This window comes from Sturnira hondurensis, unplaced genomic scaffold (genome assembly GCF_014824575.4).
Source record: "Sturnira hondurensis isolate 20B ecotype Veracruz unplaced genomic scaffold, ASM1482457v3 Scaffold0004068, whole genome shotgun sequence".
NCBI classification, from domain to species: domain Eukaryota; kingdom Metazoa; phylum Chordata; class Mammalia; order Chiroptera; family Phyllostomidae; genus Sturnira; species Sturnira hondurensis.
In genome coordinates, this window is record NW_028076699.1 from 4,424,203 (window position 1) to 4,704,871 (window position 280,669).

General features: G+C 52.4%; 4 protein-coding genes, 1 non-coding gene and 1 pseudogene across 10 annotated transcripts; 3 read left to right on the top strand and 3 right to left on the bottom strand.

Annotated features, from left to right (window-relative positions):
* Nucleotides 1–28,348: 28,348 nt before the first annotated feature.
* On the bottom strand, nt 28,349–34,011 carry LOC118985045 (small nuclear ribonucleoprotein G-like; annotated as a pseudogene).
* An 18,186-nt stretch (nt 34,012–52,197) lies between these two features.
* Nucleotides 52,198–205,927, top strand: SSBP3 (single stranded DNA binding protein 3). Of its 4 annotated transcripts, XM_037043187.1 has the most exons (18): nt 52,198–52,373; nt 53,386–53,458; nt 53,682–53,743; nt 56,391–56,475; nt 163,974–164,063; nt 184,522–184,602; nt 185,494–185,553; nt 189,759–189,825; nt 189,932–190,008; nt 196,982–197,046; nt 197,716–197,764; nt 198,373–198,408; nt 198,884–198,938; nt 200,455–200,525; nt 204,374–204,452; nt 204,708–204,736; nt 204,849–204,950; nt 205,682–205,927. In XM_037043187.1, exons 1-18 carry the CDS (start codon nt 52,318–52,320, stop codon nt 205,709–205,711), a joined length of 1,167 nt encoding a protein of 388 aa, XP_036899082.1. In that variant the 5' UTR covers nt 52,198–52,317; the 3' UTR covers nt 205,712–205,927. The 4 variants fall into 4 exon arrangements, with proteins under 4 accessions (XP_036899082.1, XP_036899085.1, XP_036899083.1 ...); XM_037043188.1 differs by lacking the exon at nt 184,522–184,602 and having other exon boundaries at nt 52,200–52,373; XM_037043190.1 differs by lacking the exons at nt 184,522–184,602; nt 185,494–185,553 and having other exon boundaries at nt 52,199–52,373.
* An 8,832-nt stretch (nt 205,928–214,759) lies between these two features.
* Nucleotides 214,760–228,072, bottom strand: MRPL37 (mitochondrial ribosomal protein L37). 2 transcript variants are annotated; one of them, XM_037043193.1, is made up of 7 exons: nt 227,658–228,072; nt 225,464–225,647; nt 225,254–225,369; nt 222,404–222,589; nt 220,264–220,421; nt 217,213–217,416; nt 214,760–215,446 (listed from the first exon to the last, which is right to left on the bottom strand). In XM_037043193.1, exons 1-7 carry the CDS (start codon nt 228,001–228,003, stop codon nt 215,345–215,347), a joined length of 1,296 nt encoding a protein of 431 aa, XP_036899088.1. In that variant the 5' UTR covers nt 228,004–228,072; the 3' UTR covers nt 214,760–215,344. The 2 variants fall into 2 exon arrangements, with proteins under 2 accessions (XP_036899088.1, XP_036899086.1); XM_037043191.1 differs by lacking the exon at nt 214,760–215,446 and adding an exon at nt 216,068–216,663.
* Nucleotides 228,073–228,198: 126 nt separating this feature from the next.
* Nucleotides 228,199–247,605, top strand: CYB5RL (cytochrome b5 reductase like). 2 transcript variants are annotated; one of them, XM_037043194.1, is made up of 7 exons: nt 228,199–228,252; nt 232,052–232,344; nt 233,200–233,348; nt 235,937–236,024; nt 239,090–239,194; nt 242,387–242,590; nt 245,974–247,605. In XM_037043194.1, the coding sequence occupies exons 2-7, from the start codon at nt 232,150–232,152 to the stop codon at nt 246,175–246,177; spliced, it is 945 nt and encodes a 314-aa protein (XP_036899089.1). In that variant the 5' UTR covers nt 228,199–228,252; nt 232,052–232,149; the 3' UTR covers nt 246,178–247,605. The 2 variants fall into 2 exon arrangements, with proteins under 2 accessions (XP_036899089.1, XP_036899090.1); XM_037043195.1 differs by lacking the exons at nt 233,200–233,348; nt 235,937–236,024.
* Nucleotides 247,606–261,579: 13,974 nt separating this feature from the next.
* CDCP2 (CUB domain containing protein 2) lies at nt 261,580–279,722 on the top strand. Its single transcript, XM_037043352.1, has 6 exons — nt 261,580–261,828; nt 267,679–268,026; nt 271,277–271,612; nt 272,572–272,925; nt 275,801–275,979; nt 279,068–279,722. The coding sequence occupies exons 1-6, from the start codon at nt 261,651–261,653 to the stop codon at nt 279,392–279,394; spliced, it is 1,722 nt and encodes a 573-aa protein (XP_036899247.1). The 5' UTR covers nt 261,580–261,650; the 3' UTR covers nt 279,395–279,722.
* LOC118985064 (U6 spliceosomal RNA) lies at nt 269,304–269,405 on the bottom strand. Its single transcript, XR_005066048.1, has one exon. It is a non-coding gene; the product is annotated as a U6 spliceosomal RNA (small nuclear RNA).
* Nucleotides 279,723–280,669: the final 947 nt, after the last annotated feature.

Below are 280,669 nucleotides of genomic sequence, written 5' to 3' on the forward strand. Positions count from 1 at the left end.
GTTGAAGACCTAATCTGGATGAGGGACACCAGAGAGAGAGGTGCAACAACACAGGAGACATGAGGCAGAGTTAGTTTGGCTAGAGAGAAAAGGGTGTGGCAGTGTGGGAAGGTCAGTACCTTTTTAGTACCTGGAGATAAGGAAGTGGGAGGGGTCAGAGGTGAGCTTTAATTCAATATGTTCTGGGTCCAGTTCTGAATAGCAAGTCGGTAAGGAAATAGGGATTTAAGGGTGCAGAGGTGAGGTGCTGGGTCTTCCATGGAACAGTCACCTCAGGCTGAAATGACAAAACCCAAGAGGAAGCGCATACAGTTAACTGTCCTTAGAGCCGTTTGTCCAGGGAGTGGTCCTTAGGGACCCAGAGGCCCTAAGAAGATCCTGGACCAGTCTTGGGTTCCATATCAGGACAGCGGCAGAGCTGGCACACCAGCTCCGTGTCTTTTGCCTCTTTCTCAATAATTTGCACGACGATACCCATCTCACAGGAGAGAAACAGTTTTCTCACCCAGCCCAGGGCAGACCAAGCAAACTGACAAAAGGGTTAATTAAGCTAGGCGTGTGTTGCGCAAGTTCAAAAATATATTTTTTTCCAAGGGAGAAGTTCTGGATGCCATTTCTCCGGCCTGTGAGAGGTCTATATATTACTGAGGGGCCGAAACATAAAAATAAAGTTGTGCTGGCTGAGGTTACCACAGAGCTATCAAGCTGGGTCTTGTTGCTGGAGCCCTGGTATCTGCTGTGTAATTTGGGGAGCATTTAGTCTCCCAGCTGTGGGTGGGGGCAGCTGCCTGACTCCTCTCTCTCTAGAATCCTAATTAGAAAGGACCAGGGTTCTTTTCCACAAGTGTCCAAGCACATCCCTTGTGCCTAGGAAAGGTAAGGAGAGGCAGGTGCCATAGGCACTTGGGATTTGGGGAGGCAGTATCCAGATCAAGCATGAGCCTCTCCGAGAAGTCATGACCTGCTGTGGGGCCTTGGGCATGGTCCTCAGGTTTCCCACAAACCAAACAGGAAGGAGGGGAGAGGCTGGTTGAAGGTCAAGGATCCTTCTTACTGGGGTCCAGCAGGATCTCAGAGCTGTTTTCTGTCATTGTCTGTTGGGATGGAGCCTCTGCCCCCCAGCAGCCATCATGCCTGTATCCTGCCCCCAGTTCAGATTCTGGGCCAAAGGCTCGAAAAACACAAACCACCTGTGGACTGCAAAGGTCCTTAAGTTACAGACATGACCGAGTTCCAATATTCAGTATATTCAGTATCTCCTCCACACACACATGCACACACAGCCAAACCCTATGGTCAGGCACCACCTAGGCTGGGATGCCTAGGGATGCCATTTGGGATGCACACAAGCCCTCTCGACATCCCAGGCTAGTACGTGTCCTGCCCCTGCTTGAATGCCACTGCCCCTTATGCACTCCAGCACAGTACGTCCCCGACACTTACTACCCCTGTCCCTGAGATGTCCTGCTAATATTTCAAAGCCCACATGTAACAGCATCGAACTTTTGATAGCCTCAACAGACTCTCTCCTCTTCGCCTTCTTCCTATATGTCCTGGCTCAAAAAAACTATCATAAAAATTAATTAAAATAAAATAAAGTATAAAATTTAGACAAAAGAAAACAGTACCATAAGCTAAAAACTTGGGACTTATTTTTGACTTTCAATTTCCCCTCAAATCACTCAGTCTCCAAGTCCCGCTGTTCAACCTTCTTACTGTCTCCACAGTCCAGCCTCAGATCCACCGCCTCATCATCACTCACCTATGCGGTGGCATCACCTTCCTAGCTGGTCTCCCTGCCTCCTCGCTGGTCCCACCCAAATTATCCTGCACAATGCTGACCGGAGGGCTATTTCTAAAGCTTAACCTGAATACAATACTTACTCTGTTTATAAATAAATGATCTGAGTTGCCCACATAATCAAAATCCAAATTCCTTAGCACCCTGTTCGGGGCTTCTTTCAGTCTGGCCGCAGACACACATGCAACCCCGCGGCCCACCCCCACTAAGGGGCTTTTACGTTGTAGCCACTCCACGTGGTTGGCTCTTCCCTGAACGTACTTCTGTTCTCCCATACCTGTCACTTTGTCCATGCCGAGCCTTCTACCTGGGGCACCCCTCCTGGTGCTGAAGAAAGGGATGAAAAGGACAGGGTCCCTGCCCTAGGAGAACCCACATTTGAGAGCTGCACTATCCACTCTGTTAACTGCTCCCCACACAGACTGACATGCCCATGAAATGTGCTAATCCACATTGAGATTCTGTGAGCACCTAACATGCGCCAGGCTTCAGAGTTAGTGAAAAAAAAAAAACCCAAAACCGTAAATTACCTCACTAATAACTTGTTCATATCAATGAGATGTTTATAATATTTTGGATATATTGGGTTTAACAAAATATATTACTAAAAGTAATTCCAGCCCTGTCTGGGTAGCTAAGCTCAGTTGGTTAGAGCGTTGATCTGATATGCCAAGGTTGTGAGTTCAATCCCCGGTCAGGGGACATCAAGACTCAACCAATGAATGCATAAATAAGTGGAATAACAAATTGATGTTTTTGTCCCTCTCTCTTCTTTCCTCTCTCAATCTAAACTCAATAATATTTTTTTTAAGTAATTCCATCTGTTCTTTTCACTTTTTAAGACATGTCTACTGAAGAATTTTACCTGGCAGATGTACCTCACCGTCGTGACTTGCAGGAGCACAGCATGGAAACAGTGGCTACAATGACAGCGTGGTGGGAGTGAGCAGTGGTGGCAGGAAACACAACATGGGGGGCTTGAGAGCCGAGTTAGACAGCCTGATCTGACAGTGGCCAATTTAGGCTTCCCAGCATAACCACATGCCTCAGTTCCACCTGGGTCTCGCTGGCAGACAGTGACCAGTGTTGGTGGGAGTAAGTGCAAAAAGGAGGCGAGGCAAACATTCAGACCCCAGCTTGGCTCTCACCCAGTTCCTTTCTCTGGGGAGCCATCTGACCACCTGTCCCTGCCCCCACCTGGGTTAGGTCCTCCTGAGGGCTCGGCACCCTCCTCCCTCTCTCTGTCACAGCAGTACTAGGGCTCTGCCTTGTCATCGCCTTTAATGGCTGTGACCATCTGCCCACCCCCCCACTCTGAGCCTGAGGGCAGTGCCTGCCCCTGCCCCCTGCACAGTGCTGTGTCCCAGGGCACACACCGCTGTGTCCCCAGGGGGTGTTCTGTGAAATGTTGAAAGCTGAATGAATACCTTCGTTCAACAAACATTCATTGACCCTGAGCAACCTTTCCAACTACATCCTTAACGTCTTCGACCAACCATGTGAACCCACACAACTGCTGTGACAATAATGGGGGTCAGCTTTCAGTGAGCACCAGCCATAAGGTAAGTACTTGCAGGTTATCTCGTTCCATTTTCTCAATGATTTTGTGAGGTCTCCATTTTTTGCACAGATGAGGCACTTGAAGCCTGAAGAAATGAAGTGACTTGCCCAAGGCCCAAGGTCACAAGGTAGGTTTGAATGGGGCTGACTTTCACAGATCCAGCCTCCCACCCACAGTCCTTTGGCTCATCCAGGGTGTTCCTGGGACTCTCCCAGCTGACCCCTCTCCATTCTCTCCCTTTCACTTGCTTTCCTGTCTTCTTCTATCATCTCCAGCCTGTGAGACAGCTGAGTTTAAAGCAGGCCCCAGCAACAGGAAGGGCCCCTGCCCCACACCCTGCGCAGGGGAGGTGCCTCCCCCCAAGCTGCCAAAGGCTGAGCACCCTGCCCCCAGCTGGGGAAGGGAGGAGGGAGGGAAAGAGAAACCCACCGGGGGCCTCTGGGGCACAGCCCTGGAGGAGCCCCGGTGTTTGGTTTCAATTAGGAGGACAAATTCCAGGAAGCCAGGCCAGTGCTAGGGGGATGGGGGTGTGCAGAGCAGGGCTCAGAATGAGGAGGCTCCTGGAATCTGGCCGCAGGAAGAGGCTCCCAAAGGGCGTAGGGCTGAGGGGCCTGCTGGGAAACAAGCCTGGCCTGGCAGTTTAAGTCCCAGTTCACAGTTACTAACTTCCAATGTGCTGTCAGGAAGGTGGGCAACACACGTCAGGTGCCTGGCACACAGTAGGCTCTCACGGGCTCAGTAAACGGTGGCCAGCACTGCTTCTGTTCAAGCCCACGTTGTTCTATAAATTCCAGCTCCGGGGGTGGCGAGGGTGCCTGGTGTTCGACAACGCACCCTACGTACAGTGTACGAAGCTGAGGGCCGGGCCCTGAGGCCCAAGGTGACGGAAGCTGAGAGCTCCTGCACAGCCTGGGGGCAGCAGGCACGAACAGAGACTGCCTTGCCTGCGGTCAGTGAGAGAGCGCTAAGAAGAGCCGGGCTCTGGGAGGCTCAGAGGAGAAGGGAAGATCCAAGAGGAAAGGAACCTTGTCTGTCCTGTTCATTCTTGTCTCCTTAGCCAGTAGCGTCATGCCTGGCACAGAGGAAGCACTCAACAGATCTTTGTTGAATGACAGAGTGATGAACTTCTCCGGGAAAATTTAGGGAAAGCTTCTTAGGGGAGAGGTACATCTACACAGGGCTTTAAGAAAGGAATCAAAGCCTGGAGACCAAGAAAGGAAGAAAGGGCATTCCAAGCAAATGGCTGACGCAGGGATGAGGCAGCATGGAACACATGGCAAAGTAGTCGTTGATTCACTCATTCAGCAAACGCTGATGGTGTGCTGCCTGGGACGAGGCAGGCACTGTGCTCAGCAGATGGCTGTGGCTGGATTGTAAGGGGATGAGCTGGAGGAGACAGGGGCCAGGCCATGGGAGTGAGGATGGGGTGGGCTTGTACGTTTTGCAAGGGAGTCAGGACTCTGGTCTGCAAGCCATGTAGTAGCACTGAGGGGTTTCTATCGTCTGGGACATAATCCTGGTAACAAAACTAGAGGGTGGGTGTGGAGGGGTCCTGCCACACATCGAGGAACCCGGGGCTCTGGGCGGTGCTGCCACATGCTCAGGGACCCCTGGGTAGGCTATGGCAGAGCTGGGCCCCTTGGGTTCCACCCTCAGCCCAAATCTTGGGTCCCTGGCTCCAGTTGGCTAAGTGGCCTTAGAGACATTTCCTCCTCTCTCTGGACTAAAGGGCTTGAACTGCGACGTTTCCCAAAGTGTGGGTCAGGTAGCCCCAGTGGGTGGGGATGAGGTCAGGGGGTGCATGGACCTGGCCACACAGAACAGGCGACCTCAAGCTCACCTCCGGGGAGTTACTCCTTTTCAGCGCTTGCTTCCTGTCCAGTCTAGGAGACAGAGAAAGGCCTGGTCTTCTGGAGGCAGGCGTGTCTTTAACACCCCGGGCTGCTTTCTCATCAACCTTTATAGCAAAGGGAGAGAGGCTTCCTAGCAAGCAAGACTATCTAAGCTAAAATTGTCTTGTTTGCATTGAATTTATTTTTATATTTACCTTCTGTTTTTATAAAGCCAAAATATTTAGAGTACAGTACAATTTCCTCGTTACATTTTTGTAAAAGTGAGTTCATTTAAAGAAAAACACTAAGCAAATGAGGTAAGACAATCTGGCAAAAATCATGGAGGAGATACCAATGACAGGACCTTAGGGAACTCCTAGGGGGTGCATTTTAGACACTGCGGTTCCAACATCAGCCATTTTTCTTAGGGAACTGATTTAGGGTCTAGATGCTGTTGTTCCTTTTGACCAAGGGGGAAAAGGTTCATGGAATTTCTTTTTTTTAATTTTTATTTATTTATCTTTAGAGGGTAAAAGAAGGAGAGAGGGAAAGAAATATCAATGTATGGTTGTTTCTCGTGAGTCCCCTGCTGGGAACTGGCCTGCAACCCAGGCATGTGCCCTGACTGGGAATCGAACCACGATCCTCTGGTTCGCAGGCCCGCACTCAATCCACTGAGCTACACCAGCAAGGGTGGGTTCATGGAATTTCAATGGGCATTTCATGAAGCAACTCTAATAACCAAGGAATTTCCCTCGGCAAACTTCAGTGGCAGCTGCATCACCTTGGCCGCGCCCTCCGTGAAGGTGGGGATGAGGAAGGAACCCCAGGCTGGGGTGGCTGGTCCTGAGCCAATGTCAAGCTCCCTCTCCTGATACTGGAGGTGCCCTAGAGAGTTAACTCTGGGACTTTGACACCCCCAGAGTCAAGAGCAGCTGTCAGGAGGGTCATTAGCAGAATGTCTGACCTTGCAGCCACTTGGAGAGTAGGGCCAGGGAAGGCGAAGACTTGCGATTGGACTGCCCTCACCTTTCTTTCTTTAAAGATTCTTGTGTCATCTCCAAAGTATCTTTGCATACGACTTGTCTCCTAGCTGATTCTTACTTCCCCTTCAAACTCCCTTGTCACCACTTCTGGGGGAGCCCTCTCTCAACCTCCCCAGTCTCCCAGCCCCAGTCTGAGTTAGGGCTACCTGTGGGATCCCCGCCTCCCTGACATCCCAGCCCCAGGAACCCTGTTCAGCACTGTCTATTTATGCGCCTGCTCTCCCCATCCATGGGGAGACAGTGTCTGTTTCAGCCCCATGTCTCAGCGCCCAGCACAGGGTCTGCAGCAGGGAATACGGTACTTCTAGAGTGCACAGTGGTGACATCAGTTCCAAGCCCCTCTGGGACCTTTCACAGACTTCCTCCTCCTCTTCCAAGTCTCCTGTAGGTAAAGGTGCCTGTGAAGAGTAGTGAGAGCCAGGGGAAAGGCCAAGATGTGACACCAGGTAGGTGCGGGTTCAAATCCTGTTTAGCTGTTCAACTAATGTAGCTTAGCCAGAGTGTTCTCGTGAGTTAAAGGGGGACCCTAACCCCCACCACAGAGGCAGAGAGGGTGTGATGACTAAATGAGATGATGCAAGAAAAGCAACAGCCACAGGTCAGGAACACAGTTGCATATGGCATTATGGAAACGTTAAAACTGTAGAAAGTGCAGAAAGCCCAGATGCCCGGGGAAGACAGGAGCTCACTCTGCCTGAGGGAAGGCAGGGAGGAGGCAGGGAAACCTCTCTGCTTTTGAGGGGACTTTTGAGTTGAGCTTTGAAGAATAAATAAAGGTTCCCCATAAATCATCAGAAAATTTTTTCAATGTTTATGTATTGATTTTTAGAGAGAAAGACAGATTTGTTGTTCCACTTATTCATGCATTCATTAGTTGATTCTTGTATGTGCCTTGACTGGGGGTCAAACCCCCAACCTTGGTGTGTCTGGATGATTCTCTAACCAACTGACACCCTGGCCGGGGCTTCGTCAGGCAACTGAGATCAGAAGGCTGAAGGCCACACAGGGAGTGTACTCTCGTCCTCTACATGGACCTATAGCAAGGAGAATTTGGGTTAAGAAGGAAGAACGGCTCATTCCAGAGCTTTGGGCAGAATTCTCATCCAGAATTCAATCAACGGTGTAAAATGGCCTAAGAAAGGTCAAGGGGCCCTTCACCATAAATCAAAGGTCAACTGGTCCATACTTCTCTGCACAGCCACAATTACTTTTGTCCCTAAACCTTGAGTGAGTAGGAGAAGGGGGATGCATCCCTCCCAATGCCTGGGTTTGTAGCCAACAGGCTGGGCCCTTGGTCAATCAACCCCCTTCTCTCCCTCTCCAAAAGCCTGAACCCCATACTGCCTGGGTCCTTCTTTTGCCCCTGAAGCCTGGACCCAGAGCAGTGACACACAATTGTTAAATAAGCCCCCTTTCCTAGGCGAGGAATGGGCAGAAGGGGGCAGGGTCCACTTCCTAGGTCAGAACTCTGTTGTTCCTTTCCTAGCCCGTTTTTCCAAACTAGACCTTAGGGAGAGAAGGAGAGAGTATGAATGTGTGCGTGTGAGAGAGAGTGTGTATGTCTGTGTGGAGAGAGGGAGAGGGTGGGAGGGAGAACGGAGCCTGAGAGTGTGTGTGGCTGTGAGACTGCATGGCTATGTGCAAGAGAGACTGTGGTGTGTGTGTGTGTGTGTGTGGCACTCCGGCAGCAAACTGTACCTTAAAGGTACAGACCCTGCCTCTGCCCTGCTCCGACCCCCCCACCCCCACTTCCAACCCCAACCAGAACCAACCCCCACCACCATCAGCTGGGAACCAGAGCAGGCCAGTCCCCAGTGACTCCTGCCTGAGGGGAGAGAAGCAAGCCCAGCCTCTCAGACACACCCCTCCCCTCCACGGCTGAGGCTTTGGGAGCTCAGAAATGGGTCTCACCAGAGGAAGGTGAAAGGGGCTTTATTCCTGAGGAAAGCAGCAAGGCCTCCCAGACGGCTGGGGGCCGGGAAGGAGGCCCAACTCTGGGGCACACTGGCTGGATGGGGTCCCAGCCCTTCACTTACTAGGGGTGGGGGTGAGTGGATGGAGGGCACAGCCTCCGCACCTCTTTTGCAGGGCGGGGACACCTGCACCACGAGGGTGTGGGTGGCGGCAGGACAACCACGAGGGTCTCTGTGGCAGGCAGGAAGCCTCTATCTCAGGTCTGCTCTCAGGCAGCCTTCCTGCCATCTTGACAGCGGGAGCTCACACAACAGAGTGCGGGGGTGTTTGTTTTCTTCCCACAGCAACCCGCCCCGCCCCCCACGCTCACACCCGGGTTGGGCTCCTAGACTGCAGGTGATGACGGGTGGAGCACTGCGAGGCCGAGATCTCGTTTCTCATCCTGCCTCTACCTCCTCTCCTGCTCGCTGTGTGACTCTGGACAGGTCCCTCTCCTCCTCTGGGCTTGCCGTTGCTTGCTCTATATAATAGAGTCGTTGGGGTCAGATTCTAGCAGCTTTTCTAACTTCAACCTTCCTAGGTTCTGATTCCTACGATGGGTGTAATTTGATGAGAAAAATGCCTCCATCTGGGAAGAGAATGAGAAACTACCCAGCTCTGCATTCTCCGGCCCTGTCCCACCGACACAAAAAGTAGTGGCACTGAAGTGTCCGTGAAAATCTCGCGGCCCAACTGCTCCATTTCACACTTGAGGAAACTGAGGCAGTGATTTGGCCGAGTGATGTGGCTTTCATAGGGAGTGAGAACCGACGCTGGAACAAGAGCCCTGGTCCCCTAGCCCCAGCCTCCTGCTATGAGGTAGAGCCCAGGTCGCCCAGAGAGCAGCGGGAGCCGGGAGGTGGAGAAGAGACGAAGGAACCGGGGGTGCGGCCCACCGGCCCCGGGCTCCCCAGCGGGCCCCTTCCGGCCCCTCTCCCAGCCTGCGCACGGTCCCGCCACCTGCTCCCCCGCCCAGTGGGGCGGGGCCGCCGCCCTGTCTCCACGGCAACGCGCGGCCCAGCAGGCTGCCCTGGCCTCCCTGCAGCGGCGCAGCCCATCTGGCCCCAAGCCCGTTCCTACTGGGCTGCCCGAGGCCCTGTCACAGGGAGGGGAGAGGAGGGGCACTTCACAGCCCCGAAGCAGCCCGAGACCCAGGCAGGAGCTCCAGGCGTCGGGCCCTTACCCGAGCCAGCACCCAGCACCGGGCTGGCTGCTGGGCTCATCCTAACGGATTAAAAGCCTCCTGCCCTCTGGGACCTCACATTCTAGAGAGACACCCCACCCCCAATACCTGCCCAGTGGGCCAGGAGGCAGAATATCAGGATTAGAGGCCAGCTTTCTGGAGGCAGCCTCCTGGGCTCAGATCCCCAAGTAGTGTGACCCTAGGCAATTTACTTAACCTTTTACCCATCTGAAAAATGGAGGTGATCATAGAACCTGCCTCATGAGGTGGCTAGGAGGGTTAAATGAGTCATTAAAGAAAAATACACGGAGTTAGTACTCAGTAAATATCAGCCATTATTATTACTGCAGGTGGCAAGTGCTGTGAGAGAGGCCTTTGGGAACACTGCCTGGGGGCAGCAGGGAAGGCTTCTCGGAGGAGGGAATAGCGGTGAAGATGGAGAGTGAAAAAAGCAAGGGGAAGGGAAAGGGAAAAGGGAGACTCACAAAGCCCTTCAGTGTTGCTGGAGAATGTAGAAGAGCTTGGCTTCATAGGGATGGCATGGGGACAGGAGCCACTGAAGGGTTTTGAACAGTGGTGACAGGCCCCTTGTTTTCCTAGAGACTACTCCAGCTGCTGTATACATGCAATGGCTTGGGGGTCCAGTGGTCTGCCTGAGAGATGATAAGGCCTGAACTAGGGGAGATACAAGGTCATTAGGAGGTAGAGACAGATTCATAGCTGTTAAGGAAGTAGACCTTGCAGAATGGTAACCTACATAGTGGTTGGGACTGAAGAGGGCAGAGTTAAGAATGGACAGGGAGCCCTGGCTGGTGTGGCACGGTGGATTGAGCGCCAGCCTGCCAACCCCAAGGTGGCCGGTTCAATTCCCACTGAGGGCACATGCCTGGTTTATGCACCAAGGGGAATGTGAGAGGCAACTGATCGATGTATCTCTCACCCACTGCTGTTTCTCTCCCTCCCTTCCCCTCTCTGAAAGTAAATAAACAAAATCTTGAATGAAAAAGAATGGACATGAACAGTTGGGTTATTGGCTTGGGTACCGGGAGGGTGGCAAGGCCAGAAAGACTGGCCGGTCTGGGGCAGAGGAAAGATGTTGAGCTGTGAGGGTGTAGCCAGGGGGCGGGAGGTGCTGTCTAGGTGGAGAACATTTGCGTTTGGAGCTGATCGTGTGGGAGACATCAGTGCCTGGATGCTCACCAGTCCTGCCGTGGTCTGAGAGCTGCCCAGAGTCAGCAGGCGTAGGGGCCCTCACCAGGCCACTTCCTCCTCCACTGAGAAGGGGACTCAGGCTTCAGGATTCTAAGAAGGTTTCTCAGTTTCATTTCCCTGGGTCCAAGCAAAATTTGTCCAAAAGGAATTCAGGAATTCCAGCCCAAATTCTGTGTTTGTCATTCTTTCTTTCTTTCTTTTTTTTTTACTTTTGTTTCTTTTTTAAAATTTTATTTATTTTATTTTTAAAGATCTGGGAAAGGAGGGAGAAAGAGAAGGAAAGAAACGTCAATGTGTGGGTGTCTCCTGCACAACCCACCCCCCCAGGCCTGGCCTACAACTCAGGCATGTGCCCTGACTGGGAATCGAACCAAAAACCCCTTCATTCACAGGCCAGAGTTCAATCCACTGAGCCACACCAGCCAGGGCTGTGTGCCATTATTTCTTTCTGAGGTTTGAGGAGGGGATTTTGGAAGGTCGTTTGGGGTGAGGGAGAGGCAGAAGAGTGCAAGGTGATAGCGTGTTGGGCCACTCTGTCCCAGTTTGCTGTTTACCAGTTGTGAGGCCTTAGACAGTTCTTTCCTTCCAGCCTTGATTGCCTCCTAGCTACGTACCACACAGGGTTATTGTAAGTATTAACTGGGATACTGGACACAAAGCCAGCATGGCCTCTGGTCATCTTTGTTAAACATGAAAATGCCAGCCCTGGCTGGTGTGGCTCAGTGGATTGAGTACCAGCCTGCACACTAAACGGTCGCGGGTTCGATTCTCAGTCAGGGCACACGCCTGGGTTGTGGGCCAGGCCTCCAACTGGGGTGTGTGAGAGGCAGCCAGTCGATGTTTCCTTCACACATCAATGTTTCTATCCCTCTCTTTCTCCCTCCTTTCCAAAAACAAATAAGTAAAATCTTTAAAGAAAAAAAGAAAACTCCAGAATCTTCTCCAAGACACACAAATATGAATTTCTATGAGAGGGTCTGGGAATCTATAGGTAAAACTGGTCCATCATTGGATTAAAGCCTCCAGCTCTCACCCTGGTACCCCTCTGACATCAGTCCACCCCTGACATTTGCAGCCTGGGGCAAGAGTACACATGACAGCCCCTCCTGCCAGGTTCCTTCTTCTTTTCCCGCCTGCCTCATTGCTACTGCAGGAGTCCTTATGTGCAGACATGTGAACTCAGGCTTCAAGTCTAAACTCCCAGGCACACCTGTCCTCTCAGGCACACCTGTCCTCTCCAGTCGGTCCCCGAGCGCCCCACCCCCACCCCCAGCAAAACAGCTTGCTTCCTTGTTCAGCCCTCACCCCTGGCAGATACCTGCAGCACAGTCCACGGGGAGGATAGACTCAGGTCCTGGAAGTGGGCTCAGGGCCTTTTGGGCAGGAATTCCAGATCCCAGATGCCTGGAGAATGGTCTAGAATGATAAGCTTGGGCTCCAGATGGCTTAGCGTATGTCCCCTTGGCCCCATCCATGTACACCTCACCTTATGGGGAGAATTGGGGCTGGAAGAAGGAGCGGGGAACCCTATATAACAGCCTTGAGAGCATTGCCCACCCTGTGACTTCCCCGCCTCTGTTCCTGTCGACCGTTCCCACCAAGGCCCTCTGCCAGCCGCTGGTTTCCAGCAGCCATATCGTGGAGGCTGCAGACCTTTGTCTATTTGCCTGGTCACTGCCCTGCTGAGGTTACCTCAGATTTTGCCTCCAGCCTCTGCTGGCCCTGAGAAATTTGGGATTCTGGGGCCTCCCACCCAGCCACCTTGTGGGCCATCGTAGCCCATATGTGCCCAGGCCCTGGCTAGTCACGGGAGGTTCCATTAGTATTCTCCTTTAAAAATGAGAAAACAGAGGCTCAGAGAAGGCGAAGGAGGAATCAGTATTACGGAGCACCCAGTGAATGCCAAGAGCTGAAGCTGGTGCTTTTTGAAGACATGACCACGCAACACCCCTGTAAGAATTATGCCCAATTTATAGGGGAGACACTGCAGCTCAGGAAGGGGAGGTCCCTGGCCCAAGGATCACCCAGTTGGTAGAAAGCAGGGTCAAAAGTCAAACTCAGACGGGTCAGACTGCCCAGCCTGGACCCCAGGGATGTGTAGTGGGCCTGCAGTGAGGTCTTGCTAAGAGGAGCTGAGGCTGGTTGGAGACCAGGCCTGCTGTTTCCTGTGAGGGCCGAGGAATGTGAGGAATGTTAGCCCCCAGGGCGGTGCTGTGGGCAAGGTGACCTTCGTGGAGATAAAGTCAAATTCCAGTACTCAGGAGGCGACCAACAGAGGTGGATCTGGGCTGGTACTGCCAGGGACCAGGACCCGCTGCCGCCGGGCTCCCACCCCCACACCCCTCCCTGGGGCAGGATTTACAGCTGCTACACCTCCGCCCCTGCTCTTTCCCCAGCTGGAATTTCCCTTCCCCAGTCTGCTGAGAACACCTCAGTGGCTGTGCCTCTAACCTGGCTCCAACTGTCCCCTGAACATTTCCACTTGGAGAGCCTTGGTGAATCTCAGTCATAACTGTCCATAACTGACGACGCCTTCTGACGACCTCCCACCCTCCTGGGAATGCCACCCCGACTTGATTGCTCCAGTATTGGGGTGCCAGCCTTCCTCTTCCTTCTCCCTTCCACCGTTCGAACTCCACCTCTGCACGCTGCCTCTGATGCCCAGCCTCAGGCCCTCTGACCCGTCCCTGCAAGGCAGCCAAGGCAGAGCTGCCAGATAGAGCAAATTAAAAATGTAGGACTCTCAGTTGCATTTGAATTTCAGATAATGAATAATTGTTTAGGATAAGCGTGTCCCAGGTATTGCATAGGGTATACTTATACACAAAAAAGTATTCTCTGTTTATTTGAAACTTCACTGGGCATCTTGTATTTTACCTGACAATCCTAAAATGAGGTGTACTTCACCACTGAAAACTCTCTGGTGGCTGGCTGGTGTGGCTCAGTGGCTTGAGCACCAGCCTGTGAACTAAAGGGTCGCTAGTTCAATTCCCAGTCAGGGCACAGGCCTGGGTTGCAGGGCTCCCCCAGTAGGGGGCCACATGAGAGGCAACCACACATTGATGTTTCTCTCCCTCTTTCTCCCTCTCTTCCCCTCTCCCTAAAAATAAATAAATAAAATCTAAAAAATTGTAAAGAAAAGCAACTCTCCTGTGGTTCCCTGAGGGACAGAGGCTGCTTGGCACACTCTTCCTGAACCGATCCTTCTCTGCCTGTCTCCGGCTACCTTTCCGTTCTCAGAAATCACCTCCTCCAGGAAGCCTTGTAAACAGCCGTAAAATTGGGTTAGGGGCTTCTCTCTGCAATTAGAAGGCCCCATACTTCCTTTATGAGGACCTTAAGTGCACTGCTGGACCCCATCAACAAGAACTCCTGAGACCAGTGTCTTGTCTTTTGTCCCCTGTGTTTTCTCCCTAGCCCCTAGCACCTCAAATGACATTTAGAACTCGCCTAGAACCTGGCTAAGCCCATTGCCTTCTCTGGGCCTCAGTCTATCCATCTATATGAGAAGGGGTTACTTAAAATGGTCTGTGAGACCCCTTACAGCTCTGATGTCTGCCCAACTCAGCCTGGCCTTGTACTTTGACCCTGGAGATCCTGGTCGGGGGTGGCCTAGGAGAGAACTCTTGAGTTCAGCCTGGAGGACGTGGGAACAGGCCCCAGCACTGCCTACATGTGGCCTTGGGCAGGTCTCCACCCTCTCTCAGCCTGACTTTTCCACTCTGCCGGGTTCTATACTTGTGGGGATCACACCACCGGTGGGAATAACCTGATACGGTTGTTAGGAGGTAGAAATAGAGAGATAAGGCGTGTAGCACAGCATAGGGCACTTCGGAGACCCTCAAAGACCAGAGGTTCCTGTCTGCTCTTTCTCTCAACTGGGAGGCCTGGATGCCCAGGAGGGTCCCTGGAGAAGCTGCAAGAGCTCCAGGGGGAGGGGGAGAGAGGCAGGGAGGGTGAAAGAAGCTGGGCTGGGAGCATTCAGGCAAGACTTTAAATCTGGTCTTAGATTTATTTACTTATTTATTCATTTATTTTTAAAGGGCCTGAGCATCTTCCATGAGAGACCCAGGAACCAATCCAGCTGACATATGCACCACTGAAGTCCACTCCCCACTCCTCTGTGGAGTAGGGTGGCAGGGAATGTGTGTGGGGAGCATGTGGGTCGAGTGGGGGCAGCCTGGGAGACCTGGGTCCAAGGGGACACCCAGGTAGGGGGTTTTGTCCAGACTTACTGTTCCTGTAACTGCTGGACTCCCCAGGCCACCCCAAGTAAGCTTGCCTAAGTGAGAACAGGATGCTCACTGGCTTCAGGGCAAGCTTTTCCACCACCCCCATCCCAGCCCCCTTCCCACTAGTGGGCCCATGAGGTGGGGAAATCCTAGCAGGCTGCTGGGAGCGGGGCGGCCCCACCTGTGACCCTGCTCTTCCAGTGCTTGGATGGGGCCTTCCCATAGCCCAGTTTCGTCTCCTTATCTGGATGACTTGGGGAAAGGATGGGAGACACTGGCTTCCAGAACCGGCAGTCCAGCTTCCTGGAGGGTGAGTCTTAGTGAGTAACTCAAGTGTTATGAGCCCCCAGGAAATGAATTCTTGCTTCGAAACAAGAATCTTAACACAAAGCTCTCTCTCACACCACCTCCTTCTGCACTTAATGCTCTTCCCTAGTTCCTCTCCTGCCTTCTGCCTTCTGCCTTCTCCTGCTCCCCAGCCTCTGCTCAGCTAGCTTCCTGTCAAGCCCATTAATTGGGCCTGATCTGACCTCAAGGCCAAGAAGGTGAAAGGAGAAGGGAGGGAGGAAGAGAGAGGGAAGGAGAAAATTAGCCTTCATCAAGACCTGGTCAGTTCTGCTCACCTTGCCTCCCTTGTCTCCTGTGCCCCCAGCCCCCCGCCAAGGCGGTGCCTATTTACAGAGGAGCAAGCTCAGCCTTCCAGAGCCTCAGTGTTAGTTCTGACGGACATCACTCTGATAAGGAGCCAGCTTTTGTGCTTCCCTTCCTCACTCCCGGGCTCTTAGGTGAAATCCAGGAACTTAAACTGACCCAAGAGGAAGAAGGCAGCCTCCCAGATGCTGAGGCTCCGAGTCCTGGAAAAGGTCATTTCCTGAAACCGGTCAGAGCAGGTGGGAGGACCAGGCTGGCCCATCCCTGTCCCAAAGAGGTTCAGTGACTTGAGGCAAGTCACTTCACCTTTCTGAGTTAAAATCTGTATCGGAGTAACCTTTGCCCTCAAGGGAAAGGTGATAATGGCTTGGGGCGTGGGAGCTAGATGATTTCAAATTCTGGTTCTCCTCTTCCCTAGTTAAATGGCTAGACAAGTCACTGCCCTCTCTGTCACTTCCCACACCTGTGAAATGGCGGTGACAAAGCCACCCACATTGGGTTTTCTGAAGACGTGAAAAGATAAGGCATATAGAAAGGACCGTACAGTGCTCAGTACCCTAAAGGGCCCCATGGTTTATGGGCAAGGGGTGGAGAGAAAGCTGATGGGAAAGCCTAGTGGCTGTGATCTGTGGGATCCAGGCCTGCAAGGCTCCCACAACCTTGCTATGGGCCTAGGGAAGTGGTTTCTCTGACCAACAGGCCAAAACACTCTTGGGCTTGGGAGGGCAACTAGAGATTCATGGGTGACCCTCTTGGACCCTCAGAGAGTGACCCCTCACCCATTCTACCTTGTCCTGGCCCCTACACATTCACCCTGCTCCATTCTTCCCCACGGCCAGCCCAGGCTCTGTCTCCACCCCGCCCCCAGAACAAAAGGGACATTTGACATTCTTTGTCTGGTGCAGACTCATTCTGTGAGTGTAGGCCCCACTGGGCCTTGCAGCTGGGACCTGCCACCTTCCCCCTGTCCTGGTCCAGCTCTCCAGAGAGCTTCGCTCTAAGAGAACAGAGTGAGAGAGAGAAGGAGGGAGGGAAGGAAGGGCCTTAAAGGAGTAGAGACTTCTCTCGAAAAGTGTTCCCCACCTCCATCATTAGAATCGGCAGGAAGGAAACCAGGTGGGGGAAGGTAATAGGAGAAGAGTCCAAGGAGATTACAGTGTGTGACATGTTTGAGATTGGGGTGGGGGCTAAATTGGGGTTCATACCTAGTCTTCTGGCTCCCAGGGGAGAGCTCTTTTCATTAAGTGGTTTCTTAGTATCTTTGAAAGAAACTGGTTCCACCCTTGCCCTGATTTCTGTATGACCTTGGGTGAATTCCTTTCCTTCCCTGGGCCTTGGACTCCGTTGTATAACGTGACCATAAAGAACTAGAAGATCTGATTTCGCACATGCACGTGAGAGATTTCCTCAGCCAGACCATGGCCAGGGGCTGGGATGCCAGAGACAAGCCATACTCCGAGAATCTAGCTCTAGAAATCCATCAGGAAAGAGCACAAATGACTCCTTTTTAAACAAGATTTATTTATTTTTAGAGAGAGGGGAAGGGAAGGAGAAAGAGAGGGAGAGAAACATGGACTGGCTGCCTCTTGTACGCCCCCAACTGGGTACCTGGCCAGCGACACAGGCATGTGCCCTGACTGGCGATCAAACCTGTGACCTTTCGGGTCACAGGAAGGTGCTCAATCCACTGAGCCCCACCCGCCAGGACACAAATGAGTCTTGAGGTAAGAGCAATGTTTCCATGAAGGCAGGACCACCCCCTGCCAAACGCTAAAGAGATGACCTCCATCCCCTCAGACTGACTCGGGGTTGCACACCCTGCACGGCTCTCCACCCCTCGTCTATTCATAGACGTGTGAGACAAGACCAAAGCGTGTTTTCCTTTTACAGAACAGGAGGCTGCAGGCACACAGATGACAGGCCCTGACCCAGCCTGAGAATGGGGGTCCTGGGAGGTGCTGCCTGAGCCCAATGTGAAAGATGGGCAGGATATTCTTGTGGAGGGACCCAGGCAAGCGAGGGAGAGGGCAGTGTGCTGTAGTTTGTTTGGCTGAAGCCCAGGGTGCGCCTGAAGGGAGTGGGGAGAGGAGGTTGAAGCTCTTGGCTGCCCTGGCTAAGGAGTCTGTCCTATGGGTGCGGAGGAGCCAGGGTGGGCTGGGGTGGGATTCTATGCCAGGTGGCGGTCATTCACTGCAGTAAAAGGAATGAATGGCGGGGGCCCTGCTGGAGACCAAGGGAGCTGGGACAGCTGTACACACAGGTACATCCTGACAAAGGGGCCATGGAGCCTCCGTGGGGGAGGGGAGCAGAGCAATTCCTCCCGGGAAAGAGGGGAAGTGAGAGGGGAGATGAAGCAGGGGAGAGGAAATGAAAGATTAAGTGCATAAAGGCCATAAAGCTCAGGAGCGTCCAGGCCGGATGGATTCCGGTTTATAGATACATTTATGTCCGCGGATGGCCAGCCAGGCCTGATGTCCCAGCAAGAGGAGCCACCCAGGGAGGCAGAGAGGACGCTAGGCTGGAAGGGATCCCTTATGCCCCCGTGCTCCTCTCTTCTGCTGCCCCCCTTACCTACCCCCAACTCCTGGGGCTGGCGGACAGCCCAGCTGGAAGCAATTGTGGGAGCCTCCAGCCTGGAGAGCTGCATCCCACAAAGGGCCCTGGTAAATAGCAGCCCACACCCCAGACGGCCTGCAGCTCCCCCTCCTTGCAGCCCCCTGCCCGGAAATTTAAAACAACTGCTCAACACAGTCTTAAATCCTCCAGGAAGGAGCTGGGGTTGGCAGGCAGGAAGCAAGAGGCTGGCCAGGGCCCTGCCTGGAACTCCCACTCGCCCCAGCTCCCACCCTGAACTCCCCCGAAATACCACTTGCCCCCTACCGAAGCCTTGCCATAGGCTTTCCATGTTGGTGTTCCTGGCAGGGCACTGCAGCCGCAACTTGGAATTACCAGGTAGACTGTGAACAGCCAGCACAGGGGAGGTCTTGTACCCTGTTGATACCCAGCACGGGGTCTGCTATGGAGCAAATACATAGTGTGTATATGAAAAATGAATGAAGCCACCATGTGATCCTGAGCCATTGCTCTGCTCTTTGGGCCTCAGTTACCTCATCTATCAGATGGGCATGATGTGAGAGCTAAGTAAGAACCTTTGTGCACGTATTTTATTTATTTATTTTTAAATACTTTTTGTTTTAGATTTTATTTATTCATTTTCAGAGAGAGGGGAAGAGAAGGAGAAAGAGAGGGAGAGAAACATCAATGTGTGGTTGTTTTTCATGCACCCCCTGCTGGAGACCTGGCCTGCAACCCAGGCATGTGCCCTGACTGGGAATTGAACCAGCAACCCTTTGGTTCACAACTTGTGCTCAATCCCTGAGCTACAGTAGCCAGGGCTGCAAGTCTGATGAGTCACAGTGACTCCACTCTTGCCTTCCTGGCCTCAGTTTGCTTGTTTGTAAAGTGAGGTCTAAAGTTGTGCTTGCTAGGGTCCCTCACAATTTTGATAAAGGCCTTAGGATGCCCAGACTTTCCTAGGCTCCGTATATACCAGCTGGGTGGTAGTGGGGAGGGCAGAGAGAGTGGTGTCAGGGAAAGAGCCCTGCGGAGGGTGCAGAAGGCCACTGTTTTAGCTCCAGCATGACCCCTGACCCACTATATGAGCTTCTCTGGGCCTCAGTTTCCTCCCCCCCCCTCAGTTTCCTTTTCTATAAAATGAGAGTGGGTGGATGCAAGATGCCTGAACTGGCTTCTAGTATTCAGGTTCTATGGTGACGGGACATTATCCAGAGGGCAGTGAGGAGCCCTGAAGGGCTCTGGCAGGGGAGTGGCATGGTCAGGGGCATGTTTCAGAGTTCACTCCTGCAGCCGTGTGGGTTATAGACCGGAGGCTGGGCAGTCTGGAGACCTGGAAGGGGGCCATTGCTTTTGCCCAGGCGGCAGAAGATGGCAGCCTCCAGATCCTTCCTCATTCTGTGCCCCATGCCTGGGCTGCCCTGCCTCTTCACAGCATCTCCAGCTCCCCCACCCCCACCCTGTGTATCCAGCTTTTTAAAACCCACTCATCTTTAAGATGCAGTTCAGGGATTGCCTCCCTTCTAAGGTCTTCCCAGATTGTCTCTGATGCAGTTAGTCTCTTCTACCATCCAGTTTCCCGGCTCTAGGTACCTTCATCACCAGACCCACTTGAAGTAGTGTTGTATGTGTGCATACACATGTGTGCATGCATGCCCTCTCCTGGGCTGTGAGCTCCTGAGGTGTGTGCCGCCCATTCCCATGTCATCCCCAGCCCTGTCACCTGGCCCAGCCTGGCCCAGAGGAGGTACTCAGCACAAGCAGACAGGGTCCTGAGGATGCCAAAGCATCCTACACTTTGAGTCCGGCTGTAGGGTAGGAGGCCAGGCTCCAGACCCAGTCTAACAGCTAAGAGCCGTGTTACCTTCGGCAAGTCACTTCTCTCTGGATTGAGGTCCTTCTTGGCCACATAGCAATGATCTCTATTATTCATTCTTAGGTCAGGACTCTGAAGGGAGGACCTGTCCTTGGACCTCTTCCCCTGCACCTCGCTCGCCTTGGCATTTCCTTTCCTGTGCCCTGGATCACAATGCCATAATGCTCTGCTCCCGTGAGATTCCCACCAGAGCCTGAGTTTACTCAGAGCCTCGTGCCTGGGTCCTGCACAGGCTCTGCGTGGTGGTGGTGGTGGTGGTGGTGGGGGCAGTGCTCCACAGGCCTGTTTAAGAGGCGCTTGTCCACTCCTCAGCCCCCAGAGAGGGAGCGGCGGGGTCTCCATAAACAGTGACTTGCCGTCAAGTGTGTGGCTCTTTGAGAGACCAAGAGTGTTCACTGTCCATGTCCAGCTGCAGCCTTGCCTCTGTGTCCCTATCCTGCCCAGCCATCCACCTCTCCTGAGAGGTGTGGGGAAGGGGTGCTGTCAGCCCCTAAAGCATATGGATCTCGAGCCAGCACTACTCTGCCCCAGGCAAGCCCTGCACGAAATCTCAGCCAGAATCCCCCTCCCGCTCCCCCACCCCCATGGGCTGGGACAGACCTCAGCCAGCAGGCCTCCCAGCTTTGATCAATACAGGGCAAGCAGCCAAGGCGGCTGCAGGCTCCATCCTCCCAGGAGGCCCCAGCTCAGCCGGGGTCACATGGGGGAGGGGCTGCAGCCTGGCTCAGGGGCTCTGGGGGGTGGGGCTGGGCAGCGGAGAGCAGGAAAGGCAGGCATCCCTTGCAGAGTCGTTTATCCCTTCACCCACTCACTCTTATGCACACAGCTATTCAGTCCACAGATATTTATTGAGCACCAACTATGCACCAAGCCTGCCATCGGCTCTGGGGACACAGTAAAGATAAGATAGTGGCTCTTGTGGACCTGATGTTCTAGTGGGAGAGAGAGGTAACGGACAAATGAACAAATAAAAATAAGAGGTAATTTCAAAAAGTGATAAAAATGAAACAGGGCAGGGCGACATGGTATGCGGTGGCCAGGGGAGGTGGCGCCCACCATGCTGGCCCAGGTGAACTCCCAGAAGCAGGTAAACATGGAGACTTGCATGCAGGCAGCTTATTGGGACACACGCATGGGCTCCATGCCCTATGGTGAGTAAGGGAAGCAGGGTGGAGTAAAGGGAGAAGTCAGTCAGTCAGCTGACCCCCAGGGACCTCTGGAGCAAAAGCCTTTTTTTTAAAAGATTTTATTTTTTTCATCTTTAGAGGAGAAGAGAAGGAGAGAGGGAGAGAAATATCAACGTATGGTTGTCTCTTGTGTATCCCTTGCTGGGAACTGGCCTGCAACCCAGGCATGGGCCCTGACTGGGAATCGAACCTCGATCCTTTGGTTTGCAGGCCTGTGCTCAATCCAGTGAGCTACACCAGCCAGGATGCAAAAGCCTTCCACAGTTATCTCTGCTGGAGGCAACAGGGCCAGGACTTGGCACCCCACGCTGAGCAGCCATTGGGTAGTGGCCTCCAGGAAGGAGCAAGGCTTTGGGCGAGCCAGCTACCTTCAGTGGAGTCACTCTCACGGGTCTCTGCAGAGAGCTGCTGCCACCAACACTTTGCAGCTGGGAGATGAGGACCTTGGCCTTGAAGCGGGATCTGGGTGGCACATGTCTGCACCCACTAGGTGTGCGAAGATCAGGAGGAAGAACCTTTCAGACAGTGGGAACAGCAAGCACAAAATTTCTGAGACAGAAATGAGCTTAGCCTGAGGCACAGGAGTGAGCAGAGTTAAGGGACAGTCGCCTAAAGCTGCCTGTGGGGTGGAGAAGGCCAACCCCAAAGGGCTGGGGAACCAGGGAGCTTTAGGTGGGAAGGGCCACCCTGGGGGGGGCTTGAGGAAGAGAGTGATCTGGTAATTACCTATTAACATCACTCTGATTTCAGGGTGGAGAAGACCAGGCAAGGAAAGGGGAGAGCAGGGAGGGGGAGAACAGTTGGGAAGTGGTGGGAGGGGCCCGGTGACAGTGTCACTGATGGGGAGGACAGGACCTCAGGGGAGGGCCCCAGATAAGTCCCGCTGCTGTGGGCAGATAAGTCCCGCTGTTGTGGGATGTGGTGGAGATGCTTCTAGCACCCCATGGGGGATGTTAAACCAGATTATTTGATTTTTCCCAACCTGAAGATCCCGACATTTGTGGACCGGGGAGGACCCTCAGGGACTGCTGGGCAGGAATCCCCTTTCCCAAACCCTGGGCTCATGGTTATGCAGCCCTTGCTGTGCCCGAGGGCCATGAGGAGCCCCTGACCCCATGGATCACTCTGCTGGAAAGTTCTGAGAGCTGCCTCCTCGTGGCGACTCCCAGGGGCCCCTGCTGTGCTCCAGACCACCAAACTAACCGCCTCTTTGTCTCCACCCCAAGGGGCCCCCAAAGGTGAGGACATGGCCCTTATCTCCACCTTATCTCCACATGGTCCAGGTCTTCTTACCTTCTGAGTCACCGTGGGGAGCATCCAGATGGTGCCCCCTCCCTGCCCCAAGCCTGGTTCCTCACCTGCCTGGGAATTCATTGCTGCAATAAACACCCAATTTCAGAAAGAACGTGGAGAGAAGTCATTTTGTAGAATTTGTAGAAGTACATTTTCTTCTGAGGCCTGATGCCTGTGGAAGCATAACCAGGCTCAGAGTCAGGAAAGCTGGCTTCTAACCTGCCTATGCGAGCTTGGACCAATCACGTCCGCTTTCTGGGCTTCATTTGCTCCTCTGTAAATGAGGCTGGCCAGCTGGGTGGTACTCAAGGGCTGAACCAAAATATGGTGAGTCCATGTGTAGATTTGCCCTTTTCATTCTTCAAAGCCTGAGCCAAGGAATTTTCTGTTTCCTGTCTCTTAGAGCAAGAGAATTGCAGAATGAGGGGCTAGAAAGGCCCTGAAAAGTCTAACCAACTTCCCCTGCTCCATGTCACCTGCTCTGCTGAACTTTGTTCCAACGTCACTCTCAGCTGATTGTCTACCTTCAGAGCTTGTACATTTCTAGACATGGGGAGCTCACTACCTTACTTAGGACAGTTCTACCAGAAAGTTATTCAGCTAAACACAAAGATTTTATGATTCTATCATTCAACAATATTTATTGAGCTTCCATCAAAAGGAGCAAGGCACTCACAGCCAAGTGATGGAACACAATCATAATTATGAAGGTAGTTTATCCCCGACCAGTGTGGCTTAGTTGGTTGGGCATCTTTTCACAAAGCAAAAGGTCCCTGGTTCGAGTTCCTGGTCAGGGTACATGCCCGGGTTGTAAGTTTGGTGCTGGGCCAGGGTGTGTGCAGGGGACAGCCTGCTGATATTTCTCTCCTCTTTCTCGCTCCCCTCTCTCTAAAAAATAAATAAGTAAAAGCTTAAAAAAATAAAGGTAGTTTATGTGCTTTGAGCACCTATTGCGGCCAGCGCTGTACCCAGCACTGCACCCACACGTCTCATTTAATCACCACAGTTGCCTCCCAGTTTACAAATGAGCAAAGGAGGGGTTGAGAGTATGTAGGACTGCATCCCAGCAGGAGAACGATGGCTACTGAAGGGTTTTTTGAACAGTTTAGCATGGGCACTATTTACAGAGGTGAGGGAAGGGTTAAAGAAACCTGTAAGGGACAGTGGGGTGCCCAAGGTTAGCAACAGTGAGGAGCTGTTACCAACCATAGGTCTGAAAGGGGAAGCATTGTCACTAGCACCTGGTGAAGCTGGGGCTGCAGAGAACCGGGTGGGGGGTGAGGAATTAATGTCCTCTTCTCTGGCTACTGCTTGTAGTTCCCATTGGTTGAGTCCACAGGAAAGCAGGAGGCAAGGTTTCCTAGGTGATGTAGTCCACAGAGGTCAGCCTTCTGGGGCACACAAAGGGAAGAGAACGATAAAGAATAAGTCTTTGGGAGGGGGAGTGAGCAAACTGAGAATAACCAGCCCAGAGAGTTAGGCAATTGTGTGAGGTCTCCAAGTTAGGAAGATGTGGAGCCATAGACACAAAGATGTAATGATAAAGATGCTGTGTTCATGTTTTAAGAACATGAAGAAGTGAGTTGTGGGAGGGATTAGAAGGGCCCGGAGAACAGGCAGGAGTTTGTGGGACAGAGAAAGGAGAAAGGGCATTCCAGAACAACTTCTGCAAAGGCCAGACATGTGTAAGGACACTGCCGGTTGGGCAGGAGTGAGCCACTCAGTAGGGCTAGAGAGTGCTAGGGAAGTTCCAGAAACCTGGAAACCTGACGGGAGCTGAAGAGGGCGCTCAGAAATGTTGCTATTGGAACAAGATAAAGCCAGTGCTCATGCATGAATGTATTAAAAATATGTGTTGGTTGCACATCTTCTCTTTGCCAGGAACTGTGCTAGGAGTTGGGGTTACAGTGGTGAAAAGTGTAGGCAAGGTCCTGACCTCATGGAGCTTACCGTCAAGCAGGGGGACGGGCAGGAGCTGAACAGTGAGCTAATTATAGTCGGGATCAGTGCTCTGCAGCAAAAGCTGGATTTTCTCTTGTAAGCAACGGGGAGATCTTGATGGACACCAATGGTTTAAACTCTTCACTTTTTTTAAAATTGAGGTATAGTTTACAAACAGAAGACTGTCCAAATCTCAATGCCTCTATTAATGAATTGTAACCGCTGCCCACACCAAGATTCAGAAGGCCCTTCCATAGCCTTCCCAGTCACACCCTCTATAGAGTAGTCACTGTTTTGGTCTCTGTCACCATTTATTTGTTTGGTTTGGTTTGGTTTTGAACTCCATACAAACAGCATTGTATAGTAAGTGATTTTTTGTGCCTGGCTCCTTTTGTCCAACATTATGTCCAAGAGATTCATCTGTGTGGCCTCATGCAGCAATTGGCTGTTCCTGCCACTGGCTGTGTAATATTCCATTGCAAACATATGTACTGTGTTTTATTTATTCGTTCTACTGGTAACAAACACTTGGGTTATTTTCAATTTTTGACTATTATAATGCTGTGATGAACATTCTTGTACATTGCTTCTGGTGAACATATACACACTCATTTTTGTTGGGTATATACCCACGAGTGGAATTCCTGAGGCATAGAATATACATATGCATTTTGCTTTGGTAAATGCTGCTAGTTTTCCAAAGAACTGTATCAATTTATATTCTCACTAACAATGTATAAGAGTTCCAGTTGCTCCACATCCTGGTAGACACTTGAAAGTGTCAATCCTTTTCACTTCAGCCATTCTGATGGGTGGATAATTGTACCTCATTGCAGTTTAGATGTGCGTTTCACTGATGACTAATGATGTGGAATATCTTTTTGTATGCTTATCGGTGATTTGTGAAGTGTCAGTTCAAATCCGTTGCCTATTTTTCAAAATATAGGTTGTCTGGCTTTGTTTTCTTGATGCATAAGAGATCTTTAAATATTCTAAGTATGATGGATATATATATAGTGCTAATATCTTTTCATGGTCTGTGGCTTACCTTTTCACTCTCTTAGTGGTATCTTTTGATAAACAGAAGTTCTTGATTTTAATGACATTTATTTCCTTTATCTTTTCAATCTTTTCTTTTATGATTGATTTTTTTGTTTTTGGTGTGTATGTGATAGGTTCAAACAATCTTTTTCTACCTCAAAGTCAAAAGAAATTCTCCTATGTTTTCTTCTAAAAACTCCACTGTTCTGTCTTCCACACTCAGGACTCCGACCTGTGTGGAATTAACATTAGTGTGCAGTCTGAGGTAGAGTCAAGGTCCATCCCCCCATGTTGTCCCATTTGAGTTTCCAGAACCTGTTTTTAAAAATATCCCTTTCCTTCTAATGAACTGTAGTGGCCTCTTTCTCATAAATCAAACGATCGTGTATGTACGGGTCTGTTTCCGGGATCTCTGTTTTGTATCATTGGTCTACTTGTCTAATCTGCGTCAATACTATATTGACTTAATTATTAAAATTTTATCATGAAGCCCTGACTGGTGTAGCTCAGTGGATTGAGCACAGGCCTGTGAACCAAACAACCACAATTCCAGTACCAGTCAGGGCACATGCTTGGGTTGCAGGCCAGTTCCCAGCAGGGGATGCACAAGAGGCAACCATACATTGATATCTCTCTCCCTCTCTTCCCCTCTAAAGATAAATAAATAAAATTTAAAAAAGTTTTATCATGAGTTTGTATATATAATAGTGTAAGTTCTTAAGCTTTCTTCAATACTCCACTGTCTGCTCAGGTTCCTTGCATTTTCATATAAATTTTAGAGTCAGAGTGTTAATTTTTAAAAAGCTGTTGTGTGGAAAAAAAATAAATAAAAAGCCGTTGTGTAAGTAGCTTAGCAACACTCAAGCCCCCCAGAGACATTTACACCCTGTACCTGTGAAGCTACTGGCAGGAACACAGGTGCTCCCCTTTTACGTGGGTCTCTGAAAAGAAGAGTGTAATTCATTCAGTAAATGGACTATTCTATTAATATTAGAAGCACTAGGGCAGGATGATGGCCAATTACCTTACTCTGCCTGTTCAAGATTCATCCCCATTCTTTGGTGACAAAGCCCACCTTTCATTTCAGAAGCTCATTCTGTCTTATTCTTGGTTCCAGTGAGGTTGATTGACTTCAGGCTGCCTAGCTTATCAGAGCATTCTATGGCACAGCAATTGGTCCTGCTGTGGTCATGTGACCCACATCAGGCCAATGAGAGAACAACCTGGGATTCTTGGCAGAGTTACCAAGAGAGAAATACTGCTTTTTCTCATGGGGGTGACTGAGCTGGTAGAACAGAAGCCTGGAACCATCAGTGGCTATCTTTGAGGCTTTCCAGCGAGAGTCTGTTTGACGAAGCAAACACCAAAGAAAGCAGAGCCAAGGCTTAGAAACACATGTTTAATTGTGGTGTTTGAGGGTCTGGACTCAGCTAAGCCTAGAGCTAGTACTACCCCTGGGCTTTTCAGGACATGAGCCCCAAAATTCCCTGTTTTGTTAAGCCACTTTGAGTTAGGTTTCTGTCAGTTCCAGGTTAAGTCAATAGGTATGGGAATCTTTTTCTATTTCAAAAGTCACACTAGGAAAAAGCAACTAGCAAATTGGTGATGGGAGAGGTCACCGCGGAGAGTGCCCGTGCTTGCAGGACAGAGCTGGCCAGGAGCTCTATCCATATGCATGAGGCTTTGTGCCTTTCATTTTTCTGACCCTTAGACTGTATTTTCTGATAAAAATTCAGCTATTGACAGTCATACCATGTCCTTTACTTAAAGAACAATGAAAACAGTTTGCTTACTACCTAAACACATCTACTTCTTTTCTTTTTTAAATTTTTACTTATTTATTTTAGAGAGAAGGAAAGGGAGGAAAAAAGAGAGCGAAAGAAACATTGAAGTGTGAGAGAAACACTGACTGGCTGCCTCTCCCACACCCCCAACTGGGGACCTGGCCCACAACCCAGGCCTGTGCCCCCTTCAGAATTGAACCAGTGACCGTTCAGTTTGCAGGAGAATGCCCACCCCACAGAGCCACACCAGTCAGTGCGAACTTACAAAATATTATTAACCGATGTTATCCTAATAAACTTAATTTTTAAAAAATGAACCAAGACCAAAAAGGAAACAATGAAATATGTTTAGAGTATGAGAAGATATAAAACAAAGGAATTACTATAGTTTTCCTTTTATTTAAAAAAACACTTTAAATTTCCATGTGGCCAAAACACTATAAACAAAGTCAAAAGATAATTAATATATATAAGGACTGTCCAGGAAAAGTCCAGTCGTTGTTAATATAATGAGAACAGTTTGCTCAACATCAGTGTAAGCTGGCAGCCGAGGAGAGTGGACTGGAATGAGCATGTGTGAATAATGACAACTTTACTGTACTAGTCAGTGGAGGCAGTAGATGCCATTGAGTGAGCATGTGTACTGTGTGGCTGTCACATTAAAAATGACTGAACAGGCCCTGGCTGGTGTAGCTCAGTGGATTGAGCACAGGCCTGTGAACCAGAGGATCACGGTTCGATTCCCAGTCAGGGTACATGCCTGGGTTGCAGGCTGGTTCCCTGCAGGCAAGCCTCCAGCAGGGGATGCATGAAAGGCAACCATACATTGATGTTTCTCTCCCTCTCTCCTTACCCTCTAAAGATAAATAAATAAAATATTTTAAATAAATAAATAAATAAATAAAAATGACTGAACAAGTAGAGTCACAAATCTGCATTGAGTTTTGCCTTAAGGCCGGAGCTATGGGCAACTGGTGATTGGCAGTGACATCATGACGACATGCCCACTCATGTATCACAACTCACGCGGAGGAGGCTTTTTTTGACCAATACAAAAATTTAACAAAAGTTCAATGTGAAAATGTACATGACTCAATTTTTATGTTGAAGTAAAACAGGAGACGGGGAGAGGGGACGCAGAAACAGTTGGTTTCTCTGGTGAACACAGCCATTCTTTGTACTCATTCTAAGGCTTCTGACGTGATGATACTCTTGCCTCGTATTACCATCATTCCAATATTGTTCTGTTGCCCAATGTTGCCATCTCCACACATTCATCTATTACAAGACTCATAAAGGGGTCAAATCCCCGCAGGATTCCTTGGATACGTCTGCCACCATTGATTTCAATGATAACTTCTTGTCTGTACATTTTTTTAGCTCGTTGGAGGGTGGGGTGGGCGATGAGTTTTGCTCATGGTGTCTATTCAGTGGGCTCAAAGATACCTCTCCTGCACAGGTTTTTGGTGAAACATCAAATCACCCAGGTGACTCAGGCCCCCTTCAGCCCAGATTTGGAGGCCTACAAGTTCTGGCTTTTCCCAAAACTAAACTCTCAATGACATTCAAGAAAATACGATGGGGCAGCTGATGGCAGTTGATTGAACTGTGTAACGTACCACGATGCCTACTTTGAAGGGGACGGAGCTATCATTGTCTCATGAATAATGTTTCCTGTATCTTGTATTTTGTTCAATAAATGTCTCTATTTTCATATTACATGGCTGGATACCTTCTGGACAGACCATATGTGTGTGTGTGTGTGTGTGTGTGTGTGTGTTAGAGGTATATAAAGAATATTTGGAGGGATACACAAGAAACTGCTACTTTATAGGCTGTTAAGTACCCGAAGGGCCCTGGCTGGTGATCCTCAGTGGATTGAGTGCCAGCTTGTGAACCAAAGGGTCACTGATTTGGTTCCCAGTCAGGGCACATGCCTGGGTTGCAGGCCAAGTCCTCAGTAGGGGGTGTGCAAGAGGCAACCACAAATTGTTGTTTCTCTCTCTCTTTCTCCCTCCCCTCCCCTGTCTAAAAATAAATAAATAAAACCTTTTTCAAAAAAAGATTACCTGAGGGGATTTAGGTGGGTGGAAAGGACAATGGGACCTATTACTTTTTACTTTTTCTGTACTATTTGAACTTTTCAAAAAACATCACCAATGTTTTCTTTAAAATATATGGAACATGCATATACGAGTGTTATTTCCCAAATGAAATCTCCTTTTCCTACAGGATCGAGTACGGGAGCTACCTCCCACCATTACCGTTCACAGAGTCCCTAATACCATTCACGGAGTCCCCGAACACACCGTGTTGTTTCACGCCTCTGTGATTTCACTCTGCTGGTTCCTTGTTTGTTGTTCTTTATCTCCCCATCATCTGCCTGGAAGCTCCTCCTGGTCCCTGAAGGCCCACCTGAGCACTTCCTCCTCTGGGCAGTCTCCCCAGATTTCACAGGGTAACTTACTCCCTTGTGACTCACTGCCTATCCCTGTACCTTAGCTCTTACAACTTCCTACTAAACTTTACACCTGTGTCTGTCAGCTTCATTAGACTTGGAGGGCACAGGTACCAGTATATAGGCTTAGTTGATGCTGAGAGAATGAAAACAATGCACACCACTTGGTGTGTCTCTAGTCACCAATTTATCTTTACGTGCCATTCTCTCCCTAAAAGTGATGTTTGGTCAGTGACCATCAGTATTGTCTCCACTGAGGAAAGCTGGCCCAGTCGGCATGCAAGCAAGCAAGCATGTGCCTGTGAATATGCTCCCTGCCCCCCCCCCCCAACACGCTCATGTTTCACTTGCGGTGTGATTCCATCCTGGGCCCATAAACTCATGAGGCCCCAAACCCAAGGTCAAGACCTTGGTCGAAGCCAGCCACTTTCCAACCATTTTCACTTCGTAGCACATATAAACTAATGACTGAAATTAACAAATACATGTTTGCTGATCTGACCAGAAATAGATATAATTGCAATTCATTTGTAGCAGATGCCTAATTGTCCAGTTGGCTGTGGTCATTTTTTCATTTGAAAAACAAAGGGAAAAGAGGTCAGTGTGGCACACCTTGACCGGTGTGGCTCAGGGGGTTGGACATCATCCCACAAAGTGAGCAGTCACCAGTTCGATTCCTGGTCAGGGCACATGCTGGGGCTGTGGGTTAGGTCCCCAGTTCGGGGTGTGCAAGAGGCAAGCCATTAATGTTTCTCTCCTTCTCTTTCTCCCTCCCTTCCCCTCTCTCTACAAAAATAAATAAAATCTTTTAAAATTCTTGCAGTATTCCAGTTGAAAATTGCTGCTCTAAGTTGGCCTACCCTTAGAGGCTATACCTTAGCGACTTTCTTTTAGCCCAGGAGCACAACCACCCGGGGGTGTTGAGGAGACACAGGTGCGTCCTGCTGTTCTTAGTCAGGAGCCCGGGGGGTAAGGCAGGTGGACCCTACCCCCGAAGTGCCCAAGTGTTCTCTGAGATTCAGGGAGGGCAATGTGTAGGGAGGCCACGCCCTCAGAAAACAGGCCTCAGCCTTTCGTTTTTACCAAAGGACTTCTCAGGAAATATCACAGAAACATGTCTTGTTTGCTCCACAACAGTTTTTGAGTTGGCTCTCTAGGATGTGACGTGCTGCGTCCATTAGTGCTGTTTGGTCTCGAGCAAGAGAAAAACTACAGCTGCTGTGAGCCCACCGGGAGGCTGTGGTGTGGCCTGAAGAACTGACGGAGGAGCTGGACCTCGGGGCCTTGCGGGAATAGTTCCAGAGATCTGAGCCACGGGAGTGGCAGATGTTTTTTGAGGCCTGTATCACACATCTCTTGTGCTTTGCATACGCGCAGCCTCCCCTCGGTCTTCTCTGCACAGGTGTCTTCTCTGCATGGCGGTCTTCTCTGCACAGGTGTTGACCCAGTTTGCCCTGACAGAGCTTCATCTCAAACCAGGATGCACTGCAGCCTCTCACTTCCTGTCCCAAGCTTCTCTGATGCTGCCACCTGAGTTGCCTATGGGAGTCTTCTGAGCACACATGCCCGGGCCACCCAGGGGTGCATGGGTCACTCCCCTTACCAGTGGGGTCAGGAGCCAATGGACGCTCCCTTCGCCCCTCTTGCAGACTGTTCTGAGACTTACAGTCTGCTCCTCAGAAGGTTCCAGTGGGCTGGAGCATCCAAATGGGACAAACTTTAGGTTAGATTTCTCCTCCCAGCTCCTCTCTCCTGCTCCCTGGAATCGCTTCCCAAATACACTTCCTATACACAAGCCCTTGCTCAGGCTGTAAGTTTAGGGGAACCCAAACTAAGACAAAATATAATCTTGAGGGGATGATTGAATACTTTGGTTGAGGAAGGTGGAGGTTCAGATTCCAAGAAAAGCATTTAATTGTCCAGGCTCAGATTGTGGACTACACTTTGGCCAGATGGATGGCAGGTCCCCCAACTCTCTGTCCAGTGGTGGAGGGAGGGCTCCCCAGAGCGAATCAAGGTGGTTAGCAGGAAAAAAAGGTGATCAATGCCCTTCAGTAGGTTTTCCTACACTTGTAGCATCTTGGGGCACCATGTACACGGCATGTCTAGACCAACCAAGCTCCTCGTTTCCCACACAAGCCTGCCTCTAGCATTGCCTTTCTCGGGACGTGGCGCCAGTGGCCTCTCAGAAGCCCAGGTGTGAACCCTGGGAGGGAGCTCCATCCCTTCTCCTCTCCAGCACAGTCAGCTGAACACCCAGCCTGGCGACTCTGCCTCCTTAATATTTGACTCTCTCTTGCTCTCCACCTCAATGTCATTGCCCATTGTCTCTCCTCATAAGCAACAGTCCTTCAGCGGATGTCCCCGAGTGCTGCGCTTTCCCTCTCTCTCTTGCGTATTGTTATCTACCAGAGCGGTTTTCATAAGACACAGATTTGAGCAAATCACTTTGCTGCTTATTACAGTTAACCAGCTCCCTACTGCTGTTTCATTAAATCACGAAATCTTTGATGGCATACTTTTGTCATGACCTAGCCTTACTGGCCTGTCCATTGTCAGCCTGTGGCATTCCCTGCCCCCCATCCAGCTTCCCTGGCAGCGATACAAACTACATGGCATTCTCTCTCACCTGTTCGTGGTGCTTGGAATGCTCTTCTGCAATAGTTAGCATGCTTTCAGCTGCAAGTAACATGACACCCCTGACCCAAACCTGCTTGCACAATCAGGATATACAGTATCTCCCTTCATATAGAGGCAAGAGGGATCTCAGGCACTATATAATCAACGCTCAAAAATGTTGAGGAACCAGTCTTTTATGTCTCTTTTCTCTGCCACCCTTGGTATCAGGTTCATTGTAAAGTTGAATCTTTTCTGGGTTGGAAGAAGGTGGCAGTAGCTCAAACTTCACACCTAGACATGAAAACATCCGCAGGAACAGAGACCATGTCTAATGCCTTTATTAGACACTCAAAAACTTTTCCCAGAAGTCCCCCAGGAGACTGCCCCTCGCCTCACATTGGCCAGAATTGGCCACGTGCCCATTTCTGAACCAATTGCCAGCAGCAAAAATGGGATTATGGTTGGTGGAAGGGATGAATGGTGTTCAACTTCATGACTACAACACTGCGGTCTTCACTTTCCTGGCTGATTTACTGCAAAATTCAACTCAAGTGTTATCTCCTCTGGGGAGTTACCAAAGTGAAACCCCTCCTCTTGTGTGTCTCTCTGCCGCCACCACGAGCACCACCACCACCCTGCCCGGGATGTGAGTTCTTTCCCATCCGGAGCTGGTTCTTATTTGCTCTGTATCCCTGTCCCCAGTGCCTAGCGCGGAGCTAGCACAGGAGAAACTCAATGAGCTTGTTGAATATGTCTATAATTAAAAAGAAAGAAAAACATTGCAGTCCTGACACATGTGGCTTAGGGGTTGGGTGTTGTCTCATGAACTGAAAGGTCACTGTTTTGATTCCTGGTCAGGGCACATGCGTGGGTTCTAGGCCAGATCCTTGTTGGGGGCAAGTGAGAGGCAACCGATCAATGTTTCTCTCACACGTCCATATTTTCCTCCCTCTTTCTCACTGCCTTCTCTTTCTAAAAATAAAATCTTTTTTAAAAACTGCATTCTTTTGCCCTGGCTAAAGTAGCTCAGTGGATTGAGCGCAGGCCTGTGAAGCAAAGGATCGCAGTTCGATTCCCAGTCGGGGCACATGCCTGGGTTGCAGGCCAGGTCCCCAGTAGGAAACACATGAAAAGCAACCACACATTGATGTTTCTCTCCCACTCTTTCTCCTTCCCATTTCCTCTCTCTAAAAATAAATATTTTTTTAAAAACTGCATTCTTTAAATCAAAATGTATCTTACTATATGATCTTTCTGCAACCACTTTTTCCATTTAACAATACATTGTAAAAATCTTTCCATCCTATTATATCATCTTTTTAAATAGCTACATAGTATTTCACAGTATCGACACAGTATTGACACACTGCACCACAAAGCATGAAACCAACCCCTGTGGGTTGTTGGCCGTTTAGCTGTTTCCAGTTTTTCGGCATTTGGAACAGTGTTGAGAAGTAAACTTCCTTTTGCATGCATCTCGGACACTTGTATTAGTTCCCTAGGATAAATCCCTACAAGTGGTGTGTGGTTTAAAAAACAACAACAACAACAAAAGTTGCCCTGGCTAATGTGGCTCACTTGGTTAGAGTGTCATCCTATAAACGGAAGTGTCGTGGGTTTGATTCCCGCTCAGCGTACATGCCTGGGCTGTGGGCCAGGTTCCCGGTTGAGGGCATGCAAGAGGCAGCCGATCGATGTTGCTCTTTTGCATTCATTTTTTTCTCTCCTTCTCTTTCTCCCTCTCTCCCCACCCCTTTCTAAAAATAAATAAATAAAGTCTTTTAAAAAATCAATAAATAGGGTGAGGAAATAAACAAATAAATACATTAATATTAGAAAAGCAAATGCTTGCGAAGTCTTTGTCTCTCCTCCCACTGGGAGGGGAGTTCTACATTTCCTCTCCTGAAAGCTGGGTGAGATCGTGCAGCTGAGACCCCAGGACCACAGCAGAGGTGATGACACCCGACCTCTGAGGCAAGGTCAGAAAGATTCACGCAGCTTCCACCTTGGATTTTTGGAATGCTTCCTGTCAGGATTTTTCCTTCAGAAATTCAAGTGACATGCAGGAAAATGCCCAAGGCATGTGAAAAGACCTTAATAATTCTCGCTGAACTCAACTTTTGAGTCATCTTAAGCTAGGCACTAGATGTGTAAGAGAAAAAGCCTGTAGAATATTCCAGCCCCTCCACTGTTGGAGTCTTACTAGCTGAGTCCCCAGACACCATGGAGCAGAGAGTAGCCGTCCCTGCTGAGCCCCGTCCAAGGTCCGCTGAAATCCCTAAGCATGACAAAACAGACTAAGTTTGGGGACGTTATATAATAGTATCTCAAAAACTTTATAAAGAATATACACATTGCTCTGACCGATGGGCATCATGCCACTAAGCGGAAGGTCACAGGTTTGATTCTGGGTCAGGGTGCATGCTGGAGTTGCAGGTTCAGACCCTAGTCAGGGCAGGTACGAGACACAGTTGGGATTGGTGTTTTTCTCCCTCTCGTCTCTCTCTAAACATAAATAAATACTTTTTAAAAGACTATACATATTTTAAGCCCTGGCTGGTGTAGCTCAGTGGATTGAGCGCGGGCCTGCGAACCACACGATCATGGTTCGATTCCCAGTCAGGGCACATGCCTGGGTTGCAGGCCAGTTCCCAGCTGGGGATGCATGAGAGGCAACCATACATTGATGTTTCCCTTCCTTTCTCCTTCCCTTCCTCTCTAAAGATAAATAAATAAAATATTGGGAAAAAAATTAAAAAAAGAATATACATATTTTAAACCTCTTGATTCTCTATTTTTATGAAATATTTTATTTATTTATTTTCAGAGAGGGGGAAGAGAAGGAGAAAGAGAGGGAGAGAAACATCAATGTGTGGTTGCCTCTCATGCGCCCCGCACTGGAGACCTGGCTGGCCTGCAACCGAGGCATGTGCCCTGACTGGGAATCAAACCAGCAACCCTTTGGTTCGCAGGCTAGCACTCAATCCATTGAGCCACACCAGCCAGGACTGATTCTCTATTAAATACTTAATTTAAAATTTAAAAACTTAATGCAAAAACACTGTTGTCACCTTGAGAAACTGTCTTCATGACACGGTGAGACAGGCATATTCCTGGGCTACTACCTTGAGCAAGTTTACCAACATGTCTGCTTCAATGAGGTTCTCTAGAAACCAACCCTGACTTTGAGAGTTTTGGCCTAAGGCTTACTGAGGAGTGTTCTTGGAAAAATGTGCCTGTAAGGAAGGTAGGAAGGCAAGATCGGTCAGAGGCCGGAGCTGACCTGTAATACAGCTGTGACTGAGGCCTCAGCTGATCCTAGTAAGAGCCCTGGAGCATGGCCCTACGCAAGTGTCCCAAATTCCAGGTAGATGGGCCTGCAGCTGCACATTAGCCACTCGTGGGAGGGGGCAGAACAGTTCTAAGCAGCTCAGGATGGGTGAGATCTAGGTGGAAGACCGGAGTGTCCACCACAGTCTACCCCTCGCACTGCCCCAATCCACTTGCTTCTCTGAACTTTGACCCATTTGGGAATCACTTCACATTTCTGGCTGGGTTTGCTTCCTGGGAAACTTGAAAGAGGGTAGTGGGTGAACTACAGCACCAGCTGTGGAAGTTGATCTCAAGGCCATAAGTGATAGTGGGATCACCCTCCCACCACCTGATCTAGGTTCCCCTCACCTCTGCTCGCATCGCCTCCACTCACATCTCTTCTGGTCCAGGCAGTGTTCCTGGTGGAGAACTGGACCCTCAGCCATGAAGGGTCTGAGCCTGGGTCACCGGACTCTGCTTGATGGGCCCATGCACCATTCAAGCTGGGCATGGAACCCAGAGGATGTCCCCATGGGTCAGGTGAGTGTGACATGCGTCCCTCCCTGCTCCTGTGCCTTAGCCACAGAGTCGTACCTCTGCCTGATGACCAGGGTCCAAGACCTCTGCCAGCATGGGCTTTCCTCCGCTTGTTCATGGTCTGTTAGCTCAAGGAGTTCAAACTAATCAGGCAGAAGCCCTAGTTTGAGGTTCATTGGAACTCTTACTGCATCCTCTGATGGAAACATTACTTCTTTGGGACCATCAGACCTTCCGAGCAGGACTAGGAAGCCCCCTTGGAAGGGGGTGTGACTCTGGGTGACGTGGTTCCCTGTGGCCAAAGGCAATTCCTGGGGAGGAACGCCTCCGCGAGCAGTCAGCAGCCCAAACCCCGGAGGCTGAGGAATGAGTGTGTGGGCTTCTCGGTGACGCACCACCACAGTGTCCACGGCCGAATCTGATGTTCACGATCCTTCCCAGAACATGAGGATAACAATGGCTTGTTGGCATGGGTATTGGGAAGGAAGTGAGATCATGTATGTTAAAAATCCCAGATTGTTCTCGACAACCATTCGTTTCTATCTCTTTTATGTCAAGAGCTCCATAAGTGATCAAGTTTCCCTTGTTGCCTCGGAGGTTAAGGAGCGTATAACTTCATCTCGCGTTCAGTCACAGCAGATGTACTGCTCATTTTCATGCTTTCTCTTATTTCCTCGATCCTGCGTGTTTTTGTTTTTGTTTTCTCTTTAACTAACCTTGAACATAATCCCTTTGTTGCAAGCTCCTTGAACTGGAATCACATTTGCCAAGTGGCAGAGGATAAGTAAATAACTCGTAGAGAGACCTGCTGCTCCGAAGACAGTTCATTTTCCGAGAAGTGACAGTCCCTCACCTACAACACCATCCCGGCACCTGGCTCAGACCCAGCCAAGCAGTTCGCTACTGGGTCTTTGCTTTGTTTCGGCATCTGCCAGCCAACCAGCACCTAGACCTGGGAATCCCTTCACTTACAGGGTGACTCACAGCTCTAGCAAGTTGGAAAAATACAAAAATGGAGGGATTGTGCTTATCAGGCACTGCCATCAGCCAAAGACTCTGCTGGTAATCTCTCTTCCCAACTTCTGTTTCCAGGAGGGCCCCTCAACTCACCCCCAGATGGCTCAGTTACTAGTCCCACTCTGTTATTGGAATGGAGCCATGAGGGGGCAGAATGGGGCATATGTGGCCCAGATGTTGTGACTGAGCTGGGTCCTCCCACTCCAGGCTACCGGTCAAATTGGCACCCAAACTCAAGGCACTGGGGGGACGCAGTCATGGAGTCAGCAGGTTCAAGGTGTGCCCTGCTGTGTTTTCTTCCTGGTCCCACCACTGGTGGTTCTATGGTAAGTTCAAGAGCCCGGGGTATCCTGAATGAGCCTGGGTATTTAGCCTCCCAGGGCAGGTGTCTTACTCCCCCAGGTTTGTTCCTCTTGCAATCACATCATTTCCAAGGAAGAGTGAGCACACAAGAGTGCTTAGGGAAGACATGTGGGCTGGGGCTCCTGGGTTTGGGAGCTCCGGGAGGGAGAGAGAGGGCTGAAACACCTACACTGCTGAGAAAGAGGCTGGGGTCAGGATGCCTCGATTCTGGTCTCGCCCTGCCCCCACCCCCTCTCTGGGTGACCTAAGGAATCACCTCTCCTCTCCAAGCCTCAACTTGCACCACTGGAAAAGAGGCCAAATAACGGCTACTTTTAGGATCCTGTGACAGTCAACAAGTGAACGTTTGGAAAACCAGTACCACCTAAGAATTCCTGATCACGCACCAGGCCAGGCTCGTGGCTAAGCCCTTTGTAGCTGTTTTCTCATTTAAACCTCTGACAAACCTGAAGGTGGTATAATGACTCCCGTTTTACAGACGAGGAAACCGAGGCCCAGAAGGTCAGGGTCGCAGCAGTAGCGGCAGACCCAGGCCTCACACTGAGGCTGCTCTGACCCTAAAGTGACCGCCGCACCAGCACAGGGGCTGGCACCGCAGGCACCTAATACAGCTTTACTGCATTTTCTTCTTAGCAAACTCTGCGCACGGAGAGCAATCAGAGCGATCATTCACCAAGCGTGTCCTGTGTGTGAGGGACTTCAGACGCCTTGCTCTCAGTCTTGCCTCAGAAGAATGGCAGCACGACTCCCATTTTCCAAATGAGGAAACAGAGGTTCAGAGAGGTCAAATAACTCGCCTTAGGCCACACAGCAAATAAGGGGTAGAAGAGGCCGAACCAGGTCCTCGTTGGCCTTCATACCCATGTTCTCACCACCACACCACACTGTCTCTTGATTATGGGGTTGTCTACAAGGAGGGTATCTGGGGACATGCAACCCCTTTCTCTAACCCCCTTCTGTACCGCCCCGCATACTTCCAGGGACCTAAGACTCCACTTATGGGAGTGCTCTTCATCTTCCACCCCACACTCCACAGAAGAAACTTTGTGGCAGACCCCTGAAGAAGTCTGCCGGTGACTAGGGACACAGCAGGGCAGTGAGTGGCTGGTCTCAGGACCTGTCCCTAGAGCGGATTATTGGAAGGAGCAGTCTTTTGGCCCTGGAGGTCCTGCAGTTCCGAAGAGGCGCTGGACAGAGAAAAACAGTGACTTGGGAGCCAGCTGAAGGCATTAGCAACAAATTGCTGACTTCCCAGCTTTGCTGCGGGCTGCCCAGGGCCTGGCCCTGTTTATGATGGTGATTTGGGAGAGGAGGGAATGTGTGTAGGCGGCTCGCTGAGGATTGGAACTGCAGGCTTGAAGTTAGGTTTCTGAAACCCACATCAACCTAGGAAACAGTTACAGGAAAGAACACCACAGATGGTTTTCTGCATGTGTGAGTGTGCACGTAGGAGAGAGGCCAGCAGCGACTGGGAGGGAGGCAGAGCAGGGAGAGACTGAGGGTGAGAGACAAAGAAAGAAAAGAAAAGAGAAGAGAAGAGAAGAGAAGCAAAAGTCAAAAGATACACAATAGCAGACGTGGCCAAGGGCGGACAGAGAGAGGGGGCAAAGATATGCAAGAGGGGAGGGGTAGGAAGAGAGGGAAATAAAGAGCTATTTAAAAAGAAAATCACTCAACAAATGCTTGTTGAGTACCTACTATGTGCCAGGTGTTATCCCAGGTAGTGGGAATGCAACAATGGACAAAACAGACAAAACCTCTGTCCTTATGGATATCAGCAGTGGGAGACTAGAAATGCCCAGAAGGCAGGTGAAAGTCTAGAGAAGCTCAAAGAAGGATGGAGAGAGAGCGATGTGAAGAGAAGCTGAGATGGGTCAGGACAGGGAGACAGAAGAGGCAGAGACAGATGAGGGTACGCAGATAGAGAGAGCGATGGGCCCTAAGACTGAGACAGGGCAGAGTGACAAGAAGGTGGAGGTGTGAGCACAGGCAGACGAATAGCATTTCGGAAGCGGAGAGAGACAGAGCCCAGTGAAAAGGAAACCCTTTTCCTGCAAGCCTGCTGGGTTCCCTCTCATTCACTCTCCACAGTGTCCTCTGAGGCAGGGCTCCAGCACTCACTGACCAGGGAGGTGGTCTTGGGTGCCAGTGCCAGCAGCCTTGGAGTCTGTGGGCAGCCAAGTTCCCAGACCCACCACCTCTGTACCCGTTGTTCTGGGTGCGCCTGCACTGAGCTGGTGAGATCTGAGGTGCTCAACGAGCCTGTGTTGGCTTCAAGTGCTTCCTCGTTATTTGAATGGATGCGCAGACGAGGCCGAGGCTAATGGGCAGATGGCTGTGAGGCCTCCTGGGTTGGGGGCTGCGTGAGATGAGCACTGAATTGAGAGCCGAGATGACACGATCTAGCCTCGGTTCCCCTCCTCACAGCCAATGGAGGGTGGGACCCTCACTAAGGCTCTTGCAGCCTCACAATCGTGGAGTCTATGAATCATGCGAGAGCAAGTTTTGGAAGAGACTGGTGTTGGAAAGCTCGAAAAGCTGAGACTTTGACGGTTGCCGATGTCTGTTTCCGTGGAAACGGGGCTCAGAATCAGAGGCTGAGCCTGTGAGCTCTGCTCTGGGTGCCCCAGATAGCTGAGGGAGACGGCCACACTGCATCTCCTTCATCTCCGGTCCCTGGAGTCCCCTCAGCTTCACCATGCTGATCCCAGAGGGGGAGGTGCCTGGGAAGGAGGCTGTGAACTCAGGGCTCCTAGGGACATAACTCACATTTACATTCATGGGGCACTCACTGGGGGCCCTACCCCAGCACAGTGTTGGCACTCGGAAGGAACAGAATGAGTGATTCAGATGAAGAAACCTTCTGATCTCCATGATACTCAGCCTCTGGATAGACTTATTCTATCCCAACACAGATCCTTCTTTCACTCAGCACACACGCAATCCTCAGAGATGAACCAGAAACAGTCCCTGGCTTCCCTCAGAACCAACGATTGCCCACGCCGGGCCCTGAGGGCACAGACGCTTCTGAAGTCAGTGCAGAAGGATCCGAGAAGCCCCGGTCCTCCTCGCCTTTCACTAGGCCCCTGCCATGTCCGTGCGCCACTTCCTGAACCACTGTGGTCCTCTAACATGTTGGCTGTCCCTTGCCTCCTGCTGCAACCTTGCTCAGGATCACTTTGTCACTGCTGGTGTGCCTACAAACTCCTGCTCAGTCTTCAAAGCCCAACTCCAAGTGTACATCCTCTGCGAAGTCCCCTCCCCTAGACTGTGAGGGTCTGCAGGGCACGGGCTGAGTCTACTCATCTCTGTGTTCTGAGGTGAAGGCATCTCTCCATCTGCACTGAGTCCTTTTCCTTCCCACCCTTTCACGGGCTTCACTGTGACTGGCTAGGTGTTGGTGCAGTGTCCACACGTGGAGCAAATAGAAGTTAGATGTGGAGACATAATGAGTCCAGGTCTGGACACACGGATTTCGATGCGCCTAAGGGACATCCTCCTAACTAAACAGAGGGCGGAGTGCTCAGAAGTCATCATGGAAGTTCAAGTGTGGTCAATGCCATGTGCATGGCTGAACTTGCCCAAAAGAGAAGGTCAAAGACAGCGCCCAAGAAAAGCTCATTCTTGGTAAACTGTATTGCTGTTCAGCAAACACCCGCCCCCTTTCTGTGGGAGGTACACACACGTACTTCCCTGCCCCATTGAGGTTGGGGCTGGCCATGTGACTTGGGAGCGGATGTGGTGCTTGCATGGGTGGGCTTGGCCCCTGGTGCCCCTCTCATCTACTCTGAAAAGAACAGGCCAGGCAGCCTCTGCCCTTCAGCCCGGGGCCCTGGCAAGGGAGGCTGACCGAGCCTACTACAGCTGCTCCCTGAGGGAGAGGTATCCAGTCAACGACAGAGCTGTGAGTGGGAAGTAAACGACTTTTATTACGAGCCACTGAGATGTAAGAGCTTTTTGTGACGTAACCTGGTATCAGTAATAGCTTAACTAATAAAACTATAAGAGGAGGCTGGAGAAAAAAGAATCCTCTAAAGCAGCAATTTTCAATCATCTGCTGTGAGAATGTTTAAAACAGGCAACACTGCCCCAGCTGGGTAGATCAGTTGGTTAGGCTGCTGTCCTGATGCACCATGGTTGGGGGTTCGATCCCCGGTCAGGGCACATTCAAGAATCAACCAATGAACTCGTAAATACGTGGAACAACAGACTGATGTTTCCTCTCTCTCTCTCCCTCTTTCTCTCAAAAAATCAATTAAAACCAAACCAAACCAAAAAGCCAACAGCACGCACTGCCTGACAAAACGTCAGGGGCGCTGACTTCTGTTCCCTTCAATTTTCAAAGAAAAAAATGACAACAACCAATTCCACAATAGCCGTCTGGTGTGGATAAATCAAAATTACACCTATTTTTGTCAGATCGGCAAGAGATGTATATTTTGGCGAGCCACAGAATTTTAGTAACTAGTTTATGTGCGCCATGAGATGGAAAAGGTTGGAAATTGCTGCTTTATTTTTTAAAATATTTTATTTATTTATTTTCAGAGAGAGGGGAAGGGAAAGAGAGAGGGAGAGAAATATCAATGTGTGGTTGCCTCTCATGTGTCCCCGGCTGGGAACTGGCCTGCAACCCAGGCATGTGCCCTGACTGGGAAATTGCTGCTTTAAAGGAGAGCAGGAAGGACAGTCAGAGGGGAAGGAAGGACAGTCAGAGGGGAAGGAAGGACATCGGGGACAGCAGAGTTCAGGATGGTGGAGGGAGGGTTTTAGAAGCACCCCGACCTCCGTGCACACCCCAGGTCCTCCTCACACCTAGTGCTGGGTCACCCGACTCCCACCCCGGCTTGCATCTAAATCCCAGATGTCAATGACCCCCAGTCTGCTGCACCTTCAGGCCACACTTATTTCTGGAGCTCCAGCCTCCTCACCTACCTGTCTCAGGGATCTCTGTACCTGGACGTGGCGTGGGCCTCTCACACTCAACACGTCCAAGTCTGACCCTGGCATACTCCCTATCAACAGACTTGCTTCCTCTTCGGGGCTCCCTGCCTGGCAGCCCTGTCGCCCACGCCAGAAGCCTGGGAGTCATCTTCCACACCCTCACGTCCATCAGTTACCAAGCCCAGGAAATTCTCATCCAGCGGCTCCTCTCCATCTCACCCTCCTCAGCACCTGCTGCCTGGCAGGCTTGCTTCTTCCACTGTGGCTCCCAGAATGCTTTTCTGTCCCTGATTAAAGCCCCTGCCTGCAGGGCAAAGACCAAACTTCTTAGCATGACACTCAAAGCTCTGAATGGTCGAGTCTCCGTCAAATAAATTAATAAATGCAGTCCCTTCCGCCTGAAGCATATTCCACACTGCATCCTCCCACCCCCTGACTCCCACTCAAACCTCAGCTGAGATGCACCCTCCTCCAGGCAGCTCTCCCTGCCGCCTCCCGCTTCGACCTTCCACCCCCACCCCCACTGGGCTACACTGAGTGTCCCTCTCTCTCCAGCACCCCCTTTGAGGCCTCGTTACACCCTGTATCAGGCCCCTTTTGTGCCTGGTCTTGGAGCTCTCAGCCCAGTCTGTTTTCTTTTCTTTTTTAAATTGTGGGAAAACATACATAACATCAATTCTACCATTTTAAGTGTATAGTTTAGTGGCATGAAGCACATTCGCCATTCACATCCAGAACTTCATCTTCCCCAACCGGAACTTTGTACCCATTAGCCAATAGCTCCCCACTTCCCCTGCCCCTAGCTCAAGGCAACCAGCACTGTAGTTTCTATCTCTGTGAATTTGATTACCTTAGGTGCCCTGTGTGAGTGAACTTATATGATATCTGCGCTTTTTTTGTCTGCTTATTTCACTCAGCATAATGCCCTCAGGATTCACCACGGCGGAGGATGCCACAGAGACGCGTGCCGTTTTGAAGGCCGAACAATGTTTTATTGTTCGGACACACGGCCCTTCGTTCACCCTTCATCTGTCGATGGGCATTTGGGTTGTTTCTGTCTTTTAGCTATTGCGAATAATGCTGCTCTAATTATCGGCGTAAAAATATCTGTATTGTGTGCCTGCTTTCAGTTATTTGGTGCATATGTTCCACCCAGACATGGAAGTGGTGAATCACGTAGTAATTCTATGTGTCTTTTTTTGAGATACCACCGTACTATTTCCCACTGTGGCTGCCCATTTGACAGTCCCACCGACGGGGCACAGGGGCTCCAGTTTCTCCATCTGGCCAGCTCTTATTTTCGTGCCCTCTCCCCCCCCCCCCCCGCCATGTGTACTCCCTCTCCTTTCTGTGATAGCCACCATAATGGGTGGGAGAGCGGTTGGCCCATTTCGACTCCAGCAATCCGGTCCCCACAGGGTGGCCCGGCAGCACCTCCCCTCAGCTATGCCGAGGAGCTCTTGTTTTCTGTCCTGGGGTTTCTCTTGTACCGTGGGGCAAGGGACGCCAGGAGAACCATGGGGCAATCCGCTCCTGCCAGAAGGACTGCTATCAATAACTCCAGTTGGCAGGGCTCCTCCCAGCTGCAGAGACTTCCCTTTCCTGCCTGGAACATGGTTAACTCTCTCACATCCTTTAGAACTCTGTCGCCTCCACAGAGAAGCCCTCCCTGATCACCACCGCCTCCCCACCAGAGTCAGACTTACGGTTGGTTACTTGCTCTTGCAGCATCTTCTACTTGGCAGTTTGCGATGGCATGTGTATCTGTGTGCCGACTGAAGTCACCACTGTCTTTCCCACTGGGGTGTAAGCTCCATGTGGAAGGAGCCTGAGATCATCTTAATCGTCACTGCATTCTCAGCACCTACCACGATGCCCAGGCTGTACCAGAAAGCCTTTGTTGAATGAATTCCTTACTCAACATTTAACGCATTTGTATTGAATACCCGTTCTAAAAATGGGGCTAAAATTCTCACAGTGCTTAAATTCTAATGAGGGAAATAGGTAATAAAAAATAAGCAAACATAATATGTCAGGTGGTGGTTGTTGCCATGGAGAAAAACAGAACAGGATGACGGGGGCAGATGCCATCCCATAGAGGTTCACTGGGGGAGGGGCTCTGGTGATGTTTGATCAGGGACCTGGAGGGAGTGAGGAAATGAGTGAAGCTGGGAGAAAGTGTTCCAGGCAGAGAAAACAGCATAAGTACATGTGTGGCAGGTGAGCGGAAACAGAGATGTCCTGGTCCAAGGCCAGGTAGAGGACACAAGGGGGAACTGTAGGCTGGCCCGCATGGAGGCTGGGATGGGAGTAAATTCAAGGCCAGAACACTCTGGAGAGGGGGTGGGGGAGGGGCAGCAGGAACCTGGGAAGGACCACAGCACCAGCTTCCTCTCTCCAGCTACTCCTGGCAGGACCTTGCCTTATATTTTCTTACACTTCCCAGCATCCCTGGCTCAGGGCCCAGCACTTAGTAGGTGCTTTCTAGATAGAACCAAACCCACTGAAGAAATTGCCGAAAACCATTTTGCTTTAAGTTGGCTCAGGACAGGTATGCGTCCATCAGAAGACATTTCAAAACACATTTGATTTTAAACTTAAACCCACTACCTTGTTCCTTAGCGCCTCTTTATTTGCTGGCTCTGCTATGCTAATAACATCAGGAGTAATTTTTTTCTCAATTTACAAAACGTTTCTCCAATCACTATCTCTGCTGAGCCTCTGAACCAACTTCAAAGCATAGATGCCCCAACGCCCGAGGTGCTCAGAACCTGGGCTGGGCCAGCCTTAATGGACAGCTGGGTAGGTGGGTGGTTCCTTATCAGGGCCTGCTCTTCATCTTCCTGTCTGCCTGCCTCTGACAGAGGTATTAACATCCTCCTTTCACAGGCAGGCTCAGAGAGGGGGCATCGCCTGCCCAAAGTCCACCAGCGAGCCCCTAACCCAGGTCAAAGCCAGGTCTCTGGGTGCTGGATTTTGCATTCTTTTCCATGGAGGTCCTGTTCCCTTGGGGGAACTTTCCTCCCTTTGTATCAAATTTGTTGGGGGGGGTGACAGATTTATACAGGTTAACAAAAAAATCTTTTAAAAGATTTTATTTATTAATTTATTTATCTTTAGAGGGGAAGGAGAGATGCCTTTCGTGCGTCCCCTGCTGGGAGTTGGCCTGCAGGGAACTGGCCTGCAACCCAGGCATGTGCCCTGACTGGGAATTGAACCTCGATCCTCTGGTTGGCAGGCCTGTGCTCAATCCACTGAGCTACGCCAGCCAGGGCCCAAAACTTTTTAAAAAATATATTTTATTGATTATGCCACTACAGTTGTTCTAATTTCCCCCTCATTCCCCTCCACCCTGCACACCCCTCTCCCACCATTCCCCCCCCTTTAGTTTATGTCCATGTGTCTCAAGTTCTTTAGATTCTATATTTCCCCTACTATTCTTGCCCTCCCCCCATCTATTTTCTACCTACTGTCTATGCCACTTATTTTCTGTACCTTCTTCCCCCTTCTCCTCCTCCCACTTCCCTGTTGCTAACCCTCCATGTGATCTTCATTTCTATGGTTCCACTCCTGATCTAGCTGTCCTCTTAGTTTGCTTTTCATTTAGGTGTGGTTGTTAATAACTGTGAGTTTGCTGTCCTTTCACTGTTCATATTGTTTATCTTCTTTTTCTTAGATGAGTGCCTTTAACATTTCATATAATAAGGTCTTGGTGATGATGAACTCCTTGAATTTGATCTTATCTGAGAAGATAAGATAAAGACACTTTATCTGTCCTTCCATTCTAAATGAAAGCTTTGCTGGATAGAGTAATCTTGGCTGTAGGTCTTTGGATTTCATGACTTGGAATACTTCTTTCCAGCCCCTTCTTGCCTGTAAGGTCTCTTTTGAGAGATCTGCTGACAGTCTGATGGGTACTCCTTTGTAGGTGACTGTCCCCTTATCTCTTGCTGCTTCGAGGATTCTCTCCTTCATTTTAATCTTGGCTAATGTAATTATGATGTGCCTTGGTGTGTTTCTTCTTGGGTCCAACTTCTTTGGGACTCTTTGAGCTTCCTGGACTTCCTGGAAGTCTATTTCCTTTGCCAGATTGGGGAAGTTCTCCTTTATTATTTGTTCAAATGAGTTTTCCACTTGCTCTTTTGCTTCCCCTTCTTGTACTCCTATAATTCAGATGTTGGAATATTTAAAGATGTCCTGGAGGTTCATAAGCCTCTCCTCGTTTTTTTGAATTCTTGTTTCTTCATATTTTTCTGTTTGGTCATTTTTTTCTTCCTTCTGGTCCAATCCCTTGATTTGAGTCCCAGTTTCCTTTCTATCACTATTGGTTTCCTGTGCATTTCCCTTCATTTCAATTAGTTTAGCCTTCATTTGTTCCTCTAATTTGTGACTCTAATCGACCAGTTCTGTGAGCATCCTGATCACCAGTATTTTTGAACTGTGCATCTGAAAGGCTGGCTATTTCTTGGTTGCTTAAAAGTATTGGCTTTGGGGCTTTGAGCGGTTCTTCTTCTTGGGCCATAATGTTTTGGTCTGTTTGTGCCTGTTATGTGTGAGGTGGGGAGCCTTAGGTGTTCACCAGGGCAGGGCCACCCAGGTCGCTGGGTTGTGACGCTGTATGTGGGGGCGGGGTCAGAGAGGGACAATGGCGGTCCCCTCTGCTGCTTCCCGCTGCTGGGGCCTGTGTGGTCTGTCTCACTGCTTACTCCTTCGATGGTTTATCTGCGTGTGAATGTGTAACCGCGGTCAGCCTGCCGCCTTAACACCCTCATTGGGTCCACCAGTTGCTACTGCACACACCTGGGATCCGCCCACGGCTGCCCACTGGCCTGGGTCCAGAGATCTTTCCTGCCCGACCCCGCTCCGCTGCTGGCTCTGCCCCTCTTACCCATCTGGTTGAATGGTTCGTTGTTGGTCTTCCGTATAGTTCAATTTTCTGTGTTTTGGCTGTGTTTTTGTTACTGAAATTTTGTTGACTTTAAACTTGGTTGTGAGAGGAGGCACAGTGTTTCCACCTATACCTCCATCTTAGCAGAAGAGGTTAACAAAATTATACAGGTTTCAGGTGTACAATTCTCCAACACATCATCTGTACACTGTATCCTTGGGGAAACTTCCGCTGAAACCAGGGCTGACCAGTGTGGGCCCAGCCTTCTTTGGCAGAGTAGCCCCCGCTTTTAACTAGAGCTGTCTCTACGCAGTTCCAGGACCCAGCGTGCTGTGGGCAGGAGGGAGATGCGCTGCATGCTCAGCTTCCCAGGGAGGCCTCCATTCTCCCAGCAGCTGTGAGAAGTACAGCTAAGAACCACAGAGAGGAAACGAGGTCCTTTGTATCCTTGGCAGGCACGGCCTTCTAGGTTGAGCCTATGGGCTTGAAGTCCCTTTCCACTGACTGCTATCTTCTGGAGGCTTATGCATCCCCCTCCCAACTGATCCCAGAACCCAGGATTTCTGCCCTCTTCCCTCGGTTTCTGGCAGCTGCGAGAAGGGGTGGCCATTCTAGCCTAAGCTTGGAATTTACCTCTCCTTTTTCTTTTCCACCTCACCTGCCTGTCTCTTCACACTCTGGTCACTGTTGCTCACATCTTCTGTTCCTTTCACTCCAGTTGTGGCAAACCGGAAGCCCACAGGTGAACGGTTACTGTTCCCTGGCCAGGAGGAGCCCACATTTTGTGGGGGAAGTGCACACATGACCACGCCCGTGCAGTGTTGCCAACGGCAATCAGCTGTGGTCCAGGGAGGTGCAGGGGTCACCAGGGGACACTCGGCCCACGCTGGGAGCTGAGAGAGCTTCCTGAAAAGGCTTTCTAGAGAAGGTGCTGCCCGTCAGCCCAGATTTTAGAAGAATTAATAGGAGACTGTTACAGGAAGAGGCTTTTGGGCAGAGGATTTCACAACAGTGTAAGCTCCACAGGGTAAGAATTGTTTTTTTAAAGATTTATTTATTTATTTTCAGAGGGCAGGAGAAAGAGAAGTAGAGAAACATCAATTTCGCGCCCCCAACTGGGAACCCAGCTCACAACCTAGGCATGTGCTCTGATTGGGAATGGAACCAGCAACCTTTTGGTTTGCAGGCCAATGCTCAATCCAGTGGGCCACACCTGCCAGGGCAGAAATTTTGTTTGGTTTATTACCCAGTTCCTAGAACAGTGCTTGGTACATAGTAGATGCCCAATAAACATAGCTTAAAAGAAAGGGGGAAAAAGGAAGAGAAGGAGGGACAAAAGGAGGGAGGGAGGGAACCAGGGGGAGAGACAGAGAGACAGAAAGGTCTGGAGGAAGAATGAAGGAGTGGCTGTGGGAAACCCCTTAGCTCATTCTAGGAGGAAAGTACATTAGTTCCAGGTGACTAGTAGCTGAGGTGGGTGGGGCTGGGGGAAGTAGCCTTATCCAATCCTATTGTTTGCAGTGTCCATTTCTTATCTCCCCACTGGACCCAGAGCTACTGTGGGGATGGGACCATTTTTCATCATGTGGTTCCCACATCCCCTGGTGTCTGCATTGAATGTTAACATGCGCGCAGGTATTAAACCTGTGCTGGGTGCTGGAGACACATGGATGACTCAGAAGTAGTTTCTGCCCCTCCCCCACCTCCCCAGTCTGGCTGGGGAGACAGACAGTAAACAACTGATTACAACAATGGGCAGAATGAACAGGGGGAGCTACTATTTAGATTCAAACAAAATGAGACCAAGGGCAGGGATGGAGTGATAGGTTTTGTGCCAGGAGTGAAAAGCAGAAGGGGAGTTTGTTGGGCACATTGTGGAGGAGATGGCATTGGAGGGGGTGTCAGCCTTAAGTAATGGAAAGGTTAAAGAAGGGGGTTGAGGTGGGAGGCCCTCTAAAGAGAGAAACCAGGCCCAAAGATGTGGTTCGGGGAAGGTGGCGACGGGGGGACAGAATGGGGAAAGATGGGTTGGGGTTTTGAATGCTGTTTCTGGATGCTTGGATTTCCTGCTTATGTGACTGCATTTTGGATTCTAGTACCGGTGGCTGCACACTGCACACTTAGTTGGGCTGCTGAGTGGTTCTGCTTCTCCGGAACCCATCAGCTTCCTTCTCTCCTGCAGCCAGGGTTCTCCTGCTGTGTCTTTTAGCTCCACCGGGAACCTGCTGACGCAGGGCGTCATTCTGTGTGACATCCCAGCAAAGGGACAGAGTGCCTGGCACAGGTTTCCCAAAAGCCAGCCCTCTCTAATTGCCCCAAAGCCTCTGGAAGGAGGTGCTAGTCCTTTTTTAGGGGTGGGAAAAGCAGCATCACAGAACAGTAGGCTCTCGGAAGATAGTAAAGATCTCTTAAAGCCCCTTCTCATTTGATAGACGAAGAAAATGGCGCACAAACAGCTGCGCCTGTGCTGCAGCCCAGGCGCGGACAGGGCATGGCCAATTTGGTGGTGTCCGGATTAGACGGGCCAGGGAAGGGCAGTGTTTTCCTTTGCTAGGACCTAAGAAGTACTCACGATTTGTGGGCCTTGCAAACCCAAGATGAGTCAGGCTTCTCGTGAGTCAGTCTGTTGTCAAGCCATCCCTGGCCATTCCTACCCCATCAAAAATAGAAGTCCAGGGGAAGGGTATGAGCAGGCCAATTTAATTAGTGTGGGCTCTGTGGTACCTTAAGTTAACCCTGTTAAATTAAACTGCCTAGGGGAAAAATAACTGTAACTATTTCCTTCTCTCCCTTATCGTTGTATTTCAACTCTCTCCCAACCTCCATGTCTCTCTCATTCACAAAACAACCTTCAAACTAGGGGCTAAGAACAGTCAACCACAGACTGGGGTTCTGTGTTTCCCTTTTTCTGTCCTCTTCTCCTGAGAGCTCCAGGTCCCGCTGAGAACAGAGGCGTCCCTAGGGCCTGGCTGTATTCTAATTTAGGGAGTCTGTTACATTGAGTAGAACATTATTCCAAAAATGCATCCAGTGCCTCCTTCCTGAACCAACGCAGATCTGTTTGCTGCGGGGTATTTCTTTTAAAGGCTCCTTTTCTCTCTTCTATAGATCAAAATAAGCAAACTTTAATGGTAGGGAATTATTCTTTATTTTCTTGAAATCTAGTTCTGAGTTTTCTTACTCGAAACGTGTTTTCCCCAGGACACTGACCTACCCTTTAATTGTTTGGAGCTAGGCATGTTAGGGGGAGGGGCGTTACTTGTTTATTGGAACAGCGCAGTAAAAAAAAAAAATCAACCTAGGCTAACAGTTTCAAGGCTCCCCTAAAGATGTATCCAAACAGGCAGCCAATCAGCGCTTACACAGCTTTTTCTGCCTGACTCTTTTAAAGAGACAGTGCCGACAGTGTTTTATCACATTTAAAGAGAACTGTGCTCTAAAAACATTCTGAAAATGGGGCGTCCTCCCTATTTCGCTGGTTTATGGTCTTAAGAGTCTCTAATGAAGGACTCACAGTGTTCTCGGTGTGGGCAGAAAGGAGTCAGCAGCAAATAGCTGGGTCACTCTGCCAGCCTCCCTTCAATTTCCCATTGTACACCTGGGTCACTGACAATGGAAGCTCCCCTCCCCCCATTCCTGACTCTCGTCACCCACCCCCCAATTTAGCTCCATTTATTTGAAGTTTGCCAATTTCTGTGGCGCGCATTTCACGTTGCGGGGTACCCAGGTGACGCCCCCCACCCCAGAATAGCACTGTCACCCCAAGTCAAGGGCTAACTTGCCAGTGCTGTCCGATCTTGGAAATTAAGGGGCAATCACTCTCCCTTATCTTAGCCCAAGTGCCCTGTTCCCTCCTCCAGACTCCGCAAAGCAAGCCAAAGGCCATTTTCGCGCGACTCCACTTTGGGGCTTTCCAAAGTATTTTAATGATCTAGTAAAGGAGCTGCCGCGCACCTCGGCGCCCGCTCTAGCTGCCCAGCTCGCAGCGTGGAACCCCAGGCCGGGCGCTTGGAAACCAGATTGGGAGGGAGGGCCGGGGGTGGGGTGCTGGTGTCTGCTCGGCCAGAGGGGCCGGGTTGTAGTCTGAAGGGGTGGTCAGTGTCCGAACCCATGGGGAGAACCAGCGAAGGGGAGGCGGAGATAAGATTTGGGCCGACGCCGGCTGTAGCTGACGGAGGCGAGGGGCAGATAAGAGACGAACGTGGCGTGGAGGGAGGGAGACCGAGGTGCTCGGTTTAGGGGTCTACACCTCCTCCCCTCCGAGACTGCCGCAGCAACCCCCCCCCCCCCCCGCCACCCCCCAGTGGTCCACGCCGTGGAGAGCTCTGATCAAAACCCATCCTCGCTGGGGTCGGGAGACCAGAGTTCCCCCATCCTGATTTGTGTCCCCTCCCCACATCTACAGAAAAGAGGCTCGCACCCCCGGTCCCCCGCAAGAGCATGGGCAACAGCCCCACGGAGGTGGCCGCAGCGGGGACTACCGCGGCTGGGCGCTGACAGGGCGTCCCTCCTGGGCTGCCCCGGGCCCGCCCCCCAAGCGCCTATTGGCCGGAGCGGCTATCAATCGCGGGACGTTGACGCCCGCCTCGCTCTCTCGCCGGGGTAGCCACGTTCGGTTGAGCTCCAAGTAGACCAGCGGCGGCGGCGGCAGCGGTGCTGGAGGCGCAGAGGGCGGCGCAGGCGGAGCGGGGCGGGCGGACGCGCAAGCGAGCCAGCCAGCGGGCAGCCGGGCCAGCGGGCGAGCAGCGGCGGCGGCCCCGGCACCCCAGGCCGAGCCGGCGCGGGAGGAGTTCCAGGGCGATGGGGCCGCGGCCGGGGCTGACGCTTTGACAGCTGGAAAGAGCGCGGAGCCAGCGCCTGGGGGGGAGGGAGGGGAGCGCGGCTAGGAGAGCGCGAGCGAGCGAGCGGGCGAGCGCTGGGGAGGGGGCCGGGAGCGAGGGGCAGCTCGGGAGCAGCCGGAGCGGTAGCGGCGGCGGCGGCGGCAGCGAGGTTCGGCGCCCTCTTCTCTGCAAAACATGTTTGCCAAAGGCAAAGGCTCGGCGGTGCCCTCGGACGGGCAGGCTCGAGAAAAGTAAGCCTTATTTTCGAAGTGGCTGCCGGGCTGTGGGCGGGTGGGCGAGCTGGCGGGCGGGCGGAGGCAGGTGGGCGGGTGGGGGCTGCAGCGCCCCGAGCCCGGCGCCGCCTGCCTGGTCCGGTCCCCGAGGCCACGGTGGCGGCGCGTGGGAGAGCCCATTGTTGGGATCCGGCAGAGGTTGGGATATCGGGGAAGGGTCGGCGGGAGGCGCTGCTGGAGGAGGGGGTACTTGGTGGCCTCGGGGCGTGCCGGGCTTGGGGGCCGGCGGTGAGGGGTGGGCGAGGTCCCGTGAGCGAGCGGGGAAGGCCGCCCCACTCGGAGCGCTCGTCGAGGTGGCCGCACTTTGCCCATCGGGCGCGGGCAGGGGGCGCGTGGCTTCTGCAGCCCCGAAGGCTCCTTTTGTCCGCCCGCGGTGTGAGGAGTGCGTGCTGGGGGCTTTGTTCGGCTGGGAGCATTCTCCCTTCCCTGCCCTCGGTCTCGCTGCTGGTCCCGTGCCCTCTGGGGCACCGGTCTAGGCAGGGACGGCGGCGCCGGCTTGGCCCTAGGCTTGGGGGACTGTTGTTTGTGGGAGGAGGTGGTGAGGGCGGGCATTACTGCTTTTTTCAGAGCTCGCCAAGCACCCCGGAGTCCAGGACTGAGTGTCCTGGACCTTTAGAGCTGGGGAGAGGGTGGCAAGGAGTCGGTCTTGAAAAGGAAGGAGGCTTTGGGATCGGGAGGCTTTTGAGTTTGAGAGAGTTAGGTGGGTTTGGTTCTGACGCCACTTGTAAGTTAAAGTTTGGGGGCTGTTTTTCAGGCCCCCATGGCTTGCGATAACGCGTCCCTTGATATCCAGCCGATAACTACTTCTACTCGCGGCTTCAGGCAGGGCCGAGGTAGCTGCTCACCTCTGGTCAGGGCCACAATGGGACAGCGCAGACAGGGCTGGAAGCCGGCTGGCAAGGTCCAGGAGCAGTTGCTCCTTGTGATTTGACACCTTTCTCTCTCTCTATGCCCCCTGCCTACTTTCCAGGTTAGCTTTATACGTCTACGAATATTTACTGCACGTAGGAGCACAGAAATCTGCACAGACCTTCTTGTCAGAGGTGAGTGGAACTACCCCCATCATCCAATTTCTTGACACCCCCTCCTCCCCACCATTCTTAGAGCCTTTGTTTTCAGGAGCAGTCACTGTGGCCACCATTTTGAATTTTTATCACCTTTTGGCATTTATTGTTAGTTGGGCTTCACAACCTTTTGGCTCTGAGAAGCCCCCAGTTCACCCCTTCCCTCTGCTCCTCTAAGCTATCTCTGATCTCTCCTTTCTAGATTCGATGGGAAAAAAACATCACGTTGGGAGAACCGCCTGGGTTTTTGCACTCGTGGTGGTGGTAAGTTTGTGTGATAATCTTCTGTACGTGTATTTTGTCTGAGTCCCGGGTCCAAGCAAGCAAAGATGGGCAACCTGGAGCAGACCCCCCCCCCCACCTTACCCTCAGCACTGCATAGAGTGGGCACCTCTGGGCCCTCAGCCCAGCATCCGTGAAGGAGAAAAAAGCAGAAGAGGCTGGTGCCTAAAGTTTTTGCCTCCTCTTTTCTCTTCTATTGAGAACCTACTAATTCATGTCTACTGTGTAGATAGAAACTCCTTCCTTTTCCATCTCATTCCTGTCCACTAGGCAGGCTTGAAAAAAAAAAACCTTGAAGGATTTTTGTCAATTCTGCATGCTGCTTTAATTAGGGGGAGTTGGGGGGTGGGTGGGGTGGAGGGGATACCAGGTCTGTTTTACAACTGGTCTATCCTTTTTTTTTTACGCTATAGACTCAGATTCTTGAGAGAGAATGAAAGGGAATGGGAATGAGAATCTACGGGGGGGGGGTCTTTTCCACAGCACTCTGAGAAAGAGCAAGAAGGGGCTGCCACTTCCTTTAAAGATATAATTCAGACTGACTGGACCTTCCTCTGTTCTGTGGGCTCTCTCCCCACCCCACCCCACCCCACCCCCAGCATCCTTAAAACCACAAAGTTTCGTTTTACTGAGAACCTTAACTTGTCGCTGTTGACCTCACAGAGTGCCTGTAGTCGGTAGTTAGGGGTTTTCTTACGTGTGACCCTCTCTCAGGCTCCTGGGCCCTGCTCCTTGAGGGACCACTTCAGTCTGTCTTCCGTGTGCCTGCTGGCAGGAGGGAGGCTTAAGGTCAATGGGAGCCAGTTGCAGTACAAGGAAGACCTGGGTGTTTTGTGTGACTGATCGGTGGAGTCTTTGACATCCTTTTGAAAAGGAAAAGAAAGCGCAGTGGCTTTTGATGTTTTGGTGGAGTTCAGGAAAACGGGAGTGCCGTGTCTTGGGATCTTAGTGCATTTACCTGACCACCAGCTCAGGTTACTGTTTCAGGTCTCTTTGAAATGCAGGGGGATGAAGTGTTTGTTCTACCTTAGGCAGGGAGAATGAGTTTTTAATTACTTCTGCCAACCTCACCACTGTGCCAGTGTTGTAGGCATCTGGTGTGGTAGAAGGATTCTGCCTGTTGCAGTGGGTAATGGGTTTTCTGTGGTGGGTTTTGGAGAGGGTTGTGGATGGGGTTGGCGGGTCTGACCATCAGAAGTTTTGTAGAAACCTAGCGTGTGAGTAAAAGTTACTTAGAAGGAGTTGGGGAGTTTGTAGTGTTAGCAGCCTTGAGTGTGTGTAAGAGTTAATCAAATATGTGCAGCTTCACAGGACAGCAAGGAATGTTCTCGAGCCTCCCTCTGCAGCTAGTGGAAGTAGCTGATTTTCCTGTTTTATCCATAATCTCCCTGAAACTTCTCCAGCCCTTGTCTGTGGTTCTGGGCTCAGGCAGTGGTGGCTCTGGCTGTGGTCTTGTTAGTTAGAAAGCACCTCATGATTTGACGCTGAGCAAATGACCACGGCTTGTGGGGTGGGAGGAAGCGGTGGAGCTGGTCCGGAGAGGGTCAGGCTGCGTTATCCACGCAGCCTGGTGGCTGGCAGAGCTGGCAGTTGAGGTGGTTCCTTCTGTGTTGGCTGTGCGCAGCAGGGGCAGGAGCGCTGGACCGGGATTCAGACTTTCACTCTGGTGCCCATTTTGCCCTTCATTCGGTTCCTATCCCTGGGCCTTGGGCTCCTGACCCGAAGAGGGTTTACAAGGCCTCTTGTTAATATGTTGAATACCCCCTGGTTGCATAGGGTTTTCCTGGTCTCATGTAATACAAAGTGTTGGAGCGACCGGACAAACTCCTGGAGGGGCTGAGGCAGGGGTAGCAACCCCTTCTCCCTGACACCAGATCCTCCCATTGATGGACTGGTGGACGGTGCCTCTCTGAGGGGCGCTCTGTCTTTCAACATGAAAGAACAAGATATTTGGTGGACCTTTGGCTAACTGATACTTGTTCTTTGGTGGGATGGGGTAGAGTGCTTCTTGCATAAGAATACCTTGGGGGAGGCCTGGCTAGACGTGGGGGTGAGGTGGGAGGGGTGGGGGTGTGAGTTCCTGCATTAAGACCCTGTGGGTCTCCCTTATTGGCAGAGTCACCCAGTTTGCTCTGCATGTGGATCATCGCCTGGACTTTGACAGTTTAATCTTTTAACCAAATGCAGCCCTTTTGGGTTGGGGGACGGTAAAAGGAGCCCGGACAAGGTGCACGGATTCTCATCCAGATTCCTACCTGTGCTGTCCGGGCCTCTGGTGCCTGTGGGTGGGCTGCACTAACCCGTGTGAGCTTCAGTGCCCCTGGCTGATGTGGGGGTAAATCTGTCTTCGGCACTGTGGTAATCACAGGCAGAATCATAGATGTAAGGCTTTTCAGCACACAGTAGGTGCTTGATAGATGAGAGCCATGGCTCTTATTACAGATAGCTGGCTTGCTAGAAGAGGTTAGGTCCCTGGTGATCTCCGGCTGAGTTTGCCCAGTGAAGGCTGGAAAGCTGGGGTTGAACCTTTGGGAGCCACGGTGCCGCTAGCACCTTGCATTGTGCACTTGCCGCTGTGTACACAAGTCATGATTAGTAACCCGATCTCATTTTATTTTTCAACTTGCAGTGTATTTTGGGACCTTTACTGTGCAGCTCCTGAAAGGCGAGATACTTGTGAACATTCAAGTGAAGCGAAAGCCTTTCATGATTACGTGAGTAACAAAATTTTAATCCTGGCAATAATTACAGGGTTGGATAGCTCTAACTTCTTCAGGACCAAAAGCAAATACACGGCCAGTTGGCAGTGGGTTTTGTTTTCTCCTCGCCTTTCTTTTCTGCCCACCTCCCTGTTGCCCTCGCCCTGTACCCTCCTCTGCACCGTTCTGACCTGGTGAACGGTGTTTCATAAGGTTGTCATCATGCAAAAGAGTGTGTAGATACCTCTCTGAGAATTAAATGGCGTTGAGCAGGGCTCGACCATGTGAGGTTTATGTTCGGAGTAGACAGCTGGGAGGGGACTGAGCCTCTTTGGTGTTGGTTTAGGAAAAAATGGGCCACAACCAAAAAATAAAAAAAGCAAGTGTGAAACTTGTGTTTTTGGAGTAGAAGGGATGTTGAGTGAGAAATTGGCGAAGTGCACTCGTGCGTTACTTTCCAGGGAATGATCTTTCTTTTTCTTTTTTTTTTTTCCTAAGATTTTACTTATTTTTAGAGACAGGCGAAGGGAGAGGGAGAGAAACATCGATTGGTTGCCCCTTCCCCTCTGCCAAAAAAACCTGGACTCCAAACCTGAGCTGTTGTCAGACTTTATGGTCAGATGAAATAGGTGAGTTAGGATGTTTGGGGAAGGTGGAAGGGGAAGTGTCTGAAAGTCTTCCCAGCCTCCTTCCAGTCTGCTTCCCATTGGCCTTAACCTTCTACAGGAAGGTTAAGTGTGTGCCTGCCTGTGCGTACATACGTGCGTGAAAGAGGCACGATCACTGTTGTCTTACACTCCGTGTGAGGTGGAGAGGAATTGGTCCCCAGACTCCGGGGCATGGAAGTTGTTTTTTTTAGTGGCATCTGGGCACGCCTATTTGGTCAGGCCATTTGTGTCCCCTGCACGCAGAATTTGAAACTGGCCTAGGAGACCAGAACCCATCTTGGTTGAGTTTCACAAGTGGTCAAATCCCATTACCACGAATATCTTCATGGTGAAATTTTCTCCTGTAATACGAGGAGCTACAGACTCAGCCGGAGGCTGCCTGGTTTTGAGACGATTCAGTGTGATGAAATTCTGCTTATGACTGAACAGTTAATGCCCTTGGAGTGGAATGCTGAGGGAATTGACTAGTTCTCATGCCCTCTCTAGGGCTGAAAACAAGAAGCTGGCAGATGGTCCTTACGGCCTGGTAAACTGCCTGTAGAGAAGGGTGAGGAGGCTCGTGATGTGGTTCCTTACTTGTGATGTGGTTCTTCTGGAGAAATCCATGGTGACGGTCGTAGGGTTTCCTGAACTGGACGTCTGAGGAGGAGGCTAAGGGGTACATCACCTATAGAAAAATAGTTGGTGAATTTGACCTTTCTGCCTTAGTAAAGTCTTGTGTTTGTTGTCGTGTCTTTTTCAACCTATAGACAGCCAGTTCCTGTGTGGCCAGTCTTCCACTACCACACAAGTGGTTTTGTTTGGGGGGTGATGGGCAGGTGTGTCTGTTCCGAGTCAATCACTTGATGCAGGTACCTGTGCTATCTTTGGAAGTTATTTTTTCAGTGACGTTAGTGATTTCTGACTGAGTCGAGTACTCAGGTGAATAATGAGAGCTGCTCCAGGGCGGTCTGCGGTGTGGTCGGGGTCCTCGAAATGGTACGGTGGCGAGCGCTTGCGTGGGTTTGCTCTCAGTGATTTCCTAAGGAATGGCAGTAGGGATTTGTGAGGTTGGCACTGATATTTAGAAGATGCAACTAAGAGATGAGGTCACATTGAGGCCCAGGTTTTAGGGCCGAAACCCTTTTGGGGGGGTTGGAATCCACTTACTGTTATGTGCCCAGGGAGTCAGGTCATGTGGGAGGAGGGAAGACGTGGTGAGTGGAGACGGGAAAGGATTGTCTCCGCTGTGAAGGAGTTAGGAGGTAGCTTTGAGTTGCAGAGAAGACAGAGGCAACTTGAACAATTAAGAACTATTGAAGAAAATTAAGAAAAGAAACACCTTTTATCTTTGTCCTTCTCAAATCTTCTTGTGTTCTCTCCATTCCCGTGGCTACTACCTAGTTAGCCCATATTCTTTCTTACTGGAATTATTGCTACAACCTCTTTCTGGACTCCTGTCTGGAGTGCATGCTTCTTATACCCACTCACGTCCTGTCCGTCTTTTCAGTTCTCCGTCCTGGAGGCCTTCACCGTAGTTCTGCACACCTGGATTGCTCCCTAATCTCAGTGTCTATAAAAACCACCCATACAAAGCCTTTGTTGGTGGCTTTCCGTGTGCTGGGTTCCTGTGCTGAGTGGTAGAGGTTCGGTGACCCTGTGAGAGAAGGCATGTTGTTATTCCAGGCACAGAGGTTAATTCATCGCTGGGGGGGGGTAGCATTAGGATCTAAACACAGGTCGGAACTGACTCCAGAATCGGTTCTTTTTAACTGCGCCAAGGCTTGGCCTCACAGGTCTGTGGCATCGTTTGTCCGCACCTATTCTGACGTTTAACTTCTCATTCAGGTTTGTCTTTCCAACCACAGCTTATTAATTTTTTCCGTGGCAGAGACCATTTGTCCACAGAGCTGTTCATCTCTGTAGCTCCCACAGTATCTTTCACATAGTAGGCATACATGCTAATTGAATGAAGGAGTAAGGATCTATGTGGGTAAGAAAAAGGTAATTTGGGGTCAGTAAACAGCCTGGTCTGGAACAGTGGATGGAATACTGGACAATGTTCATTTTTGCTGGGTGATCTTGAGCCAGGAGATTTTATGTGGGTTAACTAGTTACTTTAAATCTTTTTTAGAAGATAATCAAGGAGATTTATTTAGAGGTTCTCATGGTTTGTGGGGGAGTCCTGCTAGCCCAGGTACCAGGTTCAGGGCGTGGTGGGTACTCACTGGGCAGGGATGGGGTGGGCACCTGATTGCTGAGGGGCTGGAAAGGACCTCTGTCCATTCAGAAGATCCTGGTCTCAGCTCTCTCGGGGAAATGATTTTCTGTTGCAGGCAGGCCGTCTCCTCTTCCTGATGGGTCAGGGCCTTCTCAAAGGCTCTTCTCAGGTCAAGGCCAGGCTATCGGGCCTGGAATGAGCTATATGACTCAGCAGGGAGGAGGTTTAAATTTTCTTTGAATTGGTGAGTTTTTATTTGAGTCACAGTCTATTTTCCCCCACACATCTGGCAACTTCAGGTTTCTTGGCTCATTGTTCGTAAGCCCGAGTGCCCTGCTGTTGACCACATGTGTCTGCGGAACATTGGGGGATTTGGTACCTGGAGTGGACTCTTCTGGAAATTAGTTTCTTTTAAGCCAGAAGAGCTCTGAGGCCATGGACAGAGGCTCACAAGGGCCCTGCCTGTGGTTTCCTTGCTGTTCCCCTTCGGCTGGAACAGTGACTGTGGAGTGGTGATGAGGGCCCTTGGGGTCCCAGTGGGTTTTCTTAGATGTCGCTGTCGGGGTTCTGGCCCTCTGTGGAGCGGATGCTCCCAGCTGCCTGCTGTGTCTCTCACTGGCGGTCATCTAAGAAAACCCACTTAGATGGGTTTTCTAAGTGGGGCGTTCTTCCCCACCTTGACCTCCTCCAGCGTCTGCGAGGTTGGTGGAAGTGTCCTAGGTGCCTTCTCAACCACCAGCAGTCCTTCCCCTCCTTGTGGGAGCTAATTTTGTGTTTTCATTTTGGTGGTGAGAACTGAAGGGAGTAGATAAGGTCCTTGAAGTGGCATCTGAGTGGAAGGCGCTGGAGGGCAGTGATGGGTTCATACACAGCTCATGTTGTGCACTTCTAACAACNAGTTTCTTTTAAGCCAGAAGAGCACTGAGGCCATGGACGGAGGCTCACAAGGGCCCTGCCTGTGGTTTCCTTGCTGTTCCCCTTCAGCTGGAACAGTGACTGTGGAGTGGTGATGAGGGCCCTTGGGGTCCCAGTGGGTTTTCTTAGATGTCGCTGTCTGGGTTCTGGCCCTCTGTGGAGCGGATGCTCCCAGCTGCCTGCTGTGTCTCTCACCGCGGGCCCAGCAGTGTGCTGGCGTTCTTCCCCACCTTGACCTCCTCCAGCATCTGCGAGGTTGGTGGAAGTGTCCTAGGTGCCTTCTCAACCACCAGCAGTCCTTCCCCTCCTTGTGGGAGCTAATTTTGTGTTTTCATTTTGGTGGTGAGAACTGAAGGGAGTAGATAAGGTCCTTGAAGTGGCATCTGAGTGGAAGGCGCTGGAGGGCAGTGATGGGTTCATACACAGCTCATGTTGTGCACTTCTAACAACACTTTTGCAGTGTGTGTTTGGGCTGGTCTCACTGCTGCCTTTTTGATAGGTTTTATTAAGTCTCATCACCATTTTACAGATGAGGAAACCGAGGCTTAGAGTTCAGATGCTTTGTCCAAGGGCACGTGGCCAAAGGGTGGAGGGAAGGTGTGTGCCCTTGACTCAGAGTGTGCCCACACATTTTCACTGAAGAAATGACTTCAGGACAGAGTGACACCCAAGTCCCTGAGAGGTGAGTTGCAGAGTCCCAGCAGAGGCGAGCCCCGAGCCCTGGGAAGGGGGCTTGTTATGGGGCTCTGCCTCTTTTGGCAGGGAAATGTGATAAAAGCTGTGGTGTTTCCTTCCATAAAATACGCGTGTCCACAAAGGAGACTTTATGTGTGATTTCAGGAGGTGCAAGGACTGCTGCCCCAAATTCCAAAGCCTTCTTGTGATCCCCAGTGAAAAACTTGGGTTCGTAGTGGAGATAGAGTCCCATGACCTTGTGAGCCTTGAGCCTCAGTTTCCCTACTTTGAAAACCTCTGCCATATGAGCCCCTGAGTCAGCCTCTCTCTGTGGGGCTGGCTCCGTTGCCTCGGGGCTGTGCTCTGCAGACCCCTCCGCCCCCTGCTGTGAGTGAGCTTGGTTCTCCAGGCAGGTTGGTTAAGAGTCCTGGTTGTGCATGGGAACAGAGGTGTTTGTGGCTCCATGGCAGGGGTCCAGCGTCCTTGGTGGGTTTGAAATAGCAAAGTGATATTTGAGAGGGCTCTCCTTGGATGTGCTGAGCCGAGGTTCCTGCCAGGCAGGGAGTGTCCACGCCTGCCAGAGCCAGTGGGAGCAGGGGCATGAGAAGGTGGCAGTGCGGACAGGGATGGGCCGAGAAGGCTGCAGCTGGGCTCTGAGTAGCTTGGGGGAGCGCTCTCCCCTGCGATAAGCGAGCGTGGCTATCTGCTCAGAGGTTCTGACAAGTTCACGGAGTTGCCTTTGGTTCTGACCCTTGTGTGGCAGATTATGGAAACAAAACATACACACAGTTGTTTCTGTCCCCACTCCCCTTGAAGCTTAGACTTTGTGTCGTGTTCTTTCTTCAGCCTCCCACCCCACTTGCTGCAATTCCTCTTAACCCCCGGAGGCTGGCAGACTCCTCCATCGGTAGTTAATTAAACACTAAATGAGTAACTGGAATTGCATTTTGCCAGAACCCAGGCAATGTGGCCACTTTAATGGGTTTCAAGTGGCAGCAAGACCCCAAATTGCAAATCCTTGCCCTTTATTTCAAGGCGGGAGGTGAGGCGGGGGGAGCAGTGGGGACCTAAACAAAGTTTTTGGCAGTGGTCACTTCATTTGAACTCCAAGACTGGCCGTGCACACCAGTCTGCATAATGCCATCCTTGTTAGCTAAGCATTTGCAAACTTGGATGGAGAGCCAGCTCTGTGCCAACCGCTGTTCTGAGGGAGCTGGGAGACACCCGGCTCTCCCTGCAGTGTCCCTTAGGTCGTCTTAATTTTCCAAGGAAAGCAGGCTCTCCACTGGGGACCTCAGGCCAGAGCCGCCTCCCCCCCTTTCCTTGACCTTCCCAGCTCTGCATGTGAGTGTGTGTGTGTTTAAGTCTGAAGAGGGAGAAGTGGAAAGGAGGTGTGTGCACTTGAGGGTCTGTCAGCCAAGATAACAGAAATGTTACACTCGCTGTAGCCTTTATTATAGTGTCTGGGGTTTAGAGTATTTAGAAAAATGAATCTTCCTTAGCTTGGTAATAACTCTGACCGCGGCACAAGTGCATTAGGCGATCCACATACACCGTGTAATACGTGCTGCAGGGAGCTTAAGCAAATGGACAATACTGACTGTTTCTCACTCTCCAGGGTGATGGGGTTTTCTGTAGGTTTGGCTAGATGAATTTTAGGAATGTTTCTCTTACTGTTAGGCTTTTTAAAAAATACTCTATTTTTTAATTTTCTTGAGCCTTGAAGCCTCTGGATTTTGAAGGGTTTGGGCTCTATCTAGCGACTGGGGTGCATACCTGAGCCCCATCTTTGTTCTGTCATTTCCTGGCAGGGTGGACTTTCAGGGACTCAGTTTCCCCATTCGTAAAGTAGGGAAATTGTGGTTCCTTTGCGTGGTTGTCATGATGGTTAAGTGGTTATGCACTCACACTCACTCACACACACACACACACACACACACACACACACAATGGTTGTCTCTCTATGGCTAGTACTTGGTGAGTTTGTGCCTTTCTCTTTTACAGCTTTAAAAGTTTTTCCCCCAAACTTTTACTATCATGGAAACAATAGCATGTTTCTCTGGGAATAAGTGGACTCGAGGGACTGGACAATGGAGTTTCCCGGTGATGCCCTCTGGTCCCTGGAGTCCTCCCTCCATCCCAGCTGTCTGTGCTCACCCTCACACCCCTGCACAGGGCAGGGCAGGGCAGGGGTCCTGCCACAGGCTGGCGCTGATAAATGCTTCCCTGAGATGTCTGTGCTCCTTATCTGTGTTGGCCAGAGTGGGCCTGTTCCAACCCCACATGTGGCTGCCACACAGCTAAATAGTGAGACCCAGAGGGCTGGCCACTTCGCATTAGCAGAAATCTGAATTTAAATTATGGTTTCCCACCCGTTAGCTGGGGAGGGGCTTTGTTTCACTTCTGGAGGTCTGTTCTCTCGACTGTGAAACAGGTGCAAAGGGTGGACCTTGCTCAGCCCGCCGTGGGGGTGGCCGGGAGATGGAAGGCTGTTGTGCTGCGAAGTGCTGTGTGAATGTTTATAGGGACGAACAGGGTTGAAAGCCCCCTGGCGGGATCTTGTCATCGTCCTCTCAGGGTGTATGCTGCTCGGGCCTCACCTGTCTTTGTGACTGAGTGAGGCATTCCAGAGAGGGGCCTGGAGGAGAAGGTGGGCTTGGGGAAGGTCCATGGGAAACCAGTTCTGGGTGCATTGGCTACTTTCTCCTTCACTTTCCTAGGCCTTGGCCAGCTGGCCCCCAGGCCAGGAGCAGAAGATACTGCCAAGTTTGGGGGTGTTCATTCAGTCCTACCACGGAGTGGCTGCTCTGCTTAGTGTAGTCCAAGAAAGAAATGCAGCTCAGAATGTGCTAAGTGCTTGAAACCACTTGTGCGGAATGATTTCGTTCTTTGGAGAGATGGGTGCGGAGTCAGAACAGGTGGCAGGAGTAGGTGAACAGTCCCACCCCTGGTGGGGGCTGGGAAATGTACTCAGTGCAGGGTTGCAGCTAATGGAAATGGAGGTCACCTGGTCATCGTACAGGTAGGTAAACTGAGGCCTGGAGAGGAAGGATGCCTCACGTGATGTTACCAGTAGGACTCCAGCCTGCAAACCCAGGAGGATACAGGACTTGTTCCTTTGCCCTGTGCTGCCCTGCGCACTTACGGGCTGTGCAGACTTGGGCATCTTAACCTTTCTGTGCTTCAGTTTCCTTAGGCCAAAGTGGGGTTAACAGAGTACACCTGCCTCATCAGGTTGTCCTGAGGATCAAATGAGTCAGTACCTGTGTGTACATGCACACACACACAGCGCACATGGTGCCTGGTACAGCCTGAGTGCTGTGTAAACATGTGCTACAATTATTATCTCACCTGGCCTGGAATGAATCCTGGCGCTGTGATGGCCAAAGAGGGGATGGCAGCAGGGGCTTTGGGTGTGAGAAGTGTGAAACATGAGCCATCATTGGTTTGCTCACAGGTTGGTTAGTTCTCTGGATCCCTAGGTTCGACTCTACCTTCTTCAGGCTCATTCCGTTGACTGGGGTGGGGGTGGGGGTCCAGCACACAGCCTCTCCCTACTAGCCCCTCCTGCTTGGGAGGATGAGATGAGATGAGTGCAGACGGTTCTGGCCAGCACCTGGCCTGTGTCATTCAGTCAGTGTCTGCTTTCTCCTTTTCCAGCCACTTCTTGCTCTAGGGTCTGGAGCCTCCCCAGCCCTCTCTGTCCCCTCACTGTAGCCCCTACTTGGTACTGCTCTACCTGAGATGGGTGTTCTTGTTTCTGTGCCAACCATTCCTCCTGTAAAGCAGATGCCAGCCTAGAATGTGGCTGCCTCCACCAGGCCTGCCAGGACCACGCTCCTGGGAACGCCTGCTTTTCTTCTTCTTCCCCCGAGAACTTGGTGTCTTTCTTACTCATTGGCTACTTGCTTCCTGAAAGTAGAGTGATCGACTGGGTCACGGTTGTATCTCTTCCTTTCCTCCTTCTAGATTGGAAGCTCCTGAGGGTATCTTTGTGCCTTTCTGCTCTCCCACTTCTCGGGCCATTGCAGAATCGTGAATAGACCCCGGGGTTGGTGAGCTGTAGTCTGGGCCTTGAGAAATGAGAATAATTTGGTTGCTGTCCAGGGATCGGGCGCGTTAATACACATTTTGATGGCAATGGACAAATGACGCACGGTGACCCACTGCTCCACAAACCGAGGACCCGTTGGTGTCTGTGCCTTGTGAAGTCAGCTTAGTGGGTCAGGTTGGTAATTACAGAAAATGAAATAACTGCATCACAGACAGTACACCTAAGTATTAGTTCGGGAAACTTGTTTTCTGTGATTTATGTGTGCCTATAAATGAGCGTGTGCCCTGGATTGCGGTGTGAAATTTGCCTTATTGTGGGTCTCACTCTAAACCCTGAAAGCCACTAGGCTGGAGAGGCTGAGATTGAATCTTGGGACCTGCAGGTTGGATGACTGAGGCAAAGTGACAAGCAATTGCTGACCTCAGTTCCCTGATCTGTAATAAGGAGGGAATCATCCCCACCTCTGAGGGTTCTTCAGAGAGTCATCTCCCCATTTTGCTTCCTGAGTGGTGCCTGGGGGGTGCTCAGCACCTCTGCCTTTGGTGTTGGCTGCCCTAGTGCTGGGGTACTACTGAACACACGGGGAAGGTGCCAGCAGATGCTCGCTGAATGCTGAGTAAGCAGTAGCTCTCACTCGAAGTCTGTAGCTCGTCCCTGCTGGCTGCTGGCCTTGAGCAGCTAGCTACTCCTGCCCGTCTGCAGCTGAGGGGCGCTGGGGCGCTGGCCCCCTCTGGGGGGTGTTGTCTGAACGTCTGCAGGGCTCGGGCTCTGGCCACAGAGAGAATCTTGAGACTGGATCTCAGGGCATCCTGTCTGACCCAGGTTGGCCCAGCCTCCCAGATTCCCTTTCCCCTCCGGATGACAGCTGTTTGCATAGCTCCCAGGCAGCCTTTGTGTCCCCTGCTCTTTGTGTGTTTGGGTGAAGAGCCTGACATTTCACTTCTGTTTCACAGTCCTCTGACCTTAAGAAGCACGGCTGCTCCCCGTGGCCTCTGTCTGAGGTTTTTTTCTGATCCTTCTTTCCCGTCACAAAAGGCTGTTTGAGAGAGCAGACTCCAGGGTGGCAGACCTCCCCCACGCCTGGGGCGTTAGCCTCAGCTTTGCCAGCTCTTTTGGGTTGGAGAGTGTGGCTTTGCAGACTGGGCTAGAGTGGCAGTCGGTTGTCGGGATGGGAGTCCTGCATTCTTACCTTGTGCCTGGTTCTGTGGTGGTTGGTAATGGGGACTAAGCTTGTGCCATGGACAGTGCACAGGATTTAGACTTGGACGACCAGGGTTCAAGTTTCAAGTTGGGATTCTTTCAGATGGCCTTGGGTAAGTCATTTGGTCTCTCTGAGCCTTAGTGTGTCTACCATATGAAAATATATGAAATAAGCTTTAAAATTTTTTTAAGTCAGGTAAAAGCATTTGAAAATTGTTTGTAAATGGTCCCCTTTTGAGAAGGTAATTTGAAATTTGAATAGACCATCGAATCACAGAAATGTGTATAAAAAAGGAGCTGCTCTATTTACAGGTGGGGAGACTGAGGCCTGGAATAGGGCAGTAACACAGCAAGTCCATGGCCAGATCGGCTCCTGATTCCTGGGACAGCCACTGACGTTAGCAGACCTCCACTTAAGAGCTTGGCGCCTGCGTCCGTGTCTGTGCCACCCGTTAGGAATTTTGCAGCTTTCTTTGGGAGATGCCCTGGGCTTCCTGTGGCTTTGGCCACCCGGCCTGTGCTGGGGGGTGGGGGGGGGGGGTGGGCGGCGGCCCAGCGGGCAGGCTTGGTGTCGGGGCGTGTGCACGCTGCCCTTCTTTTCTTGCTGTCTTTTAGAAGCCTTCCAGTAGAAAATGTTATCCTCTCTCTGGAGGCCCTTGCTCTTGGCAGCGCTGCCGCCAGATCCCGCTCTGCAAGCCCACTTGTGTTACACGAGGCAGTGCTGGCCCACAGCTGCGGACCTCCGGGCTGGCGGGCTTCTTCAAAAGGGGATTTTACAGCGTGACAGGGAATTTCAGCCACCGCGTTATCTCCGAATTGGCCAATTGATGGTTTCAGCAGAGCATTTCAGCATCGGGGAAGTCAATACAATTTGAGTTAGTTGTGATGGCTGCCACTTTAAATACCGCAGTGAATTTCTGTCAGCAAGCAATGCGTGGAATAGGGAATTGCAGAAAACTTGATCACCAGAGCGCTCCAGTCAATTCTGACCCCAAGCTACAGAAAATGAACTTAAATCTAGTTGACTGTCGCCACGTACTTTCCTTGGCATTATTTTGCTGGCAGCACCTTCATCAAGGGCAACTTGAAGAGGTGAGACTTGGTAAAAATCACGATGCTTGACTCTGGCCCTCGGTTTCAGGGAGCAATGATCTTTCCATGGGACTTGGAGCTATTGGGAGTCGGAGAGGTGGTTTCTTGCTAAGGGATAAATTACTAAACTGCAGTGTTGTGGTTCAATAGTAATGAATCCCTTATTGAATGAAAGCAATGAGCGTTTATTGGGCATTTACTATGTGCCAAGACATTTAAAAGTGTTATTTCATTCTTACTGTGTTGGGCAGTGTAGGGAACAGGATTCTCTTCCCATTTCATGGAGGGAGAACTGATAGCAGCAACAAACAGTGAGTGCTAACTGAATGCCGGGTACTGTTCTGAGTGCTATAGGTTTTATTTCATGTCACACTCAGAACAGCTCTGTGGGTTAAGTCCCGTTTTTCTATAGGGTAGTTACAGAAACAGAGGCACTGAGGGACTCTGCAGCAGTGTTGAAGGTGGGCTTAAAGTAAGGTGCTCTTCCCTACTCCCTAAGAATTATGCCAGATTTGACATCTTTACTGCCTGATTTATTGATGACCCACAGCCCAGCCCGGTGTAATTGGGTGCAGGCGGTGGCAGGACTAGGGTGGGAAGTGGGCCCTGAGGGGCACAGGCAAGCTCAAGCCCTGTCTGTGGGTTGCTTTGCTTCTCCCTGGGTTAAGGGGCTGGGCTGCTTTTCTGTGACCTCACCCTGGAAGAAGATGCCCTGCTTTGGATCCGTATACCTTAAAGAAGAGTTTCTGCGTCTCTTCGCTTATAAGGCCTTCTTTATTAATCCTGTCACCCACTGAGGATTCCATGCATGAAAATATTTTGTTCACAAATAGATTGAAGGCATTGAATCACCATTCCTTTTTTTTTGAGATTTTATTTGTTTACTTTTAGAGAGAGGGGAGGGGAGGGAGAAAGAGGGAGAGAAACATCAATGTGTGAGAGAAGCGCATTGCACACTTTCATCCGGGGACCTGGCCTGCAGTCCAGGCATGTGCCCTCCCTGGGAATCGAACTGGCGACCTTTCAGTTTGAGGGACGACACTCAACCCACTAAGCCACACCAGTCAGGGCAGTCACCATTCATTTTGATGATGAAATAGGAACAAGAAGAACTATATAGTTTCTGATAATCAGAGCTTCTTACTGGCTCAGGGCAACTGATGTGAGCATACCAGTTTGGTGAAATTCTAGTCAACAGCAAACATTGGATTCCAGTTCCGTTGAGACAGACATGATTCTTACTGAGCTTAAAAAAATAACAGCAGTTCTCCAGAATCCCTAAAATTTTCAGGAAACCTGAGTCTTCAGGTTGGGAACCTTTGGCTTAACCTCTGTGCTCATCACACCCAACTGGCAATGTAGGGGTTTCCTTCCTTCTGGAAGGGCTGTGAAACACGGTGACCAGCGTTTATTGCAGATGCCCTGGGGCAGGCACTGCGCGTGCTCACAGCGTTTAATCCCTGTAACTCTACCAGGCAGAGTCTGTTTTTATCCTCTTCCTTTGATAAAAGCAACCGAGGCTCAGAGAGGTGAAGTCGTAGCCCATGGTTATGAAGTCAGTCAATAATGGAGTCTGGGCTTGAATCTGGATCCCCATTCCTTGAGCCACACTATATACTTTGACAAACTTTTGGATGACTTTGGTAGATGGCGACCTTGAGGAAAAAATGCACTTTGAAAGAATTAGATCACTTCAGTAGAAATGGATAAGTAAATGTGTGTCTTAAAAAAAAAGATACCACTGACAGTTTGCCTCTCAGTGAGATGAACGCAGATAAACCTGTTTTGACTGTTAACTTATTTTGTTGCTTAAAAGCCAGTGACATGTAGTAGCATTGAATTTATTTTTCTTCACAACATTTAAGTGTTTGCCATTTCTTGAGTGACGTGTGTGAATTTGGGAATTGCCTGTACTTTGGGAACGGAGGTCGCTGCGCGTACTTAAGGATTTTGCCTTAGGAGGGTCCTGTAAGAAAGTTGGTGCGGCGCAGGCTGTGGCCGAGGTGCTGGGGAGCCACGTGTGCACCTGTGTCTGAGGGTGTCGATGGAGCCCTGAAGTTGGGGTCACAGCGGAGAGCTGATCGCAGGAGTCTTTGTGACTAGAAGCCTAAATATTTATTCTGTTCTGTCCCTAATGAAAACAAATTGTCAACAGTTGTTCAGTAACTGACTAAATTAAAATCTGTAATTAGTCAATTAGATTAAAGAGTTGGCACAACCTGATTGTATCATGCTGGTTAGGTTATTAAGAGAAAGGGTGTGATTTTTAATTACTGAATGCTAATTTTGACAGTTTCAAATGGAAACAGACGTGTTTTTCCCCCTTTCCCTAATTCTGAATGGTTTGGAAAGGAAAGACACTCAATGTATAAATTATGTTTTTGGTTGTGAAGGAAAATAATGTGAAAAGGCTCTTCTGTAGGCGTGGTTGTGGGGACGGAGGGGGGGGTTTAGTTAGAGGGCGTACTGGATGTTGGTGGGAGGTTTAGTTGGAAGTCCTTCCTTTTGGGGAGGAAGGATGGCCTGGTATTTGGCAGCTTGGTTTTTGCTTCAAAGGAGAAGTTGGATTTCATCTCCAAGCAGTCACGTCAGTGAGTTAGAGTTCTTTTCAGGGTCTCCCCCAGTCTGGCACCTGAGGAGTTTTTCTGATCAGCACCCAGTAAGCTACAGGCAATAGGAGACAGACTCCAGTGAACAAACAGGCTCACCGTGGACAGGGGTGGGCAAGAGTTAGGTTTAAAGTTGTAACTACATGAGATAACAGGGTTTATTCTTATGTTGTTATTTTGTGATTTTGTATTATTTCTTTGTATTACAACTGTAAACCACTCTTGCCCACCCCTGTGTATGAAGTGTGGTGGGCCCTCAGACACTAGTGGAGCTGAATAATAATACCCAACTTTTACTAAAATATTTTCTTATTCATGGGGCAGTCCAGTTAGGACAGATGGAAAGAAAGTTCTTACTGCCTCTGCTTTAGGACTGAGCCAAGTGAAGGGCTAAGGATGGGGAAGCAAGGTCCTAGGTGTGAGGTGTTGGGGAAGGAGGGGTGCAGACAGGCTGGGGAAACGGAATTTTATAGGTAGTAGTTGGGGGTGGACAGAGACCAGAGAGGAGAGGGGCGTCTGGCTTGGGAGGAAGACGGGGTCAAAAGGTAGGGCCAGTTCATGGATCTGGAGGTGTAGAAAGCCAGCCAGAGAAGTTAGGATGACTAGGGTAGGCCAGTTGGAAGTGGATCAAGTGTTTTTCCTTTTCATGTTTCTGTGGGATGCCATGGTGTCATCCCTGGTGACATGGGAACATGGGTTGTAAGTTGTGCCCTTGGAGCTGGGGGTGAGACAATCGGGCTGCAGCCGGATACTGGCCTCAGCACATGGCGTGGGGCTCCTCATTTGCCAGAAGGGGCCTCCCGTCACCACATCCTCCTCCCCAGCTCCTGGATGTTCATGACGGGTTCAGTTCTAAGCTCGAAGGCCCTGCGCACTTGGGTCATTTTATCTGGAGAGCCTTAGAAGAGGTCTGGGGCCACTACAGGAAGGCCACCCAGCTCTCACTTCTCCTGCCCAAAGTCCTGTGGGCAGCAAGAGGGTGAGAGACTAACTCTGGGCCCCTGACCTGCTCTCTACAGAGCCACTGGGCGCAGCCTCCTTGTCTTGGGGAAAACTGCCCCAACCCCTGTGCCTCCCGGAGCCGCCCCAACAGTGTCGTTGGTGCTCAGGCACTGGCTCTACACTCTGCTGCTTGTGTTTTCCGTGCTCCTTTTGGGAAGAAGGAGTTAAAATAACCTTTAGCTTTCAGGATTTAGTATTAGAGTGGCTGGTGATCCATAAGTTTCTATTCTTTGTTTTTTTTAAAAGGAAGCAACTTTGCTTTTTGTGCCTGATATACGTGGGGTGCTGGGGAGTTAGGGTACAGAGAACAAGGTGAGGCTGCTTGTGTTCTGGTCCCCTCTAGGCCCTTTGCTCACAGTGTACCCAGTGCTAGTTGCTTCTGCACTTCATGTCCTCATCTGTAGGGTGGAGATTGCATTCAGCTGGCAGTACGGTTTTGAGGTTTTGAGGTAATGTTGCAGAGCGCCCTCGAAAGATGCCCAGTAAATACTTCTGGAATGACCGCATGAGAGGCTGATAGTGTCTGCTTAGGGCGCTCTATTGGGGTATGTTCAGATGCATGAGTACCTGAGAGGAGCAGAGTGAAAACCAGGAAGTATTTATAAGCGGTGGATTGATGTATGTTCTCAATTTGGAATTCTTCTTTTAGACTCAGGATCCACAGCTAAGGTTAAAGAAACTCAGGAGAGGGAGAGAGAGACTTGGTGGTAGCAGCCCATAGAAGAAAGGAAGTGACAGCGCTTGGGAGAGAGTTTATTTTAAAAGCTTCCCCACTGATAGATTTGCAGCCCTGGGTAAATAGGGAAGCTTGTAAAACTTGATTCATTTTCTTCCTGAAGTCTGTTTTTGGTGGGGATTGGGGGTGAGGACAGAGTCCACCAAGGGAACCAAGTGCTCTGAGGTTAGACGCGTTTGTTGTCCCCAGTGCACGCCATGAAGAGGGCCAGAGCAATCAGCATTCAGCCCCCTGCTCCCTGCCCCCAAAGGATCTTTCCCTTCCCGGGATGGAGGAGGGCCTTCTGTTGCTGGGGTCTCATCTAGGGATGAGCAAGGACTTCCTGCACTCAGGATGACTTCCTGCATCTTCCCTGGCCTGTGCTGCCCAGAGCAGGTCCGGTTTGCTTGTTTCTTTTGCTCAGGAAACATGTCCTCCCCCTGTCCCTGTCCCAGGCCTGCTCTGGAGACATGGACAGGCAGCTGGGACAGCCATTGGCCAGCAGAGAGCTAGGGTGTGTCCTAAACTGGAGGCCCATGTGAGCTGAGCTGTTCAGGATTTAGAAGCTGCTGCTTCTGGGCAACCACTACAGAAATCAGTGGTCAGCAGGGAAAGGTGAGAAGGTAGTGAGTGGACTTGGTGCATTAGAAAGAAAATATTGGGGGGAATTTTGGTATGTTTTGAAATAAAAATTACCACTGTGTATTTTCATGGTTAGGGTAGAGTGAACTGTGAGATTCTGATAGCAGCCTACTACTGCCAGGCTACAGCAACAGGAAAGAGAGGGCTAGCCTCCCTGCCTTAGGGCTTTTGCACAGGTTGTCCTCCTTGTTGGGAGCACTTCCCTCTGTAAAGTCAGGGCCTGACACCTGATGGATATACCCGGTTCATATTTGTGGGCTGAGAGATTGGTCAGGAAGTGCAGGAGACTGCCCATCTGCCAGGGCCACATCTGTGCATTTGAACGGCTCCCTGAAGCCTTTATGCCCTCAGAACAAGGCCAAGTTTGGCTGCTTGGTTTGAGTCTGGCATTGGCATTCGCCTTTCTTTTCCGAAATAGGTCTTTGACATATTAATGTAACTTTAGATGTGACGTGTCCTCCGAGATGCGTGCAAAAATGCTCAGTGTTCAGTTAGCCCAACCTTTTGCCAACTAAGGAGGCTGCTCAGGCTGGAAGACCCGTGACTCCTCTCTTGCCAGTTTTTGCCTCTTGCACAGGGGTTAGGGGGATGGGTGGGCAGGGATGTGGTCTGAATCCTGAGCAGCCACCCAGCCCATGTCCTCGTGGAGTGTTAACCTACGATTATGGGAAATAGCCGCTTCTGATTCTTCTAACTCTCCTGCTTATCTGGGCAGGAATATTTTATGATTTGACCCCTGTAATTCAGGGTTGGTGGCGATACTATCAGGCCACACAAGTCTACAGTTGACCCTTGCATTATCTGAGGAGACTCCTGTTTGCTTAGCTGAGGAGCCTAGCCAAGGTTCTGGGGGCTGGTGTGGGCAGGAGGTGGCTTCTCATGGTGAGGAGCTCTTATCTATCCCTCAGGCAGGGGCCAGCCACACCCGGGCCGAGGGGCTTCTTTAGTTCTAAGCCAGCCATTCAGGCTTTTCCAGGGTCTTGAAATAAATGTTCACTTCCTTTAAATCCCCAGTTCCTGTCAGCACAGTTGTAAAGGGAGGACGTTTCATCAAAAATCCACTGAAGGGGTCAGAGCAGATACCTGGCTTTCTCAGATATTCATCCCATCACTTATCAAGTAGTTGATGCCTCTGAGGTGTGGCTGTAGACAGGAGGACACTGGCAAAGTCTTTGCCCTTACAGACCTGAAAGACGGTTCTTCCCCTTTAAATGGGATTTGTGTGTTTCAGATGCTAATTGTGCATCTTTAAGTGGAAGATACATCCTGCAGGGTCAGCTGGGTGGATCCCCCAGGAAGGCACTTCAGTGCATCCCTGCCTCCCCTCCCTGGTCACTGCTGCTGGGACTTGAGGACCAGTGAGGTTACTCTTGCCTGGGCCGGCTCTGGCCCTGGTGCTGTACCAGGTGGCTCGGTGGTTTCTGGACAAATTGCTTGAAGTTAATTGTGTACTCACTTCCCTCTGTGTGAAGTGGTGGTTAAGGGCACCTTCGAGGTTCCCATGTTGGCGTGTGGCTGTCTGGGGCCTGGTAAAGATGTGGTGAAAGTTTGGAGAAGGCAGTGACTGCATCTTCAGGAGTTGGAACAAAGATGTTCTTGCCCAGCTTATTCTAGTAAAATTTTTTTTTAAAAAATGGGTTATTGGGAACATATATCCAGGGGAACATAAACTAAAAGAATGAAGGCTATCTAGTTTAGGGAAGCTTGAAGGGGCCTGTGTTCTCTCAGGCTGGAGCTCATTTTCCTAGGCTTTACCCAAAACACAAATCCCCTCCTCATGGTTGGGGGTTGGGCATTGCAGCCAGGCCTTGGCTACTTCCTGGCCACGTCCTGGCCACCTCCAAGGCACAGGTGCCTGCCACTGCACCATCCTTTCCGCTGAGTCAGTCAGTTTGCCCTGGAATATCCCTTCCCTACTGAGGGCTGGGGTCATGGGCTGGGGTCATGGGCTGGGGCTGCTCTGGGCCACAGTATCTCAGGAAGCTGGCGTCGGCCCCATTCAGAGCTGCCTTGCAGACTTGAGATACAGATGGCTTCTCTCCCCCTCCCTTTTTTCTTTTTGAAGATGTTTTGAATTCTGAGCGTGTGTCACACCAGCATTCTTTTTTCAGGACAGAGGACAGAAGCTGTCACTGCATACAGCTGAGAGACTGGTTCCAATCCAGAGCCAACTGTGGCCTGATCCTTGGTCTAGTTATTTGGCAGGCCAGTTGTTAGGGTCCTCTCCAGGGTCTAATCTGGACTCAAGTTTTGGGTCGGGGCGAGGAGGAACCCCGGGGAGGGGGCCACTGCTGTCCTAGGGAAAGGAAGAGAAGTGGGAGGGGAGGTGTGACTTAGCCTGACCAGGCCACAGAAAGGGTCACTCCCCTCTGGAACAGCAGCATTTGCTGCTCTGGGGAAGGGTCTGCCCCTGATCCAATGCAGGCAGGGGCCACAGCCATGATGACCACGACCAGCATGGCCGCCAAGCCAGACCCCGAGGAGGGAGGAGCCTGGAGCAGCTCTCATTTTTCTGGTTTGGTTGGCCCGGTTTCATTTTTTTCCTCTTCTGGAGATAGGCTTTTTACCATTCCTCAAGCCTCCACTGAGAGACCAGAATGCCTCTCTTGGGGCCCTAACAAATGAGTGAGCCCCAGCACCTGGCATACAATTGGTGCTCAATAAAAATGTTACATTTTAAAAGCAGCAGGCCTGAAGGACCTCACGCAGTCTGAATGATGCCCTGCTGGAAGGGCAGGGACCATACTGCCCTAGGCTGCATCCAGCACACTGGAGCCACGCAGCCATGTGGGTGAATGGAGTTGTGTCCAGGACAGGACTCCTGTGTGGGCAGGTGCATAGGTAGCAGCAGGGAGGGAGGAAGCCAAGCTTTGTGGCTTCTGCCTGTGGGTGGTGACAGCCAGCCTCCCGGCCTCACTCTTTAACTTGCCCCTTGGTTGGTTTGGGCCTACGTATGGGTGCCAGATTGGCTTTGTTAATGTAGAACGTGATTGATTGCATCATGTCTCTCTCCCTCACTAAGATCAAACCAAAACCAAAGTAAGACAATTCAGAATTTGCCCTGAAGACAGCACTGAGGTTCCCCTGACAGTGGGGCACAGGCCCCAGACTGTGAGCCAGACGTTCAAGGTCTTTCTGGTCTGACCTTGCTCATGTTGCAGATTTTGCCATCTCTATTGCAGACCTCGTCCTGCTGCTGGACACTCTCACCTTCAATATAGATTAATCATCACAACCACCTGGTGGGGTGGACAGTGGTCTTAAAGGGGAGAAGTCCAAAGAGCCGAGTGAGTAGGATTTTAGGGAGCATCTGAGGCCTGTCGTGTGTGGTGACAGCGACCACCCCCCGCCCCAGCCCAGCACCTCACTTCTCTCTCCTTACTCCTTTGTAGAAAGTGTCTTGTCTGTCACTGGCTGACACTTTGAGGGGTTTTCTTCTCTCCTAATAAATAATTCTTTGTCTGTCTTCAGGGTGGCAGATCAGGTTGGAGAGAGGCAGCCCATCAAACAAGTGGGCTGAGGAGGGGCCTGCACAGGCAGGAGGAGGGATGAGGCGAACCAACGTGCAGCCCAGGCAGCAGGGGTATTGGGGACACCTGAAGCCATCTCCCGAAACGTGTAATGTGCTTTTCTTGCCCAGGGGTATAAGTGAAATATTAGGCTAAATGGAGACTTTCTTCCTCAGAGGAGAAAGCGGCTCCCTTTTCCTGTCCCTTTGTCTCTTGTCCCCTTTGTCCCAGCCCTCCGCCTCTGTGGCCTCCCCTCCCCCAGCGGTTCCTTCCTTTGTGCCCCCGCCACTCACCAGAGAAACTTAACTCGAGCCTCCAGTGTCTGTCCGCAGAGGCCCCTGCCTTCTCTGCTCCCCGTGAAACAAAAGTAGCTGGTAGGTCCTGGCCTGGCTGTCAGCACATGGACTGAAAGGAACCAGACTGGGGCCCCAACCCCCAAAGGTGGTGGTTAGTTTTGGAGTTTGGCGCTGGCTGTTGGCAGTCCCGACAGAGGGAGCAGCGTTGTTGGGGGCCTGCTGCTCTGGTCTGAGGGGCCCAGCAGGGGGAGGGACGGACCCTTTCCTGGTGGAGGGCTCTGGGCCTTCCTTCTGAGCCGAGTGGTTCTGGGGCCTTACTAGGTCGTGGGTTCTGTGTGGGACACCTGGAAATAGGGACGTGCTGAACTGCAAGAGAGGCAGACCCACGCTTCTGAGTGCAGGGCAACCCCTCTTGTTCCTGCTCGGTCTCAGTCGCTTTTGAGCAAGCGTCAGCAGTCACCTGGGGGTTAAGCAAAAATCGGGGGAGAAAAACTGAACATTTGGGAAGAATCTATGCATTAACTCAGTTCACTGAGAAATGTGGGGAAGGTGGGCTTGATTCCATTTTCCACGATGAAAATGGGCCCTCCATGCCTGGTGTCTAGAGGTCAGAGGTCTTGTGCTTCCTGGAGTCGCAGGGCAGGCGCATCTGTCAGAGGGGAGAGGACCCGTGCCCCACAGGGGCTCGGTGGAAGTGGGGGTGGAGTTGCTGAGGCAGAGCCGAACTGTAGTCCCTCCGTGTAGGTTCCCTGTTGCCAGAGTGTCTTTACTTAAAATACTGGTTACTGATTTCAATATACATGCTTGAAATCATATGTTCCTGAAAACATGTAAATTTAAAAGTAGCATATTCTGCTCTCAACTTGCATAACGTTTTTATTTTATGTCTTCATAAGAGTTTCTGACATCAGTGTCTTAAATGCTGTTGCCCAAAGCCACTTCGTAATCTAACCCCCCTCTCAGCACATGTCGCCAACACTCTCCAAGTTGTTGGAGATACACTTTCCGAGTTTATGTATGATTCTCTCTCTAGGATTTTTTCTGAGCCCACAGGGACCCATTATAACATTAAGACAGTGGATTTGTATAATTTGTCTCATAGATGTTTACCGCTGGAAGTGTTCCTGCAGATTGGAGACTCTGTTCTGATGTGGGGGGTGGCACTGCCCTTTTTGAGTGTCCCTGTGTGACCCTGATATTTTTCTGAGCCTTCGTTTCTTTATCTGTAAAAAACACAACAGTGTCAAGGGCTCACTTGTCAGAATTAAGAGTGAAGAACGCAGGACAGTGCCCTGTATACAGTAGGTACTCAGCAAGTGCACTGTTGGAGGCTGCCTGGTGGGAGCACCCTGGCCCTTGCTGGTTTTGCAGGGTGACTTTGAGGGCTTATCAGGCCAGGCCTGGAGCAGCCCTTGTGGGGCACAGCCAAGGACCACAGTGGTTTTGGTTTTTGGTTTTGGAGTGAGGAATCCATTCCAGGGGAGAGAGGGTGCACTTTCAGCTGATGAGGACACAGTAATGGGGCCAGGTGAGGCCTGAGGCCCCATAATCATTTATGGAGTCTTTAAAAGTAACCCCTGTGGCGGGCTCTCTGGCATTCCCAGAGTGATGTGTTTGAAATGTCCTGGCTTAGGGGCCTGTGTGCCCCGGAGGTGAGAGAAGTCTACTGGTCTGCAGATAGGGCTTGTAGAAAACGTTTAGGCTTTGTCTTTTTGCAGTCTTTCATTTCAAAGCTGGCAAAAGCTTAAGTGGAGATACACCGGGTGCCAGGTTCTGTGTGTGCCCGCAGATGCTTGTCATTGTCATGGTCATTGTTTGCCATCTCTGGGTTTCGGGTGACAGATGACATACTCCTGGTCCTTGGTAGGGATGGAAGCTCCTGGGGTGGACGGTGGCCACAGTGTGTGCTGCCCGCGTCCAGGTTTGCAGGGCAGCTTTGCATCTCCCTTTGTAAGTGAGGGCTGCTTTGAATATCTACCTCCCATGCACCAGTGCTGGGGGCCCTGGGATCCCCAATTTAGATGGCTGACGGTAATTTGAAACTGAAACAATCAGAAGTATTTATTTCTTGAAAAAAGAGCGTGTCTTTGGGGGGCGGATAAGAACTACCCTACCTCACTCCCAGCTGCTGGAAGTTGTCACCTGGCTGAGACTTCCCATGTGGATGGCCGGGGTCTAGACTGACCGCAGGTCAAAGGCGCTGCCTCGAAGCCAGTTTTTCCTTCAGATTCTTATATTTCGTTGAGGGATTTAGCGAGATGAAATGGAAGCGGGTGGTGAGTTCAGCTATTGTGAAGCTTTAAGGGCAGCATCCTTCCAGTGTGAACCCTCTCCCCGCCCCAGCCCCAAAGTGAGAAACGTGTAATGGTTTAAGAAGCTGGCATTGGTAAAATTAGGGTAAAATTAATTTCAAAAGACCGCAGACAGACCTTGAGGGAGGGTGTGGGTGGGGGGTAGGGGCAGGCTTCTGAATGGGCAAGGCCCGGGGCCCCTGTGCCTGTGAGCAAGAGTGGGGGTGGGGGTGGGGGGGGAAGAGGGAGACACCGGAGACTGAGCTGTGGAGACCCCGGGGTGGGTGGGGAGGGCCAGGAGTGGTGGACTGCTGGGCTGGGGGAGGGGTCACTATTTGCATAACTGATTGTGTTGCTCCTGGGGATTGTGGTGGGGGAAGGGAGGGCGACACAAAGGCTCTTTCCTCCTCCTCCCCTCCCCCCTCCCCAGCTATCCTTTCCTGGTCCCTCCTCCTTCCCCCATTCTTCTCCTCCCCTCCTCTTCCCATCAGGCCCTGAGTCTTGTCAGCACCACCTGTGCTCCCTCTCATGGCCCAGGGTTGGCCTTGCCCTTGTTGCCCAGTGGACAGGGGTTTTACAGCCTGGATTCCAATTGCAGGCAGGGCCACCGCAGCCGCCTGTCAAGTCAAGATAAAGTCCAAAGGAAGGCCTCTGGCTGTGCGTCCCTCTTTACGAGCTGGTGCTGTATGAAAAAACGGTTCCTTGTGTGAGCTCTGAAGTGCTTGCCCATCATCTTTTCCTCCTAGAGACTGGAGGCTTCTGGAGGGAGGCTGCGGCTGGAGTCTCCATGCAGTGGTGTTCTGGGCCTGTTTCCTGTGGCCCACAACTTGACACTTGGAGATTCATTAGAGTTGGAGGGCACCTCAGGAAATGAAAGGGGGCTGGTGGCGGGGTGTCCTTTAGCAGCACCAACCAGGTGTCAAAATGGGAGTCCCAGGGAGGTGAGGTGGAGATGCCGGTGCCCGAGCTCAGAGGGTCTCTTGTCTACTGCAGACCCCAAACATCACTATCTGGTGGGCCCACCACACGTCTCTGCTAAACCAGTGAGTGACACACACATGTGGTGTGACCTCCAGATAGGAATAAACACTACCTAGTGGTCTGTCATCCGCTGTGGGCTTTTCTGTTTAGCGAGTCCGTGTCATCGAGGGTGCCCGCCCCAGCCTCAGTTTCCCCCGTCTGTGTGATGGGGGTGGCTTTCCTTGGTCAGGTTGTCTGTCAGACTCCAGTCAGACACTCGGTAGTGATTGTTGGACTAATGCTGAGCACAGTGAACCCTCCGGGCTCTGACCAGAGGGTTCTGCCTAACGTCTGGGGCACAGGGACAGAGCAGGACCTGGATTCACCTGCTGACAGGGGAGCACCGCCTGGCTGAAATCTAGGGGCAGTACCGGTTGCTGATCTGAAAGGGCCTTTTCTGTAGCCACCACTCTGTTTATTTTACTCCAGGACAAGATTCTGCCTTGTTGGGTAAAACTGCGGTTTCCTCCAGGTGGGGAGGGGCTGCTCCATTTGCATCTTCCCAGGGGGTGCTCTCCTGCCCCTCACCCTCATATCAGATCTTTGTGCTTAGGTCATGGTTCTGTCCACAACACGAGGACTGAAAACATTTGACAGCAAGCAAGTTTAGGCCCTAGCGGGCCCGCTAGTCCCCTGGTACCCTCAGTTGGATTAGGGGAGTTACTGTTTTACACACACATCAGCTGCAACTCACTCTCGGGGTTCCTGGGGGCCAGGGCTGGGTGCTGCTGGAGGGCAGTGCGTGTTTGCTCACACCCCGCACTGCTGGGTGGGGTAGGGGCCAAGGGAGAAGAAGGGGGATATTCCGTGGGGCACAGGCTTCACTGACCGCTTCGTGTCTCTGAGTCGCAACTTCTGGGAAACAAGGAGAAGGAAAGCATCCATCATAGGCTGGTTGAAGGTGGTGTGTGAGCAAATTTCATCTGGAAAGTGTTAGATCTTTGGTATTGACAATCCCAGAAAGACCTGAATGGGTCAAGAACTTGCAGGTGGGAGGAGGTAGGCCGGTGGTGCCCGAGGAGACCATGTCCCTGCCCTCTGTGGCTGGTTGAGGGGACTAATAACCAAGGTCATACGGGGAAACAGCTTTCCCAGGGTGTTTTCTCAGAGGGGCCATCTTCCCAGAACTCATGCCCCCTCCGCCGTAGGAGCCGGGTCTCAGGCCTGCCAGCCACCCGGCGGCTCTGGTCGCTGACCCACGGCACCCTGTGTGCTGCCCGCCACCTGGCCCCTGCCTGTGTTCCTGCCCTCCTGCCTCTGAACACTGCTCCCAGGAAGCTGCTCGGACTGCTTGGCACTTCTCAGAGACAGGTTTCCAGCCCCGTGTTCGTGGCTCTTTGAGTGTTTTGGTCAGCTTGTGAACGTCCTGGGCGCTGGTTCTAAGGGGAAGCATCCGTAGTAGCCTGTCTTCTCTGCGTGGGTTGCAGTGATGGGATGGAAGGAATTCATGCAGCTCTGGCTCCGGTGGCCCCGAATCACACATGGCCTCAAACAGGCTCAGTCCAGGGCCCCAACTCAGACACCAATATGTGTAGCTCTGGGTGTAAGTAGGTGGGGGTTAGGGGGGTGTCAGCTGAACTAGGGTGATGAAGGACATCCCTAGTTTTTAAAAACAATGCTTGCTGACACCTGAGCCAATCCAGGGCACCCTCAAGAGGCCTGCGCATGGGGTTCCCTTAACCCTTCTTAGCTCTGTAACTAGAGCTATGGAAAGGTAGCATCCTATACTTACTAAAGAAGAGGAAACTGAGGCCCAGGCAGGGTAGAGGCTGCCTTGATTGACAGGAAAGGGGCCCCAGAGGCTGTTGAAAATTTCCCTCCAGCCCTCAGCAGTGGGCTGATAGGTCTCACCTTGCTCCCAAGGCCGTTGCCATTAGCAACCAACTTCCCCTGTTGGTTCTGGGGGCCCTCAAGGGGAAGAGGGAAGAAGGTGGAAGCCAGGCTGTCAGTCAGTCAGGTGGCATTTCATTGTCTGTGTCAGTGGGTTAGTGCTGGTGACACTGGGAGGAGGGCCTGGGCACATCAGAGTCATCTGGTGCATAGGCCCGTGGGTTTGCTATTAGTTGTCCCAGCAATGGGGAAATGATATGCAGGGACACCTTGCTTTGTGCTGAGAGATGCCTCCCTGACTCCATTACCCCATACACACCAAAAAATGGAGGGGGACAGAAAGCACAAAGTAGAGGATCACTAGGCAGTAAGGTCTACTAGGGTCTGGGAGACCTTGCTCTTGACCTGGCTCAGTTGTTCTCCAGTTCTGTGGCCTTGGATAAATCACTTGGCCCCTCTGAGCCTCAGTTTACCCATCCATAAAACAAGGGTCAGGGCACAGGTATAAATCAGCAGTGCAAGTGTACAGTGCTTAGCACCTTGCCTGACACCCCTGAACTCTCAGTGAAACATTGCTGGTGTGGGAAGCATTGGAAACCTGCAGATGAGGGCTTGCTGGTGACTCGGTTACCATTTACGGAACATCACCTGGGACCTGCCAGAGGCGTGGCGCTGAGGGGATACAAAGCTAGGTGAGGGTCATGTTGATTGTTGTTCAGACGCTCAGACCGACCATTGACAACCGAGTGGCAGCTCGTGGTTCATGCTGAGAGGGGAACACAGGAAGACTCTGGAGGGAGCCCAGAGAGGGCAGTTGCTGGCTGCTTTAGAAGATGGGAGGGCTTCCTGGAGGGGGTGTTGTTGCTGGACCTCAAAAGAAGGCAGAGGAAGAGGAAGGCCATTCAGATCTTTGTCTGCAAGGATTGTGGACAATGTACAGTGATAGCAGCTGGTATTTTGGGGGCCTTTAGTCTGTGCCAGGCCCTGATCCAAGTGGTTGGAATATATGAAGTAATTTAATTCCTATAACCAACCCTGTGTGGCAGGTGTTATCCTGTTTTACAGTTGAAAATGGGGCCATGGAGAAATTCAGGAACTTTTCCAGGCTCAAGCACATGCAGAACGCAGTGTTCAGACACTACCGGTACCCAGAGAGCACACATGCACACAGCCACTCGAGTCACTTCTCTGCCTGCCATGACCCAGGTCTGGCTTTTGGAAGACGGATGCTCATTAACTAGTGGTGTGACCCACTAGGCACTAGTTGGGTGAGTTGTGGAGTCCCTCCCTACCTCCACCTCAGTTTCTTTATCTGTAAAATGAGAATAACCCATATCCATGAACTGAGATGTAGTTTGCCTTTTGGGGGTTGTTCAGACATGCTTTGTGGGTGGGAAGCTGTCACCCCCAGCAACTTTACCAGGCTGTGGTTGCAAGGTAGAAGGTATTCAGTCTTAAGGCAGGCTTCCCTGCCCCGCCCCAACTGTCCTTGTTTGAGAGGCCAGGAGCCTGTGGGACTTAGACAGGATTAGATAAAACGTGGGCAGAGTGCCCAGCATAGCACTGGCACGCGCATAGCCCCTGTAAACAGTAGTCGTGTTCATTATTGTGTCTTATCTCTTGATATTAGTAATTATTATTGATGGTTCTCTCATCAGTTCCGTGGGGTGATTTTAGTCTTCCCTTAATAGAAGAGGAAACACTTGGAGAGTGGAAAATGCATCTAAAGTCACAGTAATTGGCAGACAGACTGACAATGAGTCGGGTGTGTCACATTCCTGTCCCTGCGCTCCTGTGTTACATCACAGGAAGGCTCCAGCAGGCCTTCCCGTGTGTCCTAAAGCACGGCTGGAAGTTGCTGAGGCTTCCTTGGAGACGGCCTTTCAGAGCGTGCTCAGGACATGTGTCCACCAGGCTCTTTCTCCCTCGTGAACGAATACTGGACTCAGAACGGCGTCTGCTCCGCTGGCTGTGCAGTTATGCTTGGTGCCGGTATGCGCACACACCCCAAACCTAATCCGGGCTCCAAACAGCTCAGTCTTACAGAACCTGTATCTTCTGTCCAAGGACTGTAGTGTTTACCTGCTGGGTGACCCAGTGGGCTATAAAAATAACGTGGTGGAAGAAGTGGCCATAGCTTTGGGGTTGTCTGCAGGCCTTTCACCTGGGCCCCAATTTGGTACAGCCTCTTTGAGTGGTCTTTTGGCTGCAATAGCACTGCTCTTTCCTCACCCCTCCGAAGCTGGGAGGGGTGGGCCCTGTCAGTTTGCAGATGGGCCCTTTGGCTTCAAATAGCCAGGTTTCTGGGTTGGTGTGCTCATGGCCTTGCATTGGACAGCGCTGGGGAGACCCGGTGAAGACGCAGCGATCCCACCGCTCCTTCGTCCTGTGCGACAGGAGCAGAGGCTCGGGCCCTGGGCTCTTCCTCAGTTTAGAACGGACTCGTGGTGCTGCCACCACTTGCAGCCAAGTTGATGCTGATTCTTTGTTGATCTAGAAGCCGCTTCACAATCATGTAGTGCCTCGGGGTCACTCTTGTGGAGAGGAACTGTGATCCCTTAAATATAATAATCCCCTGCACTGGACACTTTATAGAAGAGTGTCCTGTGCGTGGTTTGTTGTCACCCTCCAGCAGTCCCAGGGGAGCATTAGACAAGGCCTTTCATTCCATTTTGTTGATGAAAAGACAGGTAGGTGGCTTTTGTGACTTCCCAAAGCCACACATCCCATATATGCTGAAGCTAGTCATGGGGTACAGGCCAGAGGGCAGATGCTTGGCACACACTCGGACATACGTGCCTTGCTCACGGCAGACCCTGAAAGTTAATTGCACAACTGTCTGCCTTCTGACCCCTGGCTCAGCGTTATTTTCAGTATTGTATTCTAGTCGGCCATTGACAGTCGAATAACATGACATGCAAGCTGAGTTCCTTGTTGTTGGGTCACACACTGGGCTGGAAGTTGGACAGTGATGTGTGAGTTTCCTGGTTGTTTGGATTTCCAGGTTAGTGAAAAGTGGATCCAGAGCGTAACTGAATTCCAGTTGGAAGCCCCATCCCTGTCTGACAGAGCCAGCTGCCAGCTTTCTGGGAGGCCCTGGAGAATCTCAGTGAGGTGTTCGGTGAGGGAGGGTCGCTCCAGTTGGAGGGCCAGATAGTGACCCAGATGGGCACAGACGGCGGGACAAGTGACGTGCCAAAAAGTGATCGAACCCTTCCAGTTGAAAGAAGCATAGAGAAAGAAGGACAAATGCCTTTCTCTCATAGATACCTTGACGTTCCACTCCAAGTTTTGATTTCTCCCGGGATATGACCTTTGACTCCACACAGGATCCTCAGAGGACCTGGGTATTCTGAGCGAAAGGGGGGGTGTGTGCCCGGGATAGTGGGTGTGCAATCCTTGGGAATCCCATCTCAGCCAGAGGGACAAGATAGAGTTCTCAGACTGAGTGGCAAGCCTGAATATCCAGTGATGTTCGGGCATCTTTGTACACCAGGGCTGAGATGGAGGTTGAGTTTGAAGCTCTTGTTCAAGTTGAACCTTGAATTCTACTTCTGCCCTTGTAGTCAGACACAAGCACAGGTGACTGTGGCACTTCTTCACCTCAGTCTTTCTGCCACGCTGAGCCACAGAAACGGTCTGCCATGGTCACCTAACTAGTGGCTCTCTTGTTTTGATCTCATGATTCTTCAAACACCAGCCGCCTTCTTACTGTCAGCCTCCATGTGGATAATCTTGACCTTGGTTTTCAAGATGCCTTTCATCTGTCCACGTACTTGTACAGTTCCTCTCATCTCCACCAGCAGTGCTCACCCCCACTCCCTGCCTTCCTGCCCAGAGCCAGGCTCCCTGGTTCGTCCCCAGCCTTAAACCCGTGGAGCCTCTTTTGGAGTGAGTTCAGCTCAAACCCTTGCTTTTCCGGGAAGGCTGGCTTGGCCTCTCCATTTGAGAGGACTTTTTCCTGCATGAAATACAGATTTAAAGAAAATCAACAGTAATGGTTAGAAGTGACTTTACAGGACATAGCCTTTGGTGGCTTTTAACTTTTTTTCTCTTTTTAGCAAAAAAACCCTTTCTTTAAATGAAGTCTTATGTGGAAGTCCAAATAATAAAACAGAAAAATCGGAGCTGCCTACCAGCTTAAGGGGAGTGGGATACCAAGAGTCCTACCTGTTGAGCATCCCATCTTTAAGTACCCCCGCTCCCGTTCTCCCTCTCCTCTGTGGCTCCCAAGAGTTTCACCCTCTGGTTCATCAGTTCAGCTCCCAGATGGACAGGTCGTACCCAGGAATAGAAGAGGACTTGACTGCAGATTCCCCAGTGAATGAGGGGTACAGGGGTCCCCAGGCCTCCCAGCCCCATCCAGAGTGCTTTCTGGACCAGCCGCATTCCCAGCCCAGTGAGATGCTCAGACGTGTTTTAGTAAAATGTCTGCAGCCAGATGCTTGTGGGAAATGCAGGTTTAGGCAGTTTCTTTAATGTAGGGCTTCTCAGGGTTCATTAGTGCATCAGGATGCATTGTAGGTCTCAGAAGTGGGGTGTAGAGTAAGATATGGTGTGGGTAAACAGTATAACAGAGAGTGATTCTCAGACTTATTGTGACCATAGGACCTCATCTGGTTAAGGAATCCTAAAACTGTTTCAGAAACATTACAGGCCAGGAGGTGATTGGGTTGTGAGCTGGTGCCTGATTTCACTCAAGATGTAGGCAACTGTGGGTCCAGTTGGCAGTCTAAGAACAAGTCCCTTGTCCTGGGTGATAGCCTAGCATCTCCATCCTCTAGAACTGTCCGTCTTTCTCCTTTAAGCACCTGTTTTGGTGTTGGGTGAGGGCTCCCATAAACCTCTGCCCTCTCTGCCTTGAGGTGTATTCCATCCTTTTCAGTGATCACCAAGTATTCTGCTTCTTGGATGTCACATAGTCTCCTGGTCCCCCACTATGGAACATCGTGATTGATTGCAGTTTTCTCATGTTGTAAACAATACAGTCAGGGACATCTTGGTGGCTAAATGTTTGTGCACTGAGGCATGATAGTATCCTTACGTGTGGAACGGTTGGCTCATGATATAGACACAGCTTTAAAAACACGAGTCCATCAGAACTGTCAGCACATTGCTTTACGGATGATCCAAGTTTCACTTCCTGGTGAAAGCACTATGATGAGTAATAGGAAGGTAGCTGCAGAGGCAGCCTTGGCCTAGGTACCAGTGCCTGGGAAGTCAAAGTGGGGCCCCCTGACATCGACTCTGCTGCCTCCTCTGGCCCATCTGGCACTGGAGGGCTGGGATTCGGCCCCTCGTTCTGTCTCCTCTCACCCTTCAATGGTTGGTTCCCATGGTGGGCCCTGTGGGACTGAGCACATATTAATTGATTTAGATTCAGATGGTTTTCCCTATGTAAGATCCCAGTAGTGAAGACCCATTTATCTGAATGCTTTTTTATGTTCCTTAAACCTTGTGTGAGAGGCACAGATTGGACTGCAGAGACAATGGGGCATTAGGGACCATGTTGTGAGGTTTCTGTCGCCGCTTTTATTGTCTGGATCTTGTCTGATTCCTAAATGGCTGGTGTCTCAGAAGGGGAGTCTCAGGGGTGGGGGTTTATGGGCTGGCATGGTAGATGACATTCTTTTTTTTTTTTTGGAAACTGCATGCCCCCCCCTCCTTTGCTCCGGCTTTTTTTTTTACCCAAGTAGATCATTTTGGAGAAGGACTGACTCGTGGATCTGGAGCAGGATTAATCCTTCACAACCAGGGGGAGGCGGCATACTCTGGTCCGTGTGGCGTGCCTGTATCAGAATTTTGCATGCCGCTTCAAGTCAGCCTCGTGAGAACCCACGGGTAAATAAATAAGATCATATTCCCTTCCTGCAGAAGGAATTCAAGTCTCTTGAGAGGTTTAGTGACTTCAGCAGTGTCACTCGGCTGTAAGGAGAGAGATGGTGTTGGGACTCGTTTGGTCTGACTCCAAAGCTGGTTCTTAGCGTGCTTTTTGTCCAGGAAGACAGAACACCTCTAAAGTTGTATTAGAATTAAATCTGAATAGTTCCAAGGTCTTCTGTAGGAGGTGAGTTTAACATAATTATTTTTTTCAAAAAAGATTTTATTTATTTTTTAGAGAGGAGGGGAGGGAGAAAGAGAGGGAGAGAAACATTGATGTATGAAAGATACATCAATCGGTTGCTTCTTGCACGCCCCCAGCTGTGGACCTGGCTGGCAACCCAGGCATGTGCCTTGACTGGAAATCGAACTGGCGACCTTTTGATTCGCAGGCTGGCACTCCATCCACTGAGCTATAGCAGCCAGGACTGTTTCTTGTTATTTTTAATTATATAAGTAATATCAAAGTACATTTTGTGTTAAATATTGCTAAAATATAAATAAAATATAAAGATATATAAAGTAAAAAAGTATATAAATAAAAAATATACAAATAAAAAGATATATAAGGTAAAGCGAACCCTTTCCCTCACTCTTCACTGACCTCTTCCTTGCTGTAAATAACCAGATTCAACCAGGTGGAGGGTGCCCTTCCAGACCTGTTTTTGTGCACTTATATGCATTAATATCTGTCTTGATTGAGCCCTGAAAGCTGTTTCAGTTCTGACTGGAAGCCCCATCGTTTACCTACTTATTTCTTTAATTTCAATAAACCTGAATTGAGTAGCAGTTTAATAGCTCACTCTGTAATTTTGGGAAGGTCACCCATCCTCGAGAGATTAAGGGTCAGATTCCTCCTCTGCCTACCTGGGGTAGCAGTCTGGAGTATCACGGGTTTTGCCGAGAGGGTTGCGGGAGAACCGCGTGATGGTCCCGTGTAGGGCATGAATGGAAGTGCCGGGAAGTTTGCTGAGATTGGGCTCCCATGTTGTAGGATGTGGGAATGGATATGGTCAGGACTGCCTAACTGAGTTGTGTGGACAAAAGATTGTGTAAATAGCCATGCATATGAAGTGATCTATAAATAAACTGTACACTCCATCAGAGAGGTGGGAGCTGCAGTGAGCCCACGGACGGAGTTAGGGGCAGCTTTCTGGAGGAAGTGCCTCCAAGAAGGAGCAGTGTGGGCCTTAGTGATACTAACTTACTTAGGCCTGACTTTGTGCCAGGCAGTGTTCTAAGTGCTCCATGTAAACTAACTCATTTAACCCACACCATTAATTACAAGGTCAGAACTAGTACAGTTTCCTAGATGAGGAAACTGAGGTGGAGAAGAGGTTAAGTAGCCTGCCCAAGGTCACACAGCTAGTAAGTGTTGGAGCCAGGATTTGAACATAGGCATTCAGTGCTTCTAATGGCTAGGTTGCACAGCTCACCGGATTTCAAGGCGAGTCTGGGCTGGGCGGAGGAGTGGAGGAACCAGTGTGAGCAAGGCAGGGTGGCGGTGGGGATGAGGCAGCTGTTGGCAGATCTGGGAGATTGCAGTGTGTCGCTGAGAGGGAGTGGTAGTTCATGACATGGCTGGGTAGGGTGATTGCAGGCAGATAAGGGAGCACCTAGCGTCCCTGGGGGAGAGCATCTGTCCTCCCTGGCATCCTCTGCGGTGAGCACCAGCTCCCAGCCCACCTGCCTTCCTCTCGAAGGCCACTCAGTAGTTTATAGGCAAGCTTTGTGCTATTCAGTTCCTCAGTTGTTATCTTTCGTTGTAGGTCCTCTAACACAGCAGTTCCCAACCTTTTTGACACCAGGGATCAGCTTGGTGGAAGACAATTTTTCCACTGGGGTGGGGGAGGTGGATTTTGAATGATGCAAGCGCATCACTTTCAAGCTCACCCCTTGGTATGAGGCCTGGTTCCTAACAGCGTGGACCGATACCGGTCCACGGTGGGAGGTTGGGGACCCCTGCTCTAATAGTAGTTCAATGTTGGTTACTGCTTTTTTTCTTTTAAAAAAAATCTTCATGGTAGTTTTTTTCTACTAACCATTTAGTCCCCTTATACCCTCCGCCCCCCAGTGGTCACCACACTGTTGCTTTTTTGAGATTAATTTAAATCTAACTCCAGACTCATCTTACTACCAGCGTTACACATACACACACGAGCATGCATCTTCAGGGAACCATGTTGGTGACATGACAGAGCATGTCCTCACCTCTCGTACCTGTGGCTGCCAAGGGCCTTTTGACATGCGTGATGCCCTTGCACTACGATTGCTTCACTGCATGGCACAATGGAGCCTCTGTCAACATGCCAGCTAATTAATTTTAACTTTGTGATATTGCTTCATCTCCGTGCACCGTTCACATTGTCCAGGGTTTTCCCCAGTGAGGGTTCAGGGAAGCTCTGGAAATGGAGGCTGTGAATTCTGAAGCTCCCTCCTGCTCCCTCCTTCTGAGAAGGCCTGGTCCTTCCCGTCTGCCTTGCCCTCTCAGCCTGATATTCCGCTGCTGCTTTGGGGGAAGTACTGAGCGTTTTGCGGGGAGAGGTCTTAGTTACTGGATTGTTCAAGTTGAGCACAAACCTCACTAATTTGGCCTCCTTGAGGGGGGCAGAGCAGTGTGAGAACCAGGAAAAGCTGAAATTGCAGGCAACTGGTGAAGAAAGGCTGTTCAGGTTCAGTCCTGCCAAGTTCACTATCGCTGCGGAGAGGAGGAGTGGCCATCTGCCTGGGCAGAGGGTGGAGGCAGGATTTGTAATTGGCCCGTGTGCTTTGGGTATGTGGAAGGGGTATTTCTAAAGGGCTTAAAATAGTCTGTGCTTTTGGGTATGAATTTGTTTAGACCATCCTATGTCCTCCTCCTCCCTCCCCGTTTTTCACATTTTTGGTGTTTAAACTTGGACCCAGCACTAATATTTGTTTGTAGGATTTAACTTTCTGTTTATGTTTTTCTCTGCTGCTGGTATGTTGGAGAAGCCTCTCCCTTTACTTTGTGGGAAGTGGTCTTTCTAGGAGTCTGACCCTGACCCTGACCGGTCGCTTTCTCCTTTCTAGGCCTCAGTTTCTCCGTCTCTGAAGTGGAGATGCTGGACAGGCTGTCTTCATTCTTTGTGACCTGTCACTACACCCTTTATAATGGGATGCATTTGCCTCTGGAGTAGGGTTCAGCATGCCTTTTTTTGTAAAGGGCCAGATAGTAGACTTTGTGAGTCGTGTGGTCTCTGTCACAGCTGCTCAGCTCTGCCGTCATAGCACAAAAGCAGGCAGCAATTCAGAGACGAATGGGTGTGCCTGTGTTCCAATAAAACTTTATTTACAAATACAGGCATTGGGGTGGGTTTGGCTCCGGGACCTTAGTTATCAGCTCCAACTCTGTAGTGTTCTCTTTGGATACTCTAGTGTCTTCTCATGCACCAGGCTGGTCTTCAGGAAAGAAGTTCTTATTTGAGATAGAGACCTAAATTGAACCCTTCTGAGGGCCAGCCTTGCCAGGAGCCTGGTCTTTCCCTTGTGTGTCCCCATCTCATAACACCTCTAGGGAGTTGTCCCTTCCAGAGGTCTCTGGAGAGCAGGTATGGCTAACTCTATACAAATCACTCTACTCCTGAAGAATTGGGAGATTTGGTAAATCCCAGGTTAAGTCTGATTAAGGATACTCTGCCACAGATAATACACCTTTCCCTGTATATTTCCCCTGTGATACACCGTCTAGTGGCAGGAAAAAAAATCAAACCCTGTGTGCTTTTGTCAGTGTAGGGGTTTTATTTTAACATTAAAAAGAATTGGTGGTGAGCCAGGGTGGTCTTGGATAATAATGTTGTGCTCCCCCATCACACGTAACTTCTTGGTTTTTAAAGAAGCTGTTACTTTAAGGGCCAGGGAAGACTGTTGAGTGTGGAGAAAGGAATATCAATAAAGGGAACTTTGTAACTGTCCAGGGTGGCATCAGATGGCTGATTTGGTTAGCAAGATTGTCTCTTATTTCTTTGAATTTGCTAAATACTTTTCCTCCTAGTGAAAAACGCTCTTCATTCACATTATTGCTGATGGCAGTGTGTGTCCTCCCCTGGCTTACTCCTCTGTGAGCTGGGGAGAAGGGAGCACTTGTCCCACTTCCCAGATTAGCAGAACAAGGCAGGATGCCTTTCCAAGGTAGGAGGTTTGCAGTTCTGGATTGGGAACCTCATCTGGCTGCAGTAAGCAAAGTGTCTTCATCATTTTCCCTTGGAAACCAAGATGTGACTCAGCAGACAGTTCTGGGTGTTCAGGGGCACTCTCCTAGAGTGGGCTTCTGAGGCTTGGCGCCTCCCTTCCCAGGAATGCGCTGCAGAGAGTGGTGCATCCAGACCCCGGTGGCCGAGGGGATTATGGTGCACCCCGCTGTGCGAGACTTGCCATGTAAATATATAATCTAAATAAAACAACAGTGTGCCATACAGACCTGCTCCAAGGCCATCTGCTCTATCCCGTACCCCCCAGCCACTCAGAGGACTCCCCCCATCCATGAAGTGTACAGCTCTTTTGAATGTGAGGCCTTGGTATTGTCTGGGGGAGAGAATGAGGGGGAAAAATCCTCCACTAAAAGCAGAACTAACCCCCAGGGCAGCTGAGCCTGTGGCGGAGGTGCTCCGACAAATATTTGGACAGCTTAAAAGATAAACTGGAACTTAAATAAATAAAACCAACTACCTGGTCTGAAGAAAGTTAGCTTTGGGGGCCTGCAGCTCTCAAGGCCAGGATCTTCCCACCGAGTGGGAAATACATTGTAGGCTGTACCTTCTTGGTGGAAAAACTTCTCCCCTGTGTCTGTGTAGGGGCCCCCCAGAGGAGTTGGGGTGGGGACAGGCTCCCACCCATTGAGGTCCTCACAGAGTGGACAGCCACTGTTGGTAGCCCTAATGGGGACCCGAGCACAGGTGGCCTTCTGTCTTTGTTAGGGAAGTCAGTCCCTCACAAAGCGGCACCTGGAGGCCCCCACCTACTCCCAGGCCGTTGGGGGCTGTTGGGGAGAGTCTGGAGTCTGCTCTGCAGACTAGCACCGTTTGGCCAACACGAGGAAGTTCTTAACCGGCTGCCTGCCTGGTACCAGGGCCTGTCCAGGGGTGCAGTTCTGGCAGCAGTCACCCAGCAGCACGTTCTGGGGAGCTCCTGCTTCAGGGAGGAGCTAATGAAAGGGAGGAAAGGAACGGAGTTTTTTCTTGTTCCAGTATTTGCATGGATGTATGTATGTATTTGTGGTCACCTCTGCTTGTCTCTGCCACAGAGATGAAAAGCTGGATGCAGATAATTAAATGAGATGCCAGGCTAGGAATGAGAGGTAAATTCTAAATTTTGCTTGAAGCCACCCAAGGCTTCTGTAAGGCCTTGACCCCCTCTTTTCCCTGAAATTTTAATTATGTCCCTTCTCTTCTCAGGAGACCTTCTGGTTGTACCCCATTTTAATGAGGAAGGGAGAACTCCTGGAGTTGGAAGGCCAGTCAGAGAGAATTAAAAATGAGGCCTTTCACCCTTTTAATGATAACGCACATCGCCCAGCAGTACTGTCGTGGTGTGTGGGGGCCTGGATGCATCTGGTGTGTCCAGAAAGGCCACTTGTCTTGATTTTGGCTGTCACTGCTGCTGCTCATAGATGGTGTGTCTGCACAGCCCACTGATTGTGGCCTGGCTTGTTTTCCTGGCTGTGGGAGGAGGGAGGCCTCCCAGGCCCTCTCCCAGGCCCTGCTCAGGCCTACAGCTATCCCAGGGATGCTTAAAAGCTGCCCCCACCCTGGGGTGGGGGGTCCTGTTCCACTGGGGCCAGCATTTTTCTGCTTATCCCATGCAGGCCATCAGGGTGGGGTTGAGTTGTAGCCTTGGAAGGGCCCCTCTCTTCCTTTTAGGGGTGTTTGGTTTTTCCCAATATTTCTTTCTTTTTTTAATTGATTTTAGAAAGAGAGAGGAAGGAGGGGAAGGGAGAGGGAGACATCAATTTGTAATTCCACTTAGTTATGCATTCATTGGTTGATTCTTGTATGTGCCCTGACCAGGGATCGAACCCACAACCTTGGCATGTTGGGATGACACTCTAATCAACTGAGCTACCTGGCCAGGGCCCAATTTTCCTAATACATTCCCCCCTCTGCTCTAAACCTCTGTCCATTCTCCTGAGAAAGGTGCAAAATGTTTGACATGAACCAAGTTGCAGATCGCAAATCTTTGTGTAATGTGGTTTTGTGATCTGGTCTTGATTATACTTTGTCTGGAATTGGCATTGCCCATTGTGGATAGAAGTAATTGTAAGGTTCTTCGCTGGAAGTGACTCACAATCACTGTAACCCAAACCTACTACTAACCTGGTTAGTACCACCACTAACCTTAACCCCTACAGTGTGCTTTTACAGGCATTTTCATATAATCCAGGCTGCAAACTGGGGAGTGAGCCAGGCATGGTTCCCACTTTGCAGATGAGGAAATTGAGGCTCAGGAAATTCAGTGGTGTCCTCAAGGTCCTGCCTGTGTCCTGAGATGATCTGAGACAAACTTTTGGGCTTTAAAGCCTGTGCTTTTCTGTGGTACCACACTGCCTCCTAGCTTCCTCCTTGGTGGAAACACCTGGGGACACCCAGGCTGACTTTCTCTGGTGGAAGCCGATCCTAGGCTGGCTTACCTGGGTCACAGACTTTCAAACACATTAGAACTAGCTGGAGACTCTATGAGCCTCTCTAGGCCTGTCATTTTACAGTTGAGAAGAGGTGGCCCGGAGAGAAAAGTGACTTGCCACTGTCACACAGTGAATGAATTTGCTGGTTCTTTAGGTACCTGTTGAGTGCACGCCCTGTCCCCATGTTACACCACGTTGTTGGGGATGAAGTGGCCAACAAAACAGAAAAATTCCTGCCCTTGTGGAGTTCAGACTGAGAGTTTTATATGCTAAGTTTGTAGATAACCTCCTTTATCCCATCATGGACTCAGAAAATGCAAAGTAATTTTGGTGTAATATTTTAATATTTTGAGCTGAATGAAAGGAGATGGGTGAGTTAGTGGGGGAGAGGGGGGTGGGGGAGAAGTTATGTAATTGATTCCAAAACTAAGAGAAAAGATAGTTGGTTTGCTGACTGATTTTAATATCCATTATTTCTACAAGTAAGAGGTATTTCTTGAGCACATGTTATGTGCCAGGGATTGTTCTAGGTCCTGAGAACTCAGCAAGCTCTGAAGGATGTGGCAGTTACAGTGCACCCTATCCCTACTGAAACCCACTGGAGGCGGAGTTCCTGGTGTATTTCCGTGGTGATCGCTGGTCTGTGTGATCTGAACGTTTTTCCAGGATAGGTGGTGTGTGTTTACTAGTCTCTGTGTTAGGCCATCATCCTCCGCATGCCAGGCCGGGTGACACAGGGGCAGGATGCCATCAGGGCTGGATGCCACCAGGGAAGTGTGTCCTCCCGAAATGATGAATGCTGACCTGCTCGTCTTACTCGGGGTCTGCTTCCCAACCTTGTTTTCCTGCTCCACAGAAACGCCTTAAACATTTGCGTTTTTACATAATGGAGCTTTTCTTACTTACCCAGCAGCTCAGTCACCACCTGCAGCTTTTGCCACAAAAACACAGTGACCTCTGCAGCCTTCAAGAAGGGTGGGTGGAGTCTGACCAAGATGATGGGAAACCTGTTTATAAAAAAAAATGCTCTGCAGGTTAGTTAGGGGCAGGCAAAATACTTTCATGTTCCCTTAGAAGTCTCTCTCTCTCTCTCTTTAAAGAAAAGTTGTTTTAAAATATGAAAGGCCTGAATACTTCCCTTTGTATATTTCTGACATCAGCATTTTATCAGTTGGTAATCTCTAAAGTCCCATGAGAGTCTCCTTGGCCCAAGTTCCCTCTACAGCCTCTGCTTCACCTCCAATGACGGGGAACTCACTGCCTGACAGGGCAGCACATTCCAGTTTTAGGGCAGTTAGAATGGTTGTAAATCTTTGTTCTTGGTATTACCACCACCAAGTGGAAGGACTTCCTCTTCAGTATGACAGACAGCTTTTTGGGGGCTGTTAATTATAGCATCTCATTCATGTTCTCTGTTCTTCCTGTAAAACTCCTCCGCCTCCATCAGGGGGTTTCCATTTAAAATAGCTCCTGTTTTGTTTTGGAAGGCATCTTGCCTGGCTTCTGATTTGCCAATGTTCTTCTGAAAATGTGGCTTTCAAAACTGACCTCCAGCCCCCACTCTTTGGCCTGGCACCGTGGAAGTGTTGGAGTTCGCAAGTGGGAGAATGTCGCAGCAGCTGAAGATGCGCTTGAGTCAGGAGCTGGCCGTGATCCGCTTTGCTCTGCGGTAGGTATTAAGTACGTTCCCAGGCCTGTTTCCTGCTCCCAAATGCCAGCATCCCTGCCTCTTAAATGAGGTTTAGCTTAATCCCTAACCTTACCTAAATGTTACTTCTGTTATTATTCAGAGCCGTGGGTAGAATTCCTGTGTCGTTGAGAGTGTGGGTGGAGAGGTAGCAGCAGGTTGCCCACTCTGCCCGGAGTCCTCTGTGCTGCATCCTTTGTTCCCACAGCCCTGTCCAGCTGGGTGCCGCTGCTCTCTTCGTGTGTTGCGTTGCATGTCTTTAGAGATCCGACTGGACAACCCCCTTAGTGTACCCACGGGGGAAACTGAGGGCTGGAGGGTGGAAGTCAACTTGTCTCCCTTCTCCTGTCACACAGCAGGTTAAGTTGGTCTTTGTGGCTGGAAGCCACGCTTCTTGTCTCTTGTTCTGGTGTTCTCTCTGCTCTGCAGCGAGGTACCAGCTGCAGCCCCTGAAAAATGGCCTTTAGTTCAGCAGTTACGGAATTGCTTGTGAGTGTTCTGGTTGGTCAGCACTGTCAGCAGTTACTGGGATTTGCACAGAAGCGCTGAGACCCTGCCCTTGCTTTCCTCTCCACCTGAGCTGAGCGCAGTGGCCGAGCCGTAGGAGCACGCCTTCTGAGAATCCAGGAGTCCAGTGCATCCGTCAGATACTGAGGGCCAGCTGTGCACCGGGGGTGGGTGGAGTGCTGTGAGAGTGCAGCGTTCGGTTGCCCAGTGCGAGGTGCTCCTGGAGGGCAGACAGGTGTGGTGCTTGGTACAAAGTAAGTGCCCAGTAAAGCTTTGTTGAATGAAGGTTTGGGATAAATGAGACCAAACAGTAGATGAGCTTGGTGACCACCCATCCATCTCCGGGGTTAAGTTCTTTTTTTTATCTTGCAAGTGTTGTTGGATCCGCTGCCCTGTCTGGACACTGCAGAGGGATATAAAATTGTGTTCACAGCCCTGCCTGCCCTTGAGTGGGTTAGAGAAGCAGACCCTAATATAAGGATACCCCTGTGCCTGGGTGGTATAGGAGGTGCTCTGTAAGTGCTGATTGCTCACCCACCTTGCCTCCTTCGTCAGAGTCCCACATGTAGTAACACAGTGCCCAGGTACCTGTTTTTTTTTTCTTTTTTTAAAAAAAGAATTTGTTTGTTTATTTTTAGAGAGGGGAAAGGGAGGGAGAAAGAGAGGGAGAGAACATCAATGTGTGGTTGCCTCTCATGTGGTGCCCACTGGGGACCTGGCCTGCAACCCAGGCATGTGCCCTGACTGGGAATTGAACAGGTGACCCTTTAATTCACAGTCCATGCTCGATCCACTGAGCTACACTAGCCAGGGCCCAGTTGCCTGTTAAGTGTGCAGCCCAGTGATGCGTCTCCAGCTGAAGCTGTACCCTCCCTTTCCCCAGGGACAGGGCCTGAACTCACCCTCTCCCTCACCCCACAGGCCTCTCCTTAGCTCCTTTTAACCCGACTGACCACTCCACGTGCAGAAGGGCTGGGTGACGGGTGAGCATGCTAATAAAAATTGTCACTCCTCGCCAGGCCGTGGTGGTACGTCTTGTTAATGACTTGGCAAAGAGAACATAAGGACTTTAATTCACTGGACTGGATTTCTTCCAAGGTGCCCCCCTGCATGGGTGAGAGGTGGGGGTGGCCAGCCTATCTGGGCAGTAGAAAGATAAGGCGGTTGGGGATGAGTGAGGTTGAATTTCTCTCCCTTTTCCCTACCAGTAATGCTAATACACTGACAGGGAACCTGCTCTCCCTCTCACCCCAAGCCCTATTGAAGCACCGCCTGCCCCATTTTGCACATCCCGCCCCTATTTCCCTTCACACCCATGAGGGAATTTGGATCCTCTGTCAAGAGTGGGGCTGTGAGCTGTGTGCGTTCTAGCAGCCTCGTTGATCAAGTGCCCTGGGCGGCACTGTGCTGGGCCCTGCGGGGAGGCTTGGGCGGCTTCCCCGGCAGCCCGCTGCTGCCCGTTGCCAGGCCTTTCTTGCTCCCTCACTGTGTTTTTCTTTTCTTCCCCTTTATCCTGCCCGTTTTGACTTTCTCTTGCCTCTTGGTTGGGTGGGAGAGGGGGCCAGTTTTCTCTCCTGTTTTCTCTTCTTTCCTTCCCAGGCACCTTCTCTTGGTCTTTTGGGGAAATCACACAGGCCTCCTATTGGCTGGTCAGTCTGTCAGTCAGGAGCCTCTGGTGCCATCCATGAGCCCCATTCCCTCCCCTCTGTGACTCCCCTGCAGAAGAAGTAGTGTGAGGTGAGGGGGCTTCACCCCCAGTGGTAAGGCCATGGAGAGGATTTTTCTGTCTCTGTGGTTCTATTAAGTCTCTCCTGTCAAATCCGAGAGGCCAAGGAAAGTCATTTTGAAGATTCATTCTTGAAGGACCCCATGAACTCTGGTTGCTGAGCACAGAGAGAGTTGATTGGTGAGGGCTGGTGGGGGAAGACTTCTGCTCTGACATGGAGAGAGGGAGTGGCCTGGGCAGTTTAGGGAGTGGTCTCCTTCTCCCATGACCTGCAGGTGTGGGGGGAGCATGAGCTGGGAGAGGTTGGCTCCCCCAGCACCAGCTTTTGGCTTGGCGTCCTGTCCCTTTAGAGCCGCACCAGGACGGCTTTAGTGGTTTCCAGGAGCAGTATGTGGGATTGGGGAGGATGCTGCGAGGAGGTGGAGGCTTGGTTGGCAGCAGGCGCCCCCATCAGACAACTGGAAAGTGCCAGTGCCTGCCTGGCCATCTGTCCCCCTCCGCCTGGCTCCCATCCGCCTTCTGCCTACCACAGAAGGGCCCGCAGTAGTCTGCAGCGCGAGGGCACGGAGCCTGGCTGAGAGGGCAGGCAGAGTCTCGTCTTGCCTTTGTTTATTCCCATCCTTTTTTCAGCTCCTCACATTGGACCATTTGCCAGGTGTGTGAAAAGTTTTACGGCATAGCCAACAAGTACAGCGGTGGCAAAGCGGTGGGAAGGAACGGCGGACGTGTGCAGGGCTCCCTTTCCACTGTCTGTCTGTCTGTCTGCTTAACTGGGGGCCTTCCCCACTCCACCCCCCTTTCTGCCCCCAGCCACTGTTTTTCTTTTTCCTTGTTTGAATCTGTAAAAGTACATTCAGAGGAGGACAACTCACTGGGAATTTGGGCTCATTTGCACATCACCCTCCCCCAGCCAGTTAAAGGGTTAAAAATTATGGGGAAGTTCAGCCAGCACTTGCAAGATATGGTTGCCGTAGCAACAGGCCTTCTAATCTGGTAGGTGACCTGAGAGACTGGAGAAGATGTAGGGGTTGGTTTGGCATTTCATTATTTCATGAGGCTGCCTCTCCAGCTGGTTTCTCTGCTGAGCTTAAAGCTTGCTGTTCCTGCCACTAGAATCACTGGCACATTCCAAAACAACAGTGTTGGTGGTGCGAGCAGTGCGTTAATGGGGCCGGCCAGGCTGGGTGGGCGGGGGAGAGGGAGCTGGGTTCCAGGAGTCCCAACCTGGGACTGCGTCCCTGGAGCAGAGGGAGGGTGTGCACCCAGGTCCACGCTCCTGCATACAATAGCTGCCTTCTTGAAACGCCCATCTTGTAAGTGGAATCCTGTTTTTTAGTGTCTGGAGAGGGGCTGCCTTTCTAGGAGATTTTAGACTAGGTTTTAGGAGAACCTCTTTAGTTTGCCAAGCATTCTCCTCAAATCCACAGGGCTTGTTTCAAGTGGGAGGAGACCCCCCCACTGCAGTATTTGCACTTGGCGCCCTCCTCTTTCGTTCACGTCCAGGTAGACGCTGCCCAGAGCTGTGGTGCAGCCCTGCACACCAGCTGTGAGTCTGCTGTGTGCCCGGCCCTGTGCCGGCGCAGAGAGGAGCCCGGTGCAACACCTGGTTTTGTTCACTCACTCGGCAGACGTTCATTGGATGCCGTGTGTGCCAGGCACAGTGGGGGAGGGCAGGTTACAGCAGTGTCCTGGCCTGAGAGCCCCCCAGTATGTGAGGGACCTGCCACCTGATTCACTCCTCCTTTTTAGGGGACCTTGTATTGAGGACCTCGAGTGGTCTTTCAGCTTGGGAAGGCACGAGACATTCACATTTTTCACCCCAGCTTTCCCTGAGGGGTCTGCTTTGTTTCCCCCTTTCCCTCTTGGCTGTAGTTCCCCATGCCTATGGCATGTGTATATGGTGTGTTCGGAGTCTGTGCCTCCCTAAGCACTGTGTCCTCTGCAGAGTTGTTTTCTCCCAGACCCAGGTTCAAAGGGCCTTCCAATTGGGTGGCTTCTGGGGTTTCTGGCTCTTGAGTTCCTGCCCTTCGGAGAGGTTGGGTGTTCCTGGGAGGGAATTTTACACTACACCGTTCACTTCCTCTCCCCATCACAGTTACGAGCTCTCTGAAGAGCAGTCTGTGTGTTACAGGCCCAGCAGGTAGTTGTGGAGGGTCATCGCCCTGATTTCTTAGGTGCGCACGTTGAGGACCAGAGAGGCAAGGTGGTATCCACTCCTGGGGCTGAGGGATCCCAGGCAAGGACTTGTCCCATGTCTTTGCAGCACTGGGCTGGAATGTGGGTCTTGATGGGTGAGGGTGCGTGGCCTCGGGCGGTGCACCTACACTGCAGAGGGCTGAGGGGCTGGCGCTCCTGTTGAGACCAGAAGGGCCGCAGACAGTAGGAGATACACTGGCTGGGGACTTCAGCTTTCTGGGGTCAGAGGGTTGGGTTGGTGGCAGTGAAGTGGGATAGTCTCTCCTTGCTGGCCAGCCAGGGTCCAGTGTTGGAATGTGGGTGTTCCAGGGAGGGGACAGGGTCTGCAGCTGAGGGTCTGTCTGGGTCCAGCCCAGCTTCTCTGGTTACGTGTGGTTTGGGTAGTAAGTCCCCTTTCTACTGTTGTCCTCTGTCTGTAAAACCCAGGTATTGACCTCACCATCCTCAGTCCCACTCAGGTTCCTCGATCGCGCCTGTGGATGGGAGCAGCATGTTGGCAGAGTGTCTGCACTGCTGGGCCTCAGGCTGGCTTCTCATTGCAGAGGGTGGCTTTAGGGTTTTCCGGTTATTTTTCTGGTTTGGGTGTAATTTGCTCAGTTTAGTGCATTTCAGTGAGGACTGTTGAGTGCCCCCTCCCTTGCTTTTGGGCTGCTGCCTGGGGAAGACTAGGGTCAGGCCGTACCTTAGGGACCCGACCGCTTTTGCTGACTTCTGTGGAGCCTGGGAAAAGGTGTTCAGAATTGGGTTCTGACTCAGTGTATGGCTCACCAAACTCTGATTTCCCTCTTGGAAGGTCTTCCCAGCATGGAGGTGGGGTGAGCATAGTGGGTACCTAGGGATTTTACAAGTGGAAGCATCTTACAACAGCTAAAGGGAACAGTCTTCCAGTTGAAGCTGCTGGTGTCGGACTCTGTGTGTGTGTGTGTGTGTGTGTGTAAGTTACGGGGTGTAGGGGGCGGGTTGAGCTGAAGATTTCTGGGACCTCTAGGACATGAAAGAGGTGACTTTGGTCTTTCCCACTTTGGCTTAGATTTTGGTCCAGAGTCCTTCCTCTCACAATGGGCCTGATTTCTTTGGAAAGAGTAGATCTGCCCTGTTCTTATTAGAGAGCCCAGGCCTCATCTGATGCAGACTAAACAAAACAAACTGTTCAGCTCCAAAGTTGGCTGAATCCCTCAGAGAACTGCCCTCCCCTGACAGGGGTATGTGAGGAACTTGAGTGCTCACCTCACAGATGAGGAAACCTATGGTTGCAGCGGGATGGAGTGACTACCCGAGGATGCATTACTGGCGGGGCCAGCACTGGAACCTGGGGCTCCTGAGGGCCAGCTCCAAGTTTCTCAGATTTGCCATTTAGAGTCTGCCGAGGGACCTAGTGTGGGCTTATGTTTTGTGGGGTTGAGTGGGTTTTGTGCTCTCTTGAGGGGGATCTAGCCTCATGCATCTTGCTGATGTTTTTCTGTCATTAATCGTTCTCTGTTATGGAGTGGGTAATCATGACAGAGAATTTACCCCCACACTGAAGTTTCAGAGCAGTGGGTTGAGATGGTGCGTCTCAAATCTGGCATTGTCTGCACGTTCCCACAAACAGTAATAGTGATAGTGCGATGCTGATTGCGGTGGGTGCGGGCGGTCGGAAAGGTGAGTGCGGAGCAGCTGCCTCCTGCTGCTGTGGGTCCCTGTGAGGTGAGACTCGTGACGAGAGCCACCCAGCTCACATTTGCCTTCTGTGTCAGAGTTGCCCCAGGAGGACACAGAGCCGATGGCTTTCTCTCTGGAGAGGCGAGGGGAAGGGGAAGGGTTTGGACAGTTTTGGCAAAGGTTCCCTACGATATTTTGTGAGGAGGTTTGACTTCACGATGTTGCTGGAGATACCACCTTATGTACCAGAAATTTAGTTCCATTTGGCTTTTCTGGAGAGGGCCCCGTGCTGGGGCAACAAGTGGATTCCTTGCTAGGTGAAGGAGGACTTCATTTATTTATTTTTTTTCAAGCTTCCTGAGGTGTCCTGTGCTAGTTCTGAAAATTTGGTCTTTGATGAGCAAACTAATATGTCTAGGCCTTCGGTTCTTTTATGTACTTTGAGTCCAGGGCTGTACAGACTGCGGGTGCTTAACGTTTTGTCCTTCGTATTAAGGAAGCCCGTTAGTCTGCGGAGCGTTCGCACCACGTTATGGCTCACCAGGAGTTCCTTACGGGGAATATATTAGAGAGGCTTGGCTGGCTGGCTGGGTGGTGAATGGGTAGACGGGTGGGTGCGTGGATGTGTGGGTAGAGGAGAGTGCTGATCCAGGCTGGGTTGAGTTAGGAGTCCTTCCAAAATGCCGTGTAATTGAGGACTTTTCTGCGGCTGAGTGTGCAGGCGGCAGACCAGGTCCTGAATCGCACAAAGGCCCAGCAAAGTTTCTGATGGCCCTTTAGTGGATCTGCTGGAGGTTCCTGTCCTGTGGGCGTGGTCCATTCGGGAACCTTGTGTGATACGAATATTCCACACACCAAACACATATGGAATGATGAAGATTGTTTTTAAAGTTTAATTTATATTGAGATGATTGCAGCATTGCTCTTGAGATCTGCGAGTTTTAGCATTTGTGGCTTCAGCAGTTCAGTTCACTGCAAGTGACAGCAGTGATTATTTACAGCCTCCCCAAGCATAACTTTGATTCTAGGTTCAAATGGCAGGGTGGGTGCTTGAGTCGCTCAGCTGGGGGGTAGGCCTGGCACTCTGTCTGGTGCCCTGGGCTGTAGGGGTCTGCTGACTGTCCTGTACACACTTTCACTTCATGCTCACAGGACTTGGGTGTAATTGCTGTGGCTTTACACTTGAGAAAACTGAAATGTTTGTGTCCTGCATTTGCTTATTTTGAAAACTAGAAGGAAGAAAAATTTGCCCATCATTCCACCACCAAAACTAACTTTGGGCTAACTGTTTTTGTGGGAAGCATTTTCTTTTAGACTGTTTCCCTCCTTTTTTACTTAACATTTTTGCATAATTGTGTTCCAGTCTGAAAATTCTTGTCACCAAAAAATAATATTTAAGAAGCTATGTTGGCTCTGTTTCTCTTTCAAACGGAGCATTCTCCCCGTGTTGGTGTGGCTTTCGGAGGGACTCCACCGGCACGCTGTGGGCCGGCCGGGCTGCACCAGCCCAGGCGCAGGACCGGCGCATTCAGCGCAGCTCCCTGGGCTCAGGCATTCAGCCCCAAGCAGGGCCCATTGTGTCTAAAGCACTAGTTGATTGGAGTGCTAATGAATCAATTAGAAAATTACTTGCTGCTGAGATCCTCAGCCAAACGAGGGTTGTGCACAGTCTTAGAAAACCATCTGAAGGCCACACGCGTGTAAATCTCTCTTGGCTGTGGCCCTCGTAAATTGCGCCGCAGCCTTTCTTGGACCTGTTAATCACTTGAGAAAAACGGGACTACTTCTGCTTTGCAGGGCTGCCTTGGGCTTGGCATGGTGTTCTAACTTGTACTTGGGTCCATTCTTCCACTGGTGAGAAAGAAGACTGGAGTTCCAAGTGACAGCATTTGTCCCCACTTTAATAAAAGAGCCATTTAGGGGCATGTCTCCTGTTCTTTCCTGAATATTCTACAATGGCCCTGTTGGGAGAGACTATTGTTATGATGCTCATTTTTATGGACAGTGGGAACTGGGCTTAGTTTCCTTACCTAAGCGAGACAGTGCTTCAGCCTTCAGGTTCTCAAGTCCTGAGACTCCCATCTGCTATGATGCCGGTCCACACGGATACCTCCTAATCATGTATCTTGGTGGGTTTTAATGGGCCCGTGGTGGGACTGGCTGTTGGGACACAGCCAGTAGGGATGGAAGTGGTTAAATACCCAGCTTTGGGGTTTGGTGAGGTTTAGTCTGCAGCAGAAGGGTTGGAGTGACAGCTAACCCCTGTGGCTAAAGGGACCCTGGCTGGCTGAGTACCAGGGGCCTCCAGGTGGCCAGTGATTTGTGTTACGCACTTCAGGACACTCACCAGGTGTGTTTGAACCTGAAATGGACATGGGTAGAGGAGAAGGAAGTTAAAGAAGGTGATGCTATTGCGAAACCTGACCAAAGCTGAAGCCATCATCTCTTGAAGAAGACATCTGCCAAATAAAAGGTTTTGATACGTTTTTCTGGCTCTTCCACACCTGTTTTCTCATCGGATGCCCACCTGTGTGAACACGACTAAAGAGGCACTAATCTTTCACCTGTTTTCTTGAAGAGGCGCCATCATGTTCTCCCAGGCTGAGCCTATGCTGGTCTCCTGCTTTAATTTGGTTTCATTTGGGGGAACCTGTGGGGGCCTGACCATTTTGCTCCTTGGCCTGGGGGCAGGACTACTTACTTAAAATCTCAGATTCCGTCTTTTCCTCCCCAGGAATTTTAGTGTGTTGTGGTTTTCAGATTTCTGCATCCAAAATTGGTGCCTTGGCTGCCTGACAGTTGGGTTCATATAACAAACATCTGAGTGCCTACCATGTGCCAGGCCCGTTGTAGGCGCCGGGAGTACACCAGGGAGCAGCATAGATGGTAACCCTGCCCGTCCTCACAGAGCCCGACATTCTAAGTAGACGGCACAGAAATCTGCTGTGGACCTTCGATCTCAGGCTTGGACATGGAAGATAAGACCAGAACAATCATTTTTTTAAAAAAATATTTCTTTTTAGAGAGAGGGAAAGAGAGAGAGGTGGGGAAAGAAAGAAACATCGTCCCTGGCTAGTGTAGCTCAGTGGATTGATCACAGGCCTTTGAGCCAAAGGGTTGCTGATTCAATTCCTAGTTGGGGCACATGCCTGGGTTGCTGGCTGGATCCCCAGTAGGGGGCACACTGGAGGCAACCACACATTGATGGTTTTCTCCCTCTCTGTCTCCCTCCCTTCTCCTCCCTAAAAGTAAGTAAATAAAATATTTGTAAAAAGAGAGAGAAATATGGATTGGTTGCCTCTCTTGTGGTTGCCTCTCCCACCTGTCCTAATGGGGGAGAGAACCTGTAATCTAGGCATGTGCCATGACTGGGAATCGAATTGGTGACCTTTTGGTTGGTGGGCCACATTGACCAGGGCAGGACCGTAACAATTCTAATCTCGTTCATAGTAGCTCTTTTAATGTGCCCAGCATTGTGCTGACATTTTATATTCATCATGTTTCATGCTCAGAAGAGCTTTGTTAAGGTAGATATTGTTACCTCATTTTTGCAGATGAGGCCACTGACGGCCCATAGTAGGAGCTCAGTAAATTTTTGTTGGCTACCTGACAAGTGGTGGAGCTGGGTTTCCAGCTCAGTCAACTAGACATCAGGCTGCCTCTGTAGCACCTCTCACCTGGGGCTGGCGTCATTTGTGGACTTGATTTGCGTGTGAGTGCATATCAGAGCCTAGGAAGACGGTGGCGTGAGGCCCTGGCGGGATCCACCACCAGCCGGATCTGTGGGAGCCTTCATCACTGCTGCTGCTGGAGGATTCCTTTGTTCTGGTTTTACAGGAGTGGAGGTGAGATTTACAGGTCACTCACTTCCCTGGCCCTGTTAGTTTCTCAGTTTCGCTGCTTGAGGCACATCCATCAGTGCTGTGAGTATGGTAGAGGAGTGAGCCTGGGATGTGTTCTGCATCCCCAGGACTCCGGTGACTCTGCTCCTTAAGCTGGCACAGGTGAGGTGATGTGTCCAGCTCCCGCCCCGTCTATCTGCCCAGGCAGCACCTTGGTCATGTGATGTTGACTTGGCCCCGCCAAGTCTCAGGTATTGCAAATCCAAAACAAATAAAGCCCAGCTTCTGGATGGAAGAGGGCTGGCTTTCTCTTTGTGGAAGCTCAAAGTGCAACAGCCGTGTGGGTAGACAGTTTTCTGGCTGTTAACCTGCTTGGCAGGCCGTTGGAGTAAAGTTCCAGGCAGGTGTCTAGCAGGTGGGGGTGGGGAGTAAGAAGCATGTGGCTGGCCACTGGGGACAGTGGAAAGCAGGTCCTCTTCCTTTGCCTCTTTGTCTGTGCCATTGATCTTCAGGCTCCTTTCTGAAACTTTCTCCTCTTTTCTCCTCGTTTGTGCCATCTCTTCTAATTTCTACTGACTTCCATCCCCATACCCCACATCTTCTCTGTTTTCCCATCACCCTGTGCATTGCCTCAGAGTCTGCCACCCAGTAAAGATGACCTTGTGTTGCTGTGACTCAGACAGGGATGGGCACTCTTGACCTGTTCCAGGTGGTGTTGGTAGAAGGTCAAGGCTGGTTGCTCGGATGTCAAAGTACAGCTGTACTATTTCAAGTCACCTACTCTGACCCGAAAAACAGTACAGAGGAAGAGGAAAGGGGTGGGTGGGTGAGGAGGTGAGGAGGGTTGGAAGGAATTCAGGGCATATGAGTCTCCCAGGCTGCAGTAACAGTGCCACAAATAGGGGGGCTTTAAACAACGCAGATTTATTCTCTTGGAGTTTTAGAGGCCAGAAGTCCAGAATCAAGGTGTCTCAGCAGGGGCCATCCTCCCTCTGAAGGTCCTAGAAAAGAATCTGTTCCAGGTCTTTCTCTTTTGGTGTTGCTGGCAACTTTTGGCAGTCTTTGGCTTACCTCAGTCCCAGTATTCTCCCTGCGTGTCTGCGTGTACCAGTTTCCTTTATTTTGTAAGGACACCAGTCATTGGATCAGGGCCCTGCCTACTCTAGCATGACCTCATCTTAACCTTATTATATCTGCAAAGGGTCCGTTTCTAACTAAGGTCACGCTCACAGGGACTGGGGGTTAGGGCCTGAACATACTGTTCAGGGGGTCCGTAGTACAGGGTGACAGTGCTGGGCCCCAAATCTAGATGATCTAGGGATCTTAAAGCCCTAACCACTCTGTAATTTCAGTCAGGCCAGTAAACTCAGGTTAGTGATGTGCTGTGCACCAGGTCCTGGGCTCAGCCCTGCACAGAGGCGAGACACTGCTTGGCATTATGGAGAGAAGCCTGGTTCTGTGGAAATCGGGATTTTTAGAAGAAAGTTTAACGGAAACGTTATTGCACGTACTTCAGGGATGTCCTTAGAAATATAGACAGGTGTTTCCTTCCTGCCCTCTTATTTTTGAGGCAGGTGGATTAAGCTTGGATTCCTGGTCACTGTTGTCTGGAAGGAGGTGACTCGGGGAGGTGGTTGGAACCTCTGGGTCTGGAGGTTCCTTCAGTGCCTCAGTTTCCTCTCTGCAAGTAAGGGTGGGACTTAGATGGTTATTAAAATGTGCTTCTTGGTGCTGTCTGCCCCAGGCTGCCTTGGTGGCTAGGAACCGTTTTATTGGAAGAGCAAATACTGTGTACTGTCAGTGAGGATGTTTTTTGTACGAGCTCCTGTGTTTTCGCTGCGGATAAACAAGAAGCAGCCAAGTGTGGGTTAGTGGCTCGTGGCTTGGGTCAGCCCTTTTCTTCCCACACGGACGTTTCCTGGACAAGCGGGAGAAGTGAGACTTGAGTCTTCTCACTGCTCACGGGAATTCTTCCCATGACTTCACAGCCTTCCTGCGTCGGAGAAGGATTTCCATACGGGTGACAGGAATGGAGTAGAAAGCATTTGTAGCTATTGTGTTGGTGAAAACCAATGTAATGTAAATAGGAAGTCGGGATTATATGTGTCCTCAAAACATTGAGACTGAAAACCACACGCCCCAGATGAAGTTTACAGCCGTGCGCCTGTAGGGTGTAGAGTGCCGTCTGCAGGCGGTGAGGGAGTAGGCTCTTTTCTCCATCCTCCTCTCGTCCTCCGCTCCTCACCAAAAAAGTTAACTAGGCATTTTGTCCAATTCTTTAATCTCTTTAAAGGCCTTCACCACTCTGTGGAACACGTTGATTCAACGGGATTTGATGCTCTTTCTTCCCTTCAGTCATCACAGGGAGCGAGAGCACATAATGTGTGTGTCCCTAAGAGACCAAACCACAGAGGGTCCAAGGAGCCATTTGGAACGTACTTCGTGTCCCTACTCTGTCCCAGAATGACGCCTTTCCTGGGAGTGGTGTGGGTCACCCATTCCCAGACAGAGCCTTCCGGAGCCCATTTGGGGCAGAAGCACATGTACTTCCGCTGTGCCAAGGCTAATCGTGTACTCAGCATAGGTAGCTTTGTGAGTACATTAGTTCCATGTTTTATTTCCAAAGGAGTACATGGGTATATGCTCATTGTGAAGGGAATTAGATAATAAATGCAAAATTCTGGCACGTCGCTATCCAAGGGTTAATAGTGTTAATACCCTGGTTTATCTTGTTGGTATGACTTATTTTCTAAACACGTGCCTGTCTTGAAGAGGTCGAGTCTGGCAGGCTCGTGTCAGTCCCCTGGGCTGACTGAACCCAGGTTTCTAAACAGAGGCACCCCTTGGCCCTCGTGCCCCGCCCCTTATGTGCTTCCTCAGTTGCCAGGTACCCAGCTTCCTGCCTCCATCTCCCTCGACCTCTTCTGGCCTTCTCAGAGCCTTCGGCTGTGCAGGCCACCTTCCTCTTTGCTGAGGTGAGTTTCCTAAGATTCTGGAACCTGTGTAACAGTGCTTCCCTTCTAGGAGGCTTGCCCACACACTTAACTGCCTGTGGCTCTCCTGGCTTCTTCCTTCAGTTGGGAGCTTTTTGTAACTGGTGTTGCCAAGAACGGATTCCTTCTCCTTGGGGAGTGGGGAGTGGAGAGTGGGGTGTAGTTCTTGCTCCAAATCCCAGAGTCCAGGACTGCTCTGCCAGGGCACCTCATGAGTGTCAAGCAGACAGGGCTGTATCTGGAGCTGTGGTTTTTAACCTGTATCTGGACCCTGGGTGCCTGTGAGGTAGCTACGCTCTGCATTCTGGTGCCCTCCTCAGACACTGCACGTTCCCATAGACGAATCACTGTGCATAAGAAATCCAGGGCTTTGCAGACCCTTGGAAGCCCATCCCTGCGGCCCTTTGGAGACAGACATGCCCCCTACCACTGGGTTGCCCCGTAGCTGGCATTGCTTTCTGTAGGATAGCGGCGGCAGTGGCTATGTGACAGTCACGCTGTTGTGACAGTGACAGCGGTGGTTACAGCAGCTCACATTTGGTTGTTCGTTCACCTAATCCTCACTGGACCGAGTGAGGGGAAGGTACTGCCAACCCCAACTGATGGACGCTCAGAGAGTTAAAGGAACTTGCCTGGGGCCTAGGCTGTGTGACCTGAGTGTGTGCCAAACACCTGATTTGCAGCAAGGGGGTGGGTGCCCAGTAAGTGGTTATAACAGCATTAAAAGTGGCAGAGGGTTAGGGCACAGCCAACCTGTTGGTTGCGGGGGCTTCCCCTCCCCACCCCAGGCGCCCCCTGTCCTAGGTATCCTCCAGGTGCAGGATCCAGGCTCCAGAGCTGGTGGGTGGAGGCAAGTGCAGATCAGCCAGTCCTAGGAAATGTGTAAAATCCTGTTCCTGAAAACCGGCCGGGTTCTCATAGTGTCCCGGCTGGCATGTTTTGCTAGTCACGAAACATGATCCATACGCTATATTTTAGGACTCCCCATCTGTCAGCATCGGGCATTGGGAGGTTTTCACTTGAGGGAGTTCACAGCATGCCAGCTCATGGGGGTGAGGGCGGGGTAGGGGTGGGGGAGCCCCAGAGGGAGGTGGGCAAAGAGGATCTGTGACAGCAGGGTGGGTCTGCTCCTCCACGAAGGGCACAGTCTCCCAGGGTGGGGGCCTTGGAGTCTGGAGATGGGGATAGAGGTCCTTGGGGTTTGCTGGGCAGCAGCATCCCAGATCCCCTTTCCCATTACTTCCCCCAATTTTTAGATAAGATCCCCCAGTTTTTAGTTAAGGAAACCAAACACTGGGAGGTATAGGTTAGGTCTCTTGTTCAAGGCTGTGAAGAAAGGAGGTGCTGAGGTTTGAACGTAAGTCTTGAGACTGTTCAGTGTTCTCACCTCTACCAGAGTCTGCCCTCTTGTTTCCTGGGCTTTACCTCTCTAGGGGGTGCAGGGCAGGGTGGGTGGTGAGGGTGGCCTTGCTTCCAGGCGCACCTTGCAGGGGGCACAGGGCCTGCCCTGGTGCCCACCCCTCTGGCCTCCTGTTGGTAGAGGGAAAATGCTAAGGGGGCTGTTGACCTGCCCGTCTCCTCTAAGGGAGGGCCATGGCGTATGCAAGCCTTTCTTTTTAAAAATGCATTAACTTGACCATAAGCAGGCCCCGGTTTAAAAATAAATAAATAAAAACCAGTAGGAGTCGGGGAGCAGGGATGGAGCAAAACCTTAGAAAAACCTTAAAAAGGGTATTTGAGGAGCGGTTCTTCTCGATGTTTGTGCCGGTGCCAGGCTGGGAACTCTGCCTGGATTCTGGAGGCCTCGGCTGCCTTATTCTGCTGTGACCTGGGTCACCCTACCTCTCTTGCTTGACCTGTGCAAGGAAACTACCCAAACCCAGAATTTTCAGGAAGTGGGATGGAGGGAGCCTCACAGGGTAGTGGCAGTCCATATTTGACCTGCCTCGCAAGCCCCGACTTGGACTTGGGCAATTCCTGTCTCCTTCCTGCCTCCCCTCAAGCTGCACTGACCTTCTCTTGATTTCTGAAAAGTGCCTTTGCACCTGTTGTTCCCTCTACCTGGAAGGTGAGTTCCTCCCTTCCCTTTCCCTGGTCTTTAGGTTAGCACCTGCTCATCTTGTGGGTCTGCCTGAAGGGCACACCCTGGCCCTCAGTGGGTCACCAGGCGTCTTGTATGCCCCAAGGCTCCCAGTACTTCTTTTCTGTGGCTCTTAGCACAAGCACAGTAAAACAATTAGCTTACATTTTACAGCATTTAGCAGTTAAGCTTTGGGGGAGAAGGGCGGCTGGTCTATCCTCTTTGCTAAATGGCCATTGCCCAGCCCTTCACAATAGAGGGGGGAGGGGTAGCAAATTCTTGTGCAGCGGATGGATGGCTCATGATACTGTTTGGGGGAGGGTTGGAAGGAATAAACATTGTAGTCGGAATTTGGACCCCTACTGAGGTCAGGATATGACTTCAGAGTGGAACCCCAGCACTTGAAAGGGTATATTTCTGCCAGTAGGTCGCGGTGCAGCATCCCAACCTGTGAGAGCAGGTGCCCCTCACAGGTTGAATGTCCAGCTGGTTCCCTTTGTGGGTGGAGAGATGTGGAGCCCAGTGAACAGAAAGGTCTTGGCCAAGATCGCACAACAGAGCCTTTGCCAACCTTTTTCTGGGCCCAGTTTAGTTGATAAATGATAATCAGTCATGTGCCAGGTGTCTAACAGGCAGGCACCGTTTTGCTGGCTCTTACGGTGGGTCAGTTGTGGTAGCGCCAGCTTGTGGAGGAGAAAATGGAGGCTCGGTGCACTTTGGTCGCTGGCTTCGGAATACAGCAGAGGCAGCATTGGGACTCAGATCTTTCTGATTTATCCATAGCCTGGTGCCTCCCACCGAGAGATGGTCCCCTTGCTTCCTGCTAGCCAGTGGAGCTGTGGCCACTTGTAGGAGTCTCGGGTGCTTCCAGCCCTCTGGGTTGGGTCTCCCGAGACCAACTTCTCTCTGCCATCTGACTTCACCTTCTTTTTTCTGCATCTTCCCTCTCTGCCTCTGAGAGAGCCTCAGAAATTGCTCTCTCCCCTTATCAGTGGCCCTTTCTCTGGGGAGCCACCGGGGATCCTGGAAAGGTACTAAGGGTGATGAAGCAGAATTTGCACCATTCCGGGAGTAACTGTCCATCATTTGTAGCTAAAAATAAAGCATGTGTTTTCTCCTCATTGCATGTAGGCTTTTTTGGGGGGGTTTGGTGGGAGCCACATACCTTCTTGTCCCCTCCCTGCTGTCCCTTGGCCAGTGCATGGGTTTGATGCTGCGCACTCCCCCCTGAGGAGGGCCCGTGGGGTCTCTTCCTCCAGGAAGCACCTCTGCTTCTCTGCCGCAGCAAGCAGCTCTGGAGCACACAGGGATGCCCACTCCCTTTGCAAATATAGCTGCAGCTGAAAAGAGTCAAGCCATGTTTAGAGGACTTTGTGCAGCCTGCTTCTTTTTGGTATCTGGAATGTGCAGAGGCAAGAGAGATAAAATTAATTTGTTCAATTAGTTTTGTAAATATTGACTGAGCAGAAGTTTTATGTTAGTCACATGTTAGGGACCTGGGGGTTACCACAAAGTGACATGACACAGTCCCTTCCTTGAAGGCACTCATCCTGTAGGTGGGGAAGAAAGATGTAAGTGTCAAGACAGCATTAGAGCAGGAGGGCCACGGGGTCTTCCTCCGCACACCACCCTTCCTCCCAGAATTCCTTGCAATGTCTGCCTGCTGCTTGGGGAGCTAACTGAAGCACCGTAAGTTTGCCTTTCCCCTCTCTTAAGGCACTTGAAGTTTTCCCACAGTAAATTTTTATTTTGGGGGTGCTTACCGTGTCCTAGGTCTGGGCACCTTGGTAGTGCTTTACTTGTATTTATTTCATTGGACGCAACGTGACCCAGTGAAGTAATTACCATCATCCTCATTTTCCAGTTCATGGAACTGAGGTCCAGAAAGGTTAATTAACTTGCCCAAGATCCCACAGCTATGGTGTTTCAGAGCCTGGATTCAAATGTAAGCAGATTAATTCCAGAGCGCACTCCCCTAACCTGCTAGTGGTATAGACACGTCTGCGCTGAAAATAAGTGTCTATTAAGCATCCACTATTTGCCCAGCATGAATTATCCTAAGTAGGTGCTTTCTCTTTAAAAATCTTCACTATGCTTCCCATTTGATCTTTAATATACCTAGTAATCCTGTGGGATAAGAATTTCACACACAGCCCCCAATTTCCCCTTTTTTAATCAAAGTTCTCCGTAGAGGCCCCCCTACTTCAGAGGCTGGGATGGAACCAGAACCTGCGAGAGAGGAGGCCCCTGAGAGCAGTCTGGAAAGTGCCCCAGGAACTGAAGGACGTGGGGGAGAGAGGGTGTGTGTGTAGAAGCCTGGCTTATAATGTGGACTTCATGCATCATACTTGGGGGTTTCTTGCACCATTGTCATGGTCTTGCTTCAGGTACCTGTGAAAAATTATGGTAATTAAAATGTAATTTGGAATCCCCTGTTGGTTCACAGCAGCTGGTCCAGATGTAGGAGGCTGGGGCTGTCTGTGCTGGAACAAGCTAAGGCTTGTTAGGGGTGTCACTTTGCTCTGCCCTTTGTGTTGCTGGAGGGAAGGGAGGGGGCAAGAGATACAGGAGCTATTTTTACTTTGTTCACGTCATGTTCAGCATTACTGGATGTTTGTGGTTGGGTCCCTGTTTAGCCTCAGCCAGGAAGAGAGAACTCCCTTTGCTGCCTGGGTCTGTTTGGAAACCCAGGCTCGTCCTCCTTGGGTATATATAGTTCCCTAAAGGTGGAGGGACCCAGAGTGACCAGGTGGTCACCCCGGATAGTTTGACGTTGTCTTAGTTGGGCTTGATTTTCAAGGGTTCTTCAGACTCCTAGAAGCTGTGTACTCATCCACTCCCTGTTTACTAACAGATGGTTTTTCAATGTGAGATAAATGCTAGATCCACTTCCAGGTTCTTGCAAAGTGGAGTCAAAGTATTGCTCCTCAAGGATGTTAACAGTCTAATTGGGGAAATGGCAAGTAAGCATTCGGTTTAGTGTATGCAAACCAAGCACGTGGAGGGACTGAGGATTCAGTGCTGTCACAGAGGGCACAGGGGCGGTGGCAACGCAGGGGAGGGGTGCCCAGATCACACAGGATGGTCAGAGGTGGCTTCCTGGAGGAAGCGACGTCTTGGACAGATGGGAGACGAGGTTTCAGGTGTGTACTTGGATTTTTTTGCTGTTGAGCTTTATTCGTATACACAGATGATGTTATGGTTATAGTCATTACCTCTTCTTTTATTACTCAGTTGAGGTCTTGGGATTTTATTTTTATACCCAAAGGGCTCACTGTCTTTGAAAAGTTTGAGAGAAAAAAAATGCTTTGTGTCAGCCAAGCCCTTGTTGCTTCAGAGGTTGGAGACTGGAGGTCAGCCTCGGCCACACAAAACCTGCCCTTGACGTCCTTGCCTCCCTTGGCTACTGGACACTCCCTGTGCCACTTCCTGTTGAAAAGGGCAGGCCAGAGTGGGTTCACACTGCAGGATTTACAGCAGTCCCCTCCCCCCCAGCCCTGGGTCCTGCTTTGCCTGTGCACTGGGCCTCACGTGTGTGTGACAGAGTCAAACATGTGGTCCCGCCTGTGTGTCCTGCTGATTGAGGTGTGGTCTGGATATGGAGGGGTTGCTGGAGGACCCTGCTGTCTCATCCAGCTGTAGACTCTGTGACTGTTGCAAAGTGGAAGTGCAGAGAAGCAGAGTACTTCACCGGAGGCAGCCCCGGGTATGGTGGCTGTTTGGGACTGGGGTTTACATGTAGGGTTTGCAGAATGCTGGTTCATTGCCTTTTAAACTCCCACTGTTTGTAAGCATTCATCTGACAGGGCATCTCTCCTCTCCCTGGGGTGCCGAGAAATCCAGTGAATTAGGTACAGTCCTGCCCTTGGGGTAGCGGACAGCTCCCTAGGGTCTCTTCTCCCCTCCTCTACCCTGCCCCACACAGTGTGCCTTCTTGGACCCTCTGCAGATAGCTGGAATGTCCCCACCATCCTTGAGAGCCACATGCTGACACTGCAGCACTCCAGCCCCTGTCCTTGGTGTGGATTATTTGCAGTTAGTATTCCAAATGTCAAGTTCCCCTTGACTTGAGCTGAGCAGACAAAACAAAATGGCAGACAGATTAGAAGAGGCTTGAGAATCCTTTAGGATTTGAAAAATTTACGCTGTTGACTTTGAAAAGCTGCTGAACCATGCCAGTGTGCAGAGGTGGGGGCATCAGCTTGGTGCCCATTGGCTCCCTGGGTTTGAGGGGCTCTGGCTGTGTGGGTTCTTACCTCCCCGCCTCCAGGGGTGCTCACTGAGCTTGGGCAGGAATCAAATCCAATCCCTTCTCATTAGTGTCATGAAAGCAGGACGGGAGGAGGGCGGGAGTTGAGGCAGGGCCTCTGAGGGCTTTAGCAGAGGTTTGGGCAGATCCATGGAGATGGGGGTCCATGTAGGTCAGTATCTGTTTAATCTCCTGTTTGCCTTGCCTACTGCAAAGACCTGGTAGGCAAAAGAGAATTAGATAGACTGCTGTATTATAGTCCCTCTGAATGGATGGTGAGAGGTTTAACAAAGGTGCAGAAGTTTCTGGCTAGAACCTGGAGTGTCCAGTTGCCAGAAGAGGCTTAGAGATGGCCCTGTTCTTCTTTCTCTCCTTTCTGTAGATGTAACCAAAGCTCAGAGAGGTTAAGTCATCTGTGCAAAGCCACATAGGAAGTGGTGAAGCTGGAATTTGATCAGTGTCTCTGGCTTTGCTACCCATACTTGTCCTATGACATCATGTTGGTTCCTGCACTGAGTCCTCCCTTTTTGTGAGACTCATTCTTCTCCCCATCCCCCAATGGCTTCCTTTTCCTGCCCGGATTCCCCAGGAATCCCTCCTACTGCTGCTGCCTTGTCCAGCCTGGAAAGTAGTAAGAGCTTAAGGTGTGAATGAGAACCCAGCCCCCAGCTGCTTCTCTGCCACCTTCCAGGGGACAGACACTTATCTTACAGGATTGTGTATACCTGTCTCTTGAGGACAGACCAAGATGAGTCTCATGCCCTATTGGTCTGCTCAGGGTCCCAAGAAGGGTTTGTTGATTGACATCTGGGTTTGAGGGAAATATACTTGAAATGGCATGAAGCTTCACAGTCTGTGATGGGCACGGTTTAAGTCTGGCCTGACACCATGTTCTTGAACCCCAGCCTTAGTCTCCCTCTGTATCTCCTGGAGCCACTGCAGGGCGGGTTGTGTGAAGGTTCTTGATGTGGCTCATAGTCGCCTGACCTGGAGACTGGAAGGCGGTTTTGCCTTTTCTCTCCTTCCCTTTGCGCACTTACGCACAAGTGCCGATTGTTCCCAGGAAAGGCAGCTTTCTCATTCTCCATCCCGGAAATGGTGCGTGAATGTCGTAAATCTGACTGTGTTCATGGTGAAGAAATGAAACCTGTACTGTGTAGGGAGGAATGCAGCAGGGACCTTGAAGGGGGGCTGCGTTGATGACGACAGTGTGCACATGTGGCTGTATTTTTGGAAGTGGTACTTTCTCTCCTCCTGGTAGAGTTCTGGTAATAAGAGCTGTCTGGTGTGTGCAGGCGCTGGACTAACCGAGGGACAAGCTGGCCAGGGCCTCACAGCTGTGACTGTCACCTCTTCAGTTCTGCGAGTTGGGCTTCTCTGAATTCTGAGTTTCTCAGGGAATGCAGCTCTTTGGGGACAGCGCCTCTGTGCTGACTGAGTCAGAGCTGATTAGCAGATCCTCCTGCTTCCATTTCAGGTTGGAAACAATAGGATGAAATTTAATAGGCATAAATGTAAAGTCCTGTATACGGGTTAACAAAAGCCAACTTCATAGGCACAGGATGACGAAGCTGCATTTGAGCAGCGAGCGAGAAAGTACCCTCAGGTTTTACCCGATGGCTGCAATGTGTGCCAGCAGTTGGCCGTCACCGAAGGACGGTGACGGAGGCTTGCCGAACAAGGACCACCGCCAAAAGGAGAAGGTGAGCCCTGACCAGTGTGGCCCAGTTGGTTGGGTGTCGTCCTGCAAAACGAAGGGTGGTCGGTTTGATTCCCAGTCACATTGCACGCTTGGGTTGCAGATTTGATCCCCCAGTTGGGGCACCTCAGAGAGGGAACCAATCAATGTTTCTGCCCCTCTGTTTCTCTCTGCCCTCCCCTTCTAAATAAACAAACAAACAAACAAACAAATAAATAAATAAATATCCTAAGAGCAGAAGAATGATGTTGTTACTGTTAATAATTCATAATAATAGCTAGGTGCTTTACATACATTTTAATTCTATCTATCAAGTCATCCTTTGAGGTAGATCAGAAGATCTTTCTTTTTTGGAAAAGGAAACCCAGACCTGAGAGGTTAAGTTGCTTGCCCAATGTAACATTGCAAGGAAGTGCCGGAACCAGCTGGAAGCCAGAGCTTGTGCCGTCAACAGTGACCTGGGGTGCCGTAGAAGGTGGTGGTTCTGATAAGAACAGATAGTACCCTTGACCTTAGCCAAAAGGCGGAGAAGCCATGGTGGTGGTGGTGGTGGTGGTTCTGAATGAAGAAATGCTGAAGGACGTGATGGCGTTTTGCAAGGCAGTTTTAATAATGCTTGGCTTTTGTATAGTCCCTACTGTCTACCAGGCCCCATTCTAAACAGTTCATATATGTCAGCTGCATTATTACCTCTGTTTTATAGATGAGGAAGCTGAGGCACAGAGAGGTTAAGTTGCTTGTTAAATGGCATATCTGGTATTCAAACCCAGATAGAGTAGTGGCTTAGGGTTCTTAGTTTCTAGGTCTTGCAGCTTTGGAGGAAAAAACTGGGGTGGGAGAGAGCCTACTGTGCCTGCTCTTTCGTTCTTTGATGCAGCCTGTCTGCAGGATGGCTGTTGTGTTTGGATCCAGGGCAGGACCATGGCCTGTGGGTGGATGTATATATGGGAGCGGCTTCCTGCTCTCCTAAATCTAGACACCAGGTGGCCATGGAGTAGGCCCCTTGAGGTAGGTAGTAAGCTTCCTGCTGCCAGGTGACTGCCCACCTGTTGGGGACAGTGCGGAGGCAGGATGTGGAGACCACCTTTGTGGGTTGTGGTAGGCCCCCAGGGCTCATCTGTGTAGCTGGCCGGCTCCCAGTCCTTTGTTGAGGACAAGCCCAGCTTTCCTGGCACATCCCCCACCCCCAGGCAGTGGTATGTCCCCACGGACCCCTGGAGGGGAAGTGACCGGTGTCTGCTGGGTCAGCCTGCCCTATTAGGAAGACCCGGCCGTCATGCCGGCAGAACTGCTGACAGAGGCGCTGGGAACAATGCTGCGTGGGAGGAGGCGTGCGCATGTGTTTGCTCGCCTCCTGACCTGAGTGCCAGCAGTGACATACTTTATTTGTCCCCTGTGGTCCCCTGTGGGCACTCAGTCTGACTCCTTGATGCGTTGGACTCCCACTCAGGTCCCTTGTTCAGCTGCAACTTTGGCTGCAGGGCATGGGAGCCGGTCAGCTGGCTCTGATCCCTCGTGTTGGTTGTCAGGGCAGTTGGGGTCCCCACTGAGGTTTACAGGGCTTCCTCAGAGTTCTTGCCAAGGAGCTCAGGGAGCCTGTCGCCTCCTTGTCTCCGGTTAGGGAATGGTGGCACAGAGAGGTGAAGTGACTTTTGGAGGCAAGTATGGTTGAAGCTATAACCTGGCCTTGGTGACTTGAAATGAGGGTGAGAAAGCTTTCCAGATCGTCTCGTCAGCTCTTTCATTTTATGGATGAGAAAACAAGGCCCAGATTGGCAGCTTGACCTGGTCCGAGTATCTCGGCTTGTCAGAGCTAGGAGTGGAACCTGGGTGTCCTGGCTCCAGTGTCCTGCCCACTCCGTAGCTCCCTCCTCCACCTGTGGTTTCCTTGAATCTCATTTCTGCTCAGCTTCTCCTGCAGGACTGATGCAGTGATTGTGACTGCCTTGTCTCTTAGCTGCCATTGTCTCAATTTTCCAGTCGTCACTTTCTTTGCCTCCCAGGACTGGTGGCAGCATTTGGTTTAGAGGACTTAGCTGAGTGGAAGGAGCACAGGCTTAGCTAGACAGCTTTGGGGTCCAGTCCCAGCTCTTCCACTTGTGAGCTCTGTGACCTTAGGCAAGTCACCTGACCTTTTTGAGCCCTGGTTTTTATCTAAGAGATAAGATGATTTGGACTAGATAATGCCCAGCAACCTTCCAGCCCTGCAGGTCTTTGACAAGTGATTTTCCTGTGAGGAGTGAGACCCACAGAGCCCTGTGGTTGGATGCTGTCAGGAAGGGCAGGCGGCCTGGCCTAGTGCGAAAGGCCTGTGTTGGGAGGCACAGGGCATGTGTGCATGTTGTGTTCTGGCTTCATCGAAAGACTGTTGCCTTGGCTTTGGGTGCTGGAGGGTGATTTGGGGCAAGGGATCCCACCGTTCCCGGCCCCTCCTCACCCACCACTTCTTCTGCACCCTTATTGTGTGTACAGACACTGCTAGTCCTTGGCGGTGACCACCAGGGTAGCCAGATTGCCGGTGCAGGGCCGGCCAGCTGATTGGCATGGCCTCGGAGGCAGAAAGGACAGCCAGGCACAGGCGGGCAGCCAATCTGCAACCTCTCCCCTGGATTGGATGCCACTGGATTTTGTCATGGGAAGAACTCGAGCCCTGTTACTAGGCCGGAGAGACCCCCCGCTCCAGATTAGATCACAGGTGTGGGGTAGAGGGAGGGGTGCCGGCACAGAACCAGAAGTCTTTGGCCTTTTGTCACTGTGCTCAGTCTTGCAGTTGCACTGGCTGTTTACAAGGTTTTCATTCTTTGGTTTTCTCCTTGGCTGTGAAGTTGTACTATTTTCTGAACTAACCCTGTTTCGTGTAACCTGAGCCCAAGTATCTGGACATGAAGGGTAAGCCTTTTTCCTCCTCTGCCTGAACAAAGGCTGTCCTGCCCTGTAGCATCTGGAAATGATTCGGCATCTGGTTTAAGTGTGTGTGCGTGCATGCACACACTTCTGTAATGCAACATGCCTTTACCCAGATAATACGTCTTTGTCTCCCCAGCCAGGCATAGACCTGCATTTCTTCCTGCATAGATGAGATGACTTTACACGTAGGGCTATTATATTGGGACGTATGCTTATGTGCACCACATATAGACACATGTATAAACCTCTATTTCAACTTGGAATGAGCACAGTTTCAAGGGCTTGATGTATAGAAAAGCATTTGCACTGATGGATGTTGATGTATTTTTCTTTGCCAAGTTTAATAAACCATTTAACAGTGCCTTCAGTGATTGTAATGAGCTGTTTCTTCATTATTCCCAGGCTTTGCCTTAACAGGCATTCCAGGACCCTGTCCCTGCCGCCAGTGTGGTGATCTCCACCCAGTGTTCAGGTTGTGGAGAGGCCACACGGTTCGAGGTGGCCTTGTGGCCGGCTGTTAAGGGTGCCTCCCTGCTATTGGCGTGGGTGGGAGTCTGTCCCAGGGGTTTCTGGGTTAGTTCTGTCCTTCAGATTTAGGCTCTGGAGAGCTCTTCTGACTGCACGAGGGAGGAGCTGTTGGTTGTATTGAGGTTTGAACTGTGTCAGCAAATAGAGCCTTGGAGACAACAGACTGGGAGCACTGAGTTTCTCTGTTCAGTCAAGCGTGGAATGGCCAGAAGAAAGGGAGTGAGGTGGCTGGTGGTGGTGGAGAGGGACCCCTGTGAACGAGGGGTTGCCCTTGCTCCCCTTTGCCCCTAGGACTTCTGGTTGGCTGGTTTGTGGTAACATCCTAGAGTCGATACCGGGAAGAAGTTGGTGACCACAGGGGTGAGTGAAACAGCACAAATGGACGGCCTTGGAGGAGGAGGCACATGAAGGCGACCGAGGCCGGGCTGTGTGAGCCCTGGAGACACAGTACCAGCTCTTCTCTGAATTTCAGGGTACAGTGGGACTGTCAATGCCTTTGTTGTGGTCACCACTCATCCTTCTTCACCCGGCATGAGTACCCTTGGGATAGGTGGCCTTCCCTTCTGAAGGTGGCAGTTAAGTTTATTGGTTTCTGCCTTTTTTCTGTTGACAGTGGAGTTGGGCCCAGGTCTCCACTACCTCAGGTCTGATGGAGAGCCTAGCGATGAGATCCCTGGAGAGCACTTTCCTGGAGGTTTCAGGCCTGCCTTCTCTGCTGGGGGCTGCCGGTGGGCGGTTGGTGCAGGTCGTTCCTTCTTTGGCTCAGTGCTGAGAGAGAATGAATGAGAATGAGGGACTGTTTTCCTATGTAGACCAGATGACTCAATAACCAGGCCACACTGTGCATCAGAACACCCACCATGGAGATAGACCTGCATCATTTGGGGTGTACTCCCCTGGGTATGTTGAAGGTTCTCCACCCAGCTTATGGAATATTGGGCTAAATCTACCCAAAAAGCCATTCAGGGTTTCTTTGCCCTAGCAGCCTAACTGGAATTATGATGGGAAGAGGACAGCCAACTAGGCCCCCCCTCCCCCAGCCCCCGGGAGAGGTGCAGCTGGGGCAACTGTGTTGTGTAGAGAGCGTTTGCTGCCATGGCATCCAGATTCCTAAGAAGCTGGGAGCTCCCTGTCTGGGACTGTGCCTTGGAACACTTGATAGGAAGCTAGATCCCTAGGTCTGGAAAGTGTCCATTTCTCCCGAAACTTTGCAGAACCCGTGGTCCATGGGACTTGTGTCACTCCCCTGTAGCACGGAGGCAGTTCCCTCTAAGGGGCCACATGCGGTGGTGAGCCCCAGCCTGGCCCTCTGTCCTGCTGCCTCAAAGCAGGGTGCGCGCTCAGTTGCAGGAAGCCCAGACTTGTCACGTGCTGTCATCCTTGTTCCACAGCAGGCGTGCTCCTTGAAGGGAGAAAGGAGCTGGTTTTGTCCCTGATACAAATGCCTTTAAAAATGCACCTTGATTTAAGATTCAGCTTTTTGCAGCATATTTTAAAATGTCAGAAAGATAAATGTGCAGCCTTCTTAATGTGTCTGTCTTGAACAGCCTTAAAAAAAAAGTCTATCATTCATCCTCAGGGTCATAGGCGTGTTCACACCCACCCCTACCCTCCTGCCTTGGATGGTGTGTCCATCTCTCCCTCACCAGCAGAGGGTTGGTGGGGCTGGGGGCTAAACGCAAAGCCCCTTTCTTTCAGAAGTCCAGGAGATACAGTGGTTTCTCCAGTTTTGAGATCGATAAAACCCTACAGAGAGTTTCCAAAATGTTTTGGTGACCTTTACTGTTGGATCTGCAAAACAGGCACTGGCTTCTGGCTGCTTCTGTCAGGGGACCCTTCTCTCTTCCCATGAGAACCCACCAGCCAGAGGATCAGGGGAGGGGAGGGTCCACGCTCGCCCCAGCCTTGGCCCTTTGAGACTGGCAGGCCCCCGCACACTGTTCTTTGGCCTCCACTCTTCCAAGGTGGGTGTGGGGTGGAAAGGGGCAGGGCCACAGGGAGGAAGATGCCACTGAAAGGTGTCGGTCCATGGGGTTTGTGTCTTGTTGTCATGTGCTGTGTAGCTTTTACAGAGACACCCTGGTACCTCAGCTGTTGATTTTCTCCCAGAAGGAATTGGAGGAACCCCTGGGTTTCTCAAGGTGTGAGTGAGGATGTCAAAACATTGTTACACTGGTTGAGGAACTTAAAAACCTCTGTGGGCAAAGCAGCCTTCTGCCTAGAGGAGAGCTCTCAGGGCAGCTGCTGGTGTGCTGGTGGCTATGCCTGGTTAGGCCTGGAACAGACCTGGAGGATTCTCTGTGGGCTAGGCTCTGCCATTAGATAGATGAAGAAATGGAGGCCCGGAGAGGGGCAGTGGCTTGGTCAAGGCCACGCAGATCAGCAGTGGAGGCAGAACCAGAGCCCAGCCAGGCATCCTGACCTCTAGTCAGAAGTCTCTAGTTAACTTCCCTCTACGGTCTCAGGTGAGCCTTGCTGGTGTCACAGGTGAACAGAGCTCTACCAGACACCTGGCTTGTGCAGGGCCACCTGCCTTCTTGTGGATCTGTGGGTTGTACCTCTGGGGACCACCCCTTTAGCCTTGTGGTCTTTGCCTGTGCCTATTTTTCCCCTTCTGGGGGTGTGGCTCACAGAGTGCCTGCAGAGAGGGCCGGATCTGCCTGGGTGTGAGCCATCTGTCAAGATGGCTGCAGGGCCCAAGTGGGGACTTGGGGTAAAACCCCCGTTCTCCTCCTGGTCCCTCTAGTCGCTCTTCCTCTCCCCCTGAAAGTCATTTTAAGGATCATAACATGTATCATGAGCTTTATTATGGGAGACTCTTCTTCATGTTTAAAAATAAATGCTGGCTTAGAGAACTATATTTGGTATTTGGAAGTCGTTTGCATGTAAATGTGCTTATAGGACAGCTGCTCTACTTAAGATGCAGAGTGAGCCCCAGCTAGACAGGGCACTTGGGGGTGGGGTGCAGAAGGAACCCCCAGTCTGCCTTGCTTAGGACCGTTGGGTTGTAGTCTTTGGTCCTGTTGAATCTGCTGTGCCTTCCCTGGGGACAATTGCAAAACAGGATAACTGGTACTTAAAAATTAATAGAAAATTTTTCCTTCACAATATCATAATTTTTGGGACCCAGAAGAATGGAATTGTGGTTCCACTCTGCCTGTCCGTCCCCACTTTTGTTGCCTACTGAGTCCTCAGCAGCAGCTGCAGAATCATGAAGAAAGAGCTAGACCCGGGTGGGGGATAAATAAATAAATAAATCCAGGGCGATGCTTTATTTATGTTAACGGCTACATTTGACTTGAAAATTCCATCCCCTGAGCTTTGAGGTCAGCACATTACGGGGTGATTGATGGCTGTCAAGGTCGGGCAGGGCGGCAGATTGCAGGGGGGAGTGGACAGATGATGCCATGGCTTTTGGGGCTTAGCAGAGCCCAGGCCTTTGAAAGGAGCACCGAGGAAAACAAAAGCAGATGGAGAACTCCGCTTTGGCCCCTGCCCCCCCCCCCCCGCCCTTTTCTTTCTTTCCTTTTCCCTCCTCATTTTGTTGAACATCAGGAAGTGGGGGGGCACCTCACTCCAACATACCCCAGAATGTATCACTTTTGAATGGGATGCTGGAGTAAGACCTTAGAGAGACGGGCCCCCACCCAGAACATGTGATTGTGTTAAGAAAAGGACGAGGCACTTCCCTGTGTTCCCTGTTGGTGAACGCCCTGCGGATGCTTCGGGCTTCCCCCGCCTTCTCGCCTCGCTTCCCAGGTCTGAGAACCAAACAGGGAGGACCAGTTCCACTGGCAGACTGTCCCACCTGATGATCTAGGCTACTTCAGATTAGGTTTCCAGAAGGCTTTCTGGCTAATCCTTGTGTATTTTCACTGGTGGAAACAAATGCTATTGGACCCACAGGCCTGTTTACAGATGGGGAGACATGGGAGTGATGGAGGAGCTTTGAATTTTAAACATTAGCTAATGAAATTGCAGACAGGGGCACTGGGTGGAACGGCCAGGGTATTCCCATGAAACTTCCCAGTCGTAAGGGAGAAGCAGGCTGGCCTTACTCACTCGTGTGCTCCACAAATATTTGTGGGGAGTTCTGAGTCCTGCTGGGGGGTCCCAGCCTAGTTAGAGAGTAAACACTCGACTGAAAGGGACGGGGAGTGGGCCCTGGGGAGCAGAGGAACACCCTGGCCGATGGAAATTTTCTTCTGGAGAAGAGCGAGTCAGATACCTCACTGAAAAGCAGGAAAAGGAGACTGATCCCCTGGCTACAAAGGGGAGTGCACGGGGGAGGGCATTCCGGGCAGATGCTGGTGGGTGGGCTGGTGGGAGGAGCAGGAGGTGAGGAGGGAGCAGTGTGTCTCCTGCATTAGAAATAGAATGCCTGTCCCCAGGCATGGGCAGGGTGGCCCGTGGCTGGAATGTGTCATTTCCCTCGCCTCCGCCTCCCCTTCACTGCCGCTCCTGTGCGCTCACTCATGTCAGAGACAGGACTGGTTGGCTGTTCATTCATCCGCTAATTGTTTTGATAAGAGACTAATTATCCACCTAGATCATCAGATTACCGTGAGCTCCAGGAGGGAGATTTGAGAGTTTGAGCTGCTGCTGCAGCACCAGCAGCGCCATCTCCCCTGGAAGGGACTCAGCCGTAGCACCTACCTAGGTTCCTATTTCCTGTTCCTGTCTGCTAAGCCGTTGCAGGAAGGTGTCACAAATGGCCGAGGGAGGCACCTGGAAATGCACCCCAAAGTGCAACCCCTGATGTCAAACAGGACTTTCCCTGGGATTATCTTTGCTACTGTGTTAAATCCACAGATGAGAGGTTTGATTCTAGGGAGTTCAAAATAAGGTGAGGAGTGTGGGGAAAACACCGGGAAGCTGTAGTAATGCCCCTGATGAACTGACATCAGCAGTCGAGATGTCTGGGTGTTAGGGGGGCTAAGTCCTACTTACATGTGTCTTTGGTATAAGAAGAGCAGTAGGTTAAAAAAAAACAACCATGAAGGGAGATTATAAATTAATCCAGTAATTGAATCCCCAGCAAGGGTAATGGGGAATGATGGCGTTGTAATTGATCTGATACTGCCATCAGTGAGAGCTGCAAAATAGGGGAGGCAGCATCTCTTCTTGGGAGGAGTGGTCTGGATCCGTGTGTTGGCGTCTCTGCAGCCTTGGCCCAGGCGCACGCAGGTGTGGCCGTCCCCTTAGGGCTTGTCAGAGATGACGGTTTCACCCTCAGTGCCTCTGTCTTCATTCAGGTCAGGTCTGTAGATCCCAAAGAACTGGTGAGGCTGGTGAGCCTTGAGCTAGAGAATGAGGGGATTCCATCCTGCCACGTCCCTGTAAGATCAGAGGCCCTGAGAAGGAAGAGCAGGCCTAGGCTGTGGGGTCTGGCTGGGTTTTGGAGGTTTGGGCATGGGTGCATTTGCCTATGTAAAAGTTAGATCCTGGTCTGAGACTGGGCTGGTGCCTGGGGTTCTGTTTTCCCATTGATAAATTGGAATTGCAGGAGGTGATATTTAAGTTCCCATTTGGCTCTACTGTCTTTGGTTCCTTTGTTCTTGAACCCTCTGCTCCCAGCAGAGCAGAAAGCCAGAGAACTTAAAAGTCCAGCTCTCCTTGGTTCCCCAGCACCGACTGGCTGCTTCCATGTAGTTTTGGGGCTGGCTTGCAGCCTGGCTCTCTCCCATTGTCTTCACACTCAGGGCTCAGCTATCTGGGAAGTTTGGCAACATGTCAGGCTGTATATCTTGAAAACCGCCCTCTGGAAACGACCTCGTTTAGCAGATTTACCGACGTAGCGGGCCTGCCTGTTCTCAGGGGCCACTGTACTAAATCACACAGGTCCACTGGACTTGGACGCCTTGACGCAGAACTTTTCAAAAAATTTCAGGCAGGGTATATCACTGCCCCATTAAACTCCCTGCCATTAATCTACTCCTAAAAACCTGGAGTTTTCCCAAAAGGACTAGAACGTGGTGAAAAACAGTCCCATTTGGTAAATTCTGTAAATCAGGCTGGTTTTCGCCCCTCCTTGCTCCCCAGTGGGACTGCCTAATTGCCTTGGTGATGGAATGCCAAGGGTGGTGGGGCAGTTGGAGCTTGGGCCTTGCAGGGCCGGGGAGCCTGTCCCAGGGAGGGACGTGGGTCTGGCGGGTTGCTGCTCTTTATCCTGCCCTGTGCTATGTAGGGTCACTGAGTCAAAGGGTACTTGGGGTGGGGCGGAGGGGGAGGTTGGGGCCATCTTCGGCGGGGGGCGGGGGTGGTGGTGGTGTCACAGCAGCTGCAGCAGGCCCTTTGGTACACTGAGGCTGAGCTGGGCTCTGGTCCTGGCAAGGGAAGGGCTAAGGACTGTCCAGAAGGGGCAGGCTCCTCCCCCAGTTGTTCCCTGATTGCCGGGGGAGGATTTTGTTGTGGTGGGCCTTTGTCCACAGCCTTGAAGAATGTTGAGAGTCTAACCGTGCTTCTGGTTTCAATGACCAGGGTTTTTCTCCTTTTGGAAGAAGATGGTATCCATGAACTGGGGTTTTGGAGCCCACAGACCCAGGTTTGAATGCCAGCTTTCGTGGCCACTACCTTAGGAATTCAGAGGCATTTGAAAAAGATGTGACTTTCCTACATTCTTTACTGGGGGCCTAGGATGAGCGAAAGGAAGAGAACTACTGAATGGCTACTGTCTTCAAGAAAACAAGCCTGATCCCTCCTTACCTTCCAGCACCTCCATTCTGCATCTGTACAATGGGACAGCACAGCCCGCAAGCATGCTGGGGGAGTAAATGAGTTAATTCTTGTAAAGTGGGTGGGATAATTCCTGGTGCAGTGCTGGCTTTCTATAAATAATACTTAGTAAATGTTATGGTGGGGGACACATGGGCATGTCTGTTGTACCCCAGTTGTTCATCTGTGCTAGCCTGAAGGAAGAAGACCCCCTTTTCACTGTTCCCCACTGTCCTCTGCCCAGTGTTAGCTTCCTCACTGTGTGGGTAGACACAGAGTTGGACCAGAGCTGGAGGTCAGTGCCTTCCCCTGTTCCTTCTAGTATCAGTCCTTTTAAACTCCAGAACTGGAGAGAATTCCATGAATTCAATGCATGTGTCAGCTGTCCCTGGAATCCAGGCTTCTGGAATCCAAGACTGAATCCCCCCCCCCCCCCACACACACACACACACTGCCTGGGCAGGCCTTCGTCCCACCCTCTGCTTGCCTGAGGTGGATAGTGTGGCAGGCAGGCCAGGCCAGGAGCCGTCCCCTCCTACCTGTTGGGACAGGGTCTGGCAAACAGGCCAGGACAGGAGGCTGGAGCACCACTTTCTCCGGGGAAGATGGGAGCCTCATTCTAGTAGGACATCTTGGCATCCTGCTCTGCTGGAGGAACTGGTTTCAGGGGCCTGACTGCCTAGTGCACTTGCTTGCAGGGTGCTGGGGCCTGGCATCCATCTTGTCTGTGTTTCCTGGAGTAGTTTACTCTGTTCTAGTCTTGGTGAAAGTATCTGTTATCTGTGCATCTCCTGGCCTTTTATGAAGTTAATTGATCCCTAGAGGCAGAGTTTTGGGGCTTAGATTTTTTTTTCATTCCCAACCAAAGAGTAGTTTTAGGTGCTCTGGGAGCTTAATTGACTTGTTCAAGGGGTAAACATTGTTCCCAAGGCTGGGATGGGGGAGGGCAAGGACCCTGGACCTCTCTCTTCTGCCTGCCACCTAAGTCATTATTAGTAATGTCCCAGAATGCAGGGATCCTGCCTGTTTTGGTTTTTTTTATTTATCTTTAGAGGGGAACAGAAGGAGAGAGGGAGAGAAATATCAATGTATGGTTGCCTCTCATGAGTCCCCTCCTGGGAACTGGCCTGCAACCCAGGCATGTGCCCTGACTGGGAATTGAACCGCGATCCTGTGGTTCCCAGGCCCGCACTCAATCCACTGAGCTACACCAGCCAGGGCGATCCTGCCTGTTTTTAATCCCAGCACCCCAGTAGGGGACTTGGTGCAGCCTTGGAGGAGGTGAGCGATTATGTGGGGTGCCTGCCCTATGGTAGGCGCTGTATTGGACGTTCAATGGCTCCTGGTTGGGCCAGTTGACACAACACTGGAGGCATAAATGGGTTCCCTGCACCTGGCTTCTTAGTTGATTGGGGTGCTAGGCTGTGGGGGTCGGGGGGCAAGGCAGCTGACTTGTTCTTCGAGACCATAGCTGTTCCTTCCTGTTCTTTCTGCCTGTCCGGGGAGCAGGGGCCTTGTCTTCTGCTCTCTTTAGCATACCTGCTGTGATCCTGCTTGACGTGTCCTGGCCATTATCTTTCGGTATTGGAAAGTTGTCGCCTTGAATTTGTGTGCTAGATGCACCCTTTGGTGGGGGTGGTAAGAAGGTGGCACACCGGATCCGTGAGGGGCTTACCTCCTGGCCCGGGGCAGCAGCGTCGTGGTGGGCACCAATCAGAGAAGGCTGGCAGTTGTTCACCTTGGTGGTTGCTGGCCACAGCTGGTTGTAAACATACACCTCAACTCACCAAAGCATTCTGCTTGCTCACACCACAAAATGTCACAGGCAGCGCTGTGGTGGACCTCTTAAGACCGCAGATCCACGCGATTCTTTAGTCCTCACCAGCGCTGGTTTCCTCCACTCACCCCTCACTGGCTAAAACTCTGTCACCTGGTTCACCTGTTCTAGCAGCCATCCAGGGGCAGACTTCTGACTGGACCGGAACCTTCATGTACAGTGATCTCATAAACTGTGTTTTGGGGAGGCTGGAACCAGGGCCATGGCTGTCCCCACCCCCCTTCTCTACCTTGGATGTCAGGTAGCCCTACTAATTTTCTAGTCCTGAAGCTTTGGAGGGGGCAGGGTAGAGCAGTTTACATTCCTTTTTTAAAAAAAAAAGATTTTATTTATTTATTCATTTTTGGAGAGGGAAGGAAGGAGAGAAAGACAGAAATATCAATGTATGGTTGCCTCTCATGAGTCCCCTGCTGGGAACTGGCCTACAACCCAGGCATGTGCCCTGACTGGGGATCGAACCGCGATCGTGTGGTTTCCAGGCCCGCGCTCAATCCACTGAGCTACACCAGCCAGGGCACATTCCATTTTTCCAGCCTCTTTATGGACCAGCTTTGCATAACCAAGTAACCAAGCATTGCCTAACACATTATGGCTGTACTCTCTTCCTTGCTTACCCAGACCCCTCACTTTATAGGCTAAAGGGCTCAGACACCTGCCCTCCAGTATCAGGGACCGTCTGTCGATTTTTATCCTGGTGGGCTTTCACTCCCTTTAACTCATCCTGCCCTTAATGATCAGAACAGGGCATAGTGGACACTCAGGTGTGTTCCAGTGAGTGAATGATACTGACCTACCATCCTTGGAAGGTTTACCTTGTTCGAATCAGCATGCAGAACTTGTACATGTCTCCTCCACCTTACTTGCACAGCACCTCTCTGGGTTCAGCATCGATCCCCCATCTTTCACAAGAGGAGGAAGCTGGAGTGCAGGCAGGTTAAGGACTTCCCTGGCCTGTGAGCCATACTGCTTGTTCATGCAGGCTCGTCCGACATTGGTGGAATGTTTAGGTAATGCAGTGACGCTTTCAGGACGGTAGTGGAGTGTGGTAAAAGGAGCCCTGGACTGAAGCCTGGGATCAACATCATCTAGTCACTTGGCCTCAGGCAAGTGATGGCCCTACTCCAGTCCTCAGTTTCCTCACCTGGAAACAGTGGGCATTGGGATGAATGGAAACTGCTGCCGGAGTTCTCGCTCTGAAATGTCCATCTGGCCATGCTATACCAGTGTCTGTGCATCTTGAGGAGTCTCTTTTCTTCTTTAGGATGAAACCCAAGCTCCCCAGCTAGGACTCCAATGCCTTGCAGGCTCAGCGTCTTTGTCCATGTCATATATCTCATCTCTCAGCATGAACAGAAGGGCTCCTTGGAGTTCCCAGATACACCCACCCCATTTTCTTATGCCACCGTGCCTTTGCACATACCAACCCCCTCTGCCCGGGGCCACCTGGTGCTCCTTTTGCTTGCTTGCAGGGAAAGTTTCCCTTTTGGGACTGGGGCTCTGGGTTTTTCCCCAAGAAATCTTTCCTGTCTCCTCAAGGTAGAATAAACTGCTCCCCTTTTTTGTTTATTTATTTGTCCCACAAATTCATAGGTTGGGTGCCTGTATGTCAGGCATGGTGCTAATTGCTAGAGTTCCTGAGCCAGCCTTTGGAACTCACCTCTGTTGATGGAGATTACTGACATGTCTCCCCTGCTCAGTTCCCTTGAAGTCAGAGTCTGTCTCTGTGTGTCTGTCCCAGGTTCCTAGCACCTGGGTGATGCTCAAGGTCCTGGGTGACTGCTCAGCAACTTGGATATTAACCTAAAGCCTGTTTGCACAAACATTGCCTTTGGCTTCTTTGAAACCAGGCCTTTCCCCTATTTGATTCTTTTTTTCTTTCTTTCTCCTTTTTTTGTGGGGAGAGGGCAGTGCAGTCTGCATTTCTCATCTCAGAAATTAGCTTTTCTTCCTGATAACTTTTATTTGGTGCTTTTCAGTCACTGGTATTCATGTCAAATTCCCTCCCCCACCCCTACTGGAAGCCCCTGGAAGTCAGGGGCAGATCTGATTCATCTCTGAAGTCCTGCTCCCCACAACCTGCCTAGTGTGGAGGTGGTGCCCGGGGCACAGTGTAAGTGATGGCAGGAGGCAGCCTCCTGTTGGTGCATTCCAGAGGGACCTGGGAGCTGAGGGAGCCCCTTTTTCCTGCCGGAACTGGAAAGATCGTGAAGTCTGTCCAGCCAGTGAGCTTGGAACCAGTCTCCCCAGCTCTAGTCTTGTGGTTGCTCATTCCTTAAAGCTCACAGACCACCTGCCTCCTTCAAAGAGAAGGGGGTCAACAAAAGCACAGTAAAAATACCGGAAACACCATGTCTTTGCTGCTTTTCTTTCATTCTTTCTTTAGGGCAACTCTTTTACAACCTAATAAAGTGACGCAGAACCTGCTTTGGGCCATTTTTCCTGGAGGTGGTCATTGTCCCTTTGGAAAGCTGGCGCCTGCCTGGAGGGTCGATCATTAAACTCAGGGAGGGTCTGGGCAGTGAAGGCGGTAACAGCCAGCATAGTCTTGCACTGGGAGTTGGGTGTTGGTGCCAAGGACCTTCCCAATTATTGGGCTAAAGGTGGTACTAAGTGTGATGTAAGGCTTANTAAAGTGACGCAGAACCTGCTTTGGGCCATTTTTCCTGGAGGTGGTCATTGTCCCTTTGGAAAGCTGGCGCCTGCCTGGAGGGTCGATCATTAAACTCAGGGGAGGGTCTGGGCAGTGAAGGCGGTAACAGCCAGCATAGTCTTGCACTGGGAGTTGGGTGTTGGTGCCAAGGACCTTCCCAATTATTGGGCTAAAGGTGGTACTAAGTGTGATATGTAAGGCTTATCATCAAGAAGCTGAGCCACGAGGCAGCGCCTCCTCCCAGGAGAACACCTCCTCCCTGTTGGATGTTGCTACTGCTTTTTGTGTGTTTGGAAGTTTCCCCCATTAGAGGGAAATCATTGGGGGTTCCCCTTACCCTATTTTGCCTCTTTCCCCCAATGAAAACACATGTCTGAGCACCTACAAAGGGCCAAGTATAGATGTGACTGGGAGCTACAGAGATGGTTTACAGTCCTGTTCCTGCAGGAGCTTTTGACAATAGAACAGCTGCCATGTGGAGAGACATGAGCCCTAGGTCTAGTTCTATGACCTGGGCCCCAGTCTAGCTCATCACTGAAGAGCTATGTGAGAAGGAAGTCAGCGCATCTCCAAGCCTCAGATTCCCACCTGGAGGTTGGCGGATGAGGATGTAGTCCCTGCTTCTCTGGGTTGTTACAAGGCATTAGGAAGAATGCATGAAGAAGCACTTGGTACGCACTTGGTGCTCATTAGTGGTTGGTTCCCTTCTCTTTTCCGTTGAGTGTGGTCTGCAGCAGCCAGTGTGTTGTAGCCTAGGTAACCTTGAACACTAAGGATTCAGCCACAGATTTGCAGCATTTCCAAGCCTCAACTTGTTCATCTATAAAATGGGAACATCTACCCTTTGGGTTGCCAAGGGGAGAAAATGAAATCATGGGGAGGATGGTGCCTGGCATGTCCTGGAACAGGACAATCGTCTCCCTCCTGTCACTCCCTCAGTAAGTTTTAAGGATGTGTAACTGGTGTAGGCCAGGCTAATATAATAGTCCAGAGAAAATATTTGCAGTGGCAGACTAGAGGAGAGAAGATTCCTGGCTTGGGGTAAGGGATCTGGAGAGGTTCCTGGGAGGTGGTGCCACCTTCTTCATCTGAAGGACACCTGGGGGAGGAGCCTGGGGACACTGTCCTTTCTCTGCCGTTTTTGTTCTTTTAAGCCTGTGCTTCCAGCCTGTTTACCAGGAGGTGAGACTGCAGAGAGCTGCTTGGAAAGCTTTATCCTCCCCCTCCCCCCAACTCTGGGGGTGCGAAGATGCACTGGTGTAACTATAGCTTGGTGTTTTGGTGTCTGAGAAAAGCAGAATTGGCTCAAGCTACTTTCTCAGTTAAGGGGATTTAAGCAGAAAAAAAATTTAATCCAACCCTGGTGATCAATCTGACACCTTCCCTTTGAGCCCCAGATGGCTGATTGGGGCGGAAAGTTGGCCACTGCTGCTGTTGGGGAATGGAATGGTGTATCTATCTCTGTATATCGAAAATTTTGGCTCTCTGTACATGCATGCACACTATATATAAAGCCTGCCTGCCTGATTTGGTTTTTTGGAGGATATTTAAATATTCCCAGAAGGTTCCTGTTGGTTAAATGTCACTTTCAGAGGTGTCATGTTAACAGGGCTTGAAACCAGGTTCGCCTGCCACGGTTCAGTCTTCCTCACCTCTTCTCCCTTTGCTTAAGCCCCAGGCCTGGAAAGCAAGGAGATGGATGGAGATGCAGGCACCGTCCTCCTCCTGCCTTAGTATGGCAACCCCTTTGCCTGCTGGAGATGTCTCTGGGGAAAGTTTGGGAACCGACAGGAAAACATGTGCTGCACCACGTTGTGCCCCAGCTTCTAGACTTGGACAGATGCTGCCTGGGTCTGCCCCTCTGTCTGTGGTCGGCTGCTTTTTCTTTTGATAAACATGTTTCCAAATACTCTGAATTGTCCTTTCTAACTGATAGGTTTTATTTAACCACTCCTCTGTTACTGGGTCTTTCTTCCTCTCCTCCCTTTTTCTGCCCCACAAATGTACAGAATGCCGTGTTTCCTTTTGGATGATTTCCTTGGAATACATTCCCAGAAGTGAAATTACCAGGTCAAAAAGTATGGGCCTCTCCTTTCAAGATTCTTGAATTATTTTGCCAAATCATTTTCTTTTTAATCAATGTATGATTGCCTTTTGTGCGTCCCCTGCTGGGAACTGGCCTACAACCCAGACATGTGCCTTGACTGGGAATCAAACCGTGATCCTTTGGTTCGCAGGCCCGCGCTCAATCCACTGAGCTACACCAGCCAGGGCACTAAATCATTTTCAAAAGGATTGTCTTGATTTATACTGATGTTAGAATAGATAAATGGGTATTCTACACTTACACTGGGGCTTATCCATAAACAAGTTTTCTAAGGAAGCCCTCTTGACTAGAGATGGAAAATGCTATAACCCTGACTTCTACTTTTGGAACTGACCACCGAGTCCAACTGCTATGTGCTTCCTGGAGTGCCAGGTGGAGCGTGCTGGAACCTTTGACCCTATGACTGGCGGGGACTCACTCAGAGGACAGGAGAAACTGGTGGCTGGTGGCAACAGAGTAGACCAGGTGTGATCTTGTGCTGCCCTGAGCGCTCACAGAAGCAAAGGAAAGCAGGTCGTGCGGCCTGCAGAGCCTTAGCCTGGAGGAACAGGCATGCCCAGTGCCTTCTCTTACAAGAAGGTCTGGTCGTGCCCTGGCTCATCATTTTCTTCAATGGTCTTTGTGGGGCCTCCTGGGCTGCAGGCTCAGTGGGGATAGGGAGATGGATAAGAGCCAGCAGTCTCTCCAGGCAGACAGAATCACACGCAGGGAATTTCTATATGAAGTGGCAGATGGCTGGAGAGGGTGCCATCGATGATCAAGGCCAGAGTGACAAGCTCTGCTGTTCTTTTGTTTTTAGGATTTTTCAACTCCTTTCTCCCTTTCCTGTTTTTCAGGGGCTTCCTTTACCTCCCAGGTTGGGCACATCAACAAGTACCTCCCCCTTGAGGTACCTGGTGCATGAGCAGCTGGTTTTCAGCTTCATGGAATTGTTATGCCAGGAAGGGATTTTGGAAACCAGCAGCCCAGTTCCCATTGGGGTGTAGCCAGTGACTGGGTGCTCACTACCTAAACAGGCAGCTCACCCTGTGGTCCTTTTTAGGAAGGAGCTACAGAAATATTCAAAGTTACTGTCCTGGAAAGCAGCGTTAGAGGTGTCAAACTCAACTTGCCATCCACTTAATAATCTCCTCAACAAATCTTTTTTTGGGGGGTAGGGTGGTTATTGCATGTGCCAGGCAAGGAGACCCTGCTGCCTTGCTAGTGTTGGTGAACTTGAACTAGCTAGGTCTGGGTATAGCTTCGAGGCCACTGCTCCTGGTCATTCACATTGTGTCACATGGGAGAATTCTTACACTTTTCTCTTTGAGGGTCTGTGAAGCAGGGGAGTCCTTTGTTCTTCCTGCTTCTTCAAGGAGTTTGTGCTATCTGGTAGGTCCTCTAAAGTGCTTTTTGGGGTGTGTGTCACATACACTCGATTGGTGTGGTTTGTCGTTGCCCTTTCCCACCCACGGCAGAGAATGGAGTAATCCTGTCTTACTCCTGGGGACTGGGTCCAGGGTGACAGGTTGGGGATGGGTGCCCTTTGTGGGCCTGGGCAGAGCCCTAGGATGGGATGGGAGACCTGGGTGCTGGTCCCAACTCTGTTGCTTACTAACTGGCTGGCTAGATGCCTCCAGGCCCCCATTTGCCATCTTCTACACTCTGATACTGTCTAGGCCTGAAAGGTGATAGTCCTAGGGTTTGTGCTTTCTGGCTGATATGGGGTTCGGGAAAGCTGGTTTAGGGAAAGCCTAGCTATCTGGGTCCTGAGTAGCCCCTGCTTTGAGGCCCGTGCACAGAGGTGATGGGCAGTCTGAAGCCATGAGTGGGGAAGGGCACTTACGGCCCCAGCACTTGGTTACAAGACCGTGGTCGCGGACCTCAAGGGACCTGACTCTTGATGTTACAAAACACAGGCACACAGCTGGCTGTGGTTGGTCAATCTCCCCTTCACCCCCAAGTTCTTGGCTGGAGAGCAGAGAAGCCCTGAGGCAGAAGGGAAAGCAGAAACCCCAGACTGTGCCTGGGAGCAGGGCGGGTCGTAGGACTGTGCTGCCAGCTGCCTTCCATTGTCTGGTGTGCAGTGGCCGTAGTCTGTCTCCCCCACCCCCTTGTCTTCCTTTTGAGAAAAAACATATCAACAGGATTGATTACCTGACTGGCCCCTGGGCAGCTGGCTCTGGCTGGCATCTGGAGCTGATTTCTCCACTGTCACACACCCATTGTCTTGGATTGTTCACTTCCACAAATCAGAGGTTGGCTTCACTGCCCTAACCCTACCACGACCCCCAGATGCTTGTTTGTCCCTCGAATGAACACTTCCTGCTCAGTGGAGGGGGAGGGAAAAAAAGGCCGAAGCCCCGTGGGTAGCCCTGGAGTTCTCAGCCTTCTCTGATGCAGACGGGATGTTGCCATTGCAGCCCCTCCCCGAGTCCCCGCCCTGGGCCTGCCTTTCTGAAGTGGATTGAAAGTGGAGACATTTCCAGGAAGCTGGGCCGATGATCCCTAACGGAAGGGAAGCTGAGCAGGGAGGAGATACCCAAGGGCTTCAGCTGGGCACTGTCCAGTGGCCTCTACCTTCCAGGTGGGACTAGCAGGTCTTAAGCCCTGGTGTGTCCCTGGCCTGGAGTTGGTTTGGTCTGAAGAGAGGCTCAGGACCTGTGACAAGATGAGAGCTTTAGGAGCACTAGAGGGTTGTGTTTTTCCTTTGGGCCCAGAGTGGGGACTGTGAGGAATAAGTGAGAGTGTGTTCTTCAGCTTTCTGTAAAACCCTGCCTATTTCTCAAGGCTCATCAGGAGCTGCACCTTCTTGGGAAAGGAAGCCCTCTTTGAACTCTTGCCCCAGTCTCTCTTTCCTGTGAAATATGACAAAGCTGAGAGCTGACGGCTGTGTACTGGAACCCCTTTTCCTGTGGGTGTTCTTTGTTGCACAAGAATAAGAAAGGCCCATCGGCCAGTGAAAGCTGCAGAGAGGCAGTTGCGTTTAGGTTAAGACAGGTGTGTATGAGAGCCTCCGCCAGCCCTGTGGTGCGTTGGACGTGGGTGTGCTGCTGTAGGCATGAGTCCCCACGACTGTGGACCAGGGAATGCAACACAGAGCTTATTTGTTTGGGTAGAGTAAGCCAAGGACTGCTTCCATGTGCCACCTTCTTGCTTTATTCTAGTGGTGATCATTTGGTTCTTCTCCAGCTGGAGACTTTAGAAATCGGATCCTCTGCTACACACAGGGCATGGGAGGGACAGAAGGGGGTCACTCGGTCCCATGTAGTTGGGCCACTCTCTGAGTTTGCAGCTCCTTCCCTGAGCAATGGTGGTGATTATGGTGGTAATGCGGCCATGGATGTTGTACTCTTGTGGGCTGCATGTGCGGCTCACTCCTACTAAGATAGACGCGATTTGGGGATCTTGCGGGTCCTGCAGAGTTTTCCAAGCCCCTTTGCCTCCACTTGCCTTTTTGAGCTCCGCAGCAGTCCTGAGAATTAAACAGGGTACTTGTCTTCACTCTGCCCAGGGCCTGGGAATCTGTAGGGGTTTGTACCCAGCTTTGATGTCCAGGTTTTCCATGTTATCTGTCTGCCTTCTGGCTTTTGTTCAGAAGAAAAGTGTTCAAGTGTCAGCTCTCCCTGTGGGCATTTTCAGCTGCTGGCCTTAAGCCTACAACAAGGACAGTCATCCTCAGAAATTGTTGGTGGGTTTCTGCCTCCTGCCCAGGGCCAGACTGTAACTCTGCTGCCCCCTTCTGGGATGGCTTAACCGCTCTCTCCTGGTGCCTGCCCCCCACCTTGCTTTCTCATGAAAGACTCAGCCATGGCAGGAGCAGAGGACGAAGTCTGTCGCTGGTGGGTGTCAGTGAATAGACGAAGGCCTGTGTGACTTGGAAGACGTCAGACTGCAGATTTCTTATTGCTCGTGATCCCTGAGAGATGAGGGTGGGGACCTGTGCTCCTTCCAGGTGCCACTAGCTCTCGTTGCAGAGAAGCGTTGGATCTGACCCCACAGAAAGGCGGGCTCACTATCGTCATCTGTAGCTCACTCTGGTCCTGTGAAGTGGAGTTGTCCCCCCTTCCTGTCACACGTGCAGGCATTTGATTTGTTTGACAGACCAGCTAGTGAAATCCTTTAAGGGGGGAACTCCTCTCTTCCAGGAGCACAGAGGCAGAGCTGGAGCCCTGGGCCTTGCGACTCCATCCCAAGATTCTGCCCAGCCCCGCTTTTCCACTTAGCTCTTGCTTGCTCCATGGTCTGGACTAGTACTTTGTTGAGTGCATCAGGGAACCACTTACCCCAATTAAAACAGCTGGGGTGGGGTGGGAGGAAATGGGCTGAGGTGTGCTGGGAATGTTTTAGCTAATGTAGGGAGTGCTTTTAAAAGGCAGGTAGAAAACTTTTCCTCTCCTTGTAGATCAATTAAAGACCCCTCTTAAAATTAACCCCTGGAAGGTGTGTCAGTAGGCTCTGTTTTCTGTGTATAGCCAGCTCTGTGCACCACCACCCCATGCCCCCACCCCCAGAAAAGAAATACTCTCAATGCCTTTAGAAATTTCTCTAAAAGGTGACCAAGTGTCTTTCAAAAGAGCTCCCCCTCTGTGATAAATGCCAGGTAGTGATTGAGCCTGCAGCCCCTGGGGAGAGAGAAGAAAGCCTGGCTGAGCCTTGAAGAGCCTTCCGAGAGAAGTTGGGAGGCCGGCTGTGCCTCCCCGAGGCCAGCCCAGCCTGCTGGCAGCAGCAGGCACGAAGACGGGCATCTTGTCAGAGCTGGGCAGATGGTGCTCACCTGCTCGGGACACGCTCCCTGGTGCTGAGGCCCTTGGAGTTGCTGGGATAATAACAGACAGCTGCCAGCTCTGGGACCGAGATCTGCAGGCTTTCAAAGGCTTGGAAGTGTGCGGGGAGAAGGAGCCGGGCCTGGGGCCTCCCTGCCCAGCAGCTCGCCTTTTGTTTTGAGATTTGTGTCCCCCCTCCCTCCCTGCATCAACATCTGAGCAACAAGAGCGGTTTAATAGAGGACAGTTCTGTTTTGGAAACGACAAGAAAGTGCCTTGTCGAGTGTGACCTGGCCTCTCCTTTGTCCAGCCTCCCCCAGCTTTGTGCACGCCTGCAATGGGTTTTGTTCTGAGGGCAAAGGAGTTGGACATGGATTTGGTGTGTTCCTGGGGCTTTCTTTCTTTCTCCTTTTTTGGCAGAGGCTAAAGCTCTTGGTTATTTCTGAGTACCAGGCATTCGGGGAGTGAGGGATTTTCAGGACCACTCCAGGGCCTTTGAGTGACCGCGTGGTATCAGGAACAGTGAGTGGCAATGAAGCCAACTTTCCAACTGCCTGGCGTTTTCTCAGCTCATTGTATACATGTGTAAGGGACAAATAATTTCTCACAGTGCTGTCAGCCTTGAGTCCTAATGGGACCATTTCCCCAAATGTCAATCGAATGCAAGGCTGGCAGTTTGGAAAACCAGCTTCGTTTCTCTTTTCTTGCTGTTTGCAGAAGGGAGGATGATGTTTCCTTGTTGTCTGGTTACATCGTGGCCGACGTCTATGCTGACCAGTGTTCTAGCTTGTTGTAGCAGTATCGTCTCTCTTTAGGCTACTTGCAGAATTGCATATTGGTGGGGGGGCTTAGTATGATGGGGTCTGATAGAAATTTTATAACCTCCCTTACGGCAGAACTCACACCTCGCTCCTTTGGGCCAAGGCTGGAAGGCAGGTTTGCCAAGCAAATGAGTGGTGTTAATAAGAGGCAGGAAGATTAGGAAACCTGCTTGATAATCTTACTGCTAGAATCTGCGTGTTTGCTTACATGCGCTGGGTGCACTATTGATGAAGGGGCCCTGTTCAGTCACTAAAGCTGTATTCTGTGTATGTCATACAGTTCATTGCAAGTGTGGTGTAACTTCGTAATGGGGCTAAGTCATACCGGCTTTTCTTCTATCTCTGCTCCAAGTCAGTGAGGTTTTTCTGGCAGAGATTGCCTCTTTCTTAGGTATTCTTAGTTTTCGGAGCCGACCTAGGAATGAGTCCCCTCTGATGGTTGGCCTGTCCTGCTCTTCTGTGTTATTTTAATTATTTATGAACAGTTCTAGTTGGAGGGAGGAGGTGTGCTTGAAACATTACTTAATTTATTCTACAAGTACTAGGGTTCAAAGATAAAATAAGACAGCATGTCTGCCCTCAAGGAGCTTGCTGTTGAGTGAAGCCAGACAGAGGACTGAACACAGGGCAGCGGTGTAAGTTTCGTACGGGACCCAGGCCAGGGAAGTCTGGCAGAGGCGGAGGAGTTTGTTCTCTGGGGCCAGGGGAAAGGTGGGGTGGGTGTAAAAATTGGTAGAGGAGGTGATGCTAGAACTGATTTGAAAGCACAGAGTGGGTGTTTGCCAGGCAGCCAGGATGGTGGAGAAGCTGTTTCCTTTGAAGAAGTCAGTGTGCCCTCAGGTTCCAGGACCAGAAGAGCAGAATGAGGAGAATGTGATGGGAATGTAGGGCATCCCGAGATAGCCGGGCCTGGGTGGCCTGTTGAATGAAGCCTGGCTTTGTTCGTCCCAGGGGCTTGGAATATAGAGAATGGCCTGAATGCTCTGTGAGTCTTCATTGACTCACCATTAGAATCTCAAGGTTGAGTGTCAAGGCAAGTGATGGTGGTGGGCTCCAGTGGAAAGGCCGAGGTTGTTATCAAAAGATCCCGATGCCAGGCAGACCTCAGCTCTGCCACCTACCACTGTATGACCCTTGGTAATATAAGCCTCAGTTTCCTGCTCTGTGAAACAGATCTTATAAAGTATTTATGTCTTGGGGTTGGTGTGAAGGTAGATAAAGAGAAGTGATCACAATAAGTGGTTAGGCCAAAGAAGCATCAAAAAAACATGTACTATCTTTGTCATCTTTATAATGACACCACCAGTAAACAGCTCCTAAGAAATGTCAGCGTGCTGGCCCCAGTACCAGCCAGCATCTTTCCCATTCATCCAGCGACACCCCACATCAGGGGTGAACATGGCGTCAGGTGAGGCCTCTGTGGCTGTGGCTTTTTACCTCTCTGTCACACAGCCTGGTTTCAGATAACCTGATGTTTGCCGATAATGAGCCTGGTGTCCTCGCCTGAAACTCAATGCCTGTTTGGACCTGTAGCTTCTCCCTTGTCCTGCAGCGGATGTGTTCTGTGGCACATGGCCGACACCAGCCGGAGGCTTATCGCACGTAGGTGTGCATAACTGCATTCTTCCCATTCTTCCCTTAGCAGGTGTGCGATCTCCCCTCACTCCCTGGGAAGGCCCCCTGGATTCTCTGCAAGACTTGGTCCTGTCAGGAGAAGGAATAACAAAGGAACCCAGGAGCTTCCAGTCCAGATGGAAGGGTTCCAGGAGTTGGGCACAGGGTGGGATCAGGGAACACATTCAAGTAGAGGAATCTGGGAAGGGCTGCTGAGGAATGTGGCATTTCCTGGGGGGGTTGAAGGCTAAGAACATTTGCATAAGTGGGGGAGACGGGTGGATATCTCTAGAAGATACTATAGGTGGTGACCTGATAGGTGGAGTGTAAGGAACAGCCAGCAGGTAAGGGTGCCTGGGCTTGTGATAAAACTGGGAGAGGGCGGAAAGGCCTGCTAGATGGAGAACCAGGTAATAATGACCCTTTTGAGTCCTAAAACAAAGTGGATTTCTGCCTTTGCTGCGTCTTTTACAAGAATATCCAAACTTGAGTCCCCTTACCCTGGCTCCCAACTGCCCAGCCTGGCAAAGGAAGTCAGTGACCTTAAGCTTAAAGCCTTCTTTCATTTAAAAAAATAAGATTTTATTTATTTTCTTAGAAAGGGAGGGAAAAAGGGAGAGAAACATCTATGGATAAGAAAAACATCGATCGGTTGCCTCTTGGACAACCCCTTCCAGGGACCTGGAGCGCAACCCAGGCATGAGGTGCCCTGACTGGGAATTGAACCGGCAGCCTTTTGGTTCACAAGTCAGCACCCAACCCCCAGCCCACTGAACCACACCAGCTGGGGCTCTTCTTCCATGTGTCACTGAAGTAACTTTCTGCTCTCCTTACCAGATGTAATTTGCTGTTCCTTAGTCTGATAATAGAACATTTACTGTTTATCATTTGTCCGTCACGTGCTGCCCACCGTGCTCCGCAGGTGCTGTGCTTCCACTCGCTAGGGAAGGGAGGCACTAAGGAGACCAGTGACAGTGGGAAGGGGAGGGCCTGGATCTGTGCTGGGTATTGCACATCTCCTGAATCTCTTGATTCCTGGTAATGACCCTGGGGAGTAAGATAGTGATTGATTCCCCTCTTACTCAGTTGACAAGCAGCCTAAAGTCTCTCCACTTGCAAATATCAACACTGGGATTTGTTCCCCTTAGCCATGGTCCCTGTGCCACACCTTCTACCAGACCCTGGTCTGGTCTTTGCCCAGCTTTTCTCCACTGTGGGAAATCCCAGTCAGGTGTGCCGGAGTAGAAACGCTCGGGTCGGAGCAGCGTCGGGTCCCGTGCGTCCCCGCCCCTTCACAGTGCCTGGTGGTCATGGGAGCTTGGGTTTTTCTGTGGTCTCAGCAGACCAAGTTTCATTTCAGTAGGTGACAGCTGAGCTTGGACCAGGTCTAGGGGCTGTTGGCACAGATGAGGGCCAGTCTTTTCCCTGAGAGCATCCCCATCCTCATCCTGCAGCCTTGCACCAACAGCATTCTCTATCAGCAGGAGATCTGGGGCCCGGCTCCTCCAACCTCTCTGGACGCTGCTCTTCCATCTCTGCAGGTGGCCGCCCTCTCGCCACCTGGCCCACCTGGCCCTATACATGTAGCCTTTGCACACACTGGGCCTTCTGCCTGGAATGTTCTTCTAGATCCCTACTTGCTGTATGTCCTTCCTCCACCCCCACTTCCCAAACCCCCATTCAGCTTCCCCATCCAGCCCCTCTTCTTCTGAAAGGCCTCTTCAGCACCCCCATTGAGACCAGCCCTGAGCCCACAAAAAGTCCGCAACAAGTGTTTTCTGGTGCTCAGGGGACACCCCTCCAGAGCTTTTTACAGGAAACGAGGCATTGCTGCTGTGCTCTAGAGGCAGCTGGGTGGGTCTGTGGCTCTGGGCCTCTGGGGTCGGTGGAGTCATGGTTCCCGGCGCCCTTCCCCACACGGCGAGCAGCTTTGCTGCCTGTCCTTATCGGAACTCTCGGGTTGGAGCCCTGCCCTGCTGTCCATGTCTTACGTCATGTGTCTCCGGCCCCTTCCCCAGTTACCCTCAGATTCACCCCTACGCATCCATTTTGCACTGGCTCCGGGCTGCCTCCCACTTAACCTGGCTCCGAGCTTCCCTTACTACAGTGCCATCTTTTCCATTCTCCTGTCCTGGTGGTGATGCTTTGGGTTTGTCTACATCCTGCCTGTCGTTCATTGGGCAAATATCACGGAGGCAGTCCTGTCCCAGAGAGAGAGAGAATGCAAGCCATGTCATCTTAAATTTCCTGGGAGCCGTATAAAAAGCATAGAGAAACAAGTGAAGTTAATTTTAATAATATACTTTAATCATAAATGAATATGTCCAAAATGCTATTTTAAGATGTAATCAATATAGAAATTAATAATGAGTTATTTTCTGTAGTTTTCGTCCTCAGTCTTCAAGACCTTGTCTGAGTTCACGTGTCTCGGTTCGAAGGGCCCCCATTTCTCAGTAGCTCAGTCCTCAGTAGCTCCTCGGGGCTGGAGCTTCCATCTCGGACCATGTGGAGATGGAGATTTGTCGAGTGGCGGATGTATTTCATGTCATCTCTTGACCCCATTCACTGGGATTATGGCCTTGGGAGGGCACCCTCCCCGAGTGGGGTGGTTGTAACAGTTGAACAAGACGACGGATGCGAAGGCTCAGCATAGTGCCCAGCGCACTGTGTGGGTGATTGTTAAGGCTGAAATGATGAATCCTGAGCAGCTACCAGGGGCTGGCTTGAGGCCAGGACCTGCCTCCTGGCCCATGGGCCAACCATCCAGGTAGTCCTTGTCAAACTGAAGGGGGACCACGAGTGACAGAGGGCTTGTCCAGCTCAGGGCAGGAGCTAGCAAGAATGCCAAGGAGGAAGTAGTAGCTCGGGAGAGGCGTCCTGGTGGAGCCGACCCCACCCTCAGCTCACCACAGGTCCTTTGGCCTCCAGCGCACTCTGTGACAACCCTGGCTGCTGTTCGCTAACTCTTTGTCCTGTGTAATTAGTGCTGTGTGCCTCACTCTTGTCTTTAATTGTGCTGTACAGCATGTACTTTATTATATCAGGGTGTAATACCGTGAGCCTGGCAGTTATCTCGTTCACTAATTGTTTCGCGTGTTTGTCTCGTCTGCCCCGCCAGATTACCGCTCCTGCTGAGAGCGGGCGGTCTTTGGTGCCTTTTGTCTTCCCCTCCAGGGCGGGCCGGGCATCTGGGCCCGGGTTCCAGTCCTGCATCTGCCGTGCTAACTTGGTCTGTGGCTGCAAACGAGTCACCCCCCCCTTTTGTTACAAAGAGTGACGCCAGCGATACTTAAGTCCCTTCAGCCCTAATGTTCTCTGATGACGCGGTGGACACTGTCCCTTGGTTGATCTTCAGTGTTCCGAAAGTGGTGAACGGTCACTCCCTGGTTCAGCAGTGGTTATTGAGCCCTCTGAAGTGCCAGGTATTCGGAAATAATGAAGAATGACACCGAATTTCTGCCCTTGGGGTGCTTAAGGTTTAGATAAGGAAACAAATAAAAGGGAATAAAAGTGTTGACGCCAGACTTAGAGTGGTGGTCTACTTCATTCAGCAGGTCTTCGCATACGTAGGCACAGCCGTGTCCTGTTAACCAGTGAGGTGCCACAGTGAGCCACACTGGCTGTCTCCGTCCTCATGTCATTTTGGAGGTGCTCGGAGGGGGCTTAGGGCCTCAGCAGTGGCGGAGCCCTCCTGGGGGGTTCTGTGCCCCTCCCACAGGATTCAGAGGGGAGTGCACAACATCGGCACCTCCCCCTTTCCCGTGGCAGCTAGTCCTAAGGCTGTGCTCCTGCCTTTGCATGTACGGTTTGGGGCAGGCTCCGGGAGCAGGGCTGCAAACACAAACCAGATGAAGGCGGTGCCCGCGGGTGCCTGGGAGCAGGGGGCGGCTTGAGAGCATGTGGCTGGGTCACCCTTTATAATTACAACACTGTGGTGAGGGCCCCGGAACCCAGGTGGCAGCGGGCGGGGGATGCCGGCTTCCCATCTGCTCAGACTCTTTCGGCTCTGAATGGATTAGTTCTGTTTGGGTTGGAGCTTACTGTTGTGTGTGTTTTTCATCCCCCTCCCATTTGTTCTCTCTCCCTGGCCTGAGCTCCTTCTCAAGGAGCAGCAAGGGTCCCAGCTTTGGAGGGAGAATTGTGAAGTGGCCATTATCCAAACAAGAAAGGGAGTAATTGGAGTTTGCATTCTTCTGGGCTTCTGTGGAAACTAGGATGTGGTTGGGGGGTAGGTGGGGTGTCAAGGCCTCGGCAGCGTGAGGAGGTGGGGTGCGGCGGTAAAAACTGGGATACCGTGTAGACTGTGTGAGTGACCCTGTCTGGGGCACTGTGACCCATAGGTGGTCACTGCTGTGAAACCGTCATCAGTGTGTTCGTGGTGGTGTTTATCACAGATGGGATGTTGTTGCCTGAGTGGGTGCCAACTCATTCCCACCAAACGGTCCTGGTGATGCCTCTGGAGCAGGAAACTGAGAGCAGAGAATTCCTATTACGGCAATGTGATGGCGTCCCAGGCTCCACGTGGGCCTGCCGCTGACTTGACCAAGTGACCTCACTCTCAGCCTTGGTTTTCCCAGTCTGTCCAGGGGGTATGTTGATCCCTGTCTTACAGGGTTGTTGAGAAGGGGAAGTAGGCAAGGTGTGTAAGAGAGCCACATCACCCCTGGGACACAGGAAGTGTCAGCACGTCCTGAGGACGCTCACTTCTTAGGCCACACCAGGTGCACCAGTCATTTAAGTGCTGGAACACGCCCGCTGACACCGCTGCATTCCTTCCCGGGGTCCAGGGAGCCTCTGCAGGTAGAGTAGGCCTGTGGGAAGCAACATTGCTTTTACCTCCTCTTGGAAATGAAAGGGCATGGTCCATCACTCCTGTCGGAGTTCTCTCAGTATCTGCCAGAAGCTGCCTGTGGATGGGCTTTTTAGAAGAGGGGTTGGGAAAGGCAAGGGAAGCTGCTGCGGTTTCAGGCTGTCAGAGTCCACATTCTAGCTTTGAATCAAAATTTCACACATGTGGAACAATTAGAGAAAAATAACAGATGGTGTCTGATCAGATGTCACCACTCTGTGAAGCCGGCCCAGACTGCCCCCCACCCCCTTCCCCGTCCTGCAGAAATAATCCGTCCTTTCTCTGGGGTCTTGGAGCTGAGGGCAGGCCTGTGCATGGCACTGGTTGGCGATTGGTCATCTGTGCCATGAATCGTGTAGCAGCTAATGTGTGCTGAGTACCTCCGCATGGCAGGCCCTGCCGAGCACCTGCTCAGGTCTCCACTCGGGACTTCCAGGCCGGTGTGCCTTCTCTTCTGCCGGGGCTGCTGAGCCCCAAGCCAGCTTTTCCTGTGCAGCCTCTGGACCTTCCCTGGGCCCCCTTTCTTGGATGTTTGGTCCTGGTGGCCCTCTCCCTAGTTTGGTCTCGCTGCAGGGTGCTTTTGGCTAATCTGGAGGAGTTCGTGGGGTTAGCCGCCAGTCCTGCACTGCTAGCCAGTTGCGTGAGGTCCACACTCTCTTCTCCTCTCTGGGCCTTTGCTTTCTTGACTTAAACAAGGGTTGGATTACACAGTATCTCTTGTCTTGGTCCTGAGACTTGAAATTTCTTTTGGAATTGTGTTGGTCTGGAAATGCCTTTGGTGTGCTGGACCCTTACCCGGGCCATGGAGATGCCTAAGAGGCCAGCTGCCTTGTGGTATCTCATGGTCTAGTAGGAAAGCTAGACAGATGTAAGCGTATGCTGATGATGCTTCAAGAGACCCAGTTGCTGGGCATCCAAGAGAAGGCCCAACTGGCCCTACCCAGAGGGCTTCCTAGATACTGACATTACATGTGAGTCCGCAGAAGAAAAAAGAAGTCGAAGTTGGTGACTGAAAGGGGAGAATGTGCTAGAGCATTCCAGGGCAAGGAAAGAGGCTCACATACATGCTCAGAAGCATGAAAAGACTTGCCGTGTTCGGGAAGGAGGGCTTGTGTGGGCGGAGCTGGGCCTGTGGAAAGGGCCCAGCGAAGCCACGTGCAGCTGAGAGCAGAGTCCACTGAGGTTGTGAGCCTGCACCATTAGTGGCCTGGTTAGGTCTCTTGGGAGAAAGGAGTAGGGACCAGGGGAAGACTGGGGCAGAGATACACCAGTGAGGAGGCCAAATCAGTGATCCAGGCTGGAGGACCAAGTCCGGTGGGCGGTGGGGCAGATGGGCGCTGGGGTGCTGTGTGGGAGCTGGGATGCCAGGCAGGCCACCGAGAGCTGGCGTGATTGGAGGGTTGTCCACACTCTTAACCCTCCACCATTTTCCTAGTAACTTGGTGTCCTTGTACCCAAGGGAATTGTAAACAGCTTAGATTTGCTGAGGGCGTTTGATAAAAGCCACCTCTATCCAAACTATCCTGTGAGTGAAAGCAAGGTGGAGTCGGGCCCGTTGGCTAGGTTCTGGGCATCTGTGTCTCCTACCGAGGGCCTTCAGTTCCTCTCTCGTGAACCGGTAGGGGTGGGGGAGCCACGAGGCCTGAGGGGTGTTGGCCCACCCCCATGACTGCCGCCTTTGTTTTCTGGGGTTTGAGGACTGCACAGGGCAGGGTGGCTCCATTCTTGGCAACTAGAATGGAAAATGCCAGTGTCTTAAAGTGAGTCCGTGAGGGGTGGGGATAAGTGTGCATGTGTCCTTGCTGGGCAGGCCCCCAGATGTCTCCCTCTCACAGGGCATCTGTGCCAGCCCAGCTTGGGACCTGCAGGGAAGTCCCTTCCTGCTAACATGCTGTTCAGTATTAACAATAAGCAACCACTCGCCCTCATCCACACTGAACCCCAGCACACTCTGGGCAGTCGTTGCCTGTGAACCTTTGTGTCTCCACAGCCGTCCTGGACCCAGGGTGGCATCTTGAAGAGCGCTCTGTGTGTGTGGTTTTGTTTTTGCTGCTCTGGAGCCACTGCAGAATTTCTTACCACCGCCAAGTTATTTCCTTGGGATATATTTAGATGGAGTGAGATGATCGAGAAGTGGGTGATGTATATTCACACAGGGATATTTGCACACGTTGACCATGGTGTTTTGGAGCCGGGGCACCTCCTCTCAGAGCAGGTGGAAGGATGAGGAAGAAGGTAGGGGGCAGGACGCGTCTTCTCTTCCAAAGATGAAGAGCAGCCATTTGGACCCCAGACCGCACCTGCCATCCCCTTCCCGTTGTGAAAGACACAGGGATTGAGAGCGGGCAGAGAATGTGGGGAAGGCAGTGGTGAGGCCTGCACTCTGAGGGGCAGCTGTCTCCTGGTGTGGGGTGCTCTCTGCAAGTGCACCCTGAAGCGGTGGGAAATGAGGTCACTTGGCGGTTTGTATTTATGAAAGTCCTAGGGACGGCACGGGCTCCCCAGGGTGGTTAGGCAGGTGGGCCCTGGGCCCCTGCCCTCAGTGCTTCCTCCTTCTTCCTTCCTGCCTGCCCCCTCTGCAGCATGCCCTCCTCTTTCAGTCTGAGTTCATGCCATTCCTGTGGCAGCATGGCTTGGTATAGCAGAGAGAGGCCCGGCTTGGACCAGGGGCCCCAGTCCAGAGCTGTCCTCTCAGTCCTCCGCAGACCTAATCAGCTTACAGTGGGGCATGGCCGTGCTCTTCTGTTATTAAATTCAGAGCTTCGGTCTGCATGATGGAGGCAGCTTTAATGAGATTAGAAAGCTTAACCGAGATGCCAATTAAATCTGGCCCCGTACCTGTTTGGGCGACTGTCTAAGCCCCGACCTGCATCCGGAGGCCTCTTGCAGGCCTCCTGGGGGCCTGGTTGGGGAGGGGAGGGACAGGAGAGGCCTGCCCATCTGGTCATCCATCCCTGGACCTGGGGTCAGTTCTCCCTGGTCAGGGCAGAGGCAGAACCTGGGAGGAATCTGCAGGAACGTCAATGCAGGAACTCCCAAAATCTAGATCCCTGCAACCTGGAGAGGGTGAGCCCCCAGGTGCTCTGCGACGCCTGGCTGATTTTGACGTACAGCCAGGTTTGGGGACCAGGAATCACACCCACCCCTTTGTTTTTATAAGTGAGTGGAAGGGAATCATGGGGACAGCTAGCCAAGGCCCGACTCTGTCGCTGTAACGTCCTCCTTTCCTTCCAGCTCCTTTGGTCGTCAGTGGGCAGGGAATGCTGTTGGCCTTTGTTCGTACCGGTGTTGTGTGTGTTCCTTCACTTGTACCTCACACCCCTGTGTGAGGTGAGGCAGGCAGGCAATGGCGAGTTGCTGTGGGAAGTCACCATTGTACAGACTTCACCAGTTTGAGACCTGCCCCAAACTGGTGCCAGACCAGAGAGCTCAACTGTAGGGTTGCGGTTTTTTGGCTGTTTGTTTGTTTTCTGTGACTGAAGTCTTCCTTCTGCTTCCCTCTGGAGGAAGCCGGGTCTGTGGGTTTGTGATGACTGGACTCAGCCAGGAAGAACTGTGACCTTGTGAAGGCACTTAACCATCAACATCTTCAACAGAACAGTAGACCAGATGTGAAGCAAAGGACTGGGGCGGGGGTTGGCAGGCTGAGGTCAGCTTCCCTCGGGGACTCCTGGAGTGGTGGTCTGTTTCTGCTCTTGGGACACAGGATGGGAATGCTCCGGGCTCTACAGTGAGCCCTGCCTGGCACATCCCCACAGGGCACGCGCCTTCCTCAATGGAGAAAAGGCAGGTAGAAGGGTTTAGAAGGATGTCTATTCACCAAGTATTTATGGAGCACCTGGTGGACATAGGCCAGAAACTGGCCTCCGAGAGGAAGCAGAAATTCCACTTTCCCAACCTCTGTGAAGCAGGACTTTCTATCCCAGTTTTCCAGATGAGGCCACCAAGGCACAGCCATTCTGGGAGACCCAAGTCCCAGGTCTTTCCTGCTCAGGCCAGATCCGTGGGCCCTGTCTGTAGCAGAGGGGACTGTGGGACTCCTCCTTGTTCTAGGGGTCTAGTTTCAAAGTCTCTACGGCCCATGGACTACCCAAATTGAATGAAAATTTCCTTTCTTCAGTGAAGAAGACTCAGGCCATAGCCTCAAATGGAATTAGATAAAAATAGAAGGACAACAGACTGCTTTAGGCCAGATTTGCAGTAGAGAGGGGAGCTTGGCCATCCATCAAGGATGGCCCTGCCACGTCTATGTAACTTACAGGTTTCGAGCTAAGAACAGATTCAAGTTCGGGTTTTTTTCCAAGGTTTTCATGTTTCTCTCTTTTACCGATTGTGTGAGGGTAGAAGCATGGAGATCTTTGGAAGATGAGGCCCCTCTTTGCCCCCTTAACATTTAGGGTCATGAAAGTATGTTCTGTTCTTTAAAGCTACATCTTTACAAAAGAAAAAAATGAGGAAGACATTTCCCAGCAGAGTCAAGCTTAGCTTTGTCCCAAAAGCTCTTTCACGATCCCTACATATCATCAGTGGTAATTGATGACCAGACATAGTAAAGATTTGGATTCTCCTTTTTGGAACCAATAGCCCTATAAGGAGATCCTTTGTCCACACAACAAGGCCAAGTAGAAAACATTGGAAGAGTCACAGGTAGAGTTTCACGTGGACTTCAAAGGTGAAGAAGTCATCCTGCCCAGTGCCCAAAGGGTGTGGCCTGAGGGATGGGCCAATAGACGGGAATGGCAAACACTGACAGGGAGATGAGCATTCCAGGTGGAGGGAAGGGCATGTGCAAAGGCTGGGCACCAGCAAGCACTCCCTGTGGCCGAGGCTGGAGGCCCAAGGAAGAGGGAGGTTGGAATGGGAGGAAGGGAGAGGCTAGGCGGAGAACATAACCCTTTCCTTAGCTCCTGGTTGCCTTAACTCTGTGGCTGTCCCGATAGGGTATTGTTTTGTGTTTGGAAGGGAGGTATTGAGTTGGGTGAATGCCTCCCTCTCTGAATTAGCTGAGCTGGTTCAGAGCTCTGTCCAGATCTAGGGCGGCCTTTGGTTAGGAGTTTGCTGGTATTGAACGTTTCATTGGGTGCTTCGTGAGAGGGATGTGGGTGGAGATGAGTATCCTCTAATAGTGACTTTCAGCTCATGAGCCTACTCAGAGACACAAGTGCTTGCTCTGGACTGGAAAGCAGGGACATTTGAACTGAGCATTGATGGATGGCTGGGAGTTCTATATGTAGAAAAATGGAAAGTGATGGGGAAGCCTGTGGAACAGAGAAAATAAAAGTAGCACAAACTGTTCCCCAGGAGCTGATTGGTGAGGGGCTTCAGCCATTCTGGGACACGATAAGCGCAGGGAGCCGGCAGAGCAGCGACGTGCAGCCAGAGGCCCCTGCGGGCTCAGAGAGCCCAACCTCTGCCTTCCCCCTTGTCTCTGCCTCTTGTCTGTCTCTTCTCTCTGCCTTGCAAGTTCTCCTTTCATGTGAAGTGAGGGACTGAACCAGCGGGGAGGAGGAGGAGGAGGACACATTCCTCCTGAGTGAGCTCAGGATTTGCCCTGTGTCTTGCCGCTGATCCCAAGAACCACGTCTCTTATAAATCTGTGGTTTGGAGGGTCTAGCTGTGATTGGCAGAGGATCCCTCTGTCCCATGAGTGCCGTTTCTGTAGGTACACAGAAAAAAGGCATCTTCGGGTGGGACCTCTGCCTTGCTGTCCCCATCAGCTTCCACCCAGTTCCAGGAGTGGTTCCCTCCAACCTATGCCTGTCCCCAGTCCCTGAAGGTAGTGGGCAGGTTCTCTCTTTAAGAGGTCTGTAGAAAATTGGCTCTTTGGGCTGGTGGTGCAAACACCTCTCTTCAGGCAGGCGAGTAACCAGGGCATCCAGCCCGTCTGAGAAGAAGCAGAAGGCTTTGCTCTGGGGATGGAAAGCAGGCTCGGCTGAGGCTAGGAGGGGCAGCTAGATCTAGGCGACTCGTAAAGGCCCCTCAGATCCTCTCACTGCACCCAGTGCACGGGGCCCAGGCTTGACTTCTGAAGTGGGAACAGCAAGGGGAAGTTTAGCCCCTCAAAGCCACCCCCACTCTCTGTCCTTGCCGTTGTCCTTTTTTGTAACTATAAGTTTTGAGCCCAGCATTAGCCCAAGCAGTCTTCCTAGCTGTCTTAGGAGGGAGGCACAACAATGATCGCATTTCACTGAGGTGACCAGTGGCTCTAGGAGAAGTGGCCTGTCCAACTCATTTGCCAGCAAAGGCTGAGTGGCACCAGCACCCAGGTTTTCTGAATACCTGAAGCTTGGATTTCACAGACAGAGGGAACAGTGGGTCCTGGGGCATGCGTGGGCATGGAGGTATGTGTGCCAGAGGGCGTGTGCGTGCATGTGTGGTGGTGCCAGTGGTGGTGCTGGTGTTCGGGGGGAGGGTGCACTTGTATTGACGTAGTCCGGTGCTAAGTTAGTAGTCGACTGAGTTAGCTAGTCTTGGAATTCCACCTTGGAGATGTGGTGACTGTTTTTGAAAAGCAGGATTTCTGCAAGGGCTGGATTCATCCAGAAAATATTTACTGAGCCAGCACCTTGTCCGTGCTGTGCACGCCATTCCTGCTCTTGTCCCTGGGAAGACAGCTGGCTGATTTAATAAGGAATTGACAGTCAGATGGGACAAGTGCTGTGATGAGGGACACATAACATAAAGGATGAAGAGTTATCATCCAGGGGAGAGAGCAGAGGAGAGTGTTCAGAAGGTGGTTGGGCATGCTCAGCAAGCACATAGCGGTGACAGAAAGGTCTCTGTAAGTTAGCTAAGGGGATTCAACATGTGTAATTAGTAATAGGGCTTTTTTTCCAAAGGCACTTAAAGAATCTAATTTGTGAGACCCCGGTGCAGGTCTGTGTAAAGACCTTCCTTGGTGTTTTTACTACCCTACGAATTGATGGATGGAGAGTGGGAGTGGACATCCTCTGTGGGGAATCCCTAGTCTGTTTCAGAAACCAGGTTTGGGTCTGGTTCTTAGTAGATGAACTGACCTATCCCTTCAGAAGCCTTTGATCAGTCAGGTATCATCTCTGGTCCTTTCAGGCTGGGCTCCTGGCCCGGCCCCTTCAGCGGGTTTTTCACCAGGATCCTTAAAGGATGTTCTAGGATGTTCTGGATTCTTTCTTGGGGGATGTTAGGAAGAAAGCCCTGCCTTATGTGCCTGGTAGACAACCAGCAAATATATGTGGGTCTCTTGGTGCGGAGCTCGGAAGGAGCAGCCCTTCCTTGCCCTGCCACTCCCATCAGACTTCAGCAGGCTGCAGGCTCAGAGCTCTGTGGGGTGGGTCTGGGTCAAGCCCTGAAGCAGATCAGTTCTTGGGTTTTACTGGGCCTTCCCCTTCAGCCCCCCGCATCACTGTCCGGGCAGATGCAAATAGCCACGCTCTGAGGTCTTGCCAGGCATGCTGTGTTCTGGACTCCAGTGGAGAGCTCAGGGTGTGATGTGTCTTTTCAGGGGCTGAGAGTGGCGATCACAGCATTTGAGTCAACCAGACCAGCCGTGTTTGGTGCCTTGCGGAGACTAGGTACCAGAGCTATTACCTTTCCTACCTCAGACAGACACACGTGCGCACACAAGTACGCATGCATGTTCACGCACAGTGTCTGTGACCAGTTGGTCCTCTTTTGGGGGCTCTTCACATTTCTGTAAAGTGACCATTCCATCCCTCCACGTCAGTACCACTCCCTGGTGTTTGCTCAGAACCTGGAGACTGGGAGGAGGGAGGGACGAGAATTCCTCCTCTCTGGTCTGACCCAGTGCGGCAACCTACTGGGTGCTTGGCTGAATCCTGGAAGGCTTCCTGGGCCCGCTGTCATTTGGCTGGGGCTTGAAGGGCAGGTAGGGCAGCAGGAGAAACCATGGGAGGGCTGGCGCCCAGCACAAGGAGCCTTCACAGTGGGAAGGGGACAGGAGGCAGCATGACTTGTATTGACTGCATGGCCAGCCCATCAGCACCGCAGTGGCCAGGGCAGCTGGGGACTTAGAAGGTAGAAGGCAGTGAGTTGTGCAGTCTCACTCCTCCATGTAGTTTCAGGGCCCACCCATATCAACCCTGTCATTTTATAAATGAGGCTCCAAGATGGGGGGGTTGGCCTCTTCGTGTTCCCCTGCTGGTTTTTGTTGGGGTTATCATTGAGGCTAAGCTGTAGCACCCTTTTGTGTCAGTCAGCTACAGAGTTCGGTAGAGGGAGGAAATGTGGACTTGGAAGTCAGGTGGGCCTAGGTTCAAATCCCAGGACAGCCACTTCCTGGCCTGATTGTAATCACGGGCAGGCCAGCTCCTGGAGCTTCAGTTTTCTTTGCTCTAACACGGGCAATAAATGCCACCTACATCCTAGGACTGTCAAGAGGATCAGAGATGAGTACTAAAGGGCCAGGCACTAGGATGCGCCTATTACTGTCAGCTGTTCTTGGGCTGTGGGTAGTGCAGGGGGAGAGAGGGATTGTGTCCAGGGCACGTCCCCTCTGGAGGAGCAGAGCCCCCGCTGGGGGTGGTTTTCCCTGACCTCCCTGGTGTCCTGGAGGGCTGAGACAGGCTCAGCCATCGCAACCTAGCATCCTACTGGTGGACGTTCGTAAGCTGCCCTCTCCCTCGTTATGTACTCAGTTGCTGGTGACCCAGCCTGGCAGGTGCCTGGGAGCTGGCTGCCAGAGTCCTCCAGACAAGGTTCTCTGCCTCCCACATCTTTGGCAATGCTGGTGCCTCAAGTGCTAGCTACACTGTCCCCCATCTGATAGCTGGGTGTGGAGGGCCGCTCAAGTAGACTCTTAAGTGCTCAAGCTTCTTTCAGCATTCTTTGGTCCAATTTCCTTTGCGTTGTGACCTACATCATTCTTTATTTGCTAAACCCTCTGAGCAGGCAGCAGTAATAAATCAATTAATGACTCCGATGAATCGTTTAATGGCTGACAAAATAACACTAAAGCCAACAGCTTGCGTCTCTCCAGCAGTACCAAAGGACGCTGGTTGACTGGGGTGGGGACGAAACAGAGACTGTTAGCTAAATTAGCGCAATTAGTGCGTGCTTTAAAGGCTTAGGTGGCATCTGCTCAGCTCTGAGCCTGTGCATCCCACCCTGCAAACCACGGTGGCAGGCTGCTGGCTGGCTTCCTGGCCCATCAAAGAGAGCCCTGGGATCCCCGGCCCTTCACCTACACACCCCTGCCCGGCCCAGTGTGATCTTCCTTGCTCTGATACCAGGGGGCTCTGGTGAACTTTTCAGATGAGGCACGTTTGTCCTGCCACGGCAGAGGATGAGCTAAGGGAAAGTGACGCTGTCCCCACGAACCTGGGTGCCAGCCGAGCCAAGTGTGGACTCCCGTTCCTGAAAGATGTACTGGGGGCCATGCCTTTAATGATTTCTTTTAAACTTAAGGGGAAAAGTTTCTAGAAGCAGGCAGTTTTTTTGTTCTCTGCACACCTCAATCCTGGCGAGATTAAGTTGTCATTGGAACTAAGCATGTGTACGGGTCCACGCCAGGGAATTTTCCACTTTACCAGAAGCAGCTGCCAGTGTTCTTGTTAAGGAGCTGTCACTGGCCTACTATGACATGTTTGCAGTTGTAAGTAGCTCCTTTAAGACAGTGAGGAAGGGTGTTTGTGTGTGGGTGTGGGTGTGTTGCTAATGGTGTAAACCAGGACCTGAAGCTCATCTCTTTAAAAAGAAAGCCAGCATTGTACAAATGGAGTGCTGTTGATCCACCCCGCACTGTTCATTTTCCGGGGCACCTCTAGCCCTTAATCTCCCTCATCTTCAGTGCACACACCTAGGACCCGTGCCCTGTGCCATACAGCCCAGCTAGGGGAGTGTTTGCACACGGAGGAGGGCGCCCTGGCTGGCATCCAGGGTATAACCAGGTATTAATTACACAGGGCTCCACCTCTTACACAAACCGTGCCCTTTGATCCAATTCCCAGAAGAAGCTGATGCTTCCTGGGGTGGATGGGCAGGGCCCAGGGGAATGGTAGCCATGGCCGTCTTAGCACAAGGAAGTAGTTCCTCCTCTTTTGGAAATGTTCTGACTGGGTGTGCCTCTTTTAAATTTCTTAATTAAAAAGTGGCATTTTTCTAGCGTGGGGAGGAGAGAGGCCACCCCTCAGAAGAATGGCTTCTGTTCAGAGGACTCTGTCTTCCAACAGCCTCGGCCCCCTTCATTCTCACCCTCCTCTGTGTCTGTCAGCGCCTGGTGCTGTGTTGTTGGCTCAGAGGCTTCTGTTTGCTGAGCACTTAGCATGCCTGAGCCCCTGTAACTTCGGAGTTCCTTACTTGAGAGTCATGTTTAAGTTCCCCAGACCCCTGCAAAGGGTAGAGGGCTCCCCTGTTCTGCAGATGAGGTTGAAGGACGCAGAAAGCTAAAGTGAGGTGCCCAGGAACGCTAGCCCCTGGAGCACGGAAGTGCTGGGCTTCAAATCCGGACTTCACCCCAGGCTACCACCTTTTTTAAGCATCAGTTTTAAAATGTAGACCAGAAAGGCATGGGCATAGCTAAGAGCCAGGCTCTGATTTTAGCAGATCTGGATTTGACTTCCATCTCTGCCCGTTTCAAGCTCTGTGACCTCGGGCAAGTCCCTTGACATCGCAGAGCCTCTGTTTTCTCATCCTGTAGTCCCATCCAGGTTATTGGATGGGCTGGGGACAGAAACTGGGTAAGCCACACTAAGGTAAGTGGCGTCAGCAGTAGCAGCCTCTTAGACTGGGTGGATGGCTCCCCCTTTTGTTGGGGGAGGGAAAACAAGTAAGCCCCAAGCCCACCCTGAAACCAGAGGTAGGATGAAGCTCTGGCAAGGGCAGAGGCCTAGTGGGATTTGTGCTCTGAAGGAAGGGCTGTCAGAAGGCCTGGTTTTCAGGCAGGGTTAAGATGACAGCAGTAATCTCTCACGTCTGTATCACCTCCTGCATCTTCGAGTCCTGCCATCCTTTAAGGCCCTGGCTTGAGTGCTACCTCTTCCACAAAGCCTCCCTGATCCCCCTAATCCCCACCTCGCAGCACCTGCCCAGAGCACCCCCACATCCCTCAGTTCTCTGTCACTGAGACTCATTTCACCCTCCAGACCCGAGGGCAGAGCCCTGCCTCTCCCATCCCCTGTCCCAGTGGGCACAGTGCATACCCAGCAGCCTCAGGAGCCAGTGTTTGCTGAATGCAGCCTGTGTAAGTGCCCACCTACTTTGTTTCTCCTCCTCTAGGATAATTTGTCCAGGGTAATTTGCCAGTTAGATCCAGCAGACTCGCCAGTGGGATCTTGCATACACACATACACACACCACCACCACCACCACCACCACCACCCACCCCCACCACCCCCATTTTCCTTAGTGAAGGCCAACTCTGTGAAATATTTGTCAAAAGGACCAGAGCTAGGAGTTCAGTCTGCTTAGGGACGAACAGGATGTAGATAACGCCAAATGCAGAGAATGCACTGTGCTTACCTCACGTTTGTAGTGACTTGTCTGTTATTTCTTTTTGTAAGTGTCTAAAAACACAGAACTCTTAAGAACAGCAGGGTTTGGGGAGTGGGGTGAGACACTGTTGTTCCGGTTTCTTGAACCCATGGTGCGGGTGGAGGGGCAGAGAGCCTAAGGCGAGCGTCACTTGGGTAATGTGCTTTTCTGTGCCTCCGTTTCCTCACCAGTAGACAGAAGTGCCATCTTCCCAGGGAGGTTGAGGAGTAAGTAGCATCCCTTCCCTCTTTCCCCGTCTCTGGAATCAGTCGCTTCTGCTTCTCTTTGCACCCCCTCTCTGCATTCCTGCATTCATCCTCTCACCCAGGAGGCAGAGGGGATGTGGGACTGTCTCAGCAAGAAGCCCTGCAAGAAGCCCTGACGCAGGACACCTCATTTGGGCCTGGGGCCTGGCTCACCAGGTTGGGGCTGTTTTCGCCTACTCGTGGCCTTTTTCCAGGTGGCTTGGCTAGGAGCTCAGTGTGATGCCTTCTGCTTCCTCAGAACAGCAGGACCTCAGCTGCCTGGTTTCCAGCTGAGCAGAGGGCTGGAAGGTGTGTGCAAGTCACACAGTAGGTGGGTTCTGGCCCTCTGACCCTCAGTCTAGGCCCTTCTCTCGTGTAAACCCTGGGAGACACCAGGCAGTACTGGGTACTGGTGCTCCTCTTTTAACAGAGGGGCAGCTGAGGCTGAGACAGGCAGCACAGCTCTGATGTGGCCGAGTGGGGGTCAAGCCCACACAATTTTGATTTGTAATGGGGTCTTGTCTCATCCCAACTGTGAGCCACCGCAAGTTAACGTAGCCAACCCACAACTTCCCGAGGCAGCTCGCTCTCCTCCTCTGCCCCGGAGAAGTGTTTGGTAGACCGGGGCATTTCATCTGCTGCTGGACCCAGGCCGTCCCTTGGCTCTGGGAGAGCACGTCCTCCTTCCACATGACGGCCTCTTGGCTATTTGGAGGCAGGGATCCTGTGTCACGCACCCCTGTGTGTCATCTGAACTGTCTCTTCACACGGCAACAGCTCTGCGCCATCCCTGCACTGCAGAATGAGAGCCCCTGTCCTCCACAATGGATTGTGGTCTGTGCGTAAAAGCCGGAAGCTACACCCTTGACCTTCCTTCTTTTGGTGCCACTCTCTTGGTCTGGGTGATGCCGTTCCCTCCATTGCATCCCTCTCACCCCCAGACACGAGCGTCACTCTGAGGCCTTCGTTTCTCACTTGTCCTCCTCATCATGTAGTTAGCACGGGAGGGTCCTCACTCTCCATTTCTGCACGTAGCCAGCCCTTGTACCCCAGTGTCCTGGGTGCTGGGCACGTGGCCTGTGTTGAGTTTCAGTCATGGAAGGCCACGCTTGGTGCTTCCATGTGTGGGCCCCATGCTGCAGCATGCGGAGGCCTGAGTGTTTGGGTGGGGTGCGGAGAGAGGGATTTGCAGCCTTGCGAATCAGTCAGGAGGGGTTGCTGGCCTGGCAGGAGGCCCGCGGCTCTCTCTGAGCATTTGCTGTTGTTCAGTTGTCCAGGAGCCTCAAGTGCACAGAGCCGTTGTTCAGACAGAGTGAAAAGGGGTGGGGTGGGGGGTCTCATGCTGGTTTGTGAGTGAGGATAACTGGGGCTCTCAGGTGAGGCTGGAAGGTAATACCTTGTAGGGAACATCCCCCGGACCCTCACTTCTTGAAGGACGCATGAATGCTTGTCCCCTACTATGAAATACCACAGTGTTAGATGGGAGGCTTTTGTCTCTTGGTTTCTTTATAGGGTCCTTATTACATGGCGTGAGGAAAGGACCCAGCACCACATCTGGGACTTGCCAAGTCTGTTTGTTCTTGGAGCCTTGCGTTCTCTGTGTGTTGAGGGTTTGTCAGTGATATATTGGGGTGCTAGGTACTGGTAAGGTGGGGTTCTCAGAGGCCACTCTTCTGCTTAGAATTCCTCCCTACTGCCTAGGGCACAAAGTCCAAACTCCTTAGCACAGCTTCCAAGGCTCCTCACAGTTGCTCATTCCGAGGCCCCAGGTTCGAACCCTGCTTCTCCACCAGGTGCGGGGTGGTGGGCAGAGAGAATATACTTAGTCTGGGGCAGGGGAGGCGTTCAGACGTCCTCTCAGTATTGAAAACTGGGCTCAGCTAGCGAGGGGCGCCTGTAGCTGGAGGGGCACCTGTGAAACCAGCAGGCGAGAGTATCTGAAGCATGCGGAGAGGCCCCAGCGGTTGTGGGACCACCCTGGGATCATAAAGAAGCCCTCTCTAGGGAGAAAGTTGAGGGATCAGCCTTCCTTGGAAGTCTCCCAGACTGTGAACAAAACTAAAATACTTCCAGAACTTCAGGCAATTGTCTGAAGGTACCTTGGACTTTTCCAGTTGACTCTACCCAGGAGGCTTAGAGGAGGCAGCAGCTGGTGTGAGCCACACCACCCTACAAGGCCTGTTTTCTATTTAGAAAGAATTTTAAGTTAGTTTTGTAAAAATGCGTGCGATACCAAACTGTACGCCTGATGGGATTCTGCCTTTGCAGTCCACGTCTGCACACATACATGGGTAAATGTTGGTGAGGAGGGCCTGGGGTGGGGGACCCAGATGTCATCGGCTGTTATCTGCAGGCTCCAGTAAGAAATAGGTTTGCGGGTAGGTTTTGACATTTGATCTCTAAGTGTTCTGTACTGCACAGGGGAGAGTGGAAATGCAGGGCCCTCTGGAAAGAGGATTGTCCGCCTGTTCATGCAGGAGCGGTTGTTTCCAGTCCCTGTTGACCTGGGTGTGCAGACAGAGCTGGAGAGAGCAACCTGGAGGAATGGCTCTTGGAGTCATCTTCGCTGACTCCTCCGTTGGACATGTGAGGAAACAGGCCCCGCGTGAGAAAGGACTTGTCCATGAGGTCCTAGCTGGGGCTGGGCCCCTGGAGGGGCCAGGGGGCGTCTCTGGTTTCTGAGTCCAGCACTCTTTCTGCTCTAGTGGGGGTCTTCTGTCCTGTGCACCTTCCACAGCCCCAGCATGCTGTAGGCCTTAGTGGACTTCGGGGGGGGGTTTCAGTTTGGGTTCTGCGTGTTTAGAGAAAACTCACCTGAGGTGCTTTGCCAAGTGCCCTAATGGAACTCTAACTCAAAGTTGGAAACCACAGGGAGAGGCCAATTCCTAGCAACCTAGAAAGGCCTGGCTCCAGACGGCCAGGTTTAGGCAGGTCTTTGAATAATGAAAGTTGTAATCATTTATTGAACACCTGCTGTATGCCTCACATTGTGCTGGCTCTTGGAGGTGGGTGAAGCTGCCCGGCTGCTGAGGCGTGGGGGTGGGGGTGGGAGTGGGGTTGGGGTCTTACCAGCCCTTCTGTTACCCCATTGTACCCGTTGCTGCTTTTCATTTCCTTCATGATTTTCTGCCTTTTGGAAAGTTTTTTGTTACTGACACATTTTTCACTTCATAATCGAAGAATGGCAATAACTGTTACAATTCAGGGCATAGATTTGAGTACTGTAGACTACCTAATGTTGCTGTTAAAGGAGACTTTAAATGATCAAAGTCACCTCCTCAGCTTCCTGCCACCTCAGTCACTGCCAGCATGGCCTTCCCTTCATTGAAGGGCCCCGGAAGTGCGTGCTCCACCCAGATGTCAGAGCGGAGAACCACACAGCCCATTCAGTAGGACCATGGTTGCCTCATCCCTGACATCCAGAGGACTGACCGTGGACCGCCCACCTGCCCCCAGTTCCTAGAACCGCTGACTCACTCCCGATTCCGTGGAGAGAGACATTGGAATGAGGGGACAAGTCATGCTCTCAGGTTCAAGATTTCATTTAGAAGGTTTTTAAAAAAATTATGAGATATCCTTATGTTATATTCATAATATATAAAGAGCTCTTATGTATCACTAGGGGAAAAAGTCATGTACCCAGATAGCGGAGGGCATGAATGTTTCACTGTAAAAGTAGATGTGTAGATGGCCAGTGTGAACCGCTCTGAAAGGAAGTGATCCGAAAGGTAAGTCAGGACGGCGAAGAGAGAGCAGTTTGTAGTGACCAGGTTAGCAAACGCTGGTGTGATGCCTGTTCATTAAATTGGGGCAATAATGGTGCACCTGTCTATATTAATAATAAGTCTAGTTTTTAAAAATCAGGTTTTCTTTGACCATCTAATTGGGTGGGGTAAGTGCTTGTGGCATTATCTAACAAAATGCAGTGACTAACAGTTTCCCTCTTACTTTGCTGTGCTGTGAAATACAAAAGTGCTTTAAACTAAATGGTACATGCTGGGTTAAGGCCTCGGATTGGTGAAGCTTTCCAGATCTTTGAGACAAAGTGTTGCTTCTAGGCTATGGGTGGAGGAAGGCCAGGTCTGGACTCCCCGAAATAGACAAATGGGAAAACCTGGCATGGGCCTGCTCCCCATTCTTGTCTATAAAGTAGGGGTGCTTGTGTCTACCTCAGAAGACCCCCTTGGGGGTTCAGACAGCGTGAAAGCACCCCTTCTCTGAGCCTCAGGCCAGACAGCTACCGCCACCCACACTGCCCGGGGCCAGGCCCCCTGCACTGGTCCTCCGCACACCCCACAGGAGCATGTCATTCTCACCCTCATCTCAGGAACACACCAGTTCCCCAGAGGAGAGTTTTGGTCTTCCCAGACCAGTAGCTACTCCCACTTCTCACTGTCATTGTCCACCCGCCTGCCCGGCTTGGCCCGTGGACTTGGATAAAGTCCAGATTAATCGGAGGAGGGCGCCTCTGCTTTGGATGGATGTCCATTGTCCTTTAAATTTTTCCATATAGGGGTGGGCAAACGTAGGGTTAAGTATCCACTTTTGTTGGTTTAATTGCCAGCCATCACTACTTAAAACATAAATCATAAGTGAGGAATAATAACAATGAAATAGTAACAATGACAGTAAGCAAGACAAATAATACAATGATTAATAAATAAATAGTAGTACAAGAATAAGCTTACATACTTACAACTGTGAACATACTTTTCCAACCCTGCATATAAGACTGTTTTTCTTTGGGGAAGGAGGTGACTTTTATAAATGGTCTGAAGTTTGGAGGGATAAGTAGATAAAAAGTTAAGCAAGAAAACTTCTATTAAGAATTAAAGGAGATAGTAAAACACATTGTAAAGCCGATCATTGGGATGGAGTCTTAGAGACATAGGACAGAATTAAAATGCCCAGAAACAGACCTTTGTAAGAATTTTGTCTCTGGTTTCAGATGGGTTGGGAGGACTCACGGACATGGACAACAGCGTGGTGATTGTGATGGGGGACGGGGACATTATGGGGACAAATGGTAATGGAAAAATACAATTTAAAAATACTAAGGAAAATCATACTGAAGGTCATTGGCTGTTTGAGGAGTAAAACCCATATTCTTTACCAAAATGACAGCCTGAAGGATTAAAGAGTTCAATGTAAAATTAGTCTCTGAAAGAACTTGAAGGTGGATAGTTGCCTCACCCTGATGTTTTTTAAACTTTTCTGCCCCTGCTTCTGAGGAGTAATTGTTGGCTATAAATCACGAAAAGTTGCATTTTCACTGAGCCGCCAACCACAGACAGACAGTGCAGCTAATGGAGAACCTGGCGTAGCCCCCAGGCGGCCCTCCTCCCAGATGACACTGGGTGGCGAGGCTTCTCCGCCTTCTGGGTGGTGCTGTGGCCTCAAACCCGGGACGGGAAGAGCTGATCTGCGAGGTTTGGGATGCTTAGGACCGACCCATTACAGCAGCGATTTTTCCACTGGTGCACTGCCGGGAGTTTTAAAACAGGAGACATCTGACTATTTAGTTGGGACACTGACCTCTTTTCCCTTAGGTGGTTAAATAAACAAACGACAACATCCAATACAACAATAACTATCTGGTGTAAATGAATCAAAATCATACCTTTTTATTTTGTCAGATGGTAAAAAATGTATCTTCAGTGAGCCTCAGAATATTAGTAATTAGTTTATGTGTGCCGTGAGATGAAAAGGGTTGGCGGCGGCTGCATTGTGGGAGGGTTCGCGGAATCTCTTCGGTGACAGAGAGGGTTGCTTTTCTGTAGGCAGAAGCATTTTGAAATTTTGGGCCCAAATGGTCAGCCCAGCCCCACTCCATTCTCTCTCTGTAGGGTCCGTTAAGACACCTACTATGTGCCCACACTGAGTCCTCCTTGCTTCCAGATGACTGAGCTTTCCTGGTTTGCAAAACAGGCTCACGTAATCCTCTACAAGCCTAAAGACCAGGTGGGACACTAGCCTCTCCCACTTTTTACAGGCAACTCATGCAGAGAGGCTGGTTGGTTTGCCTGCAGTCATTTCCTGCTAGTAGGGGCACCGGCCCTCGAGCCCAGACGTGTTGGTTCCCACGGGGACCTGTTCATTCTGCGGCACGCATGATGTTCGTGGAATTCACACGTTGCTTCATTTCCTTCCATCAAGAGTTGGAAGTCAGGAGTTGTGGCTCCTGTTTTTTGTCTGAGGACAGGGAAGAAGTGACCCCTTCAAGGTGGTGATAGAGCAGGCTGCGTTCATGAGGGAAGAAGAGGTCATTTCTGACCCCAGTGGCTCACACTTGTCTCACAGCACCAGTCAGACACCCTGGGAGGCAATTAGTGATTCAGTTTTGAATTCTCAACCCTGGTGGGACTTGGGGGCCACCAAGCCTGAGCCGGTGGGAGGAGCAGGGCACAGGCCCAGGCAGGGTGGTCAGCCCGCGCCTTCCTGAGCAGCCTGCCCCTGCCTGCACGAGCTCGGGGCCAGGCACAGACACGCCGACCACACGAACAGGTGGGGCGCAGATTGTCTGGAAGGAGGCCAGGCTGAAGCGAGCAACGTCTGTTCACCCCTGGGAGGCGTTTGTTGAAGCAGATGTACCAGGTAAATGCCAGAATAGCAGCATTTAAAAGGAAAAGTAATGACCCCCCTCACCCCCCATTGTGTGGCCTACCTCCTGTCCCATGGCACCCAGGACCCTGACGGTACCAAAAACACAACTGCCCTCCCTCATTGTCGCCATGGACGTTTCCCAGCTGGGCTGTCTTGTTTATTCATCAAGTTGTGGATATTTATTGGTCTTCGGCTCCGTATAGCACACCAGCCTCCTAGAGAGAGGGCACACACGTTTACGAAGCACAGAGCTTGCCCTGGAGGAACTTCACAAAGCGTCTGGGTGGGTGAGGCAGGGCCTCCGTACATTGAACAGCTGCTGCGTGTCGGCCACCCACTGCATCTCTGCAGAGCACGTGCAAGGCGGTGGGCGCTCCCCCGTGTCAGAGATGAAGAAATGGAGGCTCAGAGTTCATTCCTCATGTGCCTAGGAAGCGACACCTGGAAAGGCAGCACTGAGAAGGGTCTGTGGAGGACAGGGGCAGACAAGGAGGGTGGGGCTGGCGGTTGGAACTGTGTGTCTCTCATTGTGGGTGCAACCTCGCTCACTCTTTACCTTCCTGTCTCCACAGAGTGCAGCAGCCGCCCCAAGCCCAGTGCTTGGCAACATTCCCCCCAACGATGGGATGCCCGGAGGCCCCATCCCCCCGGGTTTCTTTCAGGTACGTGCTGGACCCTCCTTGGTTGGTCCTGTGGTCCTTTCACTCCAGGCCATCCTCCGGCAGGCGGGAGGGAGGGGCAGGGAGAGGAGTAAGTCGTAGCTCAGTTTGCCATGGTCTAAATACCGTTGCTTTATGCTGGTCGAAGCCCTTCTCTTCCCATCCCCTTTCCCACCCCATCCAAAAACTGAGGCAAGGAGAAAAGCGATGGAGAGCAGACACCTCCTGCATGTGCTGGAGTTTGTTTGCTTCACACCCGCTTCGCAGTCGCGGCACAGTTGCCCCTGGTCAGGCAGGCGGCGGGGCTACATCCAGGTCCACGTGGAGCTGTCTTTTAATAGAGGCTTCTTTCTTTTTTTTCTTTAACAAGTAAGCTGTTCTTTGTTTCTGTTGTGTTGCTGCTGTCGTTGTCATTGTTTACTTTGCCTGTCCAAACTACAAACCTTAGGCATAATCCAAAAACACCCAGAAAACCCACCATCCTGGCAGGTCTCAGAACCCTTTCCTTCTGGTTAACCACTTGATTCTTTCCAAGTGCGATCACAAATGGCACCCCATGAGCGTCTGTGCCCGCGCTCTGCCCTGCCGAAGCAGGAGCAGGTCCTGTACTGGTGGAGAGCCTGGCCTTTTCCAAAGGACACCTTGTTGGCCTCTCAGGGGCTCGCTGTGTTGTCAGGGTTGGGTGCGGCTGCCACCCACTCTGCGCCTCCTCCTCCATCTGGTCTGTCCCCTCTGGGGGACTCATTCCATTTAAACCAGATTGAGATGGCGTGCAGGGCTGAAAGGAACTCATGATGAAGCGCCAGTGGAACGTCCCATTCTTTCAAACCTGTTTGCCTCTGGGTTTGAGAATCTGCCTGAGGTCCCCAGGCCCTTTGCTGGGTTAGCACTTCCAGATAAGAATATGGAAGGAGTGGTTGGGGAAGAAGGCAAAGATTCTGGGATGGGGGGAGCCCAAGAATTCTAAAATGTGACCAGTGAGGCAGAGTCCAAGGACACTGGTGCTTGGTGGAAGCCAGAACTGCACACCACGTGTGTGCAGCAGGGGGCCACGGGGGCTCCCTGGTCTGGAGGTGTCTGAGCAGACAGGAAGAACACCTCCAGGGGTGTTATGGGTGGGAGGTGATCTGGAAGACACTGTGCTTTGCAAGATTTCACGTTTTGGTGTTAACTCCCAGGAGAAAAGGAGGGTCAGGACAGGCTGCTCACCAGACGAGGGAGTCTGTAGAACATGGGTGTTCCCTGAAAGCAGAAGCAGCATGTAGCCCAGCAAGGTGGCGGTAAGCAGAGTGAGAGGGACACAGGGTGGCGGTTGAAGGCCTTGGACGGCGGCCCATGGTGAGCACGATCTTGGCACCCTGTCCAAATGGGGGTCTTGTCCTGGGAGTGGAAATCAGTGTGTAGTCTTCAGGTTGGACCAGACCAGGCATAGGCGAGGGCTCAGCTTGGGGGTAAGGCCACAGGCATCAGGGAAGAGGGGCCAGACTTCAGAGAGAGAGAGAGAAAGACGTTCAAATCCTCAGAAACCCATGGATCCAGGAAAGATGGGGGCCAGGTGGACTCTACCTTTCTGCCAGAGAGGGGATCCCTCAGGGGCTACTGTCTGAGATGGTCATCTGTCCTGCGGGGCAGCTGTCTTCTGGCCACTACCCCCAGGGCATTCTACCCGCAGCTGGTGGTTTTCCCCACGGTGTTTTATCTGTGGGGACTTCTTTCTGATGATGCCATGGTGCCCACGATAGAATTCAGATGTGGCTGTCCTGCCTGGTGCACGGAGCCCACCCAGGTACCAGGCTTTACCTGTGCACATCCCTACTGAGGCTGCCTGTTGCCATCTGGGTGCCCAGTGCACATGGCGGGAAGAAGCGGACAATAGGCAGCTATATTTTTAAAAATAGACCTTTAACTTCTATTTTGGCCCGAGTCTGGGGCAAGGCAAGGTCTGCCTGATATGTGGGCAGCTCCCTACTTCCTGCTTTGGTATAATTGTTCATGGTTAAGGCTTAATTCCAGACATACTTCTTGGGCCCTCCCCTGTGACGTTCAGGGGTATGTGGTCAGAAAGTCCAGGCTGATTCCTGTCCTTATTTAGCTCCCACCAGCCACCGTCAACAGAGATGACTTTTGGATCCTCTTGACTGGAGGTCTTCTATGGCCCCTGTCAGGGTAAACCATCAGGAGCTGCCTGGTCTTTGAGAAGGAACCTGTGTGCCAGGGCTTCTCTGCTTCCTGGATGACTTTGGTGGACGCCCCATCCCTCTTCCCAGGGCATTGGTCCCCCATCAGTCAGATGAAGGTGGATGGGGTCTTTCCTGGCCCCGATGCTGAGTCACTGGGGTTGGGTCCTGCTATAGTGAAAGGGTGTCTTCCTGGCAGGAGGCGGTGGATTCCCATTTTCAAAGCGGGCCGGTTCACAGCAGGAATATTAGCTATTGATTGTCAACCCTGCCCCTTGCTCATCTTGTAGACGGCTACTCTGATACTGGGAGGGAAGTAGAGATGGTATCAAGGGTTTTATCTGCTGCCAACAATTGCACCCCCTCTGCTTGGCCATGGCCCGGGCAGGCAGCACTGCTGTAGGAGGGTCTTTGCACTGGGGAGCCAGCTGGGGTTGGCTGATCAGCTTTGGCCAGGCCCTGTCCCAAAGTGGCCAGCCCAGTCTTCAGGTTAGCACTCCACCTCCAGTCAGTGCTAAATTTAGAAGCCAACAAGGCTGCCAGGGTGGGTGGGAGGGAGCAGCCGTCCACCCCCCATTCTGCCCCTCAGGAAGCAACACAGGGGACTCCCTTCCTTAGGCCTCTGGCTGCCAGGCTGCGAGGCCACTCCCGGGGTCAGAAGGTCCGGCCTTCTGTTTGTTCTGCTCACTCGGGGTTTGGGTTTCTGAGGTGGACAGGGCCTACCTGGTCCTACGGCACGAGATTGTGTGTGGCAGCAGCAGGCTGAGGGCTGACAGGAAGGTGATCCGGCCGTGTTCACTATGTGGGGTTCTCGGGGGTCATGGCAGAACGTAGCAGGGGCGTTCTCACTCTGTGTGTTCTTTGTGAAAAGATTGCCTTAACCCTGGTGTCCCCAGCGCCTGGTGTGCGCTGGGCCCCCCGGCGTGAACTGCGTTTACTTGTGTCACTTTCGTTATTATCAGGAGTAGAGCCGGACCAGCCCCAGAGCTCTAGATCTGACCAGGCTTGGAGCGACTGGGGTGGGTTTTTGGAAGCTGGTGGGGAGCAGAAAACTACAGCTTGAGGATGCCTCCTGTAGTGCCCCTCTGCTAACACACTTGCTGAGTGACCTTGAGCAAGTCGCTCCCGTCTCTGGGCTCAGTTTCCTCACCAGTGGATGAAACTGGGCAGACCAGATGATCTCTCAGGAGCCTTCCAACGTGGATTTTCTGCCTTAGGTCCAGACGGATTTCACATAATCAAGCAGTGGCATTTTTTTCATGCAGCTTAAGTCAGTTGGGCTGTACATCTGGCAAACTTGCCTTCGCCTTGGCTTTGACCAGATCCACTGGTCTGGGTGGGTCCCCAGCTCCTTGGCCCTAAGGTAGTTGTAAGGAAGGCACTGCTTAATGAGGATTTCTAGGTCCAAAGCTGGGGAATTATGGGAGGACAGGGGTCATGGAGAAGGGAGCATTGGGTACAGGCTGTTTTGTTCTTGTTTTGTTTTAAATTCCAATAATTGTTTTCAGTTATGTAGTGTTTTTAGACATGCAACTACTTCTGATCACAGTAGTTTGTGCCAGGGAGGCATGGCTGACTGGGAAAGTGAGACTCAGGCATGTGGCCTGCCCAACGTCACCGTCCCAGGGCACAAGGAGAGTCTGGACCCAGGTGTCCTGGGTCCTGCTCCTGGAGTGCCAGTGCAGACCTGGGTCTGCTTGTCCACAGGAAGAAGGGTCTCTGGCGAAAAGGAGGGAATGAATGAGGAGAAAGAATCTTTAGCCATCTTCCCTCAGAAGTGGCCAGTGTTTCCATTCAGATCCCAGCTGTGATTGTTCAGCAGTGGCTACTTAAAACACGGTTGAGAATGATTCTGAAGCTTGACCCAGGCCTAACAGACACTGGCTGGCCAGGTCTACCATGAACGGGGGTACATCATAAATGGTGGTTCATGTCCCACACATTTTCTATCACCGACCTAGTCCAGACTTCTCATCCACATACGTAGAATGAAGACCCAGGGGCAGGTGGGACGGTGGTTTGTGACACTCATTGGCCACCTCTGATGTGATGGCACAGGGCTTGGCTCTAGCCCAGAACTGAGTTAACTGTGATCTGCCCATATGATGTACCCACACGAGCACCTAGCCCACCAGAGAGACTAACAGGTAGGCCCATGCCCAACCTGTAGCAGGAAGTGAGAGACCTGCCTGCCCAGACAGGAGATAGGGATGGCTTTCTGGTAGCAGCACAGCCCCGGCTGGGATGGTGTCCAGAGTGAGGCAGTGCCCAGTGGGGAGTCGAAGCTGGAGCAGTTGCTGTTGATGGATCCTGTTGGCGCGTGTGGGCTCTTGGTCTGGTGGGCAGCGGGGAGCGCTGGAGTGCCCTAGTCTGGAGAGTGCCTTGGCCGGGTCTGCATTCCAGAACAGTTGCTCTGCAACAGCTCTGTTGGCTGTGTGGGGGCGAGGATCTGGGCACCGAGCGCAGTGGCAGACACTGGCACTGCAGAGGCCCAGCGAGGGCATTGGGCTAAAGACCTGTGCCTCCTCTGGAGAGACAGCCCTGGGGTACCCAGCTCCCTTTGCCCAAAGCTCAGCCTGTCCTGCTGTAAACACGTGTTCTCTCACAATGGGTAGGGGGAGGTAGGGGCTGATGTGTCCCCCAGTCCAGTGAGCCCCTGTTCCCACCAGCTAAGCCCATCTACTTTAGAAAGATGTTGAGGTCTCCCTCCAGAGGGCCCTCCCATCAGTTACAGGGGGAGAGGAAAGGGAGCAGGTGATGTGTATCGTGCAGGAGCCAGAGGAATGGTCCAGAAAACAAAAGGGAGAGAGAAGCACACGTGATCTTGGACCTTTCCTACTGAGAGTATAGGGAGCGCTTCTCTCCTCACCTCCTGTAGACGTAGCCAGGGTTTCTGTAGGAGAGAAGCAGCTGTGGGAGGGTCCGAGGACGTGCTGGACAGTCAGTTCTGCCATGCAGGAGCCTCTGTGAGCCTACAGCCCTTAGGTCTCAGATCCTTGAGAGAAATGAAGACGAAGACCGATTTGCGTCTTTATAGGGAAGACAAATCTACCACTCGGCAGTTCACAATGAAGTAGTAAGCTCCTTGGCACTGATTGCAACCAAGCAAAGACTAGATGCCTAGCAGAGAACCTTGGGGACTGTGAGCCTTGGAGTGGGTGCTGTGTTTCCAGGGAGGGTCAAAGCCTAGTGAGGGCATGCCAGTGCAGCCACGTGGCCAGTTCTGAGAGCTGGGCCCAGGACTGTCCATTTCCTGCCTTCCTCTCCAGCGGGAAGCAGGCAGCAGTAGGCAAGTGAGCCGACATTCCTTCTGCCAGAAAGCCGCTGCAACAGGAAAGGCTTCTCTGTGCTGACCAGGGCAAGTCTGGGACTAAGGAGGCTTGGGGAGAATTAAACTGCCTTGTTTTCAAAGCCTGCTCCTAGGGAGGCTTTGGTGGTTGGGGGTTTGGATTCCCGTTTTTGATAGGTGGTGAGTCTGAGGCTGGAATCTAAACCATATGAGACCTGGCCAGGCTGGTCGATTATCCCTTAGCCCATGGGCCAGGTGTGGTCTCTGAGGGCACAGTGACCTTCTAGTTACCCAGACCTGGTGAGCGCTGCAGACTAAGGGAGCGGATGTGGACCTCACCATCTGGTGGAGGAGGCAGTCAGTGATGACATGGAGGGGTCAGGGTTGTGGGGGCTGGCGAAAGGAGCAGCCAGGCTGGCCTGGGGACTGTCTGGGAAGGCTGCCTCCAGGAGTTGGCATTGGAGCTGAGGCCTGAGCTGGAGGCAGTTGGGGGTAGAGCAGGCAGGATGCCAGGATGGGATGTGAAAAGGCAGTTTGGGATGGCAGGCGGCCTGGGTGGCTGGGCGCAGTGGCGGCCATGGGCGGTGGGGGCGGATTCAGGTGAGCCATGAGTTACACGCACAAAAGACTTGAGCCTAAAGACAGAGGAGAACTGTGGAAGGGTCCTAAGAAGGGGGTGAGATGATCCTAGGAAGACCATCAGTGGCTGGAGGGGCTGGGGTCTTAGCAGGCTGGCCAATGTGCAGGTGTAGGGTCCAGGCTGTGGTGCCCTCAGGAGGAGGCCAGCCGCTGGGCGTAGTGGCCTGTACTTCCCTGCCAGAGGCTGGTAGGCCCTCACTGGATGTGGAAGCTGGGGAGGAAGCAGAGCCTAGAGGAGGCCCGGGGTTCTGGCCGGCATTGGACCAGGCTGGCTGGGTCTTTGAGGTCGGAGGCTGTGGTGCTGAGAGTCTGCGCCCGAGCTGCCTTCTACCTGTCAGGCCCCCCATGTGGTCCTGTGGCTGTCCAGCCTTGCCCTCTCTGGCAGCCCCAGCCAGAGCTCTCAGGCCCAAAAGTGGAGCTGTCTGAACCCTCCTTAAAGTTGTTGGTGGAACACTATGCAGATTAGAAAAGGCACCCCCAGCCTTGGCCAGGTAGCTCAGTTGGTTAGAGCATTCTCCCAATACACCAAGGTTTCGTTCAGGGCACATGCAAGAAGCAACCAATGAATACATAAGTGAGTGGAACAACAAATCTCTTTCTCTCTCTCTCTCTCTCTCTCTCTCAAAAATAAAAAATCTCCTCTGATTTCCACTGACCCTGTACCATGGGCCAGAGAGCTAATATCATTCCCACTGTGTAGATGAGAGGAAACTGAGGCTCAGATTGGCCAGAGTCACTCAGGGGAGATGGGACGACACTGTGATCTAGAGATTCTTGATGAACCCCTTCTGTTGGGGAGCAGACCCCCGCCCCCACTGGGCCCCATGCTTTGACCACAGGCCCTTGTCCTCTGCCTCTCTGGGCAGAGGGGTCTGACAGATGCATCGGCCTGTGTGTGTGAGAGGGGACAGAGGTGTGCTGTGTCGGGGGTGGGGTGGGGGGGCGGGGAGCGAAGGAGCCCCTCCTTGCAGCCGCTCCTCGCAGCCCCTAGACCCACTGTCTGGCTCCAGACTGACAGAAGGCAGCGTCAGCCCTGCTGAGAAGGATTAGAGAGGAGGCAGGATGCCCCAACTGCTGTCCCCAGCCCCCTCCCCTGTTCCAGGCTGACTTGGCTCCTGAACTGGCAGCGCCCTCCTCTGGTTACTGTGCTGAAACCACTGGCAGGCTGTAAGACCCCTGCCCTAGGAGTTGGGCGTCCTGGTTTGAGGCAACCTGTGCTGCCAAACTGCTGTGTGTCCTTGGAAAGCCGAATTCCCCTCTCTGGGCCTTGGTTTGCTCGTATGTCCAGTGAGGCTTACTCAAGAAAAGTTGCCAAACTGCTGGTCACTCTGAAGCACTGTGGTCTGGGCTGGTCCAGTCACACACACCCTTACCCACGTCCCCCTGCGCCCCCCTCCCCCTGCGCCCCCCTCCCCCGCCACTGGACCTCCCCCAACAAGCCCTGGTCTGCGTGGAAAGGCCAGGAGAAGAGGGAGGAAAGGCCTTTTTTTTCTTGCCAGTGCCACCTCCACAAAGGGCAGACTGTGCTCCCACCCTGCCCGGCAGCCAGCCTGGTGCCTAGTGTCTGCCCGAGAGGCAGATGACCAGCACCGGGCTCCTAGCAACAGTGGACAAAAGGTTACTCCTGACGCGCCAGGCTGCCTCTGGCCCCCTCATCCTCTCTTCTAAAAGGGCGGGGGGGGGGCGGCCTTGACTGGTGTATGTGCCTCTGTGCACGTGTGTGGGCCTGTTTGTGTCTGCACACACAAGACCCCCTCCAAGATAAAAAAACCCCGTGAACTCCACATATCACTCCGTAACTCTCACTGATGAAATGGAAAGTTGAACATAAATCAATGTCCGCCGCCCTGTTAGCTATGCATCAGCAGTCAGTGCCTGGGAGATTTTCTTGGTAACAAAGCACCCAGCCACTTCACGGGCCTCGGCTGCCCCCTAACGCAGAGCCGGCCCCATGCTAAGGAGCCCAGCGGGGGCTACAGCCACCTCCTGGTTGCCTGCCTCTGCCTCCCTGCTCCCAAATCCCCCCCGCACCCCACCCCTAAGTCTTTACTCTCCATTGGGTGAAAGGAAGGGAGCATCTTCAGAAGGACCCTTGAACCTAGGAGGCCTGGGCTGTGTTCTTGCCCTGCTCCCTGTGTCCCCGGAGACCCCAACAGCCTCAGCCCCTCTCTGGGCCTCTCCTCCTGAGCTGTAAGCTGACTCCCAGATCTCCGACTTTTATGGATCTGATACTCGAGGATTGGTGCTAGCAGCTGCCTTCACCTCGTTTCTTAGGAGCTTGGGCTAGTTTACCCTTTTCCCCTTTGGGCCTGGTTTTTACTTTTGGTTTCTGTTAGAACTGAGTTTCCTCCTGTGCCTGGGAGCTCTTCCACCGGTTGCTGGCCTGCCCCTGCACTGGGGCTGTGTCTGACCCCCCACAGGGTCCTCCTGCTACCTGTGGTGGGGGGTGGGGGCTGTGTTTTTGGTTTGTCCATAGTTATCTAAGGAGGCTACTGTCCTCTGCTTCTGCCGTCCCTACCTTTCTTTGCAAATTGTCCTGAGGCTTTTCTCCTTAAAAAAAAAAAAAAGGTCAAATTCCTCAGCCCTTGTATCAAAAGAGGGTTTGAGGAAGAAAATTCCAGAGGAATCCTGTAATAACATGCCTTGGCATTATGCAGATCAAGGTAGACCCCTGAATAAGATCACACCACCCCAAAAGGAAACTGCCCTTCGAGGAGTCTGGGTGGGGCGCAGGGCCAGGGGCTGGACTCGGGGTCGGGTCAGGGAGTGCAGCACTCCTGTGTGTGGCCGAGCGCTCACTGTGAGGCTGCGTTCCAGGAGCTGGGGGTACAGCAGGAAATCCACAGTGTGGGTGCCAGGCTCATGCCCTGTGCCACCTAAATTGACTCCTTAGCTGACCTTTCCTGACAGGTTGCCTCTTCCAAAGGAAGCCCCTGGGCCCACGTCCATCGGTGGCTCTGTGAACTTGTGTCCCAGAAAGTCCTGTCTCTCACTGAGTCCAAAATGGTGGGATAAGACTTGGTAAGAGCATACATGTCAGGGGCCACAGCCTCCATGAAGTGCAGGCGCCATGCTCGGTGCTGGGACCCCCCAAGGGGCCCCTCTACCTGGGGGACACATCAGTTCTGCGTGCAGTGCAGCGATGGGGCAGGAGGGTACCCCGCTGGGGCAGAGGCCTCCTAGGGAGATGACCTCTGAAGAGAGGTGCTGTAACATGCAGTGGCTGTGACTGGGGCCCTTGGAGCAGGACAGCCCCCTGCCACTTCCTGACGGTGTGTTCTGGGCACCTTACCCGACCTCTCCGGGTACTGGTTTCCTCAGCTGTTCGGAGAAGCAGGTAGTTGCTCAGTGAATCGCAACATCTCCTCCTCGGAGCAGCTCTGACGAGGACTGCCCGACTGTGCGTGTGAGTGCAGACAGTGCCCAGCAGTGGTTTGCTGCTGCCGCCGAAAGACGGCCCGCTGGCTGCAGGGTCCGTGTTATGTTGGTCAGTGGTCAGCGGCCAGCCCTTCACGCTCCTGTGGGCCTGTTGGCAGCCCATCTGCCTCTGTGGCCCGTTCCTCTCCTGCCCTCTCTCTGAAGTCTCTCACTCCTTCCTTGTGGCCCTGGGGGCCGCTGTGGGTTCCCTCTGTGGGTGGCAGCGATGTGTGGGAAAAGGGTCTATTCTCAAGATTCACAGGCTTTTTAGTGCTTACTCCTCCGATTTGACTGACATTGGCACCTACTAAGTACAGGCTCTACTTAGCTCTTTAACATGTGACCTCACTTAACGACCTTGATTCCTTGGTCTACCCAGCGGGAGCCGGTGCCGGCAGGGAAGCTGGATGTGTATCCAGACGCCTGGGATTCTGGTCCTACCAGAAGCAGGCTTGTTAACGTGAGCCTGATAGAAACCCTCTCACCCACACAGGGACCTGGGTCTTGGCCTGTCTTCCTGAGTCCTGTCAGTAGTGAGTGTCAACTGAGTGTCACTTACATGAGTTTCAGTTTCCCCACCTGAAATGGGAGCAGCTCCTTCTGCTTCACCAGCTAGGTGGGGATGAAAGGCCCATTGGAAATCTGCACCAGGCCTCCTCCGCGGGGGCTGGTGGGTGGGCTGTAGCCTGGGCTAACCACAGGTCAGTGGGATAGAGAGTGCCCCTCCATCAGGTGCTCTTCCTGTCAGTGGTGTCCCCTCATTAAAAAAAAGCAAAGTGCAGTTCTTGGTAAGACAGAGGTCTTTGTGGTCTAGTGCCTGCCACCCTCGCCCAGTTGCTGCTGCCTGGGACCAGGGCCAGAGCTGTTGCCTTCAAACCTGGCCTCTACCCCTCCAGCATGTCTCTCTGCGTGGCCTCTTCTCTGGGCTGCAGAATCATCCCTTTTCCTTCTTGAAGGCTCTTCAGTCTTGAGTGAGTTTTATTTAAGAAGACTTCAGCAAAGCCTTCCCCCATCCATCTCCAAGGGTCTAAATAGATGGGTCCCAGTTGTGGATCTGATTACGTGCCCCTCTCTCGGAGTAACCGTGGTGGCTGATCTCGAGAAGGTTGCTGTGGAGTTGTAGCAGGGGCCTCAGAGTTTGGAGACCTGCAGTCTGTTCTGGGCCAGTGGCTTCACCAGCTGGGACGCGGTCTTTCCAGCTCTAAAATGCAACAGCATTAGCAGGAGTGGACACGGGAGGTGCAGCGGTAAGCAGAAGAAACCCGGCCCCCTTTTATGAGGCATCAAGGGCTTTGGGGGTGAGAGAAAGAAGGGACCACTTGAAAGGCCAGGCACCCCCCCCCCCCCCAGAGTTTTCTGAAGACACCCAGCATCAGGAGGGCCCTTCAGGGCCTCCCGGTGAGGGCCATTCTTCCAGCCTGCTACTGGCCCAGGTTAGGATGGGTGACGTGTGTTGGTGGGCATTGGGTTAGCTCCCTGGGAATGGAGTAATAGCGAGGCATAGTCAAAGAAAGAGGGGGTTCTGTGAGGCAGGGAGGACCACAAGGTACAGCTTGGTGTATCAGTATCCTTGCCTGGACGAGGGCCAGTGCTCCAGCTAAGTCCCGTGGCTCTCTGTGCAGAGGTGGGCAGCCCATTTTACAGGAGAGGTGAGTGAATTTGGGAGGCTCCAGGCCGCTCCTGGCCCAGGGGTCTGGGGCTTTTCCAACATCTCCCACCACACAGCTGCCCCTCGTGTTTCCTCTGAGGCTTTATCACCCTGGGCCCAGGTAGCAGGACAGGCCTCCTAAACCGGTTTTCCCCCAGAGTCCTGGGATTCCTTGCCCCCTCCTGTTGCTTCCCTTTTACCTGAGGAAGGAAGATGAGATCTTGGACCATTTCCCAAGTTTCTCCAGGAGGAGGCAGCCTGAGAAACTGCCTAGTTATTCGGGCAGCTGCAAAACTAAAGGGGAGAGAGCCTTGGTGGACACTAGGGCCGAATTCTGGCCCCTGCATTTGTGGCTGCCAGAGTCCTGCACCCCCCTTGCTAGTGGAATTTCATGAATTTTTAGTTGTTGGAATTGTCTGTTGGGACACCAGGGGGTAGCTTAGGAAGGCGGTGTGTGCGCCTGTGTCTGGAGAGAGTAAAGTGGAGCAGGAATCCTCTGGGTGGACGAGGCGGCGCCTTTTTAGTATGCGCCTCATCATCTCTGTGCTGTCGTGATTCACGGCAGAGGCTGGTGCTGGTGAGAGGTGCTGTGGGGGCTGGTGGGCAGGAGCAGAGCACGTCTGTGCAGCACTGTCTATTTCCGCCGTAAAAGACCCATCTTTGGGGGGCGGGGCAGAGGATTTGATTCTCTTGGCAAGGTAGCTGTCCTCCCTACTGGTGAGTCCTGGGTTTGTCTGTACACCCCCCACTCACCTGCAGAGCGATCTCGACTGCCACGAGAGGATGGGGGGAAGAGGTGCGCTGTTTGGATCTGCATCCTGGCTAGAAACCTACACCGTTGGGACTCGGTATTGGAAACCTTCACCTGGTCGTTTGATTCAGCTCCTTTACTAACATTAAGGAGGGCTGGCTGCTCAGGCCGGGGGTGCGGCTTAGTGGGGGAACAGGAGGGACAGAAGGGGACACTCACAGGCAAGCTCTAACAAGTTTCCTCACTCAATTGGTAGCCAGCAAGAGATGGGAATTAGCACCCCAGACAGCTATGAATTCAGTATTTTCCAGTGGCCATAAGTCTTGATTTCTAATTTGAGAGAGGGCAGATAAACCTTTTTGAAAAGAAACGGTGGATGCGTGACTCCCAAGTCAGTATAGATCTGGTCGCCATTCCTTTGTACAAGCCACCCAAGGTTACCGCCCCTGCTCCATGGCCTGCCAGGGCCAGCCCCAGGGTCACCGTCTTGTGGGCAAGGCCCCCCAGCACCACACCCCTCTGCCCACCCCTGCCTCTGTCAGAGGAGGCCCCTTTACCCTGCCCCCGGTGGCCATCCTGTAATTGCTGCCTTCTCACTCCCTAGCACACCTGGTACCTGCCTCTGTGGGAGCGCTGCTGCGGCTGTAGTTACGCCTTGGGCTCTCCAGCCAGCCTGGGACTCTGGGGAAGGGCCAGAGCACTGCTAATTTGTGTGTCTTTAGCATTCATGCACACTCGGCCCAGGGCTCTGGTAGCTGGATGTACAGCCAGATGGACATGAGTTTTGTCCATGTGTTCTGGGTATGAATGCTTTTCCTGTGTCCCTGAGAAGACTGACCAGTTGTGTGGACACAGGCACATACAGAGAAATCTCCCAGGAAGACCTGAAGAATTTAGCAGTTGGAGGCAAAATCACCTCTCCTATCTCCATCCCAACCACAGCCATTCAAGGTAGAGTCCCTGTGCTGAGATGGCCCAAGCGAATTCCTCTGTGATTTCACGACACAGGAGAAGGTCAGAGAGTGGGCACCTGCTGAGAGATCTCAGGGCTGGAGTCAAGCCCCCAGAATGCTTTGTGTGGACAGGCGAGGAAGAGCTCGCTCCCTCCGCATTGTGGAAAGAAGGAAACTGGGGGACGGTCAGTGAGGACATGCTCGGGGACTGGCCAGCTGGGCGTGAGTGCCAGTTTTTGTGCTGCTGATGATACAGGGTTGTTTTGTTGAAGACTGGTGGCCAGGAAAACTTGGGCTCAGAGATGGGCCAACAGGGCATGGCGGTGGCAAAACCAGACTCCGGTTTGCTGACCCTGGTACAGCCCTCATTCTGCTTGCCCTCAGTGGAATAAATCTTGGCTTCGATAAATAGTACCATGATGTCACTGGATTTCAGTCTTTGGTAAATGGGGTTAATTTTTGCTTTATTTATCTTAGTAGATGTGAAGTTAAGAATCAGAAAGCATAGATGAACTGTTCTGGTTTTTTCCCTTGAGAATTTAAAAAGATCCTCATTTTTTTTTCCTCTTTAGTATTGAAAATCATTACCTAGTTCAAGTGTTGGCAAACTTTTCCTGTGAAGGGCCAGATAGTAAATATTTTGGGATTTGTCTGCCATCTGGTCTCTGTTGCAGCTACTATTCAACTCTGCCATCATGTCCTGAAACCAGCGGTGGATGAGTGAGTGTGGCTGTGTTCCAATAAAACTTTATTTACAACCCTTGCTCAATGGCTCAGTTGGTTGCAGCGTTGTCCCGTACACCAAAAGATTGTGGGCTCAATCCCTGGTTGGCATGTGTCCAGGAGGTAACCAGTGGATGTCTGTGTCTCTCTCTCTCTCTCTCTCTTCCTTCCCCACCCTTCCTCTCTCTCTAAAATCAATGAACATATCCTTGGGTGAGAATTTAAAAATCAAAACACTATTTACAAAAAGAGGTGGAAGGCCAGATTTGGCCCAGAGCCATAGCTCAGTACCTCTTAACTCTCGTTCAGCGTGTGGCGGTGTTCAGCGTGTGGCGGTGCTCGTGGGCCCTCGTGCTGCACCTGGCCCTGCCTCCACCCTGGATTTGCAGTGCCGTGCAGGGAGCCGGGCCTGGACCTAGGGTTAGCGAGTCCACGTCTCGGGGGCTCAGTCTTCCCTCCCGTGCACAGGGCTGGGGGAAGAGGCGCGGTGTGTGGGAGAGCTCTGTGTTAGGCCTTGGCCGCCGCCCGTCCTTTCGTTGCCATGTTTCCTCCCTTTGTTTTAAAAACCATGGCCTGTTGATTCTGTGTCTTTGTCTTCTGTGGGACAAGCGTGTCTCATAACTGCTTGAGCCAAATGTTTGTTGAGCACCTCGTGGGGACCTGTCCCAAGTGTGCAGGACTCTGGCTCGCCCTAGCTGGCTGCCTAGCACTGTGCTGCCTCAGACAGGCACGAGGGAAGAGAGCTCAGCCAGGGCCTTTGCTCAGATGGAAAACGGTGAGCCTTTTGCTGATCTTTTCTCCGAGTGATCCTCAGTGCCCGTGAGGATTCCTGATGTTACAAGAGAGGAGACATTTTGAACTGTCCTGTGCCTTCTAATTGGTGACTCCTCTACTGCCACCACCTGCCAGACTTCTCCCTGGCAAAACCCATTTTGCTTGTCCAGTGTCTGTAGAGGGTTATGATCATTGTGGGCTTGTCTCCTGGCAGGAAGGGGCCCGCTGACTGGGAGCTCCCTGGAGGTTGCCGCCCAGTTGGCAGTGGCCCGGCCCAGCCCTTTGAGGACCTGCTAGGTGTGTGTCCAGCTTGCATTGGGTAGGCATAAAGATGACTCAGAATCCCTCGGCCCTCAGCTTCAACTCTGGCCTCCCCGCCACCCCCACCCCTCACACAGAAACCTTGTCCCCTGAGGGAACAAATAGAAGCAGAATAGGAAGACAACTGTCCGAGCCACTGCTGGGACGTTCCCGTAGTTGGAATGAGAAAATAACTTTTCCTTGGATGAGCTGCATGTTAAAGGGATGGAGAAGTGAAAGCTCCCCCTCCCTTCGCCCCACCCAGGTGGTCCACTTCCCACTCCAGGGAGGCTGTGAGTGGCGCAGACAGAGGTGACGGATTCGGGATGTCAGCAGCACACAGGCACACCTTGGACCTCTCCCCAGAATGGGTTTATAGCATTTTCTATCACCATTCATGTCCAAGGAACAAGTTGAATTGTCTGTTGTATGCCTTTTACCATGTATCTGATCAATGGAATTTTATATTCATTAAAGTGACACACCCAACAGACGGATTACAGAGGCCACCAGTAATGCAAGTCATCCATCTCCCGCTGCCAGTTAAAACCCACCCCATCAGCCTTGGCAGACCAGTGGCTGGTGTCCCCAGGAGTTGGGAGGGCCAGGGGTGTGTGCAGTGTTGTCTCAGAGCAACCTGAAACCTTGAGTGCCCTTTCCCCAAAGACCTTCTGCAGAGATAAAAGGCAAATTCGGCCTAAATGGTAGTGAAGCTGCCTTCTGTTTGGGCATTGTTGGGCAGTGTGCAGAGTCCTCCCCCAGCTTTCCTGCGGAGAAAGTATCTGCCAGACTCCTTGGCGGTCTGACAGGTGAGGAGCCCGAGGCCCAGGGTGATAAGACAGGGCTCCCACTCCAGTGCTTTGGCTTTTAAGGCCCATGCTCTCACCCCTGGCTGTTGCCTGGCCTCGTCCTGCTCTCTTCCAGGCTCATCTCTGAAAGCCTGGAACTAAGCTCTGTTTCTCTGAAGTTATGAGATTTCTAGGCAGGGGAAAGCAGCTCTGGGGAGTGGGGGGTGGCATTTGGTGAAGGAGCCATGAGTGTTGGAAATAGTAAACTTAGCACATAGCTTTTACTACTTCTTCCAAAAAATTTGTCAGTGCTTTTTTTTTATTTTAAAGGAGCTGTTCTTCCTCACCACCCCCCCTTGGCTACCTTATAACTTTTTCTGGTTCCTTGAATGCGAAGGTGTCACATGTACCCACACAGGGGCTGTTGACCATGGCTGTGGGTGTCTGCCTGTTGGCTGAGTATCGTTGCCCTGTTCAGGCCCTGCCCTGACGTCCATGTGGGGTGCAAGGCCTTGTCGCTGTCCTTGAGGACCCTGCAAGGTACCCGCAGATAAGGCAGATTGTCCGAAGTGGACGCCTCGCGTTCAGAGAGCACCCGAATGAGTAGCCGGGCAGGCTCCACCGAGGAGGACGAAGAGGCTTTCAGTGGGCTGAAGAGGGTGCTCCTGGGAGGGCAAGTCCAGCTTCCGCTCTCCGTGGAAAATGGGCAGCGAGTGACTACTGGAGCGTGAGGCATGAGGCACCCTGGAAGACTGGGGAACCCTTCTGTATGCCTGCCACTGTCAGCCGGACTACTGCCCCGCAATATTTGTAGAACGTCCCCCATTTCCTATGAGGAAACCAGACTCACAGAATGTCCTGGAGGAGCTGGGGTTGGAAGCCAGGTCTGTGCAGCTGTGAAGCGCCCCCCCCCCCCCATGCCCCTTAGCACTGCAAGCCCATCTCTTGAAGACGGCTTTGGGTGAAACGCAGGGACTTAACCAGGCCGTGACCGGGAGGCACAGGTGGGTCCTGCTGACTGACGGTGCTGAAATGCTTTTCCAGAGACCTCAGACCTGCTGTGCGGCGGGAGTGCTGGCTCCTCACCGCGTCGGTGTGTTCGGCAAAGGCTCGTCCATGTTGCTGTGTGTCCAGGCTGCAGGGTTTTAGCGGAATGGCCCAGTGTGCGCCTCAGGCCCACCCATCACAGAGCCACGCCAGAAGCTGTTAGATGTAACACACTACCCAGTGCCGAAATTACAGGAAAAAGAATAAAAAGGAAGTGCGGGAATAATGTATCTCCGGTGGGAGATCCTGGGAACGTCTGAGACAGAATGGCAAGTCCATTAACAGGGTCTGGGGCAGAGTGAAGGCCCAGTGAATGGGCACACTTTCTGCATCCTTTTTCTAGGCTCACTAGAGAGATTTCCAGAGTTGGGTTCTCCTGCTCCCACCACTCCACCCGCTTGCTCCAGGGAGGGTGACTTACAGTGGAAAGAGTTCTGACTTCTGGGTTCTCATCCCAGCTTCTTAATGGCCTCCATTCTGTGGCCACTCCGTGCCTCAGTTTACTTGTCACTTTCTCTTGAGCTTGTTTGCCCCTGTATCTTCATCCTCCCCAAGTGGTCTGAGAGCTTTCAGAGCCGAGACTCTTCTCATGCAGCTCGACCTCCCCCCTCCCCCCACCGCAGCATGGGCTGGCCATGGTTTGTGTGTGAGTGAGTGAGAGCCCTTCGGCCTCTGGTAGTCGTTCTTCTCTGCTCCTTGCATTCGGTACTGCTCACGGGCTTGTGGCACGGTGACCAGCTGAGATCCCAGGGGCTCTGGAACCACACTTTGCAGCCTGACTATATCATTTAGTAGCCATGAAGCCCTGGGCAAGTGGCTTCACTTTCTAAGCTTCAGTCCCTGGTCTGTAGAAGGGAGCAATGGGGAGCCCTTTCTGTGAAGGGTGGAGGATCACCTAAGCTAATGCAGGTCAGGGCCACGTTCGCCTTGTAGGGTGTGTGGCTCCATCATTACTACTCCAGTTGTCCCCATTTCACCAATGAGACAGCACAGGTCCATCCAGTCAGTGGCTGAGTCATGATTTGAACCCAGGCCTTCCCACACCCTGATTCTTTATCTGAAAATGAATGGGGAGTGGTGCCACGAAGAGAGTCCCGGGCTGAAGTTAGGAGTTGCGGCTCTGCCGCCAGCTGCTCTCAGTGGCCTTGGACATCACCCCACTGCACTGGGCCTCTTTTCTCTCCCGCGAGGGAAGGACATTGGGTGGCAGGATATTTCAGGGCCACCCAAGGAACGGGACTGCCAGACAGGTGGTTCTCCCTGAGCTGCTAGTAAGAAGCCATCCCCCCACCCTGGTCTGTGCTGACAATCTCTGCCCTTCTGATGCATGCCTGTGCCCGCTCCCCTGTGGCGTGCTGGGGGTTGTGATGGGATTTCCTCTCTGGATGACCAGCTGGTCTGGGCCAGGGCTCCCTTGCCTTCAGTATTCTGAACCCCACCTCCAGGTCAGAGGGGAGACTTATGAGCTACTGCTTCCTTCTCAGACTTACTAGCCCACTCCCCACTGCCCCCCACAGGCTGGGGAGGGCCTCACTGATCAGTCGTGCTCACTACTCATCAAGCCTTCGTCTTGAGGCGTCTGCACTGAGGCAGACTTGGGTCCTGTCCACTCATTCAGGGACCAGAGGCCGACAGGAAGCCTCAGAGGGAGGAGACACAGAGCCAGCCTCCTGAGCCTCAGAGGGTCCAGGCAACAGCTGAGCCGTCAGGTTCGAGTGTTGACCCTTCGTACGGACTGCCATCTGTTGGGGCCCTGTGGTGGGCACTTTGTTCATGTTTCCTAGTCAGTCATGGAGTCAGCCACTGCTGACCTCTCCTGGCCGGCAGGGCACCCGGGGTGAGGGTCCTGGGCGAGGCCGTGCTGCTCCCCTCTGGATGCATTGAGCACTGCGGGTGGGCGGTGCAGGATTGGGGGGGAGGAGGTGCTCCTTTCTTGCCAGGAGCTGAGGAACCGGCAGAGGCCTTCTTGCCCCCTCTTGGCAACTGGACCTCACCCTTGAACCCCCCTCGTCTGTTCTTTTTATTTTTCCTTTTTTAGGGGTTGGCTTCAAATTATCTTATTTTGTTTACATTGCACCCAAGTTTTATGGTACAAAAGACTTGCAGGTGCAAATATGTCCCGCCTTCATTAACTTCCCCTTCCTTTTTAATTTATGTGATTTCAATTTTCCTTCCCTGTACTGTTAATTAGGGGACCCTCTAATCAGTGCCATTATCACAGTGGTATTCATGTTTAGGAAAGCCGCTAAACAAATGCTTGCAAAATTGCTAAATGGCTAATTAATGTCTGTTAATTAAGAAAATTGCTCATGGTAACAAACCATGCCGTTGCTGGCAGCCGCTAGAAAGACACACACTTGTTGAAATTAGTAGCATGGCAGGTAGGGGAACATCTGCTCTGCGGAGCTTTCCGGAAGTGAGAGCCTCTGGCTTGGGGACAAACTCCAAGCTTGTCCTTTATGGCACCCCAGGGCTCCTGAGTGGCCCCCTGTCTTTCTCTCTCACCTCTTCTCTGGATCTTCACGCCCACCAGCGCAGCTCACCCCTGCGTCCCCTCCTCGGGTCTGGGCTATACTTTCTGAGTGGGTAGGAGGCCAGGCAGCCTGGCTCCGAAGGAGGAGGCTGTGCGAGAAAGGCCCTGCTGTATCTCCCAAAGATTCTTTCTCTCTTTGTCTTTTTTAATGGAACCGTACCCGTTCCCTTATGTGTTTTGAATTTTTCTCAAAGGCACCTCTGTGGGTACCAGCGGTCGTGGGGTGGGGGAGAGTGGATTCGGGAAGGGCTCCTGTGCACCAGCACCAGCGTCCAGCTCTGAGTGCCCCAGGGTGGAAGGAAGGTTGGCTGTGCCCTGCAGTGGGAAATACATTTGACATTGTCACCCAGTACATACACATGCAAATGTGTACTTATAAGTGAAATAGAGGTTAGTGAAAAATAACTTACTATAAAACACACAAAGCTCTCTGATATTTTCTATCATATTTTTAAAATTCTATTCCAGGTTAAAAAGCAGTGGTTGTAACCCACTAAATTGATTTCACCACCCACTAATAGGTTGCAGCCCCCAGTTTGACCAACCCCACGGTTTAAGAGAATTCGTCTATTTCTTCTGTGGGAATTTTAGGTCAGCATTGCCCAGGCCTTTAGGGGTCATCTTGGAGCTGTGGATGGCCCATCGCTGACTGGAATGGAAGGCCCAGCCTCTGCACCCACCCACCCAGTGCAGCAGTCCGGGCTGCAGGGGCTTGGGTGGACCTTGGCTCCGCCATTTGCCAGCTGTGTGCCTGTGGCCAAGGCCCTTTGTCCCTCGAGACCCAGTTTCCTCATCAGTAAAAATAGGAATGAGAAACCCCACCTCATGGGGCCATTTTCGAGTGAAGGTGAATTAGTGCACCGTACTGAGTGGGTGCCTTGTAACTGTCTCTTCCTCTCGTTTGCCCATTTGTTCAATCTCTGGCACCATCCTGCTCCTCCTGTCTGTTCTCATTCAGCCATCAGTAGACCGGTTTGTAGGTACCTGCGACCTGTGTCCTTCCCCCCAGACTGAGAGTTCCTTGAGGCCAGGCCTCTTACATGCCATGCAGAGTGGGTCCGCTTCTGTGCGTACTGTGTTCTCCGAGCCCATGTCAGCCGACGTATTTAACATGGCAAACTCCGCTCCAACCACATGAGTTGATGCCTAGGCCCCTGCTCCTGCATGCTTTGACAGAGGAGCTGGATCTGAGTTTCCATACCTATAAATCCTCACGAAGGTGTACATCAGCTTCTCTCCCTCCCGCTCGCCATCTTCCAATGAGCCGGTGACCCAGGCAGCAGCTCGCACCTCCCTGCCAACCAGAGCCCGCACGCCCGCCGCCCACCCTCCGTTTTGGTTTAATTTTTGTTCTTTTAAGCTTCTCCTGCGCTTCTCCATGTGCTGTGATCTATAACCTGCCTCTACTGTCTGGCCTCACAGGGTCCTCCGGGGTCACAGCCCTCGCCGCACGCACAGCCTCCACCCCACAATCCCAGCAGCATGATGGGACCCCACAGTCAGGTAACGCACTTGGCTCGCCCGCCCGCCGGGGGGCACGGGGCACCAGGAGGGCAGAGCCAGCAGAGGAAAAACAAAAATCAAAACATGCTCTCGCCATTGCTTTCGAGTCTTGATTGACAAAAGGAAGTGTTTTTGAAAAAACATACATATTATTTTCTAAAGAGAGTCTTCACTCCTTGGACATCACACCCAGCTTGGATATGAAACCAAAAGAAAAGAAAAACATTTCTGTGACCTTGTCAGCGGCCTTTGCGTTTTTGTTTTTTCCTCTCTCACTTTTGGTTTGGTTTTTTTGAGTTTGGTTAACCATTTGTGTGTGACCGAAGCTGCATCCCTAGCCTTTTCTTCGTGCACTCTCGCTGCTGAGAAAGCTTTCCTGCCCATTCCCTGCATTACGTTAGGGAGCCCGCTGCCCCTCACCATTTCCATTACGTGTCCCCCTCCAGTCCTCGCTCCCCTTCCCCACCCCTTTGTCAGTGGTTTCTGTGTGCGCGCGCGTGTCCAGCTCTGTCTGCACATCCCGAACATTTATGTGCCGGTCCCTTTTGTGGTCCTTTGATTTGCCCTTCCTAAGAGCAGAGGTTTTCCTCCTTAGCCCCACGCTGATGTCGCTGCTCTTCCGCATCCTGTGCAAAGTTCCAACTGCCGCCCCGTCACCCAGAGTCCACCTCCCTAGACAGATGCAGACGCACAGTCGGAGCTTCGTGTGTTACGGCCTCTGTTGTTTCCTCGGCCCAAAGGGACTTTTGCCCAGAGGGGAGAGGCCACCAGAAGAAAGGGAGTTTGAAAGATCATCAGTAACAAAACTAGACTTTGTGGAGTGGAGTGCATTTGTGTTTGTCACTGTGCGGGAGCGCAGGCTGTCATTGAACTAATTCCCTGTAATTGCAGCCTTTTATGTCACCGCGATACGCAGGCGGCCCCAGGCCCCCGATCAGAATGGGAAACCAGGTACTGTACCTTTTCATGTTCTCTCTCCCCTCATTCGACCACCCTCAACCCTAGTTGGACTTTGACTCCTATCAGAAATGTGGGGAGCCCTAGTTGGTATGGCTCAGTGGATTGAGTACTGGCTTGCAAACTGAAAGGTCGCTGGTTCGATTCCCAGGCAAGGCACACGCCTGGGTTGTGGGCCAGATCCCTGGTTGCGGGTGTGCGAGAGGCAACCGATCGATGTTTCTCTCCCTCCCTTCCTCTCTCTCTAAAAATAAATAAACACAATCTTTTTTTAAAGAAAAGTGGGGAAAGGATTCGGAGGTAGAGGGACAGGTTTTAAGAAGGTAGCTTCATAAGCAGGTCCCTGTGTCCACTCCCTGAGTGTTCTGCAGCCCCCTGCCAGCATTTTACCTGCCCCTCCTGGGCGGCTTAGAACCTTAGTTCTGGGGCTTGGAGGGCGGCGGCTGCTGCTGCCAGGGTGGGAATGTAGGGTTTCAGCTATTCTAGAGAAGGTGGTAATACCCCTGCCCCTCCCTTCAGCCCTTCTTGGATAAGGGTCTTCCTCTTTAATGAAGTTAATTGACAATGTGCATTTTTTCCTGGAAGCTTTTGAGAATTGCCAAGGCTGGTAAATAGAACCCTGCTATTAAGGGGAGAAATGGCCCGTAGTAGTGCTCAGATCAGGGGACTGCGGGCAGCAGAGCAGGACATTTGGGAGTTTTTCAGCGACGTCTGCCTGCTCCCCAGACCCAACTCAAAACAAGAAAGGATTTGTTCGTGTAATTAGAAGAGTGGTCTGCTTGTGGGGAGGGCTTTCGGCCTGGGGTTCTGCGCCTTATGTTGGCCCATGAGGGTTGGCAGTTCCAGGTGGCCTGGAGAATCGGCACCCTGCCGCCCCCCCCCCGCCCCGCCCCAGCCCGGCCAGTGCAGCCCGTCCAGAGGCCGGAGGGGAGGAGGTGGGGTACTGATGAATATCATCTTTTGAGGATAGACAGCCTTACATCTTAAACTTTGGGGAAGGAAGTGTCTATTTATGCCAAAGTATTTTTTGGCATGATTCTTTGAGGGATCTTGCAAAAAGCCCTTAAAAAATCTGACAGCAACACCAGTGCATCCAGCCCTGTTGCCCCTGGAGCTGGGGATTCAGTCACTAATGAGACTGTGTTCTCTGAGTTTGGCTCCTTCCGTTCTCGAGGCCCTGCAGGAACGGCCCCAAGGGAGATGAAGCAGGCACCACAGAGAGGTGCCCGTGGCCGGGAGCCTCTGGTGTTGAAGTCCAGTTGCCTCTCAGGTTGCCCCTTTTTTTCCCCTTCAACCGTCCTTTGTTTCCTCTTTTCTCTGACACGAAAGGGGCGAATTTGGACAAGAGGAATTAGAGACTTGGCTTTTTTTTTTTAGCAAGGAGGGCCCCATGGATACATCACAGATGAGGAAACAGAGGGTCAGAGTGTAGGAGTGACTTCCCAAACTCTCCCAGGGAGCTGGGCTCGAATCCTCCTCCGGCTCCTGGGCCAGGGCTGTTTGCACCACACCTGTTCGTTCAGCTCTCGTACTTGCGAGAGTGTCTTTGATTTGACCCAGCCACCAAGTGGGTCTGTCTCCTTTCTGCCATCGCACGCGTGGGCCCCAGCAGCAGCTCGCCCTCTTGCCCAGCCAGGGCGCTCCTTGGCCTGGACGGGCCTCTGCCCCAGGGAGAGAACAGATGCTTCCTTGTCACAGTTGTGGCCCTTCCTCCTGCCGCCGAGGGACACTAGAGGAAGCGGTGTGTTTCTATGTGTCAGCGAACCGTGCGCATGTGCTGAGAGAGCAAACGGAGGAGAAATCCTTACCTGGACCCCGTGTTACAGACCAGTCTCCCAGCCTCCTGCTCCCCCTTCAGAAAGTGACACCGGTTTTCTAGGTTCCTCCTCTGGGGGCGGGAAGCGCCCTTTTCACAGGTGTCACCCCCCGGGTGCCTCGTTTGGAGCTGCCAGTCAAACCAGAGCCTCCAGCCACCCAGTTAGCCCAGCCCTCCCCCGGGGCCTGTGGAGGAAACAGAGGCAGCAGGACTGGTTCAGGCTCACATGGCCTTGGCCTCCCAGTTTAGGGCAATGAGAAGGGCGCTCAGGGGAATAAAGGACCTATGGGCCATTGACTTGCCAGGAAGTCTTGCAAGGCCAGCCTCTAACCTGCCTCCTTGACGGAGGTTGGGCACTGTGTGTAGAATGCCGCTCTTTCAAGCGAGGGTGGCCGGGTAGGTGGTGACCAGTGGGGTTCAGCTGGACTTGGGAGAGGAGGATCATCACAGCCCAGCGGAGCCCCGCCGGCCTGGCAGCTGCCTCGAGTAGGCAGCCTGAATGAGCCCTCAGACGCCTCTGGGCTGTGTCCGTTCCTGGGCAGATGCTTATGCACCTGCCCGTGCTGCTGTAGGAGGGGCACTGCTTGCTTCCAGGAGCCGGTGGGACAGCCTCAGAGCATCTCCCTAGCAGGTCCTGAGGTATGTGCACAGCACATGCTTGAGTCTCATATACGAGCTGTTGCTTTTTTTCTTATGTCTGAGGGCCTGAGCCTTCTCAGTGCAGTGCCTTTTTTCCCTGGTACAGCAGGCCCAGACTGCCCTGTCCCGTCCCAGGGTCACTCCAGTAAGGGGAGTGATCCCCAGGCCCCTCTTCCCGAGTCCTGGCACACAGCAGGCTTACTGGAGCCTGAGGAGGAACTTTCTGTGAGAACTGGTGGTTGGCACTGGGCTACTTGGAAAGGGGGCAATTGCCCAACCCCCACAGCTGCTCCATCCACCTGAACATCCTGGGGTCCTCCAAACTAAACCACACAGGCTCAAGAAGTATCCCAAACCCCAAGGGCAGACAGACCAGCCAAGCGATTCAGAGAGGAAGCAGGGCTGGGAGAAAGCAAGAGGTCAGGACAGCTAAAACCCAGTGGCTGGAGAGACATTCTCTACCCCGCAGCCAGATACGAAACAGTCGGTGTCAGCGGCCACTTCGTGAATGTCAAGTACTCTCGAGACTCCTGTGGCGCTCCCACAAGCTTCCCCACTCTTCCCCACCCCAGACACCAAACACATTGATTCAGAAGCTAAACAGTGTAGACTTACCCTTCACTTCCCATCACCTTGTCCCCAAACTGGTTTGCAGTTCCCCATCAGCCCAAAGGCAGAGGAGCTCCCCCCTCTGCCATCCCCTCAGCAGTGAGCCGGTCGGGGTGTGAGGGTCCCTGTCAGAGGGGCCGCCTCAGAAGGGATGGGAGAGGGTGACCTGCTTTACCAAAGGCTTTCCCGCTCAGAGGCAAGGGCTCATGTTTAGTCCTAAGGCACAGGGTTTCAGAGTAAACTTTCCCCACAGCTCTGCCTCTCTCTCTTCTCTTCTCCACTGGCAGCTGAAATAACTTCAGTCCCACGTAAATCACTTTAATAGGTTTGCACAGCGGGTGTGCCAAGTGCTCACTCAGGAAACCCATGGCACCCTGTCTTCACCTTCTTAGTAGTAATCACACCAGCATCTGCCGCCTGCATCAGGCTTCTGGGAGCAGGTTCTCATTCCGCACCCTGCTTGCCCCTCTCCTGGCGGCCTGCTCTTTACCCTGGGGGTGGGAAGGTGGCATTTCATGTGAGGGGCCAGGAGTCCCGAGTGTGTATCCCAGCTTTACCGGGAGGTTCCTGGGGGCTGTGGGTTGGGGCCTCATTTTCCCCTGTCTCCGTATCAAAGCCACTTCCTGCCCTGTTCCCCTTTAAAAAGGACCTCCCTCTGTTTCCGGCTTTTAGCTAGTGGGTCTCTGGATCCCCACATTTTGGAGGTGGGGATAAAATGAGTTACATCTCCATGAAGCAAAGGGAAGACAGGGTTGGGGTTTGGTGGTGAGAAGGAGGGGGCACTGCTGCCTCTGAGGGGGGTGCAGCAGGCAGCAGGGGCCAGAGCGGGCCCCCCTCTGGCAGGACGCAGACGCACAAAGACAGCAGGGCAGGGCAATGGTTTCTCTCCCACCGATAAAGCCCCTATTCACCCTGTCACAGTTTCACTGATGCCAGCTCAAGCTGACTGCCACTCCCGGGGCCTTCCTGGCAGGCAGCAGGAATGGTCAGGGGGAGGCCGTGAGTGGCCCTAATTGGGCAGATGGGAGCTGGAGCAGATGGGAGCTGGGGCGGGCGGGCAGGCAGGCAGGTGTGTCTCCCTCTGCCCCCCAGCTTGGGGAGCAGCCACTGAGCTTGTGTCTCCCATCTCTTTCAGCCTCCGGGAGGAGTTCCTGGGACACAGCCACTGCTGCCCAATTCCATGGATCCCACACGACAACAAGGTAGAGAGGGCTGGGTGGGCTGCTGGGGCGTGGGGAGTCCGGAGGGGCTCCTCCTCCCTCTCCCGTCTGCCTCTGCCACTCACAGCTCACCCGCTCTCTCACGCAGGGCATCCCAACATGGGAGGATCAATGCAGAGAATGAACCCTCCCCGAGGCATGGGGCCCATGGGGCCCGGCCCACAGGTAACCTTTTGTGTCCACTCATTTCCCTGACCATCTCTGCACTCCCGCCTTCTCTCCTCTTGCCACAGTCTGTCAGTCTTTCCATGTCGCTCAGCTTGCAGGGGTGAGAGCGGAGGGCGTGACCAGATCCCCAGCTGTTCCCTCTGCCCAGGGCTGGGCTGGCCCCACGCTCAGCCAGGAGCAGTCCCCCAGCAAGCAGAGTTGAGGGACCCCCTGGGAACTTAGGGGCCCCTCTGGGAGCCCCCTAGTTGATAGGCCCTTTGAGGGGAGGCGTGTGCTGGCATGTGTGGTTTGAGGGGATTTGGAAGGCAGAGAGCCCGGTACGCAGGCAGTGATGTGGGTCCTTCAGGAATCCCAGAGGCGGGACAGGTGAGTGGCTGCCCTAACTGTTTGCAGTTCACTGTGGGCAAATCCCTTTGACCTCTGTGGCCCCCACAGGCCCCCATTTCCCCACCTGTCCAATAGGGAGTTAGTTTGTGTTTACAGTTCTCTGCAGTGCCGCTCCACGTGAGAGGAGGCCAGGCTGGCCAGGGCTCCAGCTCACTCCAGCGCACAGAGCTTTTGCACGTTTCATAAACTGGGGTCCTGCCTAAAAGTTCTTTTGACCAGAGGGCTCCATTGCAAGAAGAAGGACCATTTGGAAACCTCTGGAAGAAATTTATTTTAGGTGCCATCTGTCTAGCCCTTTGTAGTTAAAACAAAGTTTGCTCCTCGTCACCCAGATCCATACCCTGTCAAAGGTACGGGGTATAGTGCCATCGAACAGGAGTCTGCCAGGCCATTCCTGTTCCAGAGCCTCCTTGTGGTTGGCTCCTACTCTTAGTGTTTGAATATTGCTCTGTTCTTCTCTCCTAGGGTATTCTCTGGGGTCTGACTACCTGAAAGAAGCTGGAAGGCTGGGTGAGGGGAGGGGAGTGTCCTGTAATGGGGATGGAAGGGTTTTGTTCCAGGGTGTTTCTGCCCTGCCCAGAAGGCTGCTTGCCCCTCCTGCCGGCCTGTAGATGTTTGGGTTTTCTGTACCACTCCCCAGGTTTCCGGTTCCCTTGGGTGCAGTAGCATCCCACCACACACACAGACACCTCCCTTCTGTAGGAAGGGGCATCTGCACACACCCCGCAGCCCTCTGCTCCGTCCAGCGTCGTGCGTCCAGCACGTCCAGCCCCTGCTTTCTTCTCCATGGGCTGCAGCATCTGTGGTGCTGAAGAGTCTCGGGGAGGGCCTTGACTTTGGTTGGCCCTTGAAAGGAGGCAAGCCTACACCAATGGCAGCTCTGGTTTCCCTGTTTTGTTTTGTTTGTTTGTTTTTTCTTTCCTCAAATCCCTCAGAGCTTGTGTCTTTGTCAGCCTCCTCTTAAGCCATCGGGGTGGCCCCTACCTGTCGAGTGGCTGTCTTGGGCTGCCTTCTGCAAAGCAGCCCAGCCGAGGGACCTGTGGGACCCGTGGGAGGGCGGCAGAGTCTACAGAAGAGAGATTTCTCCTGAGTCTCCCTCAGCCTCCACCGCACATGAGAGATGCTCTTGGTGTGGAGATCTGCAGTGGCCTTGGACTTCCAGAATGTTCTGGGGGGTGAAGAGGATGGAGTCTGGGGTGGAAACTTCATTCCTATACTATTACCCACTCTTCTGGGTTTTTGGAGGCTTGGCAGCTGCATCTGTAAAAGGGGAAGCAGAGCAGTGCCCGCCTCATAGGGTTGCTTGAAGGGGAGGGCCAAGTTCTCGGCATGACACTTGGCCTAGAGTAGCCCCTTAGTGAACAATCTGTTTTCTGACTTGGGGGCTTAAAACAGGTGTTTTGGGTCCCGTTGCTTGGATTGGGCGATTGTTTTTAGTTTCATGTGTATTGAGGTTCAAGAAGCTGGGAATGGACATTATCAGACTGGCTGAGAGCAGAGTGTTCTGGAAGTTCAGGACCTCCTACGGGGTTAGCAGGTGTCTCCTCATGTCTGTGGCCTTGGCCAGCAGTCTGGCACAGCTCAGCAGCCTGCTTTAAAGAGGCAATGAGGGTACTGAGGCTGAGGTCTTGGCAGAAGGGCTTCCTGCGGCCCAGTTAGCCCTCCTGGTCTCACCCAGCAGTGTGCAGGGTGGCGCTCTCCTGCAGGATGGGGCGGGGGGGGGGCACAGCCCCTAGGGGAGGGAAATGCTAGCACACGGGTGAAGCCAGCTGCTGCCCCCGCCCCCATCATCCTCAGGGGCTCTGAAAACATCTCCTTGTTCTTTACTTAGTTTTACCAACATGGCGACCCTTAATGCCTTTCCTGTGTCTTCTGTACCCCTCTGGGTAGGATGTGGTATTCAGTTCCGGAGTCAGACCTCCCTTAGAGCAACCCAGAGTGTCTGTACAAGCTCTTCACTGTGGGGCTTGGGCCTGAGCAAGGCAGGGGTATGGTGTGGACCTCAGGGTCTGGGGTCAGCCCCCAGGGAGTAGGCATTGCAAAGCCTGGAGGTTTGGAACCCCAAGGCTGAGAGTGGGGAGAGGACAGATTCTCTGCATACCCCATGCCCAGGCCTCTCTGTTGTCCCTGAGGGTGCTGTCCTGGTCATTCATTCCCAGCGGTCAGGAGAGGGGTGAGCTGAGAACTTAGTGCTGGAAAGCATGGTTCTGGCCATGGCCCAGCTTGGTCTCAGTTCCTCATCTGCAAAATGGGCAGCCAGGTGATGACCTCACAGGGCTCCTTTTGGGATTGGGTGAAAGGGCAGCTGCAGGCTTCCCGTGGGTCTGTCCTTCCCTGGGCCCTGGGCCCTGGGCCCTGGGCCCGGCTGGTGGTAAGGCGGCCAGCCCCGCAGGCAGCCTTTGGTGAGTGCTGCTGCACGCACAGTGCTGTGCTGAGACCGGACACAGAGGTGGGGAGCCCTCAGCCTGTTATTCCAAATGCGGGATAAGATTGCTAATAGCTGCAACTTTCCTAACAAAGAGTAATAGGTAGAGTGTGGCCTTGGCTACTTCACAGATTTCAGATCCAGAGTGGCATTGCACATTGGAAGCCTGTGTTGCATTTTAGCCTAAATGTTACAAAGGAACCAGCAGCCAGGCACTGCCGTGCCCTCTGCTGCATACCTCAGTCCTCAGACAGATTTTACTGTGACTTTGTGAAACAACTGGTGCCAAAAAAGAGGTAATATTTCCACTTAATTGTTTTCTCTCTGTAAAGAGTTATGTGTGTGGGTCGTGTCAGCTGGGAACCTTCTGGGAACTTTTTCAAAAGTGAATTGAATGAGGCAAAAACTGCAAGGGCTTCTAGCCGGGTTCAGGCGCAGCCCATCAGAAGTGCCACAGCTCCCAGACGTCAGGGACACCAGTTCCCAGGGATGTGGCCCTAGGCGTTCCAGTTCAGGTCCCGGGGAGGCAGCACAGCCTAGAGCAGATGGCCACTCTGGCTGGACCTTGTGTGCGGAAGTGCAGGTGAAGGGTAACCCCCAGTCCCTAGGAGATCTCTGTCACCCTCCGTGGGAGCGGCAGCGCCTCCCTGCTGGTCAGCACAGTCCCAGCTCAGTGCCTCAGAGCAGAGATCCCAGAAAGATGGGAGGATCAGAGCCCCCGTGGGCTGGGTGAGGAGGGAGCAGGCTAGTCAAGGGGGCTTTCCTGAGGGACCTCCCAGTGTGGGGTGGCCCGACCCCCGTGTGATTAGAGAGCAGGGAGGAGAGGTTCCCCCAGCCTGGACACTGCCCTGCAGCCCGAAGTCCTCTTCGATAGATCTGTGATGGAGACTAGCAGACTGGATGGCTCTCCCCTAGTTAAGGTACAGAGAGCACTGAGCAGGCCGCAGGCAGCTCTGAGAAAGAGCCCCTTTGACAAGGTGTTTAGGGAGGTGGCAGCAGGCCCCTGACCCTGCTGGCTGCTGGGCGAGTAGCCATGTTAGTGTGGACCCTGCACAGAGCACTGAGATGAGACCAAGAGGGTGGGACCTGATCCAGAGTCCCCAGCAGCAGGGGCCATCGTTGTTGCTGTGTGTGGATCAGATCCCTCTGCCCGGGGTTGGGGGTGCCCACATGGCGGGGAGGACATGGTGTAGTCCGTCCTTCAGCCTGCTGAGGACTCTGTGTCTCCAGCCGCCGTCCCTGTCCCTGTGGAGCTGTGCTGGAGCAGAGGAGGGGCTCTTGTCTGGCTAGTGGTCACACCCTGCCGCCCAGGGCCTCGGCAGGGAGGCGGGCACTGGGAGCAGGGAGTACCGTGTCACCTGAGTCTCCGAAACCATGCTTCCAAGCCCACCTGCCCTCTGTGAAAAGGTTGGTGTTTGTGATTTGAAAACTTTTCCCCCAAAGCTGACTTTTAGCCCCACTTTCCCCTGTGACTTACCACATGTATGGCCTCCTTAATCCTCCAGCTTGTCATCTATGAAATGGGAAGGTGTGAGTGACCCCCAGGGTCTGTGCTTCCGAAGGCAGGAGGACCTGGTGGGCACAGTCCCTCCAGGGAAGCAGCATACTGACTGTTTGGGAGGCTTCCAAGGGCGGGGAGGGGCCAGGAACAGCAGGTACCGTCTTTTGGAAGTGAGCACTCTACTTGTTATCTCCTCTCAGGCTACCACCCTGCCCCTCCCCACCCCAAGGTGCAGGCTGCTCTCCTGGGCGGGAGAGGCCCCTCGGAGATCTCTCTCTGTCTCTGCCTTCCTGGAGGGGTGGGCTGTCTGGGAAAAGGGGTGAGCTTCCTGTTCTGCAGGAGCACGAGCGAGGCTGAGACGTGTGGAGGAGATCTCGGAGCTGCACAGGGGGCTTAGCAAGGGTCCTTTAAGAGCGGAGGTTCTGTAATGCTCGAGGCAGCACTGGGGGCTTTGGGGTTCTGCCGCCGACATCCCAGAGCAGTGCGCACCTCTGAGGACTGGCCGCACTCCAGAGCTGTCATCTCACCTGAGCCTCGCAGGGCGGATAGGGAGATCTTTGTCCCCAGTCTGGAGGAGGTAGCCCGGCAGAGTGCTTCAGTCCCAGCCCTGCTGCGAGCATGGCTGCGCAAGACGCTGCCACCCTGCTTCTGCACCTCAGTTTTAAGTCTTTAAAGTGGAGATGGTAATGGGGTCGTGTGATGGTTAAATGTAGGTGATAAAAAGCACGTAGCACAGCCTGGCACAGAGTCAGCGTTATTGTTACTGGGGTAGTTTGTTCAGGGTCACCAGCAAGTGGCTGAGCTGGGGTGCTAACCTCCCCCACGTTCTGGCCCCCTATGGCTGCTGAGCCTGCCACTGTTTGCTCGAGGGCGAGCACCCATCTTCTCAGCCCTGATCGGGCATGGGGGATGCGGGCTTAAGAGTGCTGGCTGGCAAGGGTGCCTCTGCCCTGCCCGCCCTGACTCCAGGCCTTGCTCACTGCCAGCCAGCCCGATGCTGCTTCCGCCACTGTCTGCACCCTCTTGGGATTCTTCTCTGGACTCCACACCCTTCCATGGGCGGCCAGGCAGGGGAGGTGGCCCCAGTGAGGTTTGGGAGATGGCCCGGCCAAAGAACTCAGCTAAAGAACTCGCCATCAAGCCTGCTGCAGCCTCTGAAGTGGTGGCTCTGGCTCTCGAGCCTCCCATCCACCCCCACCCACTGGCCCCTCAGGTGCAGGGCATAGCGTGCACACTCCACAGCTTGCAGATCCAGGTTGAAACCCCAGCTGTGCCGTGTGCTGACTGGGACTTTGGGCAATCTTTCTCCTCTCCGAGGAGGCCCTCAGTCTCCTCTCCTGGGCAGTGGGGACAGCACCAGCCTCGCAGTGTTGTGACGGGGACCAGACCAGGCTGTGTACACGTGTGCCGTGTGCTCCGTAATGAGCAGCAAGTGCTGCTGCTCTTGGCCGCCAGCCCCACCAACCCACTTCCGCCAGGCTCTCCGACAAGGACAGCTGCTGCCACGGCCAGATGTGGCAGACCCGGTTTACTTTTCCCTCCTTCCCAGCCTTGCTGATAGACTGGGTGCCCACCCTGTGCTGGCGCAGGGAGGAGGGAGGCTCTGAAGGCTGTGGGACCACAGTTCCCCTCTTCCACAGGTGCTTGGAGTCCCACAGGAGAGGTTGCTGATGTGCCCTTGAGCCTTGCCTGTGTGGCATGGGCAGGGGAGGAGGGGAGCCACACGGCATTACAGGAGCATCTAGGCAGAGCATTTGCCCCGAAGGGGCAGGGCAGGGGAGTCTGCACAGGTGAGGTGCGCTGAGCTGGGTTCTAGAGGATGCGTAGGAGCCTGCCTGGTGGAGAAGGGGGGCGAGGCATTTGTTCCTGCCACGAAAGTAGCACTGGAAGAGGGGAGTTGGGCTTGTTTGTGACGAGAGAGGAACCGGGTGAGGCCTGGGGCCCACCCCACTCTGCCTCAGAGTGTTGCACTGAGCTGGGCTGGGGTTTCTGGGAGTTTCCAAATTCTCTCTGGACTCTTCTTAGACAGAACAGTGATTCCTTCTGAGGGTAGAAACCTTTTCCTCCAGCTTCTAGCACTGAGCCTGCTAAGGGTCCCACATGCTGGGGCTTAAATTAGGCAGCTTGGTCTGGGGGCAGGGGACACCCCAGACCTGGGTTAAGGTGGCAGGCCTTGGGGACAGCTGCAGGCCAGGCCTTTTAGGAGCATTTCTTCCCCCTTCCATGGTCAGCCCGGCCCCTGCCTGCCTCTGCCAGCAGCTTCTTCCTCAGAGCGTCTGAGGCGGTGGCCCCCACCAGTCAGATTTGTCCCCAGTCTGTCCACCTGTCCTGGCCTGGAACCTGAGAGGAAGGTGTCCGTCAGTGCCATGGGCCCAGGAATGGGAGCGGCCTGCTTGTGTCTGTGTGCTTTTGGGAGAATCTTGAAGCCCCTGAAGCTGTGTTTTGAGTTGTGACTGACTGTCCCTCTGTGCTGGCTTGTCATTGTGATCCCATCACTTGACTCCCACCCTGCCTCCACCTTTTTTAAACAAATGTATTTTTTTCTCATCAGGTTCTTTTCACAGACTAATCCTCTTGCTTATATTCTGTCTGCCCCCCCCTTCTCTCTCCGGTTCCCCTTCTCCTTCTCATAGACTGACCCTTGGTTATCGTTGCAGAATTACGGCAGCGGCATGAGACCACCACCCAACTCCCTCGGCCCCGCCATGCCCGGGATTAACATGTAAGGCACAAACGACTGGCCAGTGGCTCAGAGCCCGTGGCTTTGCCCCATCCCCACTCTGCTGTCCTTCTGGAACATGGGTGATTCATTCAAGTCATTGCTGGCACCTCCCTGGGCCTCCATCTCCTCGTCAGTGAAGTGAGGATGTTAAAATGCTGGTGATGAGACCTCATCCCATACGGTGCTTGGCGTGCCCAGCACTGTTTGCAGCATGTTATATGGCTTAGCTCGCCGAATCTGCATAATAACCTTGTGGGCTGTTCTGCCGTCTTCCACTTATAGATGAGGCAGCTGAGGCGCAGGGAGGTGGAGTCACTTGCCCAGGCTCACACAGCATCAAGAAGAAGGGCCAAGATTTGAACCCTGTACACCCAGCTTTTCTAGTGCTTTAGTGTTTCTTAACCCCTGGTGGCAGTAGATCTGTAGGAAAGCGTATGTGCAGAGTAAACTTTGTATACTTCACAAGTTTTCTGTATAGTTTATAGTTTGTAGATTTCTACCTGTGGAACTACCCATTACGACCCCATAGCCAGATGGTCTCTGAGGCCCTGGACTGGTAGGAAGGACGTCCTGCTAGTCATTTCCGCCCTCTTGTTCCGCCCCTGCTGGCACCACTCCCTTGGAGTTGACAGCACCCTTTTCATTGTCTTGTCTCTCTCCCTCCATCAGGGGCCCGGGAGCTGGCAGACCCTGGCCCAATCCTAACAGTGCTAATTCAGTGAGTACCAGCTCAGCTGGGTGGTGTTTGCCATGGAGGTCCTGGGGTGCAGGGGGGTTCCTGTCCCCAGGTTGGCCGTGTTAGCTGCAAGGGGAGCTGCAGCAGGTCTCTACCTGATGCCTCCAAGGAGAAGCCCACCTGTAGGCAGAAGCTTGGGAGTGACATGCTGGCACCGTCTTGGGCTTGGCCCCTGCCCAGCCCAGCCCACTGCTCTGCAGAAACTTGGGAGTATGAGCTGGGAGCTTGGTGCGGAGAGCACTGTTCACACAGAGGCTCCTGTAGGGCCAGCCTCCAGCGCTCAAAGGAGCCGGGGGGGAGCAAAGCACAGACAGCCCAGGGGAGAAAAGGCCAGAGGGGTGAGGTGAAGTTCCTGCCTTCCCACCCTCTGGAACTAAGGCTCCCTGCAAGGCTCTGGGGGTCGGTTCAGGAGCTGGATTTTGCTCTCACCCCCCGGTTCTCTTAGGGAAACTAACCAGTTGGCTCAGTGGGTCCCACAGCCCGTCCCATGAAGTGTGGGGTCTCATCCCCAGGTGGGTTTGGAAGCCAAGAAGTGCTGCCTGTCAGAGGAAGTGACTCTGACACGTGGCTCCCCCACCTCTTACTTTTAGATTCCATACTCCTCCTCATCACCCGGTACCTACGTGGTAAGTGTGCGTGCGTTTGGGGTGTTTTATGTCTCACCACTTGTGACTGAGTGTGCAAGAGAACTTCTCGGGTCCCTGTCTCTCTCCTTTTCAAAACATATTCTGAGCACAGATTCCAACCATGCTAGAACTAACTCTCCATATTCAGACATTTGTACCTTTAAGTGGCCCAGAAGTTTTCTAGTGGAACCTAGAACTGGGATCCCCATCTCGGGAGGTGACCCGTGGGTTGGGTAGCTTCCACTGCGGGCCTCTGGCTTTGCCAATTGGATGTACACATGTGCACACACAGCCAACTCGGTTTGAAGAAAGAAAGGAGGGGGTCTGAGTCCAGTCCCCCGAGGCTTAAACACTCGGGCTGAGTGCAGGCTGGGCCCCAGGTGTGCACTCGCTGCTGTCGTGGCTGGAGCTTCCTGGCCTCTCCCCACGTGTCACTACCATGGGTTTCTCACGTCAGTTTTTATCTTTTTTCCAGGGACCCCCTGGCGGTGGTGGCCCCCCAGGGACACCCATCATGCCTAGTCCTGCAGGTAAGAGGGCTCGGGGAAGGGGTGCCTTTGGGGGTGCAGGCACAGAGGCAAACCTTCCTCGCCAATCTTCTTGAGAGGCACACCCTCCACTGATCATCATGGCATCAGTCATTGGAGGGCGTGAGACCCCTGGTGCCACAGAGCCATCGTGTGGCCTCAGCCAGGTCACTTCTCATCTGGATAAAGGATGAGTAGAGCAGGGAAGTGGGGCAACAAGGGCTCTCACTGGCCTCAGCTCCCACTGGTCAGAGAGAACCCTGTCCTGGTTGTGTGTATGTCTAGGTTCTGGCAGCCTGGGGCCAGGGCTCTGTGCATGGTGCCTCTTGGCTTCTGGTTTTCCACGTGGGAGATCCCTCCTCCCTTTTTCTGTAGCCAGGGGAGAGCACACATGCACGCAGCAGGCGTGTGCACACCTGCACACACAGCATCCCAGTCGGGGTTCTTTCCCAGCTAAGAATAGCATACCACCAGCTAGGAAGAATCCAGTGTGCAACCCTCGCCCACCCCAAGGACAAAAAGTGAGAGGTGGTTGGCCTTTACCTGTGACATACGGGGCCTGCTCCTGATACAAACACATTAGCTGATTTCCTAAGAAGTCATTTCAGGCTAATCGGGGAGACAGGAGGGGTCCCTCTCTCCCACCCCCCCCCCTCGGCTCCCCATGGCAGGGAAGCTGCGAGGCTGCAGAGGTGGAGCTGGCGGCAGCGTGGTATTCCGGCTCCCGCTCCGCTCCTCCTCTGCTGCTGCATTTTTATGAGCTTCGTGACCTACATTCAGACTGGGTCGCATTAAGCCACTCCATATGTTAATGTGTCTCCAGCCCAGTCCCTGCCTCTCCCTCCTGCCCCATCAGCTTGGCGGGAGGCCCNCCTCTCTCCCACCCCCCCCCTCGGCTCCCCATGGCAGGGAAGCTGCGCGGCTGCAGAGGTGGAGCTGGCGGCAGCGTGGTATTCCAGCTCCCGCTCCGCTCCTCCTCTGCTGCTGCATTTTTATGAGCTTCGTGACCTACATTCAGACTGGGTCGCATTAAGCCACTCCATATGTTAATGTGTCTCCAGCCCAGTCCCTGCCTCTCCCTCCTGCCCCATCAGCTTGGCGGGAGGCCCCCAGGTAATTTGTGGCGTGTCTCTTTTCCCCGATTTGATTAAAACCGCAGGCAGGGCTGGGGAGAGCCCAGGTGGTGATCTGGCCTCCCCCGTGCTGTCCCAGCCAGTGACCAGACTGGTTTGGGGTGGGAGACAGGAATTTGAACCTGTAATCCTCCTTTGCCATGGCCACACTGCTGTCCAGACACCCTGAAATTCTTCGTTTCAGGGTTGAGTGGTTTTCATAGTTGAATTTTCTGTGATTAAAAACTTTGTGAATCTTCATTAAATACAAATTAGCCAGAAAATGGCAGTACTTAAAGAAAATTTTAGGTGATAAAATACAAAAGAATGAGTTCAAGTGCCACGAGTTTGTTTTAATTAAGAAACGAATTAATCACCCCCACTTGCGGGTTTCCACTGTTCTACAGATTCAACAAATTCCAGCGACAACATCTACACAATGATTAATCCGGTGCCGCCTGGAGGCAGCCGGTCCAACGTAAGTCTGCTTTCTAATAATTTACATATCAGATACAATAACAAATCATAATTAACTTCATCAGCTGAGGGGAAAGCAAGTTTAATTGATTTCAGCCATTTGTTACTGAAGATGAATAAAATAAACGGTCAGAAAAGTGATTAACTCTTGGGCACCTTGGCTCCCATCTCATAGCTGCCAGGGGTGGCGGGGAAGGGGTGGCGTGGTTCCCATTCCTCAGGTCAGAGCAGGGCGCCAAGCCCCACTGCGGGGGACCCCTGCTGCCCGGTGTGGGTGCGGGAAAGCACTAGGGTACAGGTGGGGTTTAGGCTGGTCCCCACTCAGCTGGCTGGCTGTGCCACCCTGGGCATCTGTCATCCCTCTTGGGTCCATTTCCTTGGCCATGGAACTCAGCATGGAGGCCAGAGCGGGAGCACGTGGCCCACTTGGGGCCTTCCTGCCCCATGCCTCCAGCTTCTTAGGGAGCCCTGCGACTCTCGCACTTTGCAAACTCTTCGCCTCTCTTCAGGCCATTCCTTCGTTGAGAAGCAACTCCCTCCCTTCTTGGCCCCTCAAAGTTCCAACCTTCAGTGATGTTGCAGCTCAGAGGCTACCTTCTGTGATCACCCACTCCCTGGTCCTCTGTCCCGTGTCATATGGGACCTGACTCTGCAGCTGTAGCCTGTCTCCCTCTCCCCACCAGGAGCTCCCTGAGCCCACAGCTAGTCCATCTCACCTCCGACAGCCCTTCCACATTGGCCCGGGCACTGAACCTGACTTCGCCCTCAGGGTCTCAGGGTTTGGAGAGGAGGCTGCGGTGTGGTCAGATCACAGCCTGTGGTCTGCAGAGCCAGAGGGTGGGCCTGGGGCCCCAGAATTATGTGGCTTTGGGGGCACTGTTTGGTTTTGTTGGTTTAGTTATTAATGTGACACCCAAACCACACCACCTGCTGAAACCCTGATCACAGGTGACGCCGTGTGTGTCATTGCAAGTGTTCAGGTTGCTCGTGGCCTCTGAGGTGAGGGTGTTTGGCCCCTCTGCTAGGTTGACAAAGTGCCCAGAGGGGCTGTGAGCAGGGTTTTGTAACTGAGCAGGATGGGAAGCACATGCCCTACCTCCCCCTCCTCCCCTTTTCTGCATACCCAGCACCTCCCACCCCTGCCTCATCCCCCCATTCTCATTAGGGCAACCGGCCATCCCAGCTTTAGCTCTAAAGCCCGATGTCCCAGGTGACGACATACCAGGGCACAGAAGGCCTGGTGTATGGCAATGGGCACAGAAAGTTGGGCAGGGAAGTGTAGACCTATTCAGTGACCCAAAACGCAGGCACTGGGCACCACCCTGTGTTAGTGTCATCTGGAAATGGCATTGATCACCCTGACCTTGTGGTCACCGTTGCTGAATTTTTCTTCACCGCGGATTCCGTCAGTCTGACCTGTGGCTCTCAGCAGTGGTCATCCACACTGCGTCGTCCCAGGGCGAGACTGAGTGCGCCACGGTCACAGGCACAGGGGGCGTCTGCCTTTCCCGCTGTGGGCGGGCGGGCGGGCGGTTGTGCTCTGTATGGAGACAGTGCAGGGCTTGGCTTCTGCTGGGAGTGTGGCAGCCACGTTTCCTGAGAGTTCAGATGACAGAAACGAGGACGACGATGACAGCATCAGCACCAGACAACCCAGGCAGCACCAGGGAGGAGACACAGTGACCGTGCTGTTTCAGTGGCCGCTGGGAGGGCACACGCAGCCAGATCAGGGGCGTGAATCCCCAAGATGGAGGCACCACACGGCATGCCTCAAAGAAGGGGAGGGGACGTGAAGGGGGCGGGGGTGTGAAGGCACGCTGGGGACCGAATTGCACAGGTCTGGGAGGAGACAGGCATGTCCTCTGGCTCCGTGAGCAGTCGTGGCTGCTGTGTTCACTCAGACACACCCCTGGAGGGATGCTGTCACTGTGCACACCCCTTAATTGCTCCCTGAGCTGAGCAGGCTACCCTGACCCAGAGGCTGCAGCCGAGCCCTCTAGTTGGACAGACTGGGGTCTTGAAGACAGGTGTGCTGGTCCTTAGTGGAGAGTTGGTTCTGTCAGATGTTAACCAGCTGAGCGTCCTTCAGGATGTCAGGTGGGGCATCAAACCCTGGCAGCAGAAACAAGTCCCATCTCTGGGTACTTCGACTTGAAAACTGGAGCTTTAAAAAACAAAACAAAATAAAACAAAACAAAAACACACAAAAAACTGGAGCTTTAATTCGTCATCTTGATTTCTATGAAAACATAAATCGAAGATTGTTGTTGTCTTGTCCAATACAGACTGAGGCTTTGCTCATTTATCTGTGTATTTGGCAGACAGTACACAGTTAATTTGACAAATTTCAGTCAGTCTGTAAACATCTTACCTGCTGAATGTCCCATGCACCTTGCCCCCCACGGTGCTGCGAAGGGTTGTGATTTGCTTACCAGCGATTCAGGCTGTCATAATGAAAGTTCTTAGTTACTTGTCAGTCTCCTGAAAACATGTTAGAAGCTCTTAATGAGATTTTTTTACTTTCTAGAAATTGCTAGCCTCAGACAGCTCCCACGCAATGGCCATCATTGTTGCTGGCTATAGGAAAGATGTTAAAATGTTGGCCTGCTGTGCCACGTTGAGATGAGAATGGAGAAAGGAACCCGCTGAAATAGCGGTGTGTGTGCTGGGTCGTGTCCAGAGCTGTTTGATGGTCTTTAAAGAGACCGTGAGGAGCCTGGATGAGGATGAGTGGGCCGCGGAGCCCACCTGAGTTGTTCAGAGCCGTGGAGGGGGAGGGGGTTGTAACAGAACCTTGTAACAGCCAAAGAAATGACGATTTCTTGGAAATGAGACTGCTTGAGAACTCAAAAAATGTCACCAGTAAGGGCAGCCCCATTAAATAGGACTTTCCCAATTTCTTTATTAAAACTGCAACTTAATTGGAATCCAGCTTGGATCACACAATTTCACATTTACCTTTCTGCTTTTAGAACTGATCTCTGAGAAAGGCAGGTTAGATCGCTAACGACGTCCAATGTGCTTCGGCAGGTTGGAGATGACGTGCCTCTGAAACAGAACTGCCCGGCGGCCAGTTTACAGAGGCAGAGGGCCTGGCCGAGCGGAGGCGGGCTGCTCCCTACACCAGGGCTTCAAGGTCGGCTCGAGGCAGACCCTGGGCCTGAACGCAGAGCTGAAGCTAGGGCACAGAATAAAATGCAGGAGTAAATATTTGGGCCCTGGGTTACGCAGAGCTGTCTCACCACTAGAAGCACAAGTGGCAAAAGAAAACAAGTAGATACATCAGAGTTCATCAAGATTTAAAACTTCTATTCATCAAAGGACACCATCAACCCACAGGGTGGAAAAAAATATTTGCAAATTATTATCTTTTTAAATATAAAAGTTGTAAAGAACTCTAATAGTATTTAAAAAACAAAACAAAACAAAAAAACCCATTGGGGCCAAGGGTCCAAAGAGACGTTTTCCCAGAGAAGAAATGGACAGTGAGATGATGCTCGTCGTCATCACTTACTAGGGAAGCGCACACGAGAAGGGCACTGTTAGGTCAGTAGCCTGGCAGACAGTTACCCCGCGACCCTTCAGTTCCATGCCTAGGTGTCTACCCCAGAGAAACATGGGAAACATGGCCCCACAGTAATTGTACACTGGTGTTCATACTCATTCTTCTTAATGACCCCAAATCGGAAGCTCCCTCAGTGCCCATTCTGCCTTGAGCATGTGAGACCGGAGCCCCCGAGAAAGGAAGCTCCCTGAGGTCAGGACTTCCATGCCGCTGAGCTTGTGAGCTCTGAGCTTGGCGGGGGTGGGGCGGGCACTCAGCCTCCATGCTCTGTGCTTCTCTCTCAGTTCCCGATGGGTCCAGGCTCGGATGGCCCGATGGGAGGCATGGGCGGCATGGAGCCACACCACATGAATGGATCGTTAGGTAAGCCTGCCACCGCTGCCCGGCCCTGCCCAGCAGCCTTCTCTCTGCCTCAGGTCCGGGCTCAGCTAGGCCTGGTCCACAGTCCCAGCCTCTGCTGGGTCCACAGGAAGATCCCGAGAGAAAGATACTGCCAGGACAGAAAATTCTCTGCACAGAAACAGGGTGGGATTGGGGTGGGGCGGGTGGCGGGGGCAGGTGGAGGCCCCTCGGCAAAAGATGGCCAAGAAACTGAACAGAATTCTTATTTTCTTCCAGGGTCAGGTGACATAGATGGACTTCCAAAAGTGAGTGTGTATTTGATGTCTCCTTCCTGCAGGAAACCCTTCTCCCAGTCTGGCTGGGCAGGTTGTGGGGGTCCCTGGCATTCAGCTCCTCTCCTTTGTCTCCTCCCTGCAGAATTCTCCTAACAACATAAGTGGCATTAGCAACCCTCCAGGTACCCCTCGAGACGATGGCGAGCTAGGAGGGAACTTCCTCCACTCCTTCCAGAACGACAATGTAAGTGCGCCTCTTGCCACCCTCGCTGCATTCCCTGACGTCTTCTGATCCCTCGAGCTCTGGGGACTATTCATTGAACAAGTTTCAGAGCCTCCCAGCCAGGACCTGCCTCTGGACCCATGTCCCCGCAGCCATGTTGGGGCCTCTCACCTGGGTGGTTTTCACACACATTGCGGAGCCCTCACCTTCGTCCCTGCTGCCCGACCCTGGCCACTGCCCCCCAACCGTGACCACCAGCAGGCCCTTCTAGGCAGGCACAATGCTTCAGGCACTGATTAAGCTGCCTAAGCCTTGGGCTGGGACTCAGGGGCCTGCTGGGTCATTATCCCTAGGGGTCTGTTTCCAAGTGTGCTGGGGGCGGGGGTGTTCATACAGTGATTTCTTGGGGTCTCGCTACAGAGGGGCAGGCCATCTGCTTTTCCACATCGGGCTCCTGTTTACAATCCCACTTGAAGGGTTAAGCAGGCGGTGGGGGCGGGGTTGGTGCTGCTTTGACTGGGAAGGGCTTATTGTAGAGGGAAAGTGGAGGGTGAGTCTGCCTCCCAGAGTTCCTGATGGCACAGACTGGATGCCTCCTGGCCCTGCTGGGCCCCCTGCCCAGCCATTATCACCCAGGCTCCGCCCAGCCAGGCCCCCAGACTGGTCCCAGCCACCCCTGTTTGAGGAGACCTTCACACAGCTCCTTCTCCCCGGCCCTCATGACCCCCACTTCTCTGCTTCTCCCCTTCCAGTATTCTCCAAGCATGACGATGAGTGTGTGATCCCCCTCCTCTTCTCCGAAATGCTGAGAGAGCCGGCATTGCAGGCAGGAAGATGCCAGAAATTATGCAAGAAGAAGTGAGGTGTCATTACCCAGGAGCTGGGGGAGGGGCATCTCCCTGCTCCCCCTCCGCCCCCTCCCTTTTCTCCACTCCCCCCAACTCTTCCCAATTTTAGTTCATGCAATAAAAAGGCCGAACTTTTTATTCCATAAAACATGAAGGACAAAACTCAAAAATATATTTCAAGTCAATGGCCAGAAAAGTCCCACCCCTTGCCCTTTCCCAGAAGGACCTTTTATGTACATGACACTTTTTTTGTTGTTTTTTGTTTGGGGTTTTGCCGTTGTTGGGATTTTTTAATTTGTTTTCAGCGGGGGGGCTTTGGGGGAGAAATTTTTTTAAAAGGAAGCTTCTAGCAAGCCCCCACCCCCTCAATCAACCTCTGCTTTCTTCTTTAAAAAAAAAAGGAAAAAAAGGACAGAAAAAACCCAGCCCTGCTGCCTGTGGCCAAGCCCTCCCCGCAGGAGAGCCGGGCTGGGTGTGAGCGCACGCTGTCTTTGTGGCCACCTACAAATGATGGTGATGGTGATGATGATAATAAACTGGGCAGTTGATAATCGGTGGTTTCTTTGGAAAGGCCTTCTTTGGAAAGGAAGTCACCCTCTTCACCTGGGGTTTTTGGCTCCTGTGGATGGGCGAGGGGGGGCAGGGCCTTTTTGTTTTGTTTTTTTGCTTAGTTCCCACTGGCCAAGGTGGTGGCAGCAGCCATACCACCTGGACCCCAGAATTTCCCCTCCCCCATTACATAGCTGGGGGGCGACCAGGCCACCCGAAGGCTCTCACCTGTGCCAGGGTGGAGACTCAGCTCACTGCAACCCCAGCCCGGCAGCTTGCACTGCTTCCCAGGACGGCGCCCCCCTCTCCCTTGGACCGCCCCCGCCCCAGTCTTTCCAGCGAGGATCCTGCCGCTGCTAGTGGGGGAGGCCACCTGCGGCAGGATGGCTATGACCTGGGACATGGAAACTGTGACCTCCGCGTCCTTGTCCCCATGGCCCTCGCATCGTCCTCGTTGTGTGTGCTGGCAGCCTAGGGTTGGAGTTTGTGGGAGGGCTTTTTTTTTAATTTCTCTTGATTCTTCCTCCTTTTTCAAAGACGAGATATTGACCACAATTGCTCTGCATATGCTTGGAACTGGATGGAAAGACTTCGGAATTGCTGTGGGGGGTGGGGAGACACCAACCACCAAACAGACGTGCTGTTTCCGGTCCTGTTTTTATTTTCAAAAACCGACACGCGACAGTGGAGCCTGTCCCCTCCCAGGAGGGGTGACTCGGCCTCCCTCACCTCAGCACCCCCTATGGAAACCTCTGTGTCTTGCCCCGGAGGCACCCGAATTCTTTGTACATTTACTCCCTCCTCCCTGCCCCCTCCCCTGTAGCTGGTCTTTGTTTCTCCCCCTTTCTGCTCCATGTATATCATATTATGTGAGATATCATCTGCCTGAAAAAAGACCTTGTGCGGATTATTGGGAACATTGTAGCTGTTTCTGTGTTTTTTCTTACCTTGTAGTCTGGTTCTGAATTAAGAGAGGAAAAAAATAATTATGATACATTGTAGTTTGTGTACGATATATGTCGATAACGTTTTATTAAAGGGACATCTTTTTTCCGCAGCCCTTCCTGACATGTTTGGGGGGAACTGGGGTGGGAGTTGATTACACTGAGGACAAGATGCGAGGCAACGGTTTGGGTGCAGAGGTTCTGTTCCCGAAGCATCATCAAGTTTTGTTTCGTACTCAAGGCACTAGCCTTCTTTTCCCCGGGCACATTAGTTCTGCATTTCTGTGGAGGGTTGCAGGGGCCTTTGGGAAAGGTGGGTTGGGAGGGAGGACGTCAGTCTTGCTCAAGGTGTTTGGGGGCATCCTGAAAGCCAGTTTTGGTTTCCTGTCTTGCAAGCACATTTTGGCTTGCCAGAGGTATTTTTCTGGAAGTACAGAAGGGTTCCCGGTGGCCTGTGTTTTCCGAGAGGAGTCCATCGGTGAGGACGCCCAGCGTGCTGCTGCCGCCCGTTCTCTCCCTTTGTGTGGAGTTTGTTCCGCTGATCCTAGGGGGCTGGGCCACCAGGACGTGGTGGGGGTTTTCTGTTTGTTTTTTAACCTCAAAGGCAAGGGGGAGACAGTTTGACGTGAATTCAGAAAACCGGTATAAGCAGCATCCTGGAAGATGGCTGGGTGAGCTAGAAATGGGGTGACCTGCCCACAGCTGTCACCTAGGCAAGAAGTACTGCGAGTGGGGGGTGAGGGGAGTCAGCCGTGGCGGATGCTGACTTGAACTTAGGAAGTAGGACTCTGCGTTTCCTGGCACACCGGGGGCCTAATTTCAGGCTTGCAGTGGCTGGGAGCACGGGGCTCAGCCCTCCTCCAGAAGACCTGAGGGGGCAGACAGCACATGGCCGGGTTCAGACCCTGCCTTTGCCACTGCTGTGTGGTCACAGGCAAGCTATTTTCTACCACTGTGCTCGGTCTCCTCATCTGCGAAGTGGGATGATGGTTTACCTGCCTCGTGAGGTTGTGGTGAGGGGAACTTAACGTGTGTGTTAAGTGTCCAGAGCAGTGCCTTGCACAAAGTAGCAGCAGCAGCATTTGCTGTCAGTGGTGTTGGCTCCCTGGGGGGCGTCAGTCCAGTGGGTGTGGTGGGAAGCAGTTGGAAGGGCCCGGAAGATCCACTTTGCACCGTCCCTCATCTTAGTCAAGGTTTTCTGGGCTCTTCCTCTGTACACACCCGTGACCTACTGGGAAGACGTGACTGAAGACCCGATGAGGAGACATCAGCTCTGGCTGAGCTGCAGTCAGCCCTAAAGAGGCGATGGTGCTGGAAGGAGCAGGCAGCAATGCCGGGCGAGTGTCCCGCAGCGCCCTGGTTGCCACTTGTGCTCCCAGAGCAGCGCTCGGGCCCGGGGCAAAGGTGTGGGGTGCCAAGCTGGAAGGGAACCCAGGGCACTGGGGAGGGAGGACAGTGGTAATGAGCGCCTGCCACGTGCCTCACTGCCACCTCTGCGGGGGCTGAGAACACCCGGCGCCCTTCCCTGCAACCCTCAGCCTGTGCCCACCAGCACCCCCTGTATGTTCGTGTCCCCAGTGAGGTCTGTCAGGGTGGGCCTTACACCAGGGGCAAGTCTTGGAGGAGAGGACTGGCTCCCAAAATACTTCCGCTGCGCTGCCCTGATTCAGGCCCTGCAGCTAGGATTTGGATCCCTGAGCAAGGGGCAGCAGAGAGGGGGCACCATTCCTGCCCTTTCCCTGAGGGGGCTCTAGCCCACCCCTGACACTTGGACAGGAGTCGAGGCCTGGGCTCAGCAGCTGCTCTCTTGCTTGAGTCACTGCTGCCCACAAAGTTCTGCTTCTAGGGGCCAGCCAGCCTGGGTGTCCAGAGTGAGGCCTGGGCCTGAGTCGGAAAAAGTTGGCCTGGCTAGAGACCCGTGCCTTCTCTCTCTGGCTGGGCACTCTTCCCTGAGGCCAGAAAAATAAGCCCTTGAGGCGAACCAGCTGACGTGCAAAGGGGTTGGGGGCACAAGCTGCCGGTTGCAGAGCCGGAGCAGGACTGAGGTCTGGGCTCAGCTGGGGCTGGTGCTGTTCAGCCTGATGTGCTGGGTGATGCTGAGGGACCCCCAATGTGGCCTCTGCTGTCCCATGCAGATTTCACAGGCTCCAGGGGCTGAGCCCAGAGCACACCCTGGGCTTTTTGAGGTTCTGCCCTGAAATGAGTGGAGCTGGACCTCTGGAGTGCTGGGGGCTCCCCTGGGCTGGGCGGTGGAGGAGGAGGTGTGATAGTTGGATGTGACCTGCTCTGCCCTAGGCTCGTTGGACATTGTCATCAGGGGTACCAGAAACAAGGCCAGGCTGAGGTGTGGGATGCTGAAAGTTAGAGGGTCTATTTTGTCTGGTGCCAGTGCAGAAATCTCTGCCCCCAGGCGCTTGTGGAGGGCCTGGTCAAGCTCTGCACCTAGTAACCTGGACATTCAGCCACCTCCTTGGTTTCCTACCTGCATCTCAGCCCTTCCACTGCCACAAAGATGTAACTCACTTCTGGGCATCCTTATACTCTCCATTCATCTACTCGTTCATGAATTCACTGAGCACCTGTTATGTGCCAGGGACTATCCTGGCTGCAGGGATACAGCAGTGAATGAAACACTGGAGGATGCAGCTGCCCCTCACTGAGGTGGGGCAGGCTGAGGTGACGCTCTCTGTTTTGGCAAGTTAAATTTGAGGTGCTTGTGTGAAAGCCATTCAGGTGAAGGTGTCAAGGAGGCAGTCTTGGACACACAACTTGGGAGCTGGCGTTAGGAAGGTTCTTAAGCTAGGAGCCTGGCTGAGATCATCTGGAGAATGAATGGACAAGCGCCCAAGGACCCAGCGATGAGAGACGTGGGAGATAGGAACCAGCAAAGGAGGCAGAGAAATGAGTTGGATTGCAAGGTGCCCTGGAGACCCGTGAGGGAAACTGCAGGGAGCAGAGGGCCAAGTGCTGCCGAGAGGCCCCAGATTGCAGGCCCCTGGTGCCCTATCTGTGTGGCTCCAGCCACATAGAACAACTTGGGGATTATTGCCACCAGGGGCCTTTGTTCTTGCTGTTCCATCTTGGCACACCCTTCCTGCTTGCTCCTTAGAAGCCAGCTCAGGTGGCCCCTCTTTCAGGAAGTCTAGGTGAGTCAGAGGCACTCTGGGCCCTCTCGGCCCTACACTGTTGGCTCAGGGTCTGCCTCCCCCATCAGGCTGAGAGCTCCTCTGAGCCAGGGACCATGTTTGAGTGTCCTTTGTCCCCAGAACCACCCACCATGTGCTCAGGGAGTATTCGGGGAGGAACTGGGTGTTTGCCGAGCAGTGGGCCTGCACCCCTCCCCACTGTTGCTATCACCTGAAGGTTCAGGTGTGCAGAAAGGTGGCCTTTAATGGCTGCCTGCATCTGCAGATCCAGAGGAGACTAGCTGCTCTCTATCCACCAGCCACCAGGAGCTCCCCGCCGGCAGGGCCTATATGCCTGTCTCATTCTGCATCTCACTCCCAGTGCAAGCCTGACACACGGCAGGTACTTATAAAAATGGGCTGAACTGTTTGTTGGATGGCCCCTGGAGAAGGCCTGTAGTGGGTCACCCAGGGCTTAGCCTCCGGTTCTGACCTGGTTGGGTTCCATCGTGGCCCAGCTGGGTTTGAGGAGACCCGTGGGGCGCTTGTGTTATGGGGAGGGTGTAGGCCATGCTGCTCCCAACAGGCTGGGCTCTTGGCCTGGGCAGCAAGCCAGTGCCTTGGTTGCAGCAGGCTTGGGCGTGGGGAGATGTGGCCTGGGGTGTCTGGCATGGGCTAGAGTGGGGATCCCAGGTGGCAACAACCACAGCAATGTCCAGAACATGGGAGGGGCTGGCCTCACTCCACCTTGCTGTACCCAGCCCTGTACCTCACGGCTCCACCATTTTGCCTAATTTGGAACAGCTGTGAAAGGCCACCCAGCTCCAAACTTTCAGTGGGATCAGCTTAGGCCTCACTCCTCCCCCTGCCTAGGGGCATTCTTCTCCCTCCTGGCTTCCAGGTCTCTGGAGAGCACTCCAAAAACCTGCCACACCCCCTTCAGCTTGTTCAGGAGCCCTGTCAGAGACACCGTTTCCCTTCTTCACCATCTTCCTGCGGGAAATGTGAGCGTGTGAGCAGGGACCCTGCTCTATTTACTGCTCTGTACCCCCGGCCGTGGGCCCACCTACCACGGATGGACACTCGGATGAACGAACCCTTGCCTGAGAACTTACCCAAGGTGAGGTCACTTGAAAAGGCTGGTCTTCCAGCAGCTGAGCAGGTGGGCCCCGTGTTTCCTGGTGACTTGTGTGTTCATGACAAAGGGGGGGTCAGTCTGAGACACTCAGGTTACAGGCAGGCTCCAAGGGCCTTTCTCCCACCACAAAAGAGGACGCAGGGAGAGTCTGTGTAAGCCCCAAGGTACCCCTGGCCTTTGCCAGCCTTGGGCTTGTAGCTGAGGAATGGACATCGGCAAGTCACAGAGCCTGTCAGCCACTGGCCCTGGGTGCAGCTGAGCCAGGCTTGGGAGACGCCAGGGCAGCCTGTGGGGGAAGGCCCACCTTTTCACTGGCTTCTGAAGGGCTCCAGCCCCGGCAAGAACCTCCTGGTCAGATGCAGCTTATTCATCTTCAAGTGGGGAGAACCTGGAAAGGAGGTGCTTTGTCCCATTTTGCAGAGGAGGGGCGGAGGTGCTGAGAGGAAGGCTGGGGACACAGCAGGCTTCGAAGCCGCTCCCCCACCCAGGACTGTAGCTCCCTTGCCACCGCTGGAAATGAAGTGAGGATGCTTCCTACGGCCCAACCAGACGCCAGTCTGACCACAGGAGAGCATGTCTTCATCTGTTCGCAAGGGCAGTGCCAGAATTTTGGCTCCAGAAGTCTGTTTCTTACAAGTCCAAGTCCCTGCAAGTGGGTTTTTATACCAGTAGTATGGCCTTGCCCCTTCCTCCCCCAGACTCACCGACTGGGTCAGCAGTCTGCTCTCAGACGGTCACCCCACCCAGGGCCTCAGAAGTAATGCTGTGTCTCCCTGTGCTCGAGAATGTACGAAAGTGGTGACGAGGAGATAGGCGGGTATGTGGGATCTTGGGAGGTGGGTACGCGTCTGTGGAGGGGGCAGCTGTTGTCACTTAGGAGCCTTCCGGCTACACCAGGTGCCCTGGGCCTCGGCTTCCTCACCTGTGTGGGAATCGTAACAGCCACCAGTCCCGCCGGCTCCCCCTTGCAGGTCAGCTGCAAGGGGCCTAAAGTGAGGGCACAGTGGGCACCCAACTCCACAGCTTAGCTCCAAGGAGGACACACCAAGACCAGCCATTAGGGCCGGGCCAGGGGGAATGCTGCTCAGGCCTGCCCTGTGACAATGGCCCCTTTCCTGGGCAGCCCTCAAACTTCAAGGTCATCTCATTGCTGGCTGTCCATTTCCTGTAGCCTACATCCCAGCCTTCAAGACCCAGGCTTCCTCTCACTCCCCTTCCTGCCACCGGTCTCCAAGAGCTCCAGCCTGCTCAGCCTGGCCTCCAGCCCTCACCATCACTCAGCCACGTCCCGTAATGGGCCCCAGCTGGGCTCTGTACGGTTGCCCTGCCAGCTCGTCATCCACACATGACCAGGGGTTTTTATTTTTTATAAATCCCTTTGACTCAGCAATTCTGCTAGGAATTCATCCAGTGGCTATGCTGGCAAAAACACTCAGATACTCAAACAAGGGTGCTGGCTGCAGCATCATTTGTAGTAGCTAACAACAGAAAATTAACCTGAATGTCCACGGCAGGTATTAGTGCAGTGCTTGGAAGAACGGAGCTCCTGTGTGCTGATGTGGCAAGATCCTGTGAGCCTGAGGTGTTAGGTGGAAAAGGAAGGTTCCGGGTCTGTCCAGGTAGCTCAGTTGGTTATAGAGTGTCATCCCCACTCACCAAGGTTTCAGGTTCGATCCCCGTCAGGGCACGTACAGGAATCAACCACTGAATGCATCAATAAGTAGACCAACAAAAGTGGTATTTCTCTAAAATCAGTAATTAATTTTAAAAAGGGTGTAGCTCTGGCTAGTGTGGCTCAGTGGATTGAGCCCCAGCCTATGAACCAAAGGGTCACTGATTCAATTCCCAGTCAGGGCACATGCCTGGGTTGTGGGTCAGGTCCCCAGTAGAGGTGTTATATATAATAATAATCTCTAAAATGGAAAGTAAAATGGGAAACAGGACTAAGTGAGCCCCTCTGCCCCAGGCTACCTGCCATGGAAAGCCTGGATGCTTGGCATTCAAGGCCCCTTGGGATTTGGCCACTCTAGCCTCCCCACTTTCCCAGAATGCTTTGTGACTCCCTGCTTTTGCACACCAGGTTGTTTCCCCCCAGGAACCCCTTCACCCCTGCCCCCACCACCAGTGTGATCGTTTTGCTGGTAATCCCTCCTGCCCCCACACCCCCTATTCCTGCCAAGTCAAAAAGTGGAAAGAACATGAGCCTGAGGGTCAGAGAGACACGGGCTGCACACACTTCCCTGCCATTACTCCGGCAGTAGGTGCGGCGTGTGCACCACGTTTTCAGAGAGGAGCCCCGGCAGCAGGAATGCCCATGCCAAACCACCCCCAGCCTGGTCCCTCAGGGAACTGCACTCGACCCAGTGACGCCACCTAGCCCGAGTTCTCCGGCTCGGGGGAGCAGTGTACATCCGACTGGTGATAGGCCCATGGTGTCTTTAGACAAGCTCAGCACCTCGCCTCTGGGGGGCCCACTCTCCTGCAGAACTAGAAGTGGTGGTGGCCTCAGAAGCAAACCTGCTAAGCTCAGTCTCTCCGCCACCCAGGGCCACCATCACTCTCCACAGGTGCTGGTCGAGGCCCTCCCCAAACGTCCACCTGCCAATCTCCATGTTTCCTGGGGAAGCAGACCTAAAGCACCAGCTGTGTGACCTTGGACTTCTTCCTTACACTGCCTGTGTTTCCTCTTTGGGGCCAGGAAAGTGCCTAACACATACTACAGCACTCTCCATTTCTCCTGAACAGGGAAATGACATTTACCTTGCAAGGGTGTGTGTGGATTCAGCAAGCGGCTGCGGCCTAGAGTAGGCTTGAAGCTATCAGAACAAACGGACACCAGCTGGACGTGGATGTACTGACCGGTTAACCAGGACACTAGTGAGGAATCTACTAGGTTGGCCAAAAGGACCTCTCGGTTTTTTTCATACAGTAAAGGACATTTTCACCAGTAACTATGATTTGGATATTTTGAGTAGGTCAGCTCTCTCCCATGTTATAAAAACACTGATTGTTCTCAATGCATCGATTTGATCAGTATCCACTTCAATTGGTCTATCTGACCACGGAGCATCGTCCAGTGAGAAATTTCCAGCACAAAACTTCGCAAACCAATTTTGACACACTTGATCAGTCACAGCAGCTTCTCCATACACTGCACAAATGTTTTTTTTTTGCATTTCAGTTGTGTTTTTACCTTTCTTGAAATAACAGAGCACAGTACACCAAAAACATTGTGTAATTTCTTTCATCTTCACTATTAAATTGGCTGCACAAAAATTCACCAATTTTGTTTTTTTTTCAATGCACACTGATAGGACAGTTGTCGCAATACAATCTAACAAAATTTTCTCAAATGAAGTTAAAGACAACAAAGCCATCTTACGGAAGAAACCAAATGAACTTTTTCACCAACCCAATACAGCAAATACTATATTCAGACACTACATACACATAAGCTATAGTCTTCAAAACAAGGCAGGCCATATTATTGTGCCCTAAATTTCAGGCAAATAAATTGAAACTCAGAGAAAGGAAGATTCTTGTCCAAAGTCAAAAACGGGTTGCGGGCAGAGCTGGGGCAGCACAGGCGGCCGGGCCTGCACTTATGCGGGGCAGGTGTGTGGTGTGGACCCACGTGTGACTGTGGGCCCCTCCGGAGAGCACCCTCTCACCAAGCACAGGCTCCAGCTCGCTGGAAGTACTCTTTACTGTCACCCCACCGGGCCAAAACATCACTGCGGCCCCAGGCAGGCCCAGAAATGGCCTGGAACCCCCCAGATGCAGGATCTTCAGTGAGGGGGGCTGGGGAACTTCAGGCTTCAGAAGGCTCCTTGGCTCCCACAGCACCGTGCAAATACAGAGCTAAAAACTTCTTGAACGTCTCTGGCTGGAAACCAGTGGGCCCTACAGGTTCCTGGAAAGAACACAACCCATTAGGATCCTGCTACCAGGCTTAATGGCAGCAATTAAAACAAAGGTGGTTTTATGTAAATCCCAAGTACCTGGATAATAACTCTTTCTTTCTCTCACGGACCAAGGAGGGGCCCTGGAGAGCTGGCACCAGAGAGACGCCAGAGGGGCTGGGTGGGAGAGGACAGGAAGCACTCCTAGCTTCTTTCAGCCAGTCTGTTGACAATGACCTGACCCCTAATCCCTGACTTCAACCACCACAAACGAATGGTCTGTTGCTCCTTTTCACCCCCAGGGACCCTAAGTCCTCACTCCTTTCTCATACTCTTACCTGGCACCTTCTCTGTACTGGGCCTGCACCCAGGGCTGGAAAGCCCCAGTGACGTGAATCTGGCTCCTGCACTCATGGAGTGTACAGCCAGGTGTTCAAATGGCAATAGTAAAAGGTGACAGGCCTTGTAACAGAACTAGGAAAAAGACGCTAAGAAAATTGGGAGAAAATGACTAACTCACTGACTTTGATACACAGAAACAACCATGTATGAATCTTTTTTTTTTTTTAATGAGTCTTAAAGGCCAAGTAGAATGGGGCAGAAAGAGAAAGAAAAGGAAGGAGACTTCAGAGAACCCAGCAGGGAGCCTGGAACAGAGGCACATGTGAAGGCAGGAAGGGCAAGAAGACTGACACCGGTAGGGGGTGGGGGTCAGGAGCTGAACTGGAGAGGAGAGGAGCCACTGGCCAAACCAGGACAGCCTGGCGCTAAGTGTTCTGGAAGGGAGAGGTTGGAGGAAGAGGAGAGACATGCCGGGGAGAAAGGAGAGCATGACTCAGAGCGGAGACCCATGGAGGTGACCGGTGTGGCTGGGCAGGGGGACACAGTGTGTGAGGCAAAGAGGAGGGCCCAGGCCTAGGAGGCATTTCAAGGGTAGAAACAACACTGATAGGTGCTGGAGAACTAATTCCACAACTGACGTGCTGATAATGTTCATTTAGCAAATCCACTGAGGCTCTGTGTGGGGTGTGGGTCAGAGGTGGTTGGATCTAGCAGCGCCCCTACTGTCTCCCATCCCCCAACCCTGCGTTATGCCTCCTCAGAGTCCTACAACACTATTTCCGAATGGACTTCGATGCTGCCACTGCCCGTGCACAGGAAGCAGGCCTGCACTCGTTGGGTGGGCACCAGGGCGCAGCAGTGACACGCTGTGGGAGGGGCTCCCTGTCTGTGGGATGAAATGAATGATCATTGCTCACAGGCCCTGCCTCCCAGGATCGTGGACCTCCATTTGATGGAGGAGAAAAACATGTAAACAGAAGACCGCAGAACAGCAATGCGATCGAGTGAGATGCGGGAATACAGGGGCTATGGGAGTAGGCTGGTGGGTCCTGATGCTAAACCTGGAAGGACAAGTGGATGGCCAGACGGCAGGGAAACGGGTGGGGGGCTGCCAGGGAGAAGCCTCCTATGCAGCACCCACTAAGATCCTGAGCTCCCTAAGTGCTGGGCACACTGGGGAGCTGTGAGGGGCTGGGCATGGTGGGTGCAGAAGGAAGCGGGAAGGGAGGTGCAGAGCTAGGCAGGGCCCAGGGTGGGGAGCGTTGTTTAGGTGATGGGCAGGGCTGAGGGAGTCCTGCAGTCAGAGGTCCTGGGCACGCAGCTCCTAAAGCCAGGACCCCACGCAAGGGCATTCCCTTAGCCCCACCCCTGCTCCCCCTGAGTGGGGTGAGTCATGGCCCTGCTCCAGGCACAGGCAGGAGACAGCTGGACTTACCACAACCACCTTCTTTTTGATCACTGGCAGACACCAAAAATGCTGGTAGAGGAGCTGGTCTGAGTCCACCCACACCAGATTCTTGACACCCTCGTTGGAGGCCAGGTCTGTGGTGTTCAGCTGTAACACCAGGAACTGGAAGACACGCCCATCGGTCCCCACACACTGCACAACTACTGGCCGCTCCAGCACCTTGGCGTCATGCTGAGAGGCAAAGGGGACAAGTAAATCACACGTGAAGCTGGGCGTGAGAACCAGCACAGACACGTGGCTTCTAGTTCTGGCCTTCCCAACAGTGCCCGCTCCCATCTGCTCGTTTCACCACAAGATGATGCAAAGGGGTTCAGGGTGCTGAGCAGGGCCAGGCTCCCCGCCCTCTCCCAGCCTGGCTCTGCCTGCCTGCTGCCTCGGGGCCCCGAGGTGCCTGCCCTTCAAGTTGAGCACATTCAAGTAGTGATTCCTGCCACTGCGAGGTGACTGCTGGGCAAGTGGCACAGGACAGGAAGGTGAGCTGAGGGGTTAACAACAGGAAGTCCCGCACACTCTTGGTGTCACCTAATGGCGACAGCAGTGACATCAGCTCTCTCAGTTGTGGGCCTGCAGGGCCGGTGGACGTATATAATCCCCTTCATTTATTCCACTGAACAGACAAGCAAATAGATCCAGTGGGCAAGCGGCCTGTCTGGAGTCACCAACGTGTGGCATCAGAACCCAGACCGGCTCAGCTTTGGCCACGCTCACTTTTCACATCTGCCTGCGCGCAGGGGCAGGGCACCCCGGAGGTGGGCAGTGGTCTCATCGGGGCTTCACGCCATCAGTGCAGCTCTGCGAATAGGCCGGACTACTGAGGTGGTCCAGCCAGCCACGTCCGCTTTAGGATTTTACCAGTCAACCCACATGCTAATTCTCTTTCAATTAGCGCCACTTGGTAATAATAACTACGCTAACAGCCATTTACTGAGGGCCTTTCATGTGCCAGGCATTGTGACAGTTTTACATAAAATCAGTCCTAATCTCATAAATCTAGTGGTGTATTCCCACTGAACAGACAAGAGGGCAGGTTCAGAGAGGTGGCATAATTTGCTCCAGGTTAGCCATGAGGTGTGAGCCAGATCTCATGCTCTTAAATCACTTAAAATACTATTGTTACGGTCTACACCCGGTGTCCCATGCTATCCAGTAACAGCACCTCTTTTCCAGCTCAGTGGTGTCCCCGTGTGGGTGACAAATCAGACATCCACCCTACTGAGACCTTGCAGCAACCCAGTTCTGTGACCGCTACCCACTGGACAGAGACCTCGACTCAAGGACGCCGCCTCTGGTCACCCTACCGGGGCCGCACCTAACATTAGGAATAGCTAATGCCAGACCTTGGTGGGGGCCACATTGGGACCGCTGGCCTTAGAAATACCTGTTCTTAGCTGCATGAGAAATAAATAAAAAGAAAAGTACCTCTAAGTGTTAGCTGAGAATTTTGTATTGACTCTTATCTCCCTCTACAGATCAATAAAGCTGCGGGTAGTACATAAATTTCTCAGCAATTTTACCTTTTACACAGAGGCTCTTCCCATAATTGCTCAACTTCACAGCCCCAGGAATAATCTGTACCTGGAGGGGTTGGGGAGGCCTCCTTTCTACCCAACTGGGTAGCAATTAGTGGCAGTGTTGCTACCCGTGCTCTGCTGGCAGAGGCGACGACGAGCCTGCAGGCCTAAAACCTGGCCCGTGATGATCCCCATCGCCTTCCCCTGCCCCAGAGACGGAGGCAGCACGAAGCTGAACGGACCAGAGCTCTGAGGCTGGCCAATCCACTTACTACCTGCGGGCTCTTGGGCAGGTTAGCGAACCTGCCAGAGCCTTTAGGAAGTAAATAGAGAATGGCAACAAAGAGAACCTTCCAAGGACTGGGAAGACACAAGAAGGTCATGTGAAGGCGTGACAGCTGCAAATCCCTTAGGCACTTCGGACAGTTACTTCACCTCCCTGAGCCTCAGTGTCTTCATCTGTGAACTGAGCTATTGGTACCTGCCACGGGGGTTGCGATGAGGATTCAATGATGCAGTGGTTCCCAAGTGTCAGCACAGCGGTTCCAAACCTGAGCTTGTACCGCCGTCCCTGGAGGGCTGTCCGACGCTGACTGCCAGCCACCCCCAGTTTCTGACACAGCAGGCCCAGGGTGGGTCTGGGAACCTACACTTCCATCAAGTTCTCAGCTGATGCTGATGCCGCCAATCCAGGACCATATTTTGAGGACTACCCTAATTCAATATCTGGCAGGTAGCAGATGTTCAATACAGGTAAACTCCATGCCTCTCCACATCTCACATGGCTAACCACCTCCCCAACCCCACCTGGTTCCAGGCAGAGTGGGACGGGCACCAGGTCGTGTTGAATTCCCTCCCCCACAGAAGGGCCTTAGGCTCTAAGCTGGCGGCAGTTCCCAGAACCCCTCCCCAACCCCTTGGTCCCAGAGAGGCCTCCTCCAGTCTTGTGACAGCTCTGTATGACACCACTCAGCCTGCATCCTACACCATCTGAGGCCCCCGAGGCCTCCTCTCAGAATCAGGGGGCTCCCACCAAGGGGTACCTCAGGTCCCCAGAACCTGTCCTGACTAAGCAGACAGGTCCAGCCCTCTCCTGCTCCAGGTCTACTGCCTGCCCGCCCGGTGGAGCCTGGCGCTCTGGTTCGGACGCTACAGCATAGTGGGGAACACTGCAGACAGACTACCGAAGCCTCGGCAGCTGGGTGTGCCTGGCTCCGGAACTCTCTCCACTCCTTACTGCTGTGTAACGCTGCAGAAGCGGCTTGGCCTCCCTGCGACTCAGTGGCATGATGCCAACGCTGGGGGTCACAGTGAAACTGCGTGGGCTACTATGTCAACTACGAAGGCCCTAGGGGACGGCAGCTCCCTCTGCAGATGAGTAGGGCGCCTCTCCCTGAAACTCCTCAGTAAAGCGAGGGACCCTCTCTGCCCCTTTCTTTCTCTGAGCAGTGTAAGGCAGGAGACCACCACGCGGACAGCAGCTCAGGGGTCTCCTCCACATACGTACCCCGTAGAGGAGCCGGGCCTGAGCCAGGGCACTGCCGAAGGCAAACAGGATCATCTTGGCCCTCAGCTGCTCCGGCGGAAAGCGGTAAGGTCGTATATTGGCTGCCTCCAGCAAAAACAGGGTGTGCGCATAGGGGTACGGATAACCCTCCTGGAATCCTGTAAGATACACAGTCGTGTGGAGGGCAGAAAAGATTAACGAGCCTGCCTCAAACTCTCGGGGGAGTCACCTCATCTGAGCTCAGAGGCAGGCGTCACCCAGACTCAGTCAAGGCAGACACTGCCACGCCAGCTCAGGGGCTGGCAAACTCCAGCCTGCCGGTCAAACCTGGCCCCCATCTCTTTCTGAAAATAGTCTTTTACCAGAGCACACCTCTGTCCATTCACTCACTGACATACTACCCATTAAGTAGCTGTGGCAAAGGCCATACGTGGCCTGCAAAACCAACAATGTTCACTATGTGGCTCTTTATGGAAAAGGTGCGCCGTGCTGTTACAGGTGATTCTTGCATGAATCTACCTCCACCCTTTTCTCCCTCTTGTTCAGGCATACGGGTGACAGTGATATTAGCAGAAGGATAACCTGAAACCTATGGCAGTAATTTTTTAAAAAAGCAAATCATTTACAAAAATTCAATACTTTCACTGGTAACAAATGACTTGCCTCAGACCTCACAATTATCAGCACAGCACTGGTACTGAGAACCCAAGTCTGGCACTTGCTCGTCTCAGCCATGACCCTGCTGGTCACTGTTCTCCTCCCCTGCACGGCTCTGGATACACCCTTGGCAGGTTGGGGCATTCTAGAATGAGTAACCTGGACCAGTGAAAGAAGGTGAAAAGGAGGGAGAAAGAGGCCGGGACTACATGGCTCTGAAAACCCCAGAGAAGGCGAGACACGGCCTTCCTGTCTGCCTCAGGCCGCACTTCAGTCCCTCAGCACATGCAGACACCCGACACCCGGCAGGCCCTCTGTGCCAAGCTCTACAAGAAGTACCAGAAGAGAGCTCAGCAGAGCCAGACACTGCCTTTGAGAAACTCAAAGTTCAGAGGGGAAGGCAGACAGGAAAACTGATCACAGACACATAGAGGGGCGTGTCAAGACACAAGGGGGCTGTGCAAGGAAAGATGAAAGTCCTTGAGGAGCCTGGACAGTCCCAGGGCATCCCGGGGAGGATGTGACTCCTAAGGTGAACTGTGCAAGGTGGGCAGTTATCAAGCTGAAGGCAAAACGAGGCAAATGGTCGAGAGTCCCAGGCAGAGGGAAGAGAATGTGTCCAAGCACGACACTGAGAAGGGGCACGGCGTGTTTAGTGCAGCAGGGAACCAGGGGTGTCTGAGAGGGTGAAGATGAGGCTGGAAAGGGGCAGAGGTCAGAGCTGAAGGCCCTCGTGTGATAAGCCAAGGGGTTCAAACTTTGTCCAACAGACAGAGGGGAGGCGGGCATGGAAAGAGCCGGAATTACGTTTGTGTTAGAAAGGTTGGGCCGTGCACTGGAGGGACACAGCCGGGGTCACAGTGAGCGGCTGGGAGACTGCAGCAAAGGGCGAGTGAGAGGCAGTGGGTTGTGACCTAGGCCACAGCAGAGGAAATAGAGGCTAAGGAAAAACGCTGCAGCTCACAATGACTGAGGGGACTGCAGGAACCGTGGGCCTGCCTAGCCTGACTCCCCAATTTCTGTCCAGGCTGGCTGGGTGGTGCCTTTTTCGATGGCATTTGGATGAATAGCCCCATTTAAGGCCTGTGGGGCTTCCTCAGTCCTGCCAGGAGGTTGGCCAGCGTTTACATGGTACAGAGGAAGAAGGTGTCTTTCAAGGGACCTATCATGAATACAGGGAACAGCTGGTCCTCATCAAAAGCCTCGCACGCCACGCATTAAAACTCCGATGTAACAGCATTGCTTCTCAGGTGTCAAAGGCAAAGTCGGCCTTTGAACCAATCATTCAAGCGCTCTGAGCCTCAGCTGCCTGGCCTATAAAACGGGGATAACAGTGCCTGCCACACAGGGCTGCTCCACGTACCTCAGAAGAAAATGCATGTGAGGTGCCTAGCAATAGGAAGTACTCAATATACCCTTCCCTTTGAGTAAAAGCACACCTCTCCTCTCCACACTGCCCGAAAGTCAAGGCTCTGAGACGTACCCGTGTCATCTTTTTCATCGTAAACGTTGCACTCCTGGAGACCGATAGTGGGAGATATGGGATAGAAGGTCTCAAGAACATGGTTCTGAGTAGCTTCAACTTCCTCTCTGGAGGCGAGGGGGAGCAGAGGGTCCATGGCATTCAGCCGGGCTCCGCCGGAACCATGGACCTGCAGGAGAAGAGCCTCTGCAGGGGAGAGAGACGGTTAGTCCAGCCTGGTCTCAGGCCTCATCTCAGCTCCGTCCTGCCACGCTCATCTCTTATACCTTTCGGGCTAATCACCCTGATCCCAGAGAACAAACCTTTGGTTAAGATATTAACCCTGGGATTCTTAAGAGGGAAACTGACCAATGCATTCTTCCTACATTCTCTTCCCAGCGACCCCTAAGACCTGGTGGTTTCTGGGGGTTCAGGGCTGCAGATCGTCCTAAGCCTGGCCCTACGCTGGGGACCGAAAAATGAGAGCTATGCTCTGCTCCGAAGAAGCTCGCTGGGTAGTAAGCGCTATGACGACAGTGTGACTCGGGTCAGCAGGTGGGAGGACTGACCTCTCCAGGCCTGGGAAGCCTGAAAGCTGCACTGCCTTCAAACTAGCTTCTGAAGGACAGTTAAGAGCAGAATTTCTCAACTTTGGCACTGCTCACATTTTGCACCAGATAACGCTGGTGAGGGAGGCTCTCCTGTAGATGTCTGGAAGCACCCCTGACCTCTACCTGCTGGATGCCAGGAGAACCCCCACCCCCACCCCCGCTCCAACCTGGTTCAAGTCATGTCATAACCAAAAATGTCTCCAGACGTTGGAAAATATCCCCTAGGCGGCCAAACTGCCCTTGGTCGGAAACTGCTGATTAGAGTTTGCCAGGCAAGGAAAGGGGAGAGAAAGCATTCCAGTGAAGGAGGAGCAACGCGCAAAGGCACGGAAGTGTGCTGCTCCATGGCAGAGTTTAGGGAAATAAAGGCAGATGACTAGGGTATGGCGTGGCAGGAAGGAGAGACGGAGAGAGCACTGAGGCCACAGGCTCAGGAGAAGGGCTATTAACCCAGGGAAAAGGCCGGGCTGCCCACAACAATGGAGAGTGAAAAGGTTGGCCAGTCAGAATATCTCCCTTTAGGCGGACTGGCATGGCTGCCAAGGAGGCCCAGGTGTGAGGAAAACACCTTGTGTCCGACTCATCGGCAGGCCTGCTGCTCTGTGAGTGCCCCTCGTGGGGTGCCTGCAGGAGGCCACAGCCATCACCAAAGTGGGAACACTCCGTGAGAATGGCCCCCTGAGAATCCTCCATGGAGGCAAGTCTTCCTCTGAAGGTGCATGTTCAGTTTTTTTAGAAACAGTCAAACAGTTGTGTAATGGTAATGGATCAAGAATGATGGGCTTATATATGGTGTGGCCATTAAAAACTGTCATTTAATTAGCATGTGGCCTCCCTTACTGAGTATGAAAAAAGGGATACCACATCTGTGGATGGATATACACTGATCCATTTGTTAAAATAAATCATACCCACACCTCGAGAATGGTTTTCTGAAGTATTTCCTGTTTCCTCACATGTAACCTGCAAGGAAGATAAATGCGCCCAGACTGGCCCTGACCTTGGGTTTAGCCTCTCCCCACAGACCACTCGAGTATGGTTCCCAGTTCCATCACCTCCACACCCCTCCTCCAGTGACACCTCCGAATGGGGCAGTTTAATTAGAGGCAATCCTCGAGGACGGGCCAAGGAGCGCGCCTCTGTTAATGAGGTGCACTAATTTCCTTTGTGGGGCCATTACCTCTACAAAGCTGACTCCTTGCCAAGAAGTCCATACTCGAAGGGGCAAGCTGGGGAAACCTGACCAAGCAGATGCCCTGAAAATCCCACATTACTTCACAGCTGGTCTCCCTGCTTCAGGTTTCTATGCATCAGGACACCCGTGCACTCTGAACGTCCCTGCCTGAAACACCTGAAACTCAGCGCTCACTTCACTCCCCTGTCCCTTCGGCCAACGCTGGTCAGGGACCATGAACTATCAGACGCCGTGGGCGGAGCTCACAGTTCAGTGAGGCAGACAGAAAACGTGCCGGGTGATCACGATACAGCACGGTGTGTGCTGTGATACAAACATGTGCAGTGGGTGTAAGGACCACAGAGGAAGAGCCAGCCTGTGAGTTCACATAGGAAGGGGGCCTGAGGTGAGTCTTGCAGGTTAGAATTTACTCAAATGAGGAAAGTAGAAAAGAGCCTTTCAGACAGAATGCACAGGATGTGCAAAGGGGTAAAAGCTTGATGCCAAAAAGCTGCAAGTGGCTAAGGTGTAAATTTCGGCACGGGGGAGAGGGGAGTGGTGACAGGCAGTTGAGCAGGAGACAAGACTAAGTGCTGGCCAATCACAGAGGGCCTTGGGTACTGTGGTAAATGGTTTAAGCTACTGGGAGACAGCGAACAATTTGAAAAAAGAGGGTCGTAAGACATGCACTTTAGAAAGATCACTTGAGCAGCTATGTGGAAACTGGACTGGGAGAAGGAGAAAGGCATGCACAGGGTTAAAAAACTCTTGCAATAGAATATGGGCTTTGTGAGAGCAGAGACTGTGTGAGGTTTATTACTTCCTTATAGTCAACATGTAGGCACTTGTAGGCATTCAACAGATATGTCTGAATTAACAGTCTTGGGGAAAAAGCGATTAAAAACAAAAAAGGCTGGGCTGTGGCTAATGATACTGAGGACATGCCTAAGCCCACAAAACTGGATCATGGACGATGGCAGTGAGGACACATGTGGCGTGTGGGGGGCTGGGAATGTGAGCTGGTGGCACAGTTAAGACAGAAAGAGAACAACAGACCACAGCTGGCTGGTATACAAGATGACCGACCTCGGTTCCAGGTGGTGGATAACCTGTAGTTTTTGGCACAGATCCGCCTGGCCAGAGAAGGATGTTTTGAAATCTGGGACTTACACAGCTGTATCAGACTGTCCACAATGACTGGGCTTGGAAAAAAAGAAGAAACATTTGGAGACATAAACAACATGGTGACTCCAAAATCAATCAAGTGGAAATCTTACTGACTTGGGGGAAACTTACCAGTAGGTCTCTCTCTTGGGGATGTCTCCAGTGCAGTGCCAGAGACGGGCATGAGAGATCACATTCAGAACACGTTCATCTTGGTTCTCTATGTGGTTCCTTGGGTCGTCAAGGAGGCTAAGAACTTTCTTGGGAAGGCCTTCTATTAACTTGGCTTTGGTAAGCCAGAGGGCCTGCTTTACACCTTCGGGATAAATAGCCACACACACACACACAAAAAAAGACAAGTTAGAATGAGATACCTAAGCCAGCCTGGTAGCATCTTGGGGAAAAGGCTGCACAGAGGGAGAGAGAGAGACAGACACACACACACCACACCTCTGAGGGGTCAGAACTACAAATAAGGAGCAGAAGCTAGAATATCCACATTTCAACTCTGTTTCAGGAATGACTGTCTCTTGAAGGACGGTTAACAATTGAGATGGAGAGTGCCTGGCACAGCAGGAATTAAAACAGTGGCGAAGATGGCTGAGATCATAAGCATCTGTCTATTCAGACATAGCCTAGACTATGGGATTAGATCAATGGATGCCAACCTTTCAAAACCTAGATCTCTTCTATTTGCCCACACCCAGCCCCTGACCAGAGAAGGCTGTATCTATCCAATGTACCTTGTTTACTAGCATTAAGCCCCTGCTGCTTTATCAAGGGAAAGGAGCTTTTGGAAATAATGGAAATAACTTTTGAATCATGAATAACTTGAAGAGCCCTGAGTTTGGGAGCACTTAGGTAATATTTCACATCTTATCTAACCCTGAGATTCTAACTGGTCTACTTAAACAGATTTTTGTATGAAGAAGGCCTCTGAAACATATTGCATTTGTCTCCCTGAGACAATGTCTCCCTGAGACCTTCTGCTCCTCTCCCTGGCCTTACTATATGAAGGCTGGCATTGTTCATTCTTATGGACACGGTAAACTGCATAACTGAAAACGTCTCTCCCTATCCCAATGGTAAACAAACTTTAATTTCTTAAAAGGCCAGATAGCAAGTATTTTCAGCTTCTGGGTCCTATGGTCTATCACATAATCACCTCTGCCACTGCAGCCCAACAGCAGCCACAGACAAAAAGTAAACAAGTGGGCACAGCTATGTTCTAATAAAACCGTTTATAGGAACAAGCCACTGGCCTAGTTAGCCGCTTCGGTCTCTGTGCCATTTGTTGTTGCTAGTAGGCTGAGAGCCAAGTTTGGGGATCTCTGTCAGCAAGCAGAACCACACAGAAGGAATTTTTTGTATTCAGCTCCCCGTTTTATCTTTCCTTTGTGCTGACTGCCTCATCTATTTTTAATTTATTTCGCTGTATTGTAAAATTTCTCTAAAATACTCAAAATACTTTTCAGAAAAAGATGGAGTATAAATGACTGAAGCAGAGTTGCTTCAGACTGTTTAGTCTTTAAACATTAAGGAACATCAACTCCTCTCAGCAAGATGGGCTGCGGTGCCGGGCAAAAGTCCCTTAATTCACTTTCACCAGACCTGGCTTCCCTAAGGGAGGAATAAGCACAGACCTAGGGACCTAACTTCTGCAATAAGCCCACACACCAGTCCTCTACCCGCAGATCAAAGTTAACACTGTGTTCTTTTAAGAGACTGTCCCCACAAGTTAGCAGAGGACTGGTTACTGCTTCCAGGCTATTCATCCCAGGTGGAAAAACACCACTTTGACTCAGGGGCATATCTTCATTTGAAAAGCTATGCCTGGGATTAAAGGGGCCTAGACACTTTTTCCGGAAGACACCCTCAGGCAGTTTCTTTTAATAAATGAAAGGCAATGAGGGCAATGAGACTTTTCACTTTAAGGCTCGTAAGACACCAGAGTTAGACACCAAAAGTTAGGAATTGAGCTTTTGGATTTTGTGGTGGAGCAGAAAAAACCCTGGAGTGGAAGCTGGGTAACACTGCCACTGTTCCTTAAATTTGAAAGTGTTCTGTAAAGTCTAACAAAATTCTGCAAGATACAGAGCTAGAAAAGCAGACTGGGGCGCAGAGATCGTGAGCTTTAGGAGAGACAGCCCTTTACAACCCATGGATCCAGACAACTGTCAGAAAACAGGAATCACTATTGGCCCTACTTCGCAGACGAAGAAACCGAGACCCTCAGGATTTCAGCGTCTTGTCCAAAGCCACAGAAGGCTGAGGTCAGTATAGGATGGAGGAACAAGGTCCCATCCTGCCCATCGTGGGGCCTCACCCTCGAGGAGGCTGCAGCGCTGGTGGAAGGTGTAGCAGACCTGGTCCTTGTACAGAGGATGTTCGTGAATCGGAGGAACGCGGCGGAACTTTGGATGCGTCCAGCCGGGATCCCAGGGCGGGAAGACTGGCCGCGCCAGCCAGGGCACGAAGTGCATCTTCCCCAAGTAGGTGATGGGCTCCAATCCAGGGATTTCGTACACCCTCTCCAGGGGAGGAGGCTCGGGCTTCCGAGTAGAACGGACGCCCCACTCGTACGCCCCACGTTTCGGGACCCCATAGCCGCCAAGGCCAAGCCGTCCGGGACGAGCCAGCGCCGGCCTAGCGGGCCCCGACGCCAATGCCATACCGATTCGGTCTCAAGACCTCCACCTGGACGCCGCCATCTTCGCGTGCGCAAGGTCTGCTGGGAACGAAAAGGGCTGGGCGTCAAAGTTAGTTTTCTGAATGGCAGCCACTCGAACCAATCAAAGTCAGGGCACCCTAGTCTTGCCCCACCCCTACATGCCGGTCTCATTTTCTCATAGGTGGGATTAGGGGGAGGGGAGGGAGGGAGCCTGAAGGCTCCTCGTGCGAGAGAAAGCGAAGGAGTGTAGGTGAGTCGCGTCGGCTGTGACTGGGATGGGAATAGAACAACGCTTACACTTCACACATTAACTCAGGGCAACCTGGACTTCGAACGAGCAGTTAGAGCTTGAGCAAGGCACTTTCCTCTGAGACTCAGCATCCCTTGCTGTAAATAGATATAGAAACCCCTAAGCTAGCACACCTGTACAGTGCCCGGCGCGTAGTGGGCGCACTGTAAATTCCCTTTCCTTTCCAGCCACTTCTGCCTCCTGCGGGCACTTTTGCCCTGCCCCTTCCCTAAGCCGAGAATGGCGCCGTCCTCCACTCCGGCGTTACGGATCGTACTGCTCTCCTCATCCCCAGCCCTGAGAGTGAGTTGCTTACATGTCTTTTCCTCGGGACTTCCCTTTCCGCCTCCTGGAAGCAAGGCCAAAGGTGGAGGCAGTCCTTTGCTCATCGAGCAACACCTGTGTATCAAATGCCCACTGTGTGTCGGGCACTGTGCTGAGCATTGTGTTTCTGTTCGTGAATAAAATAGACGTGCGATGTAGCGCTCACAGTTTAATGGGAGAAACAGCAGGTAAACAAATGAGCAGTTGCAACATACGCGTACGCACACTTCTTATCCCTTTCCCCAGATTTTTTTTCTCTTTAGCATTCAACATAAATATACTGTATGTTTTCCGTTTTGGTCTCATTTAATGACCATCTCCCACTAGAATGTGAGCACCATGAGTGCAGAGGTTTCTGTTTCTTCACTCATAAATCCCACATCCCTAGAACTGTACCTGACACATAGTAAATGCATGTTTAATGAATGAATACTAGTAGAAGCAAATAGTGTTCATGATAGAGACCGAGAAAGGGGCGATTCACTCAGGGCCTCTGAGGAGAGGTGACCTTAAACAAGGTCTCAAAGGTGAGGAGAGTCATCTGGGCAGAGCAATGACATGTGTCGAGGCATGGCTTAAAGGTGGCACCTCCTAGACCAGAAAGTGGAGTGGAAGAGAGGCATGAACCGGTTCAAAATTCATGACTACCCTGGCTAACTTCCCTACCAGTTTCCAAAATACAGGAGAAAGTGGGATTATTGAAACATTAGAAAGGTAAATCTAAGGCAAATACTGATGAGAATAGCCCTCACAGTGTGTAGCTGCTTACAGGTGATGGACTTCTGTCACTTATCTCACTGTATCTTACAAAAAATCAAAGTGAGAAATAGGCATAAAGAGGGGACCAGACCCTGTTCCCTCATTTACATACCTGGCACATAATGTGGAATAAAAGTGGGCCAGGTCGATGCAACACTGTGCCAGGTTGCAAGCTCTGTGAAGGTGGGGCTTGTGTCCTATTTATTTACCTCTCCGGTATCCCAGCACCTCGGTCTGTGCCTGGCCCCCAGACCTTATTTGTAAACTGAATGAGCACGCACCACTCACTGGAGCCTTTCAAATGCCAGGCCTGTGCTTGGTGGTGGAATGTTACCCTCAAGGGGGTCCCAGCCTGTTAAGCCTTCATGAAATCATAGAACCAGCAGTAGAACCAGGTGTTCCAAAGCCAAGCCCTTCCATAAGAGTTGATTTATTGCATATAGAGAGAGGGCCCTTCTAAAACCTATGATAGTGGAAAGAAAATTTGGACAGGTTCTGGTTAGGAAGAGCCTTGGGCATCAGGCAAGAAGATTGAATTCAGTCCAGTAGGCAAGGGGCAGCCGTGAGAAGTTGCTAAGCAGGGCACTGGTGTGCTCAGAGCTGGTGGCAGGCACACGGATGGATGGTGTGGAGAGGCTAGAAGCACATCCTTGGGGCCCATGGGAAGCTGCAATGTAAATGGATGTGGGAAGCAGTAAAAGCGGAAAAAGTGTTAACACGTAGGATTCCTGGGAAGTCACTGATAGCCAAGAAATGGGACTTCCTCGTCCTCTGGCCAACTGCAGACTTGGCCCACACCTTGATCCTAGCACTTTATGCACAAATGAAATTAGTGCCATTGGGAGACTTTGGGGTGCCCATAAAATTCAGTGACAGTTTGGCAAGTTGGACCCCTGTTCTGGGCCAGCCCGGTAGCCAGGCACTGGGAATCAGAGATGAAGACACCCTCTTCTCTGTCCCCAGGAGCAAGGAATCCAGTGAAAAAGCACCAGCCTGGCGACATAAGAGACCCAGGTGTGCATTACTTACCTCACCACTTCTGGCTCCCTAACCTGGGCCTCGGTTTTATGTGAAATGAGGAAGAACATGGACTGAGTGAGGCAGTGCAAAGTGCTTGGCTTAGACTCCGACTCAGTCAGCGGCAACTATTCTTACAATGGTTATTGTCTGTTGAGCCAATGGCTCTCCCACGAGGCCAGGAGCGCCTCCAGAGCTGAGATGAGTGTCACTCACGTCTGCATGCCAGCACCTCACTCAGAAGCCCCTGTTAGTAAGTGTCTGTGGCAGGAATGATTGGGAGGGAATCAAAGGCTGGAGCTCTTAGAGGAGCTGCATTTTAGAGAAATGACATTCATATTAAATAACGTTCTGTGGCGTGAGACTTCCCCTCAGTTTGATTCTCAGGCAAGAGGGAGAGAATGCCTTGATTTGCCTGTGGAATTTTTAAAAACTTATTTTTTAAAGGTTTTATTTACTTATTTTTAGAGAGAGGGCAAGGTGAGGAGTAAGAGAGGGAAAGAGACATCGATGTGCAAGTAGTTGCCTCTTATACACCCCATACTGGACACCCAGACCACAACCCAGGCTTGCACCTGATGGAATCCAACTGGTGGCCTTTCAGGTTGCAGGCTGGCACTCAATCCACTGAGTCACACCAGCCAGGACGCCTGTGGAATTTTAAATGAATAGTTTGCTAATAGGTGAGATAATCGAGTCTATTTCTATGTAAACTGTAGAGTTCTACATATAAATATGGATGACCTTCATTAGTCCCAAACTACTCTCAGAAACATCTCTAGCCCAGGCTGGATATGTTGTAAGGATGAATGAGATGCAGCAATTTGGTGGGCGATTCACCAACAGTGCTGAGTGAAAGAAACTACATGGTTCTACACAGGTAAGAACATTATTCATGTGGCTTGTAAAGGTAAAGTCTGAGCAGAGCTGAACCATGGTGGTTAGGACTGCAAACAAAGGAGGCAAAATTAGGGAAAGCAGGGGAGTGATTACATCAAAAGTCAAGATGCTGATTCCAGGGGTGGGCGCTGTGATCAGGAAGGGACACGCACAGGTGCCTTCTGGGATGCCGGCGAGGTTCTTTTTACTTGACTGAGTGCTGGTTACAAAGGTGTTCTTTGGTAACATTTATATTTTTTAATGATTATTAAAATATATAAATGTTTTAGTCCATCATTTAAAATATATTTAAATTTTTTATTTTATTTTTTGTTTTATTTATGTTTAGAGAGAAGGGAAGAGAGAGGGAGAGAAGTATCAATGTGTGGCTGCCCCCCATGCACCCTGCCACTGGGGGACCTAGCTCACAATCCAGGCATGTGTCCTGACTGGGAATCGAACCAGCAACCCCTTGGTTTGCAGGCCAGGCCTCGATCTACTGAGCCACAGCAGCCAGTGCTATCATTTAAAATATTTTAAAAACTCAACTAGATTTCCTATGTAAATTGAATAATCCAGTACTCAGAGCACAGGAAAAGTTTAGGAAACCTTGGTCGCCGGTTCTAATTGTTATGTCCTGTTTGCCTGCCTCTCCTGCCAGGTACCTCCAGGGTGATTCATCCTGTCTTCCATGTGCACACAGAGCACAGCTCCTGCAAGTCTCAGGAGGGTGGGAGCAGTGGAGGTGACCAGAGTGTAACACACGTTTTCCCTCTCCCAGACTGGCAAGGGAACGGGGCCTGGGCCCATGACCTCACAGAGCCAGGCCAGCTCTGGGAAGAGCACCAGTTGTCCCTCCCAGGCTGCCTGAGACCTCTGATGATGGATGAGAGGGAGGAAGATGATGATGAGGAAGCCTGGCTGCAGCTTCGGCCTGTGGAGCCCTTGCCCTCCCAGTGCTGCGGCAGTGGCTGCTCACCATGTGTGTTCGACCTCTATAACCAAGACCTGGCAAGGTGGGAGGCAGCCCGAGCCAGCAAGGACAGAAGCCTGCTAAGGGGGAAGGAGTCACAGGTAAGGGAGAGCTGCTCCTCAGACAAGAGGGCCAGGGTGGCAGCATCTATCTGGCCTTGACCCTGCACAGGGTACCTACTCCGAGAAGCTTTCCCTGACTCTACAGCAGAGAAAAGAGTGTGCTCAGTGGAAGCAGACAGAAAAGCCTGGCCTTGCGTTGGGTATGGGGGAGTGATTGTGGGTGGGCATCTGACAGAAGAAAGAGATCCATGAGTTACAGCATTCAGAGACTTCCCTGGGGAGGTGCAGTAGGGGTGGAATGCTAAGGGCAGTGGGCTGAGACCTAGAAGACATGAATTTGAGTCCCTGCTCATGAGGTGACCTTGGACAAGTAAGTCACTACTGTCAAGTCCTCACATGTAAAATAAGGGTACTAGATTAGATCATCTTTAAGGTCTCACTGATTTCTAAATTTTGCAAATATGAATTTTAGCAGGTTTGAAAGATGGGTGGGTCATTTGTACATTAGAGATGAATGTTCTAGACAGAGGACACAGCGTAGCAAATAAGGTCTCACAGGTAGGAGGCAGCAGGGTGTTCTGGGAGAGTGGAGAAGAGTCTGGCATCTGAGTGTGGGAGGTCAAATGAGGTCTGAGGGTTACCCACAGGTCCCACGAGTGTCCAGCTAGGAAGCCCACAGTTCATCCTGGGGCTGAGGGGAGCCATGGAAGGGGTGAGAGCAGGGTGAGCACAGTGTAAGTTGCTTTGGCATTGTTAGATCAGAGCGTGGAAGGGACGTAAGGTGGACTAGTCTCCACTGGGTGGTGTCTCCTTGGGGAAAGTGGGAAGGGCTTGTGGATGCCTGCGTGTCTCTTGACCCCCAGCTTCTGGCTGTTGGATATTTTCCTGTTGCAGAGCTGCCCCTCCGAACTGAGCCCAGAGACGTTCCTGGCCTTCCGTATCAGTGCCATGGAAAAGCTCACTAAAGATACCTACCGAGTCCAGTTTGTGCTACCCAGAAACAGCCGGCTTGGCCTGCGGCCTGGCCAGCACCTCATCCTACGGTACACTCAGGTAGTGGGAGGATCAGTGCCTTGCAGCCCTGCCTTGCCATTTGCCAGCTGTGTGGTCTGGGCAACTGCTCAACCCCCTACTAGTCATCTTCGAAACAGACAAAGTAATACATGACTCAAGATTCTTGGGACTGAACCAGAGAATGCATTTTTTATAATAATAATAAGAGCAAACACTTTTATAGCACGTACTACCCAAGGCACAGTTCTGTTTGTTTGTACATATGAACTCATTTCCTTCTCACACAATCCTGTATGGGAGGTACTGTTACACTTGAGAAGAAACTGAAGTCGTAGAGGTTCAGTAACTTGCCTAAAGCCACACAGTTAGGAAGTGCTGGAGCCAGGACTTGAAGGCAGATAGTGTGGCTCTAGAGCCTGTGATGTAGCCTCGTATGAGTGGCACCAGTGGATAGAAAGAACACTGTCACTGAGAACAAGGGACTTGCCCAAAGCACACAGCTAGTAATCATGGAGCCAGGGTTCAAACTCAGACAGCCCAGCTCCTGAGTCTCTCTCAGCCACTCCTCTGAAGTTCCTTCCTTCTCCTAGCCTGCTTGTGTACTCTCCCTCCTGCCTCAGTCCCCACCTTTACCTGCCCAAGGACAAGACCCTTTGGGACCTCCCAGTGGAGGCCTCTGCCAGGCAACTGACTCTGACTTTGAGGCTCAGCAGAGAGATCTGAGCTGCAGAGGTGGATATGGGGATCATTAGCATATACCTGGATAGCATTTGGGACCATGTGGCACGGAAAGAGGAAAAGGCGGGGAACCCAATCCTGTCTACTCTAATATTTCCAGTATTGGCAAGAGGAGGAGGAGCCAGCAGGGGAGACAGAAGGTACAGCCAGCGGATGGGGAAAACCAGGAGAGAGCGTATTACTGGTCACACTCTGGCCCCTTGCCTTGCACTGACTCCCGGTGTTTGTGCCCAGCTTGTTCTGGCCAGCAGTCTTTAAAGCTCACTGTTTCAGTGGATGGGAGGGGCCCCAGGGCAGGTCACAGCCCCTTGCAACCAACCATCCGTAAATCAGGACCTCCCTCCCTCTTCCCCACCCTCTCTTCCTCTCAAGTGACTCTCCTGACACATGCAGCTGACCGTGTCACTCCCTGTTCCAACACATTCTGGTGCTCAGTGATGCCTCCCCAAAGACATCCTAGCTCAGCCTCCCAGCTTCCTTCCCTCCAAGTTCTTCCCCCACTGCTGCATGTTTGCCCCTTGTTCTGGCCTCATGGATCCATCCAGCAGTTCCTGCCCTACATTATCCGACCTCAGCTTCTGCCCTGGCTGTTCTCCTGCCTGGAATTACTCCCTTTCCAGTCCCCATTCTCACCTGCCAGTGGCCTGCTCATCCTGTAAACCCCAGCTCCCGGAGGCCTCCGAGGTTCCCGGGGCCCCCAGAGAGAGTGGTTGCTCCCTCTATAGCATACCAGTTTTTCCTCTGTTGTAGCAGATGTCACCATGCTCTTTGCATCCAAGTCATGTCATGTGTTCTGTTTATTTCCCCGTTTGTTCCACAAGCATTTATTGAATATTTCTGTTCAGCCTCCATGCTTTTGACGCATCAGGATTGGGCCTTTTTAAAAATCTTTGCAAACATTGTAGAACTTGAGAGAGGAATTCTCAGGTGATTCTGAAAAGTCCCGAGGAGTAGGGGCAACTTGGCTCTGCAGTCAGACAGAGCTATGTGTGAATTCTAGCTGTGTGACCTTGGGCAGGTGGCTTTCCTTCTCTAAGCCTTGTTTTTGCATTTGGGTCATTATTTGAGTTCAATAAGATAACACATACGATATGCTCAGTGTGTAGCAGGCAGTTAAGACAACAGGCCACTCTTGGCCGTGATGATCACCCCCCGTGACAGCATTATGGTGAGGATTTGTGCATGCGGCCGGGCTCGAACTAGGGCACCTTCAAGGACCCTTCCAATTCTGATGATCCTGACACATGGTAATAAGTGTTTAATAAACAACTTGTTAAAAACAGTTGTTTTTATCTTCAGCATTCTGTGGCTGAGAAGAAGTCAGGAAGAAACTACAGTGATGGTCTAACAATAGCTACTTCATCAGTGTACTTCTTTTTTTTTTTAAGATTTTATTTATTTTTAGAGAGGGGAAGGGGGAGAGAGAGGGAGAAAAACATAATGTGGTTGTCTCTCATGTACTCCCTACTGGGGACCTAGCCTGCAAGGCAGACATGTGCCTTGTCTGGGAATTGAACTGGTGGCCCTTTGGTTCACAGGCCAATGCTCAATCTACTGAGCCACACCACTCAGGGCCATCAGTGTACTTCTCAAAGCACTTTCCCTCTGTAACCCCCGTGGAACTATACAACAGGGACAAAGACGGTTGGCCCCATCTCACGGAAAGTGGAGCTAGGGGACTGATGACCTACCTGCCCAGGGGCTCACAGCCAGCACGTGGCAGGGGGGACCTCAGTGCTTTTTTCCTGTGCCATCTTGCTTGGCCCCTCAGTGAGGACCACTGGCGATGACCTGACTCCACCTTCACCTTTACCAGCATGGCAGAGTAGATACTTATACGGGTTTGTTGAGTGACTGACTGAATGCTTCTCTTTCCCAGAGGGATAGTAGATGGCTTAGAAATTCAGAGAGCCTACACGCCAATCAGCCCTGCCAACGCAGAAGGATACTTTGAAGTTTTAATCAAGGTGAGCCAGAGCACACACTGCTCTAAGGGCTCCATGGGTTCCCAAAGAGGGAGGCTGGCTTGAGGGAACAGTGGGGACAGCAAAGAGAGCCTTCTCCTGTCTCCTTTCCTGGTGAAGGGGGCTGCCTGACCACCAACAGAGGGCTTATTTCAGACAGATTTTATGGAAATGAGGCTTAGATTGAGAAAGTTAAAGCCGCTCCTTCCCATTTTCTTGCCTATGGATGGAGACTGAGCGCTGAGTGAGGGGGATGGGAGGCCCAAACTGCCCTGTACCTATTGTATGGTAGACATGGGCGTCCAGATGCAACTGACGTGTGCCTGTCCTCAGAGGAGCAGCCCAGAACAGTCCAGTGTGACAAACACCAGGACAGGGACCCCAGCTCGGAGTGCTGCAGCTGACGCACAGCAGGCAGGGCCTCCTAGCAAAACACGGGTTTGAGCTGTATGTTGGGGAGAAGGTGGGGGGGCCAGAGGGGTGATGTGGGAAGGAAGTGCTCTATGCTGGGAACAGCATGTAGGGTGGTAAAGGAGGCCTGATTGGGGAACTGTCTGTCATTTGTCCTGGATCAGCAGGGGGTGTGGAGGACCTTATGGACCAACCTAACCTGAGATCACCTCTTGGGGACGTGGGCAGGGGCCAGGGCATTTGAGCTGGGCCTTAAAGGCAGAGTAGAAATTGGCAGCAGCAAGGAATGGCATCCAGGCCAAGGGGGTGAATAAGCAGGGGCAGAGAGGGGTGAAACAGAACAGGGTCTCATGGGAACTGTTCCCAGTTTGAATGGCAGGGGAAAGGGGCTTGTGGAGGCAGCCAAGTGGTGAGGAATTTGGCAGGGATGAGATGAACAAAGTGGGTTGGATACAAAATACCTCAGAGATCCAAAAAATAGGCATCGAATATATAAGAAGTCATGAAGGTCCAATTATGTGGAAAAGATAAATAGGCGGAACGGTGCGGAATTGCTGCTGCTCTGATAGTCGACTCACAGAAAGAACAGTTTCATGCGGGTTAACCTAATGTGGCTCTAGATCATCATTTCCCAGATGGAATCCTAGGGAACACCCATGTTTAAGGGTAGCTTTCACATCCTTTTATCTCCCTTGTAGGACAGGAATTATTGTCCCTATTTCACTGATAAGCAAACTGAGCCCCAGGAGAGCCCAAAGCTCCGCAGCTAGTAAGAAAGATGGCTGGCAGCGGGCCCTGGCCTTCTGATGGTGGGACCCCAGCGCTGGCTCTGGCTCCTGCCTTCCCTGCTTGCCTTCAGAGCCCGAGTGTTTTCTCCCTCACACATAACCTTGGATGGGATCCCTTCTCCACACAACTGTTTGTCTGGGAGATTCCACAAATCCTCTCCAAATGGCCTGCTTCCCCAGGCTGCTTGTCTGGGTGTGTTTCTGTTGAAAGGATAAGCCTGGAGACAGTTTACTCCCAGCTGCAAGGCTGATTTTCTCCTTTGCTTACCGGAAAGCCTCTCTTAGAGGGATGTGCAATTATCCCTAAGCCGCTGGCTAGGAAGAGCTGGGAAAGATTGCAAATTGGGAAGGTAGAAGGGATATTTTTAGGTTTATCCTTTCTGGTACTCAGGAAATAGGAACTCTCATTTCTCAGGCACTGTCTGGGCACCAGGCTTTTTATTTCCCTAACCACCCTCCAGAATAGATCATGTTATCCCCATTTTACAGATGCAGAAGCTAATGCTCAGAGATGGTGTCATTGTCCCAAGGCCCCTTGAGTAACATAATTCCAAGTGGAAAAATGGAAGTTCCGTGTTAGTCCCGTTAACAAGCATGTGTTGAGCAGGCTCTGTGTGGGCTGTGCCTCCGGGAGACCGGGCCAGGAAACACTGGGTGTGCTCTGAGACATGGCCTCCTGCAAGTTAGGAGAGTGGTAGCCTCCCTCCCAGACCTCTTCCCATTGACCCGAGGACTTCCCCTGCTTTATGCATATGGTGTCCAAGGAAGTCAGGGGTGGTACTGGAGGTGGCTGTGGGCGCTTAAAAGCACGTCTGATGACCAAAGCCCAGTCTGGTTATAATCTCCTCCCAAATACCCTTCCAGTCCTGTTACCCAGTGCTTCCCGCTCACCAATCCTGCTGTGTCCACTTGCTGTTCACAGCACATGACCTGGGCCATTCTACCTTTAACCATACCACACCTGGTGCCCAGAGTCCTCTCTGCCCTCCTGCTGCTGTTCATTTCCAGTGAATTTGACTTCACCCAGTCTTCAAGGTCCTGCTCAAATGCTTCCTCCTCCAGGAAGCTATGCTTGATCCTCCTCCATTGGAAGTGACATTAGTGTTCCCCCAGCACTTTATCCTTTTCATGAATATTAGGGCATCTCTGCCTTGTGTACGTCTGAGGCTTAGGTTCCTCCTAGATTGTGAGTTCCTTAAAGGCAGGGCCTGAATCTGATCAATCGATTCATTCATTCATTCATTCAAATATTTATCAAGTCTTTTCCATGGTTCAGGCACTGGCTGCCTTCTTGGAGCTTCAAGCCCAGCTGTCTGCCCTGCATCCTCAGCATGGTGCCTGCCATGGAGTGGGCAGGCCCCAGGAAATGTAGATTGCCCTCCCCCCATGGAGGCGTCCCCTTCACATCCTTCATGTTTTTTGTCCAGCCAGGAAACAGTGTAAGGTAATACAGGGATTTCGGATAAGTGGTCTACAAACTTTATGAGCATTCACTCCCCAATTTACCACAGTCCCTACCCTTCCCTGCCGTCCTCTTGCCCTGAGACTGCTTGTTGTCATTAGCCATCTTGTACCCAGTTCTTTACTCATTTAGGGTACCTGTATGGGCCCTTGGTTATTTGAGTTTGAAACATCTGTAGTCAGAGCTGGAGGTCCTATGGTTCTCATCCCAGCCTCACCATTTCCCTTCTGTGTACGCTTCTGAGCCTCATCTGAAAGTTGGGAACGACAGTACCAATTTTGTGGGGTGATGAGGAGGGTTAAATAAGATAACACATGTAAAGCACTTAGCATTGCAGAAAGGGCTGCTGTGGTTTGTATCGGCAGCATGTGCCCGTCTCATTGAGGTCTCCCTGTGTTTGCTCCCAGTGCTACCAGACTGGGCTGATGTCCCGGTACGTTGAGTCCTGGAGAGCAGGAGTCGCGGCTTTCTGGCGAGGACCTTTCGGAGGCTTCCTGTATAAACCCAACCAGGTCAGTGCCAGCACCCCAAATCCTCAGGGGACCCCTTCCAGCTGAGCCTCCAGGACTGCAGCTGCGGGTTTTGGGTTATAGAGCCTCACTGTACCATTCTTCCTGGACCCAAACCCAAACCCAGGAGTACCCTTGGGGTGGGACATGGGAGGAGGTAAATTGGCACTAAGAAACACAATTGTTTGCCCGTGCCCCAGAAACATCGCAGTCAGCCAGTGCTTAGAAGATTCAGACTCACGTACTTGCTGTCTGAGGCCCCTATCCCATCTCACCCTCAAATGTCTTCCAGTTCCGAGACTATAGAGACTGCCCCAAGTATGTCCTGTGGCTCACTGCTTGGGAGGCTGCTGCCTCCCAGCCCGGGATGCTCTTCTTATCTTCACACTGTGTTCAGAGCCTTCCCTGATGTTCCCAGGAAGAATTAGCAATTTCTCATCAGTTGGCGCATTTCTGGAAAGCAGTTTGGCAGTGTGAAGAGGCTTAAAAATTTTTAACCCAGTAACTGCACTTTGGAAGTCTGTCCTGTGGAAGCAATCCAAAATGCTGACTCTTGCACATGGTCCTTGCTGCTTTATTTATAACAGCAGGGAATTGGAGACGACTGAGTGTTCAACAACAGGGGCACAGTTAGTGCTCTGGGTTATAAGTACTTAAAGGAATGTTATCTTGGATTTTAAAATTATGTTAATAAATGATAATATGTGTTTATAATATAAGATCAAGGGACAGATACTAGATACAAAACTGAGTGTACAGCAGGCTGAGAAACTGAGGGAAAATGCACAGAAAAAATATGAAATGAAAATGCAGTGAGCTGATAGCAGCTCTGGATGATGAAATAGTGGGTAATTTTTATTTTCTTTGTTAGACTTTCCAAATTATCCACAAGGAACACCTATTACCTTTAAAATTAGGAAAACCAAGCAAAACAAAAACAAATGGGAAAGAATGAATCATTCCTTCCATTCTTTTTGTTTAATTTAAAAATAGCTTTTGTTGCTTTTTTCCTTATTACAAATGCAATACATGTTCATTACCCCCCAAATCAGCAGACATAGAGAGACAATCAGGAGAAAATAAAGAACACCTGCAGACCATCTACCCAGACATATTGGTCGTACTACCTTGGCATGTACCCTTCAAGCCCTCTTCCACACAGGGCTGTATATACCAGTGTGTACACGTATGTGTGTATAGTGACATCAGACATGTATGTGGCACCTCTTCTGAGCCAGGCTCTGATTTTAATACTTACTCTGTAGTGACTCATTTAATCCCCACCTCCGCTCCTAGGTGCTGCTGTCCTCATCTTCCAGATAATGGAGGTGTGTGTATATTATTACTCTTCTACGGTATTCTCCCAGTACTCACTGTGCTGAGTCTTGCATGTTAGCTGAGCGTCCCCCATGTCCCCAGGCCCTTAAGAACAGGGACTAAGGATTTTCTGTTTCCTCCCAACCTTGAGGTGCACCTGGTGAAGGCCGTCTTGACCACCTTCTCCAGGTGGGGCCTCTCCATGCCTTGTGGCTGCTCCTGTGCAGCCGCAGAACACTGCTGGGGAGCCCCTGCGTGTCTGCCTGGGGAGGCAATAGGGCCCAGCAGTGGGGAAGGAGAGGGGGTCTCGCACACTGACACTTGGGCTCTGCACTGGCAGCTGAACTTGGCTCTACCCCTCTGAGGAGGCTGGGGTGCACCAGCCTCGTCCCCAACCCTGTCTTGCTGCTCCGTACTTGTTGTCTTCACTGCAGATGGGTGTCAAGTCAGCCCAGACACTAGCACGTTAGCGTCTGTCTGTGCACTCTTCCGCTCAGGGCCAGGCCCTGGGTGGGCCTAGGATCCCAAGACAGGTCAGACAAGGCCCCTGTCCTCCAGAAGCTCATGGTCTGATGGGCAGACACACAGACAGATGTGAGCAACACAGCATGGCCAGCGTAGTGAGGCAGGGTGCAATGAGGGCTGCGGGGAAACAAGGAAGGACCCTTCACGTGTCCCTGGCTCAGGGAAGGCTTCCCAAGGGAGAACCTGAGCAGCAATAGGAGGCAGAGGAGGAGCAGGCTAGAGACAGGATGGTGGGCGAGCAGGGACTCAGGGCTGGGTGGTGTGGCTGGCAGTAGGGGCTCAGGAAGGGGCGGAGTCTAATTGTTAAGCCCCAGGCCTCACTAGGCACTTAATGTCACCTCTTTTAATCCCCATGACAGTTCTGAAATAGTTGTTATTATGGGGAGGTGCTACTGTTGCTGTTGTTATTATTATTATTAATTTATTAACATTTATTATTATTATTTTACCAGGGAAGAAACCAAGGCTCAGACAGGAGAAAGCATTTGCCCAGAGCACATGGCTAGGGATTTATGCCCAGACGTGTATGACTCCTGGCCCCCCAGGAGGTAGTTCATGCAGTAATGTGTGTGTCAGGGCTGTTGGTGACGCTAGTGAAAACCCGGGCTGCATTCCCAGAGCCCTGGTCTCTAGAGCGAGGGAGGTGGATACCTCACTGCACAGGTCAGGCACTAACCTTTAAGGCACTGACTGTAAAGAGGACTGCCTTTCTGTAAGAGGCCTAGAGACAGGAAATGGGTTCACCGAGGAGGGGCTGATGGAACTGGGACCGCTTAGGGTGGACACTCAATTATGGCATGGCTCTTCTGTGCTGGGCACTTAAGTATTTATTTGGTCTAGAGTGGAGCAGTCTCAAGGTTCCAAGCCAGTGCCCTCAGATCTCTGCGGGCTGCCCTGGGGCAGGGGAAGCAGCCCACAGGGCAGGGCTGGGGTCGGGCAGTGGGGTGAGAGCAGGTCTGAGCTTAGTATGAGGTGGGAAGACCTCCCTGGCAAGGGAGTCAGTCCGTAATAGAGCAAACTGACTTGAGAGGGGGTGGACTGCCCGTCAGCAGAAGTGTGTACGAGTCCTGTGGGGGTGCTTTAGAAGGAAAACAAACCGCTTGTAGGATGGGCCACACCCTTATGCTCCCTTTCAGCCCCGATTCCATGTCTGTTACACAGACCTCACAAGCTATAGCCTTGAATGAGCAAATGGTTCCTGGAGGAGGCAGAGAGGGAAACTCAGATGGAAGAGCACCAGGAAGAGCCGTACCATCCAGTTCCAGCAAGCCCAAGAAAAAGCCCCAAAGGGGGTGTGTGGGTGGGTGAGACCACCCCCAGCCCACACTGTCACATGCCCACCCTGTTCCCCAGCACGGTGAGCTGCTCATGCTGGCTGCAGGCACCGGCCTGGCCCCCATGGTGCCCATCCTGCACAGCATCACCGACAATGCGGATGACGAGACCTTCGTCACCCTGGTTGGCTGCTTCAAGACCTTTGAGGGCATCTACCTGAAAACCTTTCTGGAGGAGCAGGCCCGTTTCTGGAATGTCCGCACCTTCTTTGTACTCAGCCAGGTAAGCCCAGGGAGAGGACTTCCTTCCCTGATTGAGACTCTGTGGTCCCCTTGCACCTGTCCTGAGGACGTGCTGTGGCCTTTGTGCCCCATGCTGTAATAACAACCCTGCCGCTGGTGGCATCCCCGCCACGTGCCTGGCAGGGAAGGCAGGTACTGTCATGTTCACTGTGCAGGTGAGGAGACATGCCCAGGATGGTGACAGTGCCAGGCAGGGCCATGCTGCTAGCTGGGGCAGAGCCTGGATTTGAGCCTGGGCCTGTCTGACTCCAGAGCTCCAGCTCTCATCCATCATGCTTTACTGCCCACCATCCGCCCACTGGCATCATCAGGGGGCACCTGGCTGTGGAGTCAGTGGGCCGGGCCACGGAGTCCTCCTTGAGGCAGAACCACCCGTCTGGATCACCACTCTCCTCAGTGCTCAGCACAGGGCCAGGCACAGGGTGGGCACCCCTCCATCCAAGCTGCTGGAGGAGAGTGGGTCTGAGTTCACTGCATTCATGAGAGTGCCTGCCATGTCACTTTGCCCTGCCTGGGAGGAAAGCTGCTTCCAGCTCTCCAGGCTGCAGACACGCTAGGCCAGGGGTGTCAAACTCATTTTCACCAGGGGCCACATCAGCCTCATGGTTGCCTTCAAAGGGCCGAATGTAATTTTAAGACTGTGTATGTGTAACTATGCCTTAACAGTTAAGCGGCAGCTGGGCACTGCCACAGGGTAGAAACAAGGTAGAGGGCCAGATTTAGCCTGCAGGCCTCGTGCTTGCCACCTGTGCTCTAGGTGACTCTGCCCTCGACCCCTCTTATCTCTGAGTCCTCATCCCCTCATTCGCTCGGGCCTTCCTGGCACCTCCCCTCTGGGCCATAGGGTGGAGCCTCTCATGCCCCTTATTGCCAACTTGGCCCTCAGCTCTCCTTGCTCACCTGCCTTCCCCTGGCTGGTAGCTTTATTTCCCTTTCCTGCATCTCCTGGGTTGGAGTGCCCTGCTAGCACCTCCCTCCATTCTCTGTCTCTCAAGGTCCACCTGCTCCTTGCCCTCCAGGTACTCACATGTATGTGGGGAGACAGCCACAGGGGCTGCTGATAATGGCCCCCCTTTAGAGCACTCTGTGCCTAGCGCTATGCTAAGCATGTTTGTGTTTTGGCTCATGCAGCCCCACCCCACAATCTTAGGAGGTTTATCCTGCCATCACACCTACTGTACAGATGTGGAACTGAGGCACAGGGAGATTTAAGACCCTTGCCTGAAGTAACACAGGGAGTTGGTGGAGAGCTGGGTGTGAACCCTGGTGACCCTATTCCAGAGGCCCTGCCTTTATTGCCCATCAGTATAAGACAGCACCGGGATGGGTGTTGCCGAGGGTGTTCAGGATACTGCAGCATGCAGGGAGGGCTTCACAGAGGAGGTGGCCTCTGAGCCTGGGCTGTGGGTAGAGTGAAAGTTCACCAGCAATAGGGCCTGCAGACCTGGGCTGGGGCTTGCTTGATGCCTGAGGCCTGGAGTGTGGTAGGCGAGTGGGCTGGCCATCGATGGTAGGGGCGATGGAGTGAGAGGCACTCCTACCTGTCCACACTTCCTCCACTCAGGATGCTCCCTCTCTTGTCTGCTGCCAGTGACAGCTTGAATCTTCAAGCGTCCCCCTGCTCCAGCCACCCCGTATTGATTTGTCCTTCATCCTACTGACGGAAAGACCACACCACTGCCCTGCCTTGCTTGCAGCCCTTCCCTGGCTCCCTCTGTCTGGACGAAGTCCAAGCCTGCAGGGCCGTGCCAGTCCTCTGTGGCCTGTCTCCGAGCCCGCCCTCCCTGCATGCTGTGTTCTGGTGTCTTTGGTCTGCTTGTGGTTGCAGTGCTTGTTTTCCTGGCTGCCTGGCCTTTGCTCAGCAGTGCCCCCTTGCCAGGAATACTCTCCCCCACTTCTCCACCCAACATTCACTCATCACCACACCTCTCTGCTGAGGTTTAACTCCATTCCCGGCGCTTTCCCGGAGCCCCTGGGCTGGTGTCAGGGAGTCTGTGGTCACAGCCTGGACCCTCCTCCTCCACAGCGCCCACCCTGGTGCACCGTCACTGCTCACCAGTTCCCACCCGCCCTGAGCAGTCACCAGACCCAGCTCATCTCTGGGTGTGCAGTTCAGGTGGGCTGAGCTGGACCGAACTGCCCGAGGGAGTTGGGCAGTGGGAAGCGGAGGTGAGGCCAACAGCTCACCTCAACAACCCCCCAACCACCAGTCCTTGGCCTAGGGTGTGACAGAGCATGGAGGGGTCATCAGAGGGGGTCTGTGCCTGCACCATGCTGTCCACAGAGGGCCCTCAGGGTCCCATGAGCTCCGGGAGGTGAGAGGCCTATGCTCTCACCTCTGCCAGGTAGCTCCATCACCCCACACTCACCACAGTTGCTCAGAGAGGTCACTGTCACTCAGCCAGGAAGTGGCAGGAAAGCCTAAATTCTAACCCCAACCCCCCCTTCCTGCTTCTGCTGAGCCCCAGGAACTGGAACCCGCCTTCACAGGGTCTGCAGAGGTCTGAACAGTCCCATTCTGCAGGGGTTTCATTTGTTTCTGGTGCTGGTTACAGGAGTTCATTTTGTTAAGGTTTTTCAAGCTACATATACTCAGTGATTTCTGTATACATATGTTGTACTTCAATAACATGTTTACTTAGAAGAAACTCCCCCAAGTCAGCTAATGGTGGACCAGCTTTTCTTTTGTGACCCTGAGGCCGAAAGCCACATACTGAGGCTAGAAGTGCAGTGAGAGCCAGGCCTGGGACCCTGGGGCATCTGCCTTTTTCTGTGGGACAAATAGACTCCTCTCCTGGTTAAGGCACTGCTGCCCAGGACCCCAATACACAGGCGGGGTGAAGCCAGTAACTTCGCCTGTACAGAGCAGCTGCCCTGTCCCCAGTGCCTGGCATAGTGCCAGGCACAGAGTGACCGCTCTGTAAATGTTGGTAAGTCAACAAGTTAATGGAAACCCTAAAACAGATGGACTGAAGTTTTGCTCAGGGTGATGGGCACAGACAACCTTGGAAAGATGCTAGGGCTCCCACAATAGTGGAGAGAAAACACTGCCCCAGATGGCAGGTACAGTGGCCCCCAGGACGTGAGGAATGGTGGGACCTGAGTTCTAGGCCCACCCCTGCCTCCCGTGTGCTCTGGGGAATGCCCCCATGTGCCTCCCCTGTTGTAGGAGGGTAAGCACCTGCCCACAGGCTGGTGGCAAGGTTCTGAGTGGCAGCCTGAGCAGGCGCCTGGCCCGTGGTAGGGCTGGGTGAAGGTTGCCTTCCCACCCTCTCTGCCTCAGTTTCCTCATCTGGCAGAGAGCTGGCTGTGTGAACTCCGAGGACCCCCCAGCAATCACCCCCCTGTTTCTTGTCACCCCAGGAGAGCTCCCCAGAGCAGCTTCCCTGGAGTTACCGGGAGAAGACCCGCTTCGGCCGCCTGGCCCAGGACCTGGTCGAAGAGCTGGTTAGCTCCTGTCGGAGAAAGCCGTTCGCACTGGTCTGCGGCTCGGCCGAGTTCACCAAGGACATGGCCAGGTGCTTGCTGCGTGCAGGCCTGGCTGAGGACTCCTACTTCCTCTTCTAGGCCTGGCCTCCCTTCCAGAGCCGCCAGGGGCCTGCCAGTGGGATGCAAGGAGGAGCGCAGACACGAATCAGGAAACATGGACGGAAGGCCACTGCTGACTTGCCAGGTGGCCTTGGGTGGCCATCTTTCCCTGTGCACACCACAGTTACCATCTCTGTCAGGCTGGTCCTGCTGTGTGGAGGGGATGGGCTGCAGGGGCACTGGGGGTGGAGGGGGGTAACCAGCCTGGGAGTCAGGGGGGGCGCCTGATCCAGGGTGGTAGGAGTTGGTAGGAGAGGGGCTACAAGAGCTCCTCTGGTTCCTCAGGTTAGGGGGCTCGTGCGGGGCTCCTATCAGACAGTGCCCTGAGTGTCTGCTCCAGAGCCTGCTTCCCTGGAGACCGGTGTGCCTGGGGTCCGCAGGGCTGGCTCAGAGGAGGTGTCTGTGAAGTGTCCAGGGGATGACCACAGGGGCAGCTGAGAGCTCTCTGGAGGAGGAGCTTGCCTTACTTACCTCCAGGCTGTGAGCCTGACACAGGGAAGGTCTTGGGCTCTGTGACCTGACCACCTTCTCAGAGCAAGCCCAAGTTACCCTTGTTTTGTATCGGCCCTAGGCTGTTCCACTGCCAATGACTTCACTCTTAGTCGCCCTTTCCTGGCTCTGGCTGGAGAGCCCAGCCCAGAGTCCTTTTTCCAGCAAAAGAGGCACAGCCAGAAATGCCCCTCCCTCCTGCAGGCAGCCAGCTCAGCCCTCCTTCAGCTCTGGTGCCCTGGTGATGGTTGCTATGGAGATCTAAAGATAGAGCAGGAGTCAGGAGACCTGGGTCCTTCTCCCTGCTCTGCCCACTGAGTGGAGGCTGATTCCCATCCATCCACCCACCCATTTGCTCCACACCCACCCGCTCCATCCTGCATGGGGCATGCCCTCCGCAGGGAAGCCAGTGCCCCTGGGCAGCGCACTGCAGTTAATGAATTCTGCCTTCCACGGCCTGAGCCCCAGAGCCGTGTGCCCGCTCAGGCTGGCTACAGGCACTCCCAGAATCAGAATATTAAGTCACAGACTCTCAGAAGGAGAGAACCACAGAATCGTGGAGTTGGGATTTTACAGTCGTAGAATCACAGTCCTCATTGTACCAGAGATTCAAGTTCAGGACTCCAGAGAGCATCTAGTTGGCCAGACCCACTGTGTGCATGGGGAAACCAAGGCCCAGGAAGGCCAAGTGAACAGTTCTCATCAGGGCCAGCCCCAGAAGCCAGGTCTCCCAGGGACAGCCCTGTGCTCAGAGCTCAGAGCCAGTGGTTTCCATACTGGGCTCCACAGGATGTGAGGGTTCCTGGTCCAGCAGCAGGAAGGGATGGCCAGGTGGGGTCCCCAGGCCCCCCTTCCACCAGAGCAATCTCATTTTTATCCCATTTATGTCTTGGGGCTTGGATTCATTTTTATTTGTGCGAAAAGGGTTTCCTTGCACTGCCTAAAAAGTTGCAACAAATCTCTGTACTGTGTCATGTTCAGTAAATAATCATGACACACAGTTGGGGGACAGCGCCAAAGATGTCAGATTGTTCCACGGCAGAATTCCACGGTCAGGTACACATAGGGATACGGAACGTGCCCCGCACCCAGAGCCCCATGAGCCACCCCCCCCCCCCACACACACACTAAAGGCTCTGAACCGTCCGGTGGTAAAGAGACTTCGTTTTTGTTTTGTTGAACCCAGAGATTTCCTAGCTTGTTTAACTGTAGGCCATTTTTGTCCACTAGAATCTGTTGAGACCCGAGACCCATGGAATATGCTTTGGGAAATACTGGTCTGTCGCAGAGCCTCTTTCAGCACAGTGATGGGTGGGAGGGCCCTGCCCTGAGGCAGAGGTCCCAGCCTGTGGCGCCAGCAGGACTCCCTTCCTCCCTTGGGGCTGCGGGAACCTGGGTATCTTCCAGCTTCCTCTCCTTCAGTCAGCACATCCGACCGAGTTTCCTCACCAATACTTCTGGAGGGCCTACGTGAGCCAGACTCTGTTCCAGGCACCAAGGAAACAGCAGTGAAAAAGCAGGTGCAGTTCTACCAAGCTCCACCGGGGAGCCTACTGCCCAGATGGAGAGCAATAATTAAGCCAGTGGTTCTTAAAGGGATGAATGTTCCAGACGGGGAGATGGGGAGTGCTAGGAGAGTGGGGGGCAAGAGTTTGTGGCCCCACTCGGGAGAGGGGGGACACGCCTCCACACGGAGGGTGGAGGCTTCAGAGGTAGTTTCTCACTCATAAGGGTGATAGGTAGGGGCTCCCCGCTTAAGGGGTGAGGAGTCCAGGGCAGTTTGTGCACATGCCTTTGTCCCCTGTAGATATTGGATGTGCTGCTGTTAGAAAAGGCCACCCAGTGATAACCAGCAGCCTCCCCCCACCACACTGCTCCATGCAGCCTGGGTGCTGGTGGGGTCTCTTACTGTGGGCTGTTGGGAGGGCCCAGCCATGCCCTTGGTGCCAAGATGCCAAAGGGCTCACTTACCATCCGGCCCGCATGGCTCCCCCACCCTCTAGCCTCTCCCTGACACCCCCTCACACTGCAGCCAGACCAACTTTTTTATTGTGGTGAGAACACTTAACATGAGATCTACCTACCCTCTTAACACATTTCTCAGTGTGCATTGCATTGCTCTTGACCGCAGGTGCGGACCTCCAGAGTGCGTTCAGACCACTTTTTCTCTCTCCTGCAAAGGAGCCTGTCAGCCCCTTGCTCAGCCTCCTCCAAGGGCTGCCCTCTCCCCTCAGGACACTCAGCTCTGTTTACCTTTGCAGACTTGCTTTGCAATGCCTGCCAACTCCTTGTCCCCGCCCCCAACTCTTATGTTCCCGACCAGTTCTTTCACATCAGTCATCCCCTTCACATTCATTTGCTGCTCTCTCTGCCTGCGTCTTGCCATCCTCCTGTTGCCTTAGCCTCCTCCTCTTTCAAGGGCTCAGCTCAGTGCCGCCTACTCTCGGAGGCCTTGCCTGCCTCTGCCACCCCAGGCCAAATTAGTGAGCAGTCCTGCCTCCCTCCTGTTGTCGCTCCTCTCAGAGCATCTGGTTTGCAGTGAGCAGCAAGGGCCCCGCACCACGGCCTGGGCATTGAGTCCCGGGTGGGAGTGTGCTCAGCACATCCTGAATGTCGGCCACCTGAAACACAGATGGCTGATAGTATCAGGGTGCTTTACAGATTGCAGAGTGCTTTTTCATCTACACTGAAGTATGTAATTGTCACCAAAATGCATGCTATTTCAGTGCCCCAGTTGCCTGATGAGGAAACTAGCCCGCTGAGATGTTAGGCAGTTCTCCAAGGTCATGTAGGGGCACACATGCTGTGACTCTCGCAATGGTCGTGCATGACACCTGGGTGCTTCAGGAGGTGTGTGAGAATTTTCACTGCTGCCCATTTGAAAGAGCAAAGAATGAAGAAATGTCTACTCTCTGTCAGACGGAGAATGGAGAAATGCACTGCTCTGCAGAGATTCATCAGCGGAATACCATGCAGCAGTTCAAATGAATGAACAGGTCTGCGGCTGGCAACATAGACCACATCCTAAGAACGCAACAAGTGAGTGAAAGGCAGTGGTAAAAGGAAAGCTATGGTGAGATAACCATATTTGGAAAGTTTAAAGACACAAAGGGCTGCCAAACGCTCGGGAAGGAGATCTAGGGAGAGTGGTGGCCTGGGTGGGGGCGAGGGGAGTGGGTGAGGTGGAGTGGGTAGAGGGCTTTTGTCTTTGTCACTTTAGTGTAAGAATGTGAGCCCTGACTGGTGTGACTCGGTGGGTGTCACACCGCAGCGTGAAGTGATGCCTGTTGGACTCCTGGTCAGGGCACGTGCCTGGGCTGGGATACTGTCTCCTATCAGGGCGCATGTGAGAGGTGGCCGATTGAGCTTTCTCTCCCTCTCTTTCTTCCTCTTATCCCCTCTCTCTAAAGAGGAATAAATATAAAATCTTTTTAAAAAATATTTGAAAGGAGTATGATCAAATAGGGACATCTGGTGAATCTGGGTGATAGGTTCCACCTTTTTTGTGTTGGAAATATTCCATAATTAAAGAAACTAGAGGCTTAAAAACATTCACTCTCTCTCTCCCACCTCAGGTTGCTGTGTCCCTTTATGCCCCCAAGGTTTTGTGTCTCCTTTGAAACAACTGTGAGCACCTACTATGTGCCGGCCTGGTCTAAACACAGCAGTGATAGTGTAAACAATGTCCAGCGCTTGTGGTTCCTTCTACTTGTCCCTATTCTCTTCCTTGTAAACTCAAACCAGAGTGACTTTCCAGGCACCACAGGTGGGATTCCTTTTTCCTTCATTTAAAAAATGTCCCTTTTAATGTGCAGTAGGCCTGGGATTGTGTAAGTACCCAAAGCAAGTAACTTGACCACTCGGAGCCTCAGTTTTCTGTACACAAAGTGGAGGCAGCAGCACATCTCCCAGGGTGTGTGAGGGTGACACCTGGCACGGAGTGGTGAGGGCCCAGTCCCCTCCTGTCCTTGCCCTGGTGGCCCTTCTCAGCAGCACCCGGCTCATGCCTGGCCTCTCAGGAGAGCACCTGTTCTCAAACTTTTCACTATCAGAGACTTCCCCTTTTTTCGTTTTCCCCATGCTTTGGAAGATTTTGATTCTAAATTGCCTGTATTAAGTCATTATTAATTTATCTTCCATTTCTTATTAATCAAAGACATAGATAGCTGCCCCTCCGAGCTTCTGATCTATGCAGGCAGCTGGGAGAACATGTGGGTGCCGTAATTCCAGCCAGAGGCAAAGCCTCTCAACAGCGTGTGTGGTCTGGGCGACCCGAGGAGGGTGAATGTAGGTGCAGTGCGCTCGTTCTCTTTTAGCCGGCCGTGAGTTGTGGAGGCTGCTGGCCTTGCCCAGGTGGGCACTGCTTTTACAGGTAGATGAGCTGGGGCTGAGTTTTCAGAACCAGGCTCTAGCATGGGGCCCCGTGGGGCCCAGACCTCTCACTCCACAGAGCTCACTCTGAATAGATGGTGTGCACCAGCGCCATGCAGAAGAATGTGGGGTTCACACAGTGGGAGGTGGCAAAGCCGTCTGTGTGCGGGTCCCATAGGCTCTGGCTCGAGACTACCACATCAGCCCGCCCCTTGCTGCCAAGGGTAGCAGAGCTTGTATGGGGCAGGATGGCCCCCTTGACCAGGTCTTGGATCTGGGCACTCAGCACTGCAGCAGGTGGGCACCCTGGGCTGGATGGCAGGCCGCACTGGCCAGCTTGGAGGGCAGGTGAGCCTGCATCACTTCCTCTGCCTGGATGCAGGGGAACTTCACCTCCAGCCTAGCCAGCCACAGGGAACCTGGAAGGAGGGAGGTGATGGTGGGCGGTGTTTGCGACAAGGAACATAGAGTTTGGACCTAGTGTGTTGAACACAGAGTCCTGAGTTGGAGCACACAACTGGGACATTGGGATGGAAAACAGAATGCAGAACCTGGAACACAAGAGGATGACTACGCAGAGATTAACCCAGCTTCCTAGCAGCTCAGCCACAAGTGCCCTGAGGCTTGTGGCCCTGACTCCTCTCCCTCTTGCACTGGCCCACACCTGCTCCTGGATGGTGCTTATGGACCACAGAGGGCTCAGCAGGAGCTACAGAGCCGTGGGCCACCTCCCAAAGACATCCGGTTCTGTAAATGTGAAAGTGAGTATGGAGGCAAACATTTACTGAGGGGCTACTGAGTGCCAGGTTTTCGTCTTCTGTGCCAGACTGGGTTGGCCCTGCGGCTGGGAGGTGATTCAGGGAAGCATGGTAAGGGGGTGGGGGAGGAAAGCCAACAAAGGGTGTGCTGAGGGGCACGTTACGCCAGGGGGCAGCTGGACCTCATCTTTGGGGTCCGGCCATAAGACTGCTAAATGCTCTCGAACTCTCCAACCAAGGGGTATATTTGTCCACCAACATCCATCATCTCTCAGGGGCCGAGCCTTGCTCCCTGTGCACCAGCTCTTGCATTTGGGGCCTCCCTTGCATGCCTGGCAGCCAGAGACACCCTCAGGCAGAGAGATGCAGGAAGCCTGGTGCACGCAGGACATTTCTGCAGGTTCTTCCAGGTGATCTGAGCACATCAACAGTGTCTGCTAAGTCATCTCGCTTCTCATCATCTTCAGAGAGCAGTAGCCTCCCTATTTTGTAGGCAGAGAAACAGGCTCAAGAGGTAAAGCAGCTGGTGGGGAAAGTGGTACTTTTGCAGGAGGGCCTCAGGCCTCCACCACGTGTCCGCTCCTACCCCACCACCCATCGGGTGTGACAGCTGACCAGAGAGTGTTGTGCTGGCATCTGCTGAATGAATGAATGAACGAATGACCCGTTGGAAGGCACAGGACCGTGGGTTAGCTACTGCTCTCCTGTAAAATGCAGACAGGACTTTCTTTCCTCCCAGGCTCCTTTGAGGAATACAGGTGATTGTGTAAGTGAAGTGCCTAGCCCTGTGCCTGGCCCTCAGTGGGGTCTCCATGTGTGTTCATTCCCTTCCTCCCTCTCGGGGAGCAGCAGGGGGTCTCTACCAAGATGTGACCTCCTTAAGGGAGCTGCCCCTGAACCTCCAGATGAAGGGCCCCAGGGAATCCCCAGAATGTCTCTGCTGGCTCCATCCAGCCAGTCCCAAAGCCTGTCCAGGTGTCCCCCACATTAACTCAGCAAAGCACAGTGGTGGCTTGCCCTACTTCTGTGTTATTCTGGAGACTAACACATTCTCAGTCTGTCTGTCTCCTGTTTTCAGCCTTGCCTTCGAGAGCTGCGCGCTGCTCATAGAGACCCCCTTCTCGCCTCCCTTCGCTCCTCAGCCCACTGCCATCTGGTGCCATCCTCCACGTGCTCTCGACAAGGTTCCTGGCACCCGGAGATTATTTTTCTGCAGCGTTCAGTGCGGTTGTCAATTCCCTTGTTTCTGGGCCTCGGTGTCCTCAATGGCGTAGCGATTCCTGCCTCACCAGATTATTCTGAGGACTAAATAATGCCTCCATTCAGGTATTCAGTAAACATTTCTGAACACCTGCTATGTGTGTGCAGGCTTTCTGCTGGTTCCGAGGACCTGACGTCAGAGGTGTCCAGTGGCCCAAGGGCACAGACGCAGTCATAACAAATGTGAGACAGCCTGGCACTCCACCTGACACCTGGTGGATGCTCAGGGACGTGGGGCCCTGTCCCCCTTTGGCTTTCTCTGGGTCCCAGAGAATGGGTGGGAAGAAGGGGTGGACTCGCTCTCTGAAGTCCCCTCTAGCTCTGATGGTCCAAGGCCCTGGTCCATCCTTCTCTGGTTTCTTGGCCCCTCCTCCATGGTGAGCCCGTCTCTCTCACTCTGAGCTCCCACCTGAGCCTGCATGCAGCCAGGTGGCCCCAGGGGCTGAGCGTAGCAGGTTCTATGTCTGGACTTTCTGAATTACGGCTGGTCCCCCTTCTTGATGGGGGACCGACCGGAAGTACTGCTTCCCTGACTGGAATTTCAGTGGCCAGAGGGACAGTTTGGAGGGACCAGAGCTCTCAACAAAGAGGGCAACTCCAGGCACCTACAACTTGTTACCCCAAGTCTGTACCAAGCTTAGCCCCCTTCTCCCACCTCGGCCCCCACAAAGGGCCTCCGCATGGGGAGCATCAGTGCCATGGGAAGAACACAGACTTTTGAGTGGTCCAATTGTGTCAAGGTTCTGCTCTGCCACTAAGCAGCTGTGTGACCTTGGGCAAATCATTCATTTCTCTGAACTTCAGTTCCCTCACTTGTAAACTAGGGATTCTTTTACTCCATGTCTCAGCAGATCTTTGTTGAACATTTAACCTGCACCATGGGCCCAGTCACAGTAGCGATAACATACAGATCTTTGTTCTCAGTGATCACGTGCTGGTGGGGAGACGGACAGCAAACAGCCGGGAGTCTCCATCAGGGTAGCACTGCCCCCCAGGGGCCTTGGGAATGTTGGGGGCACCAACACCTCCTCGCAGAGCTGTGAGGATTAAGTGTGTACAAGTAGTGAGTATTGCCCTGGCACACAGTGAGTGTTCAATCAATGCCTGTTCATAAATGAACTATTAAAAGCAATTCTCTCTGAGCCCTGATTTACCAAACAGTGAAATAGAGCTGATAATCCTTACCTCGAAGAATTGTTATGAAGATTTCTAATTTTGTTTAAATTAATGGATTTAAGGTAATAGGTAGACCTTACTATATGCCGTATACTCTTCTAAATCCTTTGCAAATATGAACTCATTATTTTACAGATGAGGAAACTGAGGCACAGAGGGGGAGGTTAAGGGACTTGCTCAAGGACATATAGCTTGGATGTGGCCGGATATGAATGTACCTGGCAAACCTTAGGAGCTCAATAGTTGCTTTATTTTGTGGGGCAGGGAAGTCTTAGGCTCGGTATCCTGCCAGGCTACCGAGCTATATGGAAGGTAGCTGGAAGGTCCCCATGCAGAGCTATTCTTGGTGCCTGAGGTCTGGATGTGAATGTGTAGCTCAGGTGTGAGTGTGGTGGGAGGGATTGGAGCGGCTGAAGACAGGAGGGCTCAGAAGGTGAGAGGAGGAAGTAAAACCCCCCAGACAACAGTGCGGGGCCCCTGCTCCTGAAACAGCCCCTGCAGCAGCCTCTCCTGAGACAGGGAAGGACTCCAAGGCAATTTCTCCTAATGTAGCTGAACTCCCTCTAACTGTTCCCGGAGAAACCCTCTTCTTGCCGACACAGGAAAGAATTACAGGTGAAAGCTTGTTGGCACAAGCAAAGTTTATGAGTGCTGAGTTCTAATGGGACAGCAAAAGCAAGGGCGGCAACAGCCAGGGTGGCCAAAAAAGGGGTGGCCAGGGGCCAGCTGGCCAGGCCACCCCCCAGCCCCTGTAGTAGGAGAATCAAGAGGCCAAGAGAATCAGTCCTTTGCTCTGAGGACTTACACAGTTGGTGGGATGGGGGTGAGAGAGTTACATTTTGATTGATGCGTAGAGGTGGTGCCAGCTTCCCTGTGGGGAGACGTGACTGCCCAAAGGTAAGTATGTGTGGATTCCGTTAGCCCCAATCCTTATCTTGCTTCAGACTCTATTTGTTAATTTAAAAAATTTTTCTACTTATTTATTTTTAGACAGATGGGAAGGGAGGGAGAGAGGAAGAGAAACATCAATGGGTGGTTGCCAGTTGAGCACCCCCAACTGGGGACCTGGCCTGCAACCTAGGCATGTGCCCTGACTGGGAATTGAACCAGCAACCCTTTGGTTCTCAGACCGGCACTCAGTCCACTGAGCCACACCAGCCAGGGCACTATTTGTTCATTTTGCATACGTGACAGGAGACAGGCAGTTAACCAAAGTTGTTTTAGGGGCTTTTCTTTGGGCACGGTAGGCTCACCCCCTGCCCCCGCCCCCACTTCCTCTCCCTTCCAGGCCTTGGGATGAATACACAGTCTCAGAGTTTTCCTTTCCCCAGCTAGTGCAGCTGATATACGCAGACTTCCAAGGGCTGCCCCATCCTACCCTGTCTTGTTTGGAGTGCTGGCAGCCTTACTGAACCAGGTTCAGGATAATGGGATCAACAGGTGCCTTTGCTTTTAGCCTCCTGTGTCAGGTTCTTCATTAGATTGCAATGGTGAGGGCCCTGCCTTTATTTCTGGCCACTCATTCTACCGTAACGTAACATGTCTGGGCTTGTTGAAGATCCCGGCTGGGCCAAAGGAGCAGGACTAATTGGCCCTCAAAGAGGAGTCGGGGACAGCAGTTGGGCCAGCAAGAGGCTTCCTTTGTGAGCCTCCCCCACCCCCTCTGCCCCCTGGCCAGAACATCCTCCTTCAGGACCCTCTCCATCAGGCCCCACCAGGGGCTGACCCCACCTGGTGGCTCAGAGCACCAGCCTCGCAGCTGCACGGTCCTGGGTCTGAAACCTTCCAGTCCTGGGTCGGCCACTTGCAGGGTGTGTGATCCCGACCGTCATTTCACGCCAGCGTCTTCATTTGTGCAGTCGGCAGCGGCAGTGCCTGCTCAGGGGGTGGCATGAAGGTTGAATGATGCCACCCACAAGAAGCGCTCGGCCAAACAACCAGCTCAATGCAGGGCCCCTGCGATCACTGCTCGGGGTGTCAGGCAGCTCTCATCCCCCTGTAAATACAGACCCTGTGGTGCTCAGCTCTTTACCTCTTACGAAGCCCTTTCGCCTCTCAGATCCTGCACTCAGGCCCAACAAGGAAGAGCAGGAGTGGTGACCTCGCTTCACGCATGTGGAACCTGGGGCTCCGAGGGGCACCTGAGCCACTTCCCTGAAGTCATGCAGTTCGTCAGATGTGGCGCACAGTTCCAAACCCAGGGAGTTCCTAACCCAAACCCCTGATCACTCTGCCAGAACTGTGGGTGATGGCAGTGGCCCAGAAGCCCCCATGAGGGGCCTGTTCTCTGCCTGACCGCACCCCCCCCCCCCCCGCTCCGGCCTTGTCCNCGTCCCCCCCCCCCCCCCCCCCCCGCTCCGGCCTTGTCCTGGGGCTGTGGGTGCCCACACTGCCCTGGGGCAGGCCCTTTGCCATGGTGGCCCTTGGTTTTCTTGTTTGTAATGTGGGGACAGCACCCTCTTTGCTGGTGGGATGGGAGGTTCAGTGGAAGAGCCTAGAGCCTGGTGGGGCGATCTCCGCTCCCTCCTCACTGTCTTTCCGTTGGCCCAGCAGTGGAGACTGTGCAGGCCACACCTTTGTCCGATGGGGTGGGGCTGGGGGTGTGTGGCTCTCAGGACACCTCATCCTTGGCCCTTCTGGTCTTCTGGGAAATCATTCCCAGGTGTGGCCTTCACACTCCAGCCTTTGGGAACAGAGACAGGGTAGCACAACTGTGAGAGAGAAATAGAGACTCAGAGAGACAGGAGCAAGGAGGAGGGGATGTGGCTTCCTCCTCCTGGGGAAGTCCGAGCCTTGGGCTGGTGTGTGGCTTCCAGGGGTGGGAGGAGCCAGCAAGACCCCATGGGCCTCGTCCTGCTGTGCCCCGAGTTCCACCCCAGCGCACCACCAGCCGTGGCTTTTGTCAGGGAGTGCCTCGTCCTGCCTCTCCTGCAGGTAACTTTCCACCTCTCTCCGTGACCCTTCACCTCTCTCACTCTGCTGGCTGTTCTCTCTCTGTATTTTCACCCCCTTCTCCTTTTTTTTTTTAAATTTTATTTATTTATTTTTTAGAGGGGAAGGAGAGAGGGAGAGAAACATCAATGTATGGTTGCCTTTTGTGCCTCCCATGCTGGTAGTTAGCCTGCAAGGAACCGGCCTGCAACCCAGGCATGTGCCCTGACTGGGAATTGAACCGCGATTGTCTGGTTCGCAGGCCCGCGCTCAATCCACTGAGCTACGCCAGCCAGGGCTTTACCCCCTTCTCCTTCTCATCACACAGGGCTTCACCCACCCTCACACCCCTGTGCACACTGTGCTGCCCCTGCCCCCCACCCCGGGGCTTCTATCTGACCCAGCAGAGGAATTCGAAGGTACAGTTCCCACCAGGCCTCGCCAGCCCCTGCAGACCAAGAGCAGAGTGCTCCCTGACCATTCCTATCTCCTGGGCTCTGCCTCCAGGACCATGCGCATGGGAAGGCCCTCAAGTCCCCAGGGTTCTATTAATGGAGAGATGTGGCTCCCTGGGGCCCAACCAGAAACCCCCAGGGTGGCCGCCTCCCTGCTCCTTGTCTTCTGCCTCCCTTTTCACCACCCAGACCTTTGTGGCAAAGGGAGGCATTAGGCAGCACCCTTGCTATCCCCTGGGCTCCACCCCCGCGCTTCATATACAGACAGAAGGCATATATGAAGACAGAACTGGCTTCTCGTGGAGCAGGTTCAGACGAGCACCCAGGACTGTGCGTGCATGCTGAGCATTAGGGACGATCAGGTGCAGATCCATGTCTCTGGAGGTGAGTCGTTCGCAGAGACACAGACTGGTACACTGGCAGATAGCTGTGTACCATGCAGAGAGGCACAGATCTCCGAGGCTGTCATGCACGTGTGCAGCTGTGACATTTTCAGAGACACGGATCCATACCTAGTGAGGTTCAGGAGTCCCTCAGAGGTCTTTGTGTGGATCCAGAGAGAGAGCTAGGCACATGTGGTGCCCTGGGGTGTCTGCATGGACACAGAGACATGTGTACACAGAGGCAGAGTGTGTGTGACATGTGTGACCCACGTCTACACACAAAGATAGGCGTGTGAGCAAAGAAACACACACGAGGCACCGTGATGGGTGCAGCCATCAAAGGGCACATCCACCCCCAGAAATGGACAGTCACCTGCAGAGACTGGCGTGGCGGCACCCGATGCACAGGCACTAAGATGGGCTCGGGTACCTGAGGGTGCAGTTCCTGGCCAGACGCCCCCCAAGGTGGACAAGGCTGCACAGTGACAGAGGGACACAGGGTGGCGAATGGCCCCCCACCCCCGCCGGCCATGCAGCACCCCATCAGGGCCAGCCCTGTGTCTGTCAGCTCCGGGACCCTGCAGAGCCAGCCACGAGAGGAGGGCCATCTCTCTGCCGAGGCACCCCGGAGTTTGATGGCAGGCCCTCAGCGCTGGGGGCACACTCCCGGGCAGGCCCCCAGGTGCCCTGGGCTGATGGTCTTGTGAGCTCAGATGCGTCCTAGTGACCCTGGCAGGCAGGTGACTGCACCCTTGTTGCGTCTGCACTACCTCCCCCCAGGGACCAGGAGAGAAGGCTGATGATTGGAGGAAGGGGCCGCCAGGTAGGAGAGGCCTCACTCAGAGGTAACTTCAAAGGCAGGTGGGTTAGAAAGAAAAGTGCATGAAGATCTGAGGCTGCTGTAGGGTTTGGAGCTCACATAAGTGGGATGCGGGGTAAGGGAAAACACGTGGCCGGGCTTGGAGGGTCTGGCACTCTGCTGCACGCCCCGAGGGTCAGCCTGTTCAGCCCTCACAGCGTCCCTCAGGGAAACGTCACTCTCATTGCACAGGTGAGGAAGTGGGGGCCCAGTGGGGCCAGTGTCTTACCCAGTGTCACACAGCCAGTAACTGTCGGAGACTCGATTCGAGCCCATGTGGTCCCGGTTCCAGGAGCTGCGTGTCTAACCGCCAGACCGTCCTGCCTCTCATGCTTTGCTTGAAAATGAACACAGGCTCCGATGGGAAGGACGCTTCCCAGCTGGGTGTCCTTGAGCAGTTCAGTCCATAAATGGCAGCTGAGCACTTAGGATGTGCTGGAGGTGGGGTGCAGCGGGGACAGAGGCAAGCGAGAGTTCGTGCTCTGGGCTAAGCCCAGTGCTGGGCATTGGGGTGAAAGCCCCAGGAGACAGAGGGTGTTCACAGAAAAACCAGTCAGAGCGCAGACAGACCTCTCGGTGCCAGGGTGTGCCTGGCGGCGGGCACTCTCCCAGCTTGGGGTGGGGTCACGCCAGCTCCCTGGGGGTGGTGCCAGTGTTCTGAAGGACGAGTTGAGTCTGTCAGGGGAAGGTGGAGCAGAAAGAAGGGCCACCCCGGCTCGGGGCACAGCATGTGAGGAGGCATGGGAGACATACCTGGTGGCTGGAATGTGGAGCTCAACACAGAGACAAAGTCTGGGGAGGGGACTGTCCTGAAGAGGCCTGAACGCCAGGCAGAGATCTTTGGATTTTATCCTGAGCAGAGGGGGGACATGGTCAGATGAACGTTCTATAAAGAGACAGCTTTGTCGCGGTAACAGCAGCAGTCTTAGGGCTGGCTTGATTGAGGGCTGTTGCGGCCCTGCCTGCACCCTGCGACACTCACCCCTCCCGGGCACGCAGACGCTGTGCCTGCAGCCCCTGGACCACTGCTCCCCGTTCACAGGGAGGCTGGGGTGCCCAGGGCAGGCCCTCGGAGGCCTACACACGGGGATAGCTGACAGTTGGTAGACCGACACCCCACTTCCTCACCCCTCGGTGGAAGAACTTGGGGTGGTAGTCTGCACCGTCTCTGGGGGTGCCCACCACAGCAAGCTGCTCACGAACACGCCCTGAACTGGCTGCTTTTCACCCCCGTCTCAGTTCCCCACTTCCGCACCTGGGCCTTGCCCTGTAGTTCTTGTCAAAGGTCTTCCTGTAGAACAACCCAGCCCGAGACAGCGGCTCGGACCCCTGAGCCCCAGGGCTGTCCTCTCCACAACAGGAAAAGTCTCCCACGCATGTTCTATGGGCGGCTCCCAGAACCATGCCCAGCACTTCGTAGGGACTGGGCTAGCTCCTTCTCACACATGGTGGTTGGTTCATACAAGTGCCGTCCCCTCAGACTGCCCAGGACAGCCGGACCTCTGTTCCTGCCAATCAAGCCCTACAGGTAAGCAGATCCCTCAGGCCTGACTATTCCTGATGCTCTTGGCTGAACACCGTCCAGGTGGCCTCCCACGCTGGCTACAGAGGGCTCCCTGAGGACATCCCGACAAGGGGATGGGCCAGAGGCAACATGATGTCTGGCACATGGACATCTGAGTTCCTCTGAGGTAAGTAAAAGTCATACTTGCTCCTAAGCACTGGGCCAGGAGCTGGCCAAGACTTCCTATACATCGTCTTGCCCCCTGACCTGCAGCCACGCACTGCCCTGCCTCATGGTCAAGGAGCTGCGTCTCAGAGAGGCTGGGTGACTGTCCCAGGCTCTGCAGCCTGGCGGCAGGTAGGAGCTCTGGGATTCAGACCTTGTCTGTCCATCTGTCCAAGCGGAGCCCTGGCTCCTCACTGGGAGGAGGAATGCGCCATGTTCACCCCAGATGCCCCGAGCTTGGTTCAGGCTCTGGCAGAGGTGCTGAGGAAGTGAGCGTGGGGCCAAGCCGAACCGAACAGGCCCCTAGAGGAAATGCAATGCTCCTGTTGGACCCCGAGCCCCTGAGGGCACTTGCCCCTGCAGGGGTCTGGCACTTAGGGATGTTTCAGCAAGGTGGGTGGAGCAATAAAGGAGTGAATATTGATATTCTCGGCCAGCATTTAAACTGTGGCCTCAATCTGTGAGTGTGTTAGGGACTGCACAGTGTGATTACCCCATTCTGTCACTTCTTCCGTATTTTCCCATGACAGAGGCATTTCCTGTGTCAGCTGCCCGCCACCACCTCCCTTGCTCCCCCTCGGAGCTCATCTAGGTGTGTCTGAAGGATACTTGTCCCACGTGTCCCACTATTTAGAGGTTCCCTTCAGTTCCCCCAGAGTGGGGGGATGGGAAAGCCCCGCAGCAAGCACCCTCTGTGTGCCTCCGAATGTTACCATGTTTCATGCCCACAGCAGCCCCGTGGGCAGGGCTGAATGGTCCCACTGTGCAGATGGGTAAGGCTGAGACCCAGAGGTTCCAGGTCACCTGGCAAGTCAGAGGCGGACCTGGGATGGATCCCAGCTCTGTCTAGCCCTGGACTCAGGCCCTTCCTCCACCTCCAAACTCCCTCCCAGCCCCAGCTTACTTCCCTCCCTGGTACAGCATGGCCAGTGCAGGTCTCAGGACGTGTAAACCTGGTGACACTGGATCCGTCACCTTAGGGTGGAGTGAGGGAAGCACCTGGGGATCAGCTTACTAATTCGAGGAGCCAATGAATTATTCATGCTGCCATTAACTTGGAGGCCCGTTCAGCCTCACCTCTCTTTCCCCTGTTTCAGACCCTCAGACCCTGGCCTGCAGACTTGTCCCCCCTACCCCGAGGAGATGCTGACAGAGCTGGGGTGCTGCCTGCTGGCAGTGGCACTGCTGGGCCCAGGACCCAGGGCCCGAGCCATGAAAGGTAGGCGCTCCTGGCGACAGGCAGCACATCAATGGGGAGGAGGGGGAAGGGGTGAGCAGGCAGCAGAGGGGGGCTCGGGGGGGTTCCATCTGGGAGGCCAGAAAGCAGGAGGCCTTTTGGGGGAAGCTGGCTGATTGAGGATGTATTTGCTTCTGAGGTGGAGGGAGACAGTACTCACCAATGTGCTGGATGCTTTACATTTATGATTGCATTTAATCTTCACAACAAACTTCAGGGTGGGTATTAGACCCCATTTTACAGATGAGGAAACTGAGAGTGAGGTTAAGGAACCTATCTGAGTCTGAGTGGTTACCAAGGGCAGAGGGAATGGCTCAGAGAACCAGTACCAGTTTGTTGCTGGAAGGAGCCTTCGATCCACTTCTGAGAGCCCACTGTTCTTCCCACTGCCGGCCGGATGAAATCAGAGTTCCCTGGGGTGGCAGTCAGCATGCTCCCAGCACGGCTCCAATTTCCGTATTTCCGTGCAATATCCAGCCTCTGGTGTGCTGTGTCCCCAGGGCATCCTGCACTCTGACTGAGGGTCACAGCCCTTTCACCCAGGGGCTCCTCTGCCTGGAGCATCCCTTTTGTCTTTTTCTACCTGAGAACATCTGGGCTCATCTACCAAACTGAGGTCAAACACCACCTCCTCCAGGAAGCTGTCTGCGTCCCTTCTTCATCCGCAGATGCTCCCAGAGTCCTCTGCCAGCACTGGTCCCAGGCCTCAGTACTGCTCTGGCCCTCTCAGCTGAGCGTGTGTGCCCGTGAAAGGAAGGCGGTCTCATTCACCAGCAAGGGGCGTGCACACAGTCAGGGCTCAGCAAACAGCTGCCAGCACCTAATTTTCCTACAGGCTCAAGGAGGGCTCAGGAAGGAAACATAACTGGGCAGTCACCTAGCTGGTGGCACAGATGGGCTGGACACCCAGGTGTCTCATTTTATGCCTAGGTGGTGGAAGGAGCCAGCTGTTGTCATTTTTCAGCCACCTAGGCTTCAGTGACCTTGGAGTGACCTTGGGGTCAGTGCCTGGGTAAGTCCCAGGCCATGAGAGTTTGGTTCTGACTCTGTCATGGCATGACCTGTCCTGTGGGCAGGGCTGGGGGAAGGACAGAACAGTGACTGTCCCTCTGTCCTCTTACCATAAAGGCCTGCCCCAGGGGCTGGCAGGGAGCTGAGAATGTGGACCGGGTGTGCACCTTGCAGCCCCTGTGTGGCTTTATGTCATCCCTGCTCACAGCTACCCAGTTAGAGAGGTGTCATTGTCCCCATTTCACAGATGCATGACTGAGGCTCAGGAGGATAAGTGACAGGGAGTCCGAGCCTTTGTTCATGTCATTTTCTCGCTCCAAATCTTCCCAACTAACAAACTTCTCGTTCCTCACCAACTCGAATACCACCTCCTCTGTGAATCCCCAGCAGTGCTGGCCCCAGCAAGACTGGCCTCCCTTCCTCTGGACCCTGGAGCCCCTGTGTGGCCACAGCACCATCACACTGCGTGCTTTTCTCATTTGCCTGACGCCCCCTCCCCCTTCCCACCCCACCCGTGCCTGTGAGCTCCCAGGGAGGGAGGGGCCCGTTCTGTGTCAGCACAGCCCTGGGACGGGGCACATGCTTGGTGAGGTATCTTCTCTTACAGGAACACTGGTTAAGGGTGTTCTTCAAGATGGTTTTGGTTGCAAGTGACAAACCCACCCTGGATGAGTTTAAGCAGGGAGAGGAATGCCCTGGCTCTGCATCCAGGGAGGCAGGCGTGCAATGAGCTAGGCTCGGGGATGCCTGTAGCCAGAGCGTCCTGGCTTCTGGGTCATTTTCACTTTTCACATGGTTCTCACCATCTGCTGACGAGCTTTCTCAGTGGGCCCTGAGCATGGTCCCACCCAGGGTTCTCACTCCCAGCCTAGGGACTAGAGAGGGCAGGGCTCCCCTCCGGGTATCCAGCAGGACTCTGGTCCAATCCAGTACAGGCCCACCTTGCAGGCCGTTCACTGCAGTGGTCGCGGGAGCCCTGGGATTGCCTAGCTGGGTCCTGTGGTCGGGGTGTTACCCCACAGAGGCAGGGGAGCCAGTACCAGAAAGAGGGGGCGTGTTGTTGCAAGAGATGGAGAAGTGGGTGCTGGGAAGACCAAAGCAATAGATGAGAGCTATAGCAAGTAACTTCTCTTTCTGGGCCTCAGTTTTTTCATCTGTAAAATGGAGACAATCATATCCGCTTTGTCTGTTTTATGAAGCTATTGTGAGGATGATGCAAGATCAGACACTTGTTCGTTTGGCAAATGTGCATCGAGCACCCACTTTGTGCCAGCTGCTGTTCCAGGTGCTTGGGATGCAGCAGAGGACCACACTCAGCAGTCCCTGCTCTCAGAGAGCCTCTCAGGGAGCCAAGCGAATAAGGGAACTACACGGTGTGCTGGGCGGTGGTGAGCGCCATGGGGACAGAGAAAGTGTGCAGAACGGGAGGTTATGCGGCAGATGGAGCGGCTGGGGAAAGCCCCACCGAGGTGGCCAAGAACATGTTGGGGTTTTTTTTGAAACTTTTAATTATAAAAAATTTCAAGCACACACAGTAGAGAAAATAGCACAATGAATCTCTAGTCTCCAACAACCATCTGAAACAGTTGCCCACGTGCTGCCTGTCTTGTTTCTCCTGCTCCACTCCCTCTGTTTGGGGGCATCTGGACCAGTTTCAGGCCAATCCCAGATACATTATTTCACCGTAAATATGTCAGAATGTATCTCTAACAGATGTATATACTGTCCTCTCCCCTGGCAACTACTTTTCTACTCTGTTTCTATGAGTTTCACTTTCCTTTTTTTAGATTCCACATGTAAGTGATATGCAGTATTTGTCTTTCTCTGTCTGGCTTATTTCATTTAGTAGAACGTTCTCAAAGTCCATCCATGGGGTTGCAAATGAAAGGATGGCCTTTTTAAATTCCATCATGTGTGTGTACAGGGCCCAGCACACTCGGCGCCCCTTTTTGTTACAGAATCTTTTATTACAAAATCATGTAACTCTGTAACATAGCAGTGTCACACTCAAGCATATCATGTGACGTTTTAGGTGGAATGTTCAAATTGTTGTTCGTCTCGTCTGAGACATTCACGTAGTCTACGAAGCAGGCTTGAGCCACACTCAAGCGGACATTACTTCTGCCAGACCCTGTACACACACACATACACACACACACACAGAGTGTATATCACATCTTCTTTATCCATTTATCTGTTGATGGACACTTAGCGCATTTCCGTATCTTGGTGATTACAAATAATGCTGCAGCGTATATAGGAGAGCAAAAAAGTCTTTAGTATTCTGTCTCCATTTCCTCCGGGTATGTGCCCTGAAGTGGGATTGCCGGATTCTGTGGCAGTTCTAGTTCTGGTGTTTCGAGGAAGCTCCATACGATTTGAGTGGCCGCTGCACTATCTTATACTCCCACCCACAGGGCGCAAAGGTTGCTCTTGCCCACATCCTCACCCACACTTGCTACCTCTTGTCTCTTTGGTAACAGCCCTTGTAACAGTGTGAGGTGACAAGTCCATGTGGTGTAGATTTGCATTTCCATGGTGACTAGTGAGGTGGAGCACCTTTTCACGTCCCTGTTGGCTGTTCGTATGTCTTCTTTGGAAAAATGTCTATTCAGTTTCTCTGCCCCTTTTTAATGACTTTTTTTTGTTTTTGTTTCTTGCTGTGGAGTTGTATGAATTTATATTTTGGATACTAAATCCTTATCAGATGTATGATTTGCCAATTCAATATTTTCACCAATTCTGTAGGTTGCCTTTTCATTTCATTATCTATAAAAGTAATATTTGGTATTTTTTAATTATACACAATTTCAAATATTTAGCAAAATTAAAAGACTTTTACAGGGAGTACCTATCTACCAACCACCTAAGTTTTACCTCATCTACTTTTTTACTCAGCTCTTAGAACAGACACCGAAGACGATGCTTTCATTCAGGTTTGCAAAATTTTGATTTCCTAATGTGCTCATTCTTTCTGCAGTCAACTGTAAATACCAATTTTCCTTCACCAGCTATTTGGTTTCCCTGAAACACAGTACCCAACAGGGAGGCAAAGCAGATGCTTAATTCTTTCTCTTTCTACATATTAATGAAAAAAAAAGCAAGTTTGTGCCCCAGACACCTCTCAAAGGAACCAATGAGTTTCTCTTTTATTCCTTTATAGTTGCATTATGAATTCATGAATTTTTATATACTTAATGTGTTTTAATCCACTGCAGTCATCACTCAGTTTTGGTGCTCAACCTGTACCTTCTTTAGCCAGTAGGGGCCCCTTCCAGGAGGTTCCCATGACCTTTGACTCAGTCCCGCGGTCTTTGCCAGCTTCTTCGCTTTCTGGAGCGACATGATGTCCCAAGTGTATGTTGTATGTTTCCCACCCCAGACCCACCGTTTCTCATTGGACAGAATAAGTCTAATCTAAGTCCCAGGGTGCAAAATACTACTGTAGTATTGTTACTTTTAAGCCTTTTAAAGGAACAGTACTAAGACATTATTTTTCAGAAATAAAAAAAAATCTTAAATTCATATTGATGTTCTCAACTCAGCTTAAGGATCACAAGGGTTTTACTTAACTTTTAAATTTTATATCTGTACCATTCTTCTGTTATACTGAAAAACTTAGTTTCTATTGACGCTAACGTATTGCTTTGTTTCGATAGATAAAATACAGTAACAGTATTTACTACTATTGCCAACAGTCTATTAAATATATTTTAAGATTCCTTTGTGGGGTTTTTTGACTTTGGGATCTATTCCACTAGGGATGTTCAGCCAAAATAGTGTCTTTCAAAGTCATTTGAAATCACTTTTCTCCATGTGAATGTGCCTCTAACTTGATAATACAGTTAAGTTTATTTGTTTCAGTTTGGAATATTTAAGGGTTACTTAATTTTTTTAATAATTTAAACATTACATTAAAACATTCGTAATTATAAAGTCAAAATTATAAAGCAAGTTGCATTTAAAGAGGTCCAGCACTCATGCCTGTTTCTTCCCCTTTGTTCCTTCCTCTGACAGAGGATTGTTTTTATTTGTTTCCTTTTTTAAACTATAAGCCAATATGTACATATAAGAAATACCTTTTTAAAATTTTATTTATTTATTTATTTATTTTTAGAGAGAGGGCAAAGGAGGGAGGAAAGGGAGAGAAACATCAACGTGTGGTTGCCTCTTGAGCTCCCCCTACTGGGGACCTGGACCCACGCATGTGTCCTGACTGGGAACTGAACCAACAGCTCTGTAGGCCAGTGCTCAATCCACTGAGCCACACCAGCCAGGGCTAAGAATATACTTTTAACATTATAATAGGCTATGCACATTTTCACTCAGAATGATGAGGAGTTATTATTTAAAGAATTTTTTAATTCTCTCCTGCACATATCCAGGGCATGACATATGGCACTATTTTATCTAATATTATAGGCTACCTGACACCCTGTCTCCTTTCCCTGAATTTTCTCCATAGCATTTTAACTATTTAGTTTACTCTGTATTTTACTTATGATGTTTATGGTCTGTCTCCCCCACCAAAATGTAAATTCCAAAGGGCAGGGATTTTTGTCTGTGTTGTGCCTGCTAATAACCTCAGCACCTAGAGCAATGCCTAGCACTCAAATGATATTTATCAAATGAATAACATAATGTTTGATAAATACATGAAGCATAAGTAAATAAATGAGCAAGTACGTGAATAAACAAATTAATTTAGGACCATGGCCTTGGGCTCCGTCCCTCCTCCCCTTCCAAAGATCTGGCTGTGTAGCTGGGCCCACCACCCACTGCTTTGGGCCGACTCTGAGCTACTTTTCCCTCTCACCTCAGGTGTCAAATGTGGGGGTGTGCTCTCCTCACCTTCTGGAAACTTCTCGAGCCCCAACTTCCCCAGACCCTACCCCTACAACACAGAGTGCAGCTGGCTGATCGTGGTGGCTGAGGGCTCCTCCGTGCTGCTCACCTTCCATGCCTTCGACCTGGAGTACCACGACACTTGCGGCTTTGACTTCCTGGAGATCTACAATGGGGCTGCAGCAGACCCGGGCAACCTGCTGGGGAGGTTCTGTGGCCAGGTGCCCCCGCCACCCTTCACCTCCTCCTGGCATGTTCTATCTGTCATCTTCCACTCTGATAAGCACGTGGCCAGCCGTGGCTTTTCTGCAGGCTATCAGAAAGGCAAGGGGGACTTGGCAGTGGAGAGGGTGGTCCCAGGGTGGAGGTCGGGGAAGAGTCGTGGAGTTGGGCTAAGACTTGCTGCTCCGTAACCTGGATGACTTGCTCTCAGAGCTCATGGGGGAAAGGCAGCCTCTGTCTGTCATCTTGGTAGTTGCAGGGTCCCATCTTCATGGCAACAACCCCTATGTCGCCCTCTTTTGTTCCTGGGAGGCCCCAACTGTCTCACTGCATCTCAGTCCTCACTGTGCTCAGCAACGAGTCCTCCTTACTCTTCTATTCTTATCCTCCTGATCCCCTGCCCCGGCGTCAGGACACTGGAGGGGACGCCACCCTGTCACTGCTGCTGGTCTCTCTGCGGTATCTCATTACTTCATGGGCGTATGACCCCTGTGCCCCTTCAGGGTTGTCCGATGGGTCACAAGAGTCTGTGTGGAGCTGGTGATGCTCTCCCTCCCGAAGCCTTTCCTGAACTCGTCTCTGGTGTCTGGGGTCCTTGATCTCTCCCTCCTTCAAGCAGGCTGGCAACCCGCCCCCAGTCCAGTGAGGGAAGCAGAGGCCTTGCTCTCCTCGCCTTTGTCCTTGACTCATTCCTTCTGTCCTAGGCTTCTCTGCACAAACTCATTCATGGCAAACAACTCCCAAAGCTCCTGGCACATGGGGTCCATCAACAGCAACCAGGGGGCTCAGGTGGAACCCCAGTTCTCTCTGACTTTAGAGGCATAAAATGGTAGAATGCTAAACCACGAGACTGATTTAATAGCAGTTTTGGAATCTTAGACCCTTAGATTTTTAGAATGTTCAGATGTCAAAGTCATAATATCATGGGCAAGATATTCCCACATTTTTTAAAATTTATTTTTTTAAGATTTTATTTATTTATTTTTAGAGAGAGGGAAGGGAGGGAAGAAGAAAGGGAGAGAAACATCGATGTGCAAGAGAGAAACATCAATCAATTGCCTCTCACATGTGTCTCAACCGGGGACCAGGCCTGCAACCCAGGCATGTGTCCTGACCAGGAATCGAACCCACCACCTTTTGGTTTATGAACGACGCTCAACCAATTGAGCCACATCGGTCAGGGCCCAGCATTTTTTAAAAATTATATTTTATTGATTATGCTATTACAGATGTCCTGATTTTTCCCCCTTTTCCCTCCTCCACTTCCTCAGGCAGTCCTCCCACCATTGTTCATGTCCATGGGTCATGCATGTGTTCTTTGGCTACTCCATTTCCTATGCTGTACTTTGTATCCCAACGGCTGTTCTGTAACTGCCTATAAAAATATGCAGCACTTCACGAATTTGCGTGTCATCCCTGTGCAGGGGCCATGCTAATCTTCTCCATATCGCTCCAGTTTTACATGTGCTGCCGAAGTGAGCCCAGGGCCCAGCATTTTTAAAAACATAGTACCCTTGTGTCAAATGGGACTTGACGTTAATCCCTGATCTATGAGAGACAAAGGCGGCCAGTATTCTGGTGTACGCATTTGTTTCGTAAGTTCATATTTGAATTTATTTATTTTAAAAATATTTTATTTATTTATTTGTAGAGAGAGGGGGAGGGAAGGAGAAAGAGAGGGAGAGAAATGTCACGTGATTGCTTCTTGCATGCCCCCCCCACACTGGGTACCTGACCAGCAACCTAGGCATGTGCCCTGACTGGGAATCGAACTGGCAACCCTTTGGTTCACAGCCCACACTCAGTCCACTGAGCCACACCAGCCAGGGCCAAGTTCATATTTTTAATATTTGTTATAAACCAATCATTGAAAACATACCTAAGTCAGTACTTACAGCCACCAATGAGTTAAATTTTTACATGTAAAACATGTGACTGTGAGTACTGTCTTTTGCTGCATTAAAAAATAGTTTGAATAGTTTGAACACAGCATAGGAATGAAATTTGCCCCAGATGCTATGGATGGAGGCTCCAGAAAGCCCCTGAGGAGCACAGCTGGAGGGGCCCTGCTAAGGGTGTTAGCCTTGGGAGGGGTCGCACACCGTCAGAGCCCGCCCTCTCATTCCACAAACAATAACTCTGAAGCCGGAGGTAGAACGTGCCTCCCCAGGTCCCACAGCTCAGAGGGAAGTCACTGGGACAGGGAAGTCAAGTCCTCCGCCCAGCATAGTGCTCGGCCCACACAGCCATGCCGTGGGGCAAGACTCTGGAGTCTCAGGAAATACATCCAAGTGTGCCCCTCCCAGGTGGTGGTCCCCAGCCAGTCACGGCATTTGTCATCAACCACCTCCTGGTTGTGTTGGTCACACGGAGCTCCAAAGGGATTTCACCAGCACCTTCTCAGACTCTGCACGAGTCTGAGCCCCATGGGTCGGGCTGGGCAAGTGTGAGGATTTCTAATATTCCTGGGAGGCTCAGAGAGTGCCGCGTCACTTGCCAGGGTCACACAGCTGACACAAGGCAGAGTTAGGAGGACCACGGTCCTCGGACTTCAAGCCCATCTCTACTTCATCAGATCCCCGCTCTAAACCTCAGTTTCCTCACCCGTTAGGGAGGTTTAGTAGCAATTCTGAACTCAGGCACCACACTGGCCTGGTCGGAGCGACAGTGAGTATCATAAGATCAAGTGTGAAGGCATGGCAGTTAGTCAGACCCTGTTTCCCATGTTATCAGCCCAGCGACCTGCTGTCAGGGCCCTGCCCCTGCCCCGTCCCTGCCCCGTCCCTTGGGCCTTGCCACTGTAATGGCTCCTGCCAACCTCCTCATCTCTTTGCTGGAGGGCTTTCTCTGAAGTCTCCGCCGGTCACCTCTACTCCCAGCTTCACACCAGCCCCCAAGCTCCCCAGCAGGGCTCAGCAGCTGGTTTGACAACACCCTTCAGTGGCTGTCTCCCCATCCCTCCCCTTTAGTGGCCCTCACCCCCTCACTCCACACATGGGGACCCCTGTATCTCCCAAATAAACTCATGGTGCTCAAATCCTTGTCTCAGAGTGCAGGTGAATCCCAACTCACACAGGTAAGCAACTTAACTTCTCTGTGCCACCATTTTCTCAACCGCGCATGGGAAGAACCACTGCCCATCCCTCATAGGGATGTGTAACGGTTTGAAAAGACGGTGCAGGTGCTAAGCACCTGGCCTGCACCTGCCACGCAGCAAGGGCTCAGTGGATGGCGACCAGGCTCCCATGAAACGCCTGTGGGAGCGGCTCGTTGGGGGTGCCTGGTGCCCATGGGAGGGGACCATGGAGCCATGGGGAAGCAGGAAGGTGAGTTCAACCAGCCTCCCTTGCAGATGTGTGTGGTGGCGTCCTGACGGGCCTGTCGGGAGTCCTTACCAGCCCTGAATACCCGAACAGCTACCCCAACAATGTGGAGTGCCACTGGGTGATCCAGGCCACTGGCCCTGCCACCGTCAAGCTGGTGTTCGTGGACTTCCAGGTGGAGGGCAGCGAGGAGTGCACCTATGACTACGTGGCTGTGCTTGGGGCGCCGGGTCCTGCCCTTGGGCACCACTACTGTGGCAGCTCCAGGCCCCCCACGCTGGTGTCACTGGGCCACGAGCTACAAGTGATCTTTAAGTCCGACTTTAACATCGGAGGCCGGGGCTTCAAGGCCTACTACTTCTCAGGTAGGAGGGACAGCTGGTACACCCCAGCCCCTGGTGCACGCCAGCACCGGCCTCCCCAGTGTGCTTGTGTGGAGAGAGGGTCACCCTTTCCTGCCTCTGGGCTTTGTGCTTTCCGCTCTCTGTCTGGAATGCTCTAGCACACTCTTCCCTGCCTGGCCAATGCCAAGGCACAAGCAGGTCGCCTCCTCCGTGAAGACTTCCTGATTCACTCAGAAAGAGTCCCTTCCTTCAGTTCATTACAGAAGTTTTCTCAGCAATGATCTGTTGCCTGTTGATCTTCTCCACCTGCCTGAGCTCCTATGGGCTTATTTTTATACTTGCCATGTGGAGCTATTTAATTGTTTGTACACGTAAATGAATGAACCCTTGGGGTATTCACCCTCTGTAGGAGGAGATGGAAAAGGAAACAGACAGTGACAACTCACTGTGACCTGTGCTATGCAACAGTAAGAATAATGGATGACAGACATCCTGGGAGAGGAGAGAATTCGGCACTGCTTAATTAGGCAGAAGGAAGGGAAGGGTGCTCAGAGCAGAGGGAGCTGCCCGTGCAAGTGCATGGAGGACAGAGAGTGTTTGGTGTGCTTCGCCTGTAGAGCTAGGAGATGTTTGGTGAGCTGGAAGGTAGGGGTGGATGAGGGGCACTGAGGAAAAGGCAGGGTCAGGTCATGAACCACACCATCAAGTTCAAGTTTAGACTCAACTCTGAGGACCAGTGTTAGGTACTGTTTTTAAATGCTGAATGGAGCCAACACGCATGAAGGGAAGTGCCAGTTGGAATGAGGTTCCCAGCTTTTAGCTAATTTCAAGTTGAAGCTGGCTTTGGGATCAACTGCCTAGTTGTGTGGCATGGTGCCCACAACCTGCCGGGGTGGCATTATAACCCCTGCAGTGCCGGTTGCAGAAAACAACAAGCCCCGCCCTTCTCACCATTGCTCCTCCCACCCATTCCTCCCCAGGAGAATGCCAGGAGGTGTACACAGCCGTGCGCGGCAACTTCTCCAGCCCACACTACCCCAGCTCCTACCCCAACAACATCCGCTGCCACTGGACAATCCGCCTGCCTCCTGGCTACCGGGTTAAGATGTTTTTCCTGGACCTGGAACTGGAAGGGCCCAACAGCCTGACCAAGACCTGTGACTTTGACCATCTGGCAGCCTTTGATGGGGCCAGCGAGCAGGCACCCCTGCTGGGGAACTGGTGTGGCCGCCACCTGCCACCGCCGGTCACCTCAAGCCACAACCAGCTCCTGCTCCAGCTGCACACGGACCGCAGCACCACCCACAGGGGCTTCTCCGTGGCCTACATCGGAGGTCAGCTGGGCTCGGTGGGGCGGGTGTGCTGGGGCGGGCACGGCCGGGCAGGAGCCCAGGTCTCTGCAGTGTCCTTCCTCCATCCCACCACCGGGTCTCCACAACCTCTTTCCAGGTGGCTCTGCTGCCACCAACTCCTCCTCTGGGACCTTTGAGACTGTGCCAGTAAGTGTGGCCCTTACTTATTTGCACTCTTGCAAGGACCTACTTTTTTAGCTTCCAACCCCGAAACCCCTCATCCCTCCCCATCTGTCTCCTTCCCCATTGGCCCCTGGCTTCTCTGACATGGTGGTTGATCTCGGTCCTATATCCAGGGGTGATATACAAAATGTGTTAGTGTTATTTATGGTAAACAATTGGTGTTACCACATGGATGCCGACCAGCCTTGCTTGTATGAGTCAGAAATCCTGACTGACAGTGGCTTGAACAAATGACTTTTGTTCTCCTCGCTTGACCAGAAGTCTGGAGCTAGGTAGCTCCTGTGTCGGTTCAGGAACTCGACCTTGTCCCAGCTGGTATCTCTGGGATTTTCTTGGTCTCATTACTGCAAAACAGCTGCCACAACATGAGGCATCATGTCCACGTTCAAGAGCTGGAAGAGGGTAGGAGAGGTGCCAGCCACAAATTTCCTTTTATCGGGAAAGCAAAACCATTCTCAGCAGCTATCAGACTTCTTGGTCTAACTGGTTTGAACTTGGTCAGATGGCCATGCCTAACTGCAGAGGAGTCTGGGGACATTGGCACTCAGCTTTTCCAGCCTCCACAGTGCCAGTTAGATTTGCCAGCCGCCATCGCTCCCTTCTCACCGCCCTCCCTGGGGCCATGGGGAACTGCCTGTGTCCTGGACCCATTTCACCCTCTGTCTGACTAGGCTGAAGCTCTGTGTTGCGCAGGTACGGAAACAGGTACAGGGAGAGGATGGCACAGCCAAGGCTAGAACTCACTCCCTGCCTTCGTGTGTAGCTGAGCAGGGCACAGAGGAGGCCTTGCTGAGCTCAGACAGACCAAGGCCGCACCCCAGTGCTGCCATTCACTGACCATCCATCTGCAGAGGGGGTTGATGGATGCCCCAGACAGGCTGTCATCAAGATGACATGAGGTGACACAGGTCACAGTGCCTGGCTCTGAGGCCACCCTTGCTGAGGATGGATTTCTTCCTCTCATGTGCCTCAGTCCTGTCCTGCATTTGAAAGATCTTTCCTCTCTCCTTACTTCACGTACCAGAGGGGTTGGGGGGCCCAGCGGTGGGGAGGGGAACAGCAGAGCTGCAATGAGCTAGCCGAGAGGGGTGGCCTGGGCAGCCCCACCCTCTGGGCCTCAGTCAGCTCCTTCCCTGCACGGGGAGGGGAGAATGGTCCGTCTGTCAGGGGGTCGCCCTCCTCAGGGTGCACTCTGCACAGCCAGGGGCCTTGGGGCTTTGCCGCAGCTAGCTGGCACGTCGTTGGCTCTTTGCGGGCTTCAGCTTTTCCACCTGTAAAACGAGGATGCTGGCTGGTGGATCTTTCAAGTCCCTTTTGGTCCCCATAGTCTTAGTTCCAGGCATGGGGCCCCTCCGAGCTCTGTGTGATCTCAGACAAGCCCCTTCTCCTTTTGGTGCCTCCAGGGACGGAGGGTGAGGCAGCTCTGATCCTGGCTCCTGTTCGGGGGCAGGAGCCCCTGCTCCACCATGCCGCACCTCCCTCCCTCCCCAGGTCCCCGTGGGGGCCCCGGGGTCAGACAGGGGCAGTCATGCTGGGCGAGGCGCCAGATGTGGCCCAGGCTGCACGCGGCCCCCTGGCTAGAGGACAGCCTCACATCAATCAGGGGTGACACGCAGTTCAGCGCCACCAAGATCATCGTGGGAGACGGCAGACCCATAAATCCCTGACTGCCCAGACACCAGAGACTGAAATATGTCTGAGGCATTTCCCGAAGGGGTGTTGAGAGTCCCAGACCCCTGGCTGCCAGCTCTTTCCTTTTCCTCCCGCCGGCCCCTCATTTCCTTTCCCCTACACTCACCCCTGCCCTTGCAAATAGTGCCCTGTACACACATGTGCACACACGTGTGCACACACACACCCACACAGACCTGAATGTTGGGTCAGTGCAGCCAGAGAGAACGGGACCTCTGGAATCCTACAGCCTTGATGATTACCATCCCACCCAACCGCTACAAACTGCTTCTCCTCTCAGGGCTGCGGTTCCCAAACTGTGGAGATGTTTTGTCACATTCACCTCCTGGGGTCATCGTGGGGAGAGAGAGGGTGAGGCTGTCTTCACCAGTTTTCAAAGCTGCAGCCCCCAATCCTGCCCCGTTCCCCTCTTCCAACACACGCACACCCTGTGCTTTCTCTGCTGTTGGCCTGGTCTGCCCTCATCCCGCCCCAGAGCTTAGGCGCATTTTACATATTGTCCCCTTGCCCACCTGTGGTGTGAGCTCCAAGGGGGCAGCAATTTTTGGCTGTTTCCGCCCCCCCCATTTCTGTATCTGTGGTACTTAGAATAGAGCTTGCACATTGTAGGCCCTCAATAAGTATTTGTTAACCAATTGAATGAATCACTTGGCACGTGGCAAAGTAATCAGCAAATAATAGCTTTCATTATGACTAAGAATATTCACTCATTCACTCATTCATTCATTCAGTTGTTCATTCAGCATCTGCCGCACCTGCCAAGCCCCGTGTGAGGCTCAGAGGATGCTGAGGAGCAGGCCTGGTGCCTGCCATGGACGGAGTTAAGTGGAGCAATGCAGGGAAAACACCCCCCGCCAGGACTGCAAAGGAGCTTGCCTGCTCTGGGCTCAGTTCTCCCATTGGCCACACTTGAGAGGGAGCTTGGAGGTGGGGGTCAGACTGCCTGCCCCCAAGGCCTCCAGCTCCTCCCTCCTGTCCCCAGTCGTGCCCATGAATGTGAGCTGCTCCCGCACGGACTTCCAGATCCTGATCTCCACGCAGGCGCTGGCCCCACTGGGGCAGACCCAGGTCTACCTGGGCAGCCGGCACTGTGCTGCCCAGGAGGTCGGCAGCACCTTCCGGATCCAGGCCCGCTTCGACACCTGCGGCACCGAGTCTCAGGTAGGGGCTGGGAGTGGAGGGCGGGCATGGGAGAGAAAGGCATCCCTTGTTCCCGAAAATTCAGCTTCCCTTTCTGGATCTGGTGACCACAAGTCCGGATCAGAGCTCAGCTGCTCTTGGCTTCACAGCAAACTTGCTCAGTGTAGACACAACCCAGAGCTCAGATAAGGGAGACAGATAAGGGGCCTCTGCACAACCTGACACAACCGAAAGCCCCTGTTGGAGGCTCCTCCCAGGAGGCCCTATGGATTGGCCATCCCTGGAGGCCATCCTCTCATCCCCCGCCCCCACCACCCCCCTCATCCCTGGAGCTCCCAGACCCGCCCTGTCTCCACCCCTTCCACATGCAGAGCTGTGTGAACTGTGCTGCCCACTGCCTGTCCCTTCCCTAATACTGGTAGGTTTCTAAGATTTTATTTATTTATCTTTAGAGAGGGAAGGGAGGGAAAAAGAGAAATATCGATGTGTGAGAGAAACACCAACTGGTTGCCTCTTGCAGGCCCCCAACTGGGGACCTGACCAGGAATTGAGCCAATGACCTTTCAGTTCCTAGGCCAACACTCAGTCCACTGAGCCACATCAGCCAGGACCCCTTCACTAACCTTGTGATCCAAATCCTTCCCTGGGCTCCACAAAACAAAAGGGCCCTTCAACGAATAGGATCCACCTCCCTCCAAAGGCAATGAGGCTTGCAAATAAATTTTTTCTGCTATCCTTGTGTTTTGGAAACCGTAAACCCTGACTCGGGCCCTCAGAGCTGCTGAGCATGCCCCAAGCACCCCGGGGGCTTGTATTCTTAGGGACAAGCAGGGGCGAGCGGAGGGGAACCCTGGTCTCTATTAGGGTGACCCCCCCAGACTCGGTAGCTGGGATCCGACAGACTGGCCTGGCAGAAACCACAGGCTCTCCAGCAAACCATACTCCCCCTCCCCCATATACGCCTCTACCCACCCCCCCAGCCCACCGCTCTGCTTCCCCAGCCTCCTGGCAGCCGCTGACCTTTTGACCTGAGAGGGGGAGAAGTCGGGTCAGTGTTGGCTGCTAAGACAATCTGCTTGTACTGCTCTCCATGCACTAAGACCCCCAGGGGTTTTCTTGGGCAGGACCACATTCCCCGGAGTCACAGAATGATGCAGACACGGAATTCTAGAAACAGGGAATCGAATGATCTAGAAGGAGGAACTCATACACACTCAGAGTCTCAGAGTCACGGAACCACCCACAGAACTGGGAACTATGGAATCCTAGAACCTTGGAACCACAGATTCTTGGAGTCCGTGTCTTGGAAACACAGAGCTGAGAACCTTAGGCTCATGGATTCTTAGTCTAATGCTTTTCAGCCTTCAACCCGGGAGAACCAATCTGTGCACCGGGTAGCTTTCCAAGACTTGCAGCTCAAACGGCCGGCGAAAGCCAGGGCGGCCTTTGTGCGCCACTTAAACAGCACTGCAGATCTGACTTTATAGCTGTAGCGCCTTGGGGGGCCTTGCCTTCCTCCTCCAGCCTTGTGCTCATCAAGAACTTTCCCGCACCCCATTTCGTGACTTTTCTTCCTTCGTAATGAAGAGTCACTTGGGCCCCTTGACTGGCCCCCTCCCATGCCCAGGTGCGGCCCTCTTCTTGCCCAGTGTCCCAGTTCTGCGTCACAGAAGCCCGGGGCACCAGTCCTCTTCAGAGGGCGTGGTGGCTGTGGGCCCAGGGCGCAAATGCAGGGAGACTCCCTGCACTGCAGAAACCCAGAGTTTGGAGAGACCCTCAAGGTCGCCTCGTCTCCAAATCTCCCTTCTCCAAAGTGTCCAGGCCTGCTCTCTCTGTTTTAGGCAACTTTGTAAAAACAAACAAACAAACAAACAAAAAAACAAAAACATTTTTAGAGAGAGAAGGAAGGGAGAAAGAGAGGCAGAGAAACACCCATGTGGGAGGGAAACATCGATGGGTTGCCCCCCCCCCCCCACTGGGGACCTGGCCCTCAGCCCAGGCATGTGCCCCGACTGGGAATCAAACCTGTGACCTTTGGCTTTGTGGGATGACACCCCCCCCCGACTGAGCCACCCCTGCCAGGGCTATTTTAGGCCACTTTGATTTTTAGAAGCCCCGCCACTGGACAGGGGCAGTTGGGCAACCTGAAGAGGGTATGGCTGCTGCAGATACGGGTGCAGGGCGGGTAGCCCTGCGTCACAGCAGCCCTGCCCCAGACCCCTCAGACTGCCCATCAAAACACTGCCCCCAGGCCGGGCCCTAACACCTCAGCACCTCAGGGCACCAAATTTCTCGAATCTCACTCCTCGAGAACTCTCCCCAGCCTCATAGTGGTGCCACTCTGGTGACCAGGGACTCAACAGCAGGAACACATAATTGCTGCAGACATAACTTGTAGGAAGAAGAAAAGTCACATAACACCAGGAACAAGGCTTCTATCTGGGAGGTGGGAGACTTGACTTCCGGACTTGACTGGGATGTTGCCACCTTTGCTAGGCCCAGTGGGCATGTCTGTAAGTTGCTGGGGAAGGGAGATGGAACTGGATGCTGTGGAAGTCCCATTTGGTCCCATGTTCTTTAATATGAGTGAGGCATGGTGGCTAAGAGCGCAGTGAGAATTGGGCAGATTTGGGTGAAAATATGTTCCCTGTCACGTGTGTGCTGTGTGACTCAGACAAGGGCCAAGTCACCTCTAAGCCTCAGTTTCCTTATCTGTAAAGTGGGGTTATCAATAGTACCAATAAGAGAAGGTTGTGAGGATTAAATGAGATAATGCACTTAAGATACAAAGCCTGGAATGTGGCAAATATCCCTGTGATTATTGTTACTACCTGTCATAGATCCTGCTTTTTTGAAGCCAGAGCAAACACTGACACATCAAATCTGATCTTGTCCTTCCAGACACCCTCGTAGCACCCCTTCTACAGGTGGGGACACTGAGGGTCCCTGTGGGAAAGGAGTCAGTGACCAAGCTGGGACTAGAGCCTGGCCTCTTGGCCAAGAAGCCTGGCCTCCTTGCTGCCTTGGTGCTGAGTCCTCAGATATCTAGGGGGACAGGGCAGGCCCTGGGTCCCTTCAGGTGTGAATGAATGCCCCGTGACCCCCACAGAGAAGGAACAACACTTCGGTGATCGTCAGCGTGCTGTACATCACTTTCTCGGCTGCTGGTCAGGATGACACCCATGAGTATGAGGTCCGCTGTGAGCCCCGACGCAAGGAGGCGTCTGTGCACCTGCTGTCTGGCTCCCACTGGCTTGGGTCCTACGCCGCGGCGGCCGAGCCCCTCCAGGAAGCGCCACCCAGGGATGAGGTGGAAGCAGTAGAGGTCCCCGTGGCCATGATGGCCCAGGACACCAGTGACATTGTCTTCCTGGGTCTTTGTATCCTGGCTGGAGTCCTCATGGTCATTGCCATCGTGGTCCTGATGCTGCTGTGAGTGGGCTGGGTGGGGCCCTGGCCACTGGCATCCCCGGGAGTCGGCTTGGGAACCCTACAAAAGGAGCAGAACCAGGCCTTGCTGACATGATGGTAACCAGGGGCAAATCACCGTCCCTCTCTGAGCCTCAGTTTCCGCAGGACCGTTACTCCACCATGCTTATCTCACAGGACTGACCTGAGGCTCAGAGAGGGGCTTTGTAAACTGAAGCGTGACATGGCTGTGTATGCAGTTGTTGTCATTAGTTTCAAAGGCACAGAAGAACTGTGCGTTACTCTTACTGGAGACAGAGTGGATAAAGCTGACTCCTGTAACTTGTGAGATCTCCTTGAGGGCACCCACATTTCTCTAAGTTCCCCGACAGGGAGCAGGGCTAGGTTCTGAATGCTGAACTGTGGGAAGGCCTCAGGAGTCTTTGCGTGGACTGGCTCATGCCTCCCCAGAGCTCCACACACCAAGACGTGGAGCAATCTTGTTAATGAAAAAGAAACAATGCATTTGTAATACACCACTTTCCCTTGTTCGCCTTTCTTTGCATAATAAATCATTCAATTAAATCCTTCCACAATAACAGAAATCTTCAAACTGACCGTGCTGACCACTCGTTTCAGTTTTAAAAGCTGTGGCCCAATCACACAATTTCTTCAACAACCCAACAAGCATTCACTGGTTTCCGGCTGTGCAGCTGCTGTTGTGACCGGCTGCAGGCGCACCACAGTCAGCCCGTCGAGCAAATTCCTGCCTTCTGGGTACCTGTGGTCAGGCGCAGAAAAATCAGGGACAGAAGGGCAGGCGCCTGGGAAACCTGCAGAGTCAAGAAGCAGAGAAAGAGAGCCAGCAATATAAGGAGTGAAGTAAGAGGGAAAGGGTTGCCTGGGCATTAGAAGAGCTGTGTTCAAGTCCAAGTTCTTATTAATTTTGTGAGCCTTGGAAGTCACTTTGACTCTCTGAACCATGATATCTCGGCTTGCAAAATGAGACATAGATCAGAGCTTGCAGTGAGGACGCAGCACCGTGATGAGCTGGGGGAGGTGTGCAGGGGTGATGGATGTGACCACAGGGAGAGTCGTGCCTGTGATCTGGGTACTTGCAGCACAGCCCCTCCCTCCCTCTCCCACTCACCTTCTCACTCTCAGGTGCCTCCAGCCACTGAGTCAAGCTACCGGTGCCAGCCTGCATGGTGAACACCTCCCAAACCACTGGGGCCTCTGTTTCCCTGTCTGGAGAGAACTGGACACACACCAGATACTCTATGCGGGTGCCCCCAGGTTCTGC

Coding starts and splice junctions, on each gene's coding strand:
- CDCP2 (XM_037043352.1), top strand. CDS start 261,651: ATGCTGCCATTAACTTGGAGGCCCGTTCAGCCTCACCTCTCTTTCCCC. Junction 261,829..267,678: donor CAGGGCCCGAGCCATGAAAG/GTAGGCGCTCCT, acceptor CTCTCACCTCAG/GTGTCAAATGTGGGGGTGTG. Junction 271,613..272,571: donor CAAGGCCTACTACTTCTCAG/GTAGGAGGGACA, acceptor ATTCCTCCCCAG/GAGAATGCCAGGAGGTGTAC.
- SSBP3 (XM_037043187.1), top strand. CDS start 52,318: ATGTTTGCCAAAGGCAAAGGCTCGGCGGTGCCCTCGGACGGGCAGGCT. Junction 185,554..189,758: donor CGATCAGAATGGGAAACCAG/GTACTGTACCTT, acceptor CATCTCTTTCAG/CCTCCGGGAGGAGTTCCTGG. Junction 204,951..205,681: donor ACTCCTTCCAGAACGACAAT/GTAAGTGCGCCT, acceptor CTCCCCTTCCAG/TATTCTCCAAGCATGACGAT.
- MRPL37 (XM_037043191.1), bottom strand. CDS start 228,003: ATGGCATTGGCGTCGGGGCCCGCTAGGCCGGCGCTGGCTCGTCCCGGA. Junction 225,648..227,657: donor GCGCTGCAGCCTCCTCGAGG/GTGAGGCCCCAC, acceptor TTTATCCCGAAG/GTGTAAAGCAGGCCCTCTGG. Junction 225,370..225,463: donor CCCAAGAGAGAGACCTACTG/GTAAGTTTCCCC, acceptor TTTTTTTCCAAG/CCCAGTCATTGTGGACAGTC.
- CYB5RL (XM_037043194.1), top strand. CDS start 232,150: ATGATGGATGAGAGGGAGGAAGATGATGATGAGGAAGCCTGGCTGCAG. Junction 232,345..233,199: donor TAAGGGGGAAGGAGTCACAG/GTAAGGGAGAGC, acceptor TTCCTGTTGCAG/AGCTGCCCCTCCGAACTGAG. Junction 233,349..235,936: donor GGCCAGCACCTCATCCTACG/GTACACTCAGGT, acceptor TCTCTTTCCCAG/AGGGATAGTAGATGGCTTAG.